At 46.6% G+C, this 263,597-nt stretch overlaps 4 protein-coding genes and 1 long non-coding RNA gene across 6 annotated transcripts; 2 read left to right on the top strand and 3 right to left on the bottom strand.

The window, feature by feature from the left end:
* Positions 1 to 13,369: 13,369 nt before the first annotated feature.
* UBE3C (ubiquitin protein ligase E3C) lies at positions 13,370 to 140,527 on the bottom strand. Its single transcript, XM_041751576.1, has 23 exons — positions 140,035 to 140,527; positions 112,998 to 113,051; positions 108,748 to 108,822; positions 108,147 to 108,293; positions 103,965 to 104,080; positions 103,443 to 103,600; positions 101,198 to 101,351; positions 100,537 to 100,769; positions 99,752 to 99,906; positions 95,913 to 96,100; positions 85,978 to 86,064; positions 81,830 to 81,987; positions 81,442 to 81,674; positions 72,917 to 73,021; positions 70,866 to 70,953; positions 69,720 to 69,817; positions 68,512 to 68,644; positions 62,073 to 62,320; positions 39,883 to 40,095; positions 31,030 to 31,218; positions 30,861 to 30,927; positions 22,726 to 22,856; positions 13,370 to 14,899 (listed from the first exon to the last, which is right to left on the bottom strand). The coding sequence occupies exons 1-23, from the start codon at positions 140,098 to 140,100 to the stop codon at positions 14,729 to 14,731; spliced, it is 3,267 nt and encodes a 1,088-aa protein (XP_041607510.1). The 5' UTR covers positions 140,101 to 140,527; the 3' UTR covers positions 13,370 to 14,728.
* Positions 139,605 to 157,238, top strand: LOC121489087. 2 transcript variants are annotated; one of them, XR_005987268.1, is made up of 6 exons: positions 139,605 to 139,943; positions 143,051 to 143,174; positions 144,138 to 144,235; positions 145,993 to 146,860; positions 154,936 to 155,158; positions 156,841 to 157,238. It is a non-coding gene; the product is annotated as an uncharacterized LOC121489087 (long non-coding RNA). The 2 variants fall into 2 exon arrangements; XR_005987267.1 differs by lacking the exon at positions 144,138 to 144,235.
* Positions 142,283 to 142,593, bottom strand: LOC121489086 (40S ribosomal protein S27-like). The gene has a single exon (XM_041751578.1). The coding sequence runs from the start codon at positions 142,591 to 142,593 to the stop codon at positions 142,339 to 142,341; it is 255 nt and encodes an 84-aa protein (XP_041607512.1). The 3' UTR covers positions 142,283 to 142,338.
* A 57,689-nt stretch (positions 157,239 to 214,927) lies between the features above and the next one.
* On the top strand, positions 214,928 to 220,298 carry MNX1 (motor neuron and pancreas homeobox 1). The gene is made up of 3 exons (XM_041751011.1): positions 214,928 to 215,773; positions 218,657 to 218,817; positions 219,440 to 220,298. Exons 1-3 carry the CDS (start codon positions 215,062 to 215,064, stop codon positions 219,800 to 219,802), a joined length of 1,236 nt encoding a protein of 411 aa, XP_041606945.1. The 5' UTR covers positions 214,928 to 215,061; the 3' UTR covers positions 219,803 to 220,298.
* A 16,362-nt stretch (positions 220,299 to 236,660) lies between these two features.
* On the bottom strand, positions 236,661 to 253,644 carry NOM1 (nucleolar protein with MIF4G domain 1). The gene is made up of 11 exons (XM_041753343.1): positions 252,631 to 253,644; positions 251,083 to 251,207; positions 249,225 to 249,420; positions 246,295 to 246,618; positions 244,482 to 244,592; positions 243,427 to 243,594; positions 242,309 to 242,430; positions 241,604 to 241,736; positions 240,964 to 241,095; positions 239,359 to 239,468; positions 236,661 to 239,017 (listed from the first exon to the last, which is right to left on the bottom strand). The coding sequence occupies exons 1-11, from the start codon at positions 253,627 to 253,629 to the stop codon at positions 238,843 to 238,845; spliced, it is 2,595 nt and encodes an 864-aa protein (XP_041609277.1). The 5' UTR covers positions 253,630 to 253,644; the 3' UTR covers positions 236,661 to 238,842.
* Positions 253,645 to 263,597: the final 9,953 nt, after the last annotated feature.

The raw sequence follows: 263,597 nt of genomic DNA on the forward strand, positions 1-263,597 counted from the left end.
GGTTCACCTTAACGTGGGAAGGGTGCATCTGAGGCGCCTGAGGACTGTGTTCCTCGGCCCCTGGGGCAGGGTGCTCACACGTACCTGGCCCTGGACCACAGGCCCCACCCCCACTGCACCTGCCCAGGTGGGGAGGCCTACCTGGGAGTCTTGGAGAGCTGCACTCGGGGGCTGCAGGGGCCAGTGGAGTTTGTGAAGCCTCCTCTCCTCCTCGGGGGCTCTGGATGCAGGGGCAGCACCCCGGCCCAGCTGGCGGCCCCTGTGTCATCAGGGCGTGACTCAGGGGCCTGCCATCCCTCCAGGTGGCCCTTGTCCTCCGTGGCTGTGTTTTACCTTCTTCCCTTCTCTCTAGCCTGCCCAGGTTCCGGGCATGCCCCCATGGTCCAGCCGGAAGAGTCACCCCGCACCCTCTGGGGAGACAGAGGACCCCATGCCGACCTTCCACTTCTGCCCTCCAGGCTCGTCTTTACAAGGTCCTTATGAGGTCCGCTCTATGTCTGCCACCCACTGCCGGGCCAGGCCGGACAGACCAGGTCTCCTATTTGGGGTGGTCTTTGTGTCTGGCCAGGCTCTGGCCCAACCCCAAGGAGGACTTGGAGGCCACCCCAGGGATTGGCTGTCCTGGCTGCTGCCCCCCTGGACATGCTTGGGACCAAGACCCAGTCTTTACCGCGCCCTCCTGGCTTTGGTGGTGCCCTGGGTCCCAGGCACACCTGGGGTAATGGGTGGAGCTCACTATTTGCCTGAAATCCGACCTTCCTGGGTGTCCTGTCCCTCAGGCGGGTATAGCCGTGATCTCCCACAGGCCTTGGCTCTCCAATGGAATGTTCCGGAAAGTGGCCCCAGGGCCGCAGAAAGGGGCGCCTGGGGCCGAGCTCTCCCCCACCTCCACCTGCACTGCAAAGGGGCCTTCCTATAGCCGGCCCCACATCTCCACCTTCCAGAATGGTCGGCACACAGCAGACTGCACCATAGGACTGAGGGTTTTGCTAAAGAAACCATAACTTAAATTACCTGGAGGACGTAAGGTGCTTCGGAAGCCACAGCCAGTGTGTTGCCCAGTCCTGACCGAGGATGTTGCCGGCCAAGGGCTGAGAAGCTCGGGCAGGGGACGTGTCCGTGGGCAGGCAGAGAGCTGAGGCAGGGCTCCAGGGTCTCTGCTGTGAAACCTCCGCATCCGTTCATGGGGCCCCTGGCCACAGTGCACCCAGGGCCCTGGAGGCTGACTGTTCTGTGCTGGGGGGTCCTAGCCTGGTGGCTGGTCCACAGCGCCCAGGGCCTCCACTCACCAGGTGTGGGTAGCCCGCTCGCTCCCGACAATGGGTGAGGCAGCCTCACGCACGTCACAGCACCGGGGGCCGTGCCTGAGGCAGGGGAGGCTCCGCGGTCCGAACCAGGGGCAGACTCAGGATGAGCTGCGCGACACCGACCTCCCACTGCAAGGGTGGGAGAGCCCGGGACACCTGCACCTCTCCCTGCCCCCGCAGAGCAGAAGCCAACATCTGGTTTGGTTCCCAATTCCCTGAACCACTAGAGGAGGCACCTTCCCTGCCTGGGGGCCTGGCCAGCATCGCGAGGGTGACGAGGGCAGCTGCCCACCGGCCCAGAGGAGCAGCTGTGCTGACCTTGGTGGCTCTGCTGAGCGTGGTCCCCACCCCTTTCCAGGATGACCCGGGCTTTGCTCACCTGTCAGCGCTGGTGCACGTAGCCTGCCTCCCCATGTGCTGCCAGCCCTCGCCGGCTCACCCTCCAGCGGGTGTCACGGGGTGGCGGCCCCTCTTCCTGGTTACCACGAGCCTCCCACCTCTCCCCATGCTGCGTGCTGCCACTGAGCCAGCACATGGCTGGGCCCCACATCTGATCCCCAAATCCCGGTGCTCTGGGCCCATGTGGCTGCTCCATCAGCTGCACCCACTGCCAAGTCCCGTATCCCCAGCCATGCTGCTGTTCCCTGCCCTGCTGCTCCCCTGCTATCCCCTTCTGGCAGAGCTGGTCCCCTTGGGTTTTGGGTTTCAGCTCAGCCTTGGTGTGGGAAAGCTTGCTTCCATCCCCTGTGGAGGAGCAAGTGCTGCTGTCTGACCTCTGCCCTACTGGGGAGGCAGGGGAAGGCAGGCGGTGGCAGCTAGGAGGGGTGGTGAGGGGGGTGTCTTATGAAGTGTTTGTAGAGGGAAGGCAGGAGCAGAGAGACCAGCCCACGGACCGGACCTGCTCCGATGCATGCAGAGGGCGAGGCTTATTTGTCCTCGGGCCTTGGTCTGTGGGCCTGGATGACCCCAGAGCCCGTGTCCCACCAAGGTGTGTGGGGGGTAAGGCATAAGGGGGCACAGTGGCCATTCCACCACCCTGGCCACGGGCCTGGCCTGTGCTGTGTCCCTAACAAACCAAACAGAGGTATTTGTGGTCTTGGGGTGCAAATGCCTTGCCTGCCAGAGCAATGCCCTGGAAGGAAGGCTTCCCACGGCCACAGGAGGCGGGCAGGCTGCAGCCCAGAGCAGGGAGCGGCCATGGTTCCGGCAGGTGCCCCCACTTGCTGCTGCAGGGGTACAGACACTGAGGCTTCCCGAGGAGCCACCCACGTGTCCTGTGCTATGTGGCAGCGCTGGTGCTCACGGGCTGAGGGCAGGCAGGTGGGCCTCTGTACCTCTCAGCCGCATGCATGCGCAACTCGATTTCACAAAAACAGCAGCCATCTGAACACAGTGCAGAATCCGGGGTGGACAGGAGGTGGGGTCCCCTGCTGGGCTGGCACCCAAGCCCTGAGCACTGGCCCCTCACACTGTTGGCTTGGGGAGGCCCTGGGCCCACGTGCTGGGGCAAATGTTCATTTTACAACCAGGGAAACTGAGGCCCAGAGACTGTAAGAGGCTGAAAAAATATTAAAAAATCAAAACCAGCATTAAGACAGCGTCGGAGTCATCTCGGGGTGGGGGCAGCTGAATGGCAGCCCCCAAAGGCCCCCGTCCCACCCCTGGAAGCTGTGCACTTAGCGTCGGACGGGGCAGGTCGGCAGGGACTCAGTTTAGGATGCTGGGCTGCAGGTTATCCTGGATCATCGGGTGCCCCCCCCACGTCCCCGCGTCCTTATCTGGGAAAAAGCCTCACCCACATCCCCCACCCCACCCCGGAGCCAATCCGGCCGGCACAGCCCCTGCAGGAGAGGCCGTCGCGGGCCCGGTCCGCGGCCAGGGCGGTCGGCAGGGTCGGCAGGACCAGGGGCCCAGACCGGAGCCGCGCCCGCAACTGACGCTCCCCCTCCCCGCCGGGCCGACCGGGGGCGGCTGCCGGGCCTGCTGGCCGGTGCGGGGGGGCCGGGAGGGCAGGGCCGGGGCGGGGGGGGCCGGGGCGCGGGGCCAGGGGCGGGGGGCCAGGGGCGGGGGGCCGGGTGCGCGGGGCCGGGGCGGGGCCAGGGGCGAAGGGCAGGGCCGGGGCGCGGGGCCAGGGGCGGAGGGCGGGGCCGGGGCGGGGGCCAGGGGCGGAGGGCGGGGCCGGGTGCGCGGGGCCGGGGCGGGGTCCGGGGCTGGGGGGGTCCGGGTGCGCGGGGCCGGGGCGGGGCCGGGGCGGGGGCCGGGGCGGGGGCCGGGGGCGCGGGGCCGGGAGGGCCGGGAGGGCCGGGAGGGCCCGCGCGACCGTCTCTGCGCGGAAGGGGTTTCCAGGTCGTGGAGCTTTTCTCCCGGGTCGGCGAGGGGCACGGCCTTCCTCGTACTCCTCCAGACGGCGGGGTGGGGCCGCGGGACCTGGGAGAGCCACCCTAGCCCGGCGCGGGGCGGGGCGGGGCGGAGGCGGCCGCGGCCCTCCTGTCTGGGAGCGTCGGCAGCCCGGGGGCAGGGCCGTCCGCGCAGCCCCAGCGCCCCCTGCCGGCCAGGTCCGCACGTGCGGGGCTGCGGCGGGCGGGGCGGTCTAGACTCGCGGGCGGGCCGGGGGGCCCCCCTCTCCCGTCCCCCGCACGCCGCGCGGCGGCCCTGTGGTCCCGAGCCCGGGTTACGGGGTGCCCCGCCCGGCACCGCCGCCTTCGGGGGACGCCGGGCGCCCTGCGAGGCCGGGGCCGGTCCTCCGGCGCCCCCCCCGCCCCGGGGGCGCAGGCTCGGCACAGGAGCAGGAGCACAGGCGGCGCGGGGGTCGCCGTCCACCCCCAGCCCCGCGGCCTCGCCTCTGGGCCCTCGGGCTGCGGGCGCCTCCGCCGTGGGCAGCTCCCTCTTGCTCCCTTGGCCCGCGGTCTCCCTCCGGGCCCGGGCTGCGCCGCTCGGCCAGGCCACCGGGTGTCCCGGGCAGGTGGCAGCCGCCTTCCGGGGCCGCGGGCTCCGGGGTCTTCGCGGGATGCGACCCAGCCCTCCGGCCACAGGCGACCAGCGTGGGGCGCACATCTGCCGCCTCTGGAGAGCAGCAGACCAAGGACACGGGGGTGTCGTTCTCTCTGGCTCCCGAGGGTCCCCCGAAACCTTCACACAAGGCGGCGTCTCCACCCGGGCCCTCCTCTGCTCAGTGAGCAGGACCTGCGTTCTGCTCACTCCGCCACAGTCGTGATGATCCCACGTCGCCACCTGCACCCCAGCCGCCTGAGGGGTGCCGGCCACCCTCCCACCTGCGGGTCCCTGTCACCCGCCGGGCTCACAACTGCCTGGCGTCCAAGCCAGTTCCCAGCTCTGGCATTTAGGATCCGCTTCGAGGGACGCGGGAGCCCCTTCCCTGACTCCCTGCCCAGCCTGTACTCCCGCCCAGTGACCTCCTGCTCCTTTTGGGGGGACAGGTCTGTGTCCCCACCACCTGGACTGTGTGCCCACCTCCCCTCACCCGTTCATTGGACCCCCTCGTTCTGTGAGGCTGCTCCCAGGCACCCTCCCCAGGACCCCCAGCCCCCAGCACAGGCACTGCCTCCCCAGGGGCAGCCTCACCATGGCGGGTGGCGAGTGGCTGCTGGGGCGCCACTGGCATCGGGCTGTGGGAGGTGCCGTCTCAGGGGAGGGGGTCAGCTGGCAGGTCAGGGCGGGGATGTCTATGCCCGGCTGGTCTTCGGCAGATGCTGTGAGCCGGGGACCTGCCAGCGCCCTACAGCCCCGGCCTCAAGTGCCCTGGGTGAGGCTCTGGGTCCTGTCCATGTGGCTGAGGGGCTCGAGGTCCACTGGATGGTGCAGGGCCCCAGGGGGCCAGGTTCATCTGACTGCGCACTCCAAAGGTCCACGGTCTACAGGACCCTGGCAGCTCCCAGGTTGTCCCCCCCAAGAACAGTGTCCCCCGTGCCCCGGCACCACAGGCCACTCTCCTGAGAGGAGTGTCCCCTGATGCCGAGACTGACAGGGCCCACAAGCACTGGCAGGTAAGGCGGTACGCCCTGTGTCTGCAGTGTGGGCCGTGCCGGGTCCGCAGTCCTGGGGACAGGATGAGTAAGCATCCTCAGGGATGCCCTCGGCCTGCGTGGCTCACCGTGGAGAAACCCCGGCCCCCAGGCACTGGTGAGTTTCCAGGGGCCACCCTGTCCTTGCCGCAGTGGGGCCCCTGGAGGTTGGGGAGTGCCCTGGGACGCTGACGAGGTGGAAGGCCATGATCGGGGAAGGCGGGGAAGAGCCCAGGGGGTCCACCTTGAATGTGGGGCTGAGATGCTCACACGTGAGGAGACAGTGAACATGTTCTGGGAAACCACAGAAAATGGTGATGGGACAGCCCAGGCCTCATGTTTGCGGTGATCTTTCCACATGAAATGTGCTGTTTATGCCTTTGACCCATAAAATGTCAGAAACTTGTCATCATATTCATTGCACAGATTTTTTTTCTCTTGCTCCCGCCCTACCGCAGCTGCCTCTCCTTTCTACAGCTCCCTGCATCTGCGGGCATCAGATGCTGTGCTGGGTGCGGCAGCTGCGTGGTCAGCCCGCCCCCGTTCTCACATCAGCCCAGCATGGGCGGCTCCTGCCATGGGGTCATGGTGGGGGGCAGCACGGGGCCCATGCAGAGCAGGGGCCAGGCCGGCCTGAGGTGAGGCCTCGAGGGGCCCCTGGAGGCACGGACAACATGATGCAGTATCTGCGTTTGGTTGGGGGATCTCACTTTGAGGATCCCTGATGTATCCTCGTGGGGGAGCCCAGTTCACATGGAGGACGGCGAGGCACAAAGGGGAGTCTACACCAGAGGCTGCGTGTGAACAGTACATGTGTGGGCAGGACACGGTGACTGCCCAGCACAGAACACAAGATGGCTAGAGCTGACCCCAGGAGAGCCCAGCCAGGAGGACACGGCTGGGGGACGGAGGGCCCTGTGGCCCACCCAAGCCGGGGGGGTCACAGACACCAGGGGAAGGGTAGGTGGGGTCAGGCTGGAGATGGAGGTCACAGGTCAGGGAGCCAGCAGGAGGCTTCCTGTGCCCGGAGAAGGTGGGGGGCCCTGGATGAGCCCGTAGGCCGATGGGGGGGGCCGTGGACACCAACTTCTCAAGCTCTGGCCCCTGGGAGCCCAGGAGCATCGCGTGCCTGGTGAGAGTCTCTCACTGGCAGGCAGAGCTGCCGCCCTTTGGAGGTGCACTCACGTCTGCCCCCCGCGCGGCACTCATCCCGTCCTGGGCCTCTGGTGAGCTTGCGGGAAAGGCACACGTGCGAGTTGCATCCCCGCAGGCAGCTTCATTCGGCCATCAGCAGGGTTACAGCAGGTTCACTCCAAACCCCAGGACATTTCACTACACATTGAGCTTGGCTTCTGGCCCAAGACAAAGTTAGACGACAGACACGAAGGGAGGGATCAGAGAGGCTAACGAGCCACATGCAACGTGGGTGTGCAGCTGCACAGGTGAGAGGGGGGCCCAGCAGGGAGGTGCTGTCCCATTAGGGACCCACCAGGCACAGCCTTTGGGGCAGCGGCCCTTCACAGTTGGGATTGGGAGGGGTGAGCGTGGCGAGAGGTGGACAGCAGCAGCTGCCCAGGGCCTCTCCCCCCGGCCCCGTCGGGCCCTCGTGGTGGTCAGTTCTGGGCACACCCCGTCCACGCCACTGGTCTTCATGGCCCATCGCCTCCCAGAGGCCCCGCCCCCTGAGACCTGCCCCAGGCACCAGCAGGGGAAGCTGGGGGGCTCTTCAGGACAGGGGCCTTCATGGCAGCTCTGCCGGCCAGGCGAGCAGGGACACGAGAGGTGGGTGAGTCCTGGGTGAGAACCCACATGGGGCCCGTCTCCCATTACATCGTTGTGGATGTTAAATGTGCGTTAAACTAAATTGCCCTAAAAGCTAAACCATTTAAGAGGAAAAAAGACGGTAGATGAGCTAAGCACACGTCTTGTGCAGACGCGAGAACTGTACGGACGTGGGGGCAGCCCCTGTGGTGTGTCCCGCCGCTCCTGCCAGGTTCAGTCACTGGTCTTCGGCGCCGGCCTTCCCGGGCTCTGTCCTAAGGGTGCGGCGCCCGCATCAGGTAAGCACCGCTCGTGTCCAGAGCAGCACCAAGGTGGACACCGCGGACCCGCGCACCATCCCAGCCGTCCGCGGGGCTCCATGCACTGTTTTCATTATTTTAGGTTCTTATCTTACCCTGGTAGGACGGTACGTACCTGGTTTTCTTAAAGGCGTACAACGTGATGGCTTGATTCGCACACGATCGTCCAGATGCACATGCCCCCACCCTGCTGACCTGTGAGCACAGTGAGGACACACACGGGCCCTCTCAGCACATCTCAAGTACATGGCACAGCACCGCTCACCACGGGCCTGGGCTGTGTGCCAGGTGCTCAGAACCTGGACCTCTTCCACGTGAAGCCTGCACCCTTGACCCACCACTCCCTCCCCAGCCCTGGTGACCACCATTTCCCCTCCCTCCGCTCTGTCACACCCCGTGCATCACAGATCACACTGCGTTGGCCTTTCTGTGTTGGGCCTCCTGGCCCATCCACGCTGTCATGCTTGGCAGGGCTTGCCTCTTCATGGCTGAGGAATACTCCAGCTCTCTCCTGCTCACCCCCTGCCCCTATCATCCTCCTCCGCTCACCTATCCACTGTCACTGAGGTCGTGCACATCTCAGCTACTACGAACAGTGCTGCAGTGAACGTGTGGGTGCACGTCGCTGACACCAGATTTCGTGTCCTTTGGGCCCGTCCACACCCAGAGATGGGGTTGCCGGTAGCACTAGTGGGATCTTCTCGGGGACCCCACACTGCTCTCCACAGAAGCCACCCCAGCCTGCATTCCCGCCGGTGGGGCATGCGGGGTCCCACTCCACAACCTGGCCAGCTTCTGCTCTGAGTGGTTGCTTTCACTCCGGGCGTGCAGTGCAGCTCACTGGATCTCACCTGCTTTCCCAGACGAGGAGCCACGCGCGTCACCTTCTCACGTGTCTGCTGGCCATCTGCACATCTTCTTTGGAGAAATGTCAGCTCAGGTCCTTTGTTCACTTTCTAATTTGGCTGCTTTTGCCATGCGGCTCCTTCTATGTGCAGACATCAACCCTTAACAACACATGGTTTGCACGTCTTTTCTCCAAGTGGTGAGTTGCCTTTTCACCGTTTGCTGCTGGCACAGTGCAGGAGCTCTGCGGTTTGAGCCTGTCTTGCTTATCTGTTGTCTGTGCTTTTGGTGTCATGTCCAAAAAATACTAATTTCCTCATCCTCAGCTGATGGACACATAGGTTTTCTTCAGCTTCTGGCTGGATAATGAATAATGTCACTCCAACAGCCCAGGTGCAAGCCTGTTGGACGTCTTCATGTCTTGGTGTGAACCTGGAAGTGGCACGGCATGGCGTGCCAAGCGTGAAACGCTTTGAGGAACTAAGGCAATGGGATTTTAACCTTTATCTAAGGTTTTTATTAGAAGCCTTGCTTTACATCCTATCATTTTATTTATTTTAAAATATTATTATTTATTTATTCATAGAGACACACACACACAGAGAAAGAGAGAGAGAGAGAGAGAGAGAGGCAGAGACACAGGCAGAGGGAGAAGCAGGCTCCATGCAGGGAGCCTTACGTGGGACTCGATCCAGGGTCTCCAGGATCACGCCCTGGGCTGCAGGCGGCACTAAACCGCTGTGCCACTGGGGCTGCCCACATCCTATCATTTTAAAGCTGCCACATGATAGAGACACAGTAGGATAATCCCACGGGTTCCGTGAAGATGTCCGAGTTTCAAGACAAGCCGCCAGCTCCTGACAGTGGCAGCTCAGGGTGCTGTCACCATAAGAAACCAGGACAGGCAGGGAGGACCGCTCCTCCGGGCTTTAATCCCACAGCCGTGCGGCCACTGCCAGATGGAGCATGTGCGCAGTCTATGGGGTCACCCGGGAAGTGGCCAGCCAGGGAGGGCGAGGAAGCCCCAGACCTGGATGGCAGTGGAGGGGGCGGCACCCGGTGTCTGCTCCAGGGCTGGAAGCGCAGGGCAGTCTTACAGGTGATCAACTCCTCCTCGTTACTGTGTTTGCCAAGGGTTCCCAATCCGCAGGGTCTTGGAGGCCTTAACCAAACCTTCATTCATCAAGCAAATTCATTCAACAATCATGGAGCCTGATGTGTACTAGGCATTACCCTGGGTATTGGTGTTGAGCAGTTCAGACGAACTGCTGCCCTAATGAAACCTACATGCCAGTGGGGTGGGGGCGGATGGAGAATGAAGGTGTGGAGTGTGTTAATATATCAGACAGGGACTAGTGCTTCTCAGAAAATTGTGAATAAGCAAGGACAACTCACAACAAGGTTATGACAAGGAAAGGTGACACTGAGCAAAGAATCGCCTGAAGAAAGTGAGGCAGCAAGCCACCTGAGTGTCTGTGGGGAGTGCTTTCATGTAGAGGGAACAAGTGCAAAGGCCCAGAGTCCAGAGGAGGACACCAAAGAAGCCAGTGGAGCCCAGTTAGCAAGAGGTTGGGGATCCCCCCCTTACTGCGATGGAAGAATGGTGGACACAGAAGCAGGGTCTGGCCTGCAGTGCCCCGACCAGAATCCCGGGAGACACCTGCTCCTGTGCACCTGCGGCAGGGGTGGGGGACATGGGGGAACCGAGAGGGAGGGAACTGGCTCTGACAGCAGCAGGGGCCGGGTGTCACCCAGCACCAAGGGCACGGACCCCACACATCTCAAGTGGGACGCTCAGAAGTCCCTGCCCTCATGATCTGAGCTGCCCAAGAGTTTCTGAGGTGCTATCATCATTTCCCAACAACTACTCCCAGGGACCAACTGGGACAGTAAAACTGCAGACATGTGAGCTCCTCCCTTGGACCACCTGGCTCAGGCTGAGGGACAGGGCTCTGCCATGGGCCCGAGGTTCCTCATGGTGAGGGACGGACTCGTGAGGCTCTACTGCCTGCAGCCAGCAGAAAGGACCAGAAGGGCTGGGCTCACCCACCACTGTGCTCGCCCCAGGGGACTGGTGTGTGTGGGGGTGTGCCCAACAGAGGCACACGTCCTTGTCCCCACAGCCTTATGTGGAACAGGTATTTGCAGATGTAACCAAGGACCTTGAGAAGGGGTCACTCTGGGTTCTCTGTGGGACCTTGATTCCAGTGGACGAGCATCTGTAGAGAAGGGCAGACACAGATGTGACATGGGCAGATGTGGGGGCACCAGCGGCCGCCAGGACACGGGGAGGCAGGGGACAGATGTTTTCCCAGTTGGGGCCGGGCCTCCGGCACGAGGATGGGTGCTGAGCTCGTGGCATGGCCACCATAGGAGTCTAACGTCCATGACACTCACGTTCTCTGCGCAGATCGTTCCCCAAGCTTCTGCAATCCGTGCAGCCATGACTCTGGGCCTTGTATCTCTGGCTGGCCCTCCTCTCATGGGTCCTTTACAGCATGCATTTATTGCCCCATCTCAAATTCTCAAATAGCGCCCCCTTCACCTAGCACTGTGTCCAAGCAGAAGCTTCTGGTAACACCACTCAGACACTAACGTTCACAGGCTCATCCTGAATCTGCAGTCCTGGCAGTTGACTCACCTTAGCACCAAGAGCTGCTCAGACCCTGTGTTCCCAACATACCCCACAAAGGCCCCTACCTCCACAGTAAATTTGCGATCACAAGGCTACGCGCCATGATGCGGCATCACTGTCCTGGGCAAGTGACAAGGGACACGCCCTTTGCTTTTATTCTGCAGTAAAAACACCAAGTGATGAGCCTCCACTGCTGCTGTGCCCCCCCCACCCCAGGGTGGCCAGCGGGGGGGCTCCTAGCCAAAGCTGCGCAGCCAGTGTAAGGTGAAGTATCTTCCGCTCGCCGGCGTTGCCTGTAAAGAAGCCATGTCAGAAATCACACAGTGAGTAGCTACTTGTCACAAATGTAACCCGAGGAGGCTGCTCCCGAGAGGCGCTGCCTCTGGATCCCGCAGTAGCAGGCGGTCAATGCACAACCCAAGGCTCAGCGGCTGACGGTAGCTACTGCTGTAAACCGAGGATGAAGGGGGAGATGCACAGGGCAAGAGGCAGGCAAGTCCGTGGAGGCAACAGCGATGGCGTCAACAGGGCTGTGTGCTGCTTACGGCAGGGGTCGGGTGAAGGTCATCCTTCTGCACTTGGTAGATGTGAGGCTGAACCTCGTAAGGCCACAGCTTAGAGTCCACTGCATTTCTACTATAGCAGTCCATGGGAGAACAGTTCTCCTCATCCCTTCCCTTTTTTTTTTTTTTTTAATTTTTATTTATTTATGATAGTCAGAGAGAGGCAGAGACACAGGCAGAGGGAGAAGCAGGCTCCATGCACCGGGAGCCTGACGTGGGATTCGATCCCGGGTCTCCAGGATCGCGCCCTGGGCCAAAGGCAGGCGCCAAACCGCTGCGCCACCCAGGGATCCCCTCCTCATCCCTTCCTAACACAGTTGCGAAGCCCAAGTGTCTAGATTGTCCCCACCTTCACAGACACAGGAGCTGATGCACAAAGTACTTAGGCTTAAGAACTCGCCCTCAGTACTTTCTGCAAGCAGAGAGCTTTGCGTGGCCCCTGGCCCTGGAGCCCACGGGAGCCTCCCACCTGCAGCCTGGCTGGTCCTCAGCTCTCCAAGGCCTCCCACCAGGACTTGCTGAGGCTGCCACTGCGGCGTGGGGTAAGGCCTCTGTACACCCATAGTTTGGGGAGGAGACATGCCAGGGGAAACCTGCTGTTGGTGTGGTCCAAGCGTGGCCGTGTCCTCTCAGGCCAACACGCATGTGCTGTGCCTCCTGACCTGGCACAGGTGAATTTCATGGAGTTGACTGCCTTGCATGTCTGAGTTTGTTAATATTGTGGCTATAAGAGGCCAGCTAATCATTAGTGTTGGTTTCCTTCAGGCTCCTAGTCAAGGCTCCAGATTTCTATTTATTTTTATTTCTATTTTATTTTTATCTTCATACACCTTTGGCTGTCTTTCTTCAAGGTATGAGATGGCTTAAATATGAAATTATGTCCAGCTCACCACTCCTCTCGAGGAAGCTTCTGGAGCCCTTCCTAGGCTCCAGATCCCATGAGCACCCACAGGTGTGCGAGGCGCTGCCTCAGTTCTCCGTTGTTGTGAGCGGCATGTCTGTGTGAGAAGGCCTGCGTGGATTGGCCTGCATGGATGGCAGGCTGCCGCTTGCCGGGGGCCGTGCCACGAGGCTTCTGTGGGCTCCGCGGTGCCCGGTGGTGCTGCAGAGGCGCATGGCACACATAAGCCATGGGGCGGGGTTGTCACTGGCACCAGGACAGGATATGGTGACAAGAGCACTGATGAGCGAGGACACTGGCCAGATCCACCTGCAGGTGACAGCTTGTGAGAAATACCTGGAGTACGCCCTACTTTAATTCAACGTTCAGGTTTGAGCACAAAACTACCAGCAGTGAACATGAAGCAGAACAGAACACAGAGAAAGGCAAACAAGGCACTGTACGAGAGCCTCCCTTTAGATATAATGGTTCTCAATACTGTCTTGCTAATCCTTCAAGTGCCCCAGGAGGGTGGCAGTCCCCTGGGGCAGGGGACCCTGGCTGTCAGCAGCAGCCCGGGAAGGGCTCCCCAGCATACGGCCGCCTGCCAGAGCCTCTCCAAGTGTGCAGATGGTTGGCATCCTGTCTGGTTTGTTGGGTTCTCAGCAATAATCACAGGCTGTTCTTACACCGTGTTACCTGACGTCACTCATGCACCCGTGATGAAAATAGTCCATTCTTAGAATTTCAATTGTTTCAGCAACTAATCACAATGATTTCAGGGGACTCCAAAACAGTCTTGGGGAAAAAAACATTTAATGCAAATATTTAACCACTGGAACATACAAATAAATAAATAAGCTCAGAGAAGCTAAGAAAAAAAAAAAAAAAACCCAAGTAGAGATAACCACCCATCTCCCTTCAGTCCCAGGTAATCCATTTTCAAAATACTGATAATAAAATACACAAACTATTATAAGAAGATACAGAACATTCAACATAACCCAACTTAAGATAAAAATAAAACCAAGGACAAACCCTAATTATTTTATTTCTGTATATCAAGACTACAAACAGCATTTAAACACTTAATTTATTATTCAAATTATGAAATTATACATTTTTTTTGATATGGTCATTGTCTTAAAAGTGTCATTCAGTATCCCCGCATTTAAAAGCATATTGCTAATTCTGGTCAATTCCATAGGACATCCCACAGCCCCAGTGACAGGAAACGCTGGGCGAGGCAGAGGGAAAACGGAAGGAGACCCCCCCCCCCCCCCCCGCCCCCGGCAGTAGTGAGGGTCACTCTGGCTCCCACAGCTCATGCTCAGAGAGCGAAATCACCCAGCAACAAGGCAGGTCCTGATAAAGTGCCTTTTTAAGGAAGGGTCATCAATACTCCTCTCCCCGGACACGGGTTTGGGACTGTCCAGTCTTCTCCAGGGCAGCACCATCGAGAAGCAGAGGGTGCAGAAGCATGGCGCACTACCCAAATACCCAGGAGGAGGGGTGGGTGCGGCCCTGGGGGGAGGAGGATGGGCGGCGGCCCTGCCATAGCAGGCCGCCACTTTGGTTCAAGTGACTTCAATCGATGCCAGTGTCTGCTCTCCCCAGGTCACTGCTGATCACAGGCCACACGCGCTGTGGGAGCTGGACAAGCCTGCCCCTCGCCCGGATGCTCTCCAGCCACGATGTGGAGCCGGACATGGAAGAGGGATGGAGCATCCCCCTCACACACACCCACACACAGGAATACCCAAACCACCACGCTGCGGTCAACGGTATACCGAAACAAGCATGCTAGTCCCGTTCAGGGGAATGGCTTAAAAAGCACAAATAAAATATTCTCATTGTTGTGTATTTTCCAAACCTAACCACTTTGGGAAAAGGCAGCAGGAGAGAAAATGCCTTTAGTTTTAACAATTGGGATTGTAAACAATTCAGCCACACGAGAAGCAGAGGGCCCTGAGAGGAAGTGTCTCCCCTCCCAGGCCCTGTGTCTCCATAGACCGAGTAAGCGCAGCCCCCGGTGGGAGCCTGGGCACCTCTGGACGGGCTCGAGTCCATCGGCAAAGCCAAAGCTTCATCTTTGGTTATTTCATGGAGTCGCCACGCATCTGAGGCTGTGCTCTTCTTGGCAAAAGGACTAAAGTAGCCACGTGGCACATAACATTTGTTATTCTAAGTTCCTTGAAAAGCAGTATCCATCTAAGTAAGTGACCACGACTTAACGGACCATCTAGAACATGGGGAGGGGGGAGTGAGGGACAGGGGTTGGGGAACACAGGAGAGCTGCAGGAGTCCGGCCCCAGCCCCCTCAGTGGCCAGGGGGCACCACCCGCAGTGTGGGCGCTGGTCACCCCTCTGTGGAGGGTCAGTCCCAGTCTCAGCTCAGCTCAGCTCAAAGCCAGCAGCACATTCGATAGCATAGAGGAGCTTACTTCGCAGAAGGGTCTCGTCGTAAAACTCAGGAAGCTTCAGCAGGTTCATGCAGGTGCTGGCCGTGGGGAGCCGCTCAAGGTCAGAGCCCCCGTTGTGAATGCAGAATGCGGGGTACAGCTCCTGAAAGACAGCAGGTATGCAGGACGCAGCTTTAGCACGCAGGCCCTTGAACAGATTTTTTGAGAGCACACAAAACCTGCCTGCTTCAAACAGTGAACCATTGTCACATTTTCCCAAAAGACATCTGGTTTCTCATTACACTGCAGGCAGAGCAGTATAGCGTACCAAATACCGTGCACTACGCTTTGTACCTGAGAAAGGACAGGAATAATGTTCACTCATGGCAAACAGAGCCTCTCCAGTGAGCAGGGCCTTTATGGCTTTGTGTTTTAGTCTTGAATTTTTGTTAAAATTCAAAAAGGTATGAGGGTCAAGACTTGCATATATATGCCTATTTGCTTCTGTTAAGACAGACAGAAGCCACCCGGGGAAGGAGCAGAGTGCAGGGACGTCTTCTAACTCAGGAGCCATGCGACAACGTAGCAACAGGATGTACAAACCAAATTCACTCAGGAGGGGAGAAGAGTAATCTCAAATACTGAAAGCAGAACGAAACAAAGGAACTGTGCACGGTGGCTTAATCACAGAGGGAGGCATTACTCCGAGTGGTGTTTTTTAAGTTTTACTATTTGAGAGAAAGAGAGAAAGAGAAAGAGACAGAGAGAGAGTCATGAGCACAAGGAGGGCAGAGGGAGAGGGAGAAGCAGGCTCCGCACTGAGCAGAGAGCCCAACATGGGGGCTCGATCCCATGACCCTAAGGTCATGCTTCACTTACTGGGCCTCCCAGACTCCCCCCGCCCCTGCAGTGTTGTTCCAAGACCACTACAGAGTTACCTATAACTCCTGCATATCTATACAGAACTGTGACTGACTATGGACCCCAGAACTCACTAGAAGATGAAGCCAAAGAGCTAACTGAAACCATGAATATCATTGGTAAAACAAATTCCAAATATAAAATCAAAGAAATAAAAATCTTGGAAGTCTAAATTTGAATTGGAAATGTCAGTTTGAACTTGTGATGAATTTTCTCTTAGAGATAAAACCCACCCATTTTGTAACTGTCCGTAGTTTCCAAGGCCTGGAAACGACCACGTGTGACAAGGAACAGACTGAGCACCCAGGTCTTGGCTTCTATTGACCCATTTCTCATGGAAAGGAATCAGGGCTCTTTAGGAAAATACAGGATTCCACGTGGAGCTAGGAAATGCACCTGACAAGTGTCACCACGTGTCACACCAGAAAGCAAGCTTATCCCAAACCCCCTGGGTTATAGGGCACACCTGAAGGCAGCCCTATGCCCAGATGGCACACTCTGAATACGAGAAAGAATACTTGCAAATGACCAAAACATAAAATGTTAAAGCCCATGAGTTGATGGTGATAGTAAAGGAGTCAAACGTATGGTTGCCTAGTCAACCCACTCAGTATTCTGAAAACTGGTCAATGAACAATGATCACGATTTATTTTTATCTTTTCTGCACCAAATAACGAGAAAAAATGAAGTTTTTCTTTGGAGGAAATTTCATCTAAAAAATGAAGAGATGATGTAGTTGTAATATGGCTATTTTACAAGCGCATGAAAGAGTGGATCTAGGGAGCAGCAGACAGTGGAACCTGTGCCCCAGTCCGTGCCCAAGCCCCTTGGGCCACCGACTCAGACATTGGGTCTTTGACGCCCAAGTGAGAAAATGTAAAGCAGATGACGTTGTCTATGCAACATTACTGCCAAAGAAAAATTCATATCTGGAGTCTGATGATCCTCTAACGGCCAGTTTAACAAGATGTACAAAGGAGCGATGAGGCTCCTCCATCAGTTAAAGGACAAAAGTACCAGAGAAGAGGGAGGCCGACAGCATGGATGAGAGAGAGAGAGGAGAGCAGTACACTGAGCAAACGCAGTGGATGGTAGCATCCCTCTGCTTATTTTCTCAGGCACAGTGCACACTCTCTCCATCTCGGCTGCCAGCTCCCGGCCCACGAGCAGCGATGCTTGGGGGGTCTTATGTACCTTCCCACACATTAGTGTGCAGACAAGAAAATATTTTCTCTCTCTCCATTTTAAAATATGTTAGCACACCATGTATCCTGGGGTGTACCTTGATCATTTTTCTCGTGATACCCTGTCTTTATGATCTTTCCCTATCAATCCAATTCCCTCCTTTTGGGGGGCTGAAAGGTATGCCACCAGATGTATGCAGCAACATTTGTTGATGTTATTGATCTTATTAATTTTACAAATAATAGTGCTATGAATAAGCATGTGCTAAGTCACTCCACACTTGTGCAGATGTATGTGAGATCTCTGGAAATGCCAGCTCTTTAATAGCTACAAATAGCCAAGGACTCTAACTTCCTCTTCTGCACAAATGTCATTAGGCATAAGATGTGATTTATATGTTCTCCTCCAACAGGAGCCCAATGAAATAGAGACTGTCTTCCTCCTGAAAGCCTGAATCTGTTAACTCTCCGGCAAGTGTGGTTTTAGCTCTATTACTACCTGCATTCCCTGACTGTGCCAGAAAATGGGGCCCAGGGAAGCAAAATGGTGGCCTACTCACACAGGTGCCTGGCTAGTATCTGGAACTAGGATGCTTTCACCTCCAGGCCAGTGCCCTGTACACTGTCACATGCTTCCTCCTCAGAACTGTGACAAGACAATCTATGCTTTCAACACCAGCGCAAAGGCTCCCACCGATACTTGCTAGCACTCTCTGTGACTGTTCCTCTCCAAGGCGTAGCCTGGCCTAACTGCCCGCGAGGCCAGGTTGGCAGCGGGCGCTGAGAGCCTACCATGCATGTCTTCTGATCTCTACTTCCAGGATTGTATCCTAAGCAGAGACACAGATGATGATTTATGCACAAAGATGTTCCTAGCATAAGGAACTAATAAAAAACAGTAAGTAAATTGTGGTAAATTTGCATGATGTGACATTATGAAGTTTATTAAAACTATTTCAAAGATGACTTAGTATGAGGAACAGTGATCCTGATGTAATGCTGAGTGAAAAAAAGCCTATAAAACTGAGCACATAATCAGCCTAAATTATATTTAGGAATTATGATCGAAGAGTAAAAAAAATGACCTACCAACCACTGTAGTGGAAATGAGAGAACAGAACTGGAGCAACGTCCCTGTTCTGATGGGGATACCTGGAGCCCTGTGCCCCAGCACATCAGGTGCCCAACTGCCCACAACTGCCTTTCAGCTGGTTTTGTTCCGCTTGTGTGTTAGATTTAGCATGTATTTTACAATGGGGCAAAACTGAGGGATAGCACAGCCCACAGAATGCTGAGTTGAGACATACACACTTTTTATCAGCCTTTGTACATTTCCCACTGGTAAATTAAAAACTTCATAAAGTGTATGTGGCAAAAAAAAAAAAAAAGTGTATGTGGCATATAATGTGAGCTAAAACGACTGTCTTTTATATATTTTTTTAAGTTTTTTAAGAATTTATTTATTCATGAGAGAGAGAGAGAGAGAGAGAGAGAGGGCAGAGACACAGGCAGAGGGAGAAGCAGACTCCATGCAGGGAGCCTTACGTGGGACTAGATTCAGGGTCTCCAGGATCATGCCCTGGGCTGCAGGTGGCGCTAAACCGCTGCGCCACCAGGGCTGCCTTAAACCGACTCTTTAAAATTGCAGTTTAGGGATCCCTGGGTGGCGCAGTGGTTTGGCGCCTGACTTTGGCCCAGGGCCCGATCCTGGGGACCCGGGATCGAGTCCCACGTTGGGCTCCCGGTGCATGGAGCCTGCTTCTCCCTCTGCCTGTGTCTCTGCCTCTCTCTCTCTCTGTGTGACTATCATAAATAAATGAAAATTTTAAAAAAATTGCAGTTTATATGCTATTTTAAGTGTCTCGTAAGAGTGTGAGAAGAGGAACCAAAGGAGACACAGCAAGCACATTACTTACATTTATTATTTCACATTCTGAGAACATCGAGGGCAATAATTTTCTCAAATGTGTGAATAAACTAAAATGAAAACATTTCACATTTTGAAACACAAAAGGGCCTCTGCCAGTATAGTCAGCACAGGGGACAGGTGAGTGACTGGCTAAATGGGAAGAGCTGAAATACATTTTGAGTTAAATGCCCCATTTTAGCATTTCTTTCATAATGCTAATTGAATTTCCTATTTGGAGTCTTAAAAGTAAAAAAAAAATGAAGTTCTTCATTGAAATCTGAGTCAAGGGCACTTTTTTGTGCATAATTAAATAGAGCACAACGGGAATTTGCATTAATTCAGAGTGAGAAAAATCATCAATTTGTTATGTGGCCTGATGGCAACTTAACAATTTTCTACAGCGCTTTAATGATTTTTTTGTCTGTAACAATCACATTCATTGAACATATTAAACTTTAATTAGCTTTAGCAGACGCTATTCTTCTCCAATAATCCAGCACTAAGGAGTTTTGTAACTTTTAAATTATGCAAGTTTGCCTTTGCTCTTTACAGAACTGGATTGAAGGACACTGTCTTCTCTTACATCCAAATCCTGTCGACCCTTCACCTGGCACACGGAGCCAACTGGACAGCACAGATATTAAGGTGATTTTTTTCCACCCTGGAAGCTTAACTTAGGTTAAGTTCAAGATTAGCTTAACCCAAGGTTAGTTTGACAATTCCAAAGATATTTTAAAACTCTAAATTAAAAAAAAAAACAAAACTCTAAATTAAATTTCACATTTAATATATTTCAGATCCTTGAAAAAAAATCTACAATAGGGAGATTGTCTCACAGCCTCCAAAAGGTATTTTTCGTGGTACAGTGACAACATGTTTATGATTGTATGGGGGTCACTCACAGGGACAATAGCCTTCTCACTGTGACTCCATCTGGGATTTTATTTTTATTTTTATTATTATTTTTTTGGGGGGGAGCTTTTTTTTTTTTTAAGATTTTATTTATTTATGAGAGAGAGAGAGAGAGAGAGAGAGAGAGAGAGGCAGAGACACAGGCAGAGGGAGAAGCAGGCTCCATGCACTGGGAGCCCGACGTGGGATTTGATCCCGCAACTCCAGGATCACGCCCTGAGCCTAAGGCAGATGCTTAACCACTGAGCCACCCAGGGATCCCTATTATTATTTTTTAAAGATTTTATTTATTCATGAGATACACAGAGAGAGGCAGAGACAGAAGCAGAGGGAGAAGCCGGCTCAACGCAAGGAGGCCGCATGCAGGACTCGAACCCTGGGACCGCAGGATCACGCCCTGAGCTGAAGGTAGATGCTCAACCGCTGAGCTACCCAGGTGTCCCTCCATCTGGGATTTTATTCTTTTTATTTTATTTTATTTTTTTAAGATTTTATTTATTTATTCATGAGAGACATAGAGAGAAAGAGAGAGAGAGAGAGAGAGAGAGAGAGAGAGAGGCAGAGACACAGGCAGAGGGAGAAGCAGATTCCATGCAGGGAGCCCGATGTGGGACTCGATCCTGGGTCTCCGGGATCATGCCCTGGGCTTAAGGCAGCACTAAACCACTGAGCCACTGGGGCTGCCCTCCATCTGGGATTTTAAAAACCAATGTAAGCCCCTTACTTCTCCTGCCCTCTGAACTTGAAATGCTCCCACTGGTCTTTTACGCGGACTCCTCCATTGGCTGCCCAAACGTCTAGAACCTACACCCCTTCCATCCAGCAAGACCCCAAATTTTTACTGGCCTTGGATTAAATGAATCAGGAGCTGGCAGACATCCAGATGAGTGGATCCTCCACTCAATTCTGACAGGAGCATATCTTCTAAACTTCCTTTCATGAATTTTTTTTTACTTCTCAGTTTGGTGTCATTTTGAAACTGGCAGATTCTAGAAGCCTGGTCTTTCCTAATAAAGGTTACTGATAAAATGACCTAATTGTATTACAATCTTAATAGGTAAGAATTCAGCTTCCACGACTGCTTACATGACTAGATGCTAAAACTAAGGGGCCACCGAAGAGGGCTCCCCCGAAGAGGGTTTGTGCACTCGTGCACCGCCCGTGTTCCTGCTCTCCACGCCCTGCAACGGCAACATCCCTGACTGCAGGGACACCTACAGGGAACCAGAAAGCAAAGACATGTTTCTTTCAGGTGGTTGCCCGATTTTCTTTAGGTTCACAGAGGCCCCTTTTCATGTCTGGTCATGGCGCCAGTGCATAAAACCATGAAGCAGATCCCTCTAGTTCTTTTGGGGTCAGCAGGGGGCAGTTACACACCAGACCAGAAGCGTCACTCAATCTTTCTGAATTGCTCTGTTTAGGTGTGTTGCTGGTACACAGAATATTTTAACCCTGTCTGAAAGTTTTTTCCCTTTAACAGATGAGTTTATTCTATGTACATTCACTGTAATGGTTCAGCCTTCTCTCATTGATGTGAAGTGTCCACTTTAGGACTGTTAAGTGTTAACTTTGTTTTCTTTTTTTTTTCCTTTTTTTTTTTAAACTTTGTTTTCTATATCTGGTTAATGAAGTGGGTTCCGTTTGTCTTGTTGGGCATGCTATTTTCCTCCTCTGATACTTTGGAAGACAGAAGAGTGGTTTTAGTTCTAATGTCACTGAAAATTATTCACAGCTTCCAAAGCACAACAATGTCAATAATGCAGGTCCTGTGACCAATAAAACCACTGCCCTCATGCCATCCCCCCCCCAACCCAACCTCTCTGTTTTAGGGCTCCAGCTTTGATGGTACTAGTGGGATGTTGTATGAAGCTACTGATAGTCAACTTTTTTAAAAAGAACTTTTATTTCTAAGTAATCTCTATTCCCAACGTGGGGCTGGAATTCACAGCCCCAAGGATCAAGGGCTGCCCACGCCACTGACTGAACTGGCTGGGTGCTTCTATTGATGTCAATTTTTTTTTTTATGTCAATTTTTAAAAATAGTTTGATTGGAAGGCGCCTGGTGGCTCCAGAGTTTAAGCGTCTGACTCTTGATTTTGCCTCAGGTCATGCTCTCAGGGCTGTGAGATGGACCCATCAGAGTTACCCTTGGCACTGGGTACAGAGTCAGCTTGAGATTCTCTCCCCTGCCCCACACCCCTCTAAAAATATATGTGTATATATACATACAAATAAAGATAAAATAAATAAAAATAGCTTGATCGAAGTCCAATTTATATTTAGAAGTTCTCTGTCCAATTCTTACTTTTCTATACTTTTAAAATAATTTCAAAGTAAAAATTTATTTATTTATTTATTTAAAAGATTTTATTTATTTATTCATGAGAGACACAGATAGAGAGAGGCTGAGACACAGGCAGAGGGAGGAGGAGCAGGCTCCACCCAGGGAGCCCAACATGGGACTTGATCATGGGTCTCTAGGATCACACCCTGGACCAAAGGCGGTGCCAAACTGCTGAGCCACCGGGGCTGCCCACAGTTAAGTTTCTGAAGACTCAAAAGTTGAAGGTGGATTTTCTACTGCGTGGGGTCAGCGCCCCTCACCCCGTGCCGTTCAAAGGTCAACTGCACCTCTGCTCATATGTTATCATTCCCAAACACACGACATCCACATTTTGGGTGTGTATTTTCTTCAGTTCAGTAGTAAAACTGGCCTAAGGTGCATTACAGACTTAGGAGATGGGCCGGGGAGCCCACCTCAGGGCCTGGCAGCCTGCAGGCCCCGTTCACAGGCAGGCATGATCACTGCCATCACACCAACAGGTTAACATGAAGACTGGCAACACGAAATACACCTAATAACCAAAACTTAATCAACCTGGCCGAAATACTTAGTTAATGTAGCTAAAAATAGAAAAAATTGGTGTTATAAAAGCCCTACACAGTATATGTTACTCCCTGAGAACAATGGGTAGCACACTACTTCATTTAATCCCATGTGTTATGCTGCTGTTCCTAGTTACATGCTGGTTTTTAAAGCAAGTGACACAAAAGCTGAATACCTTAAAGCCCAGGAGAGGGGGTCGGGAGCAGCTGGTCACAAACTTGAGCAGCTTACGCTTTTCTTCATCCGTGAACCCTTCCACAACTCTCCAGAAGACTTTGATTACAGGATGGTCAGCAGAATAGCCTCCTATGACAACATGAACAAATGTTTTACTAAAAACAAGGTAATTACAAAACAAGATTGTCCTAAAAACCCCAGAGCAATAAACTGGTAAGAGGAATTCACTGCTGCCCACCTGCTAGTAATGGATGCTAGCTCACGGCTGAGAGCCAACTCCAGAGACACCTTTCTTTGTTTCTAAGTAGGCTCCACACCCAACATGGGGCTTGAACTCAAGACCCTGATTCATGACTGAGCCAGCCAGGCATTCCAAGAGACACCACTCCTTCTGCTCCTGGGAGATGATGGACAAGCACAGGAGGAGGCAGAATGAGGCATAGCCTGCAGCTACAGGATGAGCCCTGGCAGCAAAGGAAGCTGCAAAGGGGTCTGACTCTTAGGAACTCTGCTGGCAGTTAAAAACCAGCCTCTGTTCAGTAGCAGACGCTAAATAACAAAGGCTTTATAGGAGAGCCATATATCTGAAAACAGCACACGCTGGGATTTTTATATCTAATAGAGCTAGTTATTTTCCCAATGTGATCGTAGTGTCTAAATTCATTTTATCACCTGTTCTTGTGATAATAAGGTACAGACCATGGCTAACCACTAACCCTAGCACACGATGAGACCACTATTCTCAAATGTAATATCTGCTACTTACAGCTTTTAATCTAGTTAAGTGCTTCCTAAAACTGAAATAATTGCTATATATTGTTCCCTCATTGTTAATATACTACAGAAATAACATCGATAAAATATCTTAAGTGCATTAATTGGCACCAAAATGAATATGATAATATTTTAAAACCTATTTACTGGAATAGCTAAGACCATTAAAGGTATAAGCTTTCAGTGCAGATAGGGTAATGCAAACAACCCAAGACAATTTCTTGGCAAAGGAATGGTTGGATTGATTTCATTTTTTTAAACTTATGACTTGATAGTAGGGACAAAGTGACCTTATGTATTATCTGCCTTTACATAAACATTAGAGTTCAAAATTACAGCAATAAGAATTACAGAAAGGGGAGATACATGCATATATTTATATACATAAATAGATACACATTTACTTATGTAAACGATGTTAGCAAATGTAGAGTTTTGCAACAGTCGCCGTAAACCACTTTGGAACATTCCCATTTCCTTGAGCGAATCCCATGTTCCCCTACAGATAACCAGCATCTGCTATCTCTGCAGGTGTGCTCTCTGGGATGGCTCATCCACATGGCAGAGCACACGCAAACACTGCCACCTGTACCATGCTCTTTTTCCAAAACCCGGTCAGAGGGACCTGGGAGGAAAGCCTGGGAAACAGCACTCAATAAGACAGAGGAGGGGGATCCCTGGGTGGCTCAGAGGTTTAGAGCCGCCTTCACCCCATGGCATGGTCCTGGAGTCCTGGGATTGAGTCCCACATTGGGCTCCCTGCATGGAGCCTGCTTCTCCCTCTGCCTGTGTCTCTGCCTCTCTCTCTGTCTCTCTCTCTGTGTCTCTCATGAGTAAATAAATAAAATCTTAAAAAAAAAAAAAAAAGACAGAGGAGTCTGGGCGGGGTGGGTTCTTTAAACTGTGGTAAAGTACAGAAAATATATTTCATCATTTAAACCTTCTTATTTTTAAGATTTTATTTATTTATTCATGAGAGACACAGAGAGAGAGAGAGAGAGAGAGAGAGAGAGAGAGAGGCAGAGACACAGGCAGAGGGAGAAGCAGGCTCCCTGTGGGGAGCCTGATGTGGGACTCAGTCCCGGATCCCAGGATCAGGATCACATCCTGAGCCAAAGGTAGACGCTCAACTGTTGAGTCACCCAGGCGCCCCATTTAAACCTTTTAAAATTTATCTTTATTAAAAAAATAATTTATTTTTTTCCTTTTTTAAAAAATTTTATTTATTTATTCATGAGAGGCAGAGAGAGAGAGAGAGGCAGAGACACAGGCAGAGGGAGAAGCAGGCTCCATGCAGGGAACCCGATGTGGGAATCCATCCCGGGACTCCAGGATCAGGCCCTGGGCTGAAGGCAGGCGTGAAACTGCTGAGCCACCTGGGTTGCCCTTTTTTTCCTTTTTTAAAAGATTTTATTTCAGAGAGAAAGAGAAAGAGTGTGAGGGAGTGCATGAGTGAGGGGAGAGGAAGAGGGAGAAGCAGATACCCACTGAGCTGGGAGCTTGACGCAGGGTGTGATCCCAGGACCCCAAAATCACAACCTAAGCATAATGCTCAACCAACTGAGGCACTCTTTAAGCCTTTTTTAAGAAAAATTTGAGAGAGAGAGAGAGGGTCATACGGTGAATCTATATTTAGCTTTTTGGGGAACCACCAAACCATTTTCTGTAGTGGCTACTCTATGTGCCTGCCATCCAAGAACACAGGCTCCAGTCTCTCCACACCCTTGCCAACACCTGTTATAATTTTCTACATGGTGTCTGTTTGTGGTCGTCTTCATGGACGTGTGAACTGTGTTTCACTGTTGCTCTGATTTGCATGTCCCCAGTGATTAGTCATGTTGCACATCTTTGTGAGATTACTGGCTGTTTGTGTTATCTTCTTTGGAGAAATGTCTAGTCATGTCCTTCTTCCATTTTTTAAAAAATATTTTATTTATTTATTTATTTATTTATTTATTCACGAGAGACAGAGAGAGAGAGAGAGAGAGAGAGAGAGAGAGGCAGAGACACGGGCAGAGGGAGAAGTAGGCTCCATGCAGGGAGCCTGATATGGAACTCGATCCCAGGTCTCCAGGATCAAGCCTTGGGCTGAAGGCAGCGCCAAACCGCTGAGCCACCCAGGCTGCCCCCACCTTCCATTTTTGAATTGGCTTGTCTTCTTGTTGTTATGAGAGGTCTTTATATATTTTCTTTTTTTTTTTTTAAGATTTTATTTATTCATGAGAGACACAGAGAGAGAGAGGGAGGCAGAGACACAGGCAGAGGGAGAAGCAGGCTCCATGCAGGACTCTATCCTGAGTCTCCAGGATCAGGCCCTGGGCTGAAGGTGGCGCTAAACTGCCAAGCCACCGGGGCTGCCCGTCTTTATATATTCTGAATATATATATATGATTTCCAAATATTCTCCCCCTTCTGTAGATTGGTCTTTTAAACTTTCTTGATAATGTCTTTCGATGTACAAAGTTTTGTAATTTTGATGAAGCCCAATTTATACATATTTTTTCTTTTTTTGCTCATGCTTTTGGCCTCATATCAAAGAATCCAATACCAAATCCAAGGTCATAAAGACTTACCTTTTCCCCCTTAGAGTTTTATGCTTTTAGCCCCTACATTAAGATTGTTGCCCAATTTGGCGTTCATTTTTATATATGGTGTGAAGTAGGAGTACAGCCACTTTTTAAATCATGGTAAACTTTTCCAAAGAAGCTACCATTCCACATTCCCATCAGTCAAGAGGGTTCCAATTTCTCCATATACTAACACTTGGTACTATTTACCTTTTTGGTTGCAATCTTTCTAGTGGGTATGTTGTGATATCTCATTATGATTTGATTTCCATTTCCCCAAAGATGAAATGTTAAACAATTGTTCATGTGATTCTTACCAGCCATTATAATATATCTTCTTAGGTGAAGCTTTTTTTGGCCATGCTTTGAAATTCAATTGCTTGTCTTACTAAGGTGTGTTCTTTATATATACACACACACAGTGGATGCAATCATTATATATATTACCTGAAAATAGTTTCTCCCAATCTGTGGCTTGTTTTTTCATTTTCTTTTTGTTTGTTTTTTTTTCATTTTCTTAATAGTATCTTTTGAAGCACAAAAGCTTTAATTTTGAGCAAGTTCAATTTTCTATCAATTTCTTTCTTTCTTTTTTTTTTTTTTGGCTCATGCTTTTGGGTGTACAACCAAAAATTCCATCTAATCCAAAAGTCATGCAGATTTTCTCCTTTATGTTCTTTTGGAGGTTTTATGGCTTTGGCTTTTTTTGTTTGTTTTGTTTTATGGCTTTGGCTTTTACCTATAGGCTTCTGATCCTCTGTTGAGCTAATTTTTGTATATGGTGTGAGGTAAAGGTCTAATCTCATTTTTTTCCATGTGAATGTTGTCCCAGCATTCTCGTATTGTCAAGTCGGTGGTAAAGTGGCCATAAATATAAGGATTTTTTTTCTGAATTCCTAATTATCAATCAATATGCTAATCCTTGTGCCAATACCACAATGTCTTGATTGCTGTGGCCTTATAGTAAGTTTTAAATCAGAGTATAAATACTGTAACTTTGTTCTTCTACAAAATTGTTTTGGCAATTTTAGGTCCTTTACATTTCCAAATGAATTTTAAAATCAACCTGCTGATTTCTACAAAAAGGACTACTGGGATTTTGATAGGGGTTGCACTGAATTTGTAGAGTAATTTGAAGAGAATTATATCTTGACAATATTGAATTTTCCAATCCATGAAGCTGGATTACCTCTCCACTTCTTTAGATCTTCTTCAATTTCTCACAGCGGAGCTGTGCAGTTTCCAGTGTTGAAGTCTTGCATGTACAATTACTTTGCTATGTTTGTATTTTATTCTTTTTGATGTTACTCTGAATGGAACTGTTTAATTAATTCCTTTCTTGGTTTGTATGTACTGATTTGTGCTGTCACCTGTTGAAATTTTTTTTAGTTCTCATTTTTTGTCAAGCTATGTACGAAGAAAGACGGTTTTACTTCCTTTTTGGAAGGGGGGGTGCAGTGAGAGAGAGAATCTAAGTAGGCTCTATGCCCAGTGCGGAGCCCAATGCAGGGCTTGAACTTACGACCTGAGCTGAAACCAAGAGTTGAACACTTAACCGACCGAGCCCCTCAAGTACCCCTAGTTTTACTTGTTTCAAGTTTTCTTTACCAAGCTGGCTGTTTTTCTTCTTTCTTCTCTCCCTCCTGCCTTATTGTACCAGCTAGAAACCCCAGCCAAATGCCTCTAACTTTCACCAGTGTGCTGGCAGCTGTGATGTTTCTGTGCATGTCCTATATCAGGGTGAGGAATTCCCTTTTGTTCCTGGTTTCCTGAGGGTTTTAATCCTGAACAGGTAAGAGATGCTTAGATGCTCACGGGTTGCGCTTGCTTATTCTTTCTCTTTTTGCATCTACTGAGATGACTATGTGAGTTTTGCTCTTTATACTGCCATTACTGCTTATTACATTAATACATTTTCAGATGTTAAATTACCCTTGCATTCATGGGATAAATGCTACTTAGCTGCTGGATTCAGTTTCCTAATATTTTGAGGATTTTTGCATCTACGTTCCTGAGGTACATTATTATTTTCTTGTGTCATTTTTGTTTGCTTTTGATATCAGGCTAATAGTGATCTTTGAGGAGAGAAATCCTCTCTTTACCCATTTATAGCTGTAAATCTTGTACAGGATATGTTTTTAAGGCTTAAATACTGTTCTGAAAGAAATATTAATTTTATAGTATTTAGAAAAAAGAGAGAAGTACAATGAAGAAAAGTCACCTGTAATTTTGTTAACTGTAAATGACTTATTATTTTATGAAAATGGACTTTACATTTTTTAATTTTTAAAAATAGGCTCTTGCAACCCTGATAACAAGACACACATGCTCCATCAACTGAGCCAGCCAGGCACCCAACACTGAAATGACTTTAAAGTTTTCTTGGTTTTGAAAAGTGAATTATGCAGTGTATAACATAATAAAGAAAGAGAAATAACACTTTATAGAAACAAAGGTGCCTCATCATCTCACAACCACTTAACACTTTTGCTTAGATCTTAATCCCAGCTTCGAAGATGTGGTATCACATGCACACATTGAATTCATCATCACGTGTACTTAAGGTTATATTTTAAATTTTCTAATATATATAAAACATTTTTTTACATTATGTTTTACTGTTTAAAAAAGTAATCTCTACCCCATGGTAGGGTTCAAACCCACAATCCTGAGATCAGGAGTCACATGTTCTACCAAGCACCCTGGTATATAAAATACTTTCAGGGCACCTAGGAGGCTCAGTCGGTTAAGCGTCCAACTCTTGATTTCAGCTCAGGTTGTGACCTCGGGATCCTGGGATGGAGCCCTGAGTCGGGTTCTGTGCTCAGAGTGGAGCCTGCTTGGCCATTCTATCTGCTACTCTCCCACTCGTGCTCCCATATTCTCAAATTAAAAATAAATAAATAAAATCTTTGGAGAAAAAAATTAAAAAATACTTTAAAATGTCCATGTGCACATTAATGAAAAGAATCAATGACTCACAACTATAGATTTCTCTAATATGTATTTACAGATGAGAGAAAAAGACTGAAAGGGTAGAGTTATCTTCAGCCAAGCTCAAGAATATATGCCACTTGCTAAATGTTAATTACTGCTTGCCACATTTTCCCTGTGAGTCCTACTTATCATAATCTCACCCCTGAAATCTTCAGATCCTTTAATAAGGAATTTAACTTCTTTCTGGACTTCTCTCATTAAAAAAAAGAAAAGAAAAAGACTTTATACCCTGAAATATACATGAAGTTACTTATTATAGTGGAAGGTTAAATAAATCTTATATATTTATTTAATCTCGGGCAGCCCCGGTGGCGCAGCGGTTTGGCGCCGCCTGCAGCCTGGGTGTGATCCTGGAGACCCTGGATAGAGTCCCACATCGGGCTCCCTGCATGGAGTCTGCTTCTCCCTCTGCCTGTGTCTCTGCCTCTCTCTCTCTCTCTGTCTATGAATAAATAAATAAATAATCTTTAAAAAAATATATCTATTTAATCTCAACAATTAATTGCACAAAGAGTACACACACACACACACATTTTTAAAGGAAACAGAAGTTTATGGAATACATCTCAAGGGAGAGGCAAGCAGGGCAGCAGAGGAGAAGCTGTCTCCTAGAAATTTTTTTTTTTATTTTTGATGCTAAACAAACAGAATGTATACTATAAATTATTTATCACCACAAACTAGAATAATAGACTATGAAAACTCACCAAAATGAGTGATTATTTTAAGGATGATTTTTTTCCCCTCTATTCACGGCTAAGTATATATGAAGTTAATCTTTTAAAAATCTTACAAAAGCCCAAAAGATACACCAATTCCATCTCTGAATAATTTCATTATTTCTCTAACGACTAATGTTGTCAAGCACATTTCTATGTGTCTATTGGCCATTTGTGTTCTTTTTGGGTTTTCATTTTCTTGAAGAGCAGAAACTTTTAAGTTTAATTTCATAACCCTGAGGTCCAATTTGTTTGTTTATTCTTTTATTGTTAGTAAATTGTTTTTATGTTTTTAGTTAGCCCTGTTTTAAAAACAAAAGAGGGGGATCCCTGGGTGGCTCAGCGGTTTGGCACCTGCCTTTGGCCCAGGGCGCGATCCTGGAGTCCCGGGATCGAGTCCCGCGTTGGGCTCCCGGCATGGAGCCTGCTTCTCCCTCCTCCTGTGTCTCTGCCTCTCTCTCTATGTCTATCGTAAATGAATAAATAAATCTTTAAAAAAAATAAAATAAAATAAAAACAAAAGACTTGGGACTCCCGGGTGGCTCAGTAGTTTAGCGCCTGCCTTTGGCCCAGGGTGTGATCCTGCAGTCCCGGGATCAAGTCCCACATCGGGCTCCCCGCGTGGAGCCTGCTTCTCCCTCTGCCTATGTCTCTGCCTCTCTCTGTGTGTCTCTCATGAATAAATAAAATACAATAAAATAAAAATAAAATAAATAAAAGCAAAAGACTGGAAGCAACCTACTGCATTGGTAGATACTTACAAAGACATGGTGTAACGAGAGAACCACAAGTGCAGAATAATGTGTAAGAATGAGGAAGGTGAGAATTCTGTATTTGTGTGTAAATATACAGAGAATTTTTTTTTTTTTTTTTTAATATACAGAGAATTGAGAGGAGTGGTTACTTGTGGTGGGACAGAGGCAGCACGGGACAGGAGGGGTCTCACTGTACACCTCCATCCCCATGCTGGGCTCTAAACCCTGGGAATGAATTACCTATACAAAAAGTATACTAAAAATTAGTTTGGAAAGATCTATAATAGTTTCAGGGATAAATACCCAGCAGTGACAACATACCTGAATAATTTGTAAAGGATTTTAGGTCCTCCAGACTTATGGGAACTTGTGCACCAGAAATTAATACCTGGAAAAAAAAAGTTCAATTCATAAAATTTGAGGTAGATTTTAAGAAAGCTTTTCCATGTTGGAAGACAAGTGTGACTCCCAGCACCAGTAAGAAGTGTACCTGAATCTCCTGCTGATCAAACATTCGCAGCCACTCTAGATTCACCACATTGGCCAGGCCCTGTCTGAAGGCCAGGCAGTGCTGGCGGATCTGTCTGTTCAATCTGTAGTCAGCAACAAGGTGGATGTATGCGATCCTGTTGGCACTGGTGACAGGGATGTCTTTTCCACCAAATTTTAGTTCTACTACCTGTAAATATTAAAACAAGGGTCTGAAAATTCTAAAAATGACTGGATGAAAAGAAAAGCAAGAAGCACATACTTCAAAGAAATTTGACAGCATTGCTCTTGTGTACAAGAGTCTACATAAAAAGCCATACCACTGCTGCACACACCAGTCTGTGTGAGTGCAAAGATGCACCCTTGGTGGGAATCTCCAAAGCCTGGCATCTTATTCTGTCTTTAAGTTAATCGTTAGTCACCAATGTTTCTTCAAAGTAGTAAGGAATGATGTGGCAATGTAATCACAGCGACTTTGTTTTAAAAAATTAGGAATCTGGGGCCCCTGGGTGGCTCAGCCGGTTGGGCATCCAACTCTTGATTTCAGCTTAGGTTGTGATCTTAGGATCATGGGATTGAGCCCTGTGTTGGGCTCTGCACCCAGCAAGGAGTCGGCTTGAGATTCCCTCTGCCTCTGCCCTTCCGTCATTCACACGCACTCTCCCTCTTTCTCTAAAATAAATAAATAAATAAATAAATACATACATACATACATACATACATACTTAAAAAAATAAAAAATTAGGAATCACAAAGGGCAAAGATATGATCCAAAAACTGAACACGTCAAAAGGGATTCAATCTGAAGGAAACACAGGCTAAGGAATGAAGGTTGCAATAGAACGATTACTCCTATTTGTACAAATAGCACATTCTTCTCTATCTCCATCATGCTGTTAACCACTACAATGTACTTTATTCTTTCATTTTTTTTAAGTTTTTAAAAAATTTATTCATGAGAAACAGAGAGAGAGAAAGAGGCAGAGACACAGGCAGAGGGAGAAGTAGGCTCCATGCAGGAAGCCCAACGTGGGACTCGATCCCAGGTCTCCAGGATCACGCCCCGGGCCGAAGGCGACACTAAAAAGCTGAGCCACTGGGGCTGCCCCTATTCTTTCAATGTTTAAAAAGATTTTATGTCTGGGATCCCTGGGTGGCACAGCGGTTTGGCGCCTGCCTTTGGCCCAGGGCGCGATCCTGGAGACCCGGGATCGAATCCCATGTTGGGCTCCCGGTGCATGGAGCCTGCTTCTCCCTCTGCCTCTCTCTCTCTCTCTCTCTCTCTCTCTCTGTGACTATCATAAAAAAAAAAAAAAAAAAAGATTTTATGTTTAAGTCATCTGTACACCAATGTGGGGCTTGAATTCACAACCCCAAGATCAAGAGTCACATGCTCTACCAACTGAGCTAGCCAGGCCCCCATGAGCACTTTAAGTATGACTCAGAGGACAGTGGTACATTTGAGGTAACTGACCAATCTTTCTTACATATTTGGGCTGAATCCCAAAGAACAACCTTTCATTGTATGTAACCACACTCACAAAATCTGCAGGTCTAGCACAGAGTTGGAGAACACTCCTGGAAGCACTAGCCAGGAGCAGAGGCCGGATGCTGAGTCTCCCCCACCACCGTAACATGGACACACACAAAACACCTAGCCCCGTGAACTGCTTTCATCATTAATAAAATGCTGATATTTTTACTTTATCTTAGAACTGTGATTATGTAAACTCATATACACCCAAAGGTGATAGACAAAACACCACAGACAATTATAAACATAAAAGCCTAATTTACAAGAATGCACTTTCTAAAGCTTGTTTACTAGAACTTAAACAGAAGAAATACATTCTCAGTTGCATTTGGATAAGGCCATCTATGCTAAGGATAAAGAAACAGAACAAATCCACAGTAGGTGAACGATGCCATTCCAGAATGACCAAGCAGGGGGCAAACCTCAGGGTAGAAACAGAGTGCTGCTTAGACTGTGGGTGATGGAAACCACACAACGTCCCCCTCATGGTTCTGTCACAGTCTTTGGTTCTCTTGGTGGTTGTTATACCCCAAGCATAAACTCTCTTCTTTTGGGCAACGACATTTAGCCTTTTTTTTTTTTTTTAACCACTTTACAGAAAGGCCATTTTATTTTATTTATTATTATTATTTTTAAAGATTTTATTTATTTATTAATGAGAGAGAGAGAGAGAGAGAGAGGCAGAGATACAGGCAGAGGGAGAAGCAGGCTCCATGCAGGGAGCCCGACGTGGGACTCGATCCCGGGTCCCCATGATCACGCCCTGGGCTGAAGGCGGCGCTAAACCGCTGAGCCACTGGGGCTGCCCCCAGAAAGGCCATTTTAAAGTCTGCTGAAAAGCTTTACTTACATCACCATATACCCAGTGGTTACATGGCCATCTCGCGCTACAGAAGTTACTAAGCTCTATTAGATTTACTTCCTCTTGCACTGCACATTCTACATGACACCTCACTTCTCACTAATTCTCGTGCTCCATGCTGGAACCAGAGGCCTGAGAAAGGGCTGCGAACCCACATCTCCTTACATGTCTCTGCTCCGGGGAGAGGCTGCAATGCCTCCGCGCTCACAGTCAGCTGATGGGCCATCTGTTACCTCATGAGCTCACTGCTCTGTTTTAATGTACAAAAACACCACCCCTTCCTTTAAGTGGATTAACAGCAGGTAATAAATGATCATGTACTAAGTGATTCAAAGACAAAGGACCCGTGAAACGATCAGGATCAGGTAAAGGACTTCCAAAGCCCCAGTAGCCCTGCCTCATCAGATGGCAATGACATTTCCAGCGACCGTACATGGACTGTGCTGTGGTCATATAAACTCCTCTCTAGGCTACATCGAAACTATCCATATTTCAAATCATGTCAAATCTGTCCTAGAATTTCAGTTCTAAGAGCATATTTAAATCTCTACATATGGAACTAGAGCAGTTCTTAGGGCAAGAGCTATCTTCCCTGATAGATACTCCTAAATGTCGCTGCAGAATGCACGGGGCCTCACATTTACTTGCTAGAAGTGAGCTCATTTTATCCTCAGAGCTATGTACACACCCTCTGAAAATGAGGAAGGGCTTCTGTGACTTGCCTAGGGTCACAGAGCACAGCACCAAAATCAGGACTTTAACAAGGTCTTGTGACTCAAGTTCATGCTCTTGTACATAACAAAGATCACTTATGGGACCATCTTAAGCCCCGAGCACTGTCCTCAGGGAAGAGATGTGTACAAACCAGTAGTCTAAAATGTCACTTAAAAAAAAAAAAAGATTTATTTATTTGAGAGAGAGCACGAGCAAGGGGAGGGACGGGGCGCGGGGAGAGACAGACTCTCCACTGAGCAGGGGGCCCGACACAGGACTCGATCCCAGGGCCCTGGGACCATGACCTGAGCCGAAGGCAGACGCTTCACCTACAGAGCCCGCCAGGGATCCCTCATGTTCATTTTTAAGCAGGCTTACAAATAGCCATATTGATTATAGTAAAGAAAACAAGTTGGAGAGGAACACTAGTATTTTATTTATTTATTATTTTTTTAAAGATTTTATTTATTTATTCATGAGAATACACAGAGAGGAGAGAGAGAGAGGCAGAGACATAGGCAGAGGGAGAAGCAGGCTCCATGCACCGGAAGCCCGACATGGGATTCGGTTCCAGGTCTCCAGGATCGCGCCCTGGGCTGCAGGTGGTGCTAAACCGCTGAGCCACAAGGGCTGCCTGGAACACTAGTATTTTAAAAGGGAAGATTAACATATCCTACCAACATAAAGAAGTATTTGCATATCATAAACCTTTATTTTTTTAATTAATTAATTTTTTAAAAAGATTTTATTTATTTATTCATAGAGATGCAAAGAGAGAGAGAAGTAGCAGAGACACAGGCAGAGGGAGAAGCAGGCTCCATGCAGAGAGCCCGACGTGGGACTCAATCCAGGGTCTCCAGGATCACCCCCTGGGCTGCAGGTGGCGCTAAACCGCTGCGCCACCGGGGCTGCCCATAAGAAATCTTTAAAATCATAGTATTTTATGAACTTAAACCTGACTACGTTTTTTTATCTATCTCTGTAGATCTCCCCCATAAGATCTCCCCCACAAATAGCTGCTTTGCCAGTGACTTTCTTAATTTGTCCTATTTGACTCTTTAGTGTAATTACTCCTCTGCACTGTCATCCATAATCTCTTTATTCTGTGGGAATTTCTATGAATAACTGGAACATCTTCACACTTTTGCTTTTAATAGATTCCAATATTAGCAGTGGTGCTTTAATGGAACTCTTACATATGCGACATTTCACTATTACCATCTATTTCAGAAGGAAAAATGGGAAATACTCCCATTAGCAAAGACTGTGGACAGGTCATTATAAAACTGACTGTCCTAGTGCTTTTATTTAGTTTTTAAATCATGCCACCAGGTGGAGTGAGGCAACAGTGGCTCTATGTGTTCATGGTGTCCTCACATCAATTAACAAACCTCCTCTTTAAAAAAAAAAAAAATCTGAATTTTACATGTTGAAACTTCAGCTCTATAAAATGGAAGAAGAGGGAATTCCTGGGTGGCTCAGTGGTTTAGTGCCTGCCTTCGGCCCAGGGCATGGTCCTGGAGTCCTAGGATCGAGTCCCACATCAGGCTCCCTGCATGGAGCCTGCTTCTCCCTCTGTCTGTGTCTCTGCCTCTCTCTCTCCTCTGTGTCTTTCATGAATAAATGAATAAAATCTTAAAAAAAAAAATGGAAGAAGAGGTGGAGACAAAAGCAACTAAATATGCTGTCCAAACACAATAGGGTTCTGTCCTCATCTTTCTTATTTTCTCTCAGTGTTGAGGTCAGTTTTCAAGAAAGCCTAGAGATGTCCCAGTGAGAGAGCGAAGGAGGGAACCCAATGCAGTATCATTTCCTTTATTCCCTTCACAAGTTAGTCTATACCTACTACTTCTTCAATAGGTAGGTTTTTTTTTTTTTTTTTTAAGATTTTACTTATTTATTAGGGAGAGCACATTGCATACATGGTGGAGGGAGGAGAGAGAGAGAGAAACCCAAGCAGACTCCCCTGCTGAGCACGGAGCTGATGTGGGGTTCGATCTCATGACCCCAAGATCATGATCTGAGCCAAAACCGAGTTGGATGTTTAACTGAGTGAGCCACGCAAGCGCCCTATTAAATAGGTTGCTTTTTAAATGCTAAGAAATAGGGGGATCCCTGGGTGGCTCAGCGGTTTGGTGCCTGCCTTTGGCCCAGGGCACAATCCTGGAGTCCCGGGATCGAGTCCCACGTCGGGCTCCTGGCATGGAGCCTGCTTCTCCCTCCTCCTGTGTCTCTGCCTCTCTCTCTCTCTCTTTCTCTATCGTTATATATATATATATATAATGCTAATAGACTAAAATTCAAGTACCACAAAGACGGACATTAAAAATACCTAAGAGGGTTTATCTTTTTTTTTTTTAATTTTTAATTTATTTATGATAGTCACACAGAGAGAGAGAGAGGCACCAAACCGCTGCGCCACCCAGGGATCCCTCCCAAGAGGGTTTAGAACTAGGATGTAGACATCTTTGTGTGTGCTTATCTTAGTCTCTGAAGACACCACTGTGGTGTGGGAGCCATGCAGCGCTTCTACAGTCCGGGGAGGAAGCCAATAAAAAGGTCTTAAATCTCCTAACTTTCCTTAAATCTCCTAACTCCTAACTTTGAATTCTCAGGACTAGCTCTATGTATTACAGCAGCACAATGAAATAGCACTTCACTTCACTGGAAAACAGTATGGTGGGTCCTCAAAAAAGTTAATCATTAGAATCAGTGTATGATCCAGCAGTCCTACTTCTAGGGATATCCCCACGGGAGTAGAACGCAGGGACTTGAACAGGTATTTCTACGGCCGTATTCATGGTGTCATTACTCATGACAGCTGAGACAATATCCAGCACGGGATGAAGGGATAAACGTACAGTGGAATCTTAGCCTTAGAAAGGAAGACATTCTGGGGAGTGCTGCAATCCAGGTTAAGGTGGAGGACATCTTGCTCAGTGAAATGAACCAGTCACAAAAGGACACTGTGTGATTCCACTCACATGAGGTCCTCACAGTCCTCAAACACAGAGACCCGAAGTAGGATGGTGGGCACCAGGGCACAGGGGTTCAGTATCACAATGTCCTGCCTGCCCCTTCCTCCTCCTACTCAAGATACTGACCTATACCTACAGAACATAACCTTAAAAATGAAGATTATGCAGATGTTCTCTTGTTAAAACGCCTTCATTGCTTAACCCTCCAGCTGTGGTTTCTCTGAATTCTGGACCACCTGACCTGGAACATAAGTAGGCTGCTCCTGGGTCCCGCCCTGACTCAGAGAATCAAGATCTCACATCCCTTGAAGGGAAGCTCAGCGGTTTTCTTCTTTCTTTTCTTTTTTAAAAAGTAATCTCCATATCCAACATGGAGACAGATTCCATAACTCTGAGATCAAGAGTCACATGCTCCACGAATCAAGCCAGCCAGACACCTGTCAAAAATGTTTTCTTGTTATTCTTTTCCTATTGGCTCTGAAATGCATCTGTTTAGGCCATCTTACCCTGAAGCACTAAATACTGCAGACCAACTATGGGATGAGACACTGGTTCTCCTTCTGAGTGTTATGTCTAACCTTTCTAAAGTCCAAGGCCTCTAATTATTCTCCACAATAACAGGAGAAGCCCAGCCCTCCTGGAATCTCGTAGCCCCCTAAGCTTAGCCACTTCTAAATGTGCTCACCTGCCCGGTGAATGCCTTTCTACCCACCCAGTGTCTCTTCCAGGTAGCTCTCCCTGACCTACTTGTAACTGAGCTACTGCTCACATCTGCCTCTCCTGTTAGAATGTGTATGCTCTCATAGTTTAGAAAAAAACTCCTTTGCACAGCATAATGGCTGGTACAGAGCAGCAATTATGTTTCATGAATGGATGGATGAAGAAATACAGACTAGGCAGGATGGCAAGTAGGTAGTGTTATATAAAAATAGCTAAAATTGCAATAGCTCAAATTTGTTCAGTATATGTGTTTATTTATTTATTATTTTTTAAGATTTTATTTATTTACTCATGAGAGACAGAGAGAGAGAGGCAGAGACACAGGCAGAGGGAGAAGCAGGCTCCATGAAGGGAGCCCGACATGGGACTCAATCCTGGCTTCAGGATCATGTCCTGGGCCGAAGGCAGCGCTAAACCGCTAAGCCACCCAGGCTGCCCAGTGTATGTGTTTATTGAAATAAAATGTTAGTGCTTACAACCTGGAGGGTTAAAGTTAAGAAGTATCCTGTATGGGGCGATGTGTTATCAATGGTGATTTGATTAAACACTAAATATATATTTAACATGAAGTTATTTTTTTTTTCATGAAGTTATTTTTAAGCTGGCAAAGCTGATGACCTTTGAAAGCTTGAATTAAAAACCAAGTAATAAGAGATAAAAGATGATAATAGTTTTATAGTTAAAATACAACTAGTAGGGATCCCTGGGTGGCGCAGCGGTTTGGCGCCTGCCTTTGGCCCAGGGCGCGATCCTGGAGACCCGGGATCGAATCCCACATTGGGCTCCCGGTGCATGGAGCCCGCTTCTCCCTCTGCCTGTGTCTCTGCCTCTCTCTCTCTCTGTGACTATCATAAATAAATAAAAAATTAAAAAAAAATTAAAAAAAAATAATAAAATAAAATACAACTAGTAGATCCAGAAAAGATGACTGATCTGCATAAGAATAGCAAAAAAACTGTCCCCCCCCCACACACAAAATAGACCTATTTGTCTGAAAAACAAAAATAAGTTAGAAAAGCATAGCTCGTCACTTTAAAATCTAATAAGATGAGATAACACGACCTCAAAGGTCCTCAAACAACCTGGTTCATCAGTAGATGTTAAGAAAGGTTTTGTGAATTATGGGAACATCTGAACATAGGCTAACGTAGACAAAATGCCAACCCCTGACCACCCATTTTAGCAAGTATCCCCTCGTGGCCAATATAGGTTATTTCTACCTCCACACACTGCCCCTGCTCTTGTAATAGTGGAAGCAAATTCCAGATGTTAGCAATTCTTCCACAGTTTAGTATGTTGTACAAGAATGTTCATAGCATACTCTTCCTAGTAGCTAAAAAGTAGAAAGAACCCAAATGTCCATCAACTGAAAAAGAAAATGTGGTATATCCATACAATGGGACAATGTTCAGCCAAAAAAAGGAAGTCGTGGCTCCTACAAGTGATAAGGCTAGTCCCAGAAGGCTGCAGACTGTAAGATTCCAGGGTAGACAGACACATAGAAACTGCATGTAGATCATGCTCACCTACGCTGGGTGGGAGTGACCTGCTAATGGGGAGATGACACCATCCTGAACTGAGATGCTGGTGGTGGCTGTGTACTCTGGGAATACACTGACCAGGAATGTGCTTGAAAGTGTGCATTTTGTGGTATGCAAATTATATCCCAATAATGCTGTCATTTAACAAATTAGTTTTAATTTCTAACATGCAAGGATTTTAAAAAAAGGATAAAGACAGCAAGACCAACCAGACTGATAATGAAGGCCAGCGATCAGTGTCAGAGCACCCCAGGGCCAGCCAGGGTGGGCCAGGAACAAGGGCACATTAGGGACCCTTAGGACTCCCATTGGGAAGGTGCTAACCAACGCTCCTGGGGGCAGAGAATCCCAGAGGACAGCTGTCACCAAGGCCTGGAGCCAGGGCTCATGTGTCCTCAGCCCCCACAGGATCCCGAAATCACACCCTGAGCACACTGGGAATCTTTCCTATGGCTGTGTGGACAGGAGCTGGTGTCTGTCACAGAGTGGTGATGGGCCTTCTCACCTGTGCTTCCCCCAGGTCATTGTTCACCACGGTGAAGTTCAGTCCAAGCTCCTCCACGTCACCTTCATAGCTCTTGAGAAAAAGCAGATTCTTATACACTTCAGGATCTAACGAGGCCAGATGGTGAATGTCCACATCTGCACTGGTTCCAAGCAATTTGGACAGGAAAAAGCCAGCAAAGGGCAATTCTACCAGCATATTTTCATAGAGAGCCTTCAAATGAGAACAAGGACCAATGATTAGCATTTCAGAGGAATTCTTTCTTTATACTACCTATGAATAAAAAAAGTCCAACTTGAGATTTAACAGAATCCTAAAACAGCAGATACTTTTCTTCCTGATAATGACAATGGTGGAAGCTAGTAGTATTTGGTGAGCATTTACCCTGTGCTAGGCCAGTTTAACCACTTTTTTAAAAAAGATTTATTTATTTTTATTTATGATAGACACAGATAGAGAAAGAAGCAGAGACACAGGAGGAGGGAGAAGCAGGCTCCATGCCGGGAGCCCGATGTGGGACTCGATCCCGGGACTCCAGGATCGCGCCCTGGGCCAAAGGCAGGTGCCAAACCACTGAGCCACCCAGGGATCCCCAGTTTAACCATTTAATGCATGCATTCAGTATGTCACAAATCCTAAAACAGAATGTCAGTGTATTTTTGGGCTGACTCAATGGGGATGCTCAAGAGCCACATCTTTTGTGCTGCAGCAGAGGTTGGCACATGTTTTCTGTACAGAGATTTGCAGACATAGGAGTCTCCTAGGACCACTGTAACAAAACACCCTCACTGGGGGCTTAGAACAACAGAAACTTTTTTTAAAATTTAAATTCAATTAGCCAACTTACAGTATGTCGTTTCAGATGTAGTGTGCAGTAATTCATCAGTTGCATAGAACACCCAGTGCTCATCACATAATGTGCAACAGAAACTTAACACCCCAGAGTTCTGCAGGCCAGAGGTCTAATCAAGGTGGCAGCAGGGCGCACTCTCTTGAAAGGCTTCCCTGTCTTTTCTGGTGTTGCCAACCATCCCCGGGGCCCCCTGCCTTCTGGCTGAGCCACTCCAAACCCTGCTTCTTTCAGAGACTGTCTTCCCTATGTGTGTCTGCACCTCCCTCACCTTTCTCTTCTAGAGACCAGTTGTTGGATTTAGGGATCCACTCTAACCCAGTATGGCTCATCTTAGCTTGCTTGCATATGCAAAGATTCATTTCCAAATAAATCAGTTCACAGGTATGGGGGATTAGCGTGGAGCTTCATCTTTTTGGGGGTCAATCCTGCCCATGACAGCAGGCTGGACCAACTTGGTGGCCACTCCTCCACTCTGCCTTTGTAGCAAAAATGGAACACAGACAGCATGTAGACGAACGAGGGCAGCTGTGTGCCAGGGCTAGATTTCACCTAATTCCCAAAGTCAAGAAATACTATTCTTTAGATTTTTTTCAGCTATCAAAAGGAAAAGCATTCTTAGCACACTGAAACAGGTGGCAGGCTGGACTGGGCCCACACGCTACAGTCTGACAAGCCCTGTTCTAAAGTGAGGAGACTGGACCCTGGAAGTCAACAGGCACTTGTGTGGACACATGAGTTAGCACACGGTGGAGCTGGAGTCAAACCTGGATGCCTGGATGCCCACATGGAAGACTGTTCCACTCTGAGTTACCAGACACAACGCATAACTATCTTTTCACTCATGTATATTAGAGGATAATTTGCACAGAGTAAAATAAAATGTACATACAACTTATAAATACAGCTTGAATTATTATAATTGATCATACCTGTGTAGTGGCCACTCAGGTCAAGGTACAGAACATTTCCCCCTCCCCAAACTCCCCATGAGAGCTCCCTTATGTCCTTTAGCCACATCCTCCTTCACCTTAACCCCATTTTGTGGTCATTACCATGGGTAAGCTTTGCTCTAGGACTTCATCAATGTCTTCTAAGTGTGTGTTCTTTTATACATGCCTCTTACAACATAATGTATTTGGGGTTCCTCTGCATTACTGTTTGTTCTTTTATTTGAGGCTGTGTAATATCTCCAGCCCTGCACCTGATGATGGACATGTGAGCTATTTCCTATTTGGGGCTATGGGAAATAAATCTGCTGGACTGTCCAGGCGAACCTTTTTGTGGATCTGTGCTTTGACGTCTCTCAGTATAGACACAAGACCTGCTGACAGGGGAAGCACTGGGTCGTGAGGTGCGTTTAGCTCTATTAGGCAATGACATGCTGTTTTCCAAAACGCACCCATTTTCAACCATGACCAGCAACACAAGAAGGTTCCAGATGGTCCAGAACTTCACTGATTTATTAGTGTTGCCAGTTTTTAAATTTAGTCATTCCAGTTGCTGCAATGGGGTATTTCACTATGGTTTTAATTTGCATTTCCCTGATGACCAGTGGTACTGGATAAATTAAGTCCTGGTAAATATTACTGTATTAACCTCCAGATTCTCTATCAAGAGAAGGAGGAGGTCAAGTGATGCTGGTTTTCCAACATGATGTTAGGGTTCATCTTGCATGACAAACATTCCCATGGCCTAAGGCTGTAAAATGCAACAAGGAATGAGAAGTGGGCTGTAAAATTTTCAGAAACATTCTTATTATTTTATTCTAGTAGATGGTGGACTTGGAAGCTCCAAAAGTCTTCCCAAAAATGTTCTGAGGAAACGAAGCTACTACTTAGCCAGGCGCTGCACTAAGCACACATCAATGGTCTCATTTCCATCTGGCCTATATGGAGGATCTCCTAAGTAGAAGGGAAGAGTGACTCTTCTACAGAAGTCTAGGGGAAATCTGGATTTCCATGACCAAGGCCATTTTTGCTAGAATAAGAGTGGTCTGCAGAGACATGACAATGACAGGGGGAGTGGAGTCATCACCCCCACTTGGTAGGTAGGGAGCTGGAGGCAAAGTCTCAAGCACACATTATCACAAGCCTTTCTCTTTTAGGGGGATGGCAGAGGGGACCTACTGCAGAAAGTCCTGCAGTAAGCTGCATCGTGTGTACTGTGCTGCAGATGTACTCAGAGCTTTTAAGTCATTGTTAGAAGCTCCAAGTGCCACCATGCTGCTCATGGAACATGGCCATAAAAACAAACTTGAACCCCAGGGGGAGTCATTCAGCCATAAGAATGCAACTTCAGAAGCCCCTCTTTTAGGAGGCCATTTACCTGGCCACTTCCACACACTCAAGGAGTGAGACACAAGGCTTTGCTGAGACATACTCGTGCAAGCAAATTCACAGGAGACCCACAGCTTCCAGGAAGAAGAGGCTCCGGGCCTCCAAGCCCCCGGCCCCTGCATCACCCTGCCCTGGTGATGGCTCCCTGCACCACCACAGCATTTACTCAGCTATGTCACATCAGACATGTGCTATTTCCGCACGAGTAACAACCAGCAGTGGCACTGGTCTGTAAACCACTGATCCTTAAACACACCCTCACACAAGTGTTTCCCCGTTCCTTCTCTGCCACTGGAGAATGCTCAGGTTCACATTGACACCTACACTTTAAAGTCTCTCCCGCTAACAGGAGTGGAAGGAACCAGAAAACAGCAATTACACATCCTCCTGAAAGTAAACATCCAGAGTGTACTGACTTCTAGTTTCAGAAAGCTGTGGACAGACAGCACGAATAACCCTTTTCCCAAGGTTAAGGGTTTCAGGCTTACCATTAACTATTTATTTCATAATATCCAACCCCCCAGCTAAGACTCCAGATGTTCTCTGCCAGGGAGACTGAACTGTTATGTTCCTGTGCTTTTACTTGTGATTTGAAGACTAATGATTACCTGATTAATTCTGAAAACATGGCAAAAAAGGACTCCTGGAGGAGAGAATGGGCAATAAAATGGCGACTAGCACTTATCTCATCTACTGATAACACAAAGAGTTGTTTTGAAAAGCCACAGTTTGCTTAAAGTTAAGAATGGCTAATACTATTAACCTGAAGCACTTAAAAATCCCATTACTTGTAAATGAATGATGGCTTCAAAGCCAAGGAGAACACTGTGAGCCAGACGTCGTGATTGATTCCAGGTGTTGAGGAAAAAGCCTCATGTGTACAGTGGACTTTAAAGGAAACTGGAAGAGTGTAAATCATGTGACGTTCAATATATAAGGTCACTGTTTGCCACTTCTGCATCAGTAACAATAAACCAGTGAAATTCGTTAAATGTATCAGCTACCTGAATTTTAAACAGAAATCCCACTGTGACTCATAAAATGTAAATGCCTAGGTATAATTTTTTACATAAGGCAGGTTTAAACCTTTAGAGCATTTAATATACAAGCACTAATAAATGATAGCACTAAAAACTATGATTGCATCAGCTAAATGGATTATAAATTAAATTTCCATAATGTATGCAACCGAGATACAAATGTAAGCATAAATCAAGGTATTTTCTAAACACAGGTTAATTATACAATTTCAAAACTGCCTATTTTTTATGCAAAATAATCCACTTAGCATTTTTCACATTGGCCTTAATTCTCAGCCAGTTGCACCACACTCATCCCAGAAGCACATCAATAACTACTTGTCACGAAAAAAATTGCAATAGGTATATGGAAAAAACCTGTAACGTATTTTTCAACTGTCTGTCTTTTATGAGTGTTTATAGCTAGAAATTGTGCCAAAATGATTTGAAATAAAAAGGATTAATTATAGTAGAAGCCTTTTAATATAAGTGAGTGCAGTCGCAATGCAATTAATGCAAATCGTGGCACTATCGAGAGAATAAATGTGAGCCGCATGAGAGGCCATTTCTGTTTGCTGCCAAATAACTTCAGTAATTTACTACATTAAGAATCAATAAAAAAATAATGCTTTTCAAATGCATCTCTATCAATCTTCAGGTAGTTCTAAAGTGAACATTTATAACTTAATCTAAAAACTATATCAGAGTTGTCTTGTGTTAAAGCCACTCTAACTGAACAAGAAGATAATTTTAATTATTTCAGATCATGCTAACCTTGGAGTTTATTTATTAAAAAGATTTTATTTATTTATTCATGACAGACAGAGAGAGAGAGGGGCATAGACACAGAGGGAGAAGCAGGCTTCATGTAGGCAGCCTGATGTGGGACTCGATCCTGTGACTCCAGGATCATGCCCTGGGCTGAAGGCAGGCACTAAACTGCAGAGCCCCCCAGGGATCCCTAACCTTGGAGTTTAAAAAAATAAAAAAAGAAATGGGACATAAGGATGTAGGCTGATAGTAATATGCTCTTTAATAGTTGCACTTCAAAATGAATAATAACTGGGAGTGGAAAACATGGTCTCTGATTGGGACTACAGTGGATTTTTAGGACCATAAGCTCCTGCAGGGCAGAAACCACACCTCATCCTTAATGCCCAAGTCTACGTACACCATATGGCATCCAAATCATTCAAGACACATTTATTAAGTGCCAACCATGTGCTAGGGACTGCATTCTACACTGGAATTCTACAACCATGAATTCGTTTGTAAAATCCCATTTCTTCTGAAACAGATGCTTCAGATTATGCAAAAGCACGTATGTGTCAAGATTCATTTCAAACCTTTGGGCCTTCGCAATCCTATCCCAGAGGTCTTTCCACACTGTTCACAATGGCAGCAACACGGAATGTCAAGATTTGCATTTTACCGGGTGATGTCCCATATTTCCACACGTCTCCCATGCACGGTCACCACCCAGGACGCCAAGGCGGCCCCTCCAGCTCCACAGTCCCTCACACTCTTGGGCACCGTACAGTGACTGTCCATTCGTGATTCAGCAAACGTCCACCAGGCACAACTGAGCAGAGGCTGGTGGCTCTGGTGTTTAAAGACAAGGAATCACTGAAACCCTGAAGTTCCATGCTAGGATGCAGGCACTGCCTCCCTCTTCCCTACAGAGGCTCCAAAGTGCCAGCGAGCAGAGCGCCCGGGCCTTGCTCCCAAGCTTCCTTTTCTGAGACCTTCCTCACAGGCCTCCTCTCACAGAAGCAGCACAGGAGAGTGAGCAGGGGTGCTGCTGGCACCCACCACCCGCCAGCACTGGACACAAAGGCTTCCACTGGGACAGGTCTTTTCTTGTTTGTTGTTAACTGATGATCTGCACTTAATGCTTTGACAGCTTTATTTTTAAAAATAGTTAAACCTGTAGGAAAACATGCAGGATATGCTGGATGAGTGGGAAATGAAAGTTCACTTCTCAAAGCCTATTTTCCTCATTGGACACCCAGAGACCAACCAGTAACGTGGAGTCAGTTTGACCAGCCGACTGCTGAGGCTTCCCTCCTGCGCGTGTCCACCCTCGCTCTCCCAGGCTCCAGCTCCCCCAGAAACACAGCTCTCCTGCTCCTCCCGCTTGGTCCACAGAGCTATTTCTGGAAGATAAAGGACCAAAAGGGTTCACACCAAAGTGACAAACCCCAAGAAGGAAATACCTGGGAGTTAGGACAGTTGTTACATCCCTGCTTCTGAAAGATTTATCAGGAGTTCAGAAAAAACACTGAGGCCCAATTAGGGTACCCCACACGGCAGAACTGCTTTCACTAACTAAAAGGAAACATTTTGGGGCACCTGGATGGCTCAGTTGGATAAATGTCTGCCTTTGGCTCAGGTCATGATCCCGGGGTCCTGGGGTTGAGCCCCATGTCAGGTTCCAGGGAGCCTGGTTCTCCCTCTCCCTCTGCCCCCCACTTGTGGCTCTCTTTCTCAAATAAATAAAATCTTAAGAAAAAACAAAAAACAAAACAAAACAAAAACAAAGAAAGAAAGAAAATCTTAAAAAAAATAAAAGGAAACATTTTTCAGGTTTGAAAATTTTTTTTTTTTTACCACACAGAGTAATAAAGTAGAAGGTGAAATCCATCATGCTACCCCCCTTGAAATTTGAGGATATGGATGTCCCTCCAGAACAAGTAACTTCGTTACCACCAGGTGCTGAAAACTTTCTCTACAGCATGACACAGGACTGCTACCGCTCCTTCCCGCTAAAACGACCACACTCCCAGAGTTAGGAGTCTTCCATGTTCTGTCTCCCTTTCTGATATTTCCTGCCCATTTCTTCTCCCTTCCCCTCTATTCCCTTTCACTATTATTTATATTCCCCAAATGAACGAGACCATATAATGTTTGTCCTTCTCCGATTGACTTATTTCACTCAGCATAATACCCTCCAGTTCCATCCATGTCGAAGCAAATGGTGGGTATTTGTCGTTTCTAATGGCTGAGGAATATTCCATTGTATACATAGACCACATCTTCTTTATCCACTCATCTTTCGATGGACACCGAGGCTCCTAACTCTGGGAAACGAACTAGGGGTGGTGGAAGGGGAGGAGAGTGGGGCATGGGGGGGTCACTGGGTGGCGGGCACTGAGAGGGGCACTTGACGGGCTGAGCACTGGGTGTTATTCTGTATGTTGGCAAATTGAACACCAATAAAGAATAAATTTATTATTAAAAAAAAAAAGACCGGGGGATCCCTGGGTGGTGCAGCGGTTTGGCGCCTGTCTTTGGCCCAGGGCGTGATCCTGGAGACCCAGGATCGAATCCCACGTCGGGCTCCCGGTGCATGGAGCTTGCTTCTCCCTCTGCCTATGTCTCTGCCTCTCTCTCTCTCTGTGTGATATCATAAATAAATAAATAAAATTAAAAAAAAATAAAACGACCACACTCACAAACTCCACCCCATATCCAGTTCTCCTTCTGCTAACTCCTTTGACACTTTTTGGCTCTTGCAAAATCACTGTGTGACACTTTTTTTTGGGTAACACCTTTATTGAGAGAAGATTCGCATACCTTATAATTCATTCATCAAAGTGAACAATCCAATGGCTCTGTGACCAGGTTGTGTAACTATCACAATTCATTTTTGAACATCTTCATTCCCCACAAAAGAAACCTTTTACCCCTTCATGGTCCTCATTTCTCTCACCCTCCTCCTGGGACTATCATTAATCTACTTTCTGACTTCACATATTTCCCTCTCTGGACATTTCAGAGAGATGGAACCCTATGATGGTGATCCTCTGTGATGCACTGTTTTCACAGAGCGTGTTTTGTACAGCAGTATGTTAGCAGCTCTCAGGACCTCATTCATTTTCATGGCCAAATCATCCTACAGTATGGACAGACCAATTCTGTTACTCTTGTCAGATGACAGACATTGGGCTCATTCCTCCCTGTAGGCTGTTGTAAAGCATGCTACTGTGAATGCTTTTTGTGTGAACATATGTTGGCTGCATCAAAAGTAGCCATGTCACCTGGATGGGCCGTTCTGCTTTCCCAAGTGGCCATACTGTCTCACACTCCTCCTTACCCTCATGCACAGGTGTCCCTTTCTCTGCATTCTTGCCAGCCCTGGGTATCACCAGTCTTGGCCATTCTTTCCATCCCAGTGGGCATGAAGTGGTCTTGCACTGTGGTTTTGATTTGCATTTTCCTGATGACTAAAGATGGTGAGCATCTTTTCATGTGCTAAATGTTCATTTATGGGGATCCCTGGGTGGTTCAGTGGTTTAGCCCCTGCCTTCAGCCCAGGGCATGATCCTGAAGTCCCAGGATCGAGTCCCAGATCGGGCTCCCTGTGTGGAGCCTGCTTCTCCCTCTGCCTGTGTCTCTGCCCCTCTCTCTTTGTGTCTCTCATGAATAAATAAAATCTTTTAAAAAATGTTCGTTTATCTTCTTTGGAGAAATATCTATTCAGGTCCTTTGCCCATTTTTAAAATTAGTTTGTCTTTTTATTAAGGAGTCCTTTCTACATCCTACAAGTCTCTTATCAGATATGATTTACAAATACATTCTTTTAGTGGGCCGTCCTTTCAGTTTCTTGACAGTATTCCTTGAAACAAAAGTTTTTGATGAAGTCCAACCTATTTTTTTTTAAAGATTTTATTTATTTATTTGAGAAAGAGAGATAGAGCATGGGCAGGGGGAGGGTCAGAAGGCAGAGGGAGAAGCAGACTCCCCACTGAGCAGGGAGTCCGACCAGGGCTGACCCCAAGACCCTGAGATCATGACCTGAGCTGAAACCGAGTCGGATGCTTCACCAACACTTCACCAGTGCCTTAAGTGCTATGCTCTTCGTATTCCTCAGCACCCTCATCCTTTGGTAGTTGTTGCTCTGTCGTACTCTTGCACCAGTGGAAAAAGTGAGGTAGGGAACCCTCCATTTCTCACTGCCGCTTCACACCACACCTGCCACCCACCCGTCCCTGGCTTTCACTCTCGTGTGCTGGGCCAGAGCACCCACTGCCATTCTTCCCATGGCTGCCAGCTCCCTGACCCCGACTCCGCGGCCATCTCCCACATGCTCTGATGCTGACCCTGAGCCTGTAGCTGGCTTTCACACATTTCTGTCTCTCTGCCCTCAGCTGTCCTCTGCTCCCGCCTCAGCCACCCAGTCTTTAGGCCTGTCCTGGAAGTGCTGCTGCCAGTCACTGAGTGCTCCTCCCTGATCTGATTTCAACCACCCCACACTCTGACTCCTTCCTGTCAGGCCATGTGGCTCCCCTCCAACCACAACACCATACCTTGTCTCGTCACCTTCTTGTTTCCCTGCCCTCGGGTCCTCATGGAGAGCGTCCTCGCCACAGCCCAGATTTAAAGGTTCATGGCTATGATCACCTCTTATGTCCTCGATTCCCCTGTACCCAGCTCACTCTTTATCATACTTGCCAGCAAACACCTGCCACCACACCAGTGTCCATGCCTGTTCCCCCCCGCCCCCCTCCGCCACACAATGATGCTGCCAGCCTCAGGGGAGCCTGAGGCCAGCTGGCCCAGCAGGCCTGGGGCAGAGGCCATGAAAAGGCATGACTGACAAGCCCCACTGCTGCTCTGAGAGCCACCCTTTGAGACCCTGCCTCGTCCTCATCTCATCTCTCGCTTCCCACCCTGCCTCCCCACCTTCACCTCGCCAAAGGCTGCCCTCCTACCTCAAGAGAGCAGGCATGCTCAGAAGGACAGCTTGTGGGCACCTACCTCCCACCACCATGCCCCACACTCTGCCTCTGCTTCCCACACAAACTGCCCGCGTGCAAACTGGACTGTGTACCAGAGCCCTGCCCGCCACCTTCTCCAGTCCACTGCTCCAGCAAGTGTCCCTATGTCTCCATGGCCACTTTAGCAGCACACGAACACGTATGCCTTCTCTCTTCTTTAAAACAGAATCTAAGCTCCATCAAGCCCATACCTGTGCTACTGCTCAGGTTTTCTTTAGAGAAACACTCCTCAAGAACTGTCCATCCCAGCCCACCAACCCTCCCCTCCCCTCCTTTCCTCCTACAACCACACAGACATCTACTGCAGCAGATTGCCCTGGTCCTAAGTGTGAACCACCCTCAAAGCACTCAGTCCCCGAAAGAGAGACTTAGCAGCATTCCAGAAGCTCCTGTTGACCCCGTCAGGGAGAAAGGACCGGACGCTCAACAACAGAAACCAGCTTGCATGTTTCTGAGCTGATTATGTACTCCTTTGTTTCTGGCTTCTTTTACTCAACATTAGGTCCATGCCAGTCTTCCATATCGTTGTGAATACTTGTGGTTTGGTTATTCCCTAGTTCCCGTAAATGTCCCACAATTTATTATACGCTGTCCTTCTGAAGGGCGTCTGGATGGTTCAGTTTCGGGCTCTACAATGTAGTGTTACCGTAACCATTCTCATATGCCTATTTTGGCAAAAATACATATGTGTTCCTGCTGGGACAGAGCTACAGAGGAACAGGACAGGGCACATAATAAGGCATTTCTGGAAGACACTGCCTCCACGTGCTAAGGCTTTGGCTTCCACCCTCCACACAAGCTTCTTGAACACACTATGAATGCTCACTTCTCAGCCCTTATTTTCCTGATATATGAATAGTATCTGACACTATTCATCATTCTCTCCCTTGAAACACTGTCTTGATTTGGTCTCGGAAATACTGCACTTTCCTGGTTTGCTCCCTACTCTCCATCTGCTTCTCCTGATCTTTGGTGGCTACAGTTTCCTGCAGCCTCTGAACTAGGTTCTTCAGTGCTCCTCCCTGGGCGACACTGCCCAGTTTCATGATCTTCAGTACCACCTGAGCGCTGATGGCTCTGCTCAGACCTCAGCCCTCAACTCAAGGTCCACAGATTCAACTGCATAGTTAGATGAAGTCTCTGAATGAATGTCTGACAAACATCTCAGACCTAAGGAAAAACGAACATCTCATCATCCTTCCCCAAGTCTTCCCCACCATGGTTGATGAAACCTCCATCCTCTGGTTATCAGAACAAATTCTGTGTAGCCCCACCATCTCTCTCTTCCTCATATCTCAACATCGGATTTTTTTTTTTTTAAAGCAAATATCCTTGGGTCCAACTACTTCTCTCCAACACTACCTCCCAGGATGGAGATACTAATGACCACTCAATCTGAGTGCCTGTGATACCTCCAACTGGTCTCTGCATGAGTTCCTGCTGCCATTTAAGCTATTTACAATAGTAGCGGCAGGAGATCAGCTAAACATAATTCATATCCCATCACTGCTCTGCTCAGATCCCTGATGCTGAAATCGGAATCCCAGACTGGTTGGTCTTACTCAAGTGCTTCAGCTCAAAGATCTCTTGCTGCCCCCATACAAAGTTCATCACAATTTTGGAAACAAGAGTAACAATGTACATCTTTACTTGGTCTGGTTTTCATAAAATTAAGTTTACTAATTCTAAAGTAGTATTTTTAAAAAATGTTTTATTTATTTTAGAGAGAGCACGCACATGTGCAAGCAGGGAGAGGGAGAAGAACAAGCAGGCGCCCAGGTGCGTGCAGAACCTGACGCGGGGCTTGATCTCATGACCCTGAGATTATGACCTGAGCTGAAATCAAGAGTCAGGATGTTAATTGATTGAGCCACTTAGGCACTCCCCTCAATTAGTATTTAAATGTTCAGAATGAATGTGCTTGCTTCAGTAGCACACATACTAAATGTTCAGAAGGATTTAGGTGGGCTTTATTTTATTTTTGGATATTTATTGTCCTTATTGCACAAATGAAGACCAAAGATATGCAGAAGACTAAAGCAGGACCAGCAAATCTGTAAGCCTGTGTTCCTTTTTCCTTTAATTTTTTAAAGATTTTATTTATTTGAGAGAGACAGAGAGAGAAAACAAAAGCAGGGAGAAGAGGGAGAGGGAGATGTAGAAGCAGACCCCCCACTCCTGAACAGGGAGCCTGATGGGACTCGATCCCAGGACCCTGGGATCACGACCTGAGCTGGAGGCAGATGCTCAATCTACTCAGCCACCCAAATTACCCAGTAAGTCTATGTTTCTAATTTTCACAGTGATGATTTAACATGGCTTACAGAAAGGAAAATGGTCTCAATACGGTACTGATCTGTGTTTAACTAGTGTTTGGATATGCTTAAAAATTATAAGAAGGGATACCTCAATAGTAAGCAAGCTCTACTTTATTCAGGAGCAGAGTTTTAGTAAATATCTCAGAGTGGCTAAAACTACAATAATACTTTTATTCTTTATTATTATTATTTTTTATGATAGTCACAGAGAGAGAGAGAGAGAAAGAGAGAGAGAGAGGCAGAGACACAGGCAGAGGGAGAAGCAGGCTCCATGCACCGGGAGCCCGATGTGGGATTCGATCCCGGGTCTCCAGGATCGTGCCCTGGGCCAAAGGCAGGCGCCAAACCGCTGTGCCACCCAGGGATCCCAATAATACTTTTAGGTAGCAGAAGCAATTGAATTCTGGAGCACATGTGTTATTTTTACCACAGAGTCTAATTTATTTTAATTTCACATTTACTTTTGAAGAAATAAAATGAACTTAGAAAACTACGGCCCTGACAGGAGGAATAATCTGCAGATGGGTGAGCACTTCATTGTTAAAGGGAAAGAATGTAAACCGTGAGCATCAGAAAGCTGTGAAGGTGGGCACAGTCCTCAGAAAGGGCAAGAGTCCAATAAACTGATCACTTGTAAGTTATTATGGTCTTTGATTTTTTTGCTTCCAAAAAAAGTTGAAGGTCAACAAGAGCAAACTCATAATGAATGTCCACTGTGGATAATTGGGAGATTCAGAAAAAGCTTGCTTGTGAAATTTGCTGACATCAAAGTAAAAAAGTCTTAACATTGATTGGAAGGCTTGTGTTAAGCACAGAATGATCAACTATTTGCTGAATATCATGTTTAAAAAATCTAGGGGAAAGATATATTAACTTTAGAGACAAGAGCACTTAGTCCAATGACAATCAGATGAAGATGCTCAATTACACTGACCCTTAATGAGTTTGAGAGTTCAAAACAAGATATTATAAAAGAGAAGATTTGCCATTTAAAGACCAAGGTAACTTAAATCACTAGTACTCACTTCAATCTACACTTTAAAAGGCTCAGCAAATTCAGTGAGCATTTTACAAATGATAGAAAAAAATAAATTTTCCCAACTCTCAAAAATCTCAGGATAAAGGATAAACCGTTAACTACTACACTCTATACTACATTAAGTGCACACTGTATTCTACTGAAACACAAAATTACCAATCACATGCAAGTTTCGCGGTCTGCTAATTAAAAATTGGAAATATATGATTAAGACATTATCAAGTAATTTGATTTATAGGCATCTTGTTCCAATTAAATCAATATTCTGAAGCAAGGGGGAAAAAGCCATTTTCAAATAGAATTCAAATATGATAAAAGATTTCCTTCAATAAATTTCTGAACTTAATTGGCTTAAATGGACCTAGGTGCTTCTATCTGTAAAAAAAAAAAGTTCAAGATGACATTACCACATCCTTGAGCTGTTTATTTATTCCCTGTCTAAAGCCTGATTTACAGGCAATAAAATGCAATCACGACCCACACCAGAAGCAGGAATCATCTGCTAATGGAACTTCTAATTGAGAAGTGACCAGTGACATGAGGTAATTCTTTCTACGTAGGATTGCTCTTGAAGACCTCTTTGCACTTTATCACAGTAAACAATCACTAACATATGCATTAAAGAAAATTTAAATACATTATGACCCAATAAATATCATAATCAATCAATACACAATTTTCTTCTCCTAAGGATTTAATGTGCAGATACCACACTATTAGTGCTATTCTATCATGCTCACTTAGATCTGGACAATTTTTAACATGTTGGTACAAAGTTTAACCATTTATAATCAGATAATAATTAGATGTTTTAGATACTAGTATTCCCTTAGGAATTTCCAGAAAATGCAGAAAATTATGTAAGTAAAATCTTAAATACATGTAACTAAGTTATCTAACATCCTCATATAACTATAGTTTTGTTACTGGTTCCATCTAACCTCCACAATTTTAAAGAGCTTTACTGATACATAATTTACATAAACTTCATTTTTGGGAGAAAAATGTACATTTCAAATTATCCTCCCTGGAATCTGGTTTAAAGAGACACATATTTGCAAGTAGAGGAGTAAGAGCAATCTATTGTCTGTTCTGAGCCCCAGTACTTCACAATGAAACCTCTTCTTCACAGTATCTGCTTTAAGAGCAGCATGTCAATGAACAGAAGGGAAAAGTGAGTGTATCCTTAACAAACTTACATTAACTACTGGCCAGAAAACTTCAGTGAACCAGGATCCTCTAATTATCTTATCTCTATATTAATCAAGATTGGATAATTTATACAGTCAGGAAGAAAAATATAAAATTTTAATAGGGGATCCCTGGGTGGCGCAGCGGTTTAGCGCCTGCCTTTGGCCCAGGGCACGATCCTGGAGACCCAGGATCGAATCCCACGTTGGGCTCCTGGTGCATGAAGCCTGCTTCTCCCTCTGCCTGTGTCTCTGCCTCTCTCTCTCTCTCTCTGTGTGACTATCATAAATAAATAAAATTTAAAAAAAATAAAATAAAATTTTAATAGGATTTAACTCATCCAAATAAAATCACTCCATCTGTTGTCTGTAACCACACTGTGTGAGAACCACCAAATTAAGGGGGTACTTCAGGGGCATCTGGCTGGCTCAGTCAGTGGAGTGTGCCACTCTCCATCTCGGGGTCATGAGTTCAAGCCCCGTGTTGTGGGTAGAGATTGCTTAAATAAAAAGTAAATACTTAAAAGACTTAGAGGATATCTCAGTTTAGTCTACCAAAATGAAGGCTTACCATTATTACTTTAAAATTTAATTTCAGGGGCACCTGGGTGGCTCTGTCAGTTAAGTGTCTGCATTTGCTCAGGTCATGATCTCAGGGTCCTGGGACTGAGTCCTGCATCAGGCTCTCTGCTCCACTGGGAGTCTGCTTCTCCCTCTCCCTCTGCCTGCAGCTCCCCTCTGCCTGTGCTCTCTCACAAATATATAAATAATCTTAAAAAATTGAATTTCATTATTGTTAATATAGGAGATTCTTGGCCTCACCTCAATAGAAAGAACTAGTGCATCATTTCAAAGACTTTTATGAAATAAGTTATGAAATGTGTATCTTCTGGGGAGGGCAGGGAGAGCTGAAGCTGAGTCATGGGGACCACTGCCAGGGAGAGGCAGCATCTCGAAGAAACAGACACCAAAGCCAGCACTCAGCTTCAAGTGGGAGAGACAGGTTATGTCTTAAAATAAAGTGAGAAAATGGTCTGTTTGACAGTTATGCAAAGGAATTTAACACCAGGCCGATGTCTGAAATTTGTCTCTGAAATGGTAAGGACAGCCTAAAGAAATACTGTAGTAATGGTGAGGTCAAGTTGGAGCCCATTACTAAATGTGAACAACACTTAAGAGACCATATTATTAAAGTAACATTTGGAATCAGAACAAATGAATAATAATTGGGCCTCTATGTATCTCAGAAATAGGAATAAAGGGGTATGATTTTTATACTGAGGATCTACTGGTTCCCTTCGACACTACCCCTCTGCTTTGCTGGGCTGGAGTTCCATTACCATTTGTCTTTTTTTTTTTTTCCTTAAAGATTTTAGTTATTTATTTGACAGAGAGAGGGAGAAGAAGTACGAGCAGGGCGGAGGGGCAGGGGGAGAGGGAGAATCAGGTTCCCCGCTGAGCAGGAAGCCTGATGCAGGACTCGATTCTAGGACCCTGGGATCATGACCTGAGTTGAAGGCAGACACTCCACTGAGGGAGCCCCTCAGGCACCCACCATCTGTCATGATTTATTAATGACAAATACAAACACAAACAAAAATACATACACAACACAAAACTGACTACAGAGGTACAGTATGGCTAGACAGAGATCAATGAAACAAAACTGAGAATTCAGAAATGAAGCCTTACATTCATGGTCAACTGATTCTTGACAAGGGAATCAGGTCAGTCTTAGCAAATGATGCTGGGACATCTGGATATCCACATTCAAAGGAATCTGGGACCCCCCAACCCACACTACCCACAAATATTAACTCAAAATGGTATGTAACTGGAAAGAGAGGAGCTTATCTGGCCCTGAAAACTTAAAAATAAAATCCTTAATCATACCACAAAAATAGTTAACTTCAAATGGAAGACCTACATATAACAACTAAAACTATGAGACTCTTAGGAGGACACATCCAGGTGTAAATCTCTGTGACCTCAGATTAAGCCGTAGGACCCTGGTTTCTTAGATTAAGACACCAACAGCCCAGACAACAAAAGAAAAATAAATGCATTAGACTTCGTTACAGGTAAAGACTCTGGAGCTTCAAAGGCTGCCATCATGAAAGTGAGAGACAACCCACAGAGTGGGAAAAAATACTTGCAAATCATGCCTGATAAGGGACTTGAAACTAGACTATATACAGGACTTAATATAAGACAAACTACTCGATTTAAGAAATGGACAATGCACTTGAAGGGATCTTTCTCCACAGAAGACATAAAGCATACAAGAAGATGCTTAACAGTATTAGTCATTAGGGAAAGAAACCAAAGCATAATGAGATACTGTTTCACACTCACCAGAACAGTTATAATAAAAAAGACAGAAAAAAAAAAAAAGACAGAAAATAAATAGACAATATCAAGTGTTGCCAAGGTAAGGAGAACCTGGAGCCCTCCTACGTGGCTGCTGGGACTGTAAAGGCTGCAAACACTTTGACAGTAGAGTCACCCTATGTGCCAGCACTTCCACTCCTAGGTGTATATGTCTCTTGGGTAAGAGAAATGCAAACCTATGACCACATAGAAAATTATACAGATGATCTCCAGCTTATGATGGTTTGACCTAGGATTTTTTGACTTTACGATGCTGTGAAAGCGATACACACTCAGTAGAAACCATGCTTTGAGTTCTGAATGTGGATCTCTTCCTGAGCTAATGACATGTGGCCTGATCCTCCCCCATGATGCCGGGTGGTGGCTGAAGCTCTCACAGCCACATGATCACAAGGGTCAGCAGCTGATACACTGACCGCCATCTGTACCCACACAGCCATTCCGTCTGTCACTTTCAGTACAGCATTCCGTGCATTACAGGAGCTAATCAACACTTTACCGTCAAATAGGTTTCATGCTACATGGTTTTGCTCAACTGTGGGCTAATGTGAGAGCTCTGAGTACACTTAAAGTGGGCCAGGCTACACTGTGATGTTTGCTAGGCTACATGTGTTAAATATATTTTTAATGTCTGATATTTTCAACTTATGATGGTTTTTTTTATCAGGATGTAACATCCTAAGGGAAGATCAGTAGACAATGTTCATAGCAGTATTATTCATAATAACCAAAAAGTGGGAACACCCAAATGTCTATTGATGGATGAATGCATAAACAAAACGTCCCATATCCACACAATGGAATACTATTCAGCTATAAAAGAAGCTCTGACACATTCCACAATATTGAGGAACACTGAAGACATTCTGCTAAGTCAAAGAACCCAGTCACAAAAGGCAATATATGCTATTGTAGGACTCTATTCTATAAATGCCCAGAACAGACAAATCCACAGAAACAGATTAGTGATGGCCTGGGGCTGGTGAGGTGGGCTAGAGGAAAAGGCTGTTAATGCACGCGATACACTTTCTTCCCTTCTAAAACCCCTCTTCTTTGATCTTCCTCCCCACGTGGCCACACCCTGAAGTCTCTCTGGCTCTTCATCCTTCTATCAGTTGGGCACCTGTGCCAGTGACAGCCCACCTTTTGACCTTCCTTACTCACCCAGGCTACACGAAATCCCCCTGGCCCACCTTTCTTGCTCATGACACCTGAAGCCACTACCTTTATCTATGCTCCAGAGCTGCTCAACACCACAGCTACCAACCACAAGTGGCTGCTTACATCCAAATTGATGAGAATTACATCATAAATTTGATTCCCCCGGGATTCCGGGGATAGCGGTTTGGCGCTTGCCTTTGGCCCAGGGCGCGATCCTGGAGACCCGGGATTGAATCCCACGTCGGGCTCCTGGTGCATGGAGCCTGCCTCTCCCTCTGCCTGTGTCTCTGCCTCTCTCTCTCTCTGTGTATGACTATCATAAATAAATTTAAAAAAAAATTAAAAAAAAAATTTGATTCCCTGAACCAGCCCGGCCCCAGCTAGATGACAATACACCACGCAAGTTCTCCTGGTGCATAGCTGGGTCTCAGTCCCTTGCTGTCTTTCCCAGCATGCTAAACCATCCCTCTCATGTGGTTCTTTATCATTGATATTTTACCTGCACAAAGCTGCCCTATTTTTGAAAAATCAACCTGCTCATGCTTTTCTGGAACTTGTTCTTTCTTCAGGGATTCTCTTTCTCCTTCCCTTCAGCCTTCTGAAAAGGCACTGACACTCTTTTCTGCTTTTATACCTTCCATTTCCTCTTCGTCACACCATAGAAAACTCATTTTTATCATACCACTCTGCTGAAAACATCACCAAGGACAACCACAAGCACTTCACCTGATGGATGGACGACTGTGGTTGTTACAGAAGGGACTAGGACTTCGCAATGCCAGGACTGACATGTTGACACAGGCTACACCCCTGATGAACCTTGAACACATGATGCCAGGTGAAGGAAGCCATTCACTGAAGGCCACACACGTGTGGTAAAATTACATGAAATGTCCAGTACAGGACACTCTATGGAGATTAAACGTAAATTAGGGTTTGCCTAGAGTCTGGGGGAAACGAAAACTGTTAGGACACAGGTGATGAATGTTCTAAATCTGATGGTGGTGATGGTTGCATAACTCTGAATCTACTGAAACTACTGAATCACACACTTAAAAAAAAATCATTCATTCAAGTGATCTCCACGCCCAACATGGGGCTTGAACTCGTGACCCCAAGATCAAGGGTTGCATGCTCCACTGACTGAGCCAGCCCCTGAATCGCACACTTAAACAGGACAAACTACAGGGTATGTGAGTCATTTCTTAATAAAGTGGTTGTAAGAACAAGCACGAGGGAAATCAAGACTTGAGGGCTGATCTTGCAGTCACTTCTCAGTCTTGCTGAGCTCATGGCATCATACTGCTATGATCACAGCCAGTATCACTGAGGAGCTACGCCACTGTCCCAGACCTTTAACTTGTAACTCCTGAGTCTTACCCTCTAAAATCAATTTGCCCCATGCTGGCTCCTTACAAATGTAGTAAGTCTCAGCCATTTGCTCCAAACAATGATTTTCCATGATCCACAGTATGGAGACCAAACTTTTTTTTTTTTTTTTTAAAGATTTTATTTATTCATGAGAGACAGAGAGAGAGAGAGAGAGAGAGGGAGAGATACAGGCAGAGAGAGAAGCAGGCTCCACGCAGGGAGCCCGATGTGGGGCTTGATCCTGGGACTCCAGGATTACTCCCTGGGCCGAAGGCAAGCGCTAAACTGCTGAGCCACCCAGGGATCCCCGAGACCAAACTTTCTATTATGTAACACAAAGGCTCTTGGCTCTTTATGATCTGTCTGCTGGCTTAGCCCTAAGCAGGGCCAGCACATGTCCTGGAAAGACCCCAAGAGCATACACCTTATTTAGGCTTTGTTCAACTGCTGTTGTGGGGGAAGCAACCACAGACAAAATGTAAACAAGGCCTGGCTGATTTCCAGTAAAACCTTTTTTTTTCTTAAGACTACAAAAATAGGTGGCTGGACTTGGACAGAGGCTGTAGTTGTTGCTACCCTTGATTCTAGAGTGTCACGTCTAGTCATACCTTTGACCTGCAGAAACTGTAGGGATTATGATTCTTTTTTTTTTTTAATTTTTATTTATTTATGATAGTCACAGAGAGATAGAGAGAGAGGCAGAGACACAGGCAGAGGGAGAAGCAGGCTCCATGCACCCGGAGCCCGATGTGGGATTCGATCCCGGGTCTCCAGGATCGCGCCCTGGGCCAAAGGCAGGCGCCAAACCGCTGCGCCACCCAGGGATTCCCAGGGATTATGATTCTTGTGTGAAAATCCAATCTGTCTCTCAAAATGTACTGGGCAGTAAATAGTATCAGGCATTCCAATTCCAGTCTTAAATAGGGGAAATCAAAATGCATTCCCAGACTATCCAAAAATCCTAACAAATTTCTCCCAAATACCATGGAAAACATCTACCTATCTATAATAAGACACCAAAGATTCCTGAGTAACATAAATTTTATTTAATAATAGTTTTATTATTGGATATGTTATGTCCTTTTACAGATTCAGATATGTTGCATCTTTATTCTATGCGGCAAGATACATCCCAATAATGAAAACAAGGAAGATATCTTCTGAACTGGGGCTGGTGCCTGGCCGAAACCCACATGAAGAGCCATGAAGGCACTGTTGATGAGGACAGGAAGGTACCATGTCCTTCAGGGAGCTGCTGAGTGCTGAGCACCATGCTCTCTCTAACCCTCGACTCTCAGGGTACTCCAGCGAGCTTCTGATTTACACAGTGGGTTTGGGATAAGCCTGAGTCACTTGTCACTAGAGTGACTATTTGGTAGTAAGTCTGAATCCTGGGAGATCCTTGTGCGCTGCCCCACACACTTCAGGCTTTCTCTATTGTGAAGTTATGATGAGTGGAATGGATTATTCATTCAGAGAAAAAAAATCAAGAATCGACTTTCCATTCCCGGGGAAGTAGCCTAGATGATTTCCCACCTCATTTAGAGCAGTTTAGACCTAAGTCTCAATTATAGATTTTATTGGGATATTTGCCAGCTGTATCCTGTTAGGATTAGCAACTGTTGATGCGGAATTTGTTTCAAGTACAAAGATGCAAACAAAATAAAACAAAGTAACCCAGAAATATAACCCTGCATATAAATATTCCCCATTTAAAAATGTTAGTAAGCAATTTAAAAGAAAAACAACTAAATTGCTTTTTTGGACTGCATTTGACCCACAGGGAATTAGCCACCCCTGCTGCTCCCTGCCTTTGGCATACCCACAGGCTATGCTGGTGTTCCAAGGAAGTTCACACACTGAGTCCTCATCCCCCAGGGTGATGGCATTAGGAGGTGGGCCTTTAGGAGGTGATTAGGTCAGGAGGATGGAGCTCTCAGGAATGTGATCCATGTCCTTATTAAAGGGACCCAGAGAGATGGCCCGAGGTAATGAAGCAGGAGAAGTGCCCCTACCAAGTGAGGCCACATGGCACCCTGATGGTGAACGTCCAGCCTCCAGAACTGTGAGAAAGAAATGTCTGTGATTTATAAGCTGCCAAGGCTGTGGTGTTCTGTTGTAGCCACCCGAAGGGGCTACAACAGGGTAGGACTGATCTGCTTTATCACTGTTTCACCATTAAATAGGATGCTTCCATTAGGCTACATCATTCCTTTTTTCCTTTCTTTGACAGTAGAGGGTAAACTCTTTGTGTAGCGGCGGGTGTGTAACAATGGTTTCTAGAGCAATACTATCATGTCATTTTTAGGGGCCATTTTCCTAGAGTGTGCATATAACATAATAAACTTAACCCATACCAAACAACTAGTCTCCTGCCTTGTAGCATCTTAAAAGTTTACAGAACATTAAAGGAATGAACATGGTCAACAGGAACAACGGGGAGGTCTGCAGTATTTCCAGGGTGCTCACTGATGGCTACAGATCGCTACCGACAGACTTCATGTCCTATGTTCCCTGGGGTTTCTACACTGTACAAATGATTTATGTAAGTGACCACTGTGTATGGAATGTATAACAGTGAAATGTTAATTATGTGAAAGAATCCTGTTCAGGGTTTACCAAAATTACTTCAGCAATTTTGATGAAAGATTTTCAACAGACAGCAACCACATAGAATTGCAAAACTTCAACATCCTGTGTCTGAGATCCATTTTCACACACAGTTACTTTACCTTTCCAAGCATCCTGCCCAGGAAGTAGTAGTGTCTGGCAAAGGAATCCCCCACGAGCATCTGAGCGGCTGGGCTGGGGTACAGAAGCCCTTCATTCGTGGTCTTAAAGAACCCCTGGTTGGGGTTAAATCCTGACTTGAGCAGCTCATTCAGAAACTCTCTGAAAATGCCACCACCGTCAATGCCAGCTTCATCCAGGCCATGGGCATTGAGTAAGTGCACACGGATCCGCTTTTTCAAATCAGGCTCTGTTAAAACAAGGGTAACGGGGGCGGGGGGGGGGTGGGGTGCGGAGGAGAAAAGATTTTAAAAGAAAGCAATAAAATAAGCTGGTATTACAGGAAGTTTTGGGAAGGGGAGCAAGAATATTAGAGATATATTAATGTAAGACTCAAAAAAATCAATTGAGATTAATAATAGAAAATGAGACAGATGGACGCATATTTTCCCCAAAGCCAAGAGGAGAAAGAGAAAGAAGTTAATGGATCACACACAGAGGTGAGGGGAAACAGAGTGCTCAGGAGAAAATAAAGAAAATAAAGTATAAAATATTCTAAAGGATATGACACTCTAATACTAGGTAGGAGAGGAGGGAGGGAATTAAGTACATAAGAGCACTAGAGGAATAGAAACTGCTACCAGGAAAGTCAGAAAACATAAATGAATAAAGAAGATGTCAGTGCAATTAACAGTACAGTGTTTGAAAGAGGTGAACAATGTAGGAGAGTCAGGACCTAGAGTCTACCTTATCATTTAAAAGCAGTATCTGGCTGAAAGGGTGAAAGTCTTTTGGGTTAAGAGTGTGCCACAAAGGGACACCTGGGTGGCTCAGCGGTTGAGCGTATGCCTTTGGCTCAGGTCGGGATCCTGAAGCCCTGGGACTGAGTTCCACGTCAGGCTCCCTGCATGGAGCCTGCTTCTCCCTCTGCCTGTGTCTCTGCCTCTCTCTCTCTCTCGTGAATAAATAAAATTAAAAAAAAAAAAAAGTGTGCCACAAAGATGAAAATCTTTTTAAATTCTGAAGTTGCTTAATTATGCCTGATATCTTAGAGTAATTCCCACCCAGGTCCTCAAGAGGACAGTTCTGCTATCAGCAGGGAAACATCCCTGGACTCACTTACGATGGTACACAGCTACCAAACAAAGGCCAAAGAAAGCGATTCTGCCAAAAGTCCAAACCAGGTGGTCTTCATTGGAAAGGCTTAATCAAGGTGCAGGTTTGAGAAAGCAACTGGCACATCCTTCACCTTTCCCCACCTGTGTCTTGGGTGCTCTGCATCTAAGCAAGTGGGGAGGGCAGAGGTGGTGGGCTGCCAAGTGAGTGTGCTAAGGAGCAGGGTATGCATGTGGTGCCAGAGTTCCCGGGCTTTAACAAGTGGCTGACATCGTTCAGGCTTCGTATGTGGCCACCCCAAGTATCCCAAGGGATGGGGACCTGGAGAAAACACTCCAGAAAGGCTCAGCAGAACACATGCTTGCTAGAGCCTCCAACACTGTGGCGGGACAGTGTCAGTACTTCTGAAGACAGAACCTGGCTGTGCATATTCTGTAATATGGTTCAAACAGGGCCAGGATGATTTATTGTATGGACTGAGATCTACACCATTGTGAACAGCAGTACAGACATCATCTTTCACTGGGCTGGCACAGGGAAGGGCCACCCCTGTCCTGCCAGCAGGGACAAACGCTGTGCCAGGCAAGTGCCACGTTAATGCCTGCATTTCCCATAGGAATAAGGCAAATAAACCATCTGGTTACAGCTCGCTCTCATACTTTGTAAAGAATAACGACCACTGATTATTTACCACTAGCTAGAATTTACACTAGGATTTCACACACTTTACTTCAAGTCCTTTAACAACCTTCTGGGTTAAGAACAATCCCCATTCTGGATAGGCCACTGGGTGAGGAGGATTAAACAGGGCACTTGTTGTGATGAGCACTAAACATTGTATGGAAGTGATGAATCACTAAATTCTACTCCTGAAACCATTATTACACTGTATGTTAACAAACTAGAATTTAAATAAAAACTTGAAAAAAAAAGAATTATCTTCATTCTGCAGTGACAAAACCAAGTATACATGTTAAGTATACATATACATATACATATACATATAAGTATATATATACATATAAGTAGCTATATGTCTCTATGTATCTAAAGACATATAGCTACCACTCTAAAGAGCTGTAATTTAAAGATAGGTCTACTGGCAACAAAGCACAGGCTTTTATACTAAACCATATTCTCTTCTATTTTTAAATTTTAGCTATAGTTACATGAAAAAATGCTTTTTACTGACTCCATGAATATGTTATTTGCATCTATTCTGATTAACAGAATTATAAAATATCTTCACTCTCAAGATCTGGCTAAAATGCCAAAAGAAATCTAAGCAGATAATTATAGATGGAATGCAAAAATATAGTTGGGTATTTCTCACCTTAACATATTCCTCTTAATACCCAGTTTCAAGGAAGGACTATAAGCATTTGTTTGTCATATATAATTATTTCTCAAACTGATGGTCAGCAGTTAGTAGGAGATCCTGTAAAAATTCTAAGTGCACACATGTTCTAAGTGGCAAACACTCAGCCCGGGCCCACCTTTTTACCACACCCGTTCCCCTATAGCTATAGCGGCAGTAAGGGGAACAGGGGTGTGTCATTGGCTTCTGCAGACTCAGTGGCCAGTCACAGAAGTCACCCTCTAAGTTGGCTAGAATTGAGATTCTGTGTTCCCCAAAGCTCATTTCTGTAAACAGTAATATGTATTAGCCACAATAATGTTTTCAGAGTCAAATCTAGCCTGCGAGGTATCTGGCCATTACTGTGGTTTTTTTTTTAAGATTTTATTTATTTATTAGAGACACACACATACACACAGAGGCAGAGACACAGGCAGGGGGAGAAGCAGGCTCGATGCAGGAAGCCCAATGTGGGACTCGATCCCGGCTCTCCAGGATCATGCCCTGGGCCGATGGCAGGTGGTAAACCGCTGAGCCACCCAGGGATCCCCTCATTATTTGTTTCTAACGACAAATTTAAAATATCTACTTACACATGAAGGTTTTAGTGGAGGGGGGAAAAAACCCCTAAAACCTAAGTAAAATGTTACTCTGAATTTTACCCTATAATAGTTTCTTGTTCAGGAAAACAACGTAATACCTTCTGCCCGTTAAATAAAACATAATAAAACCAGCCAACACACAAAAGCATAGAGAGGTCTCAGGAACCAACTAGAGTACAGTTCAGAGCCAGCTCTGAACCAAGAATCTAGCGGATTCTTAGCCAAGAGAACAGATGATACAAAGAGCTAGAGTCTAGAGTCGTCCAGAGAGTAACCGTGATCATTTCTCCATCTTCGCACGCTTGGGTGGGGCAGGGTATAGAGCACACATGGTAGCCTGGTGTTGGGACCAGCACTGCTTGACTATCCAATAAGAGAAGAAATGGCTTCATGTCTCTGAGCTCCAGCAGTCAGCTCAACCACCCATGGGGCTTACACCCACACTCTAGAAAACTGGCCTACGGGGCACCTGGCTGGCTCAGTTTCGGGGTTGTGAGTTCAGGCCCTGCACTGAGTGTGGAGATTACTTAATAAGTAAAACGAAAGAAAGAAAGAAAAGAAAGAGAAGAAAGAGAAGAAAAGAAAGAAAACTGTCTTGAGAAGATATGAATAGGAGAGGATGAGTATCCATAAAGGCGGGATGTGCTGTAAGGATGAGATGGCATATGGAGCAATCATATTAACTGATTATGTGTAAATAATCAGTCAACAAAGCACTTCACACCAATTTCCCATGAATAAGTGACACATTCTGAGATATTTAATTTTACTACTTTCCCTAGCAAAATCACAATTTTAACATATGGTTTAAAAAACTATTGTTAATAAGGCCTGAATTAGGGATCCCTGGGTGGCGCAGCGGTTTGGCGCCTGCCTTTGGCCCGGGGCGCGATCCTGGAGACCCGGGATCGAATCCCACGTCGGGCTCCCGGTGCATGGAGCCCGCTTCTCCCTCTGCCTATGTCTCTGCTTCTCTCTCTCTCACTGTGTGCCTATCATAAATAAATAAAATTTAAAAAAAAAAAAAAAAAGGCCTGAATTAGAGAACATCTGTAGGGATGTAAAGCATTATAACCTATGTATTAGGAGAAGATTCTTCCAAGTCCCTTAAACTCAACACAAGTATCAGCACACACCTGGGGAGTTAAGGCGTGATCAATTTCTGAATAACTTTAACCTAAAGGATTCATTAGGAAATTTGAGGTTTTGGATGCCTGGGTGGCTCAGCATTTGAGCATCTGCCTTCAGCTCAGGGTGTGATCCTGAGGTGCTGGGATCGAGTCCCACATCAGGCTCCCCACAGGGAGCCTGCTTCTCCCTCTGCCTGTGTCTCTGCCCCTCTTTCTCCGTGTCTCTCGTGAATAAATAAATGAAATCTTAAAAAAAAAAAAAAAAAAAGGAAATTTGGGGCTTGTTATAATTGGACAGTAAGGTCTTTATTTTTGTTTTTTTCATTTTTTTAAAAGATTTTATTTATTTATTCATGAGAGACACACACAGAGAGAGAAGCAGAGACACAGGCAGAGGGAGAAGCAGACTCCATGCAGGGAGCCCGATGTGGGATCTGATCCCGGGTCTGCAGGATCACGCCCTGGACTGAAGGCGGTGCTTAAACCGCTGAGCCACCGGGGCTACCCTGGACAGTAAGGTCTTTAAAAACCATCTACATGAAACAGTTTTAAAGTTAATTTAGAACTGCTGATAAACACACTTCGCATCCTTTGGCCAAGGAGCTCATTCTGACCCCAGCATTCTGAGCCTGCACCAGCCCTGTGCACAGTTGGTATGCCCATCACTGCTCCCCCACCTGTACCACTGTCTTCCCTCTTCTAAATCCTACTGCTTTACAAAACCCTCCAGCATCAACCACACCTCAATTCTGTTCCCAAGACTTCTGAACCGATGGCACACTTAACACTTTTGTCTGTCTACTGAGTTTTCCCTGGGTTCAGTGGCAAATTCAACATCTACTGAGCACCAGCTGTTTCAGGGGAGCAAAGGATAAGGACTCCATCCCACAGAGTAGGGAGCCCTGGCCAAGTGGGAGACACAACTACGAGAGCTCATTTACAGGGACAGGATCCCCAAGGAGGGAGATCTTTTTTTTTTTCCCCAAAAAATATGTTGGGCTTCTTGAAGTCAGAGTCCCAGATTTTTTGCCTTGTTCATATAGAAAATTTAAAAACATACTATGCGAGGCAAGAGGAAGCTGGTACAGTGGAGAGCTCACAGCCAGGAGTCAGGAGTGAGTCTGTGGTGTCTGGCTTCAGTGGGCTTCAGCACAGATTACATGACAAGACAACATTAGGTGAACATCAAACCCTTGCACACAAAACCTGGCACAGGGGCAGCCTCGGTGGCGCAGCGGTTTAGTGCCGCCTGCAGCCTGGGGTGTGATCCTGGAGACCCGGGATCGAGTCCCACATCGGGCTTCCTGCATGGAGCCTGCTTCTCCCTCTGCCTGTGTCTCTGCCTCTCTCTCTCACTCTCTGAATGAATAAATAAATAAATCTTTAAAAAAACAAAAAACAAAAAAACCTGGCACAGAGAAGTGGCCAGAGACTGCTGCCAGCTATCCTCTGTTATTCCCACAGAGTGACACAATCAGGTCCCCAAGAAAAAAAAATTACTTGAGGTTTTGCTCCCCTAGAAGAGGCAACTGTTACTTCACTTCTGACACCCTCCCATCATCTACCAAAACTGTGATCCAGATCTTGCCAAGCTTCTGTTGTTGATTCTCTGCGCTGATCGAGCCCCAATTCAATGCACTGTCATGGATACCATATACTGAAGCTAAAATTATTAAATACATAAATTATAATACTACACATTTAACACTGCATGTCAAATATTCACATTAGACAGAATATGTCGGTGAGCTGTAAATGCAATGCAAATCACTGTCAGTGTGGATCCCCTGCGTTCACCTACTAGTACCGTCACCGAAGCCTACGCCTGTCTGTAGAGAGGTCTGCACTGTGGGGAGGTTTATTCTGCTCTGTTAAATATGGCTTAGAGTCTATAATATTTACGTAAATAGATTATCATATGTACTACAGAATGTCAATGGCTGCCCACCAATATTTTCAGAATTAAAGTTGTCAACTAAATTGTAGACGGACATTTGTGGGTGGAGTTTCTTGCCTTAAAAAAAAAAAAACAGTATTTGAAAGGCTTCTATTATAATTGTCGATCTTGGGAATGTTATTTGACACATCTGCCAAATCTGACATACTACATTTCACTGTTAACAAGTCATTGCCAAACAAAATGCTGCACACTAATGTTTTAATGATAACCATCTTCTAAAATACTCCTTCAGCCTCCCCCTGCCACATGCAGACATATAGACAGAATTATATATACCATTTTCTGGGGAAAGTTTGTCATAAGCATCTTCATAAATATAATTTCTTCTTATTGTGACATTAATTCCATCCAGGAATGGGCCATCTCCTTGAACTTCTTGCTTATCTGCATAAATCAACCTTTGAAAGATCTAATAAACAGGGGAAGTTGTCAGGTTATCTAAAACTTTTTTCTTACAAACATAAGCAACACAAGGGAAAACTGCTAAATAAACCTTAACTTTTCTATCTCCATAAATTGTGAAACAAATTTTAAAAGCCAAGGTATCAAATATAGACTTTATGCCTTATCAGTAAATGTGTAATACTTATGTGTTTGTAATATTGCCCCCCTTTCCCATTTTACAACAAATTTTAAAAGTCCCATGCTGTAGTAAATTTTCAGTATTTTCTTTTGCAAAGTGGTAGAAAAAAAGAAAGAAGAGCTTTGTAAAGCTGAAAATTGATTAATAGTAAGAATATCTCCCTAAAAGATTCAAGTAATTTTTCTGGATGCTAAAAGTCCAGTAGAGGGAGCTCAGGAACCATGTAATGTCATCTTACATCTGTGCCCGAGTCTATGTGTCTTAATGAAGAAACCAGTAGCTTTAAAAGAAACTCACTCTTTTGCTCACCCTATAAAGAAGGTGGGCAGGACTAAAATTACCTTCTCGATGCCATTACTTAGGAATAGAGCCTAATAGTTTTTAGAAATTTCCTAAGTTGGTGAATACAAACAAAATATTTTAAATCTCAAAACATAAATGTAAACAGTTTTGTACATTGGTCAAAAACCACCAGGCAGAAAATTAAAGTACCTGTCCAACTCTGTTTTATAAAGTAGTATTTATGATCAATAACCTCAACATAATGTATAGAAGCATATCTTTCAAAAATTTGCATTTTAAAAACAATGCAAAATTTACTAGACGAAAGGCCCTTATATTCTCATTGTAAGAAGACAATGGTGTGACAGGCCTTTTCAACTACACTTACAACTAAGGAAAAAATATCCTTCAAGTCTATACAGAGGTATTTGATTGGACTATGATTTTATAAATCACTGTCCACTATTACAATCTAATGAGAAAAATACAAATTATGTAACCAGCTCGGCACTAAGCACTTTCAGAGATTTTTCCGTTGGTGTCAATTCTCTAACACTGAAACGATGTAAGTAACCATAACACATATGAAGTCAATCTATAAAGAGACCAAATTGCACACCTTGACTCGCTCCTCAAATGGAACCACAAAGGGCAGCTCTGTCAGGATGGCGAGTTGTCGTTCCTCAGACACAGACAGTGGCGGGGACTCCAAACCCACTGCAACACATGGGAAAGCCTTTGTTAAGTTCTGTGCCCAGGAGAACCTCACTTCATCGCATTTTGCAGACGCTGTGCGTTTTACTAACCGAAGGTCTGTGGGGACCGCATGTCCAGCATGTTCCAACAGCACTTGCTCACTTTGTGTCTCTGTGTCACACTCTGGTAATTCTTGCAATATTTCAAACTTATAACAAACCTGTATATGTTATGGTGACCTGTGATCACCAGTCACTGAAAACTTAGAGGATGGTCAGTCAGCATCTTTTAGCTCAAAGCCTTTTTAATGAAGGTATGTATATTGTTTTCTTAGATGCAATGCTATTGCACACTTACCTCTTTTTTTTTTTTTTTGAGTAGGCTCCACACCCAGTGCAGAACCTGGACCCACAACCCTAAAATCAAGACCAGAGCTAAGATCAAGAGCTGGATGCTTAACTGAGTCACTAGGCACCTTGGCACACGTAATTTTTATATGCACTGGAAAACCAAAAACTGACTTGTTTTGGGACATTCATTTTATTGCACTGGTCTGGAACCAAACCTGCCGTGTGTCAGCAGTATATGTCTGGATTTCTCCTTTCCAGACTCATACTATACAGCTCCATTTGAAGACATTCTGGAAAAGGAAAAATTATCAGGACAAAAACCAAATCAGTGGTTGCCAGGAGATGGGGAAAGCAGCTACCTATAAAGGATGATGAGATAATTTTTGGAGCGATGAACTTTTTCTATATGGTTGATCATGGTGGCAGATGTTTATCAAAAATCACAGACCACTATAGGCACCTGGGTGGTACAGTCGGTTGAATGTCTAACTCTTGATTTCAGCGCAGGTCGTGGCCTCAGTGTCGTGGAATCAAGCCCCATGTCAGGCTACATGCTCCGAGTGGAGTCTGCTGGAGATGCTCTCTCCCTTTGCCCCTTCCCCACTAAAAAAAAGTTTTGAAAAATCACAGAAAAGTACACCAAACAGTGGACTTCTCCATATGTAATGATAGCCCGTGAGGCTGGATGGAAGGAGAAACACACTCCCCAGAGAACTCACCGTCCAGGCTCGACTGCAGGGGGCCAATTCTCCCCATCCGCCGGAACCTCCACACGTGTCTGGAAGCCGGGACGTAGAGCTGGGTGACCTGTGGGGCCAGCAATCCTGGCTTAGTACATCCCTGTGTTGTGGTACAAACTTTCACTTGCCACATGTGAACTATACCAATGTTGTCCATGCACTTAGCACCAGGTCCTGGTCTTTGACCTCATGTTCTTTTCAGGCTACCTTTAAATGCGCCCTCTCCTCGGCCGGCTGCACATTTACACTTGTATAGGGTAACTGTTCTCTATATCCCAAGGAAATCTCTACTTGTTCTGTTTAATGCTGTGTAATACCTGCATATAGTAAATTGTCATAATGTGGTTACCTTATAAATGAAAACACATCACACTTAAAGAATTAACAATTTCTTATTACTATTCAGTGTCTCATAATTCTGAAAATATAATGTCTGCATCAGCACCCCAGTAAGGCTGGGGTTGTGGACATTCTGTTATGCTCTGTGGCTTTGCCTGCTCCCTCAGCCTTGGCTGTGGCCCTGCCCAGCTGGCCAGCTATGGTTCCACCACCTGGATTTTGCTGGCTGCATCCCCTCAGGGTCATTGTGGGCTACCAGGCCCTCCATTTCCCTATAAATCTGCAATTCCATCCAGAGGTTTCATCACATCCAGGTTTGATTTTTGGCCAGAAAACTTCCTAGGCAGCATGTTCTCTCAACAGGGACATGTCTGGTTGCTGCAGGCCTGTGTACTGGCTGCTACAGGTCAGTGAGGGGATTGAGAACTTGTGCCAATGCAGGAATCAATTATTCCTGACAGCAGGCAGTTTGGTTCAGCTGGCATTTTTCCCACAGCACGGTGATAGATATTCCGGCACTGGACCCCCACGTGCCAGGGTCTCCAGTCCGGTCTCAGCAGGTCACCATGGGGCCTGCACCCTAAGGGGCACTGTCCACACTGTGTACTCATAAGAGCCTGTACGCTGTGTGACCCCAGGTCAGAAACGCCTTTTTCATGCATCCTTAGCTACTTCTACACCGAGAAGGCGCTCACATCACCGCTTGCTTAGGCTGAGATACTAAAGTTCACGAAGGAGGCATGCTCTGTATGCGGTTACTTCTTTTTTCCAAACAGTACTCGAATAAGGAGGTGGTTCCTCTGCAGCCCACAAGGTAGCCACTCAAGTTCTTTCTCATGTATTTATGAGCGTGCAGACTGAAGCCTCTTTCACATTCAGTCCCCTGCACTTAGTCTAGAGAATTGGAGCCATGCTGTTCCATCACACCAAAGGCTGTTTCCTTTTGGTGGTGAGTGTTGTTCAGAGGCCCCACCCTGGGCCCTGGAGGTGGCCATGGCTATATGATCTGTCATGGCTTCTCAGTCTGACCAGTGGGCATGGCTAGAAGCCAAGTGCTTCAAGATTCGTGCAGACATAGTATCTGAAACCGTTGCGAAACACCTCTACTTTCTTTTCTTTAATGTTTCTATGCTCTCCCTTCTTCTATACACTCCACTCTCTGCCCTCAGCCCCAAGATTTTGAAATGGATACAATCATGACTTTTTCTGACAAGAATGAAAATAATTTATGACCTTTGTTCTTTAAATTTCTAAAAATATTTATATTGAATCTACTTTAGATCTATATCTTAATAATATTCAAATTTGTCTCTGTTCCTTTAGAAAATCAACGACTTGCTCTATCTCCCTCAAGTGCTAAATACAGATTGATAATTATAACAACAATAAAAGTAAAATCTCTTGCAATCACAACAAAGAACCACTAAGCTCCAACATAATTTGTGGTTAAAGGAGAAAATTAGGTTTTCTTTTTTGAAAATTAGGTTTAACAATAAATTCAGGATGTATGTTGAAGTCAATGATACTGCTATATATTTGATGACCTAAGAATAATAAAAAAAGCTTACTGTTAATATTTAGTTACATAAAAAGAAATGAAACAATTTAAAAGGATTTATCATTCTCTCCAGAAAGACAAAAGCTGAAAAAATACATTTAACAAAAAATATTAGAAAGATCTGTCAGTAAACCTTATCTGCTTTAATATCTTCTTGTTCTGACAGCCAGTGATTTGGAGGACAAAAATTTCTCCTTGTGTCTCTGGACTTGAGCATTTTCACTAGATTGGTAATCACCTGCAGAGGAAACAGAGGGCTAAGTCTCATAAACAAGCTCAGTGACCACCATGGTGCAAAGGCAGCAAAGTGCCAACCAATAGCCCCAGGACCTGGCACACCAGCCCCATCCCCCACCTCCGCCTGGCCTGCCCTAGGCTACTGCTGAAGGCCACAGAGAAGTACCTTATCCTGTGAGCATAAGAATGAATTTTATGTACAAAGCAGTTATGTGCCAACGAAAGGAGAAAAATTTACAGGAATATGTTAAAGGCAGACACGAAGTAGTAATTAAGTTCTGAAATACAAATTTGGAAATGTATTAGCTTGTTTGAGCTATAGTGTCAGAAATCTCCAAGGATAGCAATTTTGTAAAGTTTTTCCTACAGTAATAGCATTTCATATTTTTCTGAAAAGACACACTATCAAATGTCCTGGATGGATCTCTGACATCCATCAAGAAAAGAAAAACAACTGCAGTATTTCCCTTATGTAAGTGTCTGAAGTCAGGCCTACTTCTCATCATAATTTTGCACAAACTCAGTCTAACTTCTGCATACCAGCAAGCCGAATCGTTCATTCCTGCTTTGACAATGAGCATCAGTGCCCGCCCCCCGCCCCGGGCTATGCAGGAAGCTCCCTAAAGAAGAAACTCCCAACTAACTACCTGGAAACCTAGCAGGCATTTGAAACTGACTTGGGATCAGTTAACTAATTGTAAATTTTAAAATATATGACTAAAGAGAACTCATGGCATTGCCTATTTAAAAAGACCTGATGATGGGGTGCCTGGGTGTGGCTCACTTGGTTGAGCACTCTGACTCCTGATTTCAGCTCAGGTTACGATCTCAGGGTCAGGAGAAAGAGCTCCACACTGGGCTCCACATTCAGTGTGGATTCTGCTTGTGATTCACTCTCTCCCTCTGTCCCTCCCACACCCCGCCCCCCCATGCATATGCTCACTCTCAAAATAAATAAAATCTTTAAAAGCTAGAATTAAAAATAAAAAAGGCCTGACACTTTATATTAAATACAAATGTACTTTGTAATAAATGAAGATAAACCAACGCAAATTGTTAAATCCAAAGTCTTTAACCTTTACCAACAGGATTTGATCACACTCCTTTGTAAAAGTATGACTACAATGATGTTTCCTAAAAAAGTCAGCCAGGCCTCTATACACATTGCCTCTAAATAAAGTATAATCTGGATAAGGAATTAGGATAAGATAATGACTTGGGTAAAGAATAATATTAGGATCACGTGATAAATTTTAAAATATACCCACAAGTCAAACAATTGCATCATTTCAACTGTTAATAGAGATTTCCCTTTAAAATTTCACAATTCAGCATCTATATACAATAGAAATACAAATGCTTCTCTTGTGACATGCAAATCCTGGCATTCAGGGATCCCAAAAATTCTGTGTCCAATAAAAATGGGTGAGAAATGGCCCTTGGTTGCCACCTCAGATCACTATAATGCAGACACACCAAGAAGATGCAGTGCCCATTGACCGAGGACAAATATGGTAGAAATTTGGCCATGGAGACAATTAGTACAAACGTCTCAAGATGTAGAATACAGCTTTCTGACTGATGGATGCTTCTTACCAATGTAGCTGTGACACCTACCTGGTAGTATTTTGAAGCCTATCCTAACCCTACCCTTCCTAACACTACCTATCATAACTCTACAGTGTATCCTCTATGAATCAGCAGAACCCAGCCTAGGTTAGTCAGAATGACCTCGAACTTAGTTACCCCGACTCCTGTTGTGCTTGCTCAGGGGTTAAGTTATAACACATGCAATGGTTTTATGATCATTTCAAGTATAGGTGAGGTAGACTAAGAACAGCCTAGTCTGGGGTTCTAGCTGGTTAATTTCATGGTCATAACAAAGTATGGTCATTAAACTAATGCACTTAAATTTTAGAAGTCTCTCAGTTTTGCTCTTCAAAAGAGAAGACCAGATGCCAATGAGTTATGTTACATGTGGGATCTTGTCTGGAACAAGTCAGGTCAGTGTGTACGGAGCATACCACATAAACATACACTCTTCCAACAGCAGAGACACAGCACAATCTTTCTGTATGAAGAATACTACATCTTAGCTTTCCATTTTCATAACCAGCTATATTAGTATTTTAAATAAATTCAGATTGAATACATACCAGGCTGAAATTTACACATAATATACCACAACTATTAACAAAAAACATGCTGACAAATATTTATATATATACACTTACGGCTTATGTATGTCATCCCACCAGATGCTGACATCCTCATGTATTTACCTTCCCCATGGCACAGTGGAGGAAACTTACCTTTATTGAGAGTAAGAGACTTACTCGAAGGCTTGCCAAGGGGCAGGGCCAGGGCTGCCTAACTCCGTAGTCATCTCTTTTTAATCTATGGTCATGAGGTCGTTTATTTTCTTCAGGTCACAAATATTAAACTACCTATGAAGCAATTAATGGCATAACTTACTTTCTTCTTTTAAATTACTGTGAAATTAGGCCATTTAGGTGGCTCAGTCGGTGAAGTGTCTGCCTTTGGCTCAGGTCATGATCCCTATGTTAGGCTCCCTACTTAGCAGGGAGTCTGCTTCACCCTCTATCCCTCCCTCTTGCTTGTGATCTCTCTCTCTCATGCTCTCTCTCTCTCAAATAAATAAAATCTTTAAAATAATAAATTACTGTTAAATTGAACATTAAAAAGTTTCAATACAGGGCACCCCTTTTCTTATTTAAAAGTATAAAAAAAGAAGTAATCTTACATCACTTATAAATGTCCTGGTATCAGTGACCCTCTTTTAAAAGAAAAAAAAGCAAAGAGAGAGAGAAGGAGAAAGTGGGAGACACAAAGTGACAGGAGCCTCAGGAGGTGTGTCAAGGACAAGATGTCCAGACAGGAGTCACTGTGAAAAAGCAGGCCTAATAAGTTAGAGTTGATAGCAAGCCAACCTTGAAGATGAGTCTTGGACAGGATTACCAGAGAAAAATAACGGATACTTAATTAAATTTTAATTTCAGATAAATATAGAACTTTTTTTAAGTATAACTATATTTTAAATACTGTTTTTAAAAATGTAAATATATCCAAAATATTGCACAGAACATCTGTACGATTTCCCTGTACCCATTTTTAGGATCACATACTCTCAGCTGCTATACAAATACTTGGAACATATATGGAGGTAACCACTACAATTATAGAAACTGACTGGGATCCCTGGGTGGCGCAGCGGTTTGGCGCCTGCCTTTGGCCCAGGGCGCGATCCTGGAGACCCGGGATCGAATCCCACGTCGGGCTCCCGGTGCATGGAGCCTGCTTCTTCCTCTGCCTGTGTCTCTGCCTCTCTCTCTCTCTCTGTGACTATCATAAATAAATAATAAAAAAAATTAAAAAAAAAAAAAAAAAGAAACTGACTAAAGATTGTGAAAGGGAAGAGAAACTGGGGTCACAATTTTGAACTGGATCAACAGAGAGCCAGTGTTGAAATCAGAGGGCAGTCTTTCTTTCAGTTAATTTTATTAAATTTTCTGGCACAGATATACCTACTAAAAAAGACTTCCAAAACTGAAGGAATTTTAGATTTAAATAGGACCTAAAGCATAGATAAGCTCAATTTTGTAAACCAAGATCCAAGGTTATAAATATCTGTCCAGAGTGACCTCTTTGTACAGCGAGGCCTATGGTTCTTCACCCCTACCTGCATACTGAAATCTCCTGTTAATGGATGCCCATGCAGAGGCCCCACCAACAGCGAATTTAATCCAATTTATGTGAAGTAGTCTGTCATGTTTGTAACTGTTCCCCAGGAGATCTTGATATGCAATTACGAAGTACAATAAAATAGTAAACAAGCAAACACTGGACTAACTAGATATACCCAGATCAATATACAGGTTTAGCAGACTTCAATAGTTATAAATATAACATATTACATTTATTTGGTGTGTTTAACTCTTGTCCCCTATATCGTGTTTTTCCATGCTAGATCTAAACCGTCCATAACTCAAAAAATTATTTAAGTAAACATTCAGAAATGCACACAACTGTTATTATACATGTTCTATTATTTGCCATTTGAATTAAGAAGAGGTGACACATGTAAACAGGTTCCTTGAACCCTAACGTTAAAAAGATCAAGTAGGTAACTGCTTAGAAACATAGAGACAGCTCATAAAAACCCCCTTGACAGTTATCCCAGGTCAAAATGGCAAATTAACAGACACCGTTCCACAGAACCCTATGTGTCTTAGTGCATTGGCTATGATGATCACACAAAATCCTAATGATTTAAAGAAATATTTTCAAGCATCACACATTCTACATCATATATATAAATATAATTAGCATTATATGTACATTAGATGCTGAAGACTATCGATGGTAAATTCTGACACTTTGAATGGAGATTCTTGACATTTAGGTAAACTGTTGTAACCCCCCCCCCAAAAAAAAGTTCATATAGTCTAAATTGTGAAAGGCAACTGCAAGATTAAATTATAATATAAAATAATAATTTTTTACTTCAAATCTTGTATGTAAAATCTGGTAAGTAAAATCAAACATCTTAGGTAATTCTTCAAAAAGTTCAATACAAAGTACAGGATATAACACATAATCTATGGGTACTTAAGTGTGGTAAATGTATAATGTGGTAAATATATATCATACAATAATTTTTTACACTCTGATTTCTTTTTAAATTTTATTTATTTGAGAGAGATAGTGAGAGTACAAGTGGGGAGGAGAGGGAGAGGCAGCTCCCCTCGAGTAGGGAGCCTGATGTGGGGCTCAATCCAAGGACCTGGGGTCATGACCTGAGCCCAAGGCAGACACTCAAACAACTGAGCCAGCCAGATGCCACATTTGATTTCATAATGAAGGGATCCCTGGGTGGCGCAGCGGTTTGGCGCCTGCCTTTGGCCCAGGGCGCGATCCTGGAGACCCGGGATCGAATCCCACATCGGGCTCCCGGTGCATGGAGTCTGCTTCTCCCTCTGCCTGTGTCTCTGCCTCTCTCTCTCTCACTGTGTGCCTATCATAAATAAAAAAAAAAAATTGATTTCATAATGAAGACTATATAGAAATGAAAAATGAGAAATATATGAGAAACACTGGTAAAGCACCAGCTCCAAGGACATCATCTCGTAGACCAGAATTACTATTTTCCTAGAGCGAACCAAAGTTCTGAGTGACCTCAGCAGTTGTTTTTCCATCCTGTGTGCTCTAATGGTACTGATCTCGTTTATCACAACATGGTTAGCTGAATGTTCATCTTTTTTACTACATAAAAACGTTGAGCGAGCAAGGGCCCAGTCTAACACCATTCATAACACCCCAGCAAGGGGTCCCTGGAGTCAATATGCCTGGGATAAGGACTGGGTATTCAAGTAACTGGCAGTAGCAGAGCCTGAATCCGCATCAGTCATCAGTGTCTCAAACAGACTACCAACGTCAAGAGGTTAACCCAGATTTATAAAACCCTGACTTACTACTTACGAAAACTGCTGTATTTTTAAAGACAACAATATCCTCCAGGATGTTTAAAACACTACAAAATTATTTCTTAGAGTACCCATTTTATTTGGCAGTCAGAAACAAAACAAAAAACACCTTTGAAGGTGGAAAAGGACACTACACAGCTCTATAAGAACAAAGGGCATATTGTTTTTGTTTAACGTGGATAATTAATGGTGGCACTTGAGGGTCATGTTAGGTATTGCTGCTGTTTTAATTTTCACTTAAAAAAAATTCTTTCTGAAACTGAAAAATGAAATCAGCCACTAAGAAAGCAAACATCCCTCGTAACACAGACCTCTCTCTCTCATACAGATGTGTGTAGATGAGAAAGGCATGAAGAAGGTCTTTCCTCTTCCCAGAGACTTTCTTCCTTGCAGGTGACTCCGACTTTGGCTGATAGCTGCACACAAAGGGATACCAAACAGGACTTCCTATCTCCTCATAGGGCTAAAGTAATTATAGCTATAAATTACACTTCAAGAGGAGTTTATAAATTTGATAAATGCATAAACTGTTTTAGCAGTGTCAATGCAGGGCTTAGCAACTGACCTCAATTCTTATAGTGACAAAGAAAGATGACTCTCTCCACTTAAAATTCTATGTTCTGTGACCAGCCAACAGAGCTTCTCACAGATATTAGTTTGAAAGGACCATCATAAGACTGAAAAATGAAAATGGTTGGTGGTTGAAGGAGTCAGGTCTCATCATTTGCAATTCTGTCAAAATCAGTGGAAGGCAGGAAATCACTGGCAAAATGCTGTTACCTTCTTCGGTTGATTCTACCTTGAACTCTTCAACTTAAATTTGGCACTAAAATTATGAAAAATGCTAACATTCTGTGCTAGTACTTTCCAGAGGGCGATGCCGATTAGCAGCTGAGTTTAAGTGCTGGTTCTACCCCTACTGGCTATGTGAGCTCATCTGTAAAATGAGAGTAATAATAGCATTTTCCTGGTAGAATTATTGTGTTCAATGAATCAGTATATGTAAAGCCCTTAGATTACTGCCTGGGACACACTAACCACTGAGGGGGATTCTTTATCTCATATTAAGGATAATTTTTTCTTAAAAGAAAAACTAGTAGCAGCTGAACCTTTCTCTACAACTCAAAGACTATGTGCCTTGATTTTTCATTACCTTTTGGGCCCAGCTTACTAGCAGATAGTATGAGAAAGTTTGGGTTTTTTTTTTTACCCTCCAAAGAACAGGAATCTTGTTCAAAAAACTATCTTAAAACAATTCTGTCCTAAACTCAGAAGGTCTTTGTAACACCTGAATTTCAAATCTAAAACAATCCCATACCAAAAAAGTGGACCTTCACCTTCACTCAATCAAGTGGTAATGAGTCATTTTTGAGGCATAAAAAAAAATTCACTATGAAATTTTCATTTAATGCTTAAACAAAATAAAATAGGGCCAGGGGAAAATGTCTTCTATAGCATTATTAAATCCTGAGATTTCTAGGTCCTAAAGATAAGCCTGTCATATGAAAATTATGAAATTCTCAATAGGTGCTATAAAATAATGAGATTATCTGATACTGTACACAAAACCTGATATCCTAATATAATGGAAAGCTTTATTAACAAAGATCCCAGAGTTTAATTAAATACTTGAGGAAAAACACATATGCTACCATAATATACATATCCAGCAAAGTTTACCTAAGAACTGTAAGTTTAAAATGGGTCGGACAGCTTATTTTTAACTTAGAGAAGTTGCAAAATTGTCAATCTTTAAGAATGGAGGATATATTAAGAGTTCAACATGTGACCTTTAAAGTTTACTTGGGAATATAGAGATAGGTAATTAAAATAAATTGTGCAAACATATATTACATCAATCTGCACAAATTATAAATTCAATGATGCATTAGTACTGTGTTCAGTGCAATCAAAACATTATCAGTTACTCTCACTGCTACTAATGCTCATGCTCATAAGTGAAATGTGTTGTAAAATCAGGCAGAATGGGCTGGATAGAGACTATCGTGCACTCGTAGGATGAATAAGCAGTCCTTAATTAGCCCATCAGGTTAAGTGCAAGCATTAATGGGCCTTTCCTAAAGTCTAGCTTGACATCTTTCTCCAAACATGGCCAAGAAGAAAGTTCCATTAGCAATATTAATACAAGCTTAGTTGATCATTTTCATTCAATTAACTTCTTTCAATTAAATAGATAGCTTGACAAAAGCAGTGATAAAAGACCTGAAGGGACAGCTGATGACTCGAGCTGCACATTAGTGTGCGAGGGGTCACGGGTATTAAACGGACTGTAAATCCAGCATTCAATTTGGAAAATGCACTTCTTCTGCTCTCACTCCTTTAATGAGCGATTTTAGCTGACTAGATGTGTTTGCTGCAGAAATTTCATGGCAAGTCAAGCACCCTTTTTCTTTTCTTTTTTTCTACCCCACAGTTATATTCTCAGCAGCGATGACTTTCTGCCAGTGCTCCAGCCACAGTAACTCATAACTTCTCTTTCTGAATGGTTAAAAATGAAGATATTTAAAAATAATTTATATGCAACTTGCATTACACTAATGACCTTATCCTCCACCTTTGTTAATCAATTTCTGAAAAGATCAAAAAAATAAAATCTGTAAGAGATCGTTTAGTGAAAAATGAAAATACTGAAACATTTTATTTATACTTCATCTTGTCACTCAAAGTACTCAGCAATTTACAAACGATACATGCAACAATGTAAAAACAAGGGTTTCAAAGACGGCAAAAGTAAAATGAAAATGACTCTTCTTCATTTAAAAAAGCTTTGCAAATTAAAAATTATGCGTAAAACAAAGCGGTACTTCTATTCTTATGAAACAGGTCAGAACACATCTGTACATTACTGACCTCAGTAAAACACACACACACACACACACACCCATATACTCTATACCTTAAATAATTGAATCCATCGTTTCTGTTCCATCTGTATACACTGCTGCATTTCAGAATTAGTCGTAACTCCAATACTTTGAAATGCTGTAATATATTCTTCTCGAACTTCTGGTTTTGTTTCTGGATAAGCCAACTTGATGATCCCTAAGCATGCATCTCGAAGGCAGCGAGACAACATTATTAGTTCTTCTAGAGTAAAAGGCATCATTGATGATTGTCTTTGACCTACAACTGGAAAACATAATCCAATATTCTACCATATTTGAGGTTTTTTTTTTTTTTCATTTCTTAACAAAGTGAAAGACTCAAGAGGCTTAAAACTTTTCTATCCACGAAAATGGATAGTCCATGAAGCCAGCAAAAAATGGATTCCTCAAAACTCTTACCTTCTATGGGATCTCCAAAGAATTCATTGTCATGTATGGAAATTAGCGAGTGACTGAACAGAGAGCTAAACAAGTAGAAGAGAGGGATGATCCGACTGGAGTCTTCCAAAGACATGGGGGAGCCCCTCGAGATCACCTGGAGCAGTGGCACCACAGACCTTGAAATGGCAAGACAAATGTGACTTCAAGATTGGTTTCAATTTGGGAATGAATTAAGACATGATATCAGGGAAATATAATCAGGGAAAACAACACTCATATTAGCAATTAAACTACTTAAAGGGAAGGTAAAGTCTTTCTAACAATATGGGCTTGTAAAGAGCTCGAATTACAAAGACAGTAACCCACTGCTCTTAACTAACGTTCCTGCTATTGTGATCAACTGGGAGGATGCCCTTACTGAGAGTGAGCCAGTGGTCCCCAGAGAGAGGGTTATAGTGACTAATGCCACTATTAAAGACACACACTTTTTTTTTTTTTAAGATTCTATTTATTTATTCATGAGAGAGAGAGAGAGAGAGAGAGAGAGAGAGAGAGAGAGGCAGAGACACAGGCAGAGGGAGAAGCAGGCTCCATGCAGGGAGCCTGATATGGGACTCGATCCCAGGTCTCCAGGATCACACCCTGGGCCAAAGGCGGGCGCTAAACTGCTAAGCCACTGGGGCTGCCCCACACTTAACTTTTATGTTGAAAACGGTCCCCTTTCTCCCCTCTCTACCTACCATATTTAACAAAGTCTCATGAAAATTTTATCCAGTTACTTATATTTAGGAACACTCAAGACAGGTGAATATTGAACCCTGATTCAAACCTTTAGGAACAAAGTTTCCCCTCTTGTATGCTGGGCCTTGATTCTATTATCCAAGCTTATTTACCAGCTCCTGTTACTGCTCCTTTTACCAGGACGCTTGAGACATTGTGAGCTATTAAATTTACTTCTTCTACCTAGAATCTATTCCCTTTCTCTCTTGGTTAAATGTGGTTCCTTGTCTTGTTGAACATTCAGTGACCAGAGGTTCACCTATAAGTTCTTTCCAATCTGTAACACCCCATGGTCACCTACAGCATGTCCTATGAACCCTGAGCTAGCAGATGTTGTTGACAAGATCACTTTCTGATCTTCATCCACGTATGCTTATGCCTTGAATCTCTATTTCCACAAAACCACAGGTTTAGATGAGCTGTGATCAGGAGTGAGGATTCACAAATTACCAACTTGTTGCCCACCACCGCCAAAAGTTATGTGAAAGAGCAAGGCAGAAGTTAAGGCCAGGCTAATGGGGCCTTGGTGAACTGGCCTGAACCATTTGGAGCTTTATATCTCCACGGGGCCCACTTGAGGGGAGAGCACTGCTACCAACAGGGCTATGACAACAGGGACCCAGATGTGCAGCCTGAACTTCATTCTCACAGAGAAGAAACATATTCCAAACATCTTCCTATCTTGATCCAAAACATGCCTTACTGCTCTGTCAGTCACAGCACTTAGCCCAGCTGAGTGAAGCAATGGATGAAAGCGGTCTGTCCAAAATAAAAGCTCAATGAGAACATATAAAAAGGGACAAAGTACAACTGTTCTACCTCACGGCCAAAGTCAGGATGACAGAAAAAGGCCCTTTATGTAAGGATAAAAGAGGCATGTGGGCTCCCCTTGAACTGGCAAGTGTTGAGAGGGTGGGAGCCTTCCTCACCTTCCTGAGTTACTCACCACCAGCCTAGTACTGGGTCATTTACAACACAAAATTTTGTTGACATAGAGAAGAAAAAAAGCTTAATGTCCTACGTGTCACTGATATTAGTAAAAATTTTTTGTATTTCCTGGTTCCCTTGCAGAACTACACAAACAATAGAGGACAGTGATGAGTAAATGTTATTCAGGGGGACACGGTACAGGCTGTTACTGGCTGCCAAGGTGGAGAAGGTAATCCTGAACCTCGAACAGGGACACGCCAGCCCCCAGCTGTCACCCATCCTGGCACTTAACCATCACCATCAGTTACGCACATATATGACAGTATGTGCAACATGCTCACAATGGGATTCCCTAAAACAAGATGGGGGTAATTATTCAACCTCAGCTTATTTTTTGTTTAACCCCCATAAGGTAAACAAAAAGAATTAATCATTTTTATCTTAATGACAGAAAATGTGACTGACAAGGAGGGTCAGATGTGTGCCTGTGGTCTCCTCCAGCAGAGATGTAAATGAAGCATGTTTCTTGATTCTCTGCTGGCCACTTTATGCCATAAACATTGACTCAAATATTCCTCTGAAAACAGGTCAATCTCAAAGACTTATGTGCAAATAAAAATCCCTAATTTACTATAATGGAAAAGACATTGATTCAGAGCTTGGAGAGTTGGCTGGTACGTGAGCATCCTTGAGAGTGCAGATAGCTCTGCACCTCTGGACTCACCCTCTACGTGAGTGCCCCCATGCTGGGTCTGTGGCACCACTTCCCCTTTAATGAGCACTTCTCTTCTACAGAAGTTGCTCCTGAATGCTTTCTTGCCAAAAAAGAATTTTAGGAGTACTACTTACTACTGGTGTCAGTGTGACAAGAAACGGGTAATTTATAATCAAAACAGTCTGCACAGAATTTTGATTATAAGCAGATAAGTCCTCCACACCAGCTTTGGGATCAGAAGAATGAAAGCCTAAGCTGTGACTCAGCAAAGCCCCTCATGTGAGCCTCTGGTAAAGAAAGGTATGTCTAACAACAAAGACAAACCAGCTGTCCGTGTGTTCTTGCAACTTCAGCTGCACCTCAACCACCCAGGAGTCTATGAGGTCACAGAGCCCTGGACTGTTAAATCCAGGCCACTGTCAGGTCTCAGGTGTTAACAAGGAAATGCAAAAAAAAAAAAGCAAAAAAAAAAAACAAAAACAAGGAAATGCACATTTTAACATGCTTCGGAGATGACCGTTACACTCGCTAGAACTTGTAAGTCCCAGTGTAAGTCTCATTATGAAACTATTTCCCAATTAACTCAACACCAGTTTCAGAAAAATCAGGCATTCCAACTTAAATGTTATTCTAATAGTAAACTCAAGAAACTTACAGTGTGTTAATACAGTACTAATATATATATATATCCCATCATATGTTTCTTGAGGGACTTTATTTTAATTAAAACAAGTAAAATGAAACCAAAATACTCAAATTGGCTTTTAAGAAATAATGAGTTTTAAAAATTTTGTATAACTTTATATACTCATAAAGTAATACTGATAGTTTAATATAATTAGTAATATGTCATTTTTCTTTCACACACTATGACTCCATTTCCTTACCAAGAGACAAATGCCATAAATAAATAGGCAATCATCAGGCAGAGCTATGGCAGGGTCTCTGTTGCTAAGCTCAAACAGTGTGAGGCTAGTGATAATTTCCTGTTCCAGCAATCCCTGATCTTTTGTGCTAAATAAACCTGTCATATGCCAAGGCATAGGGGGTGGGGTGGGGAAGACAGGAAGACAGTCCCTTCCAAACTCTTGCCCTAAAACTGAGATGTATCTTTCCTTCGTTGGACAGGCTGCAGACCACTGTAATCACTAGCAGAGTTAGTTGCATTTTGGAAGTTTAGTCTCTGGTTCCGAGTCACACACTCATCTTTTCCTACTACAGCAGAGAGGAGTTGGCTTGGACTCCTGACAGAGGAAAGATTCAATGAGGCACTAGGCTAGGTCAGCTCACCACGAAGGACATCTGAATATTAAATGTTCTGTTAAATACACATTCAATTAAAATATTCTTATTAAAGATTTCAGATCTCAAGTTGCATAATGATTCATATGAGAAAAATCAAATTATATAAATAAAAAGTTTCAAAATCCAACTTCCACAATATTTAATATGTCTTAATGCCTGTATTGGTGTTAAATTTGCTTCAACTGTTTTCACTATATGAAAGTCATGGTTTTAAAAAAAACAACTAGGATATTAAAAACAAACTGACTCTCAGATAAAGCCATACTCTTTATGTATACAGATAAACAATTGTAAAATTAGGCATTAATTTCTTTTTATAAAATTGCAACCATCTAGAATTTTTCTTACATAAAATAAATAGATCTTACAATATTTTTAACTTGATCATCACTTTCCACGTACTTAAACTCAGTTTATAGGTTCATGTGATACATACCCTGTGATCATCCGTGTTGTCATGGAAGAAATGAGAAACCAAAGATGTCTCAGAAACCTGGCATTAAAGGCTAGACTGTAGAGAAGCCTAAGAAGGGAATGGGAGAAAATAAGTGGGAATAAACAGATACTCAACATATTTCTTCAAAATTAAAGAAAGCTATGAAATGAAGATAGTGTACAACTTAGAAACATCTACATTAAGCCCACCAACAGCATGCATCCCGCACCAGGCTCTTGCTGAGGGCAACACACACTGACACCACGAGTGCTGCAGAAGGCATCGATCCACGGTGCTGTTCCAGAGCTAGCCGGTCCTGAGCCGGGGCCACGAGGTGCACCCCAAGAAGAAGAGATGGGCTGTTTTAGAGGACAAGCTGAGTGTGCTCACCCTCCGAGTATGTATCGTATGCTCTAATATTATATGTTACTAATATAAATTAAAATTGTTTTAAATACTAATTTTAAGTCACCATTCTTGAACAAACACATAAAAATGTGCTTTTTAATGCTAACTAGCATCTCAAATAGAATTCAAATCTAAAAGTATATTTTTAAGGTTTTTTAAAAAAAACCCTCCTGTATAGTATCAATTTGATTAGGGGCACCTGGGTGGCTTAGTCAGTTAGGCATGCCTTCGGCTCAGATCATGATCTCAGAGACCCCAGATCCAGCCCTGCATTGGGCTCTCTGCTCAATGAGGAGACTGCTTCTCCCTTTCCCTCTGCCCCTCCCCTTTCTCTCTCTCCCAAATAAATAAAATCTTTTAAAAATAAATCAATTTGATTAAAAAGACTAAAAATAACTGTGGATAAAGTGCAGAAGTCTAGGGGTGCCTGAGTGGCAGAGTTGGTTGAGCTCCCGACTCCTGGTTTTGGCTTGATCATGATCTCAGGGTTGTGAGATTGGGTTCCATGCTCAGTGTGTAATCTGCTTGAGACTCTCTCTCTCTACCCCTCCTCCCTACACTCTCTCTCTCTAATAAAATAAATAAATCTTTAAAAAAAGAGAAATCTATTTAACTCTGTGGTATACTGCATTTTTGTAATAGGATACACTTTCTCATCACAGTGTTATAATCAGAAAAAAACCAACATAAGATATTTTTAGAAGTGTAGGAGTCAAAAATTAAATTCAAACTTATGAGACTAAATCACAGTTAAAAAGGTTTAGGATAGTAGGAAAACGTGGCTTTAAGAAAGGATTGTCACCTTGCTTTAGAATCATCTCAGAAGAAACAATAAAGTAAAAGAGCAAAAACATAGGTGGTTTAGGTGAACAGAGTTGGAGAATACAAACATTGTCAGTTCAATCACAGGATGTGTTAGAAATGATCCTGGAATGAAAATGTGCAGATAAAAATACTAAGAGGGCAGAACCCCATGTTTTTTGTGTTTTTTTTTTTGTATTTTAAAAAGATTATTTATTTATTTATTCATGAGATACACAGAGAGAAAGGCAGAGACACAGGCAGAGGGAGAAGCAGGCTCCATGCAGGGAGCCCAATGCGTGACTCGATCCCAGGACCCTGGGGTCACGCCCTGAGCCAAAGGCAGACGCTCAACCACTGGGCCACCCAGGTGCCCCAGAACCCCATGTTTTAAATATCTGCAAATCACCTAGTCTTATATACTTTTCCTGGGATGCTGGAGCTAACAGGATTAAATCGCTGGATTTTCATGGTGGAAGAGACATCAGAGCCAGCTTGTAGCAAGAATAAGCAGCAGGCTCCTGAGTCCCAGAGGGCTCCTCTCTTTCCTCCTTCTATCTCCACCAGCCCCCACGATCTCCCAAGACCACTTCCACTTGTCTTGGTAAGAAACGGCCATTACCAATGACTGGATGATCTCACCAAAAACACTATGCTGTGTGCATCTGCAGTTCTCCACGCATTTAATTATAGTTACTATAACTCGTACAGTAAATGTAATACATAGTATTTTAACAGACTGAATTCTATAAGGAGTGCATTAATTTAAATGTCCACTGTAGAAGTGAACAGTTTAGACAAGTGAGTCATTTTTCAACACAAATATCTCAAAATTGATTATTTTCCTGCATTCAATCCAAAATATCAGATACATTCTTCAGTATTAGCATTTTCTGAGTACACAATAGCAATTAAGGAGTCCTGGTTTTAAAGAATCCAATCTCGGGCAGCCCTGGTAGCTTAGCGGTTTAGCGCCACCTTCAGCCCAGGGTGTGATCCTGGCGACCCGGGATGGAGTCCCACGTCAGGCTCCCGGCATGGAGCCCGTTTCTCCTCTGCTTGTGTCTCTGCCTCTCTCTTTCTCTCTCTCTGATGAATAAATAAAAACAAAAAATCTTAAAAAAATAAATAAAAAATCCAATCTCATTGTAGTGTGGTGCATTTTGAGATTTCCAAATGGCTATAAAAGCACAGTCATTTACAAACCAGTGAGAGCCGGAAAGAGTATGTGAAGTTGACCTGGAATCCTGAAACCTCAGCTACAAACAGTATATCAGATCACTCGGTCCACCCACTCTGCAATGCCACAGAGGCCACAAGCAATCTGTGCTCATCAGGACATGATGGGTTTGCCACTCAGACATATGGTGATTCTAGGAGTGCGTTAGATCTGTCACAGGTGCGTACTGGGACAAAGAGGTAACAACACAACACTCAGTCATAAGAAAAAGCTCAACTGGGTGAGTTTCAAAAGTAGTTAGAGAAATGTTAAAAAACCATGTTTTCCAACATGCTGAATCCCTGTCATTAATGTGTAAGCAAATTCCCACCTAAACTTCCCACTTCCAAAAACAAAAGGACCCCCCTGTTGTACCAGTACCAGAGCTGTACTGGTAGCTGTACTACCATCCCTGAAAATGCTGGCCACACACCTAACACGCAGAGAGTGCTAAATTTGATTTTCCTGCCTTTACGGACCTTTATGTACTATGAAGGATGCTGAAACAACATATAAGACGTAGAGAGAAGAAAGCTATGAAAAACACAAAAGAATTCTGGAAGGTAGTATTTGTCTGTCTTCTCTTCCCTCAAGAAACTGAGTTCTTCTAAAAATCGCATTATCTAGTATAATTTTACTGACAGCAATAAGATTTCTTAAAATTATGTTACATATAAATACTAAAACTTAGTATCTAAAAAAACTGAGAAATTATATATTTTCAATGTGTGTCTCCTTTGCTCTTCTTTTTTTTAACTGATACTCTCCACTCTGTTTTATTTATTTATTATTTTTCTAAGATTTAATTTATTTATTTGACAGAGAGAACATAAGCAGGGGGAGTGGCAGGCAGAGAGAGGGAGAAGCAGGCTCCCTGTGGAGCAGGGAGCCCAACATGGGACTCGATCCCAGAACCCTGGGATCATGACCTGAGCCAAAGGCAGACGCTTCACTGACTGAGCCACCCAGCTGCCCCTGCTCTTCTAGGAGCAACACGACAATATGGCCTAAGAGCATTAGCAACATTTCATCCCAAAATAACCAGACTTAATGCCCTGGGATAAATCCTCCAGATATTATGTGGACACATGTAAACAGAAATGGGTCCTCCCAGTACATTCTGATAGTTTTCCCTGTAAGATTATAATTACCATCTTTCCACATTGAAATATATATATATTTCTGAAACACCATTTTAACAGCTACACATTTCAAAAGTTGTATCTCAGGTTACCTTTGAAACAACTGTATTTCATAAATTCATCACTCAATAAAAAATAAAATAAATTATTAAACATTTTTCTAAATCACTGAAGGTTATTTAGTTTGGAACCTTACTGCTAAAAAGTAAAGAAGTAACATGTTCTTTATATATACTAAGTTTTATTTAGCTGAGATAACCCTATGAGTTACTTAGTAAAGGGCAACCTTTTCAACCTGAGTCATAAATTCAGGCCAGCTGTCTGCAGGGACTACTTAAGTCATTAAAGAGAACACAGAGGAGGAGAGCAGTGCACACATAGGCAGGAAAGGCATTCTTAGACACTTCCTCTGTATGCGAAGGTGTCCCAGGTAAAAGAAAAAGAACAAGCCAGCCGACCAAAGTGCAGATGTAATACTTTGTGTATTCCTGCTGTATCACTTTATTTGACAAAAGTAACATTAAAAAACACATATAACATTTCACCTCTGAGATAATACAAGATTAAAAATACACTAAATTTCCTTTACTATTATAAAATTTTTGAGACATATTTCAGTTTAAGGCAATTTGTCAAAGAATTTCTTTTCACAAACTGAAAACCACGAACAGAAGAGAAGCTTCAGACACACAGCTCCACTAAGTCAATGTTTTAGTACTAAAACCACTACCAGTTTACATAGTTCCCTTCCTCCTGACAACTGCTTTAATTTAAAAATGAACAGATCTGTAAACTGAACTTTTCCATACTACAGTTTCATTAAAATGGGGAAAGTAACATTTGTTACATTGGATGTTTTCCTTACCATTTCTTAACACTACTCTTAAAAAATACACGTATGAAGATCAACACAGGCTGCTTTTCTCAAGGTCACCTGTGCTTCCTGTGAATCAGCTGTCACTCATAAATGTTTAGAAAATTCTCAGAAGTTTCAAAACTCACTTATTTCTTTGACCAAATCAAGACCACTTGATTAATCTGATGTGTCTGTCAATTAGTTTATAAACTACATATGACTTCAAAATAGATTTAATAATAAAATCATTATGTATTAAAATATTTAAAAGCTCACAAATCGGGCAGCCCAGGTGGCTCAGAGGTTTAGCGCCGCCTTCAGCCCAGGGCGTGATCCTGGAGACCGGGGATCGAGTCCCACGTCGGGCTCCCTGCATGGAGCCTGCTTCTCCCTCTGCCTGTGTCTCTGCCTCTCTCTCTATCTCTCATGAATAAATAAATAAAATCTTTAAAAAATAAAAATAAAAGCTCACAAATCTGGGATGCCTGGGTGGCTCAGTTGGTTAAGTGCCTTTGGCTTAAGTCATGATCTCGGGGGTCCTCGATTGAGCCCCATATTGAGCTCTCTGCTCAGTGGAGAGTCTGCTTCTCACTCTTCCTCTGCTCCCCTCATGCTCTCTTTTTCTCCTCTCTCTCTCCAATATATAAATAAAAATCTTTAAAAAAAAATAAAAGCTCACAAATCTTATTTGGCCTCTATCATAGAAAATTCTAACACAAATCAAAAACAAATCAAATATATTAATTATACTGAAAATAACATTGATAATAAAAGCAAGCGTGAAGGGGGATCCCTGGGTGGCTCAGTGGTTTGGCGCCTGCCTTTGGCCCAGGGAGCAATCCTGGAGTCCCGGGATCGAGTCCCACGTCGGGCTCCTGGAGTGGAGCCTGCTTCTCCCTCCTCCTGTCTCTCTCTCTCTCTCTCTAATGAATACATAAATAAATAAATAGATCTTTAAAAAAAAAAAAGGCAAGCATGAAATCACAGGAAAAAGTAAATTTCTTTCTGTAGGTACCTAGTCTCAATATTTTCAAAAGAAAATTGTAAAAATTTGTTTACAAAAATATGAACCCAGGATAATCTGCAATATTAAACAAACACTAATCTGTGTTTTTCTCCACTGAAAATGTGCATAATTATGCTACCTCAAATGATTACAGACATGAACTTGTGAACCAGAATTTTAAAAATGTCCATTACTCGATAGTGCTCAGAAAACAGATGGGACAACAGCCACGTCCTTCCAGGCACACAATTATCTAAACCACAATTAATAACATAAAATACAATTAAGCCACCTCATTCTATGAGTTTTTGGTAGAAAAACGAAGCACATGTTGCAATAAAACTGATCTGTGAGGCCTTGTGATTTGATGTATTTAAAAGGAAACCACAGGGAAATTAAAATAGCAACATTTGTGATCCCTAAAACACTACCTTTTAAATCTCCATTTCAAAGGTTTTAGAAATCCATGGAACAGAAGAGGCGTGCACCAAGAACAAGTCCACCTAGCACCTAAGGTGTACACCCCCTCCCGACGTCAGCACTAACAGGAAGTGCCTGCCATAAAATGAAAATGTCACTGCAAAGTGGAATTACAGGTGAAATCTGTGTATAACTCAGGAAGGCCTCCAAAGATGAAAACCTTAGCATGAATCTAACAGACAACTGAGCCAAGAAAGACAAGGAGGGAAGATGCATTTTGGACAGAGTGTAGCAGAGGCAAAAGGGTACTGGTCTGAGATACAGGGGAGGCAGAAAGCCAGCATGAGCACGTTTGGGGCAGAGAGGTAATCAAATACTTGATCAGTGAAGGATGCAGAACAAATCAATAAACTAAGGAATGTGAATTTTTTCCTCAAAGCAAAGGAGATGCCCTGGCAGATGTCTGAACAAGGGAATAAGTAATAGGGTTACATTTCTGACAATTCAGTTTGGCAAAAATAGAGTATAAAAATGTAGCCCTCACCTATCACAGTGACTGAATGCATGTGCGGAATTACCAAGAAAGGAACGGATCTAAGCTTAAACTGTCCAACAGAACTTTCTGTGATGCTGGAAATTGTCTATGCTGTACTATCTAATATGGTAGCCACTGGCCAGCCACACATGACCACTATGCACTTGAAATGTGGAAAGCTGTGTGGTCAAGGAACTGGGTTGGTACTTTCATTTAAGTGTAATTAATTTAAAGTGACATAGCCACATTTTGCTAGTGGCTCCCCCAGCGTGACCTCCAGGTTTGGGGAAAAGATGCTAAACTCATTCTTAGGAAGTATATAGAAGGGGTCTGAGGACGGTCCCTGTTATGCAGCTAAATAGGAGTCTGGAGCTCCAGAAAGTGGTTGATACCACTTCTATCACCCAGATAATCAAGAGTAGGAAAAAACAAAGAAACTGAAGAGAAAAAGAATTCAAAGAAGCTCAGGAAATACTGAAACACAAAGAAGAGCCCTTGGAGGAAAAAGAGGAAAATGAGAAGCCCAAGAGCAATGGGGAATTCATGAGATCAGTGTCTGCAAAGCTAACAGGGGAGGAGGTTTGAGAAGAGGAAGAGCAGCCATGCGGTTGGCCATGGAGGGCTAGGCTTGCTAGGGGCTTCTTGGGGGGCCTATGGGGTCCCCCCGTCCCTGGCAGAGCAAGGTAAGGTGTGGCCAGAAGAAGGGGGGAACAGAAAGGCAAAGTCCTCAGCTCTATGTGTAACACTTCTGAACAGCACAAATCCATCCAATGACATACTAACCTACTATCTCCCGATTCGGATTTAGCCAGGGTTAACACTGAGCACTGGACACTGGCCACCTTCAAGTGTCCACTTAAGTGCCCACTTTTCTGGGTTTAGTTCTCTGGATACTGGGACACTGCCTTTTTGTTTTCCCTCTCACAATACAATCATGTAACATTCATCTTAAAAATAGTGAATATGTTTTCTTAGGAAAAAGTAATTCTACATCCAAATATTTATTCAAAGTCCAAAATCCAATGGCAAGATTTACAAATTTTATCTCATAAAAGGAACTGGCAACTCATTTATTACTTAATATTCTAAAATTTAAGTAATTCACATGATCTGAAACTCAAAACTGTATCAAAAAACATACACTGATAGGCACCTGGGTGGCTCAGTGAGTTAAACATCTGCCTTCAGCTCAGGTCATGATCTCAGGATCCTGGGATCAAGCCCCATGTCAGGCTCCCTGCTTAGCAGGGAGTCTGCTTGTCCTTCTGCCTCTCCTCACGCTCTCTCTCTCAAATAAACTTTTTAAAAAAATCTTTAAAAAAATACAGAATACAGTGTCCATACTCTCCTCTACCCTTGACCTCCCCAGCACAGCTAGACATGTAAATAATCAGTTTTAAGAATTTCCTGTGTATGCACCCAAGATTTTTTTTTTTAAGGTTTCATTTATTTATTCATGAGAGACACAGGCTCCATGTAGGGAGCCCGACGCGGGACCTGATCCCGGGTCCCCAGGATCACACCCTGATCCGAAGGCGGTGCCAAACCGCTGAGCCACCTGGCCTGCCTGCACCCAAGATTTTTTTATGCAAATACAAACATACATTCCTACCTTTTCTACCATTCTGACACAAAAGTAGGTATTATTCATATTGTACCATAGCTTCCTTTCCTTCCATATCAGTGTAAAAGGAGTCTCCATGTTCCTTCATACATCCTGATTATCAATGTTAAACTGAAATTAAAATTGCAGGGCTGCCTACGTGGCTCAGTTGGTTGAGCACCCAACTCTTGATTTCAGCCTAGGTTATGACCTCAGGATCCTGGGATTGAGCCCCGAGTTGGGTTCTGAACTCAGTATGGAGCCTGCTGGAGTTTCTCTGTCTCCCTCTCCCTCTGCAACAAATAAATAATCTTTTCTTTTTTTTTTAAGACTTTATTTATTTATTCATGAGAGACAGAGAGAGAGAGAGAGGCAGAGACACAAACAGAGGGAGAAGCAGTGCAGGCTCCCCACAGGAGCTGGATGTGGGACTCCATCTGGGAACGCTGGGATCGTGCCCTGAGCCAAAGGTAGACGCTCAACCGCTGAGCCATCCATGCATCCCTAAATAAATCTTTAAAAAAAGGTGAAGAAGAAATTAAAATGGCAAATCTCAACCATGAAAGTAAGAGGGATTTATATGGGTCCAAAGGTGCTGACAGGGGTCATCAGCCTTGGAATTTATTAATCATCTTTTAAATACCTTAAAAAAATCCAAACAAACTTGAAAGCAGTGAAAATCTACCACAGTTAAAGGGAGCCTACTTGCTTTCATGAGCTATGAAAACACTCTAAATACTTAAAACCTAATGTATTTAAACCATAAATAAAATTCCTAGAGTAGTTTCTTAGAGGAAATAGGTGTTGTACTCATAAAATCAAGGCTACATATAAAGCTTCTTTACCCATTAAACACCTTTTGGAAACAGTTCACTAGTGAACCTCAGACAAGGGCAGTGATGCATTTAAATCCAGTAATTACTATCCAAAGCGATGGACTTTGTGCTACAATAAAAGCAAGGGTCCTAGATGAGCTGCTATGATCCTGAGATCTCACATCCTGCCCTAATGCAATTAGCCTCCAGAGAGCTAATTACCTAATCGAGGGATCACAGTTTCACGGACATCTTACTTCCTCCGACAGTAATAAACACCAGGGTGCTAAGAGAGCACCTGATTAGTTGGCTGCATTAGTGTTTACAAGGTAGTTTCAGCGGGTGATGTGTTCTCTGCATACAGTTCGTTTCAAAGAATGCCTTCCTGAACAAGAGAAACCGCTCTTTTCACATTATGGGAAAGCATTTTATAAAGACAGAAAAGGATTCTTTAGGGTAACGTAAATCAGGACCTATGTATTAAGAGGCAGCGCCTTTCAGCAGGTTGCCTGTATAACATCAGTCCCTTTGTTCCTACCACAACTACTACGAATCTTTGCGTGGACTCTGTTAAATATTTGTCAAATTCTCAAGAAACTACTAAAGTATAACTCAAATTAGAGAGAGAAAAATAGTTCAACACTATGATCATACTTCCTCACCTCAGCACAAACTAGCCACATTCTAATTTGTTTTGTTTTGTCCCTTTCAAAAGTTTATTTCAAAGTTTTGAAAAACAAAAATTTCAGAGTGCTAAAGTTCTGAGGGCGATCTGATAAAAAGAGTGCTGTGGGAAAGCCTAAAAGATGTATGATATATTGGTACTATATAACACAGGCATGAGTTCAATGTTTAAAAGGGGGTTAGGGCTAAACTCCATTGTCATTTCCAAGATACTCAAGAAAAATACATTACTGGCTAGGAAGATGGATTCAAATAGTTATCAGCTGATTTAGAAAAGAAAAACACATTTTCATTTTCCAGGACATGCTTGAAGAGTTGAACGAACATCCTACACCATATTCTACCAGAAAGTAGCAGATAAAACCATCAGAGATGAAGACAGAAACCAAGCCCAGGGTCTGGGGGTAACAGACCGCCATGCGTGCACAGCGCCCAAGGACACTTGCCTGACTTTGGGCACCACCATCCGATGCTGCACCATGAGTGTATGGCCAATCGACGCCATTAGAGTCAAAGCCTCCTCACTGGCCGAGTCCCTCCATACCAGGTTTAGCAGAGTGTTGGTCTGCTGCTTTGTGTCCAACTTCTTCAGACACTCCTCTGTTATGTATGGGACTGACAGTCGACCATCCTCCTAAAACACACCAGATACACTTGTCTAAGTTGATGATACTTTCTTAGAAATGAGCCTCTATGCTACACACAGAAAATCTGATTTTACTTCAAGTGAAAATACAAAATAGGCATTATCTAAAAGTTACCCACATCATGATGGACAAATCAGTATCTCCCCAAATGCATCCACTAAAGTAATACGAGATTCTCTAGAGATCCAGTCACTATCAACGTTAGGCACCAATTTTACCCAGCATAACAGAACTATAAATACTCAGTTTCTGCCTGATTTTTGTGATAATATTTTCAGTATTGACATCTTAAGAAAAATTCATTTCAGTTTTAGATACCATTGTACTAAGTAAGCATACATGTGTGAGAATTTATCATCTAATAGAATTTCCATTTTAAATTATTTGGGAAATAATAGTTAAAGCAAAATTAGCATATTAAAGAACTTAATTTTTTAAATCAAATGAGATATATTTTACATATTAATTTCTCTAAAGATCCGATTTACTGAATAAAACCTGAACTGAGACACTATACATTTACTTCTTTGGGGTATTAAGTCAAAGATACATAGTTTCTTCACATACATATATGTCCAAGTATATATATATGTATATATATAAGACTATATACACAACACGGGGTATTGCTGACTACACTGTTTGGAAACTTAAATGGTAATAATTTATGCAATTTATAATAATCTACCAAATAAAACACTGCTTTAGATAAAAGTAATAAATTCTATCTGCCAAACTTGAATCTGTAAATAAGATGCACCTAATAAAAGAAGTTAGGAAAAGAGTATTGTTGGTACTATTTTTGTACTGTATCTATTTAAAATACATTACACACAAACCAGAACTAAACCGATATAGAAACCTAAGAGTTTATATGAAATTTGACTCTGGAAAAATCTCATTTAATCAATTAGACTCTACATAATCATCATAGGAAAGAAAAGGCAGGATGCAAGCAACCATCAAAACATCTGACAGAAAAATTTAGAAGAGATTTGGAGTCAAATCTGTGAGTACCTGGCCTATACCTGTGTCCCTGGCTCTGAACCCAAATGTGGACAGGAAGGGAGAGATGATAAACAATGCAAAGGAAACATGAAGAGAAAAAAAATGAAAAAGAGAAATAAATCATATATTAATACAGACCTTGAAACCCTTGTATATAAAGGAAGAAAAATATAGTAAAAATTCTCACAAATATAAGTAACAAAATCAAGCTATACTTTTTTTTTTTTTTGCAGTTCATCAAAAAAAATTTTTAATGACTTTATGGGATGCCTAACCCATGAAATGGTTTACATGTCAAAGTCTTTCATTCAGAAACTTTAAAAGCTCTAAGCCAGAGCCACCTACATAGCTCAGCAGTTGAGCTCTACTTTCAGCACAGGGTGTGATCCTGGAGTTCAGGGATCAAGTCCCGCATCGGGTTACCTGAGAGGAGCCTGCTTCTCCTGCCTGTGTCTCTGCCCCCCTGTCTCTCTGTGTCTCTCATGAATAAATGAATAAAATCCAAAAAAAAAAAAAAAAAGCTCTAAGCCATATATTCATCTATAGTTTTATGGGCTTTAAAAAATACATATTTTTGGGATCCCTGGGTGGCGCAGCGGTTTGGCGCCTGCCTTTGGCCCAGGGCGCGATCCTGGAGACCTGGGATCGAATCCCACATCGGGCTCCCGGTGCATGGAGCCTGCTTCTCCCTCTGTCTGTGTCTCTGCCTCTCTCTCTCTCTCTCTCTCTGTGACTATCATAAATAAATAAAAAAATTAAAAAAAAATAAAATAAAATAAAAAATAAAAAATACATATTTTTGAAATTATTTATTTATTTATTTATTTATTTATTTATTTATTCATAGAGACAGAGGAGAGAGAGAGACACACACAGGCAGAGGGAGAAGCAGGCTCCATGCAGGGAGCCTGACGTGGACTCGATCCCGGGTCTCCAGAATCAGGCCCTGGGCTGAAGGCGGTGCTAAACCACTGAGCCACCCAGGCTGCCCAAAAAAGTGTCTTCTAAAAACAAAAATTTTCTCTACATTCCATCTATAGAATCTCTCTTTTTTTAGCCATATAAAAAATTCACATTTTTGTGTGCAGTTCTGAATTCTGACAGATGGAAGATTTCCAGCTTCCACCAAAACACTCAGTTTTGCCCCTTTGCAATTAACCCTTCCCCTAGCTGTAAGGGGCAACAACTCATCTGTTTCTTCTTATTGTTACTTTTTAAAACAAACTTTGCTAATCAAACTATTTGTATCAGAGGCAGTACTAACACATCCTTTCACTTCACAAGATCCTAAAGATTTACTTCCTTTGGTCCTTTGGAAAACCTGAGCCTCTTGAGTAGGTTCCTAACAACAACAAAATATTTAAACTTATTACAGCCATATCTCAAGTTATTTCAGTTCTGTAATTAAAAGAAAAAGAGGTATCACTGAAGACACACACATTGTGCGTGTATGATACAAAACTTTTTATTCCTTGAAAATACACAGCAAACCAGGCGAGGTGAGAAAAGGCGGGGTGGCATAGAGAGTATATGTGACAATGCACTCAAAATTCATTTTCAAATAAATCACAACTTTTGTCATCTACAAAACTGCCAAAAATTAACAGGAGACATTACTTGGTGTTCACAAGATAGGGTAAAAAGGGGGAGGGCGTGGCTGCTGATGGGTGTGGGTTTCTGTGTAGACAATGAAAATGCTTTACCAGAGTGGTGGTGGCTATGGTTAGGTTAATATACTGAGAAATCACTCCACTGAACATCACTTTAAAAGGGTGAATTTCTTTTTTTTTTTTTATTTATTTATTTATGATAGTCACAGAGAGAGAGAGAGAGAGAGGCAGAGACACAGGCGGAGGGAGAAGCAGGTTCCATGCACCGGGAGCCTGATGTGGGATTCGATCCCGGGTCTCCAGGATCGCGCCCTGGGCCAAAGGCAGGCGCCAAACCGCTGCGCCACCCAGGGATCCCTAAAAGGGTGAATTTCAAGGTCAAGTGTATCTCAATAAAGCTGCTATAAATTCTTAAAAATACAATAGTGCGGGGATCCCTGGGTGGCTCAGTGGTTTAGTGCCTGCCTTTGGCCTGGGGTGCGATCCTGGAGTCCCAGGATCAAGTCCCATATCAGGCTCCCTGCGTGGAGCCTGCTTTTCCCTCTGCCTGTATCTCTGCCTCTCTCTCTCTCTATGTCTATCATGAATGGATAAATAAAATCTTTAAAAAAAATTAAAATAAATAAAATAATAAAATAAAATAAAATAAAATAAAATAAAATAAAATAAAATAAAATAAAATAAAATAAAAATACAACAGTGCTTGGCACACAGTAAGGGCCCTTCGTGGAAAACTTCCCAAGTAACAATTAGATTAATATACAGCATGGCCTACTCTGAATAAAACAACCACACGACTATGTATCCCCACATATAATTGTATGGACGGGCAAGAGAAGGTACATCCTGGGTAGAAGAGCATCCCCAGTCCCCAGTGGCCAGGATGGTCACCTCTGAAAGGGCAGGGTGGCAGTAGAGGGAAGGGACTCCATGTGCAGTCTGAAGCCTTTAATGTATTACTTAGATGGAGTGGCGTGCAGTGTAATCTGTTCTCTGACCCCCAGGCCCACAGAAGCTTACAGGAGTGCTTGGCTGCTTGTCTGCCTCTTCACCCTCATCTTCCGAGTCACTGGCTGAATCCTGACAGCTCGTGCTGGCCGGTGAAACTGGTAGCTGAGAAAGAAAGGTCTGGAGTACTCTTAAATACACCAGCAGTCCTTCCTCAGAGAGGGTCCCTTTGTAAAACAGTCAGTTGTAACATTTCATTAAAAATGATTAAACAGAAACTGGAAAACTCAGGTATCATTTTTCTTATATTCAGAGACATCTCCAACCAGAACTTATTATCAAAATTCTAATAATTCATGTATAGATGTATGTATTAAACTACATCAGAGAAAGATGCAATAATTCTGGGATAGGTGCATATTAGAAGTTCAGCACAAATGGGGATAACATCCCTGTGCTCACAGGAATTCTCCTATTCAACTTCAAAATTCTTTCTAATCTGTGTGGCCTTGTAACATGAATCTGAATCAGGCCTTTTTTTTTTTTTTTTTAAAGTAATCTCTACATGCAAGGTGGGGCTCGAACTCACAACCCTGAGATCAAGAGCTGCATGCTCCACCAATGGAGCTTGACAGACACCCCTGAATCGGATTTTTTTATGTGCCTAGAAACCTTCCCTGGGGAAACTGCTGAGACCTTGAGCACTCTTCCAAGAACCTCCCCCCCCCCCCAACCGCACTCCCCAGCAGAAGCAGCCTTGACAACATACAACTGTCACCGGATTCCCTTCTCTTGATTTCTATGTGCTAATACTGTGTACATGGGAAGTGAGGGAAAACACATGTTGGATCTCATACCTAGATACTGCTCGCCAACAGTTAAGACAAAGAAGAAGAGCCACGGTGCCCTGCTGCTTGTCCTGCTGCTCGTCCCGGAGCGTCTGCTCTCCAGTAACAACAGCGCGCTCAGGAAGGGCTCGTAAGGGAAAACAGTGTGTGCATCCGCTAAGGCTGGAATGATGAAATGAAAAATCTGATCTGTAAAAGGTGCTGCCAAAAACTCCTCAGTGAAGGCGCTAAAAACTTGCTGCCTGAAAAAGAAAAATGCAAGTTTTTATCAAAACATATTGTTCATTAAATCACTGATTAAAATTAACTTTCTTTTTTTTTTAAATTAACTTTCAAAATATTATTTTCCAAATTAATTGAAGGTCAGCATTCAATATCAACTAAATTGCCCTGAAACTAACTGATTTGGGGCCTTCCCTATTGAGAAAATTCTGCCATGTTTTTATATCCCTCAATAGCTACTAGAACAGGAAAATAACCAGGTTATTAGAATTATACATTTATATTAGGGTACAGGCCAAACAAATAGTAAACTTTTTCTTTAAACTGAGTCACATTAATAAAGTAAAAATTTGACTTAACTCTATATGTAAAATAGCATCCATGTAAAAGTTTTTGTTAGATAGAGACCTTGTGAATTTACACAATTGGTAAATTATCCCATTCTCACCTTGCACCTTCTGGACAGGAGTTGTAAGTAAAGTGCAATGGTTTCAGAACATTCTCTAGCAAAATGTTTGCTATAGGAACTCGAGATAAATCAGAATACTCAATACTTGATGGAAGCTTGCTGTTAATTAACAAATAGAGAGATCTATAATACCCTAAAAGAAAGGAAAAACACATATTTAGAATTTGGTATCTTAATCATAATGAGGGAAAAAATGTCAATTTTTATATGCTTTTTATAAATCTCCATAGGTCCAAATTAATTTTTCTTCAACTTTCTTTTTTAAAAAAAATTACTAGCTAAACAGACAATGGCTTTTTTCCCCCAATTTACTAATTTTTTAAAGTAATCTCTACAGCCAATGAGGGGCTTGAACTCATGACTCTGAGATCAAGATCACATGCTCCACAGACTGAGCCAACCAGGCACCCCTTCTACTGTTTTATTAAGGAAAAGTTAAATACATAAGTACCCTGAAATGGTCTATAAATTCCATGTACCCATCACCCACTCCTCCATAAGCCGGAAAGCAAATCTAAGACATAATTATTTCATTGTGTCATCAAAGGACTTTTTCTTAAAAATACCATTAATGACAGCTAAAATAAATTGTTAATTTCTTGCTATCACAAGCATCTAGTCAGTGTTCAAGTCTCCAACTCTCTCTTGCTATAAATTTTATTTAACTAGTTTGCCTGAATCAGGATCCAAGTAAGGCCCATATACTGTGATGGTTTTCATTTGACTCTTCAGCATCCTCTAATATTTAGTTTTTGGTTTTTATTTTTTATTTGTTTTTTATTTTTTTAATTTTTTTCTTTTATTTATGATAGTCACACAGAGAGAGAGAGAGGCAGAGACACAGGCAGAGGGAGAAGCAGGCTCCATGCACCGGAAGCCCGACGTAGGATTCGATCCCGGATCTCCAGGATCGCGCCCTGGGCCAAAGGCAGGCGCCAAACCACTGCGCCACCCAGGGATCCCTAGTTTTTGGTTTTTAAAAAATATGTTGAACTCATGGATTTAAACATACTGACAGCACACTTGAAACTGATATAACTCTGCAGGTCACCACAGAAGGTGCCAAAAGCAGCACTTTCACTGCAAGACTGTGACATACTTTTCTACTTATAGACACATTTCAAAATAATGCATTTCTGAGTTATGTTCTTCATGCTTTTAGAAAACAAGAAAAAAAACTCACGGATTGCTTAGCTTTAAATCAGTATACACAATAATGCATTGATTCAAGGAATGATTTCTAATTACCATACCTTTGTTTTTTAAAAGATCAAATCCTATTTTAGTTGACTCCCTAATTTTTCAACAAAGGTTTCTTTTTTTATTTTAAACCTAAGCCAAATGCTAAAGTTGCGATGTATACGAATTTAATTTTTACAGTTTTAGTACTGAGGATTAAATTAGTGAGGTTTAGTCTAGATTAGTCCATCACTTCTGGAAAACAAAAGGAAACTTAGTTTTCACTTTCACCAGTGACTCCTGCCTTCTAGAAATATCTATAGAGGATATAAATTATACTGCTCCTCTTATGACCAATAACATACATATTTTTTAAATGCTAATACTTCTGAAGTCCAAGCCCTGGAATGTTTGACTATTTACCTGTGAGAACACTGGAAGTCAGATTTTAAAATTTTTGTCTTACACTGCTTAATTCATCATAAAAGTTTTAGATATCATATGTATTTCATAGTCTTTCTCCAGAACAGTGCCACAAATGTGTCCTCAGAGGAATTTCAGATCTAGGTTATTATACTTTATAAAATCAGAATCATTATCAGAAGAGCGTCCATGCATAAAAGCATTAACAGCCAGGCAGTAAGAAAATTCAGACTAAATATCTTGCTCTCCTCTACTGAACTGATGTGAAGACTGACTTTCTACTAAGGCCATCCTGGTGATCTCCCTCATACTTGGGGCACCACCACACCTACCAACTCAGGACCCAGCTGGCTGCCCAGCCATGGGAGGACTGGCTGCTGTAGAGATGCATAACCAGAAGAGTTTCTGGAAGCATACACTCATTTGCTTCATTTTCAAGCATAAGGAAAATGTAAAGACATTTGGGGTGCGGAGGGCTGAAGACCAATATTGGCACCAGCGCCTCCAGCAGGTGCTTCCCTTAACAGTGCCCTGTTACAGTCACTCTTGGTGTTCAGACCAAGTGTTCAAGCCCAACACAACATCCTACCTAAGCACAGCCCCGATCCCACCTGCCACCTACCATTTTGAATCATGTAGTGCAAAATCTGTTCAATTATGGACACCACATAGCTAGCGTCTTGTAAAACAGGCAAATAAGTATTCTCAGATGAAAACACCTCAAGCATCCTCATTGGAAGTGCAACATTCAAACTGTCATCATTACAGTTTTGCAATAACCTGTAAAAAACAAACAAACAAAAAGTATTCACATACTTACTGGATAGCAAATGTTATCCCAAGCTCCTGCAAACAACTTTCATTTGCTATGGTTAAGTGTTTGAGCCACTCTGTTCTAGTACTAGATGTCTCTGAAAACAGGCATGACTCGAGGATAGACCAGACAATAATCACATTTGTCTCGCACACTTCATATGGAGAACTTGTTATGTGCCAAATAGCATGCAGGCACTGGGTTTGTAGAGATGAAAAATGCACAATCACAGAGGGAGAACAGATAAGAAAAATCAAAGATCACAAACAGTGTGAGAAGTTTAAAGAGCTCCTCAAGACTTTCCACACCTTTGATAAGCTGCTGACTTACCTGCAACAGAGGCTCATCAACCTCTTTATTTGAAATAAACACGTAAGTCTCTCAGATCCATCCAACTGCTGGACAAACAGAGAGCTGTGTTTAATTAAGTTCTGATACATCCATATCTGAAATAGCAAAACATACAGATCATTCTCAATCCATAAAAAAAACTTCTTGTTTATATTATATAACATTCCAAATTTCCTTAAGTGGTAATAATTAAAATATGATAAAAAGTAAATCTTCTAAATGAGGTTTTATATTGTAACATAGATTTAGATTTTCTTAGATTTTCCATCTTAAAATAGTACATCAGTAAGCTAAATCACTAAATTTACTACTAAAACAAAGTACACTTAAAACTCATCTAAATCTGAAATAAGGGGTGCCTGGGTGGCTCCATTGGTTGGACATCTGCCTTTGGCTCAGGTCATGATCCTGGGGTCCTGGGATCAAACCCCACATCAGGCTCCCTGCTCAGCAGCGAGCCTGCTTCTCCCTCTCCTTCAATGCCATTCTGCCCACTGTACTCTCTCTATATATATCAAATAAATAAATAAATCTTTAAAAAAATAAATCTGAAATAAAACCATTCATTTGCAAAAATCAGTAATCCACACTAAAAAAAAAAACATGAGAAATATAATATTAATCATGAGGTACACAAGGATCTCTGTTTCTTTACCTTTTGCCTCTGTGTCTCCAGCATCCTTTCCTTCTGGATATTCCCCTTCCCTACGAAATTTTTGTAGGAAAGGTAATCATATAGCTCTATTATACCCAGTAAAAGCTCAGGTACATAATATGTGAGGGAACGGAGACAGGACAGATACTTTCATAATGCTAACATATGTCAAATCATTATGGTGCACCCTTTAAATATCTTTAAATTTTATTTGCTAACTATGCCTCAGTAGAGTTAGGGGGAAAAAAAAGTCAGGGATATGCCAGGGTGTCCAGAACTCCCCATTCTCCTGGACACAATGACTAGTCAGTGAACTCAGCAAATGTAAGATATCTAACTTGCACCCAGGAAGCCTATCTGCTATGGGTGCAGCTACCATAAGTGATTTTGAAAACTCAATACTCAACAACGAATCTTTTCTATTTTCTGTGCTATAATTTTTGTAAAACCAACTGTTACTTACTTGTTAATTTCATAAGACTCACATAGAACCAGTTAAAATTAACACAGCCTCTTAAATGTGGCTATTTGCAAATATGCCACACAATCTTTTCTTTGCGTGTTATCTTTCAGGAATTTCTCCTTTGACAGCAGCACTTCTTTCATATAAAATGTTATCAGATGAAATACAAATGCAAAAGTGTTTCATAAAACAAATTACAATAGGTCCTAGGTTGAGTGGAAAGAACTCTATGACCTGTTCCAAATATGAATTTGCTTATACATAAGCTTTCTTCTTGAGGTGTATGGAGCTACCCTGCCCATATTTTTCTCAAGAATCAACAGGATACAATACTATCTATACTATCTGATGGTATAGTATATTGCAGTTCATTCTGCAAACCATCTTAAATAAAAATAGCAAAAACAGTAACTAAACATTATCAAAATCTAAAGGGCAATTGTAGGAACTTCAAGAATAAGGCTGTCAATATGTTAATCTAGTAACTATGTTTCAAGTTGCTTTATGAAATTAAAAAACTCAAAGCAGTAGTGATATTTAAACACTCTCTGGACTGTTTTGAAGATTTTAATTAATTAATTAATTAATTAATTAGAGAGGGGCGGAGGGGGGAGAGAGTGTGCAAAGGAGAAGGGCAAAGCAGGAGGGAGAAAGAATCTCAAGCTGAGCATGGAGTCCAACTCGGGGCGTGATCTCATAATCCTGAGATTGTGACCTGAGCCGGAAACAAGAGTCAGATGCTGAAGCAACTGAGCCACCCATGGGCCCCCAGACTGAGTTTTGATTCTGTATTTTACAACCCTGACATATGTACCAACAACATCCAGAAAGTTGTATGATCACTACATTAAACACTTACTTGGCCTAACTTTTTGTTGGTATTTATTAAATGCAGATGAGTAAAGTTTTAAAAACACCTTATTTCTCAGGAAGTCAACTGAGGATATGTACCAATAAAATGAGGGAGTAAATCAAGAAAGCAAAAACATAATGGAATCAGGAGGGAGGATCTAAAACTGAAGCAAAGCAAGTGACCTTTCCAAGATAATGACACAAGAATTTCCTAGAATCCAAGAAGGCTAGCTCCAGGGAAACAGAGCTTCTGACTACCTGACATCTTTAATCATGGACAATTATACTGAGAAGCATTTTACAGTACTGTCAAAAGTGGAAGGCAACTTTATCAAGAGACTCAAAGGAAGTTAAACAAAAGTGAGGCAATTATGAACTCTGAAATAATTAAATAAAGCTGAACACAAAAGAAAATATAATCAGAGTATACTATTTTATCAGACTATATTTAAAGTAATAATAGTAATAATAAGTAAATAAAGGAAGGAAATGAGGAAGGCATAGTATATACCTAGCTTTGCATATAATGTCTTAGAAAAACACAAAAGTGGCATCATGCTGGCTCCTAGGGGGTAATTAGGGAGTATGAAGACTGGAGCAGGGAGACTCTTTCCCTACACAGGATTAATTTGTTGTTCTTGCATTTTTGTTTGCAAACTGAAAAAACATTTGAGTTCACTTCTGTTCTATTAACCAGGTTTGATGACATTTAATTTTATTTAGGAGTTCAGAATCCACACATGAGCAATTTGCTTTGTTTGGCCTAAGGCCTGGCAACAAACACATATTCATCCCCAAGCTATGCATGAATGAATGACTGCTGAACCAGTAACGCGGGGACTGTGGACTGGCCCTTACACATGAGCATGCAGGAGCAGTTCTGCAGAGGAATGGGGTGCTCTGGAGAGCCATAAATGACCAACATCTCCCACGGCACCTGCATGTCTGTGCTCCTTAGCAATCTCTCAATCTGTAAGACTAGACTACATGAAGGTGGCAATGGACTGTCCCAGAGAGCAAGCCTGATTATCTACTACAGTACTTCTCTGGTTCATTTTCTTATGAACTTCAGATAGAAGGCCTGAAGACAGCCTGCACTTAAGGAAAGTCTAGAATGAGCAAATGAAGCCACTTTCACTGCCTCTCTAGACTGTCTCTAGTTTATGGCAAGTTATTCCCAGGTTCCAGGCTAGCCCAACTCAGGAAAGAATGTTGGGTTTTAAAGCCAAACACCAGATAAGCAATAAAGTGTTTGTGTATTTATATTTCTTATGGGGAATCTTTCCAGTATGTATGGTTGTAGTATGGAAGACATACTTTTCATTGTATACCATCTTTTCTTTTTAAAGATTTTATTTATTCATTAGAGACAGAGAGAGAGAGGCAGAGACACAGGCAGAGGGAGAAGCAGGCTCCATGCAGGGAGCCCGACGTGGGACTCGATCCTGGGACTCTAGGATCACGCCCTGAGCTGAAGGCAGATGCTCAATCGCTGAGCCATCCAGGCATCCCTGTATACCATCTTTTAATATAATTTGAAATTTTTATTACAAGTAAAGAAGAATTCCTAAGAATAAACACACATTTAACCTAATAATTTACATAGGAACCTCTTAATATTTTGAGAAATGGGACACAGTAACAAGTTGCATTTTAAAAAGTTCATTCATCTACACACCCATCCTTATTTTCAAACACCATTCCTCATCACCGTTAGTTTCAAAAGCCTACAAAAGTTAACAGTACTACAGTCATACTTGAGATGTTTCAAGAACGAGACCGTATAAGTTAGAGATTTAAAGTATTTACAGATAACATGCTATAAGATTTATGATGGCTGACTGATAGGGAGGCACAGGTATGGAGGGCTCTGGGTGAGATAGGCATGGATGACTACGGACACAGTACTGGGTACACGGTGGATGGTTCAATATATGATTCTATTTTTTCTTACATTTGAAATATATCATAATTTTAAAAATGGAAAAAAAAACGTACTGGCAATTTAGATCTCTCTTTAAGAAGTAAAGCACATCACCACAAAGATGACCTATGATATATAGCAGGCTGAGGGAAGTTCACAAAGGCATACTGGAGGGTTAGCTGACCCCACTAAAAAACAATAAACAAACAAACAAAACCGCTGGAAAACACATAAACTACGATAAGTGGAAGTGTAGGCAATACTTACCAAACGTTTTGAGTCTTCATTCTGCTTGTAGAAAAACAGAAGCTGCCTCACCAAAAGGGTAAGGTTGGGCCCACTGGCAATAGAGAAAGTGCCACCTGACTGTGAGGCACTGGCGCAGCGATCAAAGGCGCTTCTCTGGATGGCGTGCTGGAGGCAAGACAAATGACACATGAGTGTGACAGGCAGTTGCACACTGCAGCAGCCTGAGGGTACCCGGGGGTCTGAATGGCAGCAGGGGCTCATAGTCTGGTTGCCGTACCCGTGCAGTTCTTAAGAAAAGTGAACTGAAACCTAGAAAACCTGGGATGGAATAAAGACCCCTCAACCCCCCAAAAGACTCTTCCACCAACTTCAACCTTTAGCTGCAGCCCATGTTTCTATTTCATTATTTAAAAATCACCTCAAAATTCCTCTACCTGTAAATCTTTATGTAAACATAAACCACTGAAATTATTTGGGAAATATTATAAATATTAATTTTCATTAAACAGGTGTATTTTAGTAAAATACCCACAAAATAGATTCTATTTCTAAGACTCCAAAGCCACGCTTAGCTCTGGCATGCCTTTCTAATTCTTTCCCAGTTTATAAGCAAACTTACTTGCTGTTTCCGGTCTCTATAGCCTCGTATAAATGACTGTATAATTATTGCATTTTTCAATCTTCGCCTTTCCTCCTGCATAATGGGAGGGAGGAAGGAACAATTGGTCATAGTGAAATGACATTTCTAGTAAAGACTTAAAAAAAAAAAGCTATAGAATTTACATACCACAAAATTCACTCTTTTCAGTGTATCGTTCACCAATTTTCAAAATATTCAAAGTTCAAGTATCATCACAGTCCAATTTTAGAATACTTTCATCACCCACTCCTAACCCCCTGAACCCATTAGCACTCATTCCTCAATCCCAGCCCTGGGTCCCTCCCATCCCCAGCAACCATTAGTCGAATATCTATCTGTATGGCAATGCCTATTTTGGACATTTCTTATAATGGAATCATATTATATATAGCCTTTTGTGTCTGACTTTTTTCACTGTGCATGCTATTTTCAAGGTTCATCCATGCTGTACCATATATCTAAGCTGTACTACTTTTTGTGGCCAATTAATACTTCACTGTATGAACGTCTCACATTTTGTTCATTTACTACCTGATAGACATTTGGGCTGTTCCACTATGGGCTATTATGAATAATGCTGCTGTGGACACTCATGTAAAAGTTTTGTATGGATACAGGTTTTCATTTCTCTTGGGTGTATGCCTAGGAGTGGAATTAACATTTGAGGAACTGTCAGACTGTTTTCCAAAATGAATCCCACCAGTACAGTAAGACTTATAACAACAATTTTAGTTTATTTTTATTTTATTTTTAAAGATTTTATTTATTTTCATTTTTTAAAAAATTATTTATTTATTTATTTATGATAGCCACAGAGAGAGAGAGAGAGAGAGAGAGAGAGGCAGAGACACAGGCAGAGGGAGAAGCAGACTCCATGCACCCGGAGCCCGATGTGGGATTCGATCCCGGGTCTCCAGAATCGCGCCCTGGGCCAAAGGCAGGCGCCAAACCGCTGCGCCACCCAGGGATCCCAAGATTTTATTTTATTTATTCATGATAGACACACAGAAACATGCAGAGACATGGGCAGAGGGAGAAGCAGGTTCCCTGCAGGGAGCCCAATGTGGGACTTGATCCCTGGACCCTTGGATCATAACGTGAGCCGAAGGCAGATGCTCAACCACTGAGCCATCCAGCCATCCCAATTTCAGTTTTTTTTTTTTTTTATGATAGTCATACAGAGAGAAAGAGAGAGGCAGAGACACAGGCAGAGGGAGAAGCAGGCTCCATGCACCGGGAGCCTGATGTGGGATTCGATCCCGGGTCTCCAGGATCGCGCCCTGGGCCAAAGGCAGGCGCCAAACCGCTGCGCCACCCAGGGATCCCCCAGTTTTAAATATAATAAGAATATAGACAACACAAACATCAATTTTTAAAAGCCACTTTTCTTATCTCAAAAGAGAAAACTTCAGTTTTGATTGACTTAAGACTCTTTAAAATTTTCAGTGACCTAGCAAAAATATTTATTTTTCACACTATTGTAATCAATACAGCTACCACTGTTTGAAAGGCTCCTATGTGCTGGCCCTAACACTTCACAATCATTTTAGATGACTACTACTCCAGGTTTTATGATACGGAAGCTGAAATTTCCATGAAGATAAAGTGATGCTGAAAGATGTAAGAGACTCAGAATTCAAACTCTAGTATGACACTGAAACCTGTACTCATCTTACCACATGACACTGTGTCTGTCTTCTATGAAGGCCACCTGCCAGGTTTGAAATATACATGCACACCCACAATCTTGGGATGGCAGAACACCAATTAGGTCATGCAAGTATATTTTCTGAACTTCAAATGTTTATAGCAAAGGAACCCCCGAGCTTAAAACTACTTTGGGAATCTCTATTCATTACTATGATAATTCTAAGAGCACTTAAACAAAAACCCATAATATATTGTCCAGTGAGCTTTCAAAACACTTTTTTTACATTCATTTGTTCACTAAGGAGGAAGTCTTGGTAGCATTCTAGCCTCTGGCTGGGACCAGAACTTAAGGGCTCCATCTCAGGTGTACTGGAGGTAGGCTGACCCTGACAAGGACTGAAGACCAGCTGCATACCAGCTAAACCCTGTATTACTTAAAGGTGATTTGTCCTTCTACCTATTGCCCACCAAAAGAAAATGTAATGCTCTCCAAAAGAGAGCTCTTCTGCTCTTCATTTTGCCATATAAACTGTCAGTCTTCAATCAAAATAACCAGGCAAAAGACAAGAACTAAAAATCAAGAGGACAAACAACAGAAAAAAAAAAAAACCCACAGGTTATCCAAAACTGGAGTATAAACATTATCTTTAATAATCCATAACTATGTTCATGAAAGTTAAAGACAAGAGAACTGGGAAATAAATGAAACAATCAAAGAAAATTCTAGAACTGAAATAAAATCTGAAATTCAGAATTCAAGGGATATATGTAACAATTAGACACTAGTAACGAGATCATCTGTAAATCAGAAGTTAGGTCAGAAGAAAATATCCAGGGCAGCGTGGGTGGCTCAGCGGTTTAGCGCCGCCTTTAGCCCAGGGCATGATCCTGGAGGCCCAGGATTGAGTCCCACATCAGGTTCTCTGCATGGAGCCTGCTTCTCCCTCTGCCTGTGTCTCTACCTCTCTCTCTGCATCTCTGTGTCTCTCATGAATAAATAAATAAAATTAAAAAAAAAAAAAGAAAATATCCAAACCAAAGCAGAAATATTTAAAAGAATAAATATACAGAAGAGCATAGGAGACATACATGCCACAATGCAAAGGTCAAGTGCGTACATAATTTGAGTCCAAGAAGAAGAGGAGAGGAAGAATGAAGCAGAAACACTACTCAAGAGATGAGAACTGAGAATGTTTCAGAAAACATAAAAGACAATAAATAAACAATACTTTAAATACTTCTCTTTTGAGCAGTCATTTTCAAGTGTCAGCAATTTTGCCACCCAGGGGACATTGGATAATTTCTGGAGACATTTTTGGTTATCTTACCTGGAGGGAGGGAGTGCTGTGTCATCTAATGGGTAGAGTAGAACACATGAATGCTGCTAAACACCTTTCAATGTATAGGATAAGCCCCCACAACAAAGAATTATCTGGTCCAAAATGTCAACAGTACTGAGGCTGAGAAACCCCACCTAAAAGTCTTTGTGTTGGGGATCTCTGGGTGGCTCAGCAGTTTGGCGCCTGCCCTTTGGATCGAGTCCCGCATCAGGCTCCCGGCATGGAGCCTGCTTCTCCCTCCTCCTGTGTCTCTGCCTCTCTCTCTATCATAAATAAATAAAATAAAAATAAAAATAATAAAAAATAAAAGTCTTTGTGTTTGCTATTTCCTTCACCAAGAATGCTCTTCTTTCAGCTTTCCATAAGGCAGCTTCTTCTTCACCCTCTAACCAGCTCAGAGAGTCCTTCCCTGAATACCCTTCCCTGTCACTATCACCTTGCTCCACTGCTTTCATGGCACATATCACTGGCTCAATATGTTGGTTAACATCTGTGCTCTAGAACCCAGCAAGAACATTATCTGTCTTATTCACTATTTATATACCCAGCAAGCAGAACAGTACCTGGAACATATCAAGCTCTCAATTAATATTTGTTAAAGGAATGAATGAATGATTAGAAAACAACACAAAATAAAAATCTGGGAAAGTAGGCCATAAAATATCATAATTGCTAATTAATCAACAAAATAAAGCCGTGTTAACAAATTGTCACCAGAGAGACATGTAAAATAAAGAATATATTAAACAAAAAAATAAAAAGTAAAGAATAAAACAACAAATGTCAATAGCTCCATTTGTTTATTTACCTTCCTCACAAATAGTTAAGATACTTGCCTTAATAGTGAGTGCTCTTCTGCTTGGCAAAACATGAACATCACATACTAAGCATTTCTAGATCTTCTGGAAGCCATACCATGCAGACAAGTAAACTTTATAAAAGCCTGTTTCCCCGCTCTGTTCTGGAAACTGCCCTTCTAGTCCATCTTTTCCACATTGATTCCAGAATAAATTATGCATTATAAAATCCAAAAAAATCCAGATATGCTTCTGTAGTTTAATATACACAAAAATATATGCTATGTCACCTATAACATACATCTATCTACCTATAACATACATATCTACCTATAACATACATCTATAACATACATACACATGTATGACACTAAAACCAAGACTTATTTAAGTGCTATGGAAAAAAGCTTATTTAAAGAGACTATTACAAAACTGTTTTTACCTCTCTCTTCCTTCTTTCTTCCTGAGTACGATGTAAAAGAGAAGCCTTTTCTTCCTAAACACAAAAAGAGAAAAGATAAAGGCTATAATTTCAAATTCTAAAATACTCTTCATACAAAATTACAGAATCTTTTGACCCAAAAAGGATTCTAAAGATCATACAAACTCTGTGACTTAATGAGAAATCTGAGGCACAAGAGGTTAAACAGCCCCCCAACAGATCACAGAGCTAATTAAAGTTAGTATTTCAGTAGTTTTCTAAGAATAAAATATGATTTCTTTACGCACACAAGAGAATTCAAGTAAAACCAGGAATATCTGAATATCATCAGTGATTTACATCAATGTCAATATCCTAGTTGTGATGATCATACTACGGTTTTGCAAAATATAACTCCCAGGGGAAATCAGGCAATGTGAACAAAGGACCTTTCTGTACTTTTCTCTTCTCTTCTCTTCTCTTTCTTTCTTTCTTTCTTTTTTTTTAAGATTTTACTTACTTATTTGACAGAGTGAGAGAGAACACAAGTAGGGGTAGGGGCAGAGGAAAAGGGAGAAGTAGACTCCTTGCTGGGCAAGGAGCCCAATGCAGGACTTGATCCCACAAGACCAGAACTGAAGGCAGACACTTAATTGACTGAGCCACCCAGGCGGCCTTTTCTGTATTCTAACAGCTGTATACTAGTCTACAATTATCTCAATAAAATTTCTGATGAAACAAAATTCAGTATTGTTACTGAATTTTTAAAAATTCTCCTTTCATCATAAGTAAAACTAAATTATGAACAAAATTACATGGTATGCAGAAGGAACCAAAGTAATAAATGGAAAACTTAAACATTTCAAATAATAAAAATATTTAAAGATAATCCTTCCTCCAGAACTGTTCCAATCTATAGTATATGGGCATTTTATTTTTGTAAATGTAATCGAAAATAAAATTAACAGTCTAAGACATTATATATGAGTCACTATAAAAATGAATAAACATAGATCTCTTAACAAAAACACAACCTCAAAATAGTGTCAGAAAGGAAGTAATTGGGATGCCTGGGTGGCTCAGTGGTTGAGCATCTGCCTTGTACTTAGGGCATGATCCCAGATCCTGGGATCAAGTCCCACATCGGGCTCCCTGCAGGGAGCTTGCTTCTCCAGCTGCCTGGGTCTCTGTCTCTCTCTGTGTGTCTCTCGTGAATAAATAAATAAAATCTTAAAACAAAAAGAAATTAAGCCAATTTAAAATTATACATTGATATGTGAATCAACAGTGTGCAAAATAAAAAGTTTCTCACTGACAAAATTTAAAGCCAAAGAAATCCAGGGCACCTGACTGGCTCAGTCAATGGAGCATGCGACTCTTGTTCTCAGGGAATGAATTTGAGCCCCACAGAGGCACAGAGCTTACTTCAATGAAAAGAGGAAAGAAAGGAACAGAAATCCTCCAGATATTTTCCACTATAGAAAATTTCATTTCTTGAATTTTAAATAAAAAGCCTTTATCTACCACATGTCCAAAGTCAGAAAAAAATTTTGTCTTAAATTTTAATTAACTAAAAGGAGGAGAGGGAATGGAAAATCTAATCTAAAAAGTGCAAAGTTATGATGTTCAGGATTATGGGAAGCTTCTAGATAAAAATTTCTAGCCATTATCCATTTTAATCAATAGAATTGGTAGGTTTGTGTCTATAATTTCTTTTCCTTCTATCTCCATTTGTCCAGATTTAATATTGTTCATTATTTGGTTAAAGCTAAAAAGTAAAGATTTCTTAAAATAGTATACACTGTTACAACTATGAAAGAATACATCTCTTAAAATTAAACAAACCAACATTTTACCTTAAAAATATGGTGATGCTGGCAAAACAGTCACTAGATTTACTCCCACACACAAATTAGCTCCTAGTCATTACTAATCTAAAAGCCTCACAGGCTCAAGTACCTCCTTGTCCCCGAGTACATTATTGCTTTCATCTGCTTCAACACCAGGCATGTGTAGGTATTCAACATACTTATGAAATGACTAAACAGACATTTCCTTTAAGTCAAACAAAGCAGTCTAAAAGAAGGAGTAACTGTAACAGCTGCAAAGCACTTTTTGATACTGCAACACAGTACCTAGGTTGCGATATTTTAGAAATCAAAATAGCTACTAAGTATCAAAAAGCAAAATTAGATTCTAACTGAATACTGGAATTTCTCGGAAATTCTAAGTTTGAAGCTCATGCTATGGGAGGAGCCAGGAAAGCACAAGAGGCAATGCTGAATATGTTGAGGATGAATATTCTTAACTTTTGATTATCCGAAGATGAAAATCCCAGGACACAGGACATACAAATGTGAAGATCACTTCTCCTACCTGTGCTCAAGGACTATAAAGTTTCTTAAAAGATAATTCATTAAAAAAAAAAAAAAAAAAAGGTATAGCAAGCCAATCCAAAATACTGGATATACACACAAAAAAAACCCCTGATATGTAATTTTAACAGTAAAATTATATTTTTGAAAATGCTAATAAGGCCTTTCAAAGGGTACGTATGCTCCTTAAATATTGTGCAGACAAAAGAAAACGGTCTACAGGGAGAGGTCCAAGATTGAGGTCCAACTCAATCTCCTACAAGTTAGGCATACCACAAAGTTGACTCTAAGAACCGCAGACCAGCTGCCATCAACACTGATTTGTCTACACCCATACACTGTGCCCTAGAGCACAGGAAGGACAAGGAGAGGAGGCCACGTGTGCCACACACAGAAAACTATCAGGGATTGAAGGCTTCTTCTACACACTAAGCAACACTCTAAGCCCTTGGCTTTGATTAATTCACGTATTCCTTAAAAGGAGCCTACAAGGTCAGTACTATTATTTTTCCGGTTTACAGATGAAAAAAGTAAGGCTTAAAAGTGGTAGATCCAGGATCTGAACTCAGATGGTGGAGAGCTTAGCTCACTAAGCAGTATACTATATACTTTGAAAAATAATAACTATTATTTTATCTTTTGAGAAATTAAAACAAATTCTTTGTCTTCATTATACAGGGGAACCTTGGAAGATATTCACAAAGGAGGCTGGTGGGGAGAGGGAAGACATGGAAAAAAAAATTGACCTTCAATACTTGACATAAGTTCAGAAAGCATGGGGAGCAGGGTGTTGAGAAACATGAACACAGAATGTCTAGAAAAGACAAACTAAGCCATAAAAAGGATCAGGACAAAAGGTTGCCATGAAAAGCCAGCCCAGCACAGAAAGAAAAGTGTGACATGGCACATAGTCCGTGTCTATAAATTATGTAAATTATCAACATGGAGCCCTTAAATATGTAACCAAATTCCAGATCAGAACCACAACTTCTCCATATGTTCCCCGTTTTGGAGAACATCTTCATTCAAAAGACACTCAGATGAGGCACATTTGAGGTGCATTTATCAATTCAACAAATATTTAGGGAATCAAGTATCATGCCAGGCACCAGGGATTTTAAAAGTAAGTGAGGCATTTGCTCATTTGCAAGGGGTTCCTAGTCTGGTGGGAGAAAAAAGCCTGTTTACTGAGTATGCATTGTGGGCCAGACAGTTCTAGATGCTAGTGGTGAAGCCTGAAGAAGACAATCTGTGCCCCTGTACACAGAGCTGCGCCAGGTTTAAGAGCGGGGAAAGAAGACACATCCTGCCTCAGCAACTAAGAGAAAGCTCAGAAGAAAAGGCAAATTTGAGAGGCAACTTAGAAGGATGTGTTCAGCAGGATGGGAACACATCCCAAGAGAGCATGAGGCAGCAGGGCTGGGGAGGAACTGACTTCGGCAACTATCCATGGGAGTGAAGAACCTGAGAGCTCTATTTCTGGCTATGGAGCCCGTGTCACCACAGGATGGATGGAAAGGAGATGACAATAAAGGTATAATTCAGTGCCGCTGAGACGTCCACAGGACTAATGAACGTTAAACAGGTAATGAAGACAACAGGGAGGGATCAGCCACCACTTCAGCTTGAGCTCCTTCTGTGAATCCCCATCTCCTATCTATATCATCTCATGGAGTGCTGCCAATCCTTTAAAACAAAGAAAAAACTGCAACCTCTTCTCAATCGTTTCCTAAAAGATCACTCACTGAACATCAAATACAAGAATCATCTCCTCAATGCTCAGTGATTTAAATTAACCCGAATTATGGAAAACCTATTCCACTGTCCTTATTTTCTATTTCTTGTTAGCCTATCTGAGGATCTGATTCGAGAACCACCAGTGTACTTTAAGGGATCAAGCTGAAACACAGCCTTAGCACAGGAACATTTCTTCCTCTGTCTCCCGACTACTCCTCTCACACCATCTCCTGATGCTGCCTCAAGCGCATCTCTCCCTCCGACGGTCCTTCAAGCCTCAAATGCCCCTGCTCCCTTCTGCTCAATCTGGCCTTCCTTCCCTCTTGATGCCGAAACACACACAGAGCAAGTACCGCTCATCTTAGTTGAGACTCCACTTAAATGTCCTCCCCGTGAAGCTGTCCCGACAAGACCACCATCCCTCCCACTCCTCCACGCGATAAACTGGTGAGTTCACCAATGCACCGAGATTGTCTTGGACCAGAAGATGTTCATGAAGTGTACTCAGCACATATGGCTTACCATTCACCAAGCAGAAAATGATGGTATCTGCTCTAGATGAAATCATAGAGGCCAATACGGGGATCAGACGCTGTCTCCAAAATGTTGCAGGAGATCACTCTGCAGCACACGTGGAGTGCTAGTGTGGGTATGATTATTTTGGAGTGCATTTTTAGGCTCAGGGCAAAAAATAAGAAAATGAAACTTGAACTCTGTCAGTTAAAACAGCAAGTAATGAATGATCAGAGTATGAGCAGACAGCAAGTTGAGACCTCTCAGCAGGAAGAAGCAGGCTCTGACTGCGTGTGCTGTGGGAGCCCACAGGCAGCCTCACAGGGCACACACCCACAGGAAGAGACACCGAGGATGCTTCCCTGCAAACCAAGCTCAAACCACACAAGCTTGGTAATATTAAATCTTTACTAGGGTCTGGAATTATATGCCTAGAAAAGGCTCTAGGATTTTATCACTTACAGACACAATAGTGTGTATTTAAAAGAGAAAAACATTTTTTATCTTAGTGCACCTGGCAAGAGAAAAGAGTAAAGGTAACCTTAATTGTATTTGTTTCTCCTTCAATAAATTATAAATTCCCTCAGAATAAGGCCTATGCCTTATTCTTTATAATCTTGATACTTAGTATTGTACCCAATGTAAAGATTGAAGGATTAAATTTAGAAGGAATAAAGGTAAAAGGTAGAACTGGCTTTTAAAACGTATTACCTTGAATTAATTTTAGACAAGGTTGCAGAAAGTTGCAATGAGTTTCCTTATCCCTTCTCTCTCTTACCCCATTACCCCTCCATAACCAGGATACAATTAGCAAGGGCAGCAAATTAACACTGGCACATTACTAACTAAACTACAAACTTTATTAGAAATTCACTCATTTTTATACTAAATGATCTTTGCCTATTCTAGGATCCCATCCAGGAGCCTACACTGCATTTAATTACTATTTTTTCCTAACCCCTACCAATCTGTAACAGTTCCTCCACCTTTTTCTTTTATATTCTGGACTCTGCTCCTTGATTTGGGTTTTTCCAATACTGTCTTACGAATGGAATGAGGTTATGCAATAATGATAATATCGGACTTTATTTTTTTTTTTTTCGGACTTTAATGTATATGGTAAAATGTATATCTGTGTCTCCATACTTATTTAAATGACCAAGTAAATATATAAATGAGAGAGAAGAAAAATCTCTTCTCCAGAAATAAATGTAGAAGGAAAGAGGAAAACAATCACCAAACAACACAGTTAACAAATGGTGCAGACAATATTTACTGATGTATGCTAAAATCAGTGGGCAAAAGTTTGAGGAAAAACAGGATTTGTTTGATCTCAAAGTACCTCCTCAAGATATTTATCAACTACTAAGGGAAAGACAGTGAATGTACAGTAGAGAACCCTGCAGACACCAGCCAAGTGACTAAGCAAACCTCCCCAGTAGTAAGTCATGAGGCCATCATATACCCCTACAGGATTATTGTCACAAATACAAGGTACTCTGGAAAATAAAACAATGAAACAATGGGCAACCCAGGTGGCTCAGCGGTTTAGCGCGGCCTTCAGCCCAGGGTGTGATCCTGGAGACCGGGGATCGAGTCTCAGGTTGGGTTCCCTGCATGGAGCCTGCTTCTCCCTCTGCCTGTGTCTCTGCCTCTCTCTCTCTCTCTGTGTGTCTCTCATGAATAAATAAATAAATTCTTTAAAAAAAAATGAAACAATAAAAATAAAACAATGAAAACAAAACTGCAGGAACATTTTAATGTTCCTTAATTAATTTTAAGTTAAATTAAAAAATAAACAATTATAAGAAAAACCTAATAAATTTATTTATGAAAAGACCTATCAGAAACAGTCCCTTAAAGAAAAGAAGTTTATCATCACAATAAAGGAGTATGAGTTGCTATGTAAAGTTTAAGAGGAGGATAAGTTTATAATTCTATTTTTTAATTTTGATGTTGGACAACACAGAAAATGCTAACATGTTTATCAATACATCAGGCAAATGTTATTTAATAGCCTTCTCTGACAGAACTGGATTCTGAAAATGAATTCCTAACCATAACACCAAGTGTGACTTTGGTTCAACAAACTTTAGTTTCAGGAAAGCATCCAGGGCCCAATCTTCTGAATGTTCTGGAGACCTTCACTCTTAACTTGATACCTAAGGTATGCAACAGACTTCCTTCCAGATGTTCCCAATTCTTTCCCCCACAATGCAGGTGGAATTCCCATGGCTTTAGGTAAAAGGTTTATTCGACAGGACCTGACGTTCCTCTTGAAGTGACAGTCAAGAGGAGACCTTTCTGCTTTCAGTCTGGGGAGAAACGAGTGCTTGTCATACCTTCACAAAGCTAGAGGATGACGTCACCTGGCACAGGAGTGATGAACTGACATCCTATTAGGTACTACTCCTAAAGACAGGAAAGGAACAAGACTGCCTTTCAGATACGAAAGGGTCCAGTTTCTAGGGCTGGAACACACTGGATCAAATCTCTTACTGAACCACCATGGTGTTCTGTACTAACTCTGCTTTTTCCACAACATCATTCGTTAAGTCTGTGTTACTGTTTGTCACGAAGTCACCAAAGGATTTTAAAAGATTTCCCCTAATTTATGAGTCAGACAAAAAAGTCTTCATGGACTTGTTAATTCCGCTCACAGCTGACAAGCAAAGGATTTGCTGATTTCAAAGCATCAGTGAGCTCCTTGGTTTGTAGTGAGCAGCATCAACTCTGTCTTCCCTGGAAGATTAACAACTAGCCATACTTATTTATAAGAGAACAATGAACTAACTCACTAGACAAAGGAATCTCATCAATTATTTGTTTTGTTACCAATCACCACTTTTAATCATAACTTTTCGTGTATCTTGCCAATTAGCAGCTCTAGCCTTTGCAATTAAATATAATACTCCAGATGAAGCATTCTCAGCTTTTCATTTTAACTCACCATCACATTCTGCACTTACTTTCAGGCTATTTAGAAATCTTTCCTGTTTGTTCCCAAAAAGTTTAACAGGTTGGGTGTGGTTCAAAATCAAGTTTGAGCATGGTGGTTTCACACTGAGATCCGGCTCATAATGAGACAGGTTCATTGTCTTAGCCAGTGCATGAAAAACCATGTTTCAGAAATCTTTATCATATTTGTTTAATTTGTGTTTCCTATGGAGGCTTTAAGTTTCTAAAGCTAAAAAGCTAATTCCAGTGGGTCAAAATGTGGTCCTTATTATAAATGAAAACATCATGACAATCCTAATTATCCTTAGTGGCTTAATTTATAAGACAATCTTTACCTTCAGGCCTTAAAATTACACATTTTCTGTTGTTATAAAACTCAAACCATGCATGTCAGGCACAGCAGTCAGGTGGAAAAAAACAAAGACACAGGCATGACCCTAATTTGCTATTACCAATACCTATGTGTAGCTCACATTAGTAAATAACAATCAACTTCTGAAAGTGAAATTTCATCATGCTGCTAGAAAAAGAAACAAACCTACAACAAAGCATAACGCGATTCAGTATATAGAAATCACACGAGCAACACGGACTATACATATGACCCATATTATGTATCCATACATCCCCAAACTGCAACCACTGAATACTGACACGTCGCTGGCATGCCTAGCTTACCACAAAGCTCCTTAAACTCTAACCTCATCATGAGCTAGCACTTTGAGAAATCACAGCTTTGACACCCTAGTTTTTCTATTGGACACTGAAATAAGAACTGCGAAGTTTTTAAAATGCTCCTTCATACGCCACCTAAATCATCACAAACATTGAGACAAATGGTGACCTATACTAATGAAGCTAAAGCATGAATAGACAGGTCAACATTAGAGGGTCTCTAGGGAGACTCATGGAAATAGATTCAGCATGTGATAACGGTGGCATTTAAAATCTATATAGGAAGTATACTGTTCAACAAACATGCGAGCAAAAATTTTGTGATCTAAATAAAGGACAATGTATCTAGTCTTCATATCAAAAAAGAGCCCACAGGGACTTAAGATTTATATATGCGTGTGTGCTTTATATAAATAAAGCACTATAGAAATATGAGAATTTAAAAAAGACATGTGGAAGATTTCCTCTAAGAAAAATATATCACACATTAAGTCTTGTTACTGTTTGTCATTAGTTACTTAAGAATAAATTTGAGTACATGAAAGTTAGAACTTTCTACACAGAAAAATGTAGCACAGGGTAATAAAATGACAAAATGGGAATAAATATTTGTAACAGTGCAAAACCAACTGTTTGTAAAAGCTCTCCAAAATAATTTTAAAAGGTCTACAATCAAATAGAAAAATTAGCAAAAGCTATACACAGTACAGAGGGAAATAAAAATCTTTTAAACATAAAAACTTCTTTACTCATTTGAGGAAAAAATGCAATAGAAACACAATGAAACAGGCTTTTTAACCTGTCTGGCAAACAAACTCAGTATGCTCTGAGTTATAGCAGACAGCAGCTACTTTCATTCACTAAAGAACCTTAGCAATCTAGGAGAATCTGTTGAAATTCAAAATGTGCACCGCCTTTGACCTAGCACTTCTCGAAATTTAACCTATACATATTAAAGGCACATATACAAGGATATGTACTACAATGTTGCTTAAATTAGCAAAAAAATGGACAGCAAAGGGCCATTAAAGTACATAAGGGCTAAGTTCTGAAACATTAATTACACTGAGGATCATCCAGCTTTTTTTAAGATTTTATTTATTTATTCATGAGAGAGACACACACACACACACACACACACACACACACACACACGAGGCACAGACACAGGCAGAGGGAGAAACAGGCTCCATGCTGGGAGCCCAACGTGGGACTCATCCCGGGTCGCCAGGATCAGGCCCTGGGCTGAAGGCGGTGCTAAACCGCTGAGCCACTCGGGCTGCCCTCATCCAGCTTTCTAAAAGAGTACAGCCAATCTACCTGCAGCGAACTAGAACTGTCTCCAAAACGTATCATCACAAGGGTAAGAGAAGTGCCACTGTCTAATATGCTCTACCATGTGTTTGAATAAGAGAAGAGCATGCACCTGGATGATTCCATATGCAGACAGTAGCCAAGAGGACAGGGAAGAACCCGTGATAGAGTCTGATTGTCAGGATCAGGGATGAAGGACTAAGAGGCAGGATGAAAGGTGGGGAGACTGATTATTTTTGCATCTTTACTTTCTACCACCTGAATTATTATCCATGTCCATGTTAATACTTCCACTTTCTTGGAATAATAAACTAATGAAGCTATGTCAGAACATAAATTTTTATTTTTATTTTAGTTTTTTAAAAAATTTATTTATTCATGAGAGACATAGAGAGAGAGGCAGAGACACAGGCAGAGGGAGAAGCAGGCTCCCTGCAGGGAACCTGATGCAGGACTCATCCTAGGATCATGACCTGAGCCGAAGGCAGATGCTCAACCACTGAGCCACCCAGGTGTCCCAGAACATAAAAATTTAAAAGCAGCTCCATATAACCAAGAATAAATTCATAATGAAGTGGCTGGGAGGAAATGAACAATAAAGTACCAGCAAAAAGGGCATTCAGATTTTGATTCTTAACAAGTTTTTGGTTCCAATTTATTATACACATACATGAAAACCTCCTTTACCTTCTAAATGATACAGGCCTAGAAAAGTTAGGAATTCTTAGGGGCAGTTATATACCAGTTTCATAAAACAGGATCATCAAATGTTTTTGGAATGACTAAGCCTGTTCTTGTTGCGTACATGTCACTTTCAATACTAATCTCACCTCCACAGCTGTGACACTACAACTTTTCATCAATATGTAAATAAGAGTAAATGACAGCAAACTTCTCTATTTGAGCTTTGAGCTTTAGGCACATTATCTTATCTCCTCGGAAAATTAAATATGGCCAAACTTCAAACGTACCATTAACAAAAATGCTTCTAAGTGAGAAAAGAAATGTTTTTTAAATCTTGCAGATATATTCAGTGGTAACAAAATGAAGCTTTTAAAAAAGTAAGTCTTACATGGTTTAAATTAGATTTCATTAACTATCAGAATAAAAAAATTACAGTCACTTAAGTTAAAGAACTATAAATTTATATGATTTCCATCAACCAAATGCTCAAATGGGCTAACCATTTATAAAAAGAATGCTAGCATGCTTACTAATATCTTGATTTTTAAAAACTACTATGTTTTTAAACATAGTTTAAAAGTTTCCTTTGTTTCACTATTTGGGTTATCTTCCCTTAGCAATTTACTCCATTTAACAGTGTAAACAGAATAATCAGTTTCACACCTGTGTTAAGTTAGTATTTTCGCAGTCTCATGCACTAACATAGTAAGAACAGTTTCACACAATTCAAATATTCAAGTAAAACACTTCCTTTTGAGTTATTAAAATGCTAAATGTTAGCAAAAGTATTATTTGTGAATAAGACAATCTACGATATATGGTTTTTTCCTAAGAACCTCTATGAAAATAAAAGAGCAACCAACTTCATGTAATGCAAAAACTACTTAAAGGTGTATCGAATACCGTTACTAAATATCATATTCATAAAATAGAATGTCCAATATGATTCCTAATTCAAAAAACATAGAAAAAGACTATAAAAAATTCACCCACATATTTGCAGTGTTTTTTTTTTTTTTAAGATTTTATTTATTTATTCATAGACACAGAGAGAGAGAGAGAGGCAGAGACACAGGCAGAGTCGGAGAGGGAGAAGCAGGCTCCATGCAGGGAGCCCAACGTGGGACTCGATCCCAGGTCTCCAGGATCACACCCCAGGCTGCAGGCGGCGCCAAACTGCTGCATCACCGGGGCTGCCCGGCAGTGTTTTATTTCTATGGAGGGTGGGGCGTTCCAAAGAGGTAGTTTTTCTTCATTTCAGTATATTTAAAATTTTCTACAATAAACATTATAATTTATAAAGAGCTCACTTTTAAATAAAATATCTAAAGCAAAATGCAATAGTTTAAATCCCATTACAATAAATTCTGAAAGACTTTCTCTTCTTACGTAAGAACTGGGTGGTAAATATGGCACCATTTTAATAGCAAAACCGCGGAAATAACCTAGACACACACAAGAAAGTGGTTACATGATACCAACCATGCAGTGGAATATTACGCATCTATGACAACACAGCTACAGAGACTGAAAGGTGCTGTTGCAGAGACATTACTGAGATAGGACACTAAGGAGAACAGTATGCTCCCTCATTTTTACTGAAAAAATGATGGGGGATAAGTTTATTTATGTTTAGACTAGTTCTGAACAGACACTGAGGAAATTGGTACTAATGGGGAAATTAGGAGTCTCAGTGAGAGGAAGGTTTCATCATAAGTCCTTTAGATGAATCTCACTTTTTCTAATTTTTTTCAATTAAAAAAAAAGTTAACATTGTTTTAAAGGCTCCTATTTGGAGATTGGAAATGGAGACATTATTAAAGCAAGGAAGATTAGTGATAATTCAGTTTGACTTTTTCATTATCAAGAATTATGACTTTCATAGTATAAGATGTGAAAAAGAGAAGACCAGAAAAGATAAGCATTTTGTTACCACTGAAGACAGTTGGTTATGAAGATAAATATTTTTTTCCAGTTCCCACTGTACTTTTTACAATTCCACATTTTGTAGTAAAGATGTGCTACGAATGGTGCTGCTTGCCAACACACTAGAGTTTACTAATGTTCCTTAAAAACATTAGAGCATTAAAGCTTCATTATAAGGAAAATTAATTCAGAAAGACATAGGATTTTATCAGAGCCACCTTCTCCGTGCCTGCAAGACATGTTCCTCGACGTCCCACGCAGTAAAGGGAAGCTTAAGTCATGCAGGAGGTGGATGCAGGATGTGCAGGCTACACAACATCCAGCAGAGCATATGGAGAACAGACCAGGCTATCTGAGCTCCGTGGTTCTCACTCAAGTTTTGGACTTTCTGGGTTCTGATTTCCCCCTTGAAAGGATGTTCCATGGAATGCCAGAGCCTCCAGGAGTCACAGAGAAATGTGAGCACACAGGCAAAACACCCTGCTGGAGGACAGATCCCAAGTACAGTCACCTATGTAACTGTGACAAGTAAAGAGATAAAATGTTCTTAGAGCACTGGACAGTAGGCAGCAATGCAAAGATGTGTAGGCAGCACGTAGCTGTCCTGCCCAGGAATAGAAATCAATATAATTTTTTCTAGAGAACAAAGCGTATCAAAAGCCTTTACAAAACATACTTTGACCAAGTAATTCAACTTCTTTAATTTATCCTAAAGAAATAATTATACATTTTTGGCTCTACAGATTTCACAATAAAACAGAAACGACCTAAACGTCCAAAAATAAAGGATAAACATATATACTTCATACAAAGTTCATTAAATGAGTACGCATGGTCATTTTAAAAAATTAAACGAAACTTTAATTTTAGAAAACAGATTGAAGGATTTTACTCTCAGCTTTGGGATAACATAGAGTCTACATGTTTTATGGTCAGACACAAGATAGAGAGGAATGGCTACAGCACAACAAAGCCTCATGATAAGGTGTGCAGCCTCTGATGAGCCCCACTCACTCCCTCAGTAACAACTACCGTCTGATGGTAAGGGTGGCGTTCACACGTGGACACACCCACAGGCCTTCCACGCTCCAGGCCCCAGCTGCATGCCCGCTTCTCTGCTGATTCTGTAAATGTTGGCATCCCTAAGAGTTTTGTTCTGAGCCTGCAAGTCTTCTCAGGAACACTTTCCTGAAGATTCCAGTGCATCTACCAATTTCCACCACTTACTGATGGACTCCCAGTCTCCACCCAAAAGTCCAGAGCAGTGCTTCCTGAACATCCCCGAACATCTCAAGTTGAATCAAGATGTTAGGAATTTAACATCGTCTGGTTTCTGGAGTCACTATCCACTCTGGTAATCCCAGACCAACACCTGAGGTGACCCTCTCATTGCAGAGCTTATGAGTTTTGCCTCCTTGACAGCTCCTGAACTCCTCCCCACTCAGGGGCCCGCAGCTTGGCTTTAGGCCCTCGTGACTCTTCTGCACAACTGCAGCTCTCTTGCATGGTTTCCCACACCGGCACTGCCTCACACTCATCTCTCCAAAACCTCATTTCACTGTTTAAATCTTTCACTGGCTCACCACTGCTGGATGTGCCCCCCAGAGCCCTTTAGGATCTAGCCCCTGACTGCCTCTCCCCAGCCTTCTCTTCTCTCACCCTGACTCCAGCCAGCCATGTTGAGCAACCTGTAGGTGATTACCACTCCTCCAGGGTTGGACACCTCTGCCCATGCTGTTCCTTCTCACTCATGGCAACAATGTTCATATATAAACAGTACTAAGATACACAGTCCAGCACACAAAAGCCTATGGCACTAACCTTGTACCATTTGTCTGGGGCTCTGCAAATAGCATACATCAATATTAGAAGAGAAGGAAAACTGACCTCCTCCCTCTATCCTGGTATACGACTGTCCAAAAAAAATTCCCAGATGACCAAAAATTTACCGTGATACTCTCCTACCTCACTCACCTCTCTTCCATATCCTCACATCTGCCTCCTGCCCTATGGTTGTCATGGTGACAACCCAAAGACATTCATTCCAAAATTACCTACTCCCCTTGGCCCAACAGTATATCCCCCCTTTTCTCCAAGGGTGGTTGGATTAAAGAAGTAAATGACCTAAGTAAATTCACATTGCTGCAAATAAATGACATCTGCTTAAGTTTCGAAGACACAGAGCTACAAAACTGCCTCCAAGTCAACCAAGTTTCATCAAAATGTCTACTGAAAATTATCTAGTTGACAAGTTTTACTTTTAAACTGTTTCATTATTTATATAATAGTTACATAGCTAGTAACTACTGACTCAGTATAGTAGGAGAGAAGGAAAGCCATAATATTTAAATCTTAATAGGTTAAGATAGAAAATGACATATAAGTCACATGGTAGTAGCATTTACAACTCAGCTAAAACTGATAACCCCTTCCATGGTGGTTTTAGAATATTTCCACAAATTCAGGACACCTGGGTGGCTCAGTCAGTTAAGCCTCCAACTCTTGATTTCAGCTCAGATCATGGTCTCAGGGTCGTGAGATCGAGCCCTGTGTCTGGCTCTGCACTCAGTGGTGAGTCTGCTTGAGATTCTCCCTCTGCCTCTGCCCTTCCCCCTGCTTGTGTGCCACTCGAACTCTCTCACAATAAATGAAATATATATTTTTTAAAAAGAATATTTCCACAAATTGTTTCTTCCCTTGAAGAGGCGGAGCTTGATTCTTCTCACCTTGAGTGTGGACTGAATGGACAAACAGAATACGATGAAAGTGTATATGACTTTCAGGACTACCTTGTACAGGCATGCCACTTTCTCTCTGCCCTCTCAGATTACATGCCATGTCATGAGGACATTCAAGCAGCCCTCAGGAGATGTGCGGGTAGCAGGAAACTGATACCTCCCACCAAGACCCAGCAACTAACTTCCAGGTACGTGGAGAAGTGAGCCTAGGTGTGGATTCCCCAGCTCAGTCCAAGCTTTAGACATCTTAGCCTCTGAGAGATCCTGAGCCAGAACCACCCCAAAAGCTGCTCTAAGATACTGGTCCCACAAAACTCATTGAGATGATAAGACTGTACTGCCTTAAGCCACATTATGCAGGAATAGAGAACACATACATGTCCTTCATTTACTGGAAATTAAGAAAGTGGTAAAGCAGATATTATGACTTTTTTTTTTTTTTAAGATTTTAAGTAATCTCTACCTCAACATGGGACTCAAATTTACAACTCCAAGATTAAAGTCACATACTTGGGGCTCCTGAGTGGGTCAGTCAGTTAAGCATCTGTCTTCAGTTCAGGATCCTGGGATTAGGTCCTGCATCGGGCTTTCTGCTCAGAGGGGAGTCTGCTTCTCCCTCTGCCCCTCCTCCCGCTCATGCTCTTTCTCTCTCTCTCAGATTAATAAAAATCATTAAACACACACACATACACACAAAGCAAAAAGTCGCATGCTCTCCTGATTGAGCCAGCCAGGTGCCCCAATATGACTGTTTAGCTTAATAACTTAAATGCTCACTGCAGTACTGTTTTGTAATCTGTTTATTTCTATTAACAATGAATCATTTTAATAAATATAAGACATTAAAATATAAATAAAAAGCAAACATCATGACCACTTTATTTTTTTAAAAGATTTTATTTATTTATTCATGAGAGACAGAGACAGAGAGAGAGGCAGAGACACAGGCAGAAGGAGAAGCAGGCTCCATGCAGGGAGCCTGATGTGGGACTCGATCCCAAGACTCCAGGATCATGCCCTGGGCCTGAAGGCAGATGCTAAACCGCTGAGCCACTCAGGGATCCCCATCACGACCACTTTAAATGGTTGTGTAATATATTCCATTACATTGTTATATTACCATTTGCTTAACAAATTTCCTATTGTTAGACATTTAGGTTGTTTCAAATTTTTAATAGGAGTATTGCCACAGTCATGATCTTTTCCCATACATCTTTCCTATGCACCTGCCAAATTAGTTCCTTAGGATAAACTTCTAAAAGTAGAATTACTGGAATAGAGGGGATGTACTCATTAAAACTTTCGATGCTAAAGTGTCATCCCTCCCATCCCAGTAGGTTGTGCCAATTTACACCATTAGGTATTTCCTTTTTTTTTTTTTTTTTTTTGTATTTCCATCTTTAACCTAGTTATCATGGCAAGTGATGGGCTCTGTGGAGACACACCAGCAGAAGAAAGTTTCTGCTCCTCCCTTCACACTGACAACAGTGTAAGTAAAAGAAGGTGTGAAGAGGCTGTGACTGGAGAACAAGAACATGTAGAAAGCAACTACTCTAACAATGGCATCAAAGAATAAGATTGTCAACTTCCCAACTTCTGTCTGCATTCAATAAAAGTTGTAAGAATAAAGAGAGTCACAGAAGAAAACTCCCTATTGCTTCAGCAACAAACTCTTTTGAGACTCTTCTGCAGTCCACGACACTTCCTAGGTGTTCCCTTAGTTAAGAGATTTAGTGGCGGGGCGGGGCAGCCTGGGTGGCTCAGCGGTTTAGCACCGCCTTCGGCCCAGGGTGTGATCCTGGGGACCCAGGAATCGAGTCTTGTGTCAGGCTCCCTACATGGAGCCTGCTTCTCCCTCTGCCTCTGCCTCTGCCTCTCTCTCTCTCTCATAAATAAATAAAATATTTTTTTAAAAAAGAGAGAAAGAGACTTAGTTAGCAATTAACTCCTTAACCCAAGAAAATCAGCTCCAGTGTGCACAGCCAGGCAGGGACTGGTGCCAAACTAGGTCCCCAGGGTACGAGATTTACAGAGGTGTTCTTGTTCTTGCTCTATGGGTGGTGCAGGTGTGGGGCCCACCACAAGAGCATGGACCACCTTACACCATGCAGCTGTGCAACTGAAGTGAGCACCTCCCTAAACTTTGTGCCCCAGGTGCCTTGCTGTCTCACTCCAGGCCCTGATTAAAAGTACAGAGGTAATTAGAAAAATAGTCTCAGCCCTTCTATTCTGCTTAATTTCCCTAAGCACCAGGTCAAGAACTCCTGACCTTATCTGCTACAGGGAACTGCAGTTTTTTGGTCTCATATGTGAAAGCTACCAACAATTATGTTCAAGAGAACAGATGTGGTACTGCTAGATAAAACAGCAACGTAACAGGGATGCATGCCTAGGAGGCTCAGCCTTTGAGTGCCTGCCTTTGGCTCAGGGCGTGATCCTGGAGTTCCAGGATAGAGTCCCACATCAAGCTCCCTGCATGGAGCCTGCTTCTCCCTCTGCCTATGTCTCTGCCTCTCTCTATCTCTCATGAATAAATAAATAAAATCTTTAAAAAAATAGCAATGTAATAACACCAGACCTGACAATAAAGTTTTTTTTTTAAATCTGATCTTAGAAAATATTTTTGTTTTACTTAATGCCAGATCTGTAAGAAACAGTTTTATCTTACACTTCTATGTACACAGAGTAGCAGGACCATTTACCGAATGCCAACTTCAAAAAAAAGGAGCATGGAGGGACGCCTGGATGGCTCAGTCAGTTAAGCATCTGACTCTTCATCTCAGCTCAGATCTTGATCTCAGGCATGAGTTTAAGCCCCATGTTGGGGTTCATAATGGGCAAGTAGCCTACTTTAAAATTATATATATACATATATATAGTAAGGAATATTTTTTAAGTTCAAATATTTTAAGTAAGATCTGCAATTGCAGAACAAGGGCAGTTTTGTAAAGCCAGCAAATCAAAATTCTTAAAATCCAAAGAGTAGTCTAAACCTATCAAAGGGGAAATTAAAACTGCAATAGCTGAATTTGGTAGGCCCTAGAGTATAGTAACTCATTCTATGAGGCCAGCATTACCCTAATAACAAAACCAGACAGAAACATCACAAGAAGTAAAATCACAGACCAGTTATCTCTCATGAACATTGATGCAAAAATTCCCAACAAAATTTTATTAAAAGGAATTCAACAATGTATAAAAAGAATTACACATCATAACCAAGTGGAAGTTATCCCAAGTATGCAAGGCTGGTTCAGCACCCAAAATCACTTAGTGCAATCTGCCACATCAACAGACTCAAGAAAAATCACATGATCACAATAGTAGATGCAGAAAAAGCATTTGACAAAATCCAACACCCCTTCATGATTAAAAAAAAAAACTGTCAGTAAACTAGGAATAGAAGGGAACCTCCTCACTTTGATAAAGAACATCCATAAAATATCTGCAGCTCACATCATACTTAATGGTAAGAAACCAGAAGTATTCCCAGGAAGATTGGAACAAGGCAAGGATGCTCCCTCTCAGACTACTGCTTTAACATTTTACTAAATGTCCTAGCTAATGCAGGGAGAAAAGAAACAAATAATAGGTAGACGACTTGGGAAGAGAAAAAGAAAACTATCTTTGATCACAGATGACAGGATCATTTACGTAGGAAATTCCAAACAACTGATTTAAGAAACTCCTGAAACTATTAAGTGATTATAGTGAGATTGAAGGATAGAAGGTTAATATATAAAAATCAACTGCCTTTCCACATACCAGCAATGAAAAGTTGGAATTTGAAATTAAAAACAAAAATATGGCTTCCACTGTGGAAAACAATATGGAGCTTCCTCAAAAAAATAAAAAACAGAACTACCTTATGATCCAGTAACCCCATTTCTGGCTATATAACCAAAGGAAATGAAACAGGATATCAAAGAGATACCTGCACCCCTGTGTTCACTGCAGCATTATTCACAACAACCTAGATATGGAAACAACATAAGGGTACATCAACAAACGAATGGATAAGGATGTGGTAAATTATATACACGATCGAATATTATTCAGCCCCGAGGAAGATGGGAATCCTGCCATCTGTGACAACATGGGTGGACACTGAGGGCATTATGCTAAGTGAAATAAGCCAAGCAAAGACAAATACTGTATGATCTCACTTACATGTAGAATCTTTAAGGAAAAAGAAAAAAGCCAAACATTTGGAATCATAGAGTAGGAAACTGGCTGCCAGGGGCTAGGGGATGGGAGAAATAGAAACATAAATATAAAAATCAATTGTTTTCCTATATACTAGCAATGAACAACTGGAATTTGAAATGAAAAACACAGTATCATTACATTAGCACCAGAAAAACGAAATACGTGTCTAAATCTAACTATATATACAAATATATATATATATACACACACACATATATATATGGTTTACATAAGGAAAACTACCAAAGTCTGATGAATGAAGTCAAAGAACTAAACACTGGAGATATTCCATGCTGGATAGAAAGACTCAGTATTGTCACTATCAGTTCTTTCTAACTTGATCTACAGATTCAACATCATCCCAGTCAAAAATCCCAGAATACCTCACAGAGTACTGAAGAAAAAGAACAAAATGACACTATCCAACTTCAAGACTTAGAATAAAGCTACAGAATTCAAGATAGTATGGTGGCAAAAACAAAACAGAACCAATAGATTAATGGAATAAAAGAGCCCAAAAATAGACCCACAAAAATAGAATCAACTGATCTTTGACAAAGGAGCAAAGGCAATTCAACAAAGAAAGGACAGCTTTTCAACAAAACAGGCTGAACAACTGGACATCCACGTGAAAAAAAATAAAAATAAAAGCAATAAACTAGACACAGACCTTATACCTTTCTGAAAAATTAACCTCAAATGGATCATAGACTTAAATGTAAAATACAAAACTATAAAACTACTAGAAGCTAGAAGATAGCATTTTTATAAAAGCTAGGTGACCTTGTATTTGGCAACAACTTTTCAGACACAACATCAGAAGCATAATCCATGAAAGAAAATATTGATACAACTAGACTTCATTAGAATAAAAAACTGCTCTGCAAAAGACAGTTAAGATAATTTTAAAAATGAACTAGAAGAAAGTGGGAAAAAATATTTGCAAAAGACATATTTGACAAAGGGCTTGCATATTTACAAAATATATACAAATACATAAGAAATATATATAAGGAACTCTTAAAACTCAACAATAAGAAAACAAACAACCCAGAGGCACCTGGGTGACTCAGACGGTTAAGCATTCAACTCTTGATCTCAGCTCAGGTCTTGATCTCAGGGTGGCGAGACTGAGCCCCACACTGGGCATGGAGTCTACTTAAAAAAAAGTAGTTAAAAAAAAGAAAAGAAGTAAAAAGAAAATAAACAACCCAATTAAAAAATGGGCAAAAGGTAACGTATACAGATGACAAATAAGCATATGAAAAGACACTCCACATCATATGTCATCAGAGAAATGCAAATTAGAATGATGAGATACCACTACACACTTATTAGAATGACCAAAATTCAGAATACTGACACCACCAAATGCTGGAAAGGATGTGGAGCAACAGAACTCTCAATCATTGCCAGTGGCAACGCAAAATGGTGCAGCCACTTTGGAGGACCGTTCTGCAGATTTTTTTTTTTTTAAAGATGTATTTATTTATTTGAGAGAGAGCACATACAGTGGGGAGGGGCAAGGAGAGAGGGAGAAGCAGACTCCCTACTGAGTGCCGGGCTCACTCTCAGGACCCTGAGATCAAGACTCAAGCTGAAACCAAGAGTCGGACACTTAACCAACTGAGCCACCCAGATGCCCTAGCTTCTGCAGTGTTAAAACTAAACACTCCTACCGAATGATCCATGGGAGTATGAGGGAGGATGAATGGGTAAAGCAGGGAGGATTTTTAGAGCAATAAATCTTTCTGTATGATACTATAAGGGTGGATAACATCATTATACATTTGTTAAAACTCAAAGAAAATACAACATAGGGGCGCCTGGGTGGCTCAGTGGTTAAGCATCTGCCTTCAGCTCGGGTGGTGATCCCAGAGTCCCGGGATTCAGTCCCACATTGGGTTCTCCATGGGGAGCCTGCTTCCTCCTCTGCCTATGTCTCTGCTTCTCTGTGTCTCTCATGCATAAATAAAATCTTAAAAAAAGAAGAAAAGAAAATACAACATAAAGAGTGAACGTTAACGTATCAACATCGGTTTATCAATTACGACAAATGAACTACACTAATGCAAGATTCTAATAACTGGAGAAATGGAAGGTGGAGGATGAGGGGGCAAAAGGGAACTCTGTACCATCTGCTTGATTTTCTTCTATAAAACTCTAAAAAATAAAATCCTACTTTTTTTTAAAGCAACAAACATTAAAGAAATATTATGGGACCTGGGTGGCTTAGTGGGTTAAGCATCTGCCTTCAGCTCAGGTGATGGTCCCAGGGTCCTGGAATCAGGCCCCATGTTGGGCTCCCTGCTCAGCAGGGAGTCTGCTTCTCTCTCCCTCTGCCACGCCTCCTGCTTGTGCTCCCTGTTTTTCTCTCTCAAATAAATAAAATCTTAAAAACAAATAAGAAATATTACTTCTCCTGCCACTCTTCCTCAACTGTGCAAAGTTGGGAAAGAAGTTTTAATTTCCTTCCTCCTACCTACAAACTGTTCTATATCCACATCCATTTCTTCCCTGTACGTATCAAAATATTTTCTTCTTCTGCTCACACCTCTTTCCACTCCCTCCCCTAGTCCTCCTCCCTCCTGCACCTGCTCCTTCCCCAGTCTGTAACTTGCTCAAGCTTCTTTCATAGGCCCAAAACAAAACCTTCCTTAGACCCCAAATGCATCCTTCTTCGGGTCCTTTTCAGAAAAGATCTAGCCATTTTTGGACCTCCCATACACTCCCTGATGTACTGCAATCTGACTTCCAAGTCCTACTACCCTGGACTATTAACCCCATAAAGTCACTCGGGCCTTCATATTTGGTTATTGTATCCTCACGGCACCCCTGCAGCACTTAGCACTGAGGTCACTTCCCCCTCCTTGCTCTAGCCCCAGGCCAGCTGTGATTCTTTCCTAAGTATTCTTCCTCACTTATGAGATTTTTTTTAAGTTTTTTTAAAGATTTTATTTATTTATTCTTGATATATATGTGTGTGTGTGTGTGTATATATATATATATACATAGAGAGAGAGAGAGAGAGAGAGAGAGAGAGGCAGAGAGGGAAGCAGGCTTCATGCCGGGAGCCCGATGCAGGACTTGATCCCACAACTCCAGGATTGCGCCCTGGGTCAAAGGCAGGCGCTAAACCGCTGAGCCACCTAGGGATCCCCCTTTTTTTTTTTTTTTTTAAAGAAAGACTTTATTTATTCATGAGAGACAGAGAGAGAGAGAGAGAGAGAGAGAGAGAGAGAGAGGCAAAGACACAGACAGAGGGAGAAGCAGGCTCCATGCAGGGAGCCCGATGTGGGACTCGATCCCGGGTCTCCAGGATCACACCCTGGGCTGAAGGCGGCACTAAACCGCTGAGCCACCTGGGCTGCCCATTAGATGTTATAATACCCCACAAGCCCACCCCACCCCAAACTCCAGGCCTTCCTCTAAGGACTTCTTTCTGCATCACCTACCTGTTGTAACTACCAAATCTGCATGTCTAGCCCCAATTTCTCTCCCTCATTTCACACATAGACAATCAACAGCCCCTTACACACCTCTACTTAAGTCCACAGAAACAGAGACATTCCATTCAACCACCACTTCCCCCTATTGGATAATCTACTCCCTACAACTCACACATCTAGACTCCCTACAACCCCATCCCAGTCTCAGCTCATCAGGTGAAAGGCAGACCCAAACCAGATTTCCTGAGAAATAGAACTGATATCCAACTGTCTCAGTTGGACACCTAAACTAGGAAAGCATACACTGCCAAGGTCATGCACAACAAGTAAAAGGGAGGAAGCCAGTCAGCAGTGCATCAAGCAAGAATGAAGGAGACAGCACAGCCCAGGGAGAAAACGCAGGAGTAACCACCTTGGTGCTGATGACTTGGTAATTGGATATATTTCTGTGCTTAGGTTCTTTGAGAAATCATACTCTTCCCACACACTTTTTTCCCCCCACTAAGCAATTTTCAGTGGATTTCTATACTTGTAATCGAATGGCCGCTAAGATATTCTTCTCTGCACTATAAGAAAGGAGGAAAAAAAATACTGCCAGTGAACTGTCATGCCACTAAGATGTATCCTGATCTCAGGAACATTAAAAAGTAGTAAACTGTGTAACTTAGAATAGTGGAATCCAGTGCATACTTATTCCATGTATGCCCTTCCACCTCTAGAATGCCCGTGTTGTTTCCCCGCCAAACCTGATTCTATTCATCCTTCAAGACTAAGCCCCAACTTGGGCAGCCCCAGTGGCCCAGCAGTTTGATGCTGCCTTCAGCCCAGGGTGTGATCCTGGAAACCAGGGATCAAGTCCCACGTTAGGCTCCCTGCATGGAGCCTGCTTCTCCCTCTCTCTCTGTGTATCTGTCATGAATAAATAAATAAAATCTTAAAAAAAAAAAAAAAAAAAGGCTAAACCCCAACCAACTCTACCCTTCTCCTGGACCAGCCCAACGGAAATCTAGAACACAGTAACTATTCTCTACTGTTATTTATTTATTTATTTTAAAGATTTTATTCATTCATTCACGACAGACACAGAGAGAAAGAGAGGCAGAGACACAGGCAGAGGGAGAAGCAGGCTCCACACAGGGAGCCCGACGTGGGACTCAATCCCAGGTTTCCAGGATCACACCCCCGGCTGAAGGCAGCGCTAAACCGCTGGGCCACCGGGGCTGCCCTCTCTACTGTTACTTAAATTTTAATTGTTTAAGTCTTATCTCTCTAACAAGATTATAATGGGAGCAGAGTTCTCCTTATTACATTTCAAATACTACACAGAACCTCTAAATAAACACTAAAAATATTCATTTAATTTGGAAAAGATAAGATGTATTAAAAAGGTAGCAATATTCAGTTTTCCACCAACCTCAAGAAAGGACGACAAATTACAAATCATTTAACACATGAAGGAAAAGGGACGCCTGGGTGGCTTAGCGGTTAAGCGCCTGCCTTTGGCTCAGGGCATGATTCCGGGAGTCCCGGGATCAAGTCCCTCATCAGGCTCCCTGCATGGAGCCTGCTTCTACCTCTGCCTCTTTCTCTGTGTCTCTCATGAATAAATAAAATCTTTAAAAAAAAAAAGATACATGAAGGAAAGACCATTATAACTTTTGGTTTTTAAAAAAATATTTTAAAGAGAGAGAGTGTGCATGTGAGAGAGTGAGAGAGAGAGAGCACGAGCGCACAAGCAGCAGGGGTGAGGGAGCAGCAGACCCCCTCCCCTGCTGAGCTGGGAGCCCAACGTGGGACTCAATCCCAGGACCCTGAGACCATGACCTGAGCTAAAGACAGACCCTTCACCCACTGACCCAACCAGGCATCCCAACCTTTTGCTTTTTAAGTGAGGGGAGGGAATTACATTGTAGCTAATGAGAATTAAGGATAATATGCATTTGTTGGTGCTCAACAATTTTGCCAGGGAACAAAATTTAAACTACAACAACAATGAAACTACATCCCCATCAGAACTGCCAAAATTAGGGCAGCCTGGGTGGCTCAGTGGCTCAGCAGTTTAGCGCCGCCTTCAGCCCAGGGCGTGATCCTGGAGACCCGAGATCGAGTCCCACGTCGGGTTCCCTGCATGGAGCCTGCTTCTCCCTTTGCCTGTGTCTCTGCATCTCTCTGTGTCTCTCATGGATAAATAAAATCTTAAAAAAAAAAAAAAAAAGAAATGAAAAGAAAAAGAAAGAACTGCCAAAATTAAAAGGACTGACAATAAATGTTGAAAGCAAGTGAGGCCACCGATACCCTTGGACACACTGCACGTGTGTGCACCAGAGCTAGGCCTCAGTGTGTGAATAACCCAGCTTAAGTGCGCGTGAGCACACCAGGAGACACCTAGAAACAGATTGTATTCACTACGCTATTTTCATACAATGCAACAGAACAAGGAGAATGGACTCCACCTCTCAGACAGAATGCTGACCCAAAAAACAGAAACTGTATGTGACTCCATTTACAAGAAGTTCATCAGGCAAAACTAAGCTACAGTAAAAGACCTAACAGCAGTTATCAATTGTCTTCAGGAGAAGGAATACTAAATGGAAGGGAGCAGGTGGGAGCCTATGGAATGCTGGGAATGTTATTTGATTTGGGGGGAGGGGTCGCAAGGGGGCAGTCATCCATAAAAATCCTTCCAGCTGAACCTGCAGGTGATTCCTCACCCAGATTCCAGATCAGAGCACCCATCGCCCAGCCGCTGTGTATTAACTACTGTTGGCTCCTTAGTGCTACCTTCTCCCAATAATTGCCCTTACTTAGCTCAGAGGCCAGCAGTGTCACACTCCCGCCTTCAGCCAATGACCAACTGATGGGGGAGGGGGGGCAGGTTTACAAAATTCTAGCCCCCGTACGTCAAGAAGGGACAGTTCTATGATGCCAGCTACAGTCCTAAGTTCTCGGTGGGATTGGGCTACAGATAGACGCCAAGCAAGAAGACCATTTCCCTCCCTCAATTTCACATGCACCAAGGTCACCTCCTCAAGTTCTTGGGACATGACCTAAGACACATACACTTAAGGTTTAGTCCATACCTCAACCAAAAAGGATAAAAAAGATAAATTGTTTTGCACAGGTAAACAGCAAGATGTACAATCTCCCCAAGATTCTGATGGACAGATGAGCACTTTCCTCAGACTAGAGTTGTCTTAGTAGTTGAGAACCTGGGCAGGGCATGCAGGGGCACCCTTGTCTGAAAGACAAGTCAGGAGATTATGAGCTGGTGGCCTGCCACCAGCTTGCTGTGTGCCATGTACCATCCATATGCTCTCTACTTACTTCACCTGTACCCCAGATCTTCCCACAGAATCCCCAAGGCCTCTTCTACCCTCCAAGGGCAGAAATTCCTCTATCTCATTTGTCATTTTCATGAATACCCAGGGCCCGGAGCGTTACCCACGGGAATCCTGCCACACCTACACAGTACCTCCTACTAATACCTACTTCTGCAGCCAGCTACCTTCATGCAAAACTCAAGACCTGAAAATTACCAGCAGTTCTCTACCAACTCCCTGCTGGGTTCCTTTCCTCCATCACACACACACACCCAGGGCACGATCCAAGTTCCTACTTGGATTCGAGCATTCCCCCAGAATTACATGCCAACACAGTTACCTGAGTAAGGCCAAAAATAATATGCAAAGCATTTACACACTTAAAAAAAAATCCTTTCGTAAACAATCAGCTAATTAGATTCACTTACACTTTTCAAACACTTTCAGCGCGCAGACCACACATTTATCTTTAACCCGTTAAAATCTAAACAGACCGAAAAGGCGCCCACGAACCAGAACAGTGGAGAAGAGGTGAAAACAAGCGAGTGAAGCGACGCTGGCACCGAAGGAACCATGTATCAGCAAGTCCGCTGGATCAATAGATGCCAGGCATCAGGGAGGGCGGCAGAGTAACTGCAAGAGTAACAGACGACCGAGCCTCAGAGAGCAACGGTCCAGAGTCTCCCCAGCAATGTTTCCAGAAAGCCGGTCAAGAATAATCTACGCCGCTTCGGGTTCAGACACGTGGCCGAGGCGGCGGTCAGCCTCGATTTCGGGAGCTGCTGACATGGGCACACACACCCGTTCGCTTGCTACAGCAGGAAACACTCCTTAGGTAGCGTTCTCCACGCAACCGCGATCACAGGTCACGGGTGACAGAGTATCCAGAATTCATCTCCGAGAAGAAACACTGCCCTTCGCCCGAGCGCTTTCACCTCGGGAACGGCGAGACGGGGCGCCCTCAGCTTCCCCGCGGCTTCAGGAGCTCGCGGACCTCCGCCGGGGCCTGGGCTGCAGGTGTGAGCCCGCGCGGCTCCGGCCGGACCCCCGCCCCGGGCCTCCGCAGCAGGTGAGCCCGCGGATCCCCGCCCCTCGCCCCTCGCCCCTCGCCCCCGCCCCGGAGGCCCAGCCGACGCCGCACGAACGCAGGCCGCTCTTACCTTCCTACTGGCGCCGCCGAGAGACACTTTGGGCCTCGTTTTGAAATCCCCTTCAAAACTAAACATCTTTACAGCTTATCCCATCTGGGAGGAGCCCCCGACCCTGAGAGCAGCGGGGCGGGCGGGGCGGGCCCCGGGGGGAGGGGCCTCCCGCGGGGAGGGGTCTCGGGGGGAGGGGTCTCCGCGGGGAGGGGTCTGCCAGAAGAGGGGTCTCCCGCGGGTGGGATACGCCGCACCGGGGGGCGACCCCGAGCTGGAGCCCGAGCCCGAGCCCGAGCTCGCCCTGGAGGCTGTGCCCGCCCGGCCTGCCCTCGGGGGCGGGGGGGAGGCGGCGACGCTGGGGAGGGGACGGCTCCTCCTCACCTCCCCCCTCATCCACGCCTCCCCACTGCTCCGGCCGAGGCCGAGGGCGCCGGCAGGGCCGCAGACCCCGCACTTGCACCGGGAGCAGCCGCCGGGAGGAAAGATGGCCGCCGGCCGGGGCTGACGTGCGCGGTCCCGCCTGCGGGCGCGCGCCCGCCGCCGACGCCGAGGCCCTCCACCCCGCGGGCTGCCGGCGTGCGCGCGCCCGCCGCCGGCGCCGCGGCGCTCCGCGGAGCCCGCCAGCGTGCGCGCGCCCGCCGCCGACGCCGCGGCGCTCCTCGGAGCCCGCCAGCGTGCGCGCGCCCGCCGCGGCGCGCCGGAGCTTGAGAAGGCCCCGGGGTGACCCCGCTCTGCGGCGAGGACGCTGGGGGAGGGGAAGGGAAGGGCTCCCCGGGGAGTGGTGCTGGGGAGCCCCGCGAAAGCGCACTCCGGGGCAGGTGCACCCAGACGCTGGGCGCCGAGGGGCTCGTGCGCTTTCCTGGGAGGCGACTGGGAGCGGCCAGCGTGCGGGCCAAGCGCAGGACGCGGGGACCGGCACCTGCACGCCGTGTGCTCGTGCACTGCTGTGCGAGCGTGCACAGGCGCTCACGGACGTCCTACTCGTGCAGGTGCACGCCCGTGCGCGCACACACAGTGCGTACACATAGGTGCGTGTCATCTACGCCCCGCTAGAACCAAACTTAGGACGCTTTATCCTAACGGTGCAATGTCCTGATCCTTTTTAAGATTTTATTTATTTATTTGAGAGACAGAGACCACTAGCAAGGGGAGAGGGAGGGGGAGAAGGAGGAGCAGACTCCCCGATAAGCAGGGAGCCCCATGCAAGGCTTGATCCCAGCACCCCAGGCTCATGACCTGAGCCAAGGAAGAGGCTTCACAACTGAACCTACCAGGCGTCCCTTTTTAATGCTAGTTTTAATGAAGCACAAATAACTTTTCACAACACGATATGGGTTTCAGTCTCAAAAATTGTGCCATGTGTGCACACAAACTGTGAACGGGGTTGCAGTACAGAGTGTGGTTCTTATAAATCAGGATCAAAAAACTTTGAAAGCCTCGGGAAGAGTACTCACTATACCACCTAAAATATACAGCTCCTCTGATATGTCAACAGATCCTTGATTCAACAAAGATGTTTGACTTCTACCCCGTCTGAAATTTTCCAGATTTTGTAAATAGAACATCATGCTTTTCTTTAACCTGTCAGATGAGCAGTGCTTAAAACTATTGGTAATATCCAGTATGTGCCCTGAGTGAGTCTGCTCACAGCTCTCAGAGTTGGCTGCAGATAAACTCTTCCACAGTCCAGACAATCCCAGTAGGTGTGAATACCACCCCTGGCTCTCCTGTACCAGCTTTGTTGGGAAGTAAGGCATGTGGCCTCCATCTGCTGAGTATTTTTCCAATGTTTTAATTGACCAGGACCATGGGCAGGGAAGGTGGTTCTATTTTTTTAAAAAAGCCAGCATTGGGCAGCCTGGGTGGCTCAGCGGTTTAGCGCCGCCTTCAGCCCAGGGCGTGATCCTGGAGTCCCAGGATCGAGTCCCACATTGGGCTCCCTGCATGGAACCTGCTTCTCCCTCTGCCTGTGTCTCTGCCTTTCTCTCTGTGTGTGTCTCTCATGAATAAATAAGTAAAATCTTAAAAAAAATTAAAAAGCCAGCATTGCTCTTGGTCTTAGGTTACACCTGCCACTGTGGTGTGAACACCACTCTGCTGGTTTATCAGGTGGCCTGCTGTGTGAGCCAAGTACTGGCCTAGAGCTCCACTAAAGAATCAGTCATCTGTCCCGAGCTAGAGGGAAAAATGGCTTATCAAAATATGATTCCTCTGAAAGATTTTTATTTTATTATTATTATTATTATTGTTATTAATAGTAGTAGTAGTATCCAAAATCTGTTTATTGGGATAGTGTCCCACTCATCTTGATTCAGGGAGCTTTTAGTGCTGCTTCCGCCTGAAGGAGCATCCTTCTGTAAGCCTTGCTTTTCCTCCCATCGGCTGGCAGAGGCCAGTGGGGCAGTCGACACACAGAATTACCATCTGTGCGCAGCTGAAGATGGTGGTGATTTTGTAGCATCCCAGGCACTTCACGTCCATGAAGTAGGAGTTGAGGCTCTGCACCAGGTGCTTCTTCTTGTGCTTCCTCTTATCCTCTTCTGGGGATGAGTGGAGGAGATCCTTTGCAAGGGGCATATTCTCGTGGGGAGGTCGTCACCGCCGGAAAGGGACTCTGAAAGATTTTTAAAGACTTTTCTTAAATACTTTTAAGTAGAAATTTCAAGGCTGATGATGCAAAGTATAAAATGGTGTAATGGGTTCCCATTACCTGTCACCTAGCTTTGGAGATTATCACCTCGTGGCCACTCTGGTATAATCCATGTCCCATTTCTTAACCACTCTCCCCATTATCGTGAAGCAAACTCTAGATGTCATTTCATGTAAATATGTCCGTATGTGTCTCCTAAAAACGGGGGGAATTTTCTTTGAAGACATTATTCTATCATTATCACCCTACAAAAACTAACCACAGTTGTCAAAGATAGGTTGGGGATAAAGGTTCCCCACCATATGTGCTGACCCTAGAGCGTAAAGCCAGTGGAATGTGACTCCAGTGACCCTTAATTGTGTCCTGTCCTCCTTCCTCTTCTAGAACGCAGCTTCTCTAAAGCACAGGAGCCAGCTGGCTCCCTCGCGGCTCTGCTCTAGTTGCTGTGCAATAGGCCCTCAAGTATTTGTGAATTGCATCCATGATTTCTAAAAGGCTGTGGAAAGAGGTAGGTTAAAATCACGTAACTATTACTCAGCCATTAAGACAGCTAAACTGCAACATATTGACAGCACCAAATCCTGGCAAGGAGGTAGAGAAACCCAGCTTCCCCCATGTAAAATGTTACAGCCATACTGGAAAAGCGTTTGGTCATTTCTTTTTCTAAAAAAATGAAACAGGGGATCCCTGGGTGGCTTAGCTGTTTAGTGCCTGCCTTCAGCCCAGGGCGTGATCCTGGTGTCCCGGGATCGAGTCCCACATCAGGCTCCCTGCATGGAGCCTGCTTCTCCCTCTGCCTGTGTCTCTGCCTCTCTCTCTCTCTCTCTGTCTCTCATGAATAAATAAATAAAATCTTAAAAAAATACTATTAAGTACTAAAATCAAAACAGTAGCAACATAAGCAAAGTACAAGGTGAAAATTTCCATCTGCTTTGCATTGCCTTCACCCTGCCTTTGAGATGATCTCTCTGCCTTAGTTCCCTCTCACTAGTCTAACAAATCACCAAAAATCTCGTGGCTTCAATAACACAAATGTATTACCGTACTGTTCAGGAAGTCAGGAGTCTTGTGGAGGGCACCTGGGGGGCTCAGTGGGTAAAGTGTCTGCCTTCGGCTCAGGTCATGATCTCAGGGTCCTGGGATGGAGTCCCTCACTGGGCTCCTGCTTTGTGGGTGTCTGCTTCTCCCTCTCCCTCTGCCCCTAACCTCAGCTTGTGCTCTCATGGGCACATTCTCTTTCTTTCTGATAAATGAATAAAATCTTTTAAAAATTTTAAAAATCTCACCAGGCCAAAATCAAAGTGTCTACAGGGCTGATTCCTTCAGGAGGTTCCAGGGGAGAATCTATCTACCTGCCCTTTCCAGCTTCTAGAGGCTTCCACATCCCCCATCCATCATTCACATCACTCCTTCCTCTGCTTCTGTCCCCACACCTCTCTCTACCTAACCCTCCTCCCTCCCTCGTATACAGACCCCTGTGATTACACTGGATCCACTCAGATAATCCAGGATAATCATCCCATCTCCAGATCTTTAATTGAACCTCGTCTGCAAAGTCAGTTTTTCCAGGTAAGGTAACATATTCACAGGCTCTAGGGATTAGGATGTGGGCATCTTTGGAAGGAGAGGCATTATTCTGGGTACCATGCTGTCTATTGGGGATTGTTCTATTTTTAAAAGAGATCAGGGCACCTGGCTGCCTCAGTGGGAAGTGCATGTGACACTTGATCTCAGGTTCATAAGTTCGAGCCCCAAGTTGGGTGTGCAACATACTTTAAAAAGAAAAGAGAGATCGTATTAACCTCCAAAACCCCAAAATCTTTTTTTTTTGTACCAAATGTAGCATGGATATCCTTCCATGACAGGACTTAGAAATCTGCATTAGGGGGCACCTGGGTGGCTCAATCAGTCAAGCAACCAACTCTTGGTTTCAGCTCAGGTCATGATCTCAGGGTTGTGAGATCGAGCCCCACATTGAGCTCTATGCTTAGAGTGGAGTCTTCTGGAGAATCTTTCCCCTTCCCTTTCCCTCCCTCTCTGCTCCTACCCACCACCTCCCCCCCAGCCCATGCTCACATGCTCTCTTTCTTTCAAATAAATAAATAAATAAATAATTTTTAAAAAATGTACTGCATTAGTTGCATTGGCTACCTAGGATCTCATTGTACAGATGGACCATAATTTATTATCTCACCATTTCCCTATTGTTTGATGCTGAGGTTGATGTCATTTTTTTGTTACAAATTCTGCCACAAGAACATTCTCACGCTTAGCAATGAATTCTTCCTGTGGGGTAGACTCCCTAACATTGCATGGCTGAGTTGTAGGGGTGCAAGCTTACATTTGATAAGGTCAGTTCCTCACTCTCCCCAGAGGATATACTCCCTTCCTTTGGGATCATCCTAGGAATGCTGGTGAGCCATGTAGGTGCTGCCTCAGAGACTCTGGAATTCATCCAGAGAGAGCATTCATTAAATTAACACCAAGGCCACTGTACACCCAAGGCTGGAAATTCACTCCTTCCTCCATTTATCATGCCCCCCAAAATCCACCCACATTGTCTGGCAGAATTACCCAGAACTCATGCAATGAGAGGAAGTGATCACATTTTTTCCAATAATAAAATACAAAAAGACTCCAGTAAAAAAAACTAGAAAGAAATACACAAAGAAGAAACAAGGAAGAAAAGAAAGAGAAAGAAAGAAAGAAAGAAAGAAAGAAAAGAAAGAAAAAAAGAATTTTGTTGCAGAAGTGGGGATGATAGTTGATAGTTGCTGGTCAGGGAAGGTCTTGGGGGAGCTTTCTCAGGTACTGGCTGCACTTAGCCTGGGGGGTGCTAACTTTGGTATCATTCTTCGGAATGTGGATAGATTACACATACCTCCTGTGTGTGCAATGATTTTAAGGATAAGATCCTTTTAGAAAGACCTCATTGTCTTAGCTTGGGCTGCCGCAACAGGACACCACAGACTCTGTAGCTTACAAACGACAGAAACGTTTCCAAAGTCAAGGCCCAGCGATCTGATGTCTGGTGAGAACCACTTCCCGGTTCACCCTTGGCACCCTCCCAGGTTCTCACATGCAGAGCTGAGGGGCTCCCTGGGCCCCAGCATAAGGGTGCTAATCCCAATCCTGAGGGGATTCCTCTGGATGTGGCATCACTTCCTGAAGCCCTACTTCTCAACAGCATCACGGGGGGCGGGGGGTGGGGGGTGGCAATAAGGATATCAACATAGGAGTGGGGGGGACAGTCCATAACATAAGTAACATGGCAGTAAGAAGATGCCCTTAATTTGAATAAACACTCCTCTTCCATTATATTCCAGGGGAAGGAAAGTACAAAAATTAAATTGCTTGCTTTGCAAGATGGAAATCCAAGGGAATTGGAGTGTGCACCAACCGCTGAGGAGTGCCCACCTCTCACAGCTCTTCTCCAGCACACGTGGAACATTCTCCAGAGTGGGTCACATGCTCGCCATCAACAAATCTTGGTCCGTGTAAAAGGACAGAAATCAAAATATGTTCTCTGACCAGAGCGGAATGAAATGAGAAATCCTGGACAAGGAAAATTTGAGGGAGTCACAAATGTGGAGCTTAACACATTCTAGATGGTCCCTAGCTCCGGAAGAGATCGCAAGGGGAACCAAAAAAGCCTGTTGAGATGAATGAAAATCCAGAGAACACGCTGGGGACCACGGCAGGGGCAGTGGCATCCCAAGCACAGGTAGATAAAATTTTAGGCTCACAAAAATGTGGCTCACCTGTGCCAGTTAGGCCCCGTGCCAGGCATTCTTGGTTCCTACCGAGAGGTTAATTGTGCAACGTGGCCGCCACATCCAGAGGAGGAGGCCAATTTACCTGGACCAGCTTTTCAGAAAGCTGGACTCAAGATATTGCAGTTTTGCGAACTTTACAAATCTGCGGTGGGACAGGCCCAATAAGCAGACCTGACTTGGGTCATCTTTCTCTCCTACCCCAAATGTCTGAAAGCCCTCATCTCTTTCCCCCTGAACTGTGTCTCTGGTATGGAGGCCCGCCAGGGGTGGGCTCCACCGTGGTGGTTTGGGAACCGTGAGTTTCCCCCACAGTGGCCCTCAGCCTGCGCCTTACTGAAGAATTGCTTAGACCTACAGCCCATTGATTAGGGCAGTTTCCTCATATCCCACATTGGATCCAGCTGATTCCACGCTGAAGGTACTATGCGGGCTGCCGTGGGATCACCGGGCCCCTTCCCTCTGTCTGTACCCTTGCACAGCAAGCGTGTCTCCCCATCTGACCTGTTCCATGCCTTGTGCCGAGGTGGAGGCCGTGCTCCAGCAGCTGGCCCCAAGCCCTTGCTGTGTGGCCGAGATGCCCTCCATGTTGTGCCCAGGCTGAGGCCCACAGCCACACCTTCTCTGATGTTCTCACCTGGTGCAGGACCAGGACAGTCAGGGCACACGTGACATTTGCACGTGGGCAAACCCACCATCAGCTGCACTCGCCCAATGAGGTCAAAACTTTGTATGGCCCAAGATGAACATCCTCTCGCTCTGCTGCAGCAGTAGAGTGGCCCCACAGCGGTGGGAAGCCTCGTGTGCTGTCAGCTGTGCCAGCACTCAGCACCACGCTTCTGGAAACTGGGGTCAGTGCAGTGCTCTGAGGCCTAATGTCCAGGGCCACGTGCTCTCTCTGGACATAAAATGTGCCCCCAAAGGCCTGTCCCATGGTCCTGGTCACCATACGTGACTTTGTACCTTAAATGTAGAGACCAGGAAGTGAAGGTACAAGAGGCTGGGGATGTATGAAAATAGGCAAAGGCCCACAGCCATGTCCAGAAGCTGGAGGCAGGTCCTGTGTAACGAATGGAGTGAAACAGAGCTCCTGAGTCATAACCAGGCTTTGCATTGATCAGTGTTTACCTTTCTTCTCTTTCTCAGAAAGCTCTTTAAGATTACAGGCTATGGGCAGCCCAGGTGGCTCAGCGGTTTAGTGCCGCCTTCAGCCCAGGGCCTGATCCTGGAGACCTGGAATCAAGTTCCACGTAGGGCTCCCTGCATGGAGCCTGCTCCTCCCTCTGCCTGTGTCTCTGCCACTTTCTATCTGTGTCTCTCATGAATAGATAAATAAAATCTTAAAAAAAAAAGATTATGGGCTATGAATTATTTATTTACTTTTGCTAAAAACTGAACTGAATCTAATACAAAATGGCCTCATCCTTTCGAGTTGCCTTGTTACCTTTTTCCTATTGTCACTAACAGGTTAAAATTGTGCACATATGTCCATGCATGCTTTCCACTTTCAAACATTCTTTTTTTATGATAGTCACACAGAGAGAGATAGAGAGAGGCAGAAACACAGGCAGAGGGAGAAGCAGGCTCCATGCACCAGGAGCCCGACGTGGGATTTGATCCTGGGTCTCCAGGATCACGCCCTGGGCCAAAGGCAGGCACTAAACCGCTGCACCACCCAGGGATCCCTGCTTTCCCCTTTCAAAGGAAAATAAAGTTTAACATGTTTTCTTTTTTCTTTCTTTCTTTCTTTCTTTCTTTCTTTCTTTCTTTCTTTCTTTCTATGAAGGTCATATTTTTATTTTAGTTTTATTTTTTAAATTTAAATTCAATTAATTAACACATAATATATTATTAGTTTCAGAGGTAGAGTTCAGTGATTCATCAGTTTTATATAACACCTAGTGCTCATCCCATCTCGTGCCCTCCTTCATGCCCATGCCCCAGTGACCCCATCCCCCCACCCCCACCCCTCCAGTGACCCTGTTTCCTATGACTGAGTCTTCTTTTTTTTTAAGATATTATTTATTTATTCATGAGAGAGAGAGAGAGAGGCAGAGGGAGAAGCAGGCTCCATACAGGGAGCCCAATGTGGGACTCGATCCCAGGACCGCAGTATCATGGATTGGGCCGAAGGCAAGGCACTAAACCACTGAGCCACCCAGGCATCCCTGACTAAGAGTCTTTTATGGTTTGTCTTCCTCTCTGATTTCATCTTGTTTTATTTTTTCCTCTCTTCCCTTATGATCCTCTGTTTTGTTTCTTAAATTCCACATGTGAATGACATCATATAATTGTCTTTCTCTGATTGACTTATTTCACTTAGGATAATATCCTCTTGCAAATGGCAAGATTTCTTTTTTTTTATGGCTGAGTAATATTCCATAGTATATGTATACCAAATCTTTATCTATTCATCGGTCAACGGACATCTGGGCTCTTTGCATAGTTTGGCTCTTATGGAAATTGCTGCTATAAATATTGGGGGCAGGTGCCCCTTCAGATCACCACATTTGTATCTTTGGGGTAAATACCTAATGCAATTGCTATAAGGTAACATGTTTTCTTGTTGCAAAGCATTGTGCTACAGCAGCCTTGGGTCCCAGCCCTGCCCATGTAGGGGTCCTAGCCCTGCTGTCCTGGCTGTGTGACTTTGGATGAGTTTTGTAACTTCATCAACTTCACCTGCCAAATTGGCAGGCCCAGATAACTCTTGAGATCGAGGTCTTGGTGATACAAATATATCGAACGAACTTTGCCATTGTAGTCTATTGTTTGTACTAAACATCTATACTCAAAGGACATTTTGCCAAGTGCCCAGGAGAAAAAAGAAAGTTTAACAAGAAACAATATCGAAAGGCCCAGCATCAGTAATACGTTGTTAACATTTTACTGATTCTATTTTTATGCATTATCATCATCATCATTTTAATCACTTAAAAAGGTTAGACAATTAAGAGTGTCAACATGCGGGAGGCAGGAGGCCAAACTGCAAATGTTCCAAATTGCCTTGGCCTGCTGTTAGCTGCCAGGACAGTCAGGAGAGCTCTTCCTCCCTAAGCTGAGCAAAAGTATTAAACCTCCAAATGCACTGTGTTTTGGAAAGAAACACACTTACACTTTTGTTCAAAGTCACCTACAAATAACTAAGTGCTAGAGTATATAAACACAGCAGTGGGAAAAAGAAGCAACTATGTTTCAAGCATTCATTTTCTGACTGGCATCATAGTCAGAAAATGGATTCTTTTTCACATCAGCTTCTCATGGCGACCCTACGAGATAAATACCATTATCCACATCTTACAAACCCAGAAACCAAAGCTTGGACACTCTAATAACAAGTCTGACAGCTAGTCTGCACATGGCTAAGGTTCAAATCCAGAGCTACTGCATAACTTCAAAGCCCTCTGTCCCCCCCACCCCTCCCTGCTCAAGATACATTGCTTCATAATCTACAGTCAACTAAGATTTAATTTCTAGCAACATAGATGAAGTTTTGCCTTAAATATTTCCATAAATATTTTTTGTTTACTCTGGGAAAATAATGCTGTAAAACAAGCTGATGTTGTAAAGACAATATTGTAAAGAGCACTTCACTTAAGTACTTTCCAATAGTTAAACATCAGGGCAGCATATGCTGCCAAAGAATGAAGACATTTTATTTAAAATTACACTGGCGCAAGACCATCAAAGTATCCTTAACATTTTCATTAAATTGAGATACGGATATAGTTAGAGTAGTAAATCTCTTCTGATACAAGGTGTTCATTTAAGAGCCAAGGCTCTAAGCAACAGGGAGCCTGAAGGAAAATCCAGAAAAATCCAGGCCTTGTTCAGAGCTCTCTATGAGCAGTCAGGCCACACAGCAGTCGGTTGTAATTCAGACAAGGTCTAAGCAGGTGAATCCTCCAGCTATGACCTCAACAGTGTCTGCAGCAGCATCAAATGAGTGTTTGCAAGGGATGGAGAGAACCGAGCTGGGTGTCTGGTTTAGTAGGCTTTATTAGTCAGGCATGTGAGGCCAACAGACTGGACAAAACTGCCAAGTGAAACAGTAGTATGCTAGGTCCCAAGAGGAGGGGGCTTGCCACACCATGGGGGCCATGTGGGAAGCACTAAAGCATGTCAAGAGGTGTGGGGGCAGGTGATGGTGACTTGGGCAAGATGGGCAAGAGCTTTCCCTGTGGTTTCTGCTGAAAGGAATGGGCGGGTAGGGTAATTAGGCTTAGGATTGGTTGGTTTGAACAACTTAGGTGGACTCTGGGGCATAGGAGCCACCCCCAAATCGTTGGGACCTTGCTCTAGGGTGCTTAGGGCAGGTGGACAGTGGCCCAGAGTGTGAGGACCCAATAGAATAGGCGATACGGGTATGGGCTCCAAATTGCTTAGTTTGCATTTGTGAAATGCCCTCACAGGTGGACAAGTGTCGACTGTCCCTAAGCAGTGGCCAACCCTGGGTAGGCAGAGCCTCCAGGGCCAGTGAGGCCCAGACATCAAAGTCTCAGAACACAGAACATAAAAGATGTGGTTAACACAGAGAACCGAGGCTGCCAGCCAACAACCAGGAGTAAGTGGCATCTTGGAAGTGGCCCCTCCAGCCCCAGGTGAGCCTTCAGATGAGGCTGTAGCCACAGAACCATTTTGACTACAAGTTCCCAAGAGACCCTGAGGGAGAACCACCAGGCTAAGCCATTCCTAGATTTCTGACCCACAGAAACTGAGATACAAAATGTTTATTGTTTTAAGCCACTGGCTGTTGGGGTAATTCTCTAGGCAGTAATACAGCTCTAAGGCAAATCTGGATCTGCCCAGGGTTAATAAGGCCAGGACTGTGGGTCTGATACCAGGAAAAGCAGTCAAGCTGGATCCTGGCACTGCTGTTTACAGTACTCAGACCCTTGAGATACAAGTTCTCCAGAGAAAATTGCAGAACCAATTTCTAGTCAGTTCCAGAGGTTTCCAGATGGAGGTGCTGGTGGGCTGGAGCACCGTGTGTCTGCTCTAAAGACACCCACCTGGATTGGAATGGCCCGTGACTGAGAAGGGGCTGTGGCTCCCTCTCCCCCAGGGGCCAAGTGCCAGCAGCTGCACCCACAGGCCTGCCCTGTGTCCAGCTTCACCTTTGAGCCATGCTGGATCTCAAGGACTGCAGAAGCCTTTTCTTTGATGAAATTCACTTTCATAACTGCTTCTGAAATGCCTGTTCCACTCCAGTCACCCCCGGCCCCACGGGTCACAGCAGGGTCTGATGAGGGTGCAGTGGTGGCTTGGGAACTGTGCATCTGTCACACTCACAAAGCCACCTGAGGTTCCCAGCTGGGAGTGGGCACACAGAGGGAGGTGTGTGGTAGAATGGGTTGAACTTATTTTAACTTTTAAAAATTAAACAAAAAATGTGAAACATGGAAAAGTCACAATCACAGTGGGAAGAACTGGGCGCCATTGCCCAGTTGCCCTGACGGTTCACCTTTGCTGCTTGAGCTCCGCCAGCCGCCTGTAACCACTTCCTGAGACATTCCAGAGTAATTTGGAGTTTTCTTCGTGGTTCAGAATCCAGTTGAGGAATAGACATTACATGGAGCTGTTATGAGTCTTTAATCTCATTTGATCAGAAGGGGCTATTTTGACAAGACTAAGCAGATAGCAGGCAGACGGGAGGAGGCTTCCAGAACCACCTGCAGGGTTTGCCCATCACCTTTCCTCCATCCCCTTCCGTGTCTTGCTCATGAATTAAAGTGTGGCTGTCTGTGCCATATTTTGACCATTTTCCCCTTAAAACACTGCCTAGGTCTAGAATTAAAAGCTGTACCTTGATAACCTGGTGGCCAGTGTCCTCGTCGGTGTCCAGCACATGAGGGGAAAGCAGCTCATGGTCGTAGGAAGAGCCCCTGGCCTCAGGCTGCAGAAGAAGCCTGTCCTCCTCTAGATCCCGCCTCGTGGGGGCTTTTGAGGGAATGTGCCAGAGAAGCAGGGGGCTCAGGGGAGAACAGTCCGGGAAGCTGGCACCACTACCCAGGGCCTCCGCACTGACATGTTTCAGGACCGCCATGGCCTTGCTCCTACTGGTGGGTAGAGCAGGTACATCCTCCGACCTGCTCTGTCTCCACTCGGGTCGGAGTTCCGGGGGCGCCAGCAGGTTGCCCGGTCCATCCTGTAGTCCTCCCCATTAGCGCCTCCAGCCCTGTTTGTGGCCCGTCTGCCAGCGAGCCTGGCAACCGTGGGTTCCTGCTCCCTCTCCTCAAGGTTGGCCTTCAGGTGCATAGAGCCACCCCCATCTCTGCACCCCGAGCACGCTCGTCCTGGGGACCCGCTCAGCAGGATCCTACTCATTCCCAGCTAGCAGATACCTAGGGGACCAGAGTCTCCTTCAAGATAAGGGATTCTATCTGAAAGTCTGCCACTATAATCGAATTTAAAAGCAAGAAAACCCTTATAACAAACTATTGAATGTCATAGCACATTGTATTTGAAATTTGAGGGAGCCTTTGATCTTTTTTTAAAAAGATTTTATTTATTTATTTGACAGAAACAGAGCGAGCACAAGCCAGGGAAGGGGCACATGGAGAGGGAGAGGGAAGAGCAGACTCCCCTGGAGCAGGGAGCCGGATATCAGGCTTGATCCCAGGACTCATGACCTGAGCCAAACGCTTAGCCCACTCCCCGCGGCCCAGGAGCAGCTTGGCACCTTTGTGTTACCAACAGCGGTTGGGGCAAACACAGCTGACTGCTTTCTGAGGAGGGCCACGGAACTGTTTTCAGTCCCTCCTTCAGGACTTTGCCACACCCCCTCCAGTCAAGGGATGGGGTCTAAGGAATGAGCTAAACCTAACCTGTTTTGTACTTATGTATTTTTTAACAGTGGCAAAATACCCACAATGTAAAATTTACCATTATTTATTTATTTATTTATTTATTTATTTATTTATAATATTTACTTATATAAGTAATCTCTGCACCCAACATGGGGCTTGAACTCACAACCCCGAGATCAAGAGTGGCTCGCCCTTCCAACTTAGCCAACCAGATGCCCCCCGTGCTAACCATGTTAAAGTGCACAGTTCTGTGGCATTAAGTACATCCATATTGTTGTGCGGCCATCACAACTCCATCTCCAGAACTTTCCATCTTCCTAAATTGAAACTATGACCCCATAAAACACTAACACTCCCTGCCCCTCTCCCCATGCCCATCCTCTACTCTCCATCTCTATGGATCTGATGGTGCCAGGGACCTCATGAAAGTGGAATTGTGCAGTGTTTGTCCTTTGCAACTGTCTTATTTCCCTCGGCCCATGCAGGTTACCCGTACTGTAGCAAGTGTCTGGATTTCCTTCGTTTTTAAAGCTGGTAATTTCCAGTGTATGGATAGTTCCCATTTAGTTTTCCATCCTTCCATCGGTGGACCCTGGATTGCTTCCATGTTTTAGCTGTTGTGAATTTAGCTATCCTACCTCTGGCTGTTGTAAATAATAAAGCTGTGATCATTGGTGTACAGGTATGTTTGAGTCTCCACTTCCAATTCCATCAGTCATATACCTGGGGACTCAATAAAACTCCTCTCTGCTATGGCACAATCACGGCCACAGAAAGGAAACATGAAATCTGGTGTGCATGTGAAGGCAGTGGCTGATTCTGTCATTTGCCACCCATGACAACTCCTCAGAAAATAATCACAAGACTGCTGGCTCAGGGGAGGGCGAAATTAGGCTCCTCAAGCAAGGATGTTTTCCTCCTGAAGTTGGAAATTGTGATTGGATTCAAAGCTATTTAAGAGCGTATGTCCTGGGACTGCATAATTTAAAAAATTATAGAATTGAGGCACCTGGGTGGCTCAGTGGTTGAGCATCTGCCTTTGGCTCAGGTTGTGATCCCAGGGTCCTGGGGTTTAGTCTTTTATTGGGCTCCTGCAGGGAGCCTGCTTCTCCTTCTGCCTGTGTCTCTGCCTCTCTCTCTCTGTCTCTCATGAATAACTAAATAAAATCTTTTTAAAAATTATAGAATTGATGTGCAATAGAACATCATATCCTGGAATCTGGGTTTTATAGTCACTTCTACACACAAAAAAACAGAATATAATAATAAATGAATGCAGAGCCACGAATGTATGTCCAAGTGCTCAGTGTCACACTAGAAAGCAAGCCTTCGTAATCCACCTGTAACTCATCTTTCAAATTAAATTTGGTAAGTAGGTTTATGATGATATTTTTCCTGAGGAAATGTGATTACTTTAAAATATTTAATGTATTTTTGAGGTGCAAAGACTGACATACAGATATTAAATAGATCAATGTTAACTAGCACAAAGATTGATAGCCATGGATCTTGTCCAACCCTCTCATTTTACAGATTAAAAAATTTGAACTCAGAGAAGTCAAGAAAATTACCCGAGTGGATGTAATTTCCAATTCTCATTCTTTACATTAATATCATGATGCCTTGTTTATTATCCTAACATTATCTCAATCTTGTTTCAAAGAGAGCCTTTTCCCTTACATTTCAGGACCGGGAGGACATTCAGCAGAGCACACCCAGGATTGGGCCAAGCCGCAGCCTGTTGCCCTCCTTCATGCCATCCTGGTCCCCTTTACAGGACTGCCAGGCCCTGGCGGGGGGCCACTCCTCCTCAGGCAGGGCCCCTGACCTGACCCGTCCCCTGCTCCCCTGGCCTTAGCTGCTGATCTGGAAGTGAGTGATGACACATCAATGTTTCTTCTTCTGCCCAGGTAACACCATGGACATTTTTAAAGCTTCTTATTAGAGAAAAATGTAAACATATGCAAAAGTAGGGAGCCAAGTATCATAAACCCTCTCGGATCAATCACTCAGTTTCAACAGTACCAACTCATAACTGATCGTGTTTCCTCTCTGGCCACCTGTCCTCTTCCCAGCCCCAGATCATTTTGAGTATCTTGAGGCTAACCCCAAATACTGCACCATTTCCTCATACATACCTCAGGCTGTATTCCTGAAAAGATAAGGAGTGCTCTTTTTCTAGACTATAACCACAGTTCTATTATTACACCTAAAGAAATGAAAAATAATTACTTAATCCATCCAATATCCAGGCAGTGTTTGGATTCCCTGAGGGTCTCATAATTTTTTACTTTGTTTCGAGTCAGGATTCAAATGATGTTCACAGGTGGCAATTTGTGGAGATGTCTCTAAAACTTAATATAATCTCTAGATTCCACCTCTATTTCTTTTTTTTTTTTTTCAACAATTCATTTCTGAAGACACCAGGTCCCTGGTGCCTGTTATACAAAATTCATCCCTGTGGTGGGGATGAAACCAGTGAGATCCGTGGGCCTGGGCAGCGTCAGGAGGCTGGTCATGCTGGTTGTCCTGTTGCCTCTCAGCAGTCTCACCAACATGCTGGTGCCTGTTGTCACCATCATCACTCAACCTCTATGAGTGTGTGCTGGACAAAGAGATTCCAGTCCATTCCCTCTTTCTTTACTAATGACAAACTTCTATTAAGAAAAATTTCCCCTCATTGATACAATAAAAAAGGCAAAGAGGGATAAATGCTTGATTGGCTCTCTACCTTTGTCCACCAGCTTTGAAAATAAAGCATTGGCTCCTGAGCATTCTCCAAAGGACCAGCAGTGTCATAAAGAATTCAGCGGGCCTTTGTCCCTGTCCCCTGGATGTGTGTTCTGAACCCTGGAGGTTGCACGTGCTGGGCAAGTCCCCATTCTTCATGTGGGTGACACATGACAGTTTATACGAATGTGGTTGGGGTGTGTGCGTGGGGAAGGCCTCAGACAAGATCCACCACCTCCTCAGGGGCAGGAGATGCCAGAGAGCCAGAGATGTAAGAACTGGCAAGGCTCTCTGAGTATATAGTCACGCTCAGATGCTGGGAGGGTCATGTATCCCTAAGAACAAGGCGACAGCATTTGGGCTGTGCCTCATCCTTTGCCTGGTTCTGATTTGCATCCTTTTTAATGAAACTATAACCCTAAGGATCACTCTTTCCTGAATTCTGCCAGTGTTTCTAGACTTTTTTTTTTTAAGATGTTATTTATTTATTCATGAGAGACACAGAGAGAGAGAGAGGCAGACACAGGCAGAGGGAGAAGCAGGCTCCATGCAGATAGCCCGGGACTCCAGGATCACACCCTGGGCTGAAGGCAGGCGCTAAACCGCTGAGCCACCCAGGGATCCCTTTTCTAGACTTTCTAATGTAGGCTGAATTATTGAACCTGAGGGTGGTCCAGAATTTGTAGCCAGCTGGTCAGAAGTGAGAGTAGCCCTGGAGACCCCAAACTTCTGACTGGTGTGTGAAGCCAGAGCAGTCCTGTGGAGGGTAGTTGGGCCAACTGGGTAACAGCAAAGGTTTTATAAAGCGTCAGTGAAAATACATTTGATGTGGTTTAACCCACGGTAATCATTCTTTTTCCAGATGCTCAGGGTGCCCAGCCCCCACACCCACCTGGCATCAACCGTGCCACCTGTGACAGCTTTCTTGATGACAAGATATTCCAGGCTTGACTCAGATGATCCCTGCCCCATTTACGAAAGAGCCCACCTTAATGCATTCTGCTAGAAATGGACTGCAGACCTCATTGTAAGGGGGAATTTCTCTTTCATTCTTTGAAGCATTTCATACGCAAGTACGGAGGCCATAGCAAATAGCTGTGTATACATCACCCACGTTTAAGAAATATTTCCGACATTGAGGAGGGCACGGATGTCAGGAGCCCTGGGTGTTATATAAACCTGATAAATCACTGACCTCTACCTCTGAAACCAATAATACATTATATGTGAATTAACTGAATTTAAATAAAATAAAATAAATATTTCCTGCACTTGCTTTACAGCCTTTTCCCTCAAAATAAATAAATAAATAAACTGTCAGATATTGGGGAAATACTCCTGCGTGTCCCTCCTCTCCCTGTGGCCCCAAGGGCACCATTCTATCTTCCATGTGCATTCCCCAGCATTCTGTCTCCCAAGTGTACCATGTGGCTTGCAGTTCTCGTGTTTTTTACTATTTTTTATTGTTTTCAAAGGAGTATGCGAACATGGTTTTCAAAATCAAAGAGTACTGCAAAGCTTTTAACAAAAGCAAGAGTCCCTTACAACTTAATTGCAGAAAAACAACCAGATTTAAACACGGGCAAGGGAACCAAACAGGTATATCTCTGAAGGAGACAGATGAATGGCTCACAGTTATACAAGAAGTTGCTCGACATGGCTCACAAATCAGGGAAATGCGAATCAAAACCACAGTAACCGGCACTGAGGTGGGCACTTGATGGGATGAGCACTGGGTGTTATTCTATATGTTGGCAAATTGAACACCAATAAAAAATAAATAAAAAAAAACACAATGAGATAGCCCCTCCCATTGTGAGGACGCTATTATAAAAAAATAAAATAAAAAATAAAAGACAACAGGTGTTGGTGGGGATGCGGAGAAGAAGGACGCCCTCGGGCACTGCTGGCAGGAATGCACGCTGATGCGGCCACTGTGGGAGACAGAACTACCATATGACACAGCGGTCCCACCTCTAGGAGTAATATCAGGATCCCCTAGAGGTGTCTGCACCCCGTGTTCACTGCAGCATTACTCACAGTAGTCAGGGTGTGGAAACAGCCCTAGCGTCCTTCAGTGGATGAACCGATAAAGAAAATGTGACGTGCATATCTCACCAAGTATATTCAGCCTTTTATTTTAATTTATCTATTTTTAGAGGTTTTATTTATGAGAGAGAGAGAGCATGAGCAAGGAGGGGGGCTAGGGAGAGGAACAAGCAGACTCCCCACTGAGCAGGGAGCCCGACCTGGGGCTCAAAACCAGAACCCGATATCATGATCTGAGCTGAAGGCAGATGTTTCACCGACTGAGCCCCCCAGGAGCCCCTCTATTTGGCCTTTTCAAAAAAAGAAGGAAATCCTGCTATTGGTGACTGAACCTGAAGGACATTATCTTCAGCGAAATAAGCCAGTCACTGAAAGACAAATACTGCTAATGCCCCATATGTGAAGAATTCAAACTATTGAAACCCATATAAGCATACAACGATGTTATAAGCATTTCTTTAAAATGGTTGAAAATGCTTCTAAAATATGATTGTCGACGGTTGTGGGCGTGAGCATCATCATTATTGACATTTCCTTGAGAAACTGTCAAATGTTACAGTCTTATGTAACATTATGTCTTATGTGGACAGTGTCTTCAGTCTCTTTACAGAAGCACTGACTTCAGTAAAGTCTGCTTACACTGAACAATACCAAACAAACAAACAAACAAAACATCTCATAGAAGGAGAGAGTGGAACGGTGGTGGCCAAGGGCTGGAGAAAGGGGGACATTGGGAGTAATTAATACAAAGTTCCAGTTATAGGACATGGATGTCTTACAGAGCGACCACACAGTGTAGTGCTAGAGTGAACAATTCTCTATCCCACACTTTAAAGTTTGCTAACAGGATAGATCTTTTAAGTGCTCTTGTCACCAAAAAAACATAATAATTATTATTATAAGAGGGTGGGAGAAAACTTTTCATGTGATGGATAGACTTCTGGCATAGATCACAGTGATGGTTTCATGGGTGTATACTCATCTCCAAACTCATCAAGTTATATGCATTAAATACGTACAGCTTTTTGTAGACATAAAAAAATTTTGATGAGGTCTCAACTTACCCTATCCACAATCCTCAGGGGTGGCCTCTTTTAATTATTTTAGTCATTTATTCTGGCTATATCCCTCCTCATTTCTATATAAAATGCATTATCAGCTAGCCCCTGATATGTCCGTCTTCAACACTTTGGCTGCATTAGATGACGTGGGGTTAAAGATGAGGATTGCAGCTCTCCGTGCCCCTTACCCTTCCCCATCTCCCCAGGACAGATACATCACAATTTTTATTTATTTGAGAAAGAGAGTCAGCACAAGCAGGGGGAGCAGAGGGAGAGGGAGAAGCAGAGTCCCTGCTGAGCAGGAAACCCAACTCAGGACTTGATCCCAGGACTTGACCCTGAGCAGAAGACAGATTCTTCCCCAGCTGAGTCCCCCAGGCACCCAGATATATTACAATTTTATAGTGTATCCACATTTAGTGTTTTCATCATTATGACTCTGTGTAAATACTTTTCATTGCTGACCCAAGTTCTGTGCTAGTGCTACCCAACGGAACTTTCTGTGATGACATAAATGTTCTGTATCTGAGCTAATACAGAAGGCACTAAATGCATGTGGCTACGAGCTTTTGTGACCAACGCAGCTGAGGAACCGAATTGTGTTTAATCTAGTTAATTCAAATTTAAATTGCCACTTGTATCTCATGGCTCCCATACTAGACAGCACAATAAATCTATACTACGACGGTATTTCCTTTCTTATATAACCTTTTCCCAAAAGTTAATATCTAATTTTTGAGGTGCCTGGCTGGCTTAGTTGGTAGAGCATTTGACTCTTGATCTCAGAGTCATGAGTTCAAGCCCCATGTTGGATATAGAGCTTACTTTAAAAAAACCTAATTTTTAAAGTATTTTATTTATTTTATTTGGGAGAGAGTGTGAATGAGCAAGAGGGAAGGGCAGTGAGAGAAGGAGAGAGAGTCCTAAGTAGACTCTGTGTGGAGCTCAAAGCCCCAAGCAGGGCTCGATCCACACCCGTGATCCTGAGACCATGACCTGAGCTGAAACCAAGAGTTGGACACTTAACCAACTGAGCCACACAGGTGTCCCAATAACTGTCTAATTTTTTATGTATTTCTTTATCTTTGAAATATCCATGTCTTCACCTCCAGCAGCCCTATAAAATGTCTCCCAATGTTTCCAATAATCTTTTTATACAGTCACATCCATTAGCTACCCGTGTCATTCACATCTACTGGTCACATCTGTCATACGTGTCAGTCACACCTATCACACCTGTCAGCCACATGTGTCAGCCATACCTGTTGGCCACACATGTCAGTCACACCTTTCAGCCACACCTGTCAGTTATACCTGTCAGCCACACCTTCAGCCACACATGCAGTCACACCTGTCAGCTACATCTGTCTCTGGGAGGACACAGCTGTTTCTCTGGAAATGTGATCTCCTAGGGCCTGGTTCAACCATTGGGTGGAACACATCTGTCAATAGCTTGGTAGAGAAGAATGTAAGACAGGTCGATCTTGTGAGATCTTCAGTGTCTCTGAATGTCTTTTTCTATCCTCACATGTAAGTAATAGTTTGGTTGGATGTAGAGCACTAGATTCACTGTCTCATCATTTACCTTGGTGATTTTGAGGATTTGATGAGGCTCTGACTTCCAATCCTTTGCACACAACTTTGTTCCTCCAACCACAGAAATGTGCAGGATCGTCACCCTAATATCCTGAAACTTAACAACCAGGTAGGTGTTTTTACATTCAATATTTCTGGGGTATCAAATGGGTGCCACCAACCTCTCGTGTCTGCCTCGTGTCCCTGTTTGATAAAGTGTCTTGAAACTTGCCCTGCGCCCAGCTCTTGTCTAGTAGTGCCAGGAGAAGCCCAAACCAGGTGCTGGCCCTCGGGAGCTCTCCAGGCTGAGGACACATGAAAGAATGACTCGGGTTTGGAGGGAAGTAAGATGGATGGTGTGATGCTGACAGGGGGAAGGGTAGAGGACAATGCCTGACCAAAGGTCAGGAAAGCGTTTTTGCGGAGGTGACTGAGTGACACCTCACTGTTAGGAAGCAGTGGGGAGGGGATGTGGAAGAAGAGGATCCGGGACTCAGGGAATAGCTCAGAAGGATGCCCTGAGGCCAAAGCAGTTGTGGCCCCTGGTGACCCAAAGGAGCGTGGTGGGGCCAGTGCCCAGCATGGAGAGAATGTTCTGGGGGACAGATGGGGGCATCCCTGGAAGGCTGTGATTAAGACTGTAAACTGGATTCTGCCTCCAAAAAGAGAGCCCCAGAGGGCCCCTCTGATCCCAACAGGAGGGTGCTAAGCAGCGTAGGGACAAGTTTTGGTTTACTATCAATGAGGATTGATAAGCTAAGAGGAAGTTTTTTCTGTTTTTAAAGAAAACACCCAACGTGGAGCTCAAACTTGCAACCCTGAGGTCAAGAGTTGCACACTCTACCAACTCAGCCAGCTAGGCTCCTCTGGGCAAGTTTTTAAGTTATGGGTTGAAAAAGGAATTTTGGACTATCAACCCACCTTAAAAAGGCAGGAAATCGGGGGTACCTGGGTGCCTCAGTTGGTTGAGCATCTGACTCTTGGTTTCAGCTCAGGTCATGATCTCAAGGCTGTGAGTTCAAGGCTCATGTTGGGCTCCAGACTGGGCAGGGAGCCTAGTTAAGAAAAATAAATAAGTAAATAAATAAATAGTCAAGGAATTTGAAGGTAGTTTTGAGAGTAATACATGAGAGAGTAATACATGGACCTCACCTCACCTACCTCCTGACTCCATTATTATCTGTTATCAAAGTTGCCCCTTTCCCCCTTTCCTAGGCCTGACTCAGAATTCTTAGGATCAGTGAGGGGCTAACTCTCCCTGGGAATTCCCCTCACCCCCCACTCACCCGTTTATCCTCTGTTTATACTCCTGTTTATCCCCTTGCGGTGTCTGCTCCATCTGAGCCCAGGATCGGCCGGGGGCAAGGCCAGCAGCATTGGGAGCCGAAGGGCTTATCCCTCCTTAACCATTTTAGATCCTGCCAGGGAGGAAGAGCATCTGACAGGGAGAATGGGGACACAAGGGAGCCTCCCCACAACTGCTTTCAAGAGGTCTTCCAAAACCCCATCAGGGATGGGGGTGGAGGGCCACCCGCAGGTACCTAGCGACAGTAACCCTGTGGGACAACATCAAGCCGGAATGCCTCTCCACAGTAAAGGAAACCAGCAACAGAGCAGAATCCAGCCTACAGATTTGGAAGAAATATTGGCAAATCATATATCTGATAAGGGTCAGTATCCAAAATATATAAGGAGCAAAAAACAAATGATCCAATGAAAGAGTGGACCAAGGATCTGAATAGGCACACAGGTGCTTGGTGTCACTCATCAGTACGGAAATGCAAACCAAAACCACAATGAGATGTCACCTCACACCTGTTAAGATGGCAATTATCAAAAAGACGAGAGGTGACAAATGTTGGCGAGCCTATGGAAAAAAGGGGACCCTTGTGCGCTGGTGCTGAGAATGTAAATTAGCACAGCCATTATGGAAAACAGTATGCTGGTTCCTCAAAAAATTAAAAATAGACCTACGCTATGATCCAGTAATTCCACTTTTGGGTATACACCATCACCAAAGGATTTGAAATCAGAATTTCTAAGCGATCTGCACCCCATGTTCACTGCGACATTATTCATAACAGCCAAGTTGGGGGAACAGCCCAAGTGTCCTTCCATGGATGAATGGGTAGAAAAGATGTGGCCTATATGCCCAATGGAATATCATTTAGTCTCAAAAAAATGTAGGGAACTCTGCCATTTGCTACAAAGACCGCATGACCTCACTTGTAGGAAGAATCTAATGCAGTGAGAGCTACAGACACAGCACAGGTGGCACTTGCTGGGGGGCTGGGCTGGGCTTGGGGTGGGGGCCAGCAAATGGAATGGTGCTGGTTGCCGAATGCAGTTGCAGCTCCACAGGATGAGTAAGTCCTACAGGCCTGACGAGCTGCAATGTGATTTTAGTTAACAATACTATACCGTATGCTTGAAATTTCCAAAGTGGACAGATCTTAAAAATTAAAGCTTCTACTTCCTCGACACACATGGTAATTGCATGAGGTGATGAATATGTACATAGGCTTGGGTACGGCCTCTTTTCCACAACCTTGACCTTGATGCTGATCACAACCCCTGTGAGGACCTCAGCTCTGAGGCAACAACAGCCTGCCTGGCACCTCCATCTGGTGAGGCATCTGTAGGCTCCCCGAAATTCAGTCAGCCAATGTCTATGGCTCGCCTACCACAGATGAGGTGCTGAGATAAATGCTGGGGGACAGGAGCATGAATATGTTAAAGATAAGAGATGCGTATTTTACATGGTTACTATTGACTTTTTTTTTTTTTTAAGATTCCATAGGAATAAATGAATTTTGAAGGAAGAGGGGAACATTTTAACACTCTGTTGTTGGAAATGCCTGAGTCTTCTTGAGCTACACAGTAGAGTCAGTGACCCCAAAAAGAAATTCATTTTCAGAAATTATTTTTAAAAGCTGTGAGCCCTTCCAGGAGTCTCAAGGCATAAATCATGCCTTTCACGAAACCCATAAAATATACTCAGCCTGTGAGATGAAATGAAATCAAGAAAAACCTAATCTTCACAGTTACTAGTTCTGTTCCCGGGCCTGGACAGAAGGCCGCTGTCAGGATTCTCTGCTTCCAGACAAGCAATTCATAAACCAAAATAACAACTTCACGTAGCTGTTTGCTCTAGAAATTGCCATTCCTGACACATTTCCACACATCCCTGCTTTTTAGGACATTTCTTCTCCCTACACGGGTAATGTGATCTGATGCTGAAAAAACCTTCATTTCCTTTCCTGTCCACACACTGCTAGGAATTGTTCAGACCTGCCTTGTGACAGTTTGAACAGTATTTTGTGAGTGAAGCAGCTAGGATATGAGATTTCTTCACATACCTTATGAAGACTCACACAGCCTGGTGCAAGCTGGGTGCTGTTCTCCGGTCCACGCGCACCACGTTCTACGGCCAATCCATCAGGTGCATGACAGCCTCCCTGTACCATAGCCACACATCTGCTATACCTGACACAACGCCACACCTGAGTTTGTGGAGTCCCAGGGCCTTCCGAAGAATTAAGAGTCTTAAAACAATAAGTTGAAAAACTGCTCAAGATTAACATAACTTAACTCTTTTTGATTTAAAAGAAAGTACGAATAGCACAGTATGTGGTTGAATGAAGATACTGAATGTATCGTGAGGGTGTGTGAAAATGAAAACTGGAAACATGAAACCTCAAAATCCAAGAGCAGAGAATGTCCTATCTATGTTACCAAATGTGTCAATTATTTTGAATAAGTGATCAGGTTATTAGGTATTAGGTAATCTCAGACTGTGGCTTCAGAGAGTCTTAGGGTAACGATTGAATACACCATCCGTGCCAGTTAGGGGCTTCCCTTGAGCACCGGCTGGTGGCCAGGTTGGGGGAGAGACGCAGGAAAGAGGCAACAGGGTGGGGGGTGGACTTCCAGGTCCTCACTGCGCGGACAGATGTGCTGTGTGCAGGTGTGCAGGGCCCCGCTGAGCGGCGAGGCTGTCACCTCCCGGGGTGCTGGGTAAAGCCTCTTGACTCTATTGAGCTTTGCTCTTATGGAGCAGGGAAGGCTTGAGTTTTAATTTTTAGGAGGTGGGAATATAAGTGTTGTATCAGTTCCCATGCAGCCATCACAAGTGACCGTGGATCTAGTTACCTAAAACAACACACACCCATCATGTGACGGTTCTGAGGCTCGGAGGCCCTGCACACTCCGGCTCGCCAGCAGGGCTGGCTCCTTCTGGAGGCCTGGGGGAGAATCTTGCCTTTCCTGTCCCCTGGCTCACAGCCTGCTGGCCACCACACTGCTCTTGCTTCTCTTGTCCTCACGTCTCCTCCTCTGACCCTGACTTCCCGCATCCCTTTTATAAGGACTCCTGGGTTGCCGTGGGCCCCCTTAGACAGTTCAGGAAATCTCCCCAGGTCAGCATCCCTAAATAATCACATCCACATTCATCTGCTTCACCCTCTAGGGTGGGACAGTCACAGGTTCTGGGACTACCACGTGATCCTCTTTACGGGGCATTACTCTGCCTACTAGAAGTATATTTTTTATTTAAGATATGTGGGAGAGCTTCACATTGAAGGAGAGAGCTTTTTTGAGGGCTCCTGGGGAGACAATTCAGGATTTTCAGCAGAAACTGGTGAGACCGCTTCTGGAGAATTCAGGAGGGAAGGCTGCACCTGGCTGAGGGACAGCGAAGGATTCCAGCCACACTCCGTCCGTGGAGGCTGTCCCAGGCTTATGAGGAGGGCACCGGCCATGCACTATGATGGAGGGACACCCCGTCCTGAGAGGCTTACTGGCTCGTTCAAGGACACACAGTGTGTTGAGAGCTACAAACGGAGGACCCCCGGCCAGCCTGACAGAAGAGACCAGGGAGGACTTCCCTGGGGACACTGGAGGTGAGGGGACTGCCAGAAAGGGGCAGCGGAAGCACCAGGGGACAACACAGTCCTCGGGGGCTGGTCATCCACCTGCTAGACCTCTTGTCCACCATCCCCCCACCTCTACAGCAGGGGACCCCACCTGCTCAGTGGGGTCAGGGCATCCCACGGGGGCTGGACTCAACACAGGGCCTGTCGGCTTCTGACAAGCCTCTCCCCTTTCCAGGACTCTCCTCAGGACATCACCCTGCAGCGCCTCCGCCGGGAGCCCAGGGCCTAGCTTCTCCCCGCAGCCTCTACTTTGTGTGGCCTCCCCTCTGCAGCCTCCACCTGCAGCCTTCCCAGGGAGATGGCCTGTCTCCCCACTCAAGGCCTCCACCACGGGGGCCCCTCCTGTGTTCCCTGACACCGCCCTGGCCACCACCCACTGGGGGCCCTGGCCCTGGTCCCGAAGGCAGACCCAGACTCCCCCCGGCACCTCCCACCGGAGGGCCAGCAGCGCCCACCCGGAGGCCACCTCTTCTCCCTCGCTCCCTGCTCCCTCGGGCCAAGTGGCAGGCTGGCCACCCCTCGGCCCCCCTGCCCCACCGTCATCCTCCAGATGGGCCCGCCTGGGCTGCTCAGAGGCCGGTTCCTCTGTCTCCCCCTCTAGCTTCTGTTGGGCTGAAGTCAAAACGGATGCATCGAAATGGCCGCCACCCGAATAGTCAGAAAAAATGCCAAGTGCCATTAAAAATCTCTTATTTTAAAATAAATTTCCAGCATGCAGGCAAGAGAAAACCATGCTTCTTTTCCTGCGAGCTCTGGGACAGCTGGATGCCACTGCGTCTTCCCCAGTCATTTCTGGTCCAGGTTCTCGAGAACATATTTCATGATCAGTTCCTAAAATGTCTGGAGCAAAATGATCTAATGACCCTTTATCAGTGTGATTTTGGGCACCCTCCTGCTGCCCTCCCTATGTGAGATAAATCAAGATCCTTAATTAGCAAAGCCTGTGTGATTGCCAAAACCATGAATTAGTTTGTGCGCTACCTGCAGGATCACAAAAGTACAGTAGTTACAATTAATGGATTTAATTTTAAATGCAAAGGCCTATGTATCAAAGTGCTAAAGGAGTCCATTTTGGCATTCTTATTACTCTTTAATTATAATTGATGTACCTGGGAAGGATGTCAGTGGCATCCATTTTTACACAGGTGTTAGGATCCCCTTAACAGCTCCCCACTCTCCTAGAGCTCGTCCATGGTAGGCAACACGGTTTCGATGAAATTCAAATTTATTAGGGTTATTAAAAGTCATTAATTATTTGGCACCATCTAGATTTCCTTTGCTTCAGCCTTAATGAAAATTGACAGTTTTATATTTTTAGGTGTGAATGCGGGGGTTGGGTTTTGAGTGCATCGGCCTCCCCCATCACTCTCCGATTGCTACCCGACCTCTGCTCCCTTGCCCCTCGCACATCCCATGCTGATTTGTGGCCCTTTCCCTTTCAAACAAGTGGGTGATTTCTCTCCCCCCCCGTGCTGGTCTCCATGGGCCCTGTGGATACCCCCCACCGAAACCCAAGGACGAAGTCTCAGGGCAGGAGCTGAGCACAGCAAGAGGAGCAGAAGCTGGAGCAGCACAGCCATGCCCTGCAGTGTGATCACTGCCTCTCCACCTGACCTCTGCCCCCCTGCCTTGGGGAAGGGATGTGGGTGCTAAGCATCTGAGTGGGCATGGAAAAATCGAAGCCATGTGTGGGGTCACTCCTACACGCGGAAGCTGGGCGAGCCGTCTGTCCTCTGCTCTCAGGGCAAGTTGGCAAATGAGGGTATAAATAGTGTCAGGGGCGCCCCGACTGTAGAAGCCCATTGTCCTGCGCTCGTGAGCCATCCCGGGAGACCTGAGGTCTGTGCTAACACCTCTAAGCGTCACCCCCAAAACCAGCATGGTGCTCTGGTTGGTGAGGCATGACATCAATGCTGCTGGCTGCACGGGAGGACATGGCTATGTCGCAGGTGAACACAGGCTACGTGGGGGCCCCACTACTCATTGGCACCGACTCTTGCTCTGTGCACACTATGCTCCCTACACACTGTATACTGTTGTTCCAGGACATTCTTCAAGCTTGCATCATACAGATAGCAGCTCCTTCAAGAACTGGGCATTCCCACCTTAGTCAGAAGTTGATTTGGGGATGGGGAAGGAAGCTGAATCAGGAAGAAGCCTGGCAAAGTTCTGTGCATGTTCATGCTCTTACTCAGAGGCTTTGAAGCCACCTGCTAAAGTGCAAGTTTAGTCAACACAGTTCATTGGCTTTAGTATTTCATCTGTGGTGTGTAGATGCCTGTGAGCATGCACAGAGCAAGGGGAAGAACACGTTCAAAGAAAACAGACTTCCCCTCTGGTTGTCCATATAGAAAAAGGGAGATGAATTAAAGGAATGATTTGTATCATTTAGGCCAAATACTGTGACCAAAGAAAGAGAGTTTGAACCTGAATCCTCATGGCTGACTGGCCAGCCACACGGACTGAGCCCAGGGCCCAGTGGGGCCACCACGGTTTCTGTCTGCCCTCTCCTCCTCACGTCCCCGTCAACACGTCCCCAAGAGGCCTATGACACCCTTGGCTAGAAGGACGAGCCTGGAATTAAGGGAGCAGTCTAAGTTCTTACTTAAAATACATAATACTTCGGGCGCCTGGGTGGCTCAGTTGGTAAAGCATCTGCCTTCAGCTGAGGTCAGGACCTCAGGGTCCTGGGATCAAGTTCCGCATCTGGGTCCCTGCTCAGAAAGGACCTTGCTTCTCCCTCTTCCCCTGCTGGTGCTCTCTTTCAAATAAATAAATAAAGCCTTTTATAAATAGTCCACTATACTTAGGAATGGGGTTAGAGGGCTATATGGGCAGGAAGAGTTGTCAACCTCGGCACTGGGATCAGATCGTTCTGTGCTGCAGGGGGTGCCCCGTGGGGCTATAGGACATCTGGCAGCATCGGGCCCCTTGCAGGCTACCAGAGGCCCAAGGCTGGTTCCGGGGGTGCAGGGGCCAGGCGTCAGGGAGGGTGTCCTAAGGCACCAGGAGCAGCCTCAAGTCCCCAGCCCCAGGCGGGGACACCAAGAGCCCCAACTCGTCCTTTTGAGGATTCTTTTTTTTTTTCCTTTTGAGGATTCTTGAGCAGAAGCATTAGGACACCGATTGGGGTGGGGTCTTCGGGAACCAAGGGTCAGCAAGGGACGGACTCCCAACTGTAAGCAGCCCAGTCTCACGGGAAAGGCAAAGGCAGAACCATGGATCTGGTGGTACGCACGTGTTGAGGGCCTCAAGCCTGGAGCAGAAAACCCAGCTGTGCCCCATGGCCCGGGGTCCCGGAGTCCTCCTGCTGCATCACCCGGACACCACCCAGGCCATCTTGCCCTCCCGGGGTTTTCTTCCCAGATCGCACGGTGAGCATGCGATCCTCAGCCCCGCCCTCAGCCTGTGTTGCCAAGGTGTTTATACTGTACTTCTGACCCGAGGGCCGCGAGTTCCAAGCCCTCTCGAGCTCATGCCCCGTGAGGACAGCAGGTCGGTGCGAGCAGGTGGTGAAGGCCCCAACCAGACCCGCCCTCACCACCGTCCTGGGGGCTGCGGGTCCCCTCCCAGTCGCTGGGTCAGGAGACCATGCAAACCGCCGCTGCTCCCTGGGCAGGACCCAGGTCCTGGGCTGAGATCCAGCGGAGTGGCCATGGGCATCTGTCACTTGTCACCTGAGCGGTGGCTGAGGACCCCGCTAGGTGAGGACTGGGCCCGGCCCTCCTCCCACAGCGGCAGGAAAGCCCCCCCCCGCCAAAGCCCCCCAAGAAGCAGAGGGTGCACGTGGTGCCAGCTCACAAGGGAGCCCAAGGCAACCAGCTCACAGGGCCCGGAAATTAGCATTCCTTGCTCAAAAGCTCCCGAGTCCACCTCAGGAACGGAGGCCCGCTCTGTGCCCGTCATCACCTTCCCGGAGGAGAGCTCCTCATACTGGTGTTTCGGTGTGCTCCCAGTGAGAGGAAAACCACGTTGCTCATTCGTAGGGACAAACCAAGCTGAAAATGTTCCAGAATGTTCTAGGACATTCTTCAAGCACACATCATACTGGACCACAGAAGAGCATCTCCAGGGAGGCAAATGCACAGGAGGGTATTTAATCCAGACAGGATCCAGACACCTCCTGTCCCAAGGGTCCTGGACACAAACCAGCACCCAGCACCTGGGAGTGACAGAGAGAAAGAGCCCTGCGTTTTCCCTTGGTCTCCAGACCCAGGCAGTAGTCAGTCCTAGTCAGTAAAACGGGCCCACAGGACGCAGAATATCAAGTCAGGTTTCCGCTAAGCTCTCTGATAAATTATGAAAATCCAGAATGTTTCCCTTCTCTGTGGCTATTGCCCTCTGTTCTCCAACTAAATAGACACCAGGGCTGGAAATCTGAAGAAGGAAGCAAAAGGTTAGAAAAACTTGTAATACTACTTCTTTACTTATTCTCAAGTATTTTTTTAAGTTATAGCAGCTTAGGAGATGCAAGAAGAAAATTTAAATCTAAATTTAAATGAACCACTAGTTCTAGAATTTTCTACAGGCAACAGTAGGCCAAACCCAGGGAAAACAAATGGGTTTTCTTTGACCTGCACGGTGCTTATCGCTCCATTTTTTATTTTAAAAATGTTTGAGAGCAGCCTGGGTGGCTCAGTGGTTTAGCGCTGCCTTCAGCCCAGGATGTGATCCTGGAGACTTGGGATCAAGTCCCACATTGGGCTCCCTTCATGGAGCCTGTTTCTCCCTCCACCTGTGTCTCTGCCTCTCTTTCTCTCTGTGTCTCTCATGAATAAATAAAATCCTTTTAAAAAAATGTTTGAATTGGGGCAGCTGGGAGGGCTCAGTTGGTGAAGCGTCTGCCCTTTGGCTCAGGTCATGATCTTGGGGTCCTGGGGTCAAGCCCCATATCGGGCTCCCTGCTCAGTAGGGAGTCTGCTTCTCCCTCTCTGCCTTCCCCCTGCTCATTCTCTCTCTCTCTCTCAAATAATAAAATCTTTAAAAAGAATTTTTTTAGATCTACATAAAACTAAACACATGGTACAAAAGCATTCACATATCCTACACCTAAATTCACCAAATGTTAACATCTTGTCACATTTACATTCTTGCTCTATGTGCGTGTGTATGCATGCAGTACATGTCTGTGGATGTGGGTGTGTATACACATGTGTCCATGTAGTTGTGGGCGTATTGTTTGGGTGGGCGAGGGTGTACACATTTTTTGCTGAACCATTTGAATGTAAACTACAAACAGCATGACTGTCACATCTAATACGTCAGCACACATCTCCTGAAGTGATGGGACAAGCACCATGTCACCATTACCCTGAAGACAACAGACCACCCCACAGATCACGTGCTATGCCATCCATCCTCAGATTTCCCCGCTTGTCCCCTAAATGCCATTTAAAGAGGGAGTTTTTAATTTTTTTTAAATTTCTATTTATTTATGATAGTCACAGAGAGACAGAGAGAGAGGCAGAGACATAGGCAGAGGGAGAAACAGGCTCCATGCACCGGGAGCCTGATGTGGGATTCGATCCCGGGTCTCCAGGATCGTGCCCTGGGCCAAAGGCAAGCGCCAAACCACTGCGCCACCCAGGGATCCCGTAAAGGGGGAGTTTTTAAAGTCATGATTCCCTGCAGGTCCCTACACAGCATTTGGGTTTTACTCTGCTGGTCTCTTTTACACGAGGGATTATTTTCCACAGCATCAAATTGCCAGCTGAGGCCAGGCCGGGTCTCCCCGACCCTGTCTGGTGACCCCTCTCTGTAGTGTCCTGCTTGTTTCCTCCTAATTTTATGCAGGCTAGCATCTCTGGGAAGAAGATGATACAGGTTATGTTTATGCAGAAGAGGTTTTTTTTGGCAAAATGCGCTAGCATAGGACATACACACTCCCGTCTCCATGACGCCCACCCCAAGTCCTATAGTTCCTCTGCCCCTGCCAGCCTGGCCTCCTTGCCTGGGTCACAAGGGGCTGCTGTGTTCAAGGCCACCCTGGCCCGGCTGGTGGTCAATCTCCCTGTGTGTGGCCTGGCCTAGTCCCTTGTGGGGTCCCAGAAGGACCTGAGAAACCAGGGTCAGGAGGCCCCTAGGCCTGATGGTTGTACAGTGGGGGGTTCCCAGAAAAGCCATGAATCTCACTGAAACTCCTAGAAACATCAAACAAGTGAAATCCCACCTTATGTATATACAACGCTACCTTCCTAAACCTTTTCCACATGGGAAAGCCCTCAGGGAGGCCAGAGTGGCTTCCCAAAGGCAAAAAGACAGTAGCCAGGTCCAGGTGGTGAGAGCCCAGCTGTGTAGACATGTTCACATAACAACATGACCACTCCTCAGCTGACCGTCCGTGGTCCCTCAGAGGAGCCCATGCTCCGGTCCCAGGACAGTCCACGGACTGTCAACCAGGAGAGGCTGACAGCAGCGGTTGGGCGGGGGGGCACGTGGGGGCTCCCAGGGCATCAGGGGCAGCTCTGGGGTTCCTTCAGGAGGACCTGTTAATTATCAAGCAGCCCCGGAAGGTGGCAAGTCCACACACGAGCTATCTGTTGTGTGTTCACAGAAGAGGGAGCAATGGAATGGGAAGGACGAAGGAGGCTGAGAGTGGAGCCCTGAGGCCCAGGACCAGGTGACCTACCTCAAATCTCACCCCTGGTTTAGAAAGGAATTTCAAAGGAGCTACTCCCAAGGCTTTCCAGCTTGCAAAAACGTTACCCTTTATGAGCCATGTGGGGTCAGGGTGAATGCATTTATTCCTCCGGTCAAGGAGAGAATGGGGTTTGTGGACGTGAGACCAGAAACCCCAGGAAGCCAGATCTGAGAACAGTGAAGAACACAGTTACTACATATTCCGTGTTTGGCCTCAACAGTGAAAGAAAGAAAAAAAGGACACTTTCCCAGTGGCTTAGCTATAAATTTTGTGGTAAATAGGGCACCTATTACATTAATTCTAAGTGATATTAAAGTGATTAGGTTTGAAAAAAAAAAAAAACAAAAAATCCAAAAACCCCACACCAAAGCCTTCAACCAGGCTGTGCTCTTGGGCACAGCCGGCGCCCTGACCCACTTTTCATCCTTCCACCTTGACGTCGGCGCAAGGCTGGAGTGCTCTGGCTCAGCTGGCTTCCAGGCACTCCTGTGACTCTCAATTAGGTAGAAATTTTAGGAGCAACAAAAATTATGGGAGGAATGTAGCTCCATCAGTCATTTTCCCACAGAACAGTGGCAATTTGAAGAGTTTTAGCACTCTGAAGGTCAAGATTAAAAACCAAGTAATTTATTACCACTGATTTAGAGATTAACATTGTGCCAATTAATCAATTACTCAATGTGACGAATTGACAATTAATTGACATTTCAGCTCCAATCTGGCAAAGCTTTTTGATTTCCATCGTGAATAATATAAAATGTCTAAATTGAAAGGTTATGAGTGTTTCTTCCAAGATCAAAATAAAAGGAATAAAGGAGGATGCATAAGATTAACCATTCACAAAATATTAATACAGTGAATATATGTCATTGTCGTACCAGCGAGCAATGTCACTGGTCAGTTGAGCCGAAGAGGATGAAACCAAGGATCTTTTCTCACGGGCAACTTGTGTTTGTCTTTTTTATTCTTTAGGCAAAAACAGGTGCTCATGAATTCACAAAAATTTCTCATCACCATGAGTGCTGGAGGCGACCTCTCCAGAGCATTCAGGCCTCAACGGCACTACACACATGGGACTTTCTATGGGGTTCACAGGGTCAGTTTGGAGCTCCTCCCCAAACAGCTCTTGGTGTTCACTGGAGATAGGACCGATCCAAGGTCAGGACGAGCTCATACTGACCCTTTGGGGCAGCTGGCTGGGGAGCGAGCTGCCTGAGAGCTCAGCTATGTCACAGCAAAGGACTGTGGTCCACAGGTCCCCTATGAACTTGAGGAGCCAATAGACGCTGGGAGTCTTAGCAGAGAAGCAGAGACATCCAGGAAAGTCATGTGAGAGGGAAGAGCAGGAGAGGCCTCGAAGTTTGGAAAAGATTATTGCTTTCTTCCTTGGCTACCGTCCTCCCTTCCTGTCCTGGTCACCCTGTTCCTGAGCTCACAAAAGACTGTGACCTCTCGGGCTCCTGACCTTACCTTGTGCTGGAACCTGTCCCCTCTGCATCTCAATCCTGCTTGTCCGCCTCCTTGGAGACCCACTTCTGCTCTTTACCAGAGAGAGCAGAGGCCCAGAACCCTGAAGAGAAAAGCCGGGGTAGGGGTGGGGGGTTGCAGCTGTGGCAGGAGCGCCGCTCGCCTCTGCGACAGCTTCTTCAGGAGTACAAGGAGAGGGTTGGAACTCAGAAGGCCTTGCCCCAGAACGCCGTCACACTGGAGGCACAACCCGAATGACATTCAGCTTCCAAGAATCAGAACTATCATTAGGCAAAGGGACCAGGTAAGTCCACTGCAGGGAAAAACTAAGTTTTTGATAAAAATAGCTGAAAAGTAAAATGGCAAGAGACCACTGAAACGTGCGCTGCAGTGAATGGTGGCCTCCTCCCATCTGAGGACATCTGTCCACACCCAGGGAGGCCACAGGCATCTGGCCAGCAGCCCATGTTCTCCTCCACGACGCTCCAGTGGCATAAGGCTCTCTCCTTTCCTTGGATCAGCTCAGAAAATTGAGCTCAGTTCTTCAACTGAGGGTTCAAGAGGAAGGCAGACACAGGAGGTTTGCAGAATAAGCTATCAGGGGCACAGCTGGGTTCACCCGCACCCACTGCCACTCTCTGGCGTCTTTTTCACTTTCTCTAGTCGTCTGCTCTCAACTTGTTGTCTTTAGAGCAGTCAGCTTCCAGCCAGGGGGAGGTAGAAGGCTTGCGCCTCCCGTCACACAACAGTCAAAACTGGAAGATGTGCCTGCAGTGGGGACATAAGAGGAGACGCTGGGGAGGGAGAGGGGCCCAGCACGCGTCCTGGGCGGGGCCTCCAGAAGTCAGCTCTTGCCAGGTAAGCACAGGAACAAGGGTGACCAGCACAGGAGGAATGGAGGCCACGGGGACCAAGTTTATAGCAGGGGTGAGGCTGTGCCCGCCAGAGGACCCCTGGCTGGTCCCCAGTCCTGCCCAGGCTTCAAAGATGATGACTGCTCACCCGGCCCAGCTCTCTCCGTGTGACACCACATCAGCGAGGAAGGCAACCAGCTGCAAGAACAGAAAACCTCTCCCACAGTGGCTCCTACACCCAGGGACTTCGTCTCTGCCACGAATCCCGAGGTAGGTGACCCACACCCGACCCACATCGATTCAAGATGCTGCCAGCCCCTCAGGCTCTTCGGTGTGTCTGCTCTGTTCCTCGCATTGAGCGTGCTCATTTCCACGCTCGGGCTTATTACCCGATGATTTCGGGGTGCAGGCTGCCTGTCCGGAGTACATCCGTCCCCTTGCCAGGCAGAAAGAAGGTAAGAGGAAGGAGGAAGGAAAGAGAGGAAGGAGGGCTTCCTGAGTGAGGCTAGATGAACCTTCCTAGAAATCGTGCCATCCGTCTTACATCTCGTTGGTCAGAACTGTCACGTGGTCACATAGCGTTTCTCAGGAGTCCCCTCCGACTTTCTCCTCACATCTCATTGGTCACAACCGTGTCACGTGGCCACCTGAACTTTCCCAACAATCACACCCATAACTCTCCTTGCTTCTCATTGGTCAACGTCACGTGGTCACATAGACTTTCCCAGGAGTCCCCTCCGACTTTCTCCTCACATCTCATTGGTCAGAACCGTGTCACGTGGCCACCTGAACTTTCCCAACAATCACACCCATAACTCTCCTTGCTTCTCATTGGTCAACTGTCACGTGGTCTCATAGACTTTCCCAGGCATCCCCTCCGACTTTCTCCTCACATCTCATTGGTCAGAACCGTGTCACGTGGCCAGCTGCCACGTGGTTTTGTTGGGCACAGTTTCTCTCCTCCCAAACCCGCGCTCTTTTCAAAAGTTAGCACCTGGGCCTTAGGTGTATCAGACAGGTATTAATGGGTCTGGGAAAGGCTCGGAGGGGGCGGGACAAGCCGGTGGAACAGAAGCACAGACACGCAGCACACAGTATGTCACCCCAGGTCGGCTGCTCCGGGTAAGACAGGTGTCGCTCGTGCCCACCCCAGACTGTGACCTGGAAATCCTAGGTCTCCAAGGGACGCTGCCTTCTAGACCACGTTGTTCTCTAAGCAAATTAGAGATGAAGGCCGATTGCATCATTTCTCTTAATTAGCAAGCCAATCTCCTTCAGGGGCTGGGAGCCCCAAAGTGAAATCTGTCATCCCGAGTTCTCTTTCCGCTCACTCTCCAAGCAGAAGGGGGAAGGTATGGATGTAATGTACCCACTGAGCATTTGCATCAAAGCCCACCAGCGAAGACAGAGAGCCGAAGAGAGCATTAGCATTTAAGTAGCCTGTTAATGTCTGGAAACCTAAACAGGCACAGAACAGCAATAAAGGAGCTCTTCAAATGTTGCTGGAGAATGTCCATAAAGAGGATATAATGAAAAGGACTGCCCAAATGTGCAAGGATAATATAGTTAATGTATTACTTCTTTTATTATTTTATCATCTTTCATTAATTGCTGGCAGCATGCCTGCAGGAGTTGGTTCTATGGAAAGGGCTTTTAGGTAAATGTCTTAAGTGAAACGACCACTTAGAACCTGCGAACAAGGTTGAACCAAGGTTCACTTGACTTCAGTAAATCTTGTCTGAAGAGGGTACAGAGGAGGGAAGAAGGGGATTCATTGTGGGACAGCCTAGCAGTACAAGTGCTTAGCTACCCCAGAGCTGCTTGGAACCGCTGCCTCAAGTTTTGAAGCACAAGGTGTGGGGGCTTCTCTACCATTTGCCACCACTGCCCTGCTGTGTGGCTCTCAAGAAGTGACTTCCAATTTCGATGTCCTCCTCTCTGCACCTGCTCAGCAGAGACTTTCCTGGCAGCAGGCTAACTGCCTCCTTTTAGGGTCACTGTTAATTCCTGGGGAGGCCAGGAGGGCATGGGACATAACCATAAGCCAGAAAGTGGCCCAGAACACGGATGCCACTTGTTCAGGACTGTCGGAGACCCCCAGAAACTCTCTGGTGCACCCTCTTTAAAGCCCCTGGCCACCCGTCATCTTGGGTGTGCTCCACCACCTTTCTGAGGACAGCAGAGGGCCACCGTCTCAGGCCTGCCCTTGGTGCCAAGATGTTCCTGCCACACTGCCATTTTGTAACCCATCAGCCTCTTCTTCCTGCCAGTCTGGAAAAAAAGTATAAAAATGCTGCCAACTCCAAATTTTACCAGTTTAACACTCCCCTCTTTTTTTGCACATCTCAGATTCCATCTCATTTCATTCGGCAAACCTTTGTGGAGCATCTCCCGTTGGCCTCACACTGGGAGGTAAAGTCAAGAAGGTGGCTGCTGCTGAGCCACAGGCCGGAAGGGGCTAGTGCCTGACCTCAGGGCGGCCGTGGACAGGGGCTTGATGGCCGAGGTTGGTTGTCAGGAGGTAGATCCACGAGGAGGTACAGGCAGAGAAAGGAGCTGACTTTTTCAGGCTTGACCTCTGGATCTGCTGGACATTTCCACTCAGGTGTCCCATTCATATCCTCAAACTACCAAATCCCAAATGGAAAGAATCAACTTTCCCCCACAGCTAACTCTCCTCACACATTCAACTTCTTTCAATGACCCTAGACTAACTTTCTTCTGCACCAGCCTTTTGTGTGCCCCCTAACCTCTGGCCTCCATTTAAGCCCCAAACTCCTGGATTTTGTGCCAGAGGTGCAAATTTGTGGAATTCAACAGGACTGATTGGAGACCTTCCTGAGTTAACTGTCCTAACCAGCACTTCCATCTCCCCACCCTAACAGACTTCTTGTTTGGTCATGCATCTAAAGTGGACCCCACCCTCTCCATACACTGTTTATTTTGCCATCTCATTTGGTTCCTTTCTTTTCCTAAGGAAACTCTACCCTCAGCATGGGGCTTGAATTCACGACCCCGAGACCAAGAGTCACGTGTTCACCAACTGCTCAGCCAGGCGCCCCTCTTTGGTTTCTTTGGTAACAATTTTTGCTCTCTGAAATTATCTTGTGCATGCATTGAATTGTACCTTATATGTCTTTCCCAAGTAGAATATAAATGTCATGATGGCAGAGACCTCGACTATTCTGTCCCTTGCTGTATTTCCAGGGCCAAGACCAGGGCGTGGTGTCTACAGGGAGCCTGATAGATACTTGTTGAGTTAATGAACTCATCTCCTTTGCTTTCATATTCCTCTTCATTCCGTATTACTCACCACTGTCAAGTCAGACTTCTCAACACAGTTTTATACTAGTCATCTGTGGCTCAGAAAACACAGAATCTTCCCATCACCTAAGAAAGGTTTCAGCTCAGCCTACCTCAGCACCCACAGTGACCCCATCCAAGCTGGCCTTCCACCTACAGCTTTTGCACAGACACGCCTTGCACAGTTCCACATGTCCTAGCTAGAACTTAGTTTCAAGGAATAGAAGCCAATTGGAGCTGGTTAAATCAAACATTGTAGGATAGTAGAGTTCTGTTTTCCTGGATGAAAAGAGCTATGGAGGCGGAGGGTAGTGATGGCTGCACATCTGGCTGGAGGCAAACAGCATCTTGTCTACAAACGCTGCTATTGGGGGCTTCCCTAACCAAAGGCCGTTTGCCACCTGACCACCCCAGAGTGAGTACCACCAGGTGAAATGCCCTGCTTGTATACACAAGCAGTTCCGTACACCGTGTGGTGTCGTGTGGCATCATGTGGCATGTGGTCCTGAAACACAGTGGCTTAAAACAGCAATAATTGCTTTTCCTCGCAAATCTCCAATTTAGGCAGAACTCAGCAGACACACTTCTTCACACAGTGGAACGGGTTCCAGAATGGCTCGTGCACGTGGCTGTGAGCTAGCAGTTTGGCCCAGCCTGCTGGCCTCAGTTCTCCCCAACACAGGCTCCTCTATGTGGCTCTTTGGGCTTCCTAACAGCGTGGCAGGTGGCCTCCATGAGCAAAAGTTCTAAGAAGCCTGGGCACAAGCCACACAGCTGCTTATGATCTGGCCTTGGAGGTCTCAGGATGTAATTTAACGGGAGGAGAAGAGAGAATGTGTGGCCGTCTTTAATCCATCACACACAGAGAGCTCTGAACAGCTTTTTCATGCCTCATTCCCAATGTGAACTGATAGCCAAATATCACAAGAGATTTGAATAGAGCTTCCAATACAAAGACAAAGACAAAACTAAGGAAAAATAGAGGAAGTCACTAAAAAGCAAACAAAAAGGAGCAAAAGAAAGCTAAAAACCAAATTATTGTAATGAATATCTTCAGAGAAATAAGGGAGATACTGGATTCATGAAACAATAGAACAGAATGTTAGTTTATTTTTTTTTAAGACTTATTGATTTATTTTAGGGAGAGACAGCACACGTGCACGAACAGAAGGGGCAGAAGGAGACAAAGGATCTCCAGAAGACTCCATGCTGAGCACAGAGCCGGACATGGGGCTCAACCCCACAACCCTGAGATCACGACCTGAGCCAAAATCAAGAGTCAGATGCTTAACCGACTGAGCCACCCAGGCGCCCCCCAGAATCAGTTTAAACCAGGAGCAGCCCTGCTTCTCCCTCTGCCTGTGTCTCTGCCCTCCCCCCATCTCTCATGAATAAATAAATAAAATCTTAAAAACAAAACAAAACAGGAGCAGTTCACAAGTAACCAGTTGCTGCTCTTAGATACTAAAAACAGGATCCTGAATTTAAAAATTCAGAGCTTGGAAAAGAAAGCCGAAGAAATCTGTCTGGAAAAATGTACAGCGACAAAAAGATTGAGTAGGAGAAGAAAATAGGAAAATTAGAGGATCAACCCCAAACGTCCAACGTTAGACAAACAGGAGTTCCAGAAAAGGAGAAGAGATAAAACAGGAAAGAAGAAAGTACAACAAACAAACCAACAAAACCCAGTACATTTCCCAGGACTGAAGGATGTGACTCTTCAGATGGAAAGGGCTGGGTGGACATGTCGCACATCACTGGTTCTGAAAGAAGAGTCTTCCCTGAAGGGTATTTGAGGCAGAGCAGTGTGATTCCCACTGCTGGCTGTTGCCCACGGAGTAAATATTCTGCCACCAGGTATCCATTCTGCCATTGATGGATTTGCATGTTCCCAGTCGGGGGCTATGATTACATTTTGCCCCCGTGAATGTGCTTATTTGTATCTTGTGGGCGCACATGGAGAAGTAGAGTTAAGAGCCATGGACTGTAGGTACAGTGTGTTGTGGTGGAGGCAGTCAGTCAGTTTTCCAGAGTGGTTGAGCCAAGTGACATCACAGTCAGCAATTCTGGAGAGTTCCAGTGGTGTCATTCATGTCAGCAGTAGATGCCGTCTTTTTCACCCATTGCCTTTGAGGTCAGCATTGTGAATTTTACAAAGACCTACCAGAAGGAAAAGCCCTCTACGATGCGGGAGCTCTTTGAGTCCGGTTCCAGAAAGAACGTAAACAAGAAGGCAGCTACACAAGGCAGAGGTAGCAGGTGCCAAATCCTGTGTCACCGGCCACATTATGGGCTTCAGATTTGAGTCTGTGCACACTGGAAGCTACTGAAGAACTGCTTTTGAGAGTCTGGAATGTCCTTTTGTCCACAGTGTGGAAAGCAGACTAGAGAAGCCAAAAGCAATGCACAGAGGGCAGCAAGCTATGGGGACATCTCAGGTTGGTGCTGTTGGAGGCTTGGGCTGGGGGCTGGAATGCATAGAAGTGGGTTCAGGAGTGATTTGGTGGGAGCATCCAGGCATCCCAGTGACAGACGGGTGGTGTAGACGGAGAGTCGGGGGAAGCCCTGTAGAGCTCCCCTGTGCCTGGCTTAGTCACCAAGTGAGTGGTGGCACCATGACCAACAGAACACTAGAAGAGCAGTGGTTTTAAGGGTAAGGAGGCGATGAGTCCGTCCTGGAGATGTTGGTGGGAGCTGCCTGAAAATCACCCACATGGAGACCGCAGACCAGCAGCCACGCGATTCCGTCAGAGCGCTGGAGGGCTTGAGGATGAGGATGCTGAGTCAGGAGTTAGAACCATGAAGTTAGATCCGTCATATAGAAAGACGGTTTAACATGGGATCCCGAGAAAATGCAACATTTGATAAACGCAGGAAAATCCACAAGCTATGGTAGAAATCGAGGTGGGCACCACCAGAGGTGAGCAGGAGGCGTAGGATGAGGAGAAGTGGATCTGGGAGCACCTGAGGGAGACTCCAGGCCTCTGGGTGACAGGTGGGCGCATAGATGAGGGTGGGCTCGGGGGGATGGGTTTGGGGTGGCATAGGAGTCGGAGGAAGGCAGGAGAGGCAGGGAGAGGACGCTGTGAGAGCGTGACAGCTAGACCTTCCATGTTTTCACCCAAGATCAGCAGGTGATATCCCTCCCTCTACACCTCTCCCACCCCACCTAAGCATCTTCTCTTGCCTTACGGGGGGCCCGGGGATGAAGAGATGCTTGTCCCAAACTCAGTGGGCATCCCAAGGTCGCATCCGCTCCGTGGGTGTGGGATTGGGTCTGGAGGAGGATGTCCTTTTCTCTGTCACAGACGCTCATCCCTGATCCATCTGCTGAAGCCTTGGGAGGCTCTGCAGGGCAGGCCGGGGGCTTCACTCCCAGAGATGCAAGGGCAACTCAGAGGGCACGTCCAGGGAGGACAGGACCACCTGGGTGCACCACTACAGACCCCTGTTCTGTGGCTTCTGTGGTATGTAGGGGAAGCAAGTTCCCAAAGAGCCAGAGTGATCTCACTCTTCACAATGACCCCTTCTGATCCTGAAGCAAACGTCCTCATGGCCCGGCTGTTCCTTGCCCAGCAGAGCAGCTGGGACACAGCAGGGACGGCTTGGCCACAGCATTCTGGATGACAGGCACTTCCCTCAGCCGTCACCCACTTGAAAGAACCCGACATAGGACCAATATTTGAAAAGTCTCATGTAAGAACCAGGCCAGCCCCAGAGGCCAAGGTTAACTCCTCGTAGTTCCCTGTGCTTGTTCATTCCTGCCCCAGAAACCCAAGATGTGACATTTCCGAGGTGTTGAACGAACGTATGCAGCTGAGAACTGGGGCAGGCTCATTTGTTTGTGCAGTGTTGATGGCCAACGGTTAATCACCAAGGGTAAGTGGAAGAAATCATTCCTGTTCATTTGCAAATGGAAATCAAATGAGAACTGGGCCCCATGCATCAGCGTTTTCACTTCCAAATGAAAGTTTCAGAAAGACGCTGACCTTGGCTTGCCTGGCAGCACATGCCCGCGCTCAGAGCATTCTGTGCCTTCCCCAGACGCTCCTGGACTCTGCCATCCTTCCTGGTCTCGAAGGCAGACAGACCCATTTAGTTTGGAAAGTATGAAGCATTTCAGATGCTGTGAAATCACACGCACATACAAACAGCCACTTCTCTCTTTTTATTGCTCTGCAGAGACCCAGAGATGCATTCCTCCTCGCTTAAGGAGCCCAAGCAAATTATGCTGAAATCCTTCCAAGGGTTGAAATATGTTTATAAATTCTCCTTGCTGAACTGTTGGCCCCAAGAAATCTTATAATAATAAAGCGCTTACGTGTTGGGTGGGTTGCTTGGGTTCTTACCCCTCTGCCCCCACCCCCATACATGTGCGATGTTTTCTGTTTATGGAGCAGTGTGTTACTATCACATCTTCTCATTTACCACTCACAAAAGCATGTGCATCAAGCACTGAAGTAAGAGCCCCATGTATCAGATGGGTAATGAATTTCTCCCCATGCTGCTGGATTCATTACCGTGATTTATGGCTGTTTTAATGTACACAGCCTTCTTAAACAACTTAGAGTTGATTGTTCTGGAACTAGGTCTGAGTCTCAGATAACTCCCTGGAGCTGTGCCATTGTTCAGGAAAGTTAATGGTGTCCCTGGGCAGGTAAACAACCTCGGATCAAAGGCTTTAGGTTACCCACAAACACCATCGATTGAAATGGGAAGGGCTTATAATGGGGTGGGGGGCACCGCTATGATAATCCTTCTAAAGGCCGAAGCAACCCAGAGCAACCGGGAAGTGCATCTCCATCGGAGGCTCTGTGATACCCAGGACAGAGGGAGCTACAAGGGGGAGGGGCTGCGGGGGGGCTGCGGCCCTGCCCTCCTCAACTGGCAAGACACCTCTGTGGTCCTCCCCCTAGTAGCTTAGTAGCTCTACAGAGACAGAGTGACCGGAGCCGCCGGAGTGCTGGAACCAGACCCCCGCTGGTGCCACCCTGAGAGGACCAATCTGAGTTATTTCATGCATAAACATGACCCTTTTTTTATTCACAAGCAACCTTTGTAGTTTGGTCTTTAATACATTTAACTGAATTATCTAATGAATGGCTTTGACATATTGTCCATAATTAGACCTAAAGCAAGCAATTTGGACATCAGGGCAGGTTTTTTAAAAAGGGTGGGAAGCAGAGCAGTGGAGGGAGAGCAACAAGTTATGGAGGGGGGGGGTCCTTCGTTTTACATAAAGTCACAGGGGACGCTTGATGGAAGTGGGACGCCTGATGGAAGCTTCAGTGGGATGGGCCAGAGCTCAAACAAAGAAAGAAGCCTCCAGAAAGGGGCAGGGATAGTATGTGGGCTCTGCAGAGGGAGGGTAACATTCTGACAGCACTTCCTGGAAGGTGGGGGGCTGGAGGGGGGGGACGGCAAGGGTGCCTGGGAAAGACTTCCTACCAATGCCCAGGTGGGAACCCTCATGGGAGGCACAGGGCCTCTGCCCAGGACAAATGCCCGGTGGTGCAGAAGGCATTCTCTCCAACCCTCAGGTGAGCTCTGAGCAGGGTTGACTGATGCATCAGCTGCCTGGAGGTTCCAGGGTGAATGACACCTGCTGTTTCTACTCTTGCTCATCACAGTGAGACAGAGAATATTTAACAACATCCTATATCTTCTTGCTTTTTTTTTCCAGAGTCACCTCTTTTTTAAAGATTTTTATTTACTTATTCATGAGAGACACACAGAGAGAGGCAGAGACACAGGCAGAGGGAGAAGCAGGCTCCCTGGGAGCCCCATGTGGGACTCGATCCCAGGTCACGCCCTGAGCTGAAGGCAGATGCTCAACCACGGAGCCACCCAGTTGTCCCAAGTCATCTCTTTTTTTTTTTTTTTTTTTAAGATTTTATCTATTTATTTTAGAAAGAGTACGAGGGGGAAGGAAGCAAAGGGAGAGGGAGAGAGAGGATCTCAAGCAGACCTGAGCTGAAACCAAGAGTTGGACTCTCAGCCAGCTAAGCCACCTAGGTGCCCCACTTCTTGCTTTTTTCTGATTGTTTCGTGCACCCCTCGTCTTGTGCCCCTGGGGTGACCACCAGGCCACCAGCTGTTATGGAACAGTCATGTCTACCACATTTGATGTAAATCTCACCACCCAGGAGGTGCTGCTCTTTACTGCTGATTATTTCACTGATGGAAAAGCAGTCAAGAGGCTGTGGAACTTGTAGGCATACAAGTGTTTTCAAGCATCTGAAGAGCCCTTTCCTCACTAACAATAAAGCCAAATTGCATATCAAGTCTAAAAGGAAAGTGTTTCTCAGTTGACCTGCAAAGATGACATCTGGGGCAGGGGTGATAAGAGACGAGCCCTGTTGCACGTGGCTCTGTGCGGTGGGGACCTGATACAATCTCTTGGGTGGGCAATCTGGGATCATCTCTTACAATTTTATTTTTTATTTTATTATTTTTAAAGATTTTATTTATTTATTCATGACAGAGAGAGAGAGACAGAGAGACAGAGAGAGAGACAGAGGGTGAAGCAGGCTCCATGCTGGGAGCCCCATGTTGGATTCGATCCTGGGTCTCCAGGATCAGGCCCTGGGCTGAAGGTGGCGCTAAACTGCTGAGCCACCAGGACTGCCCCTCTCACAATTTTAAATGAACGTCCCCTCCGGCCCAAGAATTCCTCTGTAAACGTTCTTGTACATACATACAGACATCTTTATGGGGACATACATCACAGCACTGTTTTTAGTAGTAACTTGTGTCAGGGTCTCCTGGTCTTTTCTTGGCATAAGAGATGCACTTGATAAATATTTAAGCTATGTAGCCTCATTTCCATATGGGAGGCAGGGGAGAGGGCGAAAGCAGAGGGGGGCATGACCGACAATGCCCAGGGCAGGCCCCATCATCGTCTAACAGAGCGAGCAGGTGACCCCAGGCCTCCCAGGACACCCAGCCACCCTCCGCCCGGTGGCACCAAGGGATAAGCAGGGACCCGCTGAAACCCACAGCCGCCCGTAGCTCACCCATTCACGCAGCAATCACCTACTGATGCCCGTTAGTTGGGGTTCTTGGCTACAAGAAACAGGATCTTGGTTAACTCAAGCAAAAAAGGAATTCATGGGAAATACATCGATAGCTCAGGGATGGATAGAGGGCTTGAGAACAGGCTCAGGGAACTGCAAGAAGCCGAGGAACAGGAGCAGGTGTCCAGCCAAGGTCAGGAGCCATAACGGGCTGTCTCAGGGCTTGTCTGTCACCACCATGTATGCTGCCTGCAAATGTGATCAAGTTAAAATGGGGTCTTCCAGGGGGCCCTACTCCCACGTTACTGCTTTCTCATAAAAAGCAGAAATATGGACACAGGACAGATGCACACAGGATGCCACGGAAAGTGGAGGCAGAGATGGGGCGTTCCCCACGACAGGGAACCCCAGAGATGGCAGCGCATCCTTGGAGCTGGGGAGAGGCGCGGCACCCATTCTCCCTCTGGCGCCAGAAGGAACCTGCCCTGTCTCCGCGACCACATCTCAGGCTTCCAGCCCCTGAGGCCAGAGATAATACCGTGCCCTTGTTACACACACTGGGTTGGTGCTGGGATGGTGCCAACGTGCTGTGAGCCGGGTGCTCCAAACACAGCCCACGGCCCCACGACTGGTACAGTCAGTACATGATCCACATGCACAGTTCGTGTCGATAATTTTTTACCTAACCAGTTTCATTACAAAGGGGTGAAAAGACAGTTTCCCTGATTTTTTGGGGGGGTCTCTCATCAGCAGTTTGCCTGAGCTCACTAGCAGAGGAGCATCTCACCCCCACGATCCCAGCATAAGAGTGCAGGTGGTCTTTCCACGAGGATCAGAGGTGGAGGTCTGGTGTCATCCGCCAATACCTGAGCACTAAAGCAACCCGACAAAACGTCTGTCTGTGACCCAGTTCAGAACTCTGATGGGGCCAAAGACACGCACATGACTCCATTAGGAAAAGAGTCTGCTTGCACCACAACTGACTAATGGTTTGTTTGGGGCCAGGAAACTGTCTCCTGTGCAGAAATATATTATCCTATAATTTCCCTAAAATATTAAAAGTAGAGTTCTGCTTCAAGAGTCCAACCTGCACTTATTCACACCCCCTTGAAGATGATGTGCCTGAAGGGCTTTGGAAGTGGAATCGAGGCTTTCAAACCCTAAAGACGGTCGTGGAGGAGGTGGGATTCTGCAGCACCCAGGCAGCAGTGCCAGCAGAGAATGCCCAGCCTCAGGGCCCAGAGGACTCCAAGTGTAAGGGGGTCCAGGGACGGGTAAGGCAGGGGGTGCCCCGACGTGTGGGGACAGAGGGAGCATGGTCACTTAGAGACTGGGTAACAATGAAATGGCCAGTTGGGGGAAGGACGGCGTGAGTCTCACCCTGAAAATCCAAGGGCTGTTTGGCTTGTCCGAGGCAAGTTGTTAATCTACATTTCTGAGACCCCTAAAAGCACTGTGGATAAACTTCAGGAGTCTGTGAACTTAGATAAGAAATAATTATATCTTTATTTTCGCTAACCTCCAACTAAAATTTGGCATGCCCTTTCATTGTGGGACACGGCAACAAACAACAGTTGGCTTGCGATATCACAAATACAAAGAATTGATACTTTTTTAAAAAAAGATTTTATTTATTTACTCATGAGAGACACACAGAGAGAGGCAGAGACACAGGCAAAGGGAGAGGTAGGCTCCCTGCAGAGCCGGATGTGGGCCTCGATCCCGGGACATGATCCGGGATCATGGCCTGAGCCAAAGGCAGACACTCAACCATTGAGCCACCCAGGTGCCCTGATACTTTTTTTTTAAAAAGTCAGCTCCATGGCCAACAAGGAGTCCAATGCGGGGCTTGAACTTAAGAGCCTGAGACTGAGACCTGAGCTGAAATCAAGAGTTGGACATTCAACTGACAAAACCACCCAGATGCCCCCAAGGCATAGATTTTTTTTTTTAAATTGAAGTATAATGAACATATTGTGTTATATTAGTTTCAAGTGTATCAAAGCACAGATACTTTTTACTATCATGTGATGGCAGACATCTCAGGATGCACCACATTTTTGCAGAGATCTCAGGATCTCTGGTATATGGGTATACATATCACTCCTTCAAAGCACGGAAGCATTAGGACCTCCATGAGACTTGCCGTGTCACCCACTGATAAAGAGGTGTGTGTGTCACTTTAGCATGTGTTTATTTAAATGTTTTGGGCAGCCCAGGCGGCTCAGCGGTTTAGTGTCGCCTACAGCCCAGGGTGTGATCCTGGAGACCAGGGATCGAGTCCCATATCAGGCTCCCTGCCTGGAGCCTGCTTCTCCCTCTGCCTGTGTCTCTGCCTCTCTCTCTCTCTCTCTGAATAAATAAATAAATCAATCTTTAAAATAAATAAATAAATAAATAAATAAATGTTTTTTTTTTTTTAAAGATTTTATTTATTTATTCATGAGAAACAGAGAGAGAGAGAGAGAAAGAGGCAGAGACACAGGCAGAGGGAGAAGCAGGCTCCATGCAGGGAGCCTGACGTGGGACTCGATCCCGAGTCTCCAGGATCACACCCTGGGCTGCAGGCGGCGCTAAACCGCTGAGCCACCAGGGCTGCCCATAAATAAATGTTTTGATAAGTATGTTTCAATATAATTGTTTTCCTTTTTAAGCCCATGTATTTTTCATTATGCACTGAAAATTTTCTTCTTTTATTTATTTATTCATGAAAGACACAGAGAGAGAGGCAGAGACACAGGCAGAGGGAGAAGCAGGCTCCCTGTGGGGAACCCGATGCGGGACTCGATCCCAGGACCCTGGGATCATGACTTGAGCTGAAGGCAGACGCTCAACCACTGAGCCACCCAGGCGTCCCTGAAAAACTTTCTTCCAAGAAGCAGTCCTCAGGCTCCAGCAAGGAGCCAAAGTGATCCATGGCACAAAAAAGATAATGGATCCCTGACCTAGGATGGGGACTGGAACCAGCTTCCAGCCGGAACAGCAGAAAACACTCGATCGTATTTAAAACGAGGGAGGTCTTAAGGGTGGAAGAGCAGGTAAACCAAGTGGGTGACCGCTAGAGGCACACTAGAAATTGCAGTAGCTGGAAGCCACCACCATTCTGGAAGCAGATGAAACAAAAGGGGGACCGTTTACCAGACTCTGGAGGAGACTCTGTCTGCCAGGATGCCTCTCGGGTCAGACAGGGAAACGCACCCTGGCTTCTCCCTTCCGCCCACTATCCCATCTTCCACCTGCCTCTCCGTTGTCTGAACCCACCCAGAGCCAACAGCTGAGGGAGGTGGCAGGGCGCAGGCCCCATGAGGTCTGGAGTGTGCAGGCTGAGTTGGGGTGTGGGGACACAGTGGGGGCAAGGCCGGGATTGTACAGCAGGCAGGCCAGGGGTCCAGCAGCCCTTGCAGCATTTCCTCTGGCCCAGACATTGAACCCTGGGTCCCCACGGGGCCCATCTTCCCAGGGGCCAGGGTGCACTTCCAACACAGGGAAACGCAAGGGTGACAATGAGCCACCTGTCACCAGCTCCCATGGCAGGGGCTTGGGGGGCCTGGAGCTAAGAACGGCAGCTACATGTAGGAAGCATCACATCAGAGCACTTTTGTTTATGAATTTGGAGTACGTCCGATGTGCTTCTCCGCGGCCGCCCCTCCGGGATTGTCACATCAATAACAGCGTGTCGTGCTGAAGCCGCAGATGCTCTGTTGAGGGAGAAGAAATGAAATAATGAAGCTCTTATTGATTTACTCATCAGCAGGCAGGCCCGATCTGGAGAATACAATAAATAGTGGTGGTACCTATCTGAATTAAAACAATCAGCTACTTATTAGCGTTTGGCACCAGAAATACAGGCAGGATTAATGCCTTGGGATTCCTGCTGCTCCCTCCAACCTTATCTGTTGTACAAGTGAGCCCTGTGCCTTTGGAGTCACTACAGGAATCACAGTCTTACATCAATCACATTTCCATTAGCACCGAGATATCTCTTCCTAGGCCATCATCAGGTGGCAGACACACAACATGCCAGTATTTCCTCTCTCTTCATTATGCGATCACCCCATGTGCAGGCCACATGGACCCTCACGGACCCGGAGGTGTTCACACGAAGCATCATTCACAGGCACCTGGTCTCCCAGGCTGCACGCTTCCTGCACCTGCAGATGCTCAACCCCGAGGCTTATGGCCGGGTGAGGGGATGCATCTGCCAACGTGACCCGATGGCTCATGCACGTCACGAACTGTTGTGTGAATGCAGAGGTCACTCAGCTACATTTCTGGACATGGGTCAGGAAATGCTGATGTAAATGCCTGACATAGAAAGATGATGTTCAGTCAATCCAGGAACTCGTTCTCTGCCTTGTTTGTCCAATGGCTGGGATTGATTCCATCCATGGAAATAGAGATGGAAGAGCAGCTTGGCTCCCCAGTAAGCCTCCAGATGGCCACCCTCCGATGGATCACATATCTGGCCTGTAATCTGTCTTCCTGTCTCCCGCCCGGTGGACCCCATTCCCTGTGCTAGAAGTGAAACTCAGGGTGGGGACAAAGCCTGTGAGGTTCCAGGAGGTGTGGCTCTCTAAAAAGATCTGGAAGGGACAGGGGTGTCAGAAGGGGAGAGGTGGATCAGGATGATTTCTTAGGAAAGGTGAGCCATGGCACGATCCCAGGGAAAGCACTGGACCCTAAGTCACCCACAGTCCAGCAGGCTCTGCATCTGGCACCCTGCTCAGCACCCCACAGCAGCAGGTCTGGGCCCAGGCCGGGTGACAGGGTCTGGGGGCACCCGTAGTGTCTGCTGCCAGCCCCACGGGGGATGCAGGTCTTTCTTCTCTCTGGCCTTTGTTCCCAGAGTTTTCCCTCATGGAAGAAGAATCTCCACTCATTTCCAAAGACCAATCCCATTCCTCCTCAGTCCCTGGGGCCCTTCTCATCCCACTGGCCCCACAGAGAAGCCAGCACGTGTTACACGTCCTCTTGTGTGCTTCTGTGCTTGGTGCATTTCCGATCTGCTTTGTCACCCCACTTAAATTCCTCATGGTGGGCATTACGGGTTGAATTGTGTCCCCCAAAAGATAGGCTGAGGTCCTAATCCTCAGGACTTCAGAACATGACCTTATTTGAAAAATAGGGTTGTTGCCTGTGGAATTCCTGAAGATGAAGTCATGCTGGACTAGGGTGGCCCCGGTCCACCCAGAGAAGATGACCAGGTGACAGTGGAAGCAGAACTCAGCAGTGCAGCTGCCAGCCCCAGGTCCCTGAGCCTCCTGCCACCCTCGGGGAAGCCTGGCAAACAAGGATCCTCCCCTAAGCCTTCCCAGGGCACAGCGCAGACACCTTGATTTTATACTTCTGGCCTCCAGGGCGGAGAGACAGTGGCAGCATCCATGGTTCCCAGCTGCCCGCAACAGTGCCCCCGGGACACTCACGCGGCTGGAGCATGCGGTCGCTCTTCCCACGTTCTGAGCCTCACACACCCCACTGAGACTTCAGAGTGGCTGCCTCAGCAGCTACATTTACTATCCCTGGCTGGGGCAGCACTGATTCAGGCTCTCCAGCAAGCAGTCCCAGGGTAACTGGATATCCACATGCAAAAGGATGACTTCGGATCCCTTCCTTGCACCATACAGAACAATTAACTTTATTTAATTTTGAGATGTAAATTTAAGAGCTGAAACTATAAAAATTCTTAGGCTAAAACACAGGAGCGGGTTTTCATGACCTGGGTTAGGTAAGTACTCCTAAAACATGACACTACAAGCACAAGTGACAAAAGGAAAATAAATTTGAAATTTGGGGGACACCTGGGTGGCTCTGTCAGTTATGGGTCTGCCTTCGGCTCAGGTCACGATTCCACGGTCCTGGGATCAAGCTCCATATCAGGCACAGTGCAGACACCTTGATTTTATAGGCTCCCTGCTCAGTGGAGAGCCTGCTTCTCTTTCTGTCCCTCCCCCTGCTCGTGCTCTCTCTCTCTCTGTCAAATAAATAAATAATCTTCCTTAAAAATTTTGAAATTTGGCATCTTCAAAACTAAACACTTTTGTGTTTCCAAGGACATCCTCAAGAGAGTGACAAGACAGCCCAATGAGTAGGAAAACATATTTGCAAACCATACACCTGAAAAGGAATTCGTATGTAGAATATGTAAAGAACACTTATAATTCAACAACAAAAACACAAACTGCCCTTTAAAAATGAGCAAAGGATCTGAACAGACATTCTTCAAAGAAGGTCTACAAATGGCCAATAAGCATCCAAAAAGATGTTCAAGATAATTAACAACTGGGAAAATGAACTCAAAAGCACAACGAGATGCCACACGTCATACCCACTGGGATGGCTATGATTAAAAACTTAAGCAATAATAGTGTTGTAAAGGCATGGAGAGCCCTCACACATTGATGGTGGGAGTGTAAAATGGTGAAGCCATTTGAAAAACATTTTCCCAGTTGGTATTCATCAGCATGGTTGCCATAACATGCCATAACCCCTGACTGCCTGGTTTAAACAACAGAAATGTCATTCTCACAGTTGTGGGGATGGAAAGCCTGAGATCAAGGTGCCCGCAGATGTAGTTCCCAGCAAAGCCTCTGTCCTGGCCTACAGACAACCACCTTCTCCACAGGTGCTCACCCAGGAGAGGGCACAAGGTCCATCACGATGGTCTGTATTAGAGTTCTGCAGACAAGCAGAATCACTAGGATGTGTGTGCACACATGTAGAGATTTATGGTAAGGGACTGGCTCCTAGTCACGGGGGCCAACAAGTCCCAGGACCTGCAGTAAGCAAGCTGGAGACCCGGGAGACCACCATGTGGTTCCAGCCTAAGTTGAAGGCCTACGAACCAGGAGATCAGAGGGTGTAAACTCCAGTCTGAACACCGATGGAGCTTCAGTCCAACTCTGAAGGCAGGCAAAGACCAGTTTCCCTCTCATCTATCAGGCCACAGAATTCCCTCTTTCTCAGCCTTTTTTGCTCTGTTCCGGCTTTCAAGGGCCCAGATGTGGCCCACCCACATGGGGAGGGCCATCTGCTGGACCCGCTCTACATATTCCAGTGTTAATCTCATCCAGAAACTTCCTCACAGACATGTGGAGCCATGTCTGGCCGAGCACCTGGGCACCTATGGCCCAGTTAGGCTGACTTGTAAAATTGACCATCACACACTTGCCCAAAACTTATACACAGATTTACCCTAACCCAGCCATTCCACCCAAGAACTTGCACACAAATGTTCAAAGTCATAGTTTTCACAAGAGCCCAAAGAGAGAAACCACCCAAGTCTTCATTGACTGATGAACAAATAAGTAAAATGTGGTCACTCCATTCAGTGGAACATTATTTGGCAATAAAAGGAAAGGAAGGAGTGACATCTCCTATAACATGGCTCATCTTGGGAAACATCTGAAATGAAAGAAGTGGGTCCCAAGAGATCACGTGTTCTACAATTCCCTTGATAGGAAATTCCAGAACAGGCAAATGTCTGGGCAGACAGACAGCAGACCAGTGGTTGCCAGGGTTGGGGGAGGGGATAAGCCTGAGTGCTGTCCACGATCATCAATTTCCTCAGCATGGCTATGTGCCCAGTTGTGACTGTGTAGATGCTAAGAGACATCAGGGTGGCATTTTGCTGGGTGAGTGTAATGAAGGCCAAAGGGTAGAGGAAGCAAGGATGCTGAAAACACCCTAGGACATTTTCACAAACTGCACAAGGAAGCAGGTCCTTAGTGTGCAAACAGGGGAATTTGGGGACAAAACAGGATTGCAATAGAAACAACTGGAAGAAAAACCCCAGTTTTTCTCTGCGGTTAGAGTTCAGTGTACCCTATAACTTTTCACCTTCTCCCCCTTGGCTTTCCTGCTTCATTGAATCATGAGACGTGCATCCTGTGTGTGCTCCCCTACCCATTGAGAAGGAGATGCCCAGAAGGTCTAAAACTATCTTAGGCCACCCAGACAGTGGCTCTGTTTCTCTCTGACTGTTATCAGTATCATCCCGGTGAACAAACAAATGAGATTATTCTTGAACTACTGATATATAGTTTTAAATAATAAAAATTAAATTGTAAATAAAAACCTGGGGAAAATATTGCAACGTATGTAATAATTATGTGGTAGGGCCTTCTAAATATAAAGAGCTTTTATAAATCAATAAGAAAAAGCTGGCTATCTCGTGGGGCAAAAAATGGCAGAAGATGCTACCTAAAAATGTGGTTTTTACCACTCTTTAAAAAAAAAGAATAAACTAGGGATACTTGATACATGGATGAATCTCAAAATAGATATGGTGAGTGAAGCAGCCAGATAAAAAAGAGTCCATATTCTAGGGTGTTATGTATGATCTATAATCTGTGGTCACAGGAAGCAGACTGGCGATTGCCTGGGAATAGAAAGCCAGGGGAAAGCCAGGGCTTACAGAGGGTGCCAGAAGCTCTTGGTCAGTGATGGGTGTGTGCGTCACCTGGCCTGTGGTCATGTCTCACTGCATGTGTACACCCAGGTCAAAACTTATCCAGTGGTACATTTTGCTTTATTTATTTCTTTTTTAAAGTGAACTTAAGGGACCCCTGGGTAGCTCAGTGGTGGAATGTCTGCCTTCCGCTCAGGTCGTGATCCCAAGATCCTGGAATTGAGTCCCACATCAGGCTCCTTGCAGGGAGCCTGCTTATCCCTCGGCCTGTGTCTCTGCTTCTTTCTGTGTGTCTTTCATGAATAAGTAAATAAAATCTTTTTTAAAATTTTAAAAATTGGGCAGCCCGGGTGGCTTAGCGGTTTAGCGCTGCCTTTAGCCCAGGGCGTGACCTGGGATCGAGTTCCGCATCAGGCTTCTGGCATGGAGCCTGCTTCTTCCTCTGCCTTTGTCTCTGCCTTTCTCTCTGTTTCTCGAATAAATAAATAAAATCTTTAAAAATATATGTATAATAAAATAAAATTTTAAAAATTAAAAAAAAAGTAAACTTGGTCAGCCTGGGTGGCTCAGCGGTTTAGCGCTGCCTTCAGCCCAGGGCATGAACCTGGAGACCCAGGATCAAGTCCCACGTCAGGCTCCATGCATGGAGCCTGCTTCTCCCTCTGCCTGTGTCTTTGCCTCTCTCTCTCTCTCTGTCTCTCTCTCTCTCTCTGTGTGTCTCTCATGAATAAATAAATAAAATCTTTAAAAAAAAAAAGTAAACTCAATGTTCCATGTGGGGTTCAAACTCATGACCCTGAGGTCAAGAGTCAAATGTTCTACAACCAAGCCAGCCAGGCCCCTCACAAAGATGCTGTGGTTCACTGTGTGACTATCACACCTCAACAAAGCTATTCCAAACAGAAAGGAAAGGATACAATCTAAGAGAAAATACAAAAGGTCAATAGTGTATATATTTTTAAAAGTTCATCATCTTGGGGATCCCTGGGTGGCTCAGTGGTTTAGCACCTGCCTTTGGCCCAGGGCACGGTCCTGGAGACCTGAGATTGAGTCCCGCGTCGGGCTTCCAGCATGGAGCCTGCTTCTTCCTCTGCCTATGTCTCTGCCTCTCTCTCTCTCTCTCTCTCTATCATGAATAAATAAATAAATCTTAAAAAAAATAAAAATAAAAGTTCATCATCTTTGGTAATGAAAGAAAGAGAATGACGAGATGCTAGTTACCGGTTACCCCGCTGGCCAAGGTGTTGTGACAAGCTCTGTTTGGGTTTGACGTGGGTTCTGGGAAGCAGGTGTACTCAGGCACCAAAGCCTGCTGTCACATTGGAACAATGGTCTCCTTCCAACAAGGTGCCAAACCCCAGCAGAAGATTGCTGTGTGTCAACCAGGTACACGGTGCCAGGTGACATGCAGACAATCAGCAGTGGGCAGGCAGGCTGTTGTCCTCCATGGCTGCCTGCTGCCCTTGTGCAAGGGGACAAAGGCTGCTGACAGGTGCTGCTTCCCAGGGCCAGCGGGAGGCTCCCACCGTGGGTCCTGAGGCCAGACAAGCAGCCCTGACTCGGAACCCTCTGCTCTGGCATGACCTTCTCAAGGAGACCGAAGGTTGCCTGCAGCCCCTTCTCGGGTGGTCACTGCTGCTGCCTGCCGAGGCAGCAGGACCAGCTTGCACTGGGGACTTGTCCTCATGGCACAAGTGGTCTCCAAAGGAACATGTCTCCAACAGGAACCACCCTCTTTCAGGTCCCAGCTCCACCGAGTCAGTCTTCAGGACCAGTCCCGGGGCAGGAGACCGAGTTCTGTGCAGAGGGTCCGGCCAGAGAACCAGGCTGTGGGAGCCCAGACCGCCCCAGTTAACCACCATCTAGGCCCGCGTAAGCTGGAGCCCCGGGGCTCAGGAAGGCTGCTCCACCGGCTGACAGGACCGGCTTGTGTGTCTCCCCTTGTGAGGAGGACAGAAGAAAGCATCGCTCAGTTCGGGAACTGAGTTTTGTCGGGCGGTCAGAACACAGTAGCAGAGGCTGAGCGGCGTACACAACACCCATCGTCTTCCCACGGTTCTGGAGGCCAGAAGGCGCAGGCGAAGGCCGCCTCCCTCCACAGGAGGCAGGAAGAGTCGGTCCAGGGCCTCCCCGCAGCTCCCGGTGGTTCCTTGACTGGGTAGCAGAGCTCCCAACTGCTTCGTGGCTTGTCGGACTTTCCCCTGTCCGTGAGGATCCTGGTAATGTTGGGCCAGACCCCCCAGGGACCTTGTCTCCGCGGGCCCACCTGTAAAGTCCCGCTCTCTAAACGAGGTCGTGACCTGAGGTAGCAGAGTTTAGGACTTCAACAAACGGTTCCGTGGGAACAAAACTCAACCCACTACACAGGGGAAGGTGAGCCTGTGTCAGTAAAAGGTGTGAGTCGCAGACTTTTGTAAAAGAAATGCAGATAAGGGGTGCCTGGGGGGGCTCCGTTGGTGAAGCATCTGCCTTCGGCTCAGGTCATGATCTCGGGGTCCTGGGATCGAGCCCCACGTCCGGCCCCTGTACAGCCAGGAGTCTGCTTCTCCCTCTCCATCTGCCCACACCCCTGCTTGTGCGCTCTCTCTCTCTCTCTCAAATAAATAAATAAATAAATAAATAAATAAATAAATAAAATCTTTTAAAAAATGTGAATAAGTACCCCAGGGATGAATAAGCTTTCATATTCATTCAGGAGGTTCACCAAAATCAGCATGTTGTACAGAAACGCAGCGTGTGCGCCTGAGGCCCCACACCCACCTACTGGTGCGCCTGGTGAAGGCAGGACAGATTTACCTCACTCTGACTCCGACAGATTCACTCACAGACTTGAGGCGATCGATTGGATATACGGCTTCAAGAAAGCTCAGTATTAAACTGTCATTTTGTCAATAAAACGTCATTTCATCAATATAATGTCCGTGTGCCTGAATGTTTCTGCATAATTAATTCTGCTGATGCATTAAGGAATGTTATACACAATATTAATCAAAAAGTAGTGTCAATAGAAGGGTAATATATAAACCTAGATATAAAGATTACAAACCCCACTGAAAGCTGAATTCCCACTGAGACATTTCTCATCTAGAAATATTTGGATTTTTTTTTTCATTAAACTGCTGTTTAAAAAATTAGTCAAGGAAAAGCAATTAGAGTAATATAGAGGAAGCTCTTGGGAAATTAATTTTTTACAAAACATTTTTTAATAAATTGCATTTAGTGTTTGGAAAGTCCTCTAAAGATGAAAAGACGCTGAGACACTGACACCCATGCCCACAGAGCCCGGGACTATTTCAAAATATGTAAGGTGTTGCCATCTCCAGACAATCCAGAGGAGCTCTCCCATTGCCCGGTGCCTGGGGCCTGGGGACAAGGCCCAAGGTGGAGCTCTGACTGCCTGGCCAGTGCCTGGAACACTGCACCTATCTGCTCCCAACCCCCACCCCCACCTCCCCCCCCCACCCGCACCCCCTACCCCCTATGGCTATGGCTCCACACACAACTGGCCCTAGGCCCCTTCCTCCTTGCAGGAGCTCTCAGCTCTGAGGTAGGATCTGTGCTGGCCCTTGGCACATCCCTGTTTGCCTTGTGCCCTTCCACTAACCCCGTCAGCCCCCCTCCCTGCCCTGCTCACCATGGCCCCAACCCTGCAAGCCCCATCTCTCCACCAGGTCCTCATGGTGTTGGCCATGGCTCTTCACTTCATGACAACCCAGAGGAAACCAGTCATCCTTACCTGGCGTCACGCGGGGCAGGAAAGGCAGAGGTAGGGGTGAGAACCCTCACAGAAGAGTGGAGACAAGTGTCAGGATGGCTCAGAGCCCCTAAAGGTGTCTGTTCTTGGTTAATACATCATGAGCCCATTAGACTGCAGACTGGGCGCCAATCAGGCCTTGAGCCCAGGGCAACCCCATTGAGAAGACATTCGAAATTCCCCTTGGCCGATGAGGCCTGGAACTGGTCTTACTGCTCCAAGCCCAGCACCCACTTGGACACCATGGGCCCCACGGGCCACAGCCTCACCTATCACCCACACTATTGGTACCCAGCCAGGATAATGGAGCTTCTGCCTTAGATTCCAGCTGTGGTCCTATCCCCGACTTGGGATCAGATGCAAAGAAAAGACACTCATCAGAGGGTAGCAGGAGATGCCCTGGGTTTGAACCCCACCTTTGCCACCGCAAACTGTTGTTACTTTGGGCACGTAACAACAGTTTCCTTTCCTCAGTTTTGATTCTGGAAAATAGACTTCTGTTGTGAGCAATAAATGAAAAGAGACATTATCAAGACTCAAACTGTGCTGGGCCTACAATGAGCCCCCCTAGATGGCAGCCACCATCTGGGTTGGGGCTCAGACACTCTGCTCTCCTTGTTGCTCCCCACCTTGTTCTGCCTCCCCTGCCCCCACCGCTCTGGAGACAGAAGACTCTGATGCTCAGAGGCATTTGCTTGGAGTCCCACATAAGTGTGTTCTCACCCTGGCTCTGCCTTCACCGGCTCTGTGGCCAGACAAGTTACCTCTCTAAGCCACTTCACCATTTCCTGTGACTCTCTGTGCCCAGAAAATGCCTGAGCTTGGAAAGGGTGGAAAGTGGTGGCCAGCAAGCCAGCTTTCTGAACATATGCTGCTTCCAGGATCTGGCACATGGGTAGCACCAGCTCCTCACTCACTTGGAAGGACCCAGGAGAGATGGATCAGGAAGGGCAGGGGACTCAGGATTGTCTCCCAGTCCCACCAGATTGGCCAGAGCCATGGACCTCCAGCAGCCAGAGCCAAGGAAGGTGAGGCTCAGCCTTTGGAGATTCCAACTCCCCCAGGACTCTCAGGGCATCTGCGTCTCCAAGATGCAGTCTAACTCTCTCTCTTCAATAATCAACCAGCAAGCACTGGGCGGAAACTAGCAAATCAGGCCAGACACACAGTGAAGGGCATCAGACTCTGTGAGTCAGCTTACCAGCTAGAGGGTTTTAGGCAGCTTACTGAGTCTGTCTGAGCCCCAGTCTTGTGATCAGTAAAATGGGACAAGAGTAGAAGCCCTCTCACAGACACATGAGGATTAAGTCAGTGAATGGGCATATTGCAGGCTGCCAAACCGTGAGCACAGTGAGTTGAGCTTCTGGTTTTCAACCTTAGTTGTCAGGCACTTCTGTAGCTTGGGCTGCCATAAAGAGTCACGGTCCTTAAACAACAGAAATGACTTCCTCAGTGTTCTGGAGGCTGGAGGTCCAGGCTGGGGACTCTGACCATCCCGGTCCGCAAGAACTTGCTGCTTGCTGACAGCAGCCTCCTCCCCACTCTTCACGAGGCAGACAGGGAGCTCTGGGGTCTCTCTTCTATCATGAGGACCCTACCCCACGACCTCATCTAAACCCGAAGGCACCTCCCAAAGGCCCAGCTCTATATACCATCCCACTGGGGGTTAGGACTTCAAATATGAATTTGGGGGGATACGAATATTCAGGCCAGAATGGGCACGCACACCAACACATAGTTCCGCACCACCACTGGTCACAGGTAGTTGGTAGCAAATATCATATATCCCTCGGAGAGACCTAGTGGGCCAGCACGTATTATGCACTTACTGCATGCCAGATGCTCCATATGGGCAACTTTCATTACTGTTCCCAACATCCTTGTTAGGATTGACACACTATTATCCCCATTTTACAGATAAGATAAGGAAACGTGGTCGAGAAGGATCAAGTAATTCATCCAGAGTCACATAACAACATGTAGGGTGGGAGCTGCTCGGCCTCCAGACCTGCTGGCCTCCCACACAACAGTGACCAAATGCACTCATTACATACAAAATGCAGACGTATCTTGAACTTCTCACTGACTTGTAAGATCCTGTTCTGAAATGTGTTGACACAGATGAGGTATTTTTATCTCTATTCTACAATGGATTTCCTAAAACTTGAAAAGCTGTATTTTGTGGAAAACTAAATAACATTTTTTAAACTCACAACAGTAAAATAAGGGTATTATTGTGAACTATTTTGTATTTGTTTTTTCTTTAGTACTTTCAGACTATGTTTAAATGCATTTTTAAAAAATATTTTATTTATTTTTTTGACAGAGAGAAAGCATAGGCAGGGGGAGTGGCAGGCAGAGGGAGAGGGAGAAGCAAGCTCCCCACTGAGCAAGGAGCCTGACGTGAGACTCGATTCCAGGACCCCGAGATCATGGCCTGAGCTGAAGGCAGACACTTCACCAACTGAGCCACCCAGGCGCCCCCCCAAATGCATTTTTATATAAAGGTTAATGTTGCATTAATAAAGGGCAGCTAGGTGCTCTAATTGTAGATGGCCCGATGCAGTCTTTTAAAATCTCTTTAGCTGGCAAGACGGATATTATTAACTCTGTATATCATTAAAAGGCCCGTGTTTGAATCAAATAGTCCTTATTAATTTAATTATTTAACCAAATTTGCAATCATTACAACCCCTTTCAAAAGAAAAATTGTATTATCAATATATTTCCCATCAAGTATTCCTAGGAACTCACAATTATCTATAGATATATTCATGCCCTGAATGAGGTCCTGCATGCTAAATATTTTATCTTCCTCATCTGATATTCTTTATCATCAAAAGATGTTTTATAATAGTTTGGGAAAACCAAGCTCTCTTTATCTCAAGTTATAGGGCATCAGTTCAAAGGAAGGTTATTTTGCTATATTTAAGGCATGCTAATAATAATTCCCCACGCATATTTTTTTTGTCTGTATGGGAGCCCAAGGAAGCAGGAGGAGTCCTGCGGTAATGTAAGTGTAGAAGATTCACTAACTCAAGATAAGTGTGACTCCATAGTCGTGGAGAATGATGTGGTGAAGATGAGAAGGGTGAGGGGTAGTGAGCTGATGAAGAGGATATTAATAAAATGTGTCTTAAATTGCTCTTTAACTCAATCAATAAATCCCAACCGAGAATCTCCAGGTCTCCAGGCATTGAGGAAGGGTAGTCATGGGGGAAGGGAAGACGCGTCTTTCAGATCATCTCAGTATACTGACAGTTTAGTAGAATTCTGGCATTTTTCTTTCCATGAGGCTGCCTTTACCAAAGTCTGCAGCATCTCCGGTTGAGCTGGGATCCTCTCGGGGCTGCAGGTGTCAGCCCTTTCATGTGGGTGAGAGGTTATGCATTTGGCTCACTTTAAAGAAAAGCAATGCGTTGTTTTTAATATGGTTGAGTGCAAGTATATGGCTTAGAGGGTACAACGAAAGGGTGCTTTCAAGTTGCAAAGTTTAAGAAGCAACAGACTAAGTAAATTATAGGAAGATTATAAACAGATCTATTTTTATAATGAACACCAAAATGCTCATTTACAAATTCTCATGGCTAGACATTTGTTCAGGAACCAGAAGAAAAGATTATGCACTTTCCAAATGGCCGAGTAAAACTGATGGTCAGCAGCAGGGCGTACGTTTGCATAGGCCTCTGTTGGAACAAATCCCCATTCACAATAGAGATAGGGCTGGCCCTACACCCTGTAGACTATCATAGAACAAGAATATTATTCTATCCTACTTTATTCTAGAAGAATGGAATAGATCCTGGTTATTTGAGAACTAATACACCCTTCACTCCCAAACTCCCAGGACACATAACTACACTTGCCCTTCAGGGGTGCCTTAAAAGTCAAGGGTGACACAGAGACCACAAGTTGTCCATGGACACTAAAGGCCTTGGAAGTCTATCCTATGTCTACGCAAACATCAAAGCAGAGGTAAGCATGCACGATGGACGAGAAATAATGGCTTTCAGAATTTCCAGTGCAATTTCGCCAGTGAAGGGAATAAAGGAAATCAGCCCCATTGTCAGGAGGGAGGTTTTCATACAATTCTTAATTTACCAATCCTAGAAGCTAGAGACTCTTTCTTTCCAGAACAGCTTCTAGCTCCTGATTCTTTAGAACTGTCAGCACCAGGATTTTGAGGCCTGATGGCTTTAGGTGAAATGCAAGGTCAAGCTAGGTTGATTTAGTGCATTATTAGCTGTTTATACAGTACTGAAGCAGCACATGACGTATGAAAAATGACTTTCCGATCTCAGGGAATAAATCAGGGCCAGCAAGTGATTCCACTTAATACTTAACTTTAGCTGGTAAAATATTACACCTGTTATTATTCAGGGCAAACACAGCCCCTTCCATTTGTTTATTGAGGAAACAATTTATTTGAGGACATTTAATTGCAATAGTGAAGCCTGACTTGGGGGTTAATCCCAGTTTATCGATGCAATTAAAAGCAGTGTGTGCTGTGTCTCATATTTATTATCTAGAGGTAGAATGTTGACAGAACATGGGTGTTGAGCCCTTGTGCTTGAGAGTATCTGTGTTGCGTGAGGTGCAAGGTGGGGGCCGCCGGCATGTGTCCCGCGAACATCATTCTTTGTGCTTTCTGTAAGCGTTTGCGTAACCTAATTGGGGAAAGGCTCTAATTTGATTTTACTTGGAGTAATATGGTTTCGAATTGTTATATAGATCAGCACTGTTTGGTTTCTTGTCAATGATTCATGGTATTTTAATGCCCACCAGACAAACACTAAAGCTCCTCGTCACACATTTGGCAGCATTCCACAATTACCTTGGCCAGAATTCCACCCCTTTTTCCTTCCTCAACTGCTAGATACCTAACCCCTCTTTCTCAGGTTTGACAAGCTCTTCCTCAGCCAAATCCCGGGTGCCTGGGCCTCTCCTCTAGTGACAAGCTCCCCACAGCGCAGCAAGGAGAGACCTGTCTCCTGGGGAGACGCCCAGGGCGGGAACAGGGCCTGGGGCCCACCACCACTCCACCCCTCACCTGGGGCCACCAGGAGACAAGGCCAGAGGAGGCAATTTCAAGGATCTTAAAAACTTCTCACTTTTCCCATTAGTTATGATATTTTTTTCTGGTCCTATCTCTGTAGTTTTATTTTGGCTTTTTAGATGTTATCTGTAATTGTCTTCCCACTTAATATTTACCTTCCAGTGTTGGGAGCATTTCCAGAACTGCCTGCCGACTCTCTTCATGTCCTCCCTCCACCCCTCGTGTCTGCCTCCCCGCCCCCACCTGGACCCACCTAAGCTGTCTTTACAATCTCCTCCTCCCCTCAGCTGGCCCTGGCACTCCGTGGTAGTCCTCTGTCCACTGGTTGTCACGGGCTCGCATTGGTGGCTCTGTCTGTGCATCCCAACTGCCCTGTGGCCCTGTGCCTGCTCTGTCCTCTGGATGTACTTACTTGAACTCCAGCTCTCGAGTGACAAAGAAACTGGCTGAGAGACCAGAGGTGCTTACTTTTTTTTTTTTTTTAATCAGAAATACGGTGCACGGGGCGTGTGTGTGTGTGTGTGTGTGTGTGTATGTGTGTGTGTGTGTGCATCAGTGGCTGAGCATCTGCCTTCAGCTAAGGTAATGATCTCAGGGTCCTGGGGTTGAGCCCTGCATCTACGGGGAGTCTGCTTCTCCCTCTTCCTCTGCCCCACCCCCTGCTTCTGCTCTGTCTCTCTCAAATGAATAAAATCTTAAAAAAAAAAAAAGAAAAATAAATATGAAACTTTATCCTGCTGACAGGGCAAATCATCCCTGTGTACAGATGGCAATTTTTGCCCTGTGAGATACTAGGACTAGAGCTGGTCTGTTGCAGAGCCACCTTTGCAAAGAGCCACCCAGCTGTTGCAAAGGGTGATGAGCAAGGAGAATCCTGAGCCACACAGGTCTGGGTTCAAATCCTGACTCTGCCACTTTCAGGATTTGTGGTCTGGGGGCAAATCAACCAAAACTCCTGGTTCCTCACCTGTAAAATGGACATACGACTACATATGGCAGCTGCTTGTACTAGATTTTTCAACAATTTAAATTTCCCTTTCCCACTGAGCTACTGTATTAAACACACACACACACACACACACATACACACACACACACACTCACACATTTTAAGAAATTCCCTTATGATGGCACAGCGGTTTAGTGCTGCCTACAGCCCGGGATGTGATACTAGAGACCCAGGATGGAGTCTGACGTCAGGGTCCCTGCATGGAGCCTGTTTCTCCCTCTGTCTATGTCTCTGTCTCTGTCTCTCTCTCTCTCTCTGTCTCTCATTAATAAATAAATAAAATCATTTTTTAAAATTCCCTTATGATTGAAAAGAAAATTCTTTGAAGTTTATGATTTCATTTATTGCTTATTTATTTTTAGAGAGAGAGAGTGCATGAGGGCAAGGCTTTGAGGGGAGAGGCAGAGGCAGAGAAAGAATCCCAAGCAGGCTCCACTCCCAGCAGAGAGCCCCACGTGGGGCTCGACCTCACGACCCTGAGATCAGGACCAGAGCTGAAATCGAGTCAGATTCTCAGCTGACTGAGCCACGCACCTCTCTTTCTTATCCAGGCACCTCTCTTTCTTATTCTTATACATCGTTATACTTGATCCCATGGGGTTTTCTATTTGTTTCACACACGTACTTTTCTTCTCTTCCAAGAAGGAATAAAGTTCCTTGAGCTCAGAAAGGGTATTCTAAGTTACTGCCTTATCTGTCATTCAGTATCAAGCTGGTCCCACAAAGTAGCTTCAGAAGTACTTGCTGCTTTGAGTCCCATTCAATAGCCCGTTTGGGGCGGAGAGACAAGAACGTGTATGTGGAGTTGTCATTCCAGGCAGGGAAGAGGAGGCCGAGTTCCTCTGCGGGCTGCAGTGTTCCGAGAGCGCGATCTGAGGGAGCTCTTGCTGCCTGGCAGGCAGCCCACTTTGGGGCATTATGAGGGCTCCTGGGCTTTGCAGGCCTATCTTAGGCCATTGTTCTGTCTGCCTTCAGACTGGACAGTGGACACAGAAACAAAGTCCATCATTTTGCTCCAGGCACAGCCCTGCCCCCAGTGTGGATGAGGAAGCCAGGCTGCGTTCTGCAGATTTTCTAGTGCTCTTTCATTGTGAGGACTATCATCCCCCTAAACCTGTCAGTAGACAACCTGAGCTAATAACTAGAGAGAGGAGGTGAGCAGATTTTTCTTTTAGTCAGCAGATGACTTCAGGGTGGATAAAATGAGGCGGCCTGCCCTTTACACCCCCAGAGAAAAGCTAATCTGCTGTGATGGTTGGTACTGGAGGTGCTTTAGGAGCCTGGCACAGTCAGCTCACAGGGTCCTCCTACCCTCCTGTTGCAGGCAGAAGTGCTGAACTAATGGGCTACCAACCTCCCCTGATCAAAGATCCTCCTCCCCGCTCAAAAATGCCATTAAAGACCCCCATGATCCAGGACTGTCTTCCCCTGAGAGCAGGTGTGCTCTGCAGAAGGGTGCTGATACAAGAAGCGCCAGCAGAAGGGGCACCAGCTGGGAGTCAGGAAGGAGGTGCCAGTCCCTAAGGTCCAGATTTGAAATGTTCACCTTCCTCCCGAAGCCAGCCAGGTTGGACCCTTCCAGGTTTGGAGACACAGGCAGGAGGTTTCTGCGGAAGAGCCCTGCTACCCCAAGCGGAGGGGAGGAGCTGGGACACCCCAGGGTTTCTCCCGGGGCTCCTGCTTCCATTTTAGGACCTAGGCCTTGAGAAGGGACTGGGGGGGTCTCTGCTCTGGAGAAGAAGCCTGGGAAACTGGTAAACTAGAAGGATCGGTGAGAAATACACAAGATGGTTTCCCACCCTCAGCCCCTTGGAAGGGAGGGGAAAGAGGCGGAGGAGCCGCCGAGGCGGCTGGGAGGCCAACAGGCCGCCCTCCCAGCCGCGGCTTCGGGAGCCCCAGCCCTCGGGCCCGGGAGACGTGAGCGCGGCTGCGGGTGGGGGCGCGCAGGGGTGCCGGCCCCTCGGCTCCTGCGGCCCTGGCTTTCACCGCAGTCCATCTCCCCCTGCAGGACGGACCCTCAGGACCAACGGGCGCCCGGGCCTGCGGAGCCGGGGCGCGGGGACCCGGTGCCCACCTGGTGGACTCCGCCCCCCCAACCTGTGACCCGGCGGGCGGGGGCGGGGTGGGTGCTGGGGGCCGGGGCCTGCGCACCCGCACCCGGAGAGGACGGAGAGGACGCTGGCCCCAGCAGCAGCCCGTACATCTTCCCGGGTGGAATTAGTTAATTCGCCCAGGAAACAAAAGGATGGTGGATCCCTCCCAGTTTGAGTTGCGCCCTCGCACCGGCCGTTGGGTGGCTGTGGGGCGGCGGACGCCATCGAGGAAAGGGCCACCGCCGGTCCCCAGGGGCACAGGTGCGGCCTGCAGTGAGGGGCGGCGGACGGGCCCTCGCAGAGGTCGAGGTCCGGGGGGCCTGGAAAGAAGCCAGGGCGAAGGCCGTGCTCTGGAGAAGTGATTTAAAGTCCTGAAGGCGGCAAGTGGGGGCAAGAATGGAACAGAAGGGGCGGGGAGCCTGGCCTGGAGGCCTTGCGCGCCGCCACCGAGACCCGCCCGGGCCTCGCCCCGGTCGCTCTGCCAACGCGGCGCGGGGCCCCTGGGCGCCGGGGGCCGCGGGGGCGACGGCGGAGGGCGGCTCTGCCGGCGGGGGGCAGCCCGGGGGGGGGGGGACCCCCGCTCGCGCGCCCCGCGGACAGCACCTGGCGCCGGCGGGCTCCTCTGCGGGCTCCCGGCTCCCTCCAGCCACGGCCGGGCGGGATCTCAAACAGAATTACAAATAAGCGCCCCGGGTGGCGGATGGTGCCCACCTACCCCAGAGGGAGTTGCCAGGCGGTCGGGGGGGGGCGGGGGGGGCGGCGGCCGCATTCCGGCCAGGTGTTTAAGACAGATGAGAAGCGAGTAGTTAAAACCCACATTATATAGTTCTGTCGGGTATAAAATTGCCTGTGCTGACCCATATATTCTAACTGGAAACGGACTCGAGTCACTTAAAATATTGCAACGTCGATAGGACTAATTAATTGGAAATAAGAAACGAAAGAATACAATTAAACGAGAAGAGAATCATTTTCTAATTTAATAGAGGGACATTTATAAAGATCACAAGCTAAAAGGCATCGAATGATTCTATCGACATTCTATTAAATCAGCCCCGGGGGCCCCGGGCGGAGGAGGCGGCCCTGGCGAGCGCAGCATCTCGGCCCAGGTTCCGTGCGTCCTTGGACGCTCCAGCCGCCACCCGATCCGACACCGGCTCTTCCCGCTGAACTGACTCCGTCCTCTGCCCATGGCCAGGCCCAGACACTGGCTGTTGCCCACGGCTGGGGGAACCCTGCCTGCCTGCTTGCGAGGCCTGGGCTCGGATATATTACAACAAAATTACTAATTGGAAAATGAAATTGTCAATAAAGCATCCCCCCTCGCGTATACAGTATCCTTAAATATTAAGATATTTTATTAGACCCATTTCCTAACAATAATTTATTGCAATAAAACAGACACCACAGGTCCCCTTAAATTGTCTTTTCATAATGAATAAATTTAAGCGGGCTAATTAATATATAAACTAGCCCAATTTGTCAAGTTGATTTGTATTTTAGTTAATTGTGAAAGTAATTACCACACGGTCAAATTAACAGCTTTCTGGAAATGACCAAGCCTGAGGTTTTATTTCCTTCCTGGGTGAAGAAAATTCATTTTTCCAAGCTCTTGATGTGATGAATAAAAGTCATAAATCTGGGTGATTGGTGCAGGCAGAGTCTAAATGGCTTCATATTTCATTTTAGGTTTAATAGAAATATTCATGCTCTGTTTTAATGAAATTAAATTGAGGGGGGATGGGGTCGGGAGGCGACCATGGCCCAGGGCTTAAAGGGACAGCACACGTTTTCCTCCCCCACGCCACCCGCCCACAGGCCAGGGCCTTCAGATCACCTCCCCCAGATGCAGATCTGCCCCTCCTGCCTGCAGGAAAGGCCAGCAGCCACTTCTGCAGCCAGCTCACCTGGGGTACAGATGAGGGCAGCTGCACAAGGTCCCCTTCCCAGATGCAGTCCCAGGAAGCCCAGTGCTCTCTCCCACGTGCCTGCAGAGGTCGCTAAGCAAGGTCAGGGTCAGTTTTGGGTGTAGGTGTAACCCCGCCCAGATAACACCTTTCTGCCCATTGTCAGCGCTTAGGCTGGTGGTGTGGCTGCTCAGTCCTCAGTCAGCAATCCTTCTCCTTCTATCACCTTGTGGGGATGCAGGTGAAGGGCATTCAGCCTTGGGACAGGCACCCTCACTCTGGGCCCCTGTAACTGCCACCTCAACTGGAAGGTGACCCAGCCCAAACCAGGACTGTCAGGGCCCAGGACGATCCGCCCAAAGCTCTGGGCTCAGAGGCCTCCCCTCGCAGGAAGAGTAGGTCTTCAGACCCAGCAAGTGTGCCATGTTCATTTGTGTTGTAGCGCTTGGAATTTAGGGGGCCATGCTGTCAGCCACTCTGGGGGCGTGAGGTCAGGGGGCGGCCCCAGGCCCCAGGATGGTCCTGGCCCAGCAGCCCCTTAATGGAGCTGATCTGTGACTTGTTGATTTCCCCTGAGCAAATAAGGCTTTGATGCAGTTCCAGCAAGAGTGGTTAGCTGATGAATTGACAAAAACTAATCAGCTTTATTGGGAAACAGGTTAAGGGCACGGGCGTGTCAATAATTCTCAGCCTGACCCCCTCATGCATTAACCCAGGCGGGCTGATTAGAGTAAGAAGACCCGCTCGCATTTTGCACTGAAATTGCTTTCATAAACTCACCATTATTAGCAGTCGATGCGAGCAGCTAATTTAGAGAAGACATCCCAGGCATGTCACATCTATCATCCGGGTTTATGTATCATTATCTCATTTACAGAATGTCGCAGTGTAATATGTGTTTTTGGCAATAGGCTTGGCCCCGCGCCTGGATCGCGCGTCTCTTTTGAAGCAGCACCCGGGCCTCCTTCCCCGCCGGCCTGGAAGCCTGGAAGCGGCGCGCAGAGGGCGGGGAGCCCAGGACCTTCCCAGGTGGCCACGGGGAGCTGGGGGCTGCGCTGCCGTCCGCCGCCGCCACACACGTGTGCACACTCCAGACGCGCGTGCAAAGCCCGCACACGCACTCTCCCGCGTGCACACGTGCGCTCGCCGCCGGCCGGGGAGGTCTGTCCAGCCTCGGAGCCCGCCGGTGCGAGTCCGCGCTCTGCCCCGCACCCCCTCCCGGCCTGGGCCGCTGAGCCCGGGCCCCTCCGCGCCCTCCCGGCTCCGGGGCCGGGGCCTGCCCTTCCCACCCCTGGGCGAGTCGCTCCCCTCCCCCGGCGGCGGCGGCTCCCGGGCCAGATGCGCCCGGGCGTCCGGAGTGGGCCACCTGTTCCGCTGGGTAATTATTTTAATGTAAGGGCCCCGCGTCACCGGGTTCGCGCCTCCTGCGGCGACAGACGGCGGCTCCCAGCCTTTCAGTGGAATTTCCCAGATGGGCCGAGGGGAGGCCGGGGCGGGTCACCAGGGGCCCTTTAACGAGTTCATTAGCCAAATTATCTTGCGGGCCGCGCCGAGCCCCGGAGACCGGGAAGGGGGCGGAGCCGGGCGGCGCGTCTGTCTCCACCCCCCCACGCCTCGGTCTGGGCAGAAGCCGTGCAGGGGCCCAGGAGGGGAAATGGCCCCATGTCACTGGGTCAGCAAGAAGGGACCCCAGCTCCGGGCGATGAGCTGCAGGCATTCCACCTCTCTCCACCCTTATGTTCCACAGGCAGGAGCCCGGCTAGTCAAAGGCCAAGTGGGAAAAACTTACTAGAATCCTACAATGAGGACATTATCACTAATGGCCAATGTGGCTGAGTGGGTTGGGGTTAAGGCCCCTCCCGGGGCCTGGAGGTCACGGCTGGCCCTGTGGCTGTGGGCTCTGCAGCAAAGCACCTGCGTTTCTCAGAGACTTGGGTGCCGGTCTGTAAGACTGGGGCACCCAACATTTTTCAGTTACAGTCCCTAGTGGGTGAGGCTCTGCAAGAGGGTACACTGAGCACACCATCCACTGTGAGGGCCTCCTGGCTGAGCAGGGGCACGACCAACCCCAAGCCTCAGAGTCCATTTCAAACCTGGCTTCCCAAGCTGTGCATGTTATGACATCAGCTTCACATTCCTCTTGGATAAAGCATGTCCTGTTCCAGCGGTACGGTAGACAGTGGGTTCCCCATCCACTAGCTTCCTTCTGTCCCGCAGACCATACTCCCCCCTCCACAAGCCATTAGGAAACGTGGATGGGGCACGGTGTGAGGGCGAGAAGCTGCTCTAAGGTAAAGGCTCCATGGGAATAACGTCCTGGGCAAGCCAGCCAAGTCCTACTTGCTGACAGACACCCCCCCCCCGCCCCCAGCCAAAGTCCACTCCAAGCCTGAGATCCATCCCTTGGGCCTCGGGTGTGCACCTGGGGGCTGGGTGGAAAGAGAACTGGACCACAGGCACCATCTGCCCATCTGGGGAACATCCCCCAGCTCTGGGAAGTGGCTTGAGAAAAAATTCATCCTCCCCCTCTCCCCCCCTCCCCTCCCCCCTCCCCTCCCTGCGCAGCCAGCACCCCCAGCTTCTGCCACCTCAGCACTACTAAAGAGACCAATTAGCGGCTCCTTCCTGCCATTATCCGCCGTGGATCTGGACATTACCGGGCTACTACTCAGCGATAACTTGGAGTCAGAAGGCACTCACGAGTCCACATAGCAAAGCATTAAAATATCGCAAGCGGCATCTTGTTCTTTGTGCGTCTCCCCTGTACCCTCCATCCCCGCAGGTCGGTAGGGACCCTCCCAGCTGTGGTGGCCTCCTCGGGGGCCGCATGGGCTCTGGACCCTCTGTGGCAGCGGCGGCAGCGGGGATGGGGTTGCCTGGGCACAAGGTCCCAGAACTGCAGTGTGGAGCCTTCTGCCTCTAGACACGTTTTACAGGGGACATCGCACAGCTGGGCTCCTCTAAGGCAGGTCTCAAAACAAGAAAGCCCCTAGGCTCAGACCCACTCCCTTCAACGTGCAGGTTAGGTGTTCACTTATCTGGAGAGGGGTGGTGAAGGTTGCAACACTGGAAGGGGGGGAAGCTGACTTCGCGGGCGTGTGTGTTCTATACCTTGTTCCTGAAAACGGTATGAGTGATGCTGAAATTAAATTAAATTAAAATCTTCTAGCAAAACTACAAGCTACTTGGGGGAGGTTCTTCATCTCTGCTGAAAACCGTCGCCCTCCAGCTTGATTTGAGGGGCTTACATGGACTTTCCCCTGTACTCCTCCAGTCTTGGGAGGAATTTCTCTTTGTAACCCGGAGCTTCGAATGCGTGCCGCACAGAGGCTGGAAACACTCAGATTGCTTGCTGGGTCAGAAGGAAAATAGCAGGTGGATGTGGCCTGCCTCCCCACAGGGGTGGGGGCTGAGCATGCCCCCCCCCCGCCCTCCACCCTCACCTCACAGCCAGGCCTGTCCCCTCTTTGGTGTCCACAGAAGCTGAGAGACTGCCCAAGGTCTGTGCGTAAAGCAGATACTTTTGTGTCTGGAGAAAATTTCCAAAAATGTAGGGCTCTTAGGTTGCTGAATGTTTAGGCATTTACATCATGCAGCATCCTCCTGACATCTTAGCCAAACCCCAGCAGTGAGCCCCGTTTCTGCTGGTTGTTTGCACAAGGCCTGTGGCGGAGTAGACAGGGACAGACCCAGCTGCAGGGACTTCGGAGGTGGGCTGGGTTAGGGTCATGCCGGGAACTGTGGGCGGCGATCTCGAAAGGGCCACATGAAATCCAGGTGTGAAGGGCGAGGCTGACCTGGAGGGGCCTCAAGGAAAGGTTGGGACAGCTGCTGCCAGGCCCCCCCTCTGGTGGAGCGGAGGCTCGGCCCCACCCTTTCCAGATCCCCTTGCTGGCGGAGTGCCCCGGGTCAGGAAGGAGGTCAGTAGATCAAAGGGCAGCACTAACTACGTGATACCTTTAGCCCTCGGGGCTCTGCTGGGGGGGGAGGGGACACCTGTGCCGTCTGCCCTTCCTCCCCTACCCTCCTCCCCCGCACTCGCCTTCCGGTGACCCTAGGCCTGGCTCAGGTCCCCAAGGAGGCTCTGGACACCGAGCACGTCCCAGGGCTGCAGGGTGGGAAGGGGGTGTGCACAGGGACTCTACCGGGAAAGTCTGGCTGCAGCCCCCAGGGCCCAGTGCCCTCCCAGGTGGCCTCAGGGTAATCTCCTGTACCTGCCCCACTGCCCGATCAAGAAAGCAATATGTACGTGATAACCATCCACGCCTGCCTCCCACCCTCTGCGTGTGTGAATACGTTTTGTTCCCAACTTCATTACGTTGGGAACACAGACACAAATAGACATGGGTTACAAACGTCTTTTTTGGGATGGGGGTCTGGGGTAACCGGGTGACGGGCACTAAGGAGGGCACTTGATGGAATGAGCACTGGGTGTTATATGTTGGCAAACTGAATTTTAATAAAATATTTTTAAAAAACCCAAATGTCTTTTTTTGCAATTGTTGATATAACCACAATTCTCCTAAGTAGTAGGAGAAGGGCGCCTGCAGGCAGTATTCAGTATCTCGAAGGGAGACCGCGTGGAGAGAGAAAGGGTGTCGTGCCAGGCAGGGAAGGGGCCAAGATGAAAGGCACACCAAGCCTTTGCTGCTCACTCGGGAAACAGAGTTTCCCCATCGTCCCAGGGCTGCCTACTGCGCTGGGGCTGCTGGGGACAGAGTCACCCAGAGACAGAGTATTGCTGGGACCAGACCTTTGATCTCTGGCTAGGGCCCTCCAACAGACGTAAGCCCTGCTCCTGTCAGCCCAAAACCTTCTTCAAAGCCAGCTGGGCTGGATCAATACAGATGCTGGAAACAGGAAGAGCCCCAGTGCGCTCCGCTTCACACCTCATAAACCACACAAAGACCCCAAACTTCCAAGACCTCTCCCTCTTTCTCTGCCCCCTCTCTTTCCGTACTTCACAGAAAACCTCCACTATATATTCACTTTTTACTTAACACACACGGAATATATGATAATTTTAAAGCCCTTTAGCCCCATAGAGTGCATTGGTCGAACCTCGGCTTTTCTAAATAAAGAAACAGAAATCCATAAAAATAAAGGAGCACAGCAGTCAGAAGGGTGGCCAGGACCCACAGGGCGCTTAGTGCTTCTTCCACACCTCCCTGGGCACCCCCCATAGGTGGTGTGGTCTCAGGGGTCAAACCTGCCTTCCCCCACATACCTGTCCAATCTGTCTTCCAGGAAGTGCTCTCAGCTGCTCTCAAGGGGGACTGGCATGGCCCTGCCAAGGATTCTGAGTAGTTTAGGAGCATGGTTACTGTGGAACAAAGAGACGTGAAATGAATTCTCCAGGAGTTCTAAAAAAATGGAATGGTTTTTTGTTTTTTTTTTTTGAGGAACATGGGGAGATTTATTGTGTATAAACTGCACACCTGTCTCTAACTAAAATAGCCCTGGTGGTGGGCATTTCGGGGAGAAGAGAGGGCAGCAGGCTCTCCAAGATCAATATTGGGCTGTTTCATTCACTCCCCTCCCCCAGCCTCCTAAATCACAGCCCTCCATCCCAGGAGTCCTGCCCCAGCAGGTGGAGGAGGGAGGAGGGAGAGAGAGGCAGTCCGCCTTAGAGAGAACCCCTGTCTTGGTGGGGGCTGTGCTGTTCCCTCTGGAGGAGGCAGAGTGACAGCCAGAACGTCATCATTACTGTCCCTTGCAATGCGAAGGGTTTCCTGCCCCGAACAAGTGGCTAAGAATCTCAGGTCTCTTCATAAACCCTGCCTCCCCAAATGGAATGGAGAGGCATGGATAAACAGGGCTGGGGACGTCAGCATTGTTGGCCACAGGTGACCGCCGTGTGGCCCCTGTGGCAGACCTGGTCCACTCCAAACTACTAAGGCTTAACGGTTTGCTGGGAACAAGAGTCTCAACCTCTTTGAACCTGTAGTCTCTGAAATGGAGAGGATAAAATCCTTCTCCTAATTCACAATGAAGATTAAAGAAGAGAATTCTAGAAAGCTCATGGCATATAGCAGTGTTCAGGAAATGTAAGTGTCCTCTCTCTCTCCCCTTAAAGGCAGGACTGCATTTTACCACCCCAAAGAGATAGCATCTCAAGACTAGACAAACACCACATAAATGCTATAATTTCTATTTACAAGTTGACAGTGTTTTTTGCAAAGCCACATAACATTTACTTCCACTGCTGTCCCTTATCCACTGTATCTTCCTAATTTCCAGCTAGTACTGTGTCTCAGAACTACCCTATTTTAATGAAAAAGAAACTCGCCTCTTGCCAACAGAGTCACCGCAATCAACGCTTGCCAAGGCAAAACAAAACAAAAAAAAACCCCTTTGAAGGGAAACTAAGAGATCCCTATACTTACCTTAAAAAAAAAAAAAAATCCCTGTTACAGCAACCTGATCTGCTAATTTTAAAGTTGACCTGCCCTGAGTTTTCCTTCTCCTCTGCCCCTCCCAGGGCCCCCACCCTGTCCTTTACTCACCTCTCACCTGCTTAGGAAGCTGGCTTCAAGAACTGAAACCCCCTCCTGCATTCCCTCCCCTGTTGGGGCAAGATAACTAGAGCTAACTGAGCTAGTGGCAAAGCCTCGAGCTGGTGGCCGCTTGACTCCCCGACCTTCGTGTTGATTCTTTCGGCCCAGAAAAGCCCTTGGAAGTGCTTTACTGTAAATATTTGGAGTGTGTGTATGGGGGGCACGAGGGAGGGGGGCGTGTAGTCTGGATTCTCACTCCTCTACGGTGCTCAGCCAGGGGAAGCCCTTCCGCCCCGAGGCTCCAGGCTGCAGGTGGGAAGAGGAGAGACATTGCATGTGGCTGCCCGGGGACTAACCAGGGTCCAGGGGCAGAGTGACCCGCCTCGGGAGGACTCGGGGCTCCCGCTGACGTTCCAGAGCCGAGGAGGGTGCGGTCTCCTGCACGCCCACGGGTGTCCTTCCGCGGAGAAGAGGATCCTCCCAATAGCAGGTGGGCAGCGTCTCCAAGTCGACCTGGGTCCTGCAGGCCTAGGGGCTGCCAGACTCTGCCCTCTCCGCCCAGGCGAGGACTTGCGGGAGGCAAACTCACGCTCTCTCACCCACATGCCGTCTGAGACGCACGGGACTTCCCAGAGGATGTAATGAGGTTCGACCTGCGGAGGGCTGACGACGGGGACACAACGTGCGGCCGTGCGCCCCGGAGACCCAGGAGCAGGGCTTGGGGGCCGCTCTGGTCGTCGCTGTGCTGCCGTCGTTGAGCAAAGCGGGCTCCCCGACGCCGCGCCCAGACGCGAGTGCTGGCTCGAGGTGCCGCCGGGCCGGGGCGGGACCGCGTGTCTCCGGGGCGGGAGCCAGGCAGCGGGGCCCACGCCGGGACCCGGGGTGCCGGCGCCCGCAGCCCCGCCCAGCACTTGCAGGAGGGCGCGCGGGCTCCCCAGGCGGGGCCCCGAGTCCCGCAGCCGGTGGCCGCCTCCGCCCCGCCGCCCCGCCGCTCGGCTGCCCGGCGCTCTAGGACCTCGCGGCGCGGGGGCGGGGCGGGGGCGGCCCGACGGTGACAGGTGCGCCCCTCGGCCAATGGCGGGGCCGGTGCCCCTCCCCGAGCGCCCGCCGAGCGCGCCAATCGGCGGCCGCGCTGCGCTTCAAGTGCGCGGAGGGGCGCGGGTCCCCAGCGCGGCGCCGGCGGGCTCGGCGCGGAGAGCGGCTCCCGGCCCGGCGCGTCCGGGCTCCCCGGCTCCAGTCGGAGCGAGCGCGCGGGCGCGGCCGGGGCGGGGCCGGCTCGGAGGAGGCGCCGGACCGTGGTCACCCTCGGCTGAGTTTCCGGCGGCGACTTTGATTATTGGCAAATAATCACCATAACAACACCGAACCCTGGGGCTTGCGGCCGCCGCGCTCGGCCCCGCGAGCCCGCCCCCGGCCGCGTCGCCCACCGCCCGGCCCTGCTCGCCAGCCCCAAACAGGCCGATGGAAAAATCCAAAAATTTCCGCATCGATGCGCTGCTGGCCGTGGACCCCCCGCGAGCGGCCTCGGCGCAGAGCGCGCCGCTGGCCCTGGTCACGTCGCTCGCGGCCGCCGCGTCTGGCCCCGCGGGCGGCGGCGGGGCGGGCGGCGGCGGGGCGGGCGGCGGGGCGAGCGGCAGCTGCAGCCCCGAGTCCTCGGAGCCGCCCGCGGCGCCCGCCGACCGTCTGCACGCCGAGAGCCCCTCGCCTCCGCGCCTGCTGGCCGCGCACTGCGCGCTCCTACCCAAGCCCGGCTTCCTGGGCGCGGGCGGCGCGGGCGGCGGCGCAGGGGGCGCGGGCGGCGGACCCGGGGGCCCCCACCACCACGCGCACCCCGGCGCCGCCGCCGCCGCCGCGGCCGCCGCCGCCGCCGCCGCCGCTGCCGCGGGGGGCCTGGCGCTGGGGCTGCACCCCGGGGGCGCGCAGGGCGGCGCGGGCCTCCCCGCGCAGGCGGCGCTCTACGGCCACCCGGTGTACGGCTACTCGGCGGCGGCGGCGGCGGCCGCGCTGGCCGGCCAGCACCCTGCGCTCTCCTACTCCTACCCGCAGGTGCAGGGCGCCCACCCCGCGCACCCCGCCGACCCCATCAAGCTGGGCGCCGGCACCTTCCAGCTGGACCAGTGGCTGCGCGCGTCCACCGCAGGCATGATCCTGCCCAAGATGCCCGACTTTAACTGTGAGTACCGCGCAGCGCCCGGGGCTGGGAGGGAGGAAGAGAAGGAGGACGTCGGTGGTGGTGGTGGTGGGGGGGGTGCCGAGCCACGGTTTTCCCGCGCGCGCGTCCTCCTCCACGGGCAGCACCTCTCCTTGCTCCCGGCTCGGAGAGCGCGGTGGAGGCGCCGCCGGGGCCGCGAAGACTCGGGTGGGCCGCACGCCGTGGGGTCGGCGACGAATTATTAAAATGGCCACGCGCGGGCCTGCTTTCTCTTCCTCTCCTAACGGGAAGGGGCAGCTGGAGGTGTGAGACTAAAATCTAATGATTAACCGGCAGCCTAGAGGAGAAGGAAGTGGTGGGGGAAGGCGAGCCAAAGAGCGCCCAAGTTCGGCTGCCTGGGCATCGAGGCCACGGAAACCAGGAGCTTATATCTCCAGGGAAGCGGACCTGGCTTAGTACCGCATTCTGGGTTCTGGAAGACCCCCAGGCCCTCCCAGGAGGAGAAACTCGGGAGCAGAGAACAAGAAATGGGCTCTAAGAGGCCAGCGCCGCAAAGCCAGGTCCCTGGCTTGGCTCTGGCCCTTCCGGGGCTTCTGCCCGCCTCTGTGAGGGTGCCTGGTCCGCCTTGTGATGCCCGGGAGGCAGATGGCCGAGCCTGCACAGAGCGGCCGTGCGCTGCTGCAGAATGGGACATGTGCCACTTTCACCAACCCCATCCTAGGGACCATGTGCCTGCCCGGAATTGGAAGCACCCAACACAGAGTGAGCCTCTCCCCAAGATTGGAGCAGGGGAGAGCTGACCAACCCCAACCTGAGAGCTGCTGGGTGGTGGGCAGCATGCTTGCCCGGCCGGTGTACACCTACAGGAGGCCTGAGCCCACTCGCCTCTCCTGGCCCTTTGGGCCGGCACATGGGGTTGACTCTGGGGAATCGGGATCTCCCCTCTGGTCGCCCCACCTGGGCTCCACTCAGAGGCTGATGCATGAGACTTTATGCTTTCAGCTGCAGAACACCCAAACAAAGAGACCCCATTGTTTCCTTCTGAGTGGATGTCTTTAGACTGGAGAGATGCAGGCATAGGAAGGGAAGAAGCAAAAAAGAAAACAAAAATAAACACTTGGCAGAATTAAGAGTCCTCTGCTAGAAGCTATGGTTGTGACTAAACAGAGAAAAGCTAGGGCCCTGAGAGCTGGAGAAGTCACAGCCTGGTGAGAAAATCCCAGCCTGTGCACTGTTTGCCCCTAGCCACCCCTGGCTTTCTCCAGCTCAGCTCCCAAAAGACCCTCACGGCCACCCAGCCCTTCCAGGTGGACGTCAACCCCTCCTGATCCCTAGCAGCGGAAAGCTGGAACCTCCCTTTCAGTTTGGGGGCAGCAACTTCAGACATATCTGAACCTGCTGATCCCGGGTCAGCCAAACTCAGAGCACTCTTCCTGGGCCTGGCTGTGGAGCCCAGCAAACAAACCCCTTCTGATGGAAAGCCACCCCACGGATTTTCCCTTATGACCTGCATTTCCCAGAGGCTGGGATGCTTAGTCTCCCACTGAGGGGGTTAGTGGTCTCCACACAGGCCTCCCCTGGCCACCAGGGTGCTTTCCTGGGCCTGCGTGGAGCTCAAGGTCGCCCAGGAAATTGGTGAAAGTGGGGGTCTCTTTTGCCCGTCCCTGATTCCTAATCTTGACCTAGAGGTAGCAGAATTAAAACCCAGCCAGCTTTAAGTTTAGAAAAGGGATCTGAACGCCAAATCCTAAAGGGCAATAATAAACAAGCCAGGATGCCTGAATGTGTTCTGAGAGTCCCTCCTCTGGCCGCTGGAAAACCTGTTTGGTTTCCTTTAATTGGTTGTCTCTGCTGCTGGATGGCATTTCCCAAATGGTCCCTTTGGAGCCAATGTTTTAATTAAAGTTCTAATGTATTGTCAAGTTGGGAATTGGGGCCTCATTTACCTAAAGCTGGGGGCGTGGGCCTTCCCGTAAAGCAAATTGCCTGCCCGGGGGGCCCGAGCTCTGCGGCTGCGCTGGCCTCTGTTCTTCCCTTTCGTTTATTGTCTAACACTTGTCAGGCTCCTGGGAAATTAAGGGAAGTCTCGTTTTGAGGTCATAAAATTCTCTGTGATGTAACCGTGTGAAATTATGTAGATGCAGCCAAGGGACCTCCTTGAACGTTCAGAAAGCCGGATCCCCCTTTGCCTTGGCCTTTAATTTACGAAATGAGAACTGCCCTGGACTGTCTGCCAGGCTCCCTGGGCTTTGCCCTCCTTGCGGGGGGGGGGGGGGGCGGGGGGGGGGGCTGCCAAGAAGAATTTTCGGTGGGGGAGTGTGATGAGTTCACATGTACAGCCCAGAGAATGTGGTCATTCCCTTCCTTCGCTGTTTGCCTTTTCCGGACTTCTCCTCCTTTTGTACTTAAGGAGTTGATGGTGAGAATTCTGCTCCAGTTCCTTGCTGGCTGCAGGAAATGGGACTGGTAATTCCAGAGAGCTGTTTGACTGGAGGCTGAGTTGGGGGAGGCTCAGCGATGGGCAGGTAGGAGCTCTGTGTCTCTGGCCTCAGCTTCCCGCTAGCTGGCAGCCTTCTCCTGGACGGCCCACCACCCGACGGATAGGGCTGCCCCAGAGAGAGGCTCTCTTTCATCAGAACACCCAGATCCTGAGTTTAAAAAAAAAAAAAAAAAGTAGCCCCAAACCCAGATGGCTGCACCTGGCATCTGGCATCTGGGTCCTGGGCTCCAGGGTCCTCTCCTGTCACTGGGTCCCTGCTGGAGAGGGTGCCCACATCGAAGGCAGGGTTGGTGGGCCAGGTGGCAGCGTGCGGGAACCTCACTGCTGGCGCTGGATGGCAGTGAAGGGTTGGGACAACACTGCATCAGGCCATGGGCCTCACGTCGTTCTCTCTCTCTCCTCAGCCCAGGCGCAGTCCAACCTCCTGGGGAAGTGCCGCCGGCCTCGCACTGCCTTCACCAGCCAGCAGCTGCTCGAGCTAGAGCACCAGTTCAAGCTGAACAAGTACCTGTCTCGGCCCAAGCGCTTCGAGGTGGCCACCTCGCTGATGCTCACGGAGACCCAGGTACACCATCCCGCTTCATCTGCAGCTTCTGAACACTTGCTGGCCTCCTAGGGGCCTCTGCTCCCTCTGCACTCGCCCTCTGCCGCCGCCCCCACCCCCAGCACCTGGGAAGAGCCCTTTAGACCTCAGAGGAGGATTCATTTGCCCCACCTGGGCCCACATACCAAGGCCCGAGGCCTGATTCAGAAATCTGCATTTTAAGGACACCTTCACCCACTCCCCCATTCTGAAGCCTCAGGCCACATGTTAGAAATTTTATTCCAGAAAGAGAGGAGGGAAGAGAGGAGGGAACACCTTGAGATATGCAGACATCTCCGCTGGCTGCTCTGGCTCTTCCCAGGCCATGGGAGAGCACCTCCAGAGAAAGACAGGAATCCAGCAACCCAGGTCTAGTCTGAGCTTCCCCGGAATCCCCCAGCCCCACTCCTGGGTGTGTTGATGATGCCTCAAGGTGGGGAGCTCCTTTTCCCTGGAGCTTCTGTGTCCCCTACTCTGAAGCCCACTCCTGGGCGCAGAGGGAGGCCAGGCCCTGGGGAGGTGCAGGTGCAGGAGCCGGGGACCCCCTAGAGACAGCTGGTGGGGAAGGAGGTGGCCAGTGCCTCACAACCTCTTGTGCTTTCAGGTGAAGATCTGGTTCCAGAACCGGCGGATGAAGTGGAAACGGAGCAAAAAGGCCAAGGAGCAGGCGGCGCAGGAGGCTGAGAAGCAGAAGGGTGGTGGGGGTGCGAGCAAAGGTGGCAGTGCAGAGGACAAGGGAGAGGACGAGCTGCTGGGGCCACCAGCAGTCGGGGACAAAGGCAGCGGACGCCGCCTGCGGGACTTGAGGGACAGTGACCCAGAGGAGGATGAGGAGGATGAGGACGAGGACCACTTCCCCTACAGCAACGGTGCCAGCACGCACGCTGTATCCTCTGACTGCTCTTCCGAAGCCGACTCGCCGCCTCCACGGCCCGGGGGGGCCGGGCATCAGCCTCCACCCCAGTAGGGGCCCTTTTAGTTCCAGGCAGCCGCCTGGCCAGCCTTGCAGGTGGGCTGCCCATTCGGGCTGCTTTTCCAGGGACAGACAGGGAGGCCCAGCGGGTTCGAACTTAAACTCCTGTTCTTTTAAATCTAATTTTGGTTAGGGTTGGGGGGTGGTGTCCATGAGAGCAGACCACTACCAGGGGGAGGCTCCCACTCCCCTCTTCCTGAATGGAGAAGGCTGGAACCTACAGTGTTGGACGACCTGGAAGACTTGAAACCTTCTCCAGAATCGCCATTCTGCTGAGTATTGAAAAAGGGAACATGTTTTGTGCTTACCTATCTTAGGGGAAACTTGATGTCATGAGCATTCAAACTGCTGGAAATCTCAAAACTGTACTGTCTTTATTTTTGTATATTGTATTTATATATATATATATATAAAGAAGCATCTACTTATGCATGCTAAATTATTATTTAGCTTTTCCCATCGCCCACGATGGAATGTAAAATAAATTGGTTTTTTACTGGATGAGAGTGCAAATCTTTGCAGAGTGAGTTATGAAGGTGCACTTTACTGTTTCTGTTGTTGAAATGATGGGGGGGGTGTATTCTGCAATTGACAGAATCCAAACAGGTGTGGGGAACACCTCCTCTTCTGGGCTGTGACCCGGTCTGGGAACTCCCTTCTCACCACTGGGGAGTCCCACATGTGAAATGCTGGTGAAAACACCTGAGACCTGTTGTTTGCGCCTCCAAATGTGTGAATCTCAGGAGAGTAACTTTGGATCTCGAGTATTTATTTTTTCATTTCGTTGAGGATCTTGCTTCACTGGCGGTCCAGGAGTGGAAACACACTATTGGAATGTTTCAGAAAATAAGCTTTAGAACGACTGGGTGATTTTCCTGCCCTCTGGGGTCCGGGCGGCCCCAGTTCTCCCCTTTGCCTCGAGTAACCCCCCAGCTTCTCCCCAGCCCTCTCTCCCGCAGGACCTCTCTAGCTCCGGCCAGACACCGGTTCCCTGGATCTGTGCACACGTCCGCGAGGACGGCGGCGGCGGCGGAGGGATGGCTTCCCGCTGGGGCTGCGGTGCTCTGGCTTCAGAAAGCCTCCCGCCGCGGGCCATCAATCACCCGGCCCCGCCGTCCTGCAGGTGCCGCACACAGGCCCGCTCCACCGGCGCGCCCGCCCCCGCCCCTGCCCCTGCCCCTCGTGGGCCGGGAGGAAATCAGCGGCCTTGGCACGCAGTTTCTCGCTCCTTCCCTCGCCCTCCTCCTCGGCGCTGCGGTTTCTCACTTTCCCTCCCCAGCCCCTGGGCGCGGAGGAGGGGGGGAGGGGAGCGCCCCTTCCCCGCTCCCCTCCCCCCTCCCGGCTGATGAATGAGTTCAGAGGGCCTGGCGTTTCATTTGGGTGATTACCGCGGACCAGCGGGGCCACTCCTCTACCTCAGGGCTGGGGTCAGATTAATATCCTCTCTGGCAGCTCATTATCACCCCAGGGTTCGTTCCATAAAGTGCAACGTGGGCCGAGGCCGGGCGCGCGCTGCCGGAGGCCGGCGGGGGCAGCTGGGGGGGGGTACTGGGCCACCTCCAGGTCCAGAGGTGCTCTGGGGGGCCGGAGACTGGGCCAGCCAGAAGGCCCCGAGGGGAGGGGGTGGGGAGGGAGAGAGGGGAAAGGCAGGTGCCTTCAGGGGTTAGGAAAAACCAAACCAAACCAGATCTCTGGAGTCTGCGTCTACGGCGCTGTAACGTCCTACACACTGGTGCAGCGCAGCCTGGGGCCATCTCTTCCTCCGCTGCCTTCCCCCCGGGGCGGCCCCCAGCTCGGCGGGCTCGGTCAGCGCCCCCCCACGCCAACGCAGGGCCGGCGGCGGGGCCTGGGAGTCGGGGTGCCTCCCGCCAAGGGATCCCCAGCCTCGGGAGCGCCCCCGGCCGGGAGCCCAGAGCGCCGTTGGCGCGGGGACTTGGCGGCGGGGAGCCGGGCCGCCCGCGGCCCCAGCGTCTGCAGCCAGCTGCCTCATCGCGGCGGAATTTATCTCGCTAATAAATTTAATGATCAATTCGTTCTTGTCACAGGAGCTCTTCCCCAAATCAATTATAGCAAATTTAAATATAATCACTGGCTCATCCTCACCCACTCCGGGCACGGCGAACAATTCATTCCGCCTAATGAACGGCCGCCAGGCCCTGCCCCGCCCGCCTTGCGGGGCGCGCCCCCAACCCCGCTGACAGCGCGAGGGGGGGGGAAGCACTGCAGCTCCCCCTTCTCCAGGACCCTGATTCCAAGGCCTGGAGGCAGGTCCTCACACCCCGAACCGCGGGGAGACGAAGGCATTGTCTTCAGACAGGCCCGGGCTCTCCTGGGCTATCGCGGGGACCTTTCCGTTTTCCATCCCGTTTTCCACTGGAGCGAGGTGCGCCCCGAAGATCCTGCAGGCTCCCACCCTACGGGGCCGGCTGCTCTGAGAATCCCAGCCTGACCCCCTGCCTACCGAGGGCGGGAGTCTGAGCATGCTTTCTCTACTGTGGATTGGAGAACTTCGTTCTCACAAAAGGTGCACCTGCCCTGGAGAGTGTCTCCAGCACGAACAAAAGGATGTGGATAAAGCCCTTTCTGTGACAAAGAATCCAATCTACGTGTATCTTCCTGGTGCCAGCCCACGGGTCTCTTGTCCAGTCCAGGCAGAGCTGTGGCCCAGGGTCCCTGGACCCCACAGCTTTAACAGGCAGAGTGGGAGAGGGGCAGACACGACTAGAACCTAGAAGTGGATCTGTTGGTTCTGAGCTGGGCCTTCCACAATCTGGCTGAAGAGAGAAGTCAGCAGGCCAAGATCAGCTTAAAACACTTTCTAGGACATCAACAGCACAGACCACAAAAGCAAAAATTGGCAAATGGGATTCCATCAAACTTTAAAACTTTTACACGGCAAAGGAATCATCAACAATGAAAGGCATCCGAGACTGGGAGAAGATGTTTGTAAATCATACGTCTGGTGAAGGGTAAATATTCCAAAATGTAAAGAACTCATACAACTCAACAACAAAAACATGAATCCGATTTAAAAACAGGGAAAGGGCTTGAATAGAGATTTCTCTGAAGTAGACACACAAATGGTCCAGAAGCACATGAAAAGATGCGCAATGTCACTCCTGATTAGAGAAATGCAGATTGAAACCACACTGACCTCAGCGGTTTAGCGCCGCCTTCAGCCCAGGGTGTGATCCTGGAGACCCAGGTTCGACTCCCATGCATGAAGCCTGCTTCTCCCTCTGCCTGTGTCTCTCTGTGTCTCTCATGAATAAATAAAATCTTAAAAAAAAAAAAAAAAGAAAGAAACCACACTGACATAACACCCCACATCCATTAGGATGACTGTTCTAAAGTCAAAACCAGAGCATTACAAGTGTTGGCGAGGATATGGAGAAATGGGAACCTTTGTGTACTGCTGGTAAGAACGTAAACTAGTTCGGCCACTCTAGAAAGCTGGGTGGAGCTTCCTGGAACAAACAAAACCAAAACAAACAACAAAACAAAAACCCTAGGGTTACCACATGACCCAGCAATCCTACTGCTAGCTGTAAATACAAGAGAATTGAAAGCAGAATCTGGAAGAGGTGTTTGCACACCCATGCTCACAGCAGCAGTATTCGCAATAACCAAGAGGTTGAAGTGACTTAAGTGTCTGTGCACAGATGAGGAGACAAAGAAAATGGAATATATCCACATAGTGGAATAGTATTCAGCCTTTGAAGAGAAGTAAAGCCTGCTACCTGCCACCCCGTGGATGAACCTTGAGGACGTTCTGCTGCCAGAAGCAAGTGCCAGTCAAAGACAAATACTGCATAACCCTCCTTGTAAGCAGAATCTAAATCAAACTCTTAAGACACAGAAAGTAGAAGGGTGGTTTTCAGGGCCTGGGAGGAAGGGGGAAAGGCGACTGTCGAGGGGCACAGAGTTTTAGTTTGGGAGATGAAAAGATTCTAGAGATCTTTTGCCCAACCACAGTTTACAATACTGCCCTAACACTAAACACTGCTTAAAGCAAAGACAGGTCCTCCTTCCTTCCTCTCCTCCGCCCCACCCCCGCCTCCTTCCCTCCCTCCCTTAAAGATGGGGGCAGACCCAGCAGAGGAAAGGAGCCCGGGACAGGAGCAGGAGGACGTCTGGGCGCGCGGGGGGGCGGGTGGGGAGGCGGGTCCCAGGCCCCGGAGCTCCAGGCAGGTGCAGGTTTGCGGGTTTAACTCAGCCCTGCGGCCCGCCCCCCGGGCCCCTCACCAGCCCAGGGTGGAGGGTAGGCCGAGCCCCCTTCCTGGGCCAGGTCCCCGGGCCGGGCGGAGACTGCGCGCCGGGGGCGGGAGGAGTTGGCCGGCGGCGCGCCGTGGGGGTGGGACCGCTGGGGGGGCAGGGCCCGCGGGGAGGGGCCAGCGCAGGGCGTGGGCGACGTGGGGGCGTGCCCCCCGCAAAAGTGCTTGGCCCTGCAGCTCGTGTCAAAGTCCTGCGGCCCATTGTGTCTTCCTCAATAAAACTAATCCCTTCGGAGGTGTGACCTCCACCAAGAATGCTGCACTGTTCCGGATTACAAGGGCAAATATGTTTTTCAGATTTGGTTTTTATGGTCGGATTAAAGTTTATTTTCCATAATAGGGCACCTAATAAAACTCATAAAGCCGGGTCGGGCCTCCAGCTGGTGGCCTCGTTTAACACTTTCACTTCGTAAATCACCTTGCGACGCGCCAGGTGTGTCCCCAACTGGACGCCGACAGAAACCTCCTCCCCCTCCGCCAGGTCCAGCGAGCGGGCCTGCTCCCTCCCCCCCGCGAGGCCCGCCCCCGGCCCCGCGCCGACCCCGCGCACCTGCCGCCCCCAGGTGTGCACACGGTGCCGGAAAGTGTGCGGCTCGTCCGGTCCATTGTCCACCGCGCTCCGGCAGGACAAAGGGGGGCCCCTCCGCTAGCGGCCCGGCCAGGGGGCGGCGGCGTGGTTTACCCAGCTGGGGGGAGGAACAAAGGCCCGCCGCCTTATCTCGGCGGGGCGCGGGGTCAGGCCGGGGGCGCGGGGGGGGGGGGCGGAGGGCCGACCGCTCCTGCGGGGCGCCCCCTGCGCTGTGCCAGGGGCGCTGACCCGGGGCCCCGCTGCCCGCGCGCCCCGACCTCGCCGGGCGGTGAAGGGGGCGCCTGGGACGCTCCCCCCGGGTATCGGGATGCCGGGTGCCGGGCAGAGGCGGGGGAGCAGGGATCGGCCTTCGGTTATGGTTCCAAGGTCACCCGTTGTCGCTGGAACGCCTCCGCTTTTCCTGTCGGTTACTATTCCCGTCCACCTTCCCTCTTAATATCCTTTCTAACAAGCCTAAAATTTCTTGTTCTGTCGTGAAGGTCCGGAAAGAGAAGCAGGGCATCTGCGAGTGGGGTCAGTGCGGCCCTGTCCCTGTCCCCCGGGGCCTGAGTCTGGGGTAGGGGGGCGCGTCCCTCTGGAGGGTCCTGCCTCCCAAGCAGAGGCCCACGCCGGGTGGGTCGGTCGGGGTGGCTCTGGGGGTTACAGCAGAGAGGCCAAGGCCGTGACAGGAAGCTTGCAGTTTATTTCGTAAAATAGATACATCTGTAAAGGAAATGCAAATTGTTTTTTTTCCTGGGCCTGCAGCATATCCCTCGCACCTCTCACCACCCTGGCGGATTAATCCTGGTGATGACATGTTCTCCAGGGGGTGTCATTAGATTCCCATATGCCCTCGGATTAGGTGCCCCCGGGGACACTGCAGTCTTTTTGACCAGAGAAGAGATAGTAACAGTTAACCCAGGCAGTCATTGATTCAACCAGCCTTTCAGGAGGATGCCTGCTACACTTCACACCCTGTTCCAAGCGCTGGTGAACCAGGCGGCCCCAAATCTCCATCTTCTTGGTGTTACATTGTAGAGAAAAGAGAAGATAAACCATAAATTATATAACGTGAAAGGTGCATGAATACACAAGGTTATGTCCAAGGTTGTAAATCATTGTAAAGTAAGGCCAAGGCAGGTCTAGAGTGTCAGCATAGTCCGCTGGGCCACAGCGGCCACCTGGAACCTGACCTGCAACGTGGGAGGTGAGTTAGCTGCCTGAGGAAGCTGGTGGTAGCTCTGCAGCCTCCTTTCGGGTGTCTGAGGTGGAAGGCGGCAGAGGCCTCTAGGAATGTGCAGGTCGCCGCTCCTGAGCCCAGACCACCACTTGCTCCCTTCCAGCCTTCTGCTGCCATGAATATTTCAGGGCACAGAACAGAGAGTTTATGGATAGGGCAAGCAGGAGTTTTGAGAAATAGATTACATGTGTGATTTCTTTCTCTTCTTTTATTGAGATCTAATCGACATATAACACTGTATTAGTTCTAGGTGCATGATTTCTTTTCTTTTTTTTTTAAGATTTGTTTGTTTATTTTAGAGAGGGGGATGGGCAGGAGGAGAGGGAGAGAGAATCTGAAGCAGGCTCCCCGCTGAGCATGGAGCCTGATGTGGGGCTCCATCTTACGACCCTGACATCATGACTTGAGCCAAAACCAAGTTGGCTGCTCAACAGACTGAGCCACCCAAGCACCCCACGTGCATCATTTTGTAATGTTAATAGTTAATTCACACATTTAACACCACTCTAGAAAATAAAAACCAAAATCTTCATGTGAAAGATTCATGGCCAATTTCAGAGACTTGGGCAGATCTCTGGAAGAGGGAGCTTAGGACCAGTGACCTGATGCCAGGCACAGCCTCAGGTGCCACTGAGAGCAGGGCACGGACCATGGCCCCTTGCTGCACATTCAGTGACCGCTGATACCCTGCGCCCCTGCCTGGCACCTGAGCAGCACCCTCTTTGCACGGTGTGTCTATGTCCACATGTCTGCATGGCTGTCCTTCCTGTTGACACACATCACCTCTCTCTCCTTACTCCTATCCATTCCCCCAGATGGGAGGCAAGCCATCCCCCCCAGATGAAGTCACTGTGCCCAGAGCAAAGGGCCGTGGGGAAGGAAGGGCCCCAGAGCCCCAGCACCTGGGCCTGTGTCCTGCCTCACCTAGAGCATGGCTGGTGGGTCCCTGGTGCCCTGTGCCCAGGCAGCCTCATCTGTACTATAAGGACCCTGCCCGTCTCGCAGAGTGACATGAGGGTTGGACACAACCACATACAGGCTCCCAGGACAGTTCACCCACAGAAGGCCCACCCCCCACTCCTGCCCTGTGTATTCCTCTTCAACCCAAGGCCTCCAGACCCATGGAGCCTCACAGACAGTATCAGGAGCTCTCCTGAGACAGGTATGGCTCTGGCTAGTCTGGGTAAGAGGGGAGGAGGTGTGTGTGGTGGGGAGGCAGTCTTTGTAGACAAAGGGGGCTGCAGAGTTGGGGCAAAAGCCTGGCTCCAGCACAAAGCCACGTGGCCTTGGGCAAGTGACCACACTTCTCTGAGCCCCGAGTCTCCTCTGTCATGTCAGGCTGGGAGAAGCAGTGGCTGGCTCCCAGCAGGGCTGAAAGAATTGCATGAGGGCAGGAAGAAGGCAGGGCTGGTCACAGAGGAAGTAACTCCCACCCCCCTAGCCTTAGGGTCTCCCCGCCCCCTCCCTGCTCTCCTGGGCCTGCCTGGCAGGTGTGTCCACGCCTCTGCCCACAAGCCCTGACTCTGGGCCCAGCAGCACAGAGACAGAGGAGGGGTTGCTGTCAGCAGCCAGGGGTCAGCCTCCTGGTTCAGGCCCAGGGCCCTGGGGGGTCCTCTCCATCCTTGCCGCACCTGGGAGCACGATCCGGTCTGACTGACAGGATATTTGAAATGTGAGGAGGCCAGAGCCTTGAAAACTGCACCCCAGCTGCATGTGAGGCTGGCTGGTAGGTGCTGGTCCACATGGGCCCCAGGCACGAGTCCTACCAGTTGAGCAGGGGGCGAGGCCATGTGTCTGAGGTGGCTTGTTGCACAAGAGCATGCTACACGGCCACACCATCTTTTCAAGCCACACCTGTGCAAGTATGGCAGTGTGTCCCTGACCACCGATTGCTACCTGGACCTCTGGTGGACCCCAGACGCTGTGCCAGGTGCTGGACAGGAGGCAGGAGATAGCAGAGCCACGCAGTCTCTACGCCGTGGGCCTCAGGGCCAAGCCGATGGTTCCGTGGCCGGAGTGGGCAGCACCCTGGAGACTTCTCTACAAGGCTCCTGTCCCGTCGACGACCACAGGGTCTTAATCGTTACTGAGTGTGGCCTTGCTCTCGGGAGCCTGCTGGCTGCTTCCTCGCAGGGCCCGTACCAGCCATTGCCTCAGTCAGGATTGGGGGTACTGGAGCGACAGCAGAGCTGATGGCGGTGGGTCACACGACAGGAGTTTGTTTCCATCTCCTGGCACCTAGGCTGCCCAGGCGGGGCTGGGCCCACGGTCTCCAGGGCCCAGGCCTCTTACCCCGTGGCTCATGCTAATCACGTGGCTTTTCCTCCACATTCAGGATGGCTCCGGGGTTCCACATATGGGCCCACAGGGCGAAGGACACAGGCCAAGGCATGCGGAACCTTGCGGGGAGTTCAGAAGCGGCATTTTCTCTCCGACTGGCTAAGCCCTCTCCCCACGGCCACCGGCGGTCTCATCAAGAACTGGGAAATGAGGACTTGTGGTTGGCTGCAGGCCTGGCTGAAGACCGGATATTGGGGAACAGCTAACAAACTGCCACAGGTGTCTGTGTGTGTGGGTTCTCTAGTTCTGTTGTGGTGAAACACACATAATAGCCATTTGCGAGTGTACAACTCGATGGCAGTAGATCTACTCACAACGTTGTGTGCCTGCCAGCCCTGTCTACACAGTCTCCCATCGTCTCCAACAGAACCTCTGTCCCATTAAACGAGAACCCTCCCTTGGCCCCTGGGTGCCTACTCTGCCTCTAAGAACCTGCTCCTTTGGGGTACCTGGGTGGCTGGCTCAGTAGGTGAGCGTCTGCCTTCTGCTCAGGGCGTGATCTCGGAGTCCTGGGATAGAGTCTTACATGGGGCTCCCTGCAGACAGCCTGCTTCTCCCTCTGTGTCTGTCTCTCATGAATGAATAAACAAATTCTAAAAAAAAAAAAAAATCTGCTCCTTCAAGGTCTGTTTGGGTGCTTTCTAAACTCCCCCTAGTTTCCAGTGTAGAGGTGGATACAGGGAACGGAGCTACACCCCAGGGTGCCCATCCACCTTTCTTTTCTCTGTTACCGGCATTAGCTTTTCTAAATGGAGCCCAGATAAGCCAGTCCCCACTAGGAGGGCCCCAGAAGCCCAAGGGTTCGGGGGGGGGGGGGCAGTGAAGAGGAGCCCCGGTTCACTGAGTCAGGGGGGACTGAAACCCTGTCATCCCTGGCTAAACATTTCACTCTGAAAAATAAAGCCAGGGTGTCAAAAAACACAACTGCTCTGCTAAATCTAAAACCAGAAATGTAGGCTGATGTGCTGGCACTTAGAAATCCTTTCCTCGGGGCAGCCCCGGTGGCTCAGCGGTTTAGTGCCGCCTTTAGCCCAGGACCTGATCCTGGAGACCCGGGATCGAGTCCTGTATTGGGCTCCCTGCGTGGAGCCTGCTTCTCCTTCTGCCTGTCTCTCTCTCTTGAATAAATAAATAAAATCTTCAAAAAAAAAAATAAATAAATCCTTTCTTCAGTTTCACAGGTAAAGAAAACACTGGAGAAGAAAACACTAGAGATACCGCCTTGTGCACTCTTGGCAGCTTCCAAAATCCATTGAAGAATCCAGAGTTTTCCAAGCCACCAGGGGAGCCCATGACCTGCCCTGAAGCTCCCTGTAGGTTTACAGGTGAATGGGAGGGTCCCCGTGTCTCCCCCCAGAGGCCCCCCACCTCCCCCACATCACGAGGCCTGGGAGGCCTTCTATCTTCAAAAAACAAAGTAATTCACTTTTAATGAGTGCTGGTGTTTTCTTTCCCAGTTCTATTTGAGCAGATAATGTGTCTGAGGCCTTCCCGACAGGGTTAAACCACCGTGACCTTCATAATCAGAGAAGAGAAATAAATTATATTTACTCATAAATGTTCCTTGGGCTCCAGTGCCAGCTGCCTCCTAATCACAGGCGGTGTGATACTATTTTGCTTTGACCAGCCTCACTCATAGGTGACAAAGCGCTTTATGATCCCGCCCGCAGGCGGGGAGCCCCGGAGCACCCAGGCCTTTCCCATCTGGGGTCCAGGGCCCGGAAGGCTGGGGCAGCTGCTGGGCACCCCTGAGAGCCCCGCCCCCCACCCCGGGGCCCTGGGACACGAGGCCTTCTGACCGCCTCCTCGGGCCAGTGGGCGGCCTCGCTCCCGATGGCCCCCAGGCCCCTGATCCCCGTGGGGAGCGGTGAGATCACAGATTCCTGGCCCGCCTCTAGAGATAGCTGCCAGCACACCTTTCCTCAGGCCTAGCTTCAGGCGCAGCAACGAGTGCCCCGGGGTTCCACGGCCCTGGAACTTCGGGTCTTCTATGGGCAGGTGGCCGCAGGCTGGAGCAGAGCAGGGCTCCCCCAGGCCCCAGAAGGCCAGTCTGGCTCTGGGGAGGAACCGCCTGGGGGGAGTCCCTCTGGAAAGCCATGGTGGCCATGGGGCTCCTCCCTCCGCAGCTACTACCGTGAGCGGCCCAGACCTGCGGTTCTGGAAAAGACCAGGCTTAGCCCAGACCTGCGGTTCTGGAAAAGACAGGGCTTGGCCCAGACCTGCGGTTCCAGAAAAGACGGGGCTCGGCCCAGACCTGTGGTTCTGGAAAACACTGTGCTCGGCCTAGACCTGCGGTTTCGGAAAAGACCAGGCCCACTCAAATTCTTGCACAGAACACACGGCTGTGTCAATAAGACTGACAGTGCACACAGGATGGAATACTCACCTCCAGCTCCCTAAGCCAGTCCTGCATCTCAGGATTCTCCGTGTCACTGTTCTGCATGAATTTACAGGGTGTGGAAGCCAGGCCATGTCCCAGGACAGCGGGGCTGGGGCAGACCCGGGGCCTGCAGCCTTCCCCAGGCCCAGCTCCAACTGGGAGGCCTCTGAGGCCTAGTTTCGAGCTGCGGAGCTCACAGGTGCTGAAGTAGAAAAGCAGAGTCTGTCTGCCCTATTAGGTCTGATGTGGAAAGCAGAGGGCGCTTTAAAAACCTCATTGTCCATTTGAGTCAAATTGTGCAGGGGTGCTAATGAGGGCTATATGGATTTCACCTGCTGGTCTGGGGCCAGCTTGAAATGCACTTCCTTCACTAATCAAGAGTTTGAGGGTGAGGATAAAATAAATCTCAAATAAACACGTTGTATTTTTGATGAGTTAAAGAAGTGTGCTTTATGCCCTAAACACAGGAACTTGATTTTCTGCACAGCAAGCCCTGGAGAAGAACTTCCTAGGAAATCTGCCTTTGTCATGCAGGGCTTTTGCATCTTGTCCGATAATCACGCCGTCGGGCACATCTGCTCAGAGTCGACTCTTTCTAGGAAATCAGAGATTTGGCCACGCCTGGGCAAGTGAAGTAATAACCACACTAGAAATAACCCCAGCCCTTGGTCCTATGGGGGCATGCGGGTGCCAGGTACTCTGTAGCACCTTCTAGGAATGGGTGTGGCTTTCAAAACCTTGGTTTCATCTTGTCCTTTTTTGTAGGCCCTGCTTTGCTTTCCTTTAGGATCATTTTCCCGGAAACAGTAAAAATGTTCTGGATTATCCATCAGCTTTCAAGAAGTGTAAGGTAGGTACTGATACAGACCTTTGGGATGACACTTGAGGCAAACTGGGGACCGAGAAAGAAGAATGACTTTGGAGACCATCCTTGCACTTGGATGAGAAGTGCCAGGTTCTGCTCTTGGCCAACAGGCACCTGCTTGGTCTAGATAGGAACCTACCTGGAGACAGACAGTGCTGGGTCGTAAACTCACAGACCCCACCAGTTAGACGTGCCCTCATTCCTGCCAGTGTCAGCTTGTCAGCTAAACCCATAAGCACACTTTCTACCTCTTTGGCCAAGTTATTGATTAAAACAGGCACAGGGGGCAGCCCAGGTGGCTCAGCGGTTTAGCACCACCTTCAGCCCAGGGCATGATCCTGGAGACTCAGGATCGAGTCCCATGTCAGGCTCCCTGCATGGAGCCTGCTTCTCCCTCTGTCTGTCTGTTTCTCTCTCTCTCTCATGAATAAATAAAATCTTAAAAAAAAAACAAACAGGCACAGGTGTGGCGATGGGCACCACAGGTGCAGTGACAAGTCCCACCCACTCACCTGTATTTCAGTACCTGAGCCCCAACCTGTCCCTGCAGATTTTACCCAAGACCTTGTCTGAGGCTGCACACTGCCTCCTGGACTTAGGGTGGCCATTCCATCACAGCTTTCTGGGACTCCCCCAGTTTTAGCACCAAGAGAGCTCCATCCTGGGAGCCCCCAATGCCTAGGCACCTAGGACACCTGGTCACCTTGCCTGCTCTGCTCGTGGACAGGAGTCTTCACTCCTGTGTTAAGAAGACATGAGAACAGGATGACCTAATTAGTTGCTAGTGAGCCCATCCTGAGTCCTGCAGAGATCACTGATGTACTTATAGGTGTTCACAAACCCACCTAAACAATCAGCAAAAACATCGACGGCGGGTTGATGTCGTAGGCAATAGGAGTTCCACGATGGGGCAGGTGGGGCGGCTGCTGTGGGGTGATGGTCAGCGGAGGCTGGCCAGGTCTGACACATCTGTCTCTCTATACCTTATGACCGAGTGGCACGTGTCTAGTCAGGGTCACAACTGTCTCATTCAAGTGGGATTGCACAGTGTGATGCCTCATCTTTAATAGCTCACAGGCAACATAACAGAACTGTGCTGATGGTGTAATAAGAAACGCACCCCAAACCTGCACATTGGGCCATGGGGGTGGTCATGCTGGATTTCCAGGCCATGCTGGGCATTTGCACCCAGGGCTTCCCGTGCCCTTGACAGGCAGAAGGCCATGCCACCAACCTGGAGATGGCAGAACCATGCTCCACTGAGCCCACCCCAGCCTGGCAGCTCCTGCGTGCTGGCGGAGAACACATGCTCTGCACCTGCCACAGCCAATGATGACATCTGAAGACATACGAGTCAGGGGATCGTGTGTCCCTCCAGGAGACTAAAATGGGTAGAGTTTGAGCTTTTCCAGGGCAAGGGGAGAGAGGCAGAGGAAGACTCATTTTGTGTGCTCATTTTTTTTTTTTTAAGTTTATTTTTATTTGCATACTCTCTACACTCAACGTGGAGCTCGAACTCACAACCTTGGGGTCAAGAATTGCACACTCGGGCAGCACCGGTGGCTCAGCGGTTTGGTGCTGCCTTCGGCCCAAACTGAAGGGTGTGATCCTGGAGACCCAGGATCGAGTCCCACATCTGGCTCCCTGCATGGAGCCTGCTTCTCCCTCTGCCTGTGTCTCTGCCTCTCTCTCTCTCATGAGTGAATAAAATCTTTAAAAAAAAAAAATTGCACATTCTGCTGCCTGAGAGGCCAGGTGTTCACCTAGGAGAATTCGTTTAAAAGAAGAATGGCAGCCGGGAGTGACGGGATTAGAAACCGGCCATTCCGCACCCCCAAGGCTGCTCAGGTGACCGATGACCGCCAAAGCCACCAAGTACTGATGGGGAACAGGAAATCCATGTTTTACCATCCTTTCCCCTTGTAAAGTGTCCTTGAATTTGGTGATTAATTTCCCTTAATAATGACAAAGGTAACAATGTATCTGTACTGTGGAGAGGTCTGGTGGCCTTGACCTTAGACGGAAGTTGGGACTGGTGGGGGGGGGGTGTCTCAAGCTGATGGGATTACTTACCTCAGCAGAGGCGCTGCATTGGTGGTCATTGCCACTGCTCCCAAAGCATTTACCCCGAGGCTCCCCAGGCACATCCAGAATTCCACGTTAACCCTTGGATAGGACTCCTCAAACTCCCCGCATCATGAACTTTCTCAAGAAACAGAGAGGGAGGTGTTCTGTGCTAAATGAGAGGTGAAAGGACATGTGGTGCTTGGACCTGGTGGTATCCTTGACGCTGGCGAGACACGGCTCTAGAAAATTCACGTCTGAACAGCCGCAGCAGCATTAGGACTGGGCGGTGCGCTGGTCTCGGAGTGAGGACAGGCCAGGACCAGAGACGCAGGCCCAGGCGCTAGGAGGTGAATGTCCCCACGTCTGTGTTTTCAAACCACTCCAGCACAGCACGTGGCTGAATACACAGGCCTGTGGACAGACAGAAGGAGAGGAGGCAACCGTGGCAAACACAGAAGGGGAAGAACTCGCCCTTTTCCTTTGGAAGCATTCCTGCTGTGACAAAGGAAAGTGAGATGACTGGTCCCTAGTAAGTGACTTCCTAAAAGAAGCATTTTGAAGTGCTCTCACCCACGTTCCCTTTGGCCCAAGCCGCAGCCCGCCCAGGTTTGCCTCTGGCCCTGCCTGGGACGGTGGTCTCCTCTCTGCTGCTCCCCGGTGCCAGGTGGGTTGCCCTGCGGTGGCAGCCGGGGCTGTAGTGAGGTCCCTGCGGGAACACCCAGCATGCTGGGGGCTATCTTAGGGGAGGGGTGAGAAAGCGCTGCCTCGATAACCCGTGAAGGTCAGTGGCCCATACATCCTTGTTTGGACACACTCAAGGTCAAAGCCGCTGGGCTCCCTGGGCCCCGGGGGGCACACACAGCGCATTGTTTCCAAGCCCGTGCAGCCCTCCCTGCTCCTGACATCACCCCTGCTCCCTTGGAGCACTCGAAGCTGGGCCCCATTTCTCTTTCATCATCTTATCGTGCAAACACAATTTTTCATCATTTATCCAGCTGTGCTCAAGATAAATGGCCCCTTCCCGTGAACTCGGCCCCGCAGCGGCCAGCGCCCTCCCTCCAGTGTCAGTGGAGGACGCAGAACCTCCAAGGTGAGAAAAAGGAAAGCTCGGTTCCCTGGGCCAGTGTTACTCCCCCGAGAAAACCCAAGTTCCTTGCCATGTCAGAGATGCCACATCCACGCACACGACACCAGGAGTTGGAAGGGAGCCACGGGGGTGGGGTGAGATGCAAGAGGACACATCGCAGCTCCCACAGCAGACAGCGCCTGCCGCGCACCTGTGGCCAGCCTGTTGTTAGGACACGGTGACCAGGGTGCCACATGCGCTCACTGGACTTGACAAGGTGACACACACTCTGGCTTCCGGGGCAGAAAAGCCCAACGATGCAAGAGGTCAAGCAAAGGGCAAAGGACGTCAGTGGCCCAGGGGAGGGTATTGTGTAGCGCTCCTGGCCCCGCATCTTGCCACACTGTCAGCCTTCGGTGCAAGAAACAGAAGCTCCTCACTGTTTGGGCTGAAGATTAATCCATGAGGGGATCGGGCTACCAGGACAGGTGGTGGGCAGCTCCTCCTGTGTGACCTAGAGCGGCCTAACCAAGCTGCTTATGAACATGACCCAGAGAATCCTAGGCAGCAAGGGACTGTAACCTTCCAGCTAGGCTGCGGGGAGACCCAGAGAATCCCAGGTGGCAAGGACTGTGGCCTTCCAGGCAGGCCACAGGGTGACCAGGGATGCAGCAGTGGCTTCTTATGCTCTGCCTGCGGGGAAGCTGGTGCAGAGCCCAGCCAACATTGCCTCCACTGCCAGCCAGTTAGCATCGTCACCATGTGCCTCCTGATGTGGTCCACTGACAAGGAATGGAAGGTACAACTGGACTGTCAAGAACAGCACCAAAGCCCACATGAAGGGACTCTACGCCAACCTCCCACCCCATGTTCACGTCCTGATTCCTAAGAATTAGGAAATCCAGTCCTTTAGGGTGAAGGGATGATGTGATGATGCAACTTCCTCTCCAGTGGTTCAGAAAATAACCCTGGGCCACCATACTAACTGACCATGGGGACAGAGCTGAGTGCAAGCCTGTGCCTCAGGATGGGAGGGTACTGGTGTCTCGAGCACACAGGAGGAGTCCGAAGGCTGCACAGCTTCCAGGGGCACTAGGCTGAGCGACCTGCCAGCTGCCACCCAGCCCCGCGCAGACGTCCGTTGGAGGCTCTGACCCACGGCCCCTCCACCCACTGTGGCTCCTGCTCACCCAGGAGCGCCAAACGCTAGCGACACACCGAAATCCTATCACTGTTTACACAGAAAGGCCTAGTTAGACTGTTACAAAAGAGGCAAAGGCGATTTGCTTCATTATTTGTGTGAAAAAAAACCAGCATTTTAAAACTTTGAAGGATGAATTCTGCATTATGAATACCTTATAAAAATTATTTTGAAATAATTTAAAACTTATGGGGAAGTTGTAAGAATATCCTTCATTGTATAAACTTCACCCAGACTCACTAATGGTTAACATTTTGCCTCCTTTGCTTTATCTGGGTCTTTGGGCAGAGAGTGGGGAGGAGGGAGATGGAGATTGTATTTTTTAGGTGTAGCCCAAACCACATGCTAATCAGGTTTCCTAAAAAAATGGAAAGATAAGGTATCAGTACCAACAAACCTTTCAAAATAAACCTTTACTGGCAGTCTAAATATAAAAAATAATTTTATTTATACATTTTAATACATTAAAAAGTCTGTTCCTTATGTCTTTATTTTTAAAAGATTTTTATTCATTTGAGAGAGAGAATGAACAGGGAGAGAGGGAGAAGCAGACCCCCTGCTGAGCAGGGAGCCCAACAGTGCACTCGATCCCAGGATCCCGAGATCATGACCTGAGCCGAACACCCACTGAGCCACCCTTATGTCGCTTATGTCTCTATTGTCTTATGTCCCTTATATCTCTATTCTAAACATGAAGTCCCCTAGGGGCTCCTGGGTGGCTTAGTCGGTAGAGCATGCAAACTCTTGATCTCAGGGTGGCCAAGTTCAAGCCCCAGGTTGGGTGCAGAGATTATCTAAAGGAAAAAAATAGGGCAGCCTGGGTGGCTCGGTTGTTTAGCACCACCCCGGGATCAAGTCCCATGTCAGGCTCCCTATATGGAGCCTGCTTCTCCCTCGGCCTGTGTCTCTGCCTCTGTCTTTCTCTCACGAATAAATAAAATCTTAAAAAAAAAGAAGGAAAAAAATAAAAGACAGCTTCTTTTCAGAAATTCTATCAATACAATCACTATTCTAAGCCTGCATCACAAGAGTCCAAAAATTCACATACATACCAAGCAAAGACTTCAATATTTTTCAAATATGGAGTATTACTATAATACATTGAAAAACCTATGTATTCACAAGCAAGTCTGAATTCACAGTGACTATTGTTCAAGATATAATTCTTTTTTTTTTTTTTTTAAGGATTTTCTTTCTTTATTCATGAGACACACACAGAGAGAGAGAGAGAGAGAGAGAGAGGCAGAGACATAGGGAGAGGGAGAAGCAGGCTCCATGCTGGGAGCCCGATGTGGGACTCGATCCCCGGTCTCCAGGATTACACCCTGGGCCGAAGGCAGTGCTAAACTGCTGAGCCACGCAGGCTGCCCTCAAGATACAATTCTTTACTTTAATAAGTATACTTACTAATGTGATAACCCATGATATTTTGATATTTTGCTGTTACCAGGGGCTTTTATACTCAAAAAAGACAAATTATAAAAGACAAGATAAAAATGGGATTCTGTTAACAAAAGATCCTCTTCTGCAAAGTTAGCTTGAGCTGAGCCATGCCCCCGACTAGGTTTAGTGCATGTCAGGGGTGGTAGGGACCGTCTGGGGTCTCAGCGGCTGCCTCCCACAGTGAGTGGCCTCAGGTCAGTTCCATGAGTCTTTGTGGAAGCAGGAGCCTGCACTTACTGTGTCAGTAAGTGCACTGTTTAGTTTGACGGATGCTGCCTTCTTCAGAGCAGGACCTGGAGGACCAGTGTGCTGAGTTTGAGGGAAGGCAGGCGCCAGAGAGGAACCGACCTCTTCTGGCCTGACCCCCACCCACAGAGAATGTGGAGGCTCTCAGCTCATGCACGCCGTTCTCTGATGGCGGGCTAGCCAACTGGGGACACAAAGGCTTTCATGTGCCTTGTGCATCTCTAGACTTAAACCATTAGTTCAGGAGTGCACATGGAGACGCTTACATCACATGGTGATTTCTAAACATGAACTGCATTGAGTCACGTGAAGATCGTACTTGGAAGTCTGAGACAGAGGGGAGTCTGGGGTGACCTCACTCAGGCCAGGGCAGCTCTCCAAGGTGGTCGTTCTGTGGGACAGCACGCTGCCGGGTATGTGCTTATGCCATATAAACCATGGTTCTAAGCACACGTTTTGATGACTTTTCAACCAAAGGTGACACTTAAATCAAGTTTACAGCATTTAAGACAGAGAAGCAAATTCTAAGAGCCGGGGAAGCAACAGATGTTTGTCAATCTAGGACTTACTTCCTTCAGAGAATCTGCCAGTTTACTGTACTCAGCGGGGTGTGTCTTCCACTAGATGAACGTTCATTCCTCGCAGGTGGCAACTGTGTTATTCCCATTTACTCCTCCTAGAACCCAGCTCAGAGGCACACCCATTACGTGTCCTGTATCTATCCAGGGACTTCAAAGTTGTTTAGTAAAGTGCTTTACAACCTGGAGTTGATGAGTGTAAGCGATGGACACAGACAGGGGCAGTGTCCTTGAGAGGCAAGTGCTGCTGGGAAGCTCCCGGACATACCAGGCTGTACTGGTACCTGCAAGGCTTAAGTCAACCGCTGACTTTTCAAACATACTTGCATTCCCAGTACTTCCCAATATCAGGTATCACATTTAACTCACGGTTTTGGAACTTTTAACCAATACACACAAAAGATAAAAACCACATCAATTTCTACATAACTGCACCCTCTAGTGGACCGTCTGTCTATGGAAGACTACAACGATCGCATCCTACCCAGTCTCATTACTTAAGAGAATGTGTCCCATGTCTCCCTGTCCTTCCCCCTTGCCTTCTCCTCACCCCATTCCATATACAGATATGTGAAAATCGTTTAAAACATAAACACAATATAACCTCGAATTAAAAAATGATCTCAAACACTGTATCTTAAATACAAGACTGTAGCATATATAGCTCCACCAAGCTTTTGCACATGGTCAGCAGAGTAACAAGCCTTTTGGGTTTAGAAAGGACATTTGCAGACAAATGATCACGCCCTTCTTCTCCTTTTCCAGACTACATTCTCAGGGAAGCTTTGCCTTGCAAAGACTTTGTTGCGAGGTCAGCCCTCTCCCTCAGCACACTGGCCTCCTCTGCCCTTGTGTGCACTTGCACACTCTTCAGCAGGAAGTGGCTGATGAAGAGCTTCAGACCTTCTCTCAACAAGCCTAGCTTCGGGTTGTCAGACACTCTGTAAAGGAGGTGCATAAATGTGCATCAGAGATAAGCCAGTCTTTCCCATACTGCAGTTTCTAGCAATTTCCAATTGGGAGATATAACCTAACTGCTTTTAAAAACAGAATTCTCAAGAGCTTAACAACATATTCTACATGTTAGAGATCATCATTAGTTTGCTATTAGGCAAGTTTCATGTCCCCCAAATCGAATGTATATTAGCTTAAAATTAAAACTGAAAATAATGTATTAAGCTGCACATAATGTGTAACAACCTTGTCTTTATAAGTCAACATAAGTGAAAACAATTCTCTTTATCTCTTTTCCATATTTTCATAGAATAAGCTGAGAACATACCTTGCAAAAATTGAACCAAGGTCTTCAACTTCTGTTTCCATTAACAGAATATGTAATACTTTTCGTAAAAAGTGGACTCTGGGTTTATCCAATTCACTGAATTCAACTACCTAATTAGAGTCAGGACAGAGAGAAAGTTAAATTTAGTCAATTTTTTCACTAATTTCTAAAAATAGAGGAAAAAAATTACCCGCCCCCTTTAAGTAAGGCTACTTCCAGTTGTAGGAGATGCAGAGCTGCTGTCAAGGCCACAGGCCACCCTACACACTGCCCACAGGTATGTGCACACCACCACTGAGAGCACACTGCCAGTGCTAAGCTTTTATGGGTGCAGAACTTATGAATCAGGAATTTAATTCAGGAATTGAAACATACATATCTCCATGCCTTGAAAAAAATGCCCCCTAATTAAGACCATACATGAGAAATTCAGATCTAGGTGAAAATCACTCGTACATATATATGTATTCCCTAAGGAATATATATACATTTTAGTACACTTACACAGGGAAATACAGCACAGAAATAATAAAATCAGAGAACAGAATTATAGATATTCACGTGGATATACTGCAAACTCATGCTGACTTAACAGAGAACTGTAGGAAGATCTTTGGACTGCGGGGATAGGATAATGCTATCCATGTGGAGGAAAACTGTGTGCATGATGATGTACCATCTGCACTAAGAGTTCAAGAGAGGTACCTGTGAATTGGTGGTGGGAAGGGGGGAGTGAGGACGGGGACAAATTTCTAGGACATCTCTAGGTTCTACTGAATCTAGGGAAACACCGTAGCAGCCTATTTCGTTTGGAGCTCAAGACTTGAGTGAACTGAAGGCAAGATCTAGTCCTGCAATGAGAAGGCATGTACTCTCTATGCTTTACAGCACTCTCATTTTTATAACGTGGCATAAGGCTCAGTGCTGACTTTCAGTGGGACTTACAGTGGCCCACCCCTCGTAGCACAGCCCAGACACACAGTCAACCACTTCAGTGCCCTGGTGGACAGACATATAAGCATGACCAGGAAATTCCATCTGTAGTCTATCTGCGGGTCAGGGAGCAAGAGGCACAGAAGCCCAGGCCCTGGACACTCTCGCTGGCCCTCAGGTTACCTCCCTGTCCACTCCAGACCAACGTCAGGGCACCTGCATTTCCCTGACTCGGATGTGATGCAGAAACAGGGCGGGGCTGGCAGGGGAGGGGGTGGCATCACAAAGGGAGAAAAAGCGTGAGTCCTGCACTGCAGCTCACTGGCTCCATCTCCTCATCCTCCTCCTGATTCGCCAATGGCCAATGCAAGACTGTTAACTAGGACCTGCACATGAACCCAAAGTCCAAACAAGATTCTCGGAGATGAGCTAAACGACTGTAACTGTGTCTTCGTTTATGAGCTATGTTTACACTGCAAGCTACCCTGGCAACTTTCTCTGATGGCTAGGACATTATAAAACCCTTTCCAGATAAGTTAGAATCTAAGGAAATGCATTTTCTTAAAATACCAAACTACACTATCAATACCAAATCAATACCACTATCAATACCAAATTGCACTATCATTTTCATTTTTCATTGCTTTTAATAATTTCATCCACAATACAAACCTTTAAAATAGAAAGTGGAAGTGATTTTGTCTTCAACAAGTAGGCTACCAAGTGAATCAAATTAGAGAAATTAGTGGCTGGCAAATTTTCTAAGTCCCGAAATTTATCCCATATGCTGAACTGGACAGTCATCTAATAGAACAATTGAAAAAAAAAAAAAAAAGAGTTACAATGCAGACAATTGTTACAGTAAGTGAGTAACAGTGTTAACCTCCAGGTCTACTGCTCATCTACTTGCAGTATCTTCAAAGTTGAGTCAGGACAACACACAGTGGTTTGAGACAGTGCCACTGTAATTTGTTTGGATTTTCTGGCTCTGGTCGGCAGAAATGTTGAGAAAGATCATAAAAAGCTGCTGCCACGTAAGATCAAGGAGTCACTGCCCCAGGGATGGGGGCACAAGACACCCTCATCTGCGACAAGAAAAGGTAGCCCGGCCACTCTGCCTCAGTGATGTCCATTAGCTCCCTGGGAGGGGGTGCCTGGCCGCAGGCATGAGCCCTGGTACTGTCCCCACCCCCACAGCTCTCAGCTGGATAGACCCCTCACTCAGGGCGCTCGTTCCGGGTGGGATGAGCCAGACAGAATATCTAGGAAAACTGTGGGGCCCAGGTAACCGGTGGGCTGCTAGTGAGGTTACCTGGAACTTCCTCTGGTAGTCACAGAACTTGCCAGCCAGCAATGCATAGAAAGGGTTGTAGGTTTTCTCCTGAAGGCAGCAATCCATGAGAACATGAACGATCTCCCTCTCCTGCTGGTCCTTCAGCCCAAGCCTACAAAATAGATAGTGATGAGTAAGGAATCTTTCAGAGGAGCACATGCTGCCTGGCAGTTTGGTTAAAAGGGAACCGAGGAGAGGGGGATTGGAGTTACAAGACAGGTGCTACGGGCAGGCCTGGCCTCGTGCCCAGGCATTTCATTCTGTGTTTGAAGCAATAAAAGAAAATATCAGATTTGTTAAGAAACATTTTATAAGGGTACACAGATACTTTAAAAATTTTTACAAATAAATATAGAAATTATACCAGGAAGTTTTTAATTTAGAAGTAATCAGAAAACCACCTCAATATGAGGATTCTAAGTAATTTATGGCAACCAACTGTCACTGTGAATAATCATCTAATACTTTTAATCAAAACAGATCATAAAATGTTCCAATTTGGAATGACCAGTGGTCAGTTCACAGGAGCAAGACTGCTGACCAGGGGACGCCTGGAGCCAGGGCAGGAGGAGAAACAGGACAATGCCGCTGCCTGGGCAGCATCTGACCCAACCCTTCACAACATGAAACTCAACTGTGCTGATTTCTTCAACATCTAATCCAAGTGTTTGCACTAATGCTTACTTCAGGAGCTTCTCAAATGCGTCCAAAAAATCTTCACTAGTCATTATTGTACAGAATATGTTTCTCCTGACATCGGTGTTCATTCTCTGCTTTCGGGCGAGTTCTAGCATCTTCTTACTAACCTGAAAGAGGAGTAATTAAGGCACAGACCACAAGGTTGTTTCAATGAACAGTTACCTTGGTTTACTGTAGTAACAAAGTTTCTAAAAGATAACATGGATGCTTCTGAAGATTAATTTTGGTTACATGTAAATATACATAAGTGAATGCTGAATCTTTGTTCTCAGGTAAGCACCCACAAAGAGAAAACAGCAGCAAGAGACAAAACAAGCCACAAGAGTTTCAGAAAACTGCCCAACGTGGGAGAGCTTCTTAGGAGCAGCATGATCTTCAGTCTCGGCAATAATGACATGAATTAGAAGAGCCAGGATGATGACGTGTGACATGGGCTCCTGAGACCAAAAAAAATGGGTATTGGGGGAAAATGAAGGAAATCTGAATAACATAAGGACTTTAGTTAATAATAAAATATAGAGAAATACAAAAAATTCCAACAATCTAAGCCCAATGGACCAGAAGCCACACCTCCTGGGACACACCGTCTGCCTCTCAAGCCTGTTACCTGCAAGGGGAGCGTTCCGGTTTTTGTTTTTTAAATAAAGATTTTATTTGTTTGTTTATTTGAGTGAGAGAGAGAGAGAGACAGAGAGAGAGAGGGGCAGAGACACAGGCAGAGGAAGAAGCAGGCTCCATGCAGGGAGCCTGAGTGGGACTCAACCTCAGAATTCCAGGATCATGCCCTGAGCCGAAGGCAGATGCTTTAACCACTGAGCCACCCAGGCATCCCACATTTGGGTTTTCACACATTCCCCTGGTTTCATTCAAGTTTTAAGTCCTTTATGTATGCTATTGTAGGACTTATAAAAATATGTTAAAAAGAAATAAAATGAATTAAATTATATCACAGAACAGTAACCACTGCTCTACGGTCTTTGAATAAACCCACATCTACACGTCTTGATAACCACCCAATGAATAAGGTGGCTACTCCAGGGAATGCCCAAGACACCGTGGGGGATATGGACATGCTCCTGGTAGGACTGCAGGGCTTTTTGTACCGTCCCCGAGGAGTGCTTCTCCAGTGTCTTCTGCTGGCTGTTGTCAATCATAGGGGCCCCACTCCACGCGGACCCCACGATCCACCAGCGCCCGGTCTGCTGGGCGTTCAGGACACTGTCCCAGGAGATGCGGAGCTGAGTTTCAGTACCCGAGCCAGCACTGCGTACCTGAGAGAAAGAAAAGGAGCTAGTAAACAGTTTAGTTGGCTCAGTCTGCACGATCATCACCCTTAGGCTTTTTCTGTTTTTGGATCATGGAGTTTTTGGTTTGTGAATATTGTGCTGAGTCACTGACAACTAGTTAGCTAGTGTGGAATAATGCCAAAGTTAGAGTAAACTCAGTGCTTCTGGCTGAGATTTGTGGGCTTATCACCCCAAACACTCCTGTGTCTGGAAAGCTGTCACAGCAGGGAAGAAGCTCGGACTCAGGCCCCAAGGAGAGCTGAGTGGAGCTCCTGGTGAGAATGTAGCCCAGCAGCGCCAGGGGTTTGCTGAACCAATGATTCTAGATCTGTCCAGAGACAGGGCTGAGGACCCCCCCCTGACTGAGGGTGTCAGTGGGGAGCTGTGGTCCCATGTCAGGGGCACATGAGGTGCTCCAACAGATGCAGCTGAGTCCAGCAACACAGGCTGAGTGCTGGGGACGCTTAACTCACAGGGGCTGCCCTGCCCATGGGCCACTCTGAGGCTCTCACCACAGAAATGTGAGGGTTCCTCCCAGTATCTTGGAACTCTTTTAAGATTTATTTACTCATTTGAGAGAGAGCAAGAGTGTGCGAGCTCACAGAAAGGGGAAGGGCAGAGGGAGAGAATCTCAAGCAGACTCTGACTTCCTACTGAGGATGGAGCCTGACACAGGGTTTGATCTCACCACCCCAAGATCATGACCCGAGCTAAAATCAAGTCAGCCGTTAGAGCGACACAGTCATCCCAGCGTCCCTCCCGGACATCTTATTAAGCAGATACAGCACCTTACAGCACCAAATGCTTTCCATACTGTCACAACGAGCGCATGCAGACATGGGAACTCGAAATAAGAAGTGAAAGTGCCTCACCAAAGCTCTCTGTAACTTCCTGAGTTTCTCTATTGGTTCAGGGTCATAGCCTGGAATTTTACGCATGTCATTGTTCTTCAGCGCCAACATGGTCTCTAACATGAACCGAACCTTTAAGAAAAAAACGAGAACAGAAGAAACCATCATTTCATATAATCTAAACATCCGACTGTCCGACTTGGGAAGGACTCGCACAGTCACCACTACCACTGACCAACCGCAGATGGTCTTCCATGACAGTGGCCATGAATGTGAACCTTCTGCTCAGGACACTAACCTATTTTAATACGATTGTGCCACCTGGCCTCCATCTGACACTGACAACCCCCCCCCCCACCCCCGCCCTGAAATTCCGGCCAGATCTGCCGGAATCTTCTCCTCCGCCCTGCCCCACCTCCTCTGACCTGCCCCAGTGGCCCCCCACCCCACACTCCCACAGTTTTAGTTACCCTCTCTCCCTACTATATTTCAACTTCTTCCCCATTCTTACTTTTTGACTTTTAAATTAGAAATAACATTGTAATTAAGGTCGTAAGAACAGCAAAAAAGAATTTTTGCATATCCTTCTCTGAGATCTCCTCATATACTACATTTTATTGAGATCTAATTAACACACCATAAAACTCACCCATTTAAAAGCATACAATGAACACATTCAGGGGTGTGCAGCTACCTTCATCAATTCCAGAATATTCTCACCCCCACCAAACTCCAAACCCATTTCGGGCATCCCTATCCTCCCCAGCCCTAGGGCACAGAGGTTACTTCCTGTCTCTGTAGACTTTTGTGTTTTAAACTTGCCTCTGAGCATTCAGCCCAGGGACAAGGGCTTCCTTGGGACACTCGGGGACCTGACTCCAGGAGCTTCCTCATGCTCCTCCTCCCAACAAGGCAGATGAATGCTGGTGCTCTCAAACTGTGGGGCTCTGTCCACTCCCCAACCTGCACAGCTCCCAGGACCACACCTCTCATGGCTGACCCCAGCATTCCATTTCAGGACTTCCAAAATGGGCCTGTCTTTCCTCCTGAGTCTGAGTCTTGTCCTACTGTCCACCAGGGGTGACCCTGGCCCTTCCTGTCCTTAACACCAGCCTTCTCCTCCAGTCTACACCATCTGGTCACTTCTAACTCCTAAATCCATATCTACTGCTACAATGCTAAGGCTCCCTGCCTGCCTACCTCCCCCTTCTCTCAGTGTAGTCAAAGTGACATGAAAACATCGTACATTATTTGCCTGCTCAGAACCCTTCAGGTGCCTCCAGAATAAAACCCCAAGTCCCTGAAAGGGTTTACAAAGCACTCCTGAGGCCAGCCTCTGCCCACTCCTACTGCCCTGCTCCCTGCAGGTTCCAGACACAAACTTTTCTCTTGTTCCCAGAGTGACATCCTTTCCTCCCTTATGGGCTTCCTGGAGCTTACTCGTGCCTCCCAACCAGCAGATGAGGCAGGAGCCACAATGAGCCCCCACTTCCTAGACACGGTCACCAAGGCTGGGAAGACTCAGGTGCGTCACTGTTAAGCAGAAGAGCTGGAAATGCAAGAGCGCTGATGCCTGAGGCCCATGCCACATTGCCTTCCTCAGTAAACGTGTTTTGAATGGATAAATTTTAAAGAAACTGATTCTTAAGTTCACAAAACACCTGAGTTCTTAGCAAAAAAACAAAGTTCATTTGCATACTGACAATAAAGCCACAGAACCTGATGAGGCAGAAGACAGTGGGGTAAATGCGATTTTACCCCAAATACTTATTTTTAAGCTCTGGTCAGTGTGTGGGCCTCTGGGGACTTAGGAAGGTCAGAGACACAGTTGTACCCTGGTCTGGTCCTGGAACTTGCCACCCGCCTCGCTGGCTTTGGCCTGGGCCTCCATGATCAGTTCCTTAAGTGACAACGCATCATCTTTCCTCAATGAGAAGCCCACGTTTTTCAGCATCAACAGGGTCAGCTCAATATCTTTTTCTGTGAAAGTTCCAATAAGTTTTTTCAAAATGTCAAAGACAAGGCGAGCCTGTACCACGTGGAAGTTATACAAATGGGCAATGATGGTAAGCAGGTTCTCACACTCTTTCCCTCCTCCTCCATTCTTATAGATGGTGTCAAACCTCCTCACCACGGCCTCCAAGAAGTGAGCACCGACCTGGACAAACAGAGCAGAGAAAGTATCACTGCAAACACGCAAGAATCAAATGTTAGCAAGCTATTTGCAGGGATCCATCTTTCTCTTTCAATAAACTTAACTCTATGTAGAAAAAAAAATCAGTGCCTTTTAAGTTAGTATGTAAAACATACACACAGTATGGTATAAACTCCAATATGGCATAAACTTTATAAGCAGCTGTGTACACACTGGAGAACGCTACAGTAAATGACACCACACAGCCATCTGCCGTGACACCCAAATCTCTAAGCACATCCTCTGGTCTTTAAATTCCACAAGGCAGTATTTTTGGCCAGCAGCCCTTCCAGTTCCTTAGAAAAATGAAGTTATTAAAAACATTAAGAACGACTACAGGTCAAATTACTCTTTATTTTTTTTTCTTAAAAGACTTATTCATGAGAGAGACAGAGAAAGAGGCAGAGACACAGGCAGAGGGAGAAGTAGGCTCCCTATAGGGAGCTCAATACGGGACTTGATCCCAGGAACCTGGGATCATGACCTGAGACAAAGGCAGATGCTCAACCGCTAGCCACCCAGGCTGCTGCTGCTTCTTTTTTTAAAGATTTTATCTATCAAACTACTTTTAACAACACTCATTTTCAATCTCAAGCTGAGGCTGGGGGGCAGGGGGGACAGAAGTAGGCACAGGGGCTGGCATGGAGTGATGTCAGCACACTGGGAAAGAAATGATCACCTGAGGGATTCCTGGGTGGCTCAGCAGTTTGGCACCGCCTTCAGCCCAGGGCGTGATCCTGGAGTCTCAAGGAGTCCCAAGATCAAGTCCCACATCAGGCTTCCTGCATGGAGCCTGCTTCTCCGTCTGCCTGTGTCTCTGCCCTTCTCTCTCTCTCTCTCCCTCTGTCTCTCATGAATAAATAAATAAAATCTTTTTTTTTTTTTTTTTAAAGAAATGATCATCTGAAACCAGACAGGCTCAGGTGATGAGAGCCTTTCAACCAGAAAACATCCTCCCACATCAAGCAGAGCTTAGTACGACTAAGCAACCTTTACTGAGCACTTCCTATGGACCATGCCACGGAATGTCCTCATTGCACGGAGACCTCACAAACCAACTCTACAGGGGAAGATACTGGTGTGGAGATTGCCAGCTGGTGTCCCTGATGTGGTGGATGCTGGCACATCCCCCTCCTGCAGAACCTCTAATAGCAAAAAGGACGTGGTTGGCAAGTCCATGGCCTTTATTTATTTATTTTTTTCTTTCTTTATTTTTTTTTTTTTTAATTTTTATTTATTTTTGATAGTCACAGAGAGAGAGAGAGGCAGAGATACAGGCAGAGGGAGAAGCAGGCTCCATGCACCGGGAGCCCGATGTGGGATTCGATCCGGGGTCTCCAGGATCGCACCCTGGGCCAAAGGCAGGCGCCAAACCGCTGCGCCACCCAGGGATCCCAAGTCCATGGCCTTTAAAATGACCCATGCACAGGCCTGCTCTGCAAGACTCCAGTGAGTTCTGGGAACAAATGACAAAATGAGGGGGTAATGCATGCTGACCGTGGTGCTGAAACAGCTCCAGAGCACTTTGTAGCTGCCACCCCGGGGCCAGCGCATTCTCCTGGGCTCTGCTGTGGGTGTGAAGGGGGCTGCATGCCTACCTGTACTCCTGGCCCTGGCTGGGGACTGAGAGGGCCAGGAGTAAGGGAGGCACTGATATGCAAACCTCCCCCAGGGCTCAGGCTGTTAGCGATGTTTGCTGCTGAGGCCCATTGTTGGGAGGAGGATGATCAGAACGGAAGAAACCCAAACCACCACGATAAATACTGTCCCACAGAAAGACTCAAAAGGTCAATGAGTTCTGCCTAGGAACATCCCCTGGGAAAATGAAGCCCTACTCACTAATCCACCGTCTGTTCCCATGCCTCAGTATTAAATTCTGGGATCAGACTATTCCTGCAACCCCGAAGAGGCTACACCAAGGGAATGGAATACTGTCTGGAGGTTGTGATGCACTGTATGAGGTGACAGATGGGGAGGTGACACCACAGAGCCTCCCTGATGCTGACCCAGAGGGCCACCGACCCAGGACAGAGGACACAAGAGAAGTGGGGACAACAACTTGCTCAGTAGCACCTATTTGGTAGCAGGCATCAGGCAGGTGCTTTGCGTACACTGCCCAATTTAATCCTGACAAAACGCCCCACTTCACAGAAGAGGGCACAGGCAGGTCTGGAGCCCACCTGGAGGTGGCCCGGGGGGCTCCAAGCCTCAGACCTGTCACACGTCCCCTAACTTAATTCAATCCAGTTTTGCCTCCCATTCTTCAGGCCCTCTTACTGATGAAAAACTGATCTCCATCCAGTATGAATGCTTGAGTAGTAAGACCATATGGACCACAGTGCTCAGAATATCTGAAACAAGTTACCCGTACAGCTGGAATTCAAAGATGAAGGCAGTCCAAAATGTCAGTCCCCCCAAAAAAGTCATTAACAAATGAGAAGGCACATTAGATTGGATCAAGCACAAAATCAAGTGTTCATGTGACAGTGACAAAGTGGTATCTCCCGAACGGAGCCTGCTGCAAGGCAGTGTTTGCACACTGGTAACAGCCCAGGGAAAGGGAGCCCTACCTCCACCCCAACTGTGTGGTGAAGAACACTGAGCAGGAGCACATGCTCCATCATCAGCCTGCTGGGCATGGCGGTGTCTGGAGCACAGGCACTCATGAGGATGTCCGTCAGAGTGTCGTTCATGTCCTTCCTGCTGTGGGCCATGTACAGCTCCTCCAGCTGCCCACTTATGGAAGCTATGCTCGGTTCACTCAACCTGCAGACAGTAGTAAAGGCCTCAAATCAGGAATTAGTTTTTAGTTTGATTTAAAAGAATGAAAGTCATCAACATTACCAATACATCCTCTAACCCGTGAATAGTTTTTATCTCGCCCCAGAAGATACTGCATGTAATAGCACATAATCCTCTGGAATCCTTCAATAACCACACTGCCATCTTTCCACTTGAAATATGGCCCCAAGGAAGCACACACGGACTCTCTTCAAGACCAGGGAGACTGTAATGACCATACTCCCCTGGTTCTGATCCAGCATCTGAGTCAGAGGCAAGGAAGCACCTTTACTTTTAGCACATCAGTATGTGCTGTAGGGAAAAAAATCCAACTTTTCCACTCTTTGGTGAGTGGCCAGCATAAAAATCTTTAGTTACCACCCTAGGAGAGGTTGCTCTATTCAGAGTGGAGGGGAAAGAGGGATACACACATGAAGATTATGCATTGCACCTGTGCTGACACTGAGCATTAAAAAAGCATGTTTGGTAAAATTCCAGGCTGTATCATGGAAACGGTATTTTGTTTTGGTTTTAAATTTTCCTTTTAAAAAGATTTTATTTATTTATTCATGAGAAACACAGAGAGAGAGAGGCAGAGACACAGGCAGAGGGAGAAGCAGCCTCCATGCAGGGAGCCTATAATGTCCCGACTTGATCCCAGGTCTTCAGGATTGTGCCCTGGGCCAATGGCAGGCGCTAAACCGCTGAGCCACCCAGGGTTCCTGGTTTTAAATTTTCTTTAGGGGAGCTTGGGTGGCTCAGTTGTTGAAGTATCTGCCTTTAGCTCAGGTCATGATCTCTGGCTCTTGGGATCGAGCCCCACATCAGGCTCCTTGCTCAGTGTGGAGCCTGCTTCTCCGTCTCCCTCTGTCCCTCCTCCTGCTTGTGAGCATGTGCAATCTCTTTCTCTCAAAAATAAAATAAAATAAAATCTTAAAAAAAATTTTTTTTTTTAAAGATTTATTTGAAAGACTGCAAGTGCACGCAGGAGGAACGTAGGGGCAGGGCAGAGGGCTAGGACGGAAGTATCTCAAGTAGACTCTCTGCTGAGCAGAAGCCTGACATGGGGCTAGATTTCATGATCATGACCTGAGCCAAAATCAAGAGTTGGATGTTAACTGACTGGGCTGCCCCAGAAACAGCATTTTGTTTTAATTAAAAACTAAGCAATGGGTGTGAATGGGGAAGAGGGTGGGGGAGGGCTGGGTGGGACCACAAAGGCTAGCAGGAGAGCCATGCGATGCCAGGGGGGGTCCTGTGTTCATTGTGGGCAGGTACCCGCCACTTTTTGTGTGAAAACGCTGCAGAGAATGCACACACGTGTAACGAGCAAGGGGGCAAAAGACCGCACTCCTGACACAGTGTCCCTGCAAGAGTCGGCCCTGCCAGGCCTGTTCCTGGGACTTCTCAGAACAACCATGTGGGCAACCTGTATGGCTTTCAAACCCTGAAGGTTCAAAGTACCAAATGGTAAATGTGGGCATCCTGCTCTTCAAGCTGCAACAAGACAGGAACAGAAAGGAGCCAATCGAGTCCTACAATCCTTGCCACGCCCGTCACTTACGGTTTAATTCCTGGGAAAGTTTCTGTATTTTTGGAAAACAGGCTCTTGGCGCCGCATGGGATGACAATGTTGCGAGGTTTTACCTGTTAATGAGACCTTTGACGTGTTTCTTTAGTCTTTCCAGTCCTTCTTTTTTCTGACCACCCGCTGTCTCTTCAGCTTGCCTCACGTGAGGTGGGATGTACTTTCCTTCATTTTCACAAAAACTCTGCTTGGAAGGACAGAATCACAAAAATTTTGCATTGAACAAGTTCCAGTTTTCTCCTTGCTATGCTCACATTTATGTATTAAAGTCCCAAGGACTGGCAGAAGCTGTGACTACTGAGCACTGCTGCTTAATCACCATCAGAAATTTACTGAGTGCCTGGGGGAGTCCTGAGTAACCCTGCTGGGTGTCACCATGGACGTTACCGTCATCTTATCATCGTGTTTTTCCCTCTGTAACTCTTCAGAGCTGGCCGTGCCCTCTTCCACCTGCCCACCACAGCTCTACATCCTACACTTACCCAGGCTTAACTTATGGTGGGCCTGGCAGTACATAAGCACCACCAGATCTGGAGGGAGAGTGTCCTAAGACAACCTCAAACTTGTTCAAAACAAAATTCATATGTACACATATAGGACAAAATCCCAATCAATCCATTGCTGTTTCCTAAATCATCAACTGGGAAGGTCACACATCATTACCACTGACCAACACTCCCTGGGCACTTAAGTGAGGGCCTCAGGGGACAAACATTTTAAGTCCTGATCATGCTGTCAGGATGTTTAAACTTAGGTGGGTTGGAGAAATCACACGTACATAGAAACTGGTACTCTGGAGACACCCATTAGTTCAGACTGTATGTTAATTATACTTCAACGAGCTGTGGAAGAAAAGTTAGGAATAGCCAAAAAATAAAGTTCTAGGAGAGGAACTGATGGCAGTTAAAGACTGCTCACAGAGCACCAGGTGCTAAGGCACCAGGACAGAAATGAAACTTCATTTACTTATGATGGGGAAAGACTCCCAGAGATGAGTGACTTGAACAGATAAAGAGAGTGAGAAAATGAGGAAAGATGCTGCGGGTAGAAGGAATACATGTATTTAGGGGCAGAATGTTGTAGTGGTGAGATGCGGGAAGGAGTGCTCGCTGATGGGAAACTATTTTCAAGGCCAGGGGTCAGCCCGTGAAGGCCTTGACTGCTCTGTTGTGGATTTTGAACTTGATCTTCAATGTATGAGTTTACTCAAGGCAGTGTTGTAGACTAGCTGTTGTTACCAAGAATCACTGCAGGAGCAGCTGGACAGGAAAAGGACTAGGTGAGGGCAGAGCCAGTGAGGGGTGCTGCACACACGCCTTACCGCCCAACAGGGCTGAGGGGGAGGGGATTCAAAGTCGAGTTTGGACAGTAAAGAAAGAAGATGCCACCTCAGGACAACTGCTGGGAATGGCCCTGGGAATGGGGATAAAAAGATCTTTAGAGATGTCTTCTCCCTGAACTCCTTATCGAAATTAACACACATAATGGACCAAATAACCCGATTTACCCACACTAGACTCAACAATTAACAATACATCTGTCCCACTCTTGCCACCACTCCTTATTTCGAGAAAAACCCCGGGGAATTTAGGTTGTTCACACAATACCTGATCTGCTGTGTCAGAGTCCTCGGAGGAGGATGGTTCGCTCTTTTCTTCTACAAAGCGGACTCTCTTTTTGTCCCTTTGCCGCGTGGCTCCCCGCTCTTCTGCTTTCTTTTGCTTCTCCTCTTTCACATCCTCTTCCTCACTGTGTGTTCCCAGCTTGTTCTCGTCCTCTTCCACACCCTCCTGCGGCCCCTCGTCCTCCGTGTCACTCTCTAAGTCACTTTCGGGGAGAGTCGGTCCCGCATCCTCCTCGGTATCCTCCTCCTCCTCGCTGCTGCTGCTGCTTTCATACAAGCCACTATTTTTTCCAGACTCCAGGGCTCCGAGGATGTAGTCGAGCCCATCGCGGGCAAAGCTCAGCGGCACGGAGCTGCCGTCGCCCTTCCTTTTGCGCTTGTTCAAGCCGAGGCACCGCTCCAGCTTTCGGATCTCCCGGTCCTCCTCCTCGTTGGCCGCCAGAAGAGCCCGTTTCCGAGCGGCGGCAGCGGCTGCGGCTGCGGAGGACCTGGTCCCCCCGGGGGAGGCCCTGGCCTCGGGGCGCGCCCGGGGGTCCCGGGCCCGGGGCGGTCGCAGCCCCTTCGACGGAGGCGGGGCCTGAGCAGGGGGCGGCCAGGCGCCTTCCTCCGCCGCTTCCTCCGCCGCCTCCTCCACCCGCGGGTCCCCCGCTCCCCCGGCTCCGCCGCCGCCGCCCACTGGGCCCGCAGACCTCTGCAGCCGCCGCGCCTTCTTCAGGTGCCGCTTCTCCTTCCTCCGCTCCCTGCGGCTTTTCCTCTCGCCCGGGCGCACGCGGCCCTCCGTCCGGGGTCCCGCGCGGCCGCCGGGGGTCTCCCCCTCGGAGGCCGCCTGCACAAACTCCTCCACCGCTAGCTTTAGCCGCTTCAGAGCTCCCTCGGTGCCGACCCCCGGCCCGCGGCGTACCCCGCGTCCGCGCTGCCTACAGGGTCCGCGCCCCCAGCGCCCGCGCCGGCGCGTCACTCCCGCGCTCGTGGACGCCGCCATGCTCCTGGATGCTCCGACTCCGACTTCCGGGCGGGGCGGGACTTCCGGGCGGAGCGGGCGTGGCGCGGGATGGGACGGCGCCCCCCGCTGGCGGGAGGGCGGCAGCGCAGGGAACCGCCCAGGAGCAAACAGCACCTGCTCTCCAGACACGTAAACTCCGGGTGACACAAATTCTTTTTTTCTTTTTTTTATATAAATTTATTTTTTATTGGTGTTCAATTTGCCAACATAGAGCATAACACCCAGTGCTCATCCCGTCAAGTGCCCCCCTCAGTGCCTATCACCCAGTCACCCCACCCCCCGCCCACCTCCCCTTCCACCACCCCTAGTTCGTTTCCCAAGGTTAGGAGTCTCTCATGTGCTGTCTCCCTTTCTGATATTTTCCACTCATTTTTCCTCCTTTCCCCTTTATTCCCTTTCACTATTTTCTATATTCCCCAAATGAATGAGGCCATATAATGTTTGTCACAAATTCGTGCACGTTTAACGAGTGAAGGTAAAGAGGCCTTGTGGGGGCCTGCACAGAAGGAAGCGAAGGTGTCTGGACAGCGTGACTCTTCAGGCGCGCTTGCCTCTCATGCATCCAGAGGGGAAATATTAATGCTTTCTGTGTTTCCAGGGGAGACTTCATCCAAGCTTAGTATTCTGAAAACTGCTAATTTCACCCAACCTCAGGCCTCAGATCTCTCCATGTACAGTTAGTGGCTCACCTCCGTACTTACTAGGGCTGCCTGGCGGGTCATGGGGTGGTGTCCCAGTCCTTACATAGGAGTCGTGGTGTCCGGGTCACGGCAATTATCTACCAGAGCCTGGGAATGCGACCTTGTTTGGAAGTAGGGCCTTTGCAGCTGCGATCAGGTGAAGAGCAGGTGACATCTGAAAGGAATGTAACATCATGCTAATTATACCTTAATTTTTAAATTAAAGGGTGGGAGAAGGACTTCGTGGATTTCCCCAGAGGTTGGGGCTCATGGGAAGAGGCAGCATGAGGTGAGAGGCCAAGAGGTATCTACAAGCCCCAGGAACTCCGAGAATTGCTGGCCACCACCAGCTGCCGGCAGAGGCTTGGGACACCACGTTCTCTCCCGGAGCCCCAGGAGGACGACCCTACCCAGCCTCACCATCCAATTCCAGCTCCAGGACCCAGACTATCCATTTCTGATGTGTTAGGCTGCCTGGTGTGTGGTCCTTTGTTATTGGTGATTCATATAGAAACTAGTATCACAGATTGAAGGAGGAAGGTGGAAGGAGATGGTGTTTGTAGCGTCCTGGGAACAGAAAGTCACACCTCGGGAAGGACGACAGTGATGACCAGACAAAAGTGCAGAACTCAGAGTTCAACAGCCAGGGCCCTGGGGCTTGGGTTCAAATCCTGACCTTGCCGCCTCCGGGCTGTGTGACCTTGGTTACCCTTGCTGGGTCTCAGTTTCTCTATCTGCAAAATGGGAGGATGAGCGTGCCTATCCCGGAGGGCTGATGTAACAATCAGTGAGGTTTTAAAAGCTAACTTCCTTGTTCCGTTCCGTAGCAGAGCTCGCACCGCTCCTCTCTCGCAGTCCCTCAGTGGCTCAGCCAGGCCATCTCTGAGTTCTCGGTGTGTCACACCCTCATCCTGTCCCCTGGTGCTGGTTAGTTATCTCCTTGATCATCTGTATTTGGGGCTGCGCTGTTCTTCAGGTCCACCTGCAAGTGCTTGTTTGCTTGGGCCACGAACGCTCTGGGAATGACTATTTCAAAGGCTGAAGGTAGGAGCCATGTCTGATAAGCCAACTCCAGTGTGGAGAGATCCAGGTGTTGTCCACCTGTTTGGATCATGCTAAGTTCCTGGAGAGAAGTGTCAGGGGAGGGAGGGTCTCCCACCAGGGGCAGCCCCCGGCCCTGGGGTTCTGGGGCTGAGGAGCAGGTGCCTGAGTGCTGGCCTACCGCTGCTTTCCTGGCCCCAGCTGTGTGCCAGAGAGAAGCCCGAGCAGGGGTGAGAAAGCAGGTCTCTGCGTGTCCTCACCTCCAGCCTCTGCAGGGCCCACGCTTCTGCTGTTACAGCCTGGGCTCCATGCTTCCCTCTCCTTGAGTATTTTCTCTGATACTCACCAGGGAGAAGGGGCCAGAGCCCCTTGTTTCTAGCCCCTTTTGATAGGAACCATATGAACTCAATGTATTCACTACTGCAAAGTTCTTAGAAGGGGTTTGGCACATAGCAACAGCTCTGCAAACATCTGCAACCCCCCAGGTCCTCTGACATTTGTGGATCGTTCTGCGCCCTGGGCTGGCAGCACCCAGACCGCTTGCACAGGTTCTGGCTTCCGTAGGGCAGAGTTTGCTGTGCTCTGAAGCTGCGACTTTGGTGAGGGGTTGATGTGGATAAATCTTGGGGGTATATTTCAGCCCTGAAATCCTAAAGTGAGGGAGGCCTTTGACATGTATTCGGGCTACACCTCATCTGGATGCATCTCCAGCTTGCAAAGTGCCAGAACCGCCCTGGCCAGAGATTCAGGCAGGTGGTGAGGAGGAAGTTCTGTTTCCCTAGTGAGAGCAGCTGGGGCTGTGGAAATAAGAGACTTCATGTCCTGTTGCCAGGATAAGGGAGACAAGCATAAGACAGTCCATTAACAACCCAGGGGCTGATGCCACCAATGGTCCACAGCCTGCAGTAGAGCAAGGGCTGGCCTGTGTGCTCACGGGCGTGCGCATGCAGAAAACAAGCTGGGGGGCGGGTGGGGGCCAGGTGTGGCAGGTTTGGCCACCCCGTGTTGCGGTCTAATCCTGGGAGCGAAGGAAACCAGTGAGTTGTGTTAGGTGGAGGAGTGGGTAAGAGCGTCGGGGGTGACCTAAACAGCTGGGGGGGGGTGGGCCTAAACAGATCTGCATTCTGGGAAGCTCACCCCACTGCCTTCGGGACTGGCAAAGGTGCGTCGGAATTGATGGGCAGACACAAGGCCGCTGCGTTGCACACGTGTCCCCAGCCTGGAAAAAACTGCAGGTTGGGGCTTTGCCTGACAGCTTTTAAAATATAATAGCGTGAGTGATCTATTAAGAGTAATATGATATACAATCTAAAGCGTAGCCTTGAGCTCAGTGTCTTAGTCTGACTGTAACAGCAGCACAGTTGGAGGCTGAACCAGCAGACCTTGATCTCTCACAGACGTAGAGGCTGGAGGGCCGAGGTGGGGGTGCTGCAGGTTCAGCACCTGGTCTGCAGACGGCATCTTCTCGCCCGTCCTCACTTGGAGGAAGGGCGAGGGAGCTGGGGGTCCCTTCTGTGAAAGCGCTGATCCCACCATGGGGCTCCACCCTCCTGCCCTACTCACCTCCCTGGGTCCCAGCTCCAGACACCATCACACTGGGAGTGAGGACTCGAACACCTGAATTTGGGGAGCACACAAATATTCTGTCTATAACAACGAGGCTCACAAACTTTCTTTTGTTTCAATGCAGCAATTTCTTGATAAAAATTTTTTCCTGATGCAAAGTAATTCATGCTCACCATAAGAAATGTCATCATTATAGTTTCATATATAATGTAAAAGGGGCAAGTCTGCCATATGCTCTTCTTGCCAGAAATGCATATCCTTCCGGATAGTTAATGTATATACTAACTTTCATTAGGATTATTATTTTATTTGTTTTACCAAAAGGATCTATTGTTTTGCAATAAATGATAGATACAGCTTAGGGCCCGCCTCCCCCCGCCATGTCGGTGGCCTGGGGCCTGGCAGCAGCATTACCAGAGGCAGGTTGGGAATGTAGTATCATGGGTTCTCCTCAGACCCACAGAGTCAGAATCTACGTTCAGCGGCCTCCGGGATGACTCTTGGCACATAAACATCCAAGAGTCCTGACTCTGGATCCCCCACTCTTTGTAAGGGCTTGATGGGCATAGCTTTGGTAGCCAATCTACGAATGAGGAATATTTGATTGTTTCCTTTTAAAAACACTTTTTTTTTTGTATTACTAAAAAATGCTACAGTAAACATCGTGTGTGTCTGCAGGAACAGGCACATGCTTTACAAGATTGTCATTCTAGGGTAGCCCCAGTGGCTTAGCAGTTTAGTGCTGCCTTCAGCCCAGGGTGTGATCCTGGAGACCTGGGATTGAGTCCCATGTCAGGCTCCCTGCATGGAGCCTGCTTCTCTCTCTGCCTGTGTCTCTGCTCTCTCTCTCTCTCTCTCTCTCTAATAAATAAATAAAATCTTTAAAAACAACCCCCCCCCCACAAGATTGTCATTCTAGATATTGCTTAGAGAAAGTGTTGAAGTATATATTTTTAGGGACACCTGGGTGGCTCAGTTGGTGAAGCATCTGCCTTCGCCTCAGGTCATGATCCTGGGGTCCTGGGATTGAGCCCCACGTCAGGCTCCCTGCTCTGTGGGATTCTGCTGCTATCTCTCTGCTGCTCCTCTTGCTTGTGCTTTCTCTCTGTCGCATAAATAAATAAAAAATATATAAATACATATATTTTAAATACAAAGATGCCACGTTTGCAACCCTGCCCATCTGTGCTGCCGTTGGGTGTGTGAGCATCTGTCCCCACAGCCTCTCCTTCACGGACCCCTGGGTGTTCCACGTTTGCCATCCGGTAGGTGAAGGGTCAGCATCCAGGGAGGTGCTGAGTGACCCCTGGCTGTAAAGTTGCACACACCTCCCTCCTTCTGCCTCCTTCAACCTCGGGCCTGAGGAACCGCAGCCCAGACATCTTCCCCAGGATCCAAGCCTGTCCCCTGCTGGAGATCATTCAGCCAGCCCCAGAGTCCCCTCCTCTGCATCCTGCCCAGTGTGGGCCCCAGCATCTCCCGCCTCTGCCTCTCTCCGGTCCATGGACCGCCGGAGTGCTCACTCTCAACCTCAACCTCCCCTTGCCATCCTCTTGCTGAGGATCATTGATGGCTCCTATAAGAACCAAGTTCAAAGCCTGGCCTTTCAGCCCATTTGGGTCCCCGCCCCTACCCCCTCCCCCCCGCCAGGGGCCTCCCTTCCCCACTGGGTTTGGCAGAACAGTAGGTCTTGTACCTCCTTGAGTGCCCTCTGGCTGCAAGTGTCCCATCTGCTTGATCACCCCCTGCTTCCCCCAGGCCCAGCTTCCTGCTTTCCTTGACCACCTGCCTCTGTCTCCCAAACTGGAGAGCTCAGATTTGGTCTTCTTCCCCTTTCTACTGCCATGTGTCTACCCTAGACCTACTTCTATTCCCGGTGGGCAGTATGGGCTCAAATATTTATTGGGCAAGTGTGTGACTGAGTGGACTCCTTGGAATGGCCAAGTGCAACCACACTGGGGCGGAAGGACCTTTGAGAGCCCGTGTCTTCAGTCTTTTCCTTGCTGCGGTAATTAGCTCCGGGGGGTGGGGGGGTGGGTAGTTAGTCAGGAGCTGCAGGGTCTGGCTCCCCTCCTGATGGCACTCGGGTGGCACTCGACTGCAGTGACCGGGCCAGATTAGATGTGGCCAAGGACATTTCCAGGGGATAGGTTTCCAGGGTCCCTTGGCTCTTGGCTGAGCATGTCCACGGGCCTTGGGTTCTGTGTTTAGTAGAGCTTAGCTGCAGGGTAGGCACCTTCGGCCACCACCCACCAGATGACTCAGGACTTGTTCCTGACTCATAGACCTGTGCTGACATCTCTCGTGCAATAAAGAAAAGGAACAAAAGTCACAGTTATATGTTGTGATTTTCTGTATTTTTAGTTTACAAGCCAACTGTTTATCACATTAAGACACTGATCTATAAATAAATTTGAAAGCGGTGATACGTCTGGGCCTTTGCAGTCTTCAAGTTGAGGTGATGATCTGTACATATATTTCTCCGTGTCATTGATCCCTATATTATTAATGCCATGGCTTTCATTACGGTTATCCATCTCATTCCTGATTACCAAAGTCCTTACAAAACCCTTGTCCCCTGGTACGGGCCCCGAGGTCAGCTCTTTTGAGTTTGAGTAACATAAGGCGCTGTGGACTTCTGGCTGTATTTCAGATGCGCCATTAGTTTTCAGGAACTCTTTCTGTTCTTTCTGTGCCCCCCCCCCCCAAGTCCTCAGTGGCTCTTTCCCATCTAGAGGGATGCTACCCCGCTTTGCAGCACTTCCATTACTAATACCCTCGAATTAGGGGAGTTATAGTCTCTCCCCAGGGAATTACCCTATTTCACCAGGTGTGTAGGATTTCTCACTGCTTTTCATTACTCTCTTTGTGCTTCTGTGCAAGACTTCACGGTCAGGCAGACTTGTGCCCGCATGGGGCAATCATGGGTGTGTGTGTTTCCTGCCAGTGTGCCCACCTGGGACCCTCCCTCCCGATGTGCTGTGTACACCCAGCTCTGGGCCAGTAGTAGTAAACGGAGGATGTCCGCATTTACACGTCCCTATAAAACTCTTAGTTTTCTACACTGCTGTTTGATCTTGCTTATACTGCATCTTGCTTACACGAGAGCAAGCTAATAATATAATTTGAGTTTTGCAATAAAAGTTTTCACTTAGGATAAAATTCTACTTGGGATCATCACTAGCTAAAGTCCCTGGCCCTTTAATGCTGCTCAGATCACAGACTAAATGTGACCATGGTCTCCTCCATCCAGAAACCCTGGCCACAAAACAGGCATGCATATTTTGCTTTTCTCTGAATAGAAACAGTTTTTCAGTTTATTTTGGGAAGTTCAATGTAAAGTTTTAGAAAATATTGAAAAGTTTGAAACATAAGGTTGCAGAAGACATTTTTGTCAGTGCTCCCTTGTGTCCTCCACAAAACATGTGCCTACGAGGTCGGAGCAAGGTCTTCTCTGGTCTGGCCAGGGGCAGGGTGAGGAGCTGCGGGCGGGGAGCATGTACTTCCGTGAGCCTTACGATCCTTGACTCAAGGTTTGCTTCTGGAAGAATCCAACTTCATGCAGGGGTTTAATTAGCAATAATCGCGCCTCGGATAAACCTCATTGGCTACCATACTGTCACTGTGTAAAGCTTCATGCAGCCGTTTAAAGAAAAGCAAAGCCTGGTAACAATGCTGGAACAATTATTTAGAAGTAACCTGTGTAGAGAACTCTTCCCCTCTTTCTAAACCCAAAGATCTGTTTTGGTTTTCTGTTTTCCTGGCACAGAATGCTATGAAGGTGATAGCTCACCGTGAGGCTCGCTGGAGAAGCAGAGGCTGGAGTCCCCAGTGCCCAGCTCGGCAGGCAGGTGGCATTGAGGTTCGTTCTCACGCTGCCATCCCCAGAACCAGCGATACTACACCCCAGCTTACCAGTCACACTGCCCTGCCCTTTCTCTGGGGAACACATCTTCACGCAGCTGGCCCCAGCCACATATGACCTCTGTTTTGAGATTGACCTTGGGTTCTCTTGCTGCATTCCCAACAGTGGTTGAGGTGGTGGGTGCGTGGTTTTATGGTTTCATCCAATGGAGGGGACCTGGGTCACATGGTTTTGATTTCTCAGGGCCTGGTGTAAAGGTCTTTGGAAAGCAACAGTCTGTTGGTTGCTTGAGGTGCAGACGTTTTAAATGTTTGCAACAGCAGAGCTGGGGCCCCTGGTCTGGTCATTTGGATTTTGAGGTTAGTACAGGAGATGGTGGGCTTGCTTTGGTTACTTTAGTTATTCACACTGCAACATACTCGGTTCTGTGGAGAATTTTAACAGGTTCTTCAAAAACTATTTGTCAGTCTTACGTTAATAATAATGAGCTTGGATAGAATGTAATATTTCTGTGTTAATAAGAATAGCTAACATTTATTGCATGTTTGCCGTGAGTCAGGTGCTATTCCAAGATTTTTAGAAATATCAGTGTGGGACACCTGGATGGCTCAGTGGGTGAGTGTCTGCCTTCGGCTCAGGGCGTGATCCTGGGATCCAGGATTGAGTCCTGCATCGGGCTCCCCGCAGGGAGCCTGCTTCTCCCTCTGCCTATGTCTCTGCTTCTCTCTCTGTGTCTCTCATGAATAAATAAATAAGATATTTTATTTTTTTTAAAAAAGATTTTATTTATTTATTCTTGAGAGATAGAAGGAGAGAGAGAGCCAGAGACACAGGCAGAGACAGAGCCAGAGACACAGGCAGAGGGAGAAGCAGGCTCCATGCACTGGGAGCCCGACGTGGGATTCGATCCCGGGTCTCCAGGATCGCGCCCTGGGCCAAAGGCAGGCGCCAAACTGCTGCACCACCCAGGGATCCCCTAAATAAGATCTTTTAAAAACATATCAGTTCATAGTGTCTCTTAAAATCCCAGAGAGATGACAAGACAAGGGTACAGAGTGGGTGGGAGGTGGACGGCTGGCCCCCTCACTGTGCTGGACGGGGTGGGCAGGCAGTGTCCTCATCTATAAGAGGAGGCTCTGACTGAAACAAGCCATTTGCAGCTGCTGGTCATGCCAGCAAGTTTTAAAAAACTTGCTGTTTATTCACCCAGAGCGCTCCTGCTAGGAAGAATCTTTTTTATGTTGTGTCTGTAACATTTAAACTGTATTTTGGGGGAAAAAAGACAAAGAAATAGTAATTACCCAGAGGAAACCAATATCTATCACCTGACAAGTAATGTTTTTGGAGGTTGGATCTTGGTGTGGGAGAAATGGGAACCATGTAGACAGAATAATTTTCTTATTAGCCCAGAGTAAATCTTTAGCAACAATCAGACGGTGCCTAAACACTAGCTTTTAAATGAGCTGTGTTTTAAATAGCATGGTTTAAAAATACACAACTATAAATCAGAAGCCATTGTAAATCAAGGTCTCACATTACCGAACTTTGTATCTCCTTTGTGAAATGTATGATTAATCTTTCTGTTGCCAGGAAAATGGTCTTTTCTGTTGCAGGGATGGAGTGTGGCTCTAGAAGTCTCCTCACCTTGCTTGGTCATTCCGAGTGCCATTTTTATAGGCTTTCAGGTGTGAACATCTACCCCAAGACACATGGGCTTATTTTACCTTCATCAATGGGTACCATCACTTTGCCATGATAAAGCCACTTTTATGATGACAAACTCTGTGCTGCCTCTAGAGTTTTACGTTGTTTAACCCTAACAACTCAAGACCCAACATCCCCAGTGTCTACTGGGTGTAGAGAGGCTGCCTACCCCAGTGTGGTGCAGACCAGTAGTTACATCAGAATTTTGTCCTGAAAAATGAGGCAAGTCTGATATTTCTTTTTTTTTTTTAAGTCTGATATTTCATTTCTCAATTAATTTTTCTGAGAAAATAAGTGGAAAACAAATTCTTTTATTTGAGTAAATTGCATCTTTAATACTGGCATTATGGGCATGCTTTAGTGTTCAACCAGTGAACCTTCTAGAGCAGCTGGCTGGGGATACTGCAGAACTTTTTGCAGCTTTTATTGATCTGTTTCTGGCATATGAATCCCTACACAGGAACTGTCTATGCGCGAGATTTTACGATCTCAGTATAGATCCAAAGCTTTTAATGCACCTTTTGCCTTTATCATAATGTCACTGAGAAAATCAGAGTGGGCTGGAATGGCCTTCTGACATAAAAGTCTATGTTTAATTAGGTTGAGATGGCTCTGTTTTACACAGCCCTCACATGTAAAGATTTTAGGATAGTTCTTAGCCCATCTGGTCAGGTGGCTTCTGAAATTAAATAAACAGGAGACCCTTCTATGTTGCTAACACAGAACTACTGGCATGTCCCCCACCAGCCTTGGGGAACAACTGAATCAATCCACTGGTCAGCTACAATTGAGAGAAACAACGAGATATCATCATGTCAACATCAAAGAGTCGTTCTGGTCAGACTAACTCCAGCGTCTGATTTGGTAATACTAAGCAAGCTTATTTAACAGACTAACTTATGTAGTTATTTGGTGGGTCCACTGGTATACATTTCCAGAAGCCTTGCTGAGTTCTTTTATGACAGAACGATGTCCTTAAAATATTCTTTAACAAAGCCTTAATTGATATAAAAAAAAAATACAAGGCTGAATGCTGGGCTCTATCCTCCTGCTCAGGGATTGCTGTCCAGGACTCTACCTAATGTGACAGA

This window comes from Vulpes lagopus, chromosome 4, assembly GCF_018345385.1.
Source record: "Vulpes lagopus strain Blue_001 chromosome 4, ASM1834538v1, whole genome shotgun sequence".
NCBI lineage: Eukaryota > Metazoa > Chordata > Mammalia > Carnivora > Canidae > Vulpes > Vulpes lagopus.

What these genes read in the sequence shown, in the direction of transcription:
- UBE3C (XM_041751576.1), bottom strand. Translation starts at nt 140,100, where the DNA reads ATGTTTAGTTTTGAAGGGGATTTCAAAACGAGGCCCAAAGTGTCTCTC. An exon ending in CAAACTTTCCCCAGAAAATG is followed by an intron (nt 62,321 to 68,511) that starts GTATATATAATT and finishes TTGTTTTAACAG; the next exon opens with AGCCTGATTTGAAAAAGCGG. An exon ending in ATGACCTGGGGGAAGCACAG is followed by an intron (nt 31,219 to 39,882) that starts GTGAGAAGGCCC and finishes TAATATTTACAG; the next exon opens with GTAGTAGAACTAAAATTTGG.
- LOC121489086 (XM_041751578.1), bottom strand. Translation starts at nt 142,593, where the DNA reads ATGCCCCTTGCAAAGGATCTCCTCCACTCATCCCCAGAAGAGGATAAG.
- MNX1 (XM_041751011.1), top strand. Translation starts at nt 215,062, where the DNA reads ATGGAAAAATCCAAAAATTTCCGCATCGATGCGCTGCTGGCCGTGGAC. An exon ending in CAAGATGCCCGACTTTAACT is followed by an intron (nt 215,774 to 218,656) that starts GTGAGTACCGCG and finishes CTCTCTCCTCAG; the next exon opens with CCCAGGCGCAGTCCAACCTC. An exon ending in TGATGCTCACGGAGACCCAG is followed by an intron (nt 218,818 to 219,439) that starts GTACACCATCCC and finishes TTGTGCTTTCAG; the next exon opens with GTGAAGATCTGGTTCCAGAA.
- NOM1 (XM_041753343.1), bottom strand. Translation starts at nt 253,629, where the DNA reads ATGGCGGCGTCCACGAGCGCGGGAGTGACGCGCCGGCGCGGGCGCTGG. An exon ending in GTCAAAGGTCTCATTAACAG is followed by an intron (nt 249,421 to 251,082) that starts GTAAAACCTCGC and finishes TACTGTCTGCAG; the next exon opens with GTTGAGTGAACCGAGCATAG. An exon ending in AGAAGCACTCCTCGGGGACG is followed by an intron (nt 242,431 to 243,426) that starts GTACAAAAAGCC and finishes CTCCTCTTTCAG; the next exon opens with GTTAGTAAGAAGATGCTAGA.